We start from the raw sequence: 288,358 nt of genomic DNA on the forward strand, positions 1-288,358 counted from the left end.
TCCAACACCATGTCCCTCCAACCCTGAGCGCACTTAACAAGGTGGCTGCGCGCACACACACACACACACACACACACACACACACACACACACACACACACACACACACACACACACACACACACACACACACACACACACACACAGCTCCAGGCAGGCAGAGGCAATTTGCAGCATTAAGCTGCCTGATAGCACATGTCCACTGAGAGTTAGGGAGTGATTTAACGGACATTGCTCACACCAATTAGAGTGAATCAGCCCGGCAACGCTGCCGACGACAAATGGATACCAGCGCCGGGCGGCGCGTCCGCTCCCGCTCCCGCGTGCTGCGGGAGAGGGGGCACTCCAGCGTTCCTTTTGTGCTTTAGATAATCCCTCCCTGGCGGCGCCGTCGGCCCGTGAGGCGCTGCCACATCCCACGCACCCGCTCCCTCATTACCAAACGCCACTCACCTGCTAGGAGTCACCACGCGCTCCTGGCCCCCCGCGGAGTGACGCGGCACAGCGGCAGCGGAGGCCGGCGAGAGGCGAGCAGCACAAAGGCTTTGTGTTTGGGCGACCACTGGAGGAGTCAGGCCCTGGAGAGCCCCTGATTCATTTCTTCTTGAGGGCTATTAATCTTTTCAAGGACCAGAATCACTTTGCCTCTTAGGAACGAGATGAGATTGAGTTTTCTATTACAATCAACTAGAGGCTGGTTGGCTGTGTGTGTGTGTGTGTACTGTCCTTGCGGTTGCCTTTGTCGTTTAAAACAAAAAAAAAAAAAAAAAAAAGAGAGAATACATTATCACCTCGGTGAGATCATTGTGAAATTTCTATTAGCAGTGGGGCAACCAAGGTCACGGAGCATCCACTGCTGCTCAGAGAGGTGCTTTGTTTATTCTGGGTGGACCAGCCTCGTGCTTCATCTTCAGCCTGAATGATTGAGTCCACGTATTGGTTGGTATAGTCCAAATCTTCCCTCCACGTAGCGTCATTTATATTCATACGCCTTTCATAAACTTTCCTCGTGCTCCTTGGGGAGAAGTGTGAGCCGCCTGACTCCTCATCAGATATTAGAATGATGATTTCACAAGACGTAGTGAGGCCCGTCGACATCCCTTTTATTTCTACGCGTCTCATCAGCACCGTGACCCTAGGTCGGACAGATAATGGATGGATGCACGTTGTAGACACGAAGGCTTTTACTTTTAGTTATGGCACTCGTATATTTCTCAAAGATGAGATCAGCATCAAGAGCGACGCTAAGCGTGGAGATATGAGGGTCTGAAGGTTGGCAGCAGACGCAGAACGAATAACAGCAGCAGAGATTTTAGGGATAAATCAAATCACTGCTGCTTTTTACTCCTGAGAAAAAAACAAACGGCAAACCTTGAGTGAATCGTGAAGCTGACAGGGGTGAACTAAGAGCTGTGGTCCATTCAGCTTCACTTTCAGCCCTTATGCTAAATGTGAGGTAACTGGCTGGAGATGTTTCTCTGGGTCAAACAAAATCAAGTGTGTATATAAAAACTATTTTTCTATAGGTAAAATCATAACTTTATACATGTCCGAAAATATTTGACTGTGTCTTCGCTGGACACACTTTGACATATTGTTCTTGTAAACCTGTCCTTATATTACAGCCATTTGTCTACGCGTAGGACACATATCAGGAGAGCTGACTGAGCCTACCTGCTATTGCTAATGGGGCTAATTAGTCCACTAAGGTGGCCCGTACAAGTCCTGAACACATTACTCCACTTTCTAAACCTTTAGGTGTCAAGGGGTCAAAGTAGAGCGTCGCTGTCTCATTTATTACGGCCTTGTATAATTCACCGGCCACGTTCATTAAAACGCAGTCTGTTCGCTTGAAAAATGTCACTTGCGGAGGAGCATTAATTGCGCGGGAACAGAATGAAGCGCCGGATCCGAGATGGCTGCGCTAATGGAGGAATACTGGGGCCACTTTAAAATGAAAAACGGCAGCGGAGCCCGGTGTCACTTAATCAATGCGACGCCCCGGGAGGGGGGGGTGCAGGACCCGCAGCCTGCGGGCGACGCCGTCCCCAGGCTCGCGTCCCTGCGATGAAGGGGCTTTTAAATGGGCCGACTCACACAGTGTAACTCATCCCAGTCTCAGCCATGACAGGCCTCGCTCCCAAGGGTGCGCTGCAAGGAGTTTGTCCCTGCTTGTGAGGCGGTTAACGCGTCCATTCATCTCTATAATACACAGTCCAGAAGCTGCCTACCTGAGGAGGCCTCATCCCCAGTCGCTTCCAGCCACACTGGATAAACTGGAGTGAGAGTGAGGTCTGCTGCTGCTGCAACCCTTATGTCCCTGTACGAAGCCGTGGACCGTCGTTGGTCAACTGGGCCCTGCTGGACCCGCTACTTCATCTGCCGGGCGCCGGTGACGTGCGCTTCCCTGTTTGTTTTCTCCCGACCCGCTAGACGAGGCTGATGATATTGAGCTGTGGTGACGGCGCTCCTCCATTCGCCAGATGAATCAATCACTGCCACGTGCGCCGCGCTCCTGCTTAGCGCCGACAGAGTCTTTCCCACTTCAATCAATGCCAGGGCTGAAGCAGAGCGCTGCGCTTTTTGTGTATTGCGAAAGAAAGGCTGCCCTCAACACAGCTCACCATGAAACACGATAAGAGCGAAGTTTCCCTTCAGCTTAAGCCAAACGCGACGTAAAAAAATTACAATTGGATAAAACAAGTTCTACAGCATTAGCAGCCAGTGCTGAACTTAAATAATTAAAAAAGGAACAAATAATTCATATAAAATCACTTTATATTTGTAGATGTAGGCAGTTTACACACAGAGAAGAAGCAAGAAATAAACACTTCAATAAGAACATCAATAAGTGATTTGACTTCCACTGATTTTATAATGAATTGAGCAAAACTAAGCACATACACATAAGAATCACTAAACTAATTATGTAACTAAGTATCAACATTTGGCTAAGAAATGAAAAAAAATCCGTAATTGAAAAATCCAACAATAAGATTTAGTTTTTACAACACTTACATGAAATCCACAGTTCAAAACCTGTCATGACGCCGTTAAGCTCCACAAAATCTATGAAGTAGCTGCTGTCATCACGTCGTCATCATCGTCCTGAGCGTTTACAATGAGCAGAGGATTTCGGCGAGGACTCGGTTCTAGCAGCGTGCCACCGCTGCACCTCCCAGATGTTGCTTCAGTCTCTGCTGCAGCGCTGCTCAGCTGTGAACAGCTGCTCTCTGCCTCGTAGCAGGAGTCCTGGGAGATTCTCATCTCCCCCAGCTCCTGGATCAGCTGCCTGGAGCCTTGCGATGCTGGAGGGATGGTGTCAGCTCTCCACGCCGCTGAGAAGCCTGTGCTAGTGGGCTCCTGGGGGATGGGGGAGGCAGCAGAGGGGGGCTGGAGGCGGGGAGGGCTGTCTTCCGTCGTCGCGCCTCCCCCTCCTCTCTCGCTGGAATGGGAGCAGCCTTGCCCTTCAGCCTCAGACTCCCCGCTCTCGTCAGACGACTCGCTGCTGCTGCTGCTGCTGCTGCTGCTATCAGTCGAAGTGCTGCTGAGCGCCGTCTCGCTGCTGTCGGATGCTCCTTGCTCTTCCTCGTCTGCCACCGCTGCTGCCGCCTCCTCCAGCTCCTCCAGTTCCAGCTGCAGGTCTTTTTTCTGCAGGGAGGCTTTCTGTAACGTTGCAGCCAAGGCCGTCACCTTCTTGGACCTGTAATTATGGAGAGAGACAAAGTTACAGGGTACAGGGAGGGGAAAAACCAAGACATCCTTCTACAGCTTCATCACTGGTACCCGAGAGACCGAGGCGCCACAACGTCTGATCGACTGGCTCTGCATACTAAAGACTTAGCCACAGGATAGCCATCTACAAATCTAATAGCCATTAACCAAATCCCATTCTCGTGTGAATGCTAAGCAGGCCGTGATTTGCTGCAGCGCGGGGGGCTCAATGAAATATGGAAATGTGGATGTTTAATAATGTGGGGAGATGAGCGGCACAGATACTGTACACAGGAGTGGGGCGCTTCTCCTCCCACTGTGGCAGGTGATAAGAGAGTGAGAGAGATTACAGAGAGGGGCGGGCTCCGCCTCTGCATGGATGCGCACAAACTATCAGAAAGCCCATGATTACAGGCTGCAAGCAGCAAAAGATACAGAAGAACCATAAGTTTTTAATATTTGAACTATTAGTGCTATTACAGCACCAGTAAACAAGTTCGAGAACATTTGAACAGGTGTCAAAGAGCTGTGAGAACAATCAGGATGAATGACAGCACATGATGAGAACAAATGCAGAAAAAGCAGCCCAGTGAGCCTCGGCTGGCCCGAAAGCCTGAACAGATCACAGCCAACCATGTCGGACTGTGAAACGGCCAAAGTCTGGACGGAATGGCTCCAAGAAGCAGTCCTAACACGCAGCGTCTCCTAAGATTAAGATTCAAGGAATGGCCTCGTACAGCAGTACATTTAACAATCTCCCCATCCTGTAGCTGGCTTTTATAGTTGTGCATCTGAGGGAGACACAGGAGAGTCCCTGCACAGAGAGGTGGTGTTTTGTTGCTGATGAATGTGCTCCTACAAGGCCCCATTTGTGTAAAGGCATCAGATTGTTGGGAGGCCTGCGCCTGCACATTACTTACACTGGGGATGCCTCCCACGCTGCCAAAAACCCAAGTGCTGCCTATTCCTCCCCAAGTCCCGTTGAAGGCGGGCGTGCCGCCCCCATTGCCATGGTGATACCAGCTGACCTCTGCGGGTCACTGCAATTCAGACTGTGTCCATTCAGGGTGGGATAAAGTGTGAGAGCTGTGGTGTGTGTGTGTGTGTGTGTAGGTTGCCATTCACATTTTCACACTCTGTTCCTGTTGCCCTCTCTGTTCTAATTAACCCACTGTTGAGCACTAGGAAGGCTCCTCTTTAGCGCGCAGCCGTAATGAGCGCCCTGTTCTGGGGAGAGAAGTGACCGTGGAAGTTCCTGGTAGAGTCCATGTTAACAGATCTCACGTCTGCGCTGTGTCTGACAGACAGGCACACACTTCCTGCATACGCTCTGCAATGTTCCTTCTGTCACGCAACGCAGTAACAGTTTTCTCACTGACCATTGGACGGAATAGAAAAACTAAACATCTGTTTGTTTGCAAACACTGACATTTTAGAAAATAGAAAAACTTTGCATCTGTATATTCTATTCTGAGCAACGTCTACCAATTTCTTTTCTGGTCAATTAATCCAATGAAAAAGGCAAAAACCAACAACTAACATGATTCCACTAAATCTTGGAATTTGCTTCTTGTTGAGGTGATGTTCTGTGCAGGTGAGTGCGACATAATCAGTGAGTTCTTGGACACATGAGCGGGTCCTTAGAATTTTGTGTACAGTGTAGTTCCTAACATACAGCAACAGGCTACTGTATTATATATAGCACTGAATGAAAGGAAAAGAGAGGAGAGAAAATCACTGAGCTTTATCACCTAGGTAACAAAGATCAGTCTGACAAATTTCAGGACAATGCATCAAAGTGTTGCAATGTTGCAGAGATGCCGGTGCTGGAACAGTACAGGCATCTCTAAACATAAGTAAATGGCTAATTTTACCATAGACATAAATCTGATCATTACAACAGAAAGTTGTGTGAAAACAGAAAACCCCGCTTCTGGGTAATTTGGTGAAATGACAGATCTTTGATGGGCTAAACAATTCAAAAATACTTTTTTCAAAAAATGACAGCCGCATGCGCGCCTTTAAATGGAACCTGGGCTGGTGATGAGTGTGTGCTGGCTGCATGGCTCCAAGAAATCCATGCGAGAGCTTCCTGTAGCGAAAGCCTCCTGCAGCACAGCCACTTCAAACGCTGCCCCGTATTCTCTTTCCCCCGTGGGAAGTCATTATTGAGTTAGCATTGGAGAGGCGCACTTGTTTTCTCTCCCCTCCCCTTGCTCTGTGGTGGGAGAAGCTCAGCCTGTGGTGAACACAAAGGCTCTGTCCAGGAGGGGGAGGGATAATGTTGTACACAATCCAGTCATTACTACGCCGCTGTTGTGGCTTGCCTTCATTAAACTGAGGAGGGGTGGCTTTTTCAAGGTTGGAAAACTTCTGGCAAGACAAAGACGCCTCCATCTGCCAAAGTCTTCAGAGGAGAATGGGAACAGAGAGGGAGTGCGTGTGTGTGTGTGTACAGTGTGTGTGGCGTCTCCGTCTGTGAAGGAGCAGGGCTAAATTACAATCTGACATTTCTTTCATCGGGCCTGTGCGAGCCGAAAAAAGCAACTCATTCAGCACAACTGTGCTCTCCAAAACAAGTCAGATAAAGCTTGTCTTCAGATGCATAAATCTGTGTAATGTGAGCACCAGATTTCCTCAGAGTAACTCGCAAAATGCATCATTCACTTGTGAAAGGGGATGAAAGGCGACGCTGGGTGATGTGAGCCGTTAGTGTGACTGAAGGCTGGAATAGAGCGCTGGATGCGGCCCCTACTGTAGCAAGCAGAAACACAGATGTATTTATTCAACAAGCCCATGTTGAGGTTTGGATTTATGCTCTGGTAGGAGTCAGTGTACTCCACTAACACCAATATAGGCTTTGTACAGATTGTGCCATTAATATGTGGAGACTGTCAAATTCTGACAGTCAACGCAACATAATAAATGTGTTTACAAATGTGCCGACGTCCCTCAGCGCTCGTGTGGAGCAAAAAAGGTAGCCAGACGCTCAAATTACTGCCCAATGTATCAGCTGTAAACGTCCGTTTGAAGATTTACTGCTTCAGTGTCAATTACTGAACTTGGTGCAATTGTAAATGAGACAGATCTGTTGGTTTTTTGATGACTTTGGCCTGGACTGCAAATGTCTAGAACTATTGGCTGGATTGTGATTAAAAGGTGGGATTGACTGGTTTTCATGCAAATAATCACTTGGTGCAACATGTATTTTATCATATAAACTGCACAGTAAGTGTTCGATTTAATATGTTTAATAACATACACAGATGCCATGCTACAAGTCAGTTACAACCAACATTTAACAGTGCACCAATGTTGTATTTGACTCAAACTAGTGCCTTGGATAATGTGGCTCAAGTGGCTGGTTTGATGTAAAGTCAGTTACCACCTCTGCAACTAAATATAGTAAATGAGAGAAAATGTTTCTACTAAAAGAAGAACAGTAACATTTTCCCCCCTTGTCCTCTCAGCTTTTGATACATGTAATCCTTCAGACATTTAGCTTGTTTTATTTATTATTTTGCTTTATATTTAACTGTCAATAAAACAAAAGATAACCCCTTCAACAAGTCCTCTCATTGTCCTTCCTGAGCTGCTCTTCTAAGCTTTGTGCTTTGCCTTGGTCATTACTGGCAGCTTCAAGCAGTGCCTACAGGCTGAACCTGTAGTTCATTTGCTGAAAGATGGAAAATTCATTCGAGCAGGGAGGAGATACAAGGAGAACAGCTGTTCCACCAGGAGAACTGGTGTGGGACGTAGAAAGGCACCGAGCCTTGCACAAAGAAGAACACAGGGAATGACTGGGCTACTGATGCACTGAGCAAACTGTTGAGGAGCTTGACCTGAAACTAGACGTCCTCTAGTGCAACTCTGCAGCTTCATTGGTGAAAACAGAACTGGCAGCTCCACCTGCAGCTATTCCCTACGTTAAAGTGTCTGGAGATGCTGAGGTGAACATCAGGTTGCCTGCCTATGACAGTACTATAACACACAAGAGTCACTGGTGTTTTGGTGATGGTATGGTGACCTTGGCAGAGCTGCTTCATGGGATATAATTGGTTTTCTGAACAAACTATACAGTGTATACTGATAACAAAACATTAATTGGGCACATGTTAAAGGGTTGGAGATGGATGTTATTTGGGCTGATAAACGCAGGCTAGAGAGAAATAAAAAACATCCCTACGTTCTTATTGACTGGAATAACTGGAGTGGGCCCTTCAAATGTGGATAGGAAATTATGCAAACACAGGCTGCATTTAAGATGAGCCTGTGAATTCAAGACAAAAAAATGTGAGTGGCCTCACGCTGGGAGGAAATCTGTACTACTTATCCATGTTAGCGGCGAGACATTTGTGTCTTTGTTCTCCCCAGCGGGGCCTCGGGGATATCCTTCAGCGCGAGGCTACATCAGATAAAGCTGCGCCATTATCTGTTTCAAAGCCCTCTGGACGGCCATTGTGTCACACACTGCTGGGCCCTTTCCCAGCAAATATCTGGGTGTCACATCTGCTGTGTTCCTCGGTGACAAGCCCCTAAATGCAATCAGAAGGACAACATCTGTACGGCTCACTGGCCAAGTGGGGTATCTGGGTAACAGGCGTGTTGTCGGGGACTTTCTTACAGAGAGGTGAACAGACCACGCAGCGCTGGGCACCAGCTCCACAACCGAGCACCGGCCTCGGCCGACCCAAAGCTTGGCCTCGCTGCACTCCCAGGTGCTGGAGCTCCAACACAGAAGGTTTGTGCTGTCAGTCAAACACTAGCAACGGCCCCAAAATGCAGAGTATGAATGAGACAGGGGTGAGAGCGCGCCAGTGTCGACAGCGTCATTTTTGGCAGCTTATCTTGTTTTCATGCTGCGCCGGACCCGTTGCTTTTGGTCGCTCCCATTGTTTTTGCAAACTGCTCACTTCACATTCACCATTCATATTTATTTGAGTGCGTCCACTTAGCTGCTACTTTAGGAGGCCAGACCATCCCTCAACCCGTTTCTGGTCAAATCGAACGCTGTAGACAAGTCAGACAATAGAGAGACGAGAGAGCGACAGATTCCTCTGTTTGACTTTATTTGGGAACGCGACTCTCGACTCGTTCGCCTCTACTCCATGTTGCCCTGGAGCACATTGACCCAATTAATAAGGGTGGGTGGTTTTTAGAGAACCAGAGCTGAAATAGAAGTTGTAGCCTCTCTGATTTAACCAAAGTACTGAACTACAGGACCGGGCTTAGGTGCTTTGTCTCTGCTGGCTGCGGTGGAGCCACGTTGGCCTCTACCCAGGCTTTTTGATAAAGTGCAGAAAGATAGAGGGGGAAAAAAAAAATCGAGTTGCCTCAATTTTTTCTTCACAGTCCAGCAGCTCTGCGGGAGCTTTGGCATATGAAGACTTTGAAAAGCGCACAATGGCACTAATGGACTGGAGAGACTGCTGCTCCGTTTAGAGGAATACTCTGCTAACAATTCAGAGATAATTAGGATTGGAAGGTTGCAGGGGCCAAGTTAAAACGCTTACTACAAAAAAAAGTCTGGTAAATTCTGCAACGACGACCAAACTACATCGCAGCACTGAAACAATGTGAAGAGCAATTGGCTTCAGGGGTGGCACCCTTAATTTCAGCGTGTGAGGTTCTGCCCCGGCTCTGAGGAGGAGAGTAAAGGGGAGAGTCGGCCCCGTGGCTTAAATCACGCTGAAGTTTTTACGAGGCTGTAAATTTGAGACCGATGTCTCGGCAGTCAGGGGAACTTTAGGAGACGAAATGCAGCAAGAGGATTAAATAAATCAGCCCCCCCCCCACCCCCCAACCCGGCCTGCAAACATTGCTGTGTCCATCATGCACAGCTGATGGCATCTGCCTCGGCGGTGGCAGCAGGGACAGACAGCATACAAAGATTGTGTCAACGGTATAGATTACATCTGCGCTTACTGCCTAGGTCCCAGAGACAACTCACTTAGTCGTCAGTGACAAATCCTGCACGGGGGATTATCTCACGCTGAAACACTGCGTACATGATCCAACATCAAACCTGACAAGACACAAAAGGCTGACACGACATATCACACGTTCAGCGGCAGAGGTTCATCTGTGTAAAATATAATTATTTGCAAACCTCGGAGGAAATTCCACGCTCTTCTGTGCTGCTTTGCATTTTTACTGCAGGATAAAAAAAACTATCCTGAAACAACAACGCAAAAGCTTAAGGATGCTCTCAAGTTATTGCAGGAGATATCAGTATTTTTGTTTCCCTTTCTTAAACAATGGGGAAAAGCAAAACACGAATGGGGAAGAGCAGCGGTTTGATTGAAGTGTCACAGGAGCGGGGCCCAATCTTTTTAATGACGGTAGTAGGAGTCAGCACGTTAGGTCAGTTTGACGTCTCATTCCAACATTTAGAGAGAGCGCCTAATTGAGTTTTCCAGTGATTTGACAGAGCTGCTGAAACTCTGTCAAATCGCTGGAAAACTCAATGTTTTTATAGTGCGTGTCAATAAACTACAAGCCCCACAAAAACCTAAACTGAGCTACTGGCATCTCCATCCATTCAAATCTGGCCGCATGGAGCATTTAGAGAGTACAATTCGAGACTCCTGCAGGAAAAATGTAGGCATGGGAACGCCACGAAGGGGGAGGGGAAGGAAAAACGCACTAAATCCCTGCAGACCTTTTATCGTGTCTGCATCTGGGCGCTGAGCCTACAACATCAGGCGCACATTTTTTAACTGGGCTCTTTCCAGGCAAGCACACCACTTGGCTGAACCCCAGCCAAGAGTAAAACAGAGCTCATTACTGAGTAATGTGCTCGCAGGCTAACATTTCAAATGTGTAAGCAATTGTAAAATATGAAGATGGGTGGGGTGTGGGGGGGGGGGGGGGGGGGGGGGGGCATCCAAACTTGTGTCATTTGGGAAAATGTGCACATTTTGCATATTTGGCTTGAAATGTGAAGAGGAAGCTTACGGCTGCAAAGCAGATGAGAAGCCTCAACACACGTGTGAGCTTTTCAAACTTTCATACAAAGGGAACCTTTGGAGTCGTTTGGCTCTGTTTATATATTATAATAGAGGGGGGGGGGGGGGGGGGCTGCATCTATCGCTAGCTTGGTCACAGACCTGCTGTGACAAATGACTCGTCTAATTCTCTTCTCCAAAGCACCGATGCATCAACGGGGCTGAGTGGCACTTCCCTTCGCTCCGAAGGTAATTCTTCGCAGACGCTCTTTGAGCTCTGCGCTCATGGATTTGCGCGTGTTTGAGTGAACTTACTTGACCCTCTGGATCCAGATGCAGTAGTCTGTGATGTAGAGATCGTTCAGTATATAGGCCGGGTCGTTCTCTCTGAAGACTTTGTGGATATCCAGGAGGCACTTGAGGACGCAGGCCTTTCCTGTGCACAGCAACATGCCGCGGCGGGGCGAATGGAAAAAGAGCGTTAGTCATGATCAGAATTAAGAATGACAATGCACTGCAGCTGCTGGCAGCGGCAGCGTGCATCTACAGGCTCGCCCTCATTGTTCCATACATAAAAGCCAAGGTACAGGATCGTAGGGAAAGTCCCAGAAAGCTGCAGTAATGCGCTCCAGTCAGAGAAGAGCTCCCGGTGGAAGAAGTGGTTCAACGGAGACAACGGCACCAGAACTACTTTTGGAATTCATTCTGTGACTTGAATGACAGTTCTACTCAGAAAATGTTTGTCTTGATCGGTTAAAAAAAGCACAAAGTTACGTGCTTGGGTTCTGACAAACAACTAATTAGCACGTTTTACAGTCATTACTAAATATAGCAAAAGTATTTAACTATATTATTATTTCCAACGGTGAATCAGACCAAGTCGTCTTTGCTTTAGTGCTACGCAATGAATAAACAGTCTTGTCTGGTCATGTGGTTTTCAGTTTTTTAACCTTTTGTGAATTTGCATGCGCTATTGTCAGGAATGCTCCAGGACCATCAAAATGAACAAAGACCGTTCTATCACAGCTTTGAGCATGAAAATCTGTCATCTGTCTTATAGATCAGGTGTTTCAAGTGTTTAATTTAAACAAAAAAAATTACTATTACATATACGCTGGAACCTTTGCAAACATGATACCATTGTGTTAAAGCTTAAATCAGATTGGAAAGAATGCTAAACTGATTAATGAAGCACAACTAATGACAATAATTACACAAAACAGGTTAACATATTTGTTCACCCTCCCTCTCTCTGAAGAACATTAGTGCATTAAAATAATGTCAGACTCAAATACAAAATTCCTCTGACGTCTATAGAATTTTGGAGTGGAGTAACGTGGTTATAGTAATACTGTGCTCCACTTTACAGTTCTATCTATCTATGTGCACAGCATGACATCATCCCAGGGCATATTCATAGATTTCTTTGTAACGTGTGTAAACGCTGTGCTCCTGCTACCCCATCTATTACCAACCGCTGTCCTGTGTTTAAATGTCTAATTAGCTGTCAACACACAATGAGTTATTTACCCAGCATGCAGCAGCAGCAGCTCACACACACCTGCAGGACCGGCCCAAATTCCAGTTTGCTGTTCTGAAACATCACTTGTCCCTGAAGTGTCCAACAAGCCGAATGGCCACAGAACCTCTCCCCTGATCCAGCACTTAGCCTCATGTGTCCAACTGTGTCAAGAAGGCCCCCTCAACTCCCCAAAGCTGGTTGGCATTGTCCAGAGGCATTCCAGGGCCATTCAAAACAAACAGCGCACTTGCAGTGAGGAAAACCTTAAACAAACATTTGACTCTTACTTAGGCATGGGACCGCATGCAGAAAACGCTGCCATTCAACCTCAGGACTTGGATCATAGTCTTGAGACTTGGTGCTTTGTGCTGCAGCCATGAGGTCTCCTCCCTCATGCTTCCTGCCTCACCCCTTTTTTCTTTTGGGCCAGAGCCGGTTTTATACGATTGACTTATTGACGTAATAACAAAAACTCAAATGTAAACTACAAAGTTCATCAGGAATTTTCTCCTCAGTCTCTTTCCTCGCCTATCTTTCCTTTTTTTTTTAACCACCCCACATGATGCCAGATTAACCTTGGCTCAAACGCTGTCAGTCCACTTCCACTCCGTCCACTACCAAATCTGACAGCCGTTAATCATCTTAACAGGTGATAGAAGGGACTGTGACAGTTGAACCTTGCTTCCAGTGATAACGCCACGCTGACCTTTTACAAATCTATTGCAAGATATTCCACCAGTCGGTTCAGGTGCTGGAACGCTGCAGCTCCCCCTGCATCCATACCTCTGTTTTGTTCATGTGCATACGGACTGCACCGCCATTTATGATCCCATCATCAGCATTAGTGAATGTTTAGTCTCCCTTTGCTGCTCTTCATGCCTTGCTGGAGATTAAAAAAATCTCCACATTGCCAGCTGCTTTTCATCAGTTTCTTATTGTCAACTCAGGATATTTGGAGTGTGTTACAGCATCAGGTAAAGAGGCACGGAAGCGTCTGCATGACTTTGACTGGACTAATGACGATGAACCTGAAAGCCTGAAGCCTAATGCGTTATGGCAAATAATCCTCTATACAACATGCCTACTGACATACAGAAAAGTTCAACACCACTGAGCTGTCCAGTCTGATTGAAACACACCACACACATCCTGAAACACCATACTTTTGGCCGAAAAATTTAATTACTCTGTTCCATGAAATAGGTCAGAGCGCGTGTAAGACCCGCAGTGTGACTTCCATAGCTGAACTCAAACGACAGACAGAGAGAGTTGCATGTTTAACACATCCCTTGTCTCAGGGCCGTGCGCGTCATGTCTCATCAGCCAGTTCTACCTGTGGGTCCCCCCCAGCGCTTTGCTCCTCTGCTCCTGCCCTGAAGGCCTGTTCGTTAAAGCCACTTACTCCAAAGGTGAGTTGAGAAGCTCCAGAAGGTTATTCAAATATTTACTCCTGGATAACGTTTCCTCCGAGGCCTCAACTCGTGCGCCACCATTAACAGGTTTGTGTTACTAATACCTATGAGTGTTTGCTTTTGCAGCCACTTAAATGAAGTGCCTCAGAATCAGAGCATGCATTCCCATTCACCTTATCCTGACAAATTAATTAGTGTGCATAGTAATTCTGGGCGGAAACGCACATGCCAGCCCAAATGACTGGAGTGTTACAGTTCATTAAGAAGCTCTATTACTCATACTTCCCTAATGCTTGCACATAATACAGATGAAATGGAAGAGAGACTCTGATCTTGTTTGAGCTGCAGAGCGCCCTCCAAAAAAAAAAAATGAAAAAGGCTTCCGTGGTAGAAGAATGAAGGTGAGACTGTAAGTGCCGTTTCCCCGGCTCTCCTGATCAACTCTATCTTCCCGCTTAATGAGGCGCGGAAATGCTAATCTGGAGCTTAAAAGGCCTTTAATTTGCTGTCATTTACCAGCAGTAAAATCATCACAAGCTGGATAATCTTAGCCCTCACACATCCTGAGTGTGTTTACATTACCGAGCTTCATCTGTCCGCAAGGGCTTTTGATTTAAAGATTACTGCGAGCTTTGAAATATCAAAGTCAGCGGACCATTCTCCACTAATTCACATCACGCTCCCCGAGGACTTGGGAGCCACTCTCCTGCTTAGCTGAAAGACTATTACTTTCAAACACATGTCGTAGCATGCTCAATGTGCGGCTATTTGTTTTCTTGGAGGCGATGTGCCATGAAAGGCTCGTCTTTTGCGCAGCTACTACTTGCAATCAAGGACTTGCAAGGCAGGCGGCAGACTCCACAGGCTTATTTACATATTAAAACACTGCTCAGAGGAAACCACGGAGTGGACAAAATCAATTAGCGCTAATTAGCAGCAATCGTGTTCACAGTCGAGTGAAATGGATCCACGCTAAGAGGATTTAGCTGAAGCTGCTATTTTTAGTGCGAAACCAGAAAACCCACAGAGGCGATAGGCTCATGAACACATGTCAGACACTAAGGGGGTCATTGGTGGTTTGCAAAGGTCAAAGGTCACTGTGTCTAAAGACCTCATTGCAGTGCTAGTAGGCAGGACTCACCTGACTGCAAAATCTTTGTCGTGTCCCGAACAGCTGCAGAGACCATGGCAAAGTGTCTGTAGAGTGGGTAGCACAAAACCCTGCGGCCGAACGACAAAAGGACCTCCTGCAGGGAGCTGTACGCCTGCAAAACAGAGAAGCCGACGCTATTTAGGACATGAGGTACGAAACAGGTGCCACGGGCAGTAAAAGGTCTGCTTCAGACAGAGATTTTGGCCCATGAGCTCTTAGTCTTTTCCTTCGGTTGAAGTCTGGCTCCCATTTGTGTACACTGCAGTTGCCAACGCTCTAATTACTCCTAACAACTCCTCATTTATAGAGCTGGCAAAATAGTGGCTCACGTCTCTTAAACACCTCTGCAGTCCTGTCCCGTTAATTGCTGCTTCTCTTTAATCACTGCCTTCACTCTCGGATTTTCCCCGCTCCAATGGACAAACAGCCCGGAGAAAGAAACAGAGATGTTTTATCCTGCTTTTTTTTCTCCTCCCCAGTTTTCTTTGTGGCTTGTTAAGCATGTGTTGCGAGCTTGTGAGTGCGTGTCATCGGGGATCATGCTCTCCCTCGGGCTTGTTTAGCAGGAGTGTAAATAAGGTCTGCTGCTGCGGAGGGGGACTCGCAGTCACACCAGCGCAGTCGACTGAGGACAAGTAAACATGCAGCAGATGGAGGGAGGCGGGGGATGAGGGGTGAGCGAAAGGAGAACGTTAGGCAGAGGCAATGCGAGAGAGACAAGGCAGTAAGTAAGAAGAGACTGGAGCGAAGCGCAGCCGATAGCAGAGACACAGACAGACAGCTAGTCAGAGACAGGAAGGAATTCACTGAAGAGCAGAAGGTGAAGGAGAGAGAAGGAGAAAGAGGAGGGGGAGGTGGGAGGAGGGGAACGGATTCTGTCAATAGGAGCTGACAGCTCCGCTCACTGACTGACTGACGAGCAGCACAGAGCTGCCAGCGGAGACCGTTCTTTAACGTCGCTAAAGCAGGAGAAGTGCTACTCCTCAAAATGTGGTCAAGGTCTAGAAAGGCAAAGTGGGCCGGCACCGCCAGACAGACACTGTTTACCGTAGTTGCCTGTGCTTCGTTCTGCTCTGCCGTCGGATTTTTACAGGAGCCCACCTGTCACACGCAGAACAGACTACACATACGGTAGCTTGGATGAGCGCACAATGGGAATATATGCAAGGTCCTAAAGGTCAGGACAAAATCCAGGTTATAAAGAGCGACAAATTCAGTAGAACTCTGAGAAAGGTGAAAAATAATGGGTCAGTGTGGGGTCCAGGGACGCAAACCGAGCTTCACAGGGTCTCAGACAAAACAACAAAACTTCTGAAGCAGCACTTCACTGATCAGGGCTTCACGAATGTAGCATGGAATGATTAGTGCCAGCGTGCTAAGGGCTCTGGAACATGTGGACTATTACCCATCCATACTCCCCACTGTAAAGCATGCGGCATAATGCAATGGAGGCTGAATCAGGGACGCATTTTACCAAAGACAGGTGGGAACTTCACCTTGATCAGACAAACACATGGTGCACAAATGCAGAGATCATTTAAACAGTGTGTTTTGTTCCACGTTGTGTATGCATGTTCACTTACAAAGCACCTAATGACAGAGATCCATCTATCCTCAGTGTCTTATGCTTTTAACAGAACGCTCCGCTCTCAGAGCTGGTTTACTTGAAAATTGTAGAATGGGAGGCAGCGCCCTTAGCTACCAAGCTCCTCTCTTGTGGAACCAGCTTCCAGGCCAGGTTCTAGAACAGGGGTCTGCAACCCTGGTCCTGCTGGGTTTCTCTCTCCCTCTCCCTGCCCCAACTTACACTGATCAATCAGACCAGGTATGTTTATCCAATAAGCAGCTAACACACACACACACACACACACACACACACACACACACACACACACACACACACACACACACACACACACACACACACACACACACACACACACACACACACACACACACACACACACACACACACACACACACACACACACACACACACACACACAGCTGAACAATCAGCAGGTAGGATAAGTTACTGTAAGTTAACTTTCTTGTGAATTGGTGCCATATAAATAAAACTGAACTGATTTGTAAGACCAATGATGAGTCTTCAGACACTGCTGTCTGATGTACTATAGAGTAATATCAAGATCTTAAATTTCAACAGGTTCAAACTTGACTCATTATGAGTCATTTTGTACCTTTTTCATAATAGATAGGCCTTTGCCAAGAAAGTGCTTAACTGAGTAATTTGGATATTGTTGTCAACTAAAAACACAAAAGGATCTCTAACATGGAACAACTCGTAAGGTGACACCAACTGTTTAGTTTTGTTTTATTTACCTTATAACTAAAAGGGAGAGAGATTACGCAGGAAACCTTGTTATAAAGGAGGTTCACTGAAAGATCTGTGGTCACGTTTAATTTCATTAAGGTTTAGAGCTTGGCTTATTAAACTACAACATTCTAAGAGTGCAGGCATGAAGTGAAGCTTGGGTTCATGGTATAGAAATGAAAAGCAGTTTGTGTTCTTTCAGCCACAACAACCTTCATAGGCCGCAGTGAATAGGAGACGTAACTACTGTATTCCTGGCTTCCTAATGTAGCATGTGTGCGTGAAGGCAGACATGCAGAAAGTCATCTAAAAATACTGGTCTGGGTGGAAAGCCAGCGTCATTCTTCCTTTAGACACGGACAGACATGCTAGAGATCATCAGCACTCGTGTTTCCAACGCCACACACACACTTTACCTCGAGTGATTGTCTTCAGCGTGAAGAGTTTCATTTTCTCCTTGAATTGAGAACACCTGTTACTGGTATTACACAGGTCATGTGCCAACAACAATGAATAGCTCCCCGTAGTTCACTTTACAGGCTCATTTAGCACCATGGACAGAACAGAGACCACAGCTGTTCATTTGGTGGGAAAAAAAAACACTTTATACAAAATGAAAACTAGAAACTACACATATTCAGCTCCACAGCCTCACATCCAGGACTATGATACATTTTTACGATAATATCCTCAATAGATGAAAAGCATCTGAAGTCTGAAAAATCAAAAGACCCACGTGAGCGAGAACATGTCTGCATGAAAACATTTGGGCAGCACGTTGTTGGACAATATGTGACCGATGGTTGATGCAGTTATTGTTTCCAGCTGGAACTGGAAATGGTAACAACAACAAGTTGAGCTATACCTGCCTGCTAGCAGACGACTATAGCATCAGCACCTGACTAATCACTGCAGGCTGACTGAAACGTCAAACGTTGTCTTCTGCAGTGGGCAAATGTTGATGAAGAGGAAAAGTCAGGTTTAAAAGGATGATACATACCCAGGAACAAAGATTACTTCTAAAACAAGTAGTGACAGAAACACAAAACTGTTTTTGCCTTATTGGCCTCCTCCTCACAGCTGCTCCAACCTGGTCATCCTTTCTACAAAAGGTGCTCCAGTGTTCATTTTACATGCACCCCAACATTAGTGGCAAGATGTTTAACCTCTGACCTGCTTCTGCAAGTTTTGCTCGTTATGCCATTATTTAGACTCAAACACATTCATGCGCGTTGCTGCACAGATACATGATCATTAGAGATTCTAACCACAGACTACTTCCTGCAGCTACATGTTGATGATGAAAAGCTGGAGACTTAAGCATAAAAGTCATGTTAGCTATAAACTTACATTTAAAGGATTGCAGCAGTTTTCTTCAATGCACATTCGCCAACTGGGCACCTGCTCTCAGCCTCACACCAGAACCTATACAGCTGCACTTTATCTGCATGTGTGGCCCTAAAATATTGAGCCGAACTGCCAAATTACACTGATGGAAAGTTTCCTTCGCCAAGTAATAAGCTTTCAGACAGTGTGTCAACAGATGGACTAAATGCAATAATGTTTAACCACATTGATCCTTCCAGTTTTATAAACAAATAATTAACTATGTGAAAATAAATCATTCCCTGTGGGCACATTTTATTTCCTTCTGTAATAAGCGACTTACCTCCAGCCAGCACAGGGTCCCGCTGAGCTTCCTGATTGTCCACGGTGACTCCACCTGAAACATGAACCACCCAGCATTTCAACAACAGACAAAGGAAGACTGGAAAATAGGAGAGGAACATGTAGCACAATAAATTCTTCTTGGACGTACGCGTGGAGAGCAGCTGCTCAGATTTCTGCTCACAGAATAAAACAGTGGGGGACTTGCTCAGGGCTCTTGTCAGATTACAATATCCTCAATGGAAATTAAAATGTTCCCATATGATTGGCTTTGTTTTCACAGCTGAGCATTAATCAGACATTCTGCTGCAGCAAATTTCTCAATTATTTCCACTTGTTCTCTGTAACGCCGTTAACAATTAGATCGGCCTCGCTCACCTTGTCTTTCTACAGCTACCTTAGAGGAATGACATAAAGAGGCCTGGACTGAGCTCTTGGATCTGCTGGTAATCTCTTAAGGCTCTGAATGAAATGGAAGGGGGCCTAAAGGATTTGAGGATAGAGGGCTTTGTCATCCGAGGCTAAGTGCTGCTCAGGAGTTGCCTCTTCACACACACATACAGTCACTCACACTGTGCTCTCCCTCCGTAGAGCGCACTTCGTATGAATACGCCAGCAGGATGTCCACGAGGCTGAGCCACGCTTGGTGACGGGCCGTCTTGTCCAGCAGGTACGAGCAGTTGGTGAATTTCCTCAGCTGCTCCTTGTCGTTTTCGGTGAATGACACGGCTGTGTGAGAACAAGGATGTTTGCTGTAAGTTTCTGTCATTTCAAGTCACCACAAGTCTCGGAATATGTGAGCATTTCTTTCTTTTTTTTTTTACGAATCGAGAGACAGAGCTGCCATGAAAACTTCAACAGAACCCAGTAGTGGGTGTGGGAAGCGATGCCAGTGGTTAGGTGGTTGCAAACACTAACAAAGAGAGTGACACAAACTTCTCACTATGCGAAACCATTATCACTTATGTAGTACAAACACAAACACATGCTAAAACCATCATGCATCAGGATAAAGGAACTAGTATTACTGCACTTGTACGACTGATAGGGTGGAATTAATTTCTGTCATATTACAGCCACACTAAATCAGAAGATGATATTGTCTTGTTATTACCAGACATTCATAGGACACATATCTTAATATTTGCCAAAAGATCTTTCCAAAATGTGTTCCTGCACAATGAAAACAAAGGCACACTCACACTACAAACCATCTGGGCAGAAGAGTTAAAGTTACAAGTAACTAATAATTAGATAGAAAAAACGTGTACTACTGTAGTGACACCAAACCAAAATGGATTCGCTATAAATCAATAACAGGCCAAGGCTGAGTTAGATCCTCGAATCGAATCCTCGAAAGATCCTAGAAAGATCCTCTTTTGGGTGAGGTCAGCGATGGAGGCTCTGGCCTCTAAATTAACTCAGACTTACTGACTGACAAGGTATATTTGCAGTAAGCTAATGGCATTTGCCAGGCTAATACGGGTTTGGCTGTAAATCAAACCATGATACAGGATGAAGCTCTCACCCAAAACATCACAGTGCAGCACAGAAAGTGGACAAACAGTACAGACGAAGAGAGACTGAGCCCAGCAAACAGGATGCTTGACACATCTGCATTCCCTCGCATCACATCATATGAGGCCATCAATAAAGTACGGAAACTTTAGTTTGTCAGCTAGTCACAGTAAAATGTGCCTTCTATTGGGTTAACATCAAACTAGTTACAGTGTTAGTACAGTTCTAAGACATGAAAACATCCATAAAAACTGAATCGACAGTTGTTGTCTTAATTATTAAGCATTACAAATCTTGCAAAACATCTTTTCAACACAATTTTTGCAAATAAATTCACTGGTTAGATTTCAGAGAAACTGGATTTCCTCCAATAGACCTGATGTGGAGTATCAGGTACATCAGTAAAATATGAATATATGTGTCCTGTTTTTTTAATCAAAACAATGAAAAAGTTGCTTGTCTTCCTGTATTGTCTAAAGCTCGAAAGCTGACGAGCTTTAGACAATACAGGAAGAAAACAGGAATGGTGCCTGTCTTAATCGATTATGACTTTAATGATGACATTAATCCTGTTGCACGTATCACTGAAATAAAGTCATCAGGTAAACTATATGCAGATAACGTGTTACACTAAATGATTTTGATGGTTAACCATGGTTATGTAGATAGTTATTGTATGTAAATTAAAAAGGAGGCGTATCTCTTATTCACACAAAGAAATTAGTTCTGAAGTTGACGTCTGATTTGTATCTAGCTCTATATTAACACAGAGCTCCTTCATATGGAAATATCAAGTCTCCTTTCTGTAAAATCACTAACCGCTGCCTTTTGAAAGAGACATCTGCCTAATGGGAATCTGTTGCAAGCCTAATGAGGCGGTACAAACAGACTTCAATCCCGTTTAAGCTATCTACTTCGCTCTGTATTGAGAGGTGCAATGAATGTCTGCAAGAACACGCTGTAACTTAGCGTTTTCCATTTCTCTTTCCCCAGCAGCGTATAGAGCAGCTGAATTCCTCTCCCTGCATCAGGAGCAGAGAGTCCCCACACTGAGCCCCCGATGAGCCAGACAGAGACAGAATACTAACTCGGAGGAAGCACACAAACACACACATTTATGTGCAACATGCGCGGCACATGAGAACCATCTCGCGCTGCAGTGAGACTTTGATGCGCTGGGATGGAGATTCCTGCTGCATTACGCCAGGGCTCTGGAGCCTACAGGCGCTACCTGAGTCCCAGCTGCAGCGGGAGAGAGCGAATGAGCAGAGCACGCACGGAACCACACATCTAAAAAAGATACAGTACACGCTCTCACAAAGTAGATAAAAAAAAATAAACTATCAGAACTAAACAAGCAACAGATGTGCATGAAAATGTGCATGTAATGTTCTTAAACACACAAACAATGGAATAAAAATGAGAAAGGAAAATACATGAGCAAATATGCATCTCTTGAACAAATGTTGATATGAGGTAACTGTACTTCTGGATCATCTTACACAAACCAAAAAAAGATCCTAGAGATTTCGGCGTATACACACTTTCCATCTGTCCAAAAGAAAGATACTGCACAACAAGACCTGAATTCACAGCAGCTAAATACTAAACCTATGTAGCAGCAGATCCAGGCCCTCGTTAGAGCCATCAGCCTCGATGCTGCTACGTTTTCTAGCAATTAAGCAGCCGGTTGAGGTGAGCTGAACAGACCAGATAGATTTACTCACCGCCAAATTCAATCATTTCTGTTTTCTATGGAGTCAATCAACTCTAGCGGGCATTAGCGCACAGTACTGATTGCAAATTAATTCCTGACCTAATTCCTCCAGTTGGAACGCCCGCCTGGCTCGTCACTGCTCTCTACAGGTCCAGATGGCCTGATGGCAAGGAGTAAATATGGTTTATCAAAACTACTGCTGCGGCCTGGAAAACGAGCCCAGAATTTCACAATGTCAACATTTGACCTTGGATGGAAGATGCGGGTAACTTTCACCCTAACCATTCGGATGATCTGTGACTGCATGAAGAACAAGCCAAAGGCATATTTAATGAAATAGCGTGCTCACATTATAGATTTTGAAAGCCTTGAACAACAAAAGATTAGTTGATCGCATGATGGACAGTCACATCAAAGCAGGTAAAGAGAGACCAAGCTGTCGTGACCATTTAGCAATGAGCACTGTGTGAATAAAGGCATCCAGAGGACAGCTGTGGCCTGTCAGTGTGCTGGCCCTGACACTGGAGAGCACAAAGGGTCCAGTTTCCACTTCATTAGCGCTCCTGTCCACATCCATCTGTCAGGTGACGTACATGTCACACTGTGCAGACGTGAAGGAGAAAGCAAAAAGTAAAACCCATGTGGAGCATCTGTAGTCATTTTAAATGTGACAAACGGGTGAAATCATGAGCAAGCCGCTTAAATCTCCTGCCCAACGCCATCCCTCACACTCAGCTGAGGCTAATGCTATCCAACCCGTCAATCAAGCCATTAGGTTTAATTTGGCCCATTTATCTCCGCCTGGGCTTCCGACTAAGGCACTCGGTCTTAGAATGCACAATGAGACAAGGGAGCCGGCGGAACAGTAATGTGCGTTACAGCCTAAACTCAAGAGTGCGGCTAATGGCCTTGCTGACTGATTGCTGCTCATCGCCGGCTGGGCCCCGACGCTGGTCGAACCGCAACCAGCATCACTACGCCCTGTGATAATGCTATCTGTTTAATCTAAAGCCTCTCGTGCATACGCGTAAGCCGGGCGCTTTCCTTAACAGTGGAAGTGCTGAATTAGTGGGTAGTTAGAGGAGCTGGATGGCACAATTAAATTGTCTCTAGCACTACAGTGGCTTTACGCGTCGCTGGTCCTGCGCAAGAGGCGGAAGGGAGAGATGAAGGCAGATGGCTGCAAGAAGAACATCACATCTCGGTCTAATTAAATGAGCCACTTGTTTGAAATGGATGGTATCGTACTGCAGCAAGAAAAAAATGCTACTTGAACGTGGAAACACTGGTCTTTGTGTGGTTGCTACAATACAACTAAATTGAAGTGGTTTAACAGGCAGCAGAGGTGTAGTGATTAGGGAAGGTCAAAGATCAATCTCTCATAATAGCTAGCGTTTGCCTGTTACAGAGCCCTGGGGCACAGTGAACTATTAGAGCGCTCATCTGGCTCGGGAGAGGAAACCTGTTTGTCCTGGGGGAATTATTATATTGTCAGGGAACAATGTCAGAGCCTGGCACACATAAAACCCAGCCAACGCATTACTGTGTGTAGCCCCACATACACAACACATCCATACTATTAGTAGAGTATTCATTGTGGTTCATCATCCAAACATCTGGAGGTTTTTGAAAGGGTCCCAGTTAGGCATGTCCTACCTCTTTCTCCTGAAAATCCCCTGATTTAATTGTATGGTTAGTGTCACTGTCCTGGCGAAAGCTGGAGTGTTATAGTTTTGATGTATTTTTCAGAAAAGGAGATCCGCACAAACGCTGTATGCCTCTGCATTAGTCCCGTTTTTCCACCATCACTTAATTAAATCATTAATTAATCCCAGTGTGTCAGTTTCATTGGCAGCCACATACATCCAAGCCAAAGACAGACCCACCACGTGTGACAAATGACGTGTGCTTTGGGCTGAAATCAGTTGCTTTAATTTTCCCCACACGATTCTCTTTCCATCATTTTGACGGAGGTTAATTTGTGTTTCATCAGCTCACAGAACTTTGCTCCAGAACACTGGCTGCTTCTTGTAAGTTTTGGTAAACTTGTCTTTGCATTTATGAGATTTAACAGTGACTCTTTTTTATGACAAACAAAAAAACCTGTCAGTCATCCTTCAATGTGACAGATCATATTAACTTTAAGTAGTCCACACAGTAAGTGCACACAACATTTTAATACCAATCAACCAATATAGACATCATCACTGTCTATTGAACACTGTGTAAATGGTATGGACATATTAAACTCACCAGATTCTCCTTCCTGTTCTGTAGAAGGACTCAGCTTTGTCCACCATGGGTTGAACTTCAGCACACCCTGTATCTCGTCATCCTCAAACAAATCAGCCCTGCAACAGAACAGGGTAATTCTCAGATCAAACCAGTTAGAAACAAAAGGTATTTTTTAGGGTGTCAGAGGTTTCTAAGGTGGTCTCACAGGTAATGGTCGGGGGAGAAGGCTAATGTTTCCGCTTCCAGTCGCCCTTGCCTTCTCTCGGCTGCGGTGGTGCCTTCTGGGTTTTTGATATCTATCACATCACTGAGTTCTTCCTGTGAGGATGGTAGTATTTCATTTTTTAACATATACCTTTATTTGTATATAAATATAAATTCACATGAATTTGTATCCAAACCGCTCACCTGCAATCTGGCAAACACGCCAGACCTCTGATTGCCAAAGCCATATTTCTGCAGGGCCCTTAGCTCTTCTTCAGAACTCTCCTTGTACACCTCCTGCTCAACCTGCCAATCAAATTCTTCTTCATCTGCCTCTTCATCATCGCCCACACTCTGAAGGCATCCTTCTGAAATGTTCCATAAATGACAGACTCAAGGCGCCTTACCTTTCCATGCTATATTTATCCTCACTATGCTCACGCTTAGCATGCACATAAAGTCAAGTTAAAGGTAGTAAAGTTAAAGCTAACTAATTTACCTGCAGTCACGTCTTCTACTAACGGCTTTGCTGAACGGGAGCCTTTTGGTGCGAGGAGACTTGTCAGCATTTGGAGGCCTTCAAAGTGCTCTCCAGCTGTTTCCTTAGGGACCTGGAGAGTGAACAGTCCTAGACAAAGATAGGACACAAGAACAGTGTTTTGATCTGCAACATCACTGTATGAACCTGAGATTATCTGTATATCTGCATATTTCTAGAGCGTGCTGAAAATATCACTTTAAACCCAGCAAATACTTCACTTTTGTGAAGTCATAGATTTTATATTAGAAGTAAGCATCACCTTGTAACAAACAGCAGCAAATCAACCAGGTCACCTGCACACACAATAATTCAAAATTAAGTAGTTGCTTTTAAAACCGCTATTAAAACTAAATGGGCATTAAATGATTGATGAATAGGAACGATTCGGCTCCACCACAGAGATAATCTGATGGTCGCCTAAAGACCTCATAAAATTTCAATGCACCCAAGTGTTAAAGCTTAAAAGCTTTACGATGAAAGCTGACTAATTGCTGGAGTTGCAGGCCCCGCAGAATGGAGAGCTTGAAAGAAGGATCCTAATGATTGCTCATTATAAGTCTAAACAAGGACACTCATTAGCGCAGCTTTATTAGCAGATGTTACGGGCTTATTTAGACACAGCGTGTTAACTGCGGCCACGCTGACAGACATGCAACAAGGTGTCGGAGTCCGTAAGGCAGACGGCTCCAGAAGGACACTTACAGCAAATCAACTGAATGTCAAAGACAGAGTCTACGGTAGTGACAAGAATGAATGTCACACCACTAGTCATTATCATGTTTTATTTTTCCAGCAATATGTATGTAACGTAACGTCTAATGTAATGTAATGAATGTGTAATGTGCTTACTGTCAATATCACTGCCACTGTCAAGAGATATGATAGGCAGCTTGCAGACTATAATCATTAGGACATAACATATAGTCCCAGAAGCCCTTCAAAAAGGATGAAATAACATCATCACTAGGTTCATTTATCCTGCCTGATTGATTAAAGTGCAAACTAAAGGTCCCCCAAGGAGCAATCACTGGCAGCTGGTAGAATCACGCATCAAGGTCTTCTAGAAGTACAACTAGTCATCAGTAGGAAATGCTGGTTTATGTGCTTTTAGCATGAAATAAAGTAATCATTTGTTTTTAGCAAATTAAAATATATCATTGAGTTGCATTAGGTCTTAATAGCAACTTTTAATCCTTTCACTGTAGACCTCAAAAATGCTTCAGAACTGTTTCCAGAATGATCTGCATCAAAATGGATTTTATAGATTGCTACATGTAGTTATCCCTTTCCTCTTTGGTACAGAGTTCACACACACACACCTGACACCAGGAGGGCTAGACAGGGTGCTAAAAGGGCAGCAACCCAGCAATGGCGCCAGGGATCCTTTTGCACTAGGAGGACAACCAGAAGCACATCTCTAAAGAAAAACTGTCTGGGTGGAATGAGGGCTCAGCTTCCACTAGTGGAACCTGCGGAGCCCAAATGACATTCACCAGATAGCCAATCGTGCCTTGACTGCTGGGATGAAACCCAATTGTCAGAACGGAGTGGCTACAGCATGTACCAGTTCTTAGATGATGTAGTTATGCCACTGACTTGCCCTCACATTCTCTCTCACCTTAATCCAAATGGGACATTATATAGACACACCCATGCCAGCAAGTACCCATGCACACATGTTGAGGAGCTCAATGACGTCCTTATCCAGAACTGGATGCTCCAGGCTACAATCAAGGCACAGCAGTATGGCCACAAAATCAGGGGTGCACACAGGTACACAAGTTATTTTACAATGTGCATTAGTAAACTTTTGATATACAACATTAAAATATTATTTATATAGTTTTAATGTGGTTACATGTTTTTATTTGATCAAATGTGTCTAATATTTGGGCTCCACAAAGATTATAAGATGTCTGGGTATTGTTTGCTTGTCCTCCATGTTATTTGCATATTTCATTTGAATTTACTGTGACAGATAAAGTCAGTAGCACCATCAAAATAAATCCCTCTGCTTGATCATCACTCTGTTTTCTACTTCCCAGGTAATACAGCATAAGCACAAACACAGCATAAGCACAAACACTGTTTTTTACAGGTTTCCCTAGGCACAATCTCAATTTACAACTCTATGCCCCCGATGGGGAAATTCAACAAGAATGGATCCGATACCTGTAATTATCTCCAAATCAATACTGGACCAGTTAATGTAAGACAACATGGTTCAGTGCTGCAGCAGGATCATGAAGGCAAATGGTCTATTATACTGTGTATATATACTGTGTTCTGTTCAGAGCTATAGCCATTAAGGGTTTTAATCTTGTTGGGAGACAATATACAAAATTATTAGCAATAATGTCTAAACAATAAATTCAATTTAATATAAATCTAACTATTTGAATATTCAATTGTTTATCACACCTCAGCCTCCCTCCCATCCCTGCTGCTGTTAAAGGGAGTGAATGAGGCTAATTTGACTGGCTATTATAGACGCTGGCCCCAGCTCATGCTGCTCATAATATATTCCTCCCACTTATAATGTCCTTAGTTGCCAAACGTGCTTAGTTACAAAAAGTTGCACGCAATGTTGTTTTGCACACCCACATGTACCATCATCCAGAGTTTAGTCTGACTGTCATTTTGGATGTGCTGACTATTTTAGTAAAGCGTATATATATTTCATATAATAAATATAAATCATTCAATCATTTATGACCTACCTTTATCAATGTCAAACGCAGCCTTTTCTCTTCCATCCTCCACTATTCGCCCTGGAAGCGTTAATCTGAAAATATTACACAGTACAAACATTTATTATTGCATTGCATTGATTGATCTGCTGAATTTTCTATTAATACCGAGGCAGTCACCAAGGTTAAAATACATTATTACAATAGATTACTGCTAATTGATCCAAGAAAAACATTCAAATCAGTAATCCATCAACTGAATGCTGTTTAAACACGGGTACATAATTACAACAGTTGCTGTGTGAGGTAACTTGCCTCAGGAAGTACGGCTTGGCATAGAACTTGAAATCTGTTCCATCAATGTAGAGGTCAAACTCTGAGGTTCTGGTGTACGGCACACGGATGCTGAGGATCAGGTAGTGGGGGTCTTGGCTCAGGTCGAAGGCAGGAGTTATCATTGTGAACACTGGTGTATTACAAACCTGTAGCAATCAATGACAGATCAGAAACTTTAAGCTCCAGCTAACCTGTATAGGTTTGCATTGGACAGGCTGTTAAATAGCCCGGCTGACTGCAGCATGCCACCTCGTGGTCGACTCCCTTCAATGTTGTAGTGGATCACGTGTTTCATTGCGGCCATGTGTGAGTGTTAGTGGGGACTGTAAACAAACCGTGTCAGACGTAAAGACACGTTTCTTTGGGCGGCACTGTCTGTACTTGGTCTTAACATTAGCGTGCAACACGTTATTGCCGTCGTCTCTAACGTGGCGAGGTCTTCACATCAAACTGCATTGAAAAATATGAACATTTAGCGGCATATGCTTGTCTCAGACACTGAGTCTCTCTCTGTAATTGCTGTGTTCAGCATAACGCCTAACTTTAAATACATTTGTAAAGGATGTTTAGACGTCAGTTTAGAGTTTTAAACGATGGCAATGCGTTATTTCATACCAGGGCAGTTGTTACTAAGACGCAGTTTGTAAAGTCAGAATCAAGCAAGTAATTGTTTTTTTTATCGTTCGATAGATTAAAACATTCAAAAGACATGAAACCGGAATATGACGGAACGGCAACAAAGGAAGTGTGGTTTAATGATAGTTGGGTACAAGTAAAGTAAGCTAACACATGTAGGATCTCCTCGTGTGTTTCGGCTAACATAGCACAGCACTAGCTGACGCTACCGCCGAACAATCACTGGGCCACGTAGCAGCGTCTGTTAAAACTGACTGTAAACCTTGCAATGTTGTGCCGTTTACCAAAATAAAGCGCTTTACAAAACCGTTAACGGCAAAAAGACTCACCAGAAGCACAGAGCTGTCCCATCAAGCTTTGCCAGCTGCTTTTGATGTAGCGTCCATGTTTACCGTAATGCAATGCACAAAAGGGCACTAAAAACAAGTTGGTTAACCAACGAGTGACATGTTGAATATTATTGTAAAATCTCAATTAATTCAATTCAATGATAATAATTGTTTTCTCCACCAGCGTATTATCAACTCGCCACTTTATCTGAAGATAAATAAATTAGCAGTAATGTTAAACCAAGAGTAGGTTAAATTGTGTACTTGGTAACATGTATTTAGAAAAAATGATATTAACGTAATGTGGACATGGACAAAAACTAGTACAAACTTGCCCTGTTCTGTTTTTTATCGCATTGTAAAATGTGAAAGAATATCTGGTCACATGATTTCCAAAGTGGCTAACACATAAATCAAGTCGTAAAATGTTCTTAACCCAGGGCCAAAGTGGCTAAATTCCAACATCCAGCAATTTTTAAAATATGTGGAGTAAAAGAGTGAAGCTTAAACGCAAAAATGAATATCTCAAGGGTCACATCAAAATGTTTTATTGTATTTTAATAAGTGAGCATTTTAAAACTTACTTGATTTGGCCAACATAACATGGACACAATAAAGAAGCCAAACTGTTACGTATGATTTATTGAGTAAACAAGTTGCGTTATAAATGCGCGTCATGATACCATCATTACGGTACTGATTGAGAAGCCACGCCTCCGCTGTGTAATCCTCCATGGACGATGAGAAGCTGCTCTCCGCTCTCCATCATCATCTTCGGAAAAATGCGAGCGGGGAGCGGTAACAAAATGTCAACTCCGGCTGCCCTGCTTCATTTGCAGACATGAGAGGAGTCCCGCCCGCCTCTTCCATCCGCAACAAGTCGCTCTCACCATGCGGATACACTGCAAAGTAGTTGTGATCGCCGTGGGTTTCGGAGTTTTCCTACTTTTGTACTTTTTGGGGGGCAACGGCGCGGACGAGCCGCTGCCGAAAGAAGTTGCGAAGGAGAAGGAAGACGACAACTCTTCCCCGTCGCCCCTCGACGTCGGACGCGATGTTGCGTCAAAGTTTGCCAGGAAATCGTTCGCTCGAGCCGGCGTGCGCGCGGAGGAGCCGCCACTGGGCCGAAGACAGGGGGAAGCGATCAACGGAGGCGGCAGCGTCAACGCGAAGAGGTGACGGGAGTTTGTCGCTCGTTTCTCCCATTGTCGATCGTGGGTCGGCGTCTGCGCTCGTTGCCACGCTGTGCACGCTTGACCACGTTGACGACCCCGCTGCTTCGTTTGCTTGCAAAGTTAAAGAAGGCGGTGAACGTGGCAGCGTTTCGTCATCGTTTGAAGCAGACGCGCTCCCTCCATCAAACTGCTCTCAAGGACGCAGGCTTGTTCACAACGGCTCGATCTGTCAGGGGGACACCTCACTGTGCTTCAGAATGCATGTGGGCATCTGCTTGGCCGCGCTTTGCCTCTATTATTTCCTCTCGTTTCTTGGACTATGAGTCATGATGTTGCAATCAAGGGGCCTGGTCACATATCTGGCTGAAATGTGAGTAGAGAGCATAACTAATGTTAGTACGTGGGGATGTTGGCAGTGTGTGCAGAGAGGACAGAGCAAAGAAAAATCATTACCTGACCTCTAAATCATTTGACCCCTGCTGTTTGAGGATTCTTGTTTGTTTGTTTGACTCTTCAGCCGGTGGTTAAAAAAGAAGAAAGGTCACCTTGAGAGACACAAGTGGCAGTTAATTAGGGATGCAAATGTGCACCGGTCGGCTTTAATATCCTTTGCAGAGCTGGTTTTGAGATGATTATTGGAAATTACGCGGGACGGAAACTAATGTCGTCGGCCGCCGTCTCGTCAAAGTCTGCCAGAAACAGTCCGAGTGGGAGTGAAGATCCTGTCAGGTGTGATTTCTTCCTTTTCCATCGTGAATGGCTGAAGATAAGCTCCAATGTGACCGAAGGGCTGATTAGGTTGACATTTCATCACAGCCTCCTAAATTTAAAGGAAGAAACACCATTTGTCTGGTGCTACTTCTGTCTAGAGATGGAAGCATGCATTTATTATATTTTCCAGCTTTCTAATCTGAGTGTGCGCGCATTCATTTCCTTCCAGGTTGAATGCCAGTCTGTGCGGAGACATTCATATGTATTCTAGCCCAAAGCCAGGGTGGAATTCAGGGACTCTGTAGATAAAAGCCATCAAGGCGTTACACTGAGAAAGGACCTTTGCGTCCTCCAAGAAACCACACTCATCCGTGTGTGCTGAGCGCTGATAAGGGGGATGAGGTGGAAGGGAAGGGTCAGCAGTGGCCATAAGAGGGAAAAAAAAAAAAAAAAAAAACGCTAACAGCTTCGGATAAAGCTCAAGACTTACTGCTGCGATTAGGAGAAACAGACTGAGCATCTGTCCAAAGCCTCTGAAAGGCTTTACTCTATTTAATTGCATGAGCTAATGGGATGAGATTTATTTTAGCTTGAGAGTCTAATAGTGAGAGAAATATGTAGCTTTGAGGCACGAAGACCTGACAGTCAGCTGTAGTCAAACAGAAAGCTGAATTGTGATTTTCACCTCAGGCGTTTCCCATTCGTCTAGGATCTTCCATCCACTCTGCTTGCGTAAATGCGAGCGCCAAGCACGTTTCCTGTGCTGCATGATTAACAGTCAGACAACCCTGTTTTCCCAATCATATCATTTCCTCTTGACACATCGCCCTGCTTCCTGTGGCCCAAAATGAAGGGCTCTAGCTGCCCTTTCACTGTCGGCGTTACCTCAGGGCTGTGATTGGAGACGTTGGCATCTTTTAAATATTACACATTAAAGTAATAAGTACTAACATTCATTGGTAACTAAGCAGTTATTGCTGCTCTACTTTTCAAAACCTGGAGCCTCACAATGTGTCAGAAGAAGCCCACAGTTGCGACTTCCTCTCCTCCACCCCGATCTGTTTACAGCGTTACCTCCAGCGTGTGCGTCAAATGCAGAAATAATAAAATTGTCACCCCTCCTTCTGCTTTGTTACATTGAATTAGGGGCTGCATCCAGCGGATTAGATGGCGGCTGATGCTCTGCGCTGAAATCCCCCTGCCCTGTCACTTCGCATATCGTTAAGTAGCGTTCCTCGCAGTGAAGAAGTCTCTCTCTCGCAGTGGCATTATGCATAGCTATAAAAATGTCATCTCGCATGAATGAACCCTCTCACTGCGAGAAGAGGTTGGAAGCGTCCCCGCTTGTGGCTGAGGAGGCTCCTCGCGTGAGCTCCGTCGGCGGCGCTCACCATATGTCTGTCTGGTCACATCGGTTCAGGTGAACTCCGTGGGCGAAATCCAGCCATTTTAAAAACGGACAGAAACCCAAATAAATGCCAATATTTGATGCATTTAATGCACGCTGTTGACTGTGACTGTGTGGGAGTGGAAGGTAGAATTCATCATTACTGGAGCATTTCCACTTATACAGGTGATGTATATGTAAAGGAGTGAGGCCATTAGTTTGCTTGTTAAGTTCAGCATCTCCTGTTCCCTCATTAATAGAACCATCGCTCTTCGTCAAGAGTTTATTTACTTCAGTAGCAAACCACAAACCTTCAAAATAATCATTCTTCAAGCACAACATACGCTAAACTCCTCGGTCTGTGATGGGCAGTAATGGAGATGAAGTGTTGCTGTTTCCTTTAATTGACCATCTAAGGTTCCTGTAATGGTTTTAGACTAATACAGACCAGGCTCTTATTTCAAATCTATTCCACGTTATTTTGAAATAACTACATGCCTAAGTATGGAGTAAAGATTGACTGCATTTCCATGATTTGTAACATGTGGGTGCAACATTTGGTCAGGTTGTGTGAGCACATCTTGCCTGGAAAAGAAAAAAAAAAATTGGACCAACACGTCGAACATTGGACTCGGGGCCGAGTTCCCGTCCAATCACGAGCCGACTGCCGGAGTTTCACCATCTCCGCCGCTTTGCCTCGTGTCACCGTGACTCGCCCTCTCTGCAATGTGCGAGCCAGAAGTCTACTCGGTCGGAAGCATGTTCACTTTACTGGCTGTGATGCCCACAGATTGAAGCCAACGCGACCCAATTGACAGTGTGCGCTGATGAATGAGGTGCCCTGAAGGTGTTCGCTGCTGTACTTTCACCTCTGGCTCCCGCATGCGTGCGTTGTTCTTTGTCATTACCTTTAAGGGCTGCGTTCTCTCTCGGTTTCAGCTGTGCTGCTCTGCAGGCAGAGGTCTCCTTTTATACAGTAATGAATTCAGTGCTTTGTACCTCTTCTGTGGCTTTTGACTACTTCCAGATGTGGCGAATGGTGCCATAAAAAAAATCACGCGTGCAGCACATGCTTTAAACATCTTTTTCTCTTTATTTTCATTTTGTGAAGCATTTTTGTGCAGAATTTATTCCAAGGGCGTTTTTTGTCGCGACTAACTGCAGTGTAATTACGCTTGTAGATGCAGGCTGCGTTTTCCTGTGGTGGAATAGTAATATGTGCTCAGCAGCCCTGACAGAGCGTCGGCCTTTGGAGCATGGCAGACAGATTTCTCAGCACCTTCTCATTCATTCTAATCTGCGCCTATCATTGTCCCTCAGCCATGCAGAAAACGAAGTGTCACGCTTGGAGACCGCCCTGCAACCCACATGTCAAATCTCACTCCCCTCTCTCTACGCATCCGTTTTTATTTATTTAATTCCTCCATCGCTCCAGGCTCGGGGGAAACCAGTACATTCAGAAAGCGTAAGGGGTTTTACACACGCGTGTGTACTGTTTGTTACCTTCACGACAACCAGTTCTCTGAAAGAGAGTTCTTCTGTTCCTCTTTGTGTGCCAGTCGTGTCTCCCCATGGCGACGACAGCGTTTATGTTGAACATGTTATTACAATCACCCTGTGTGTGTGTGTGTGTGTGTGTGTGTGTGTGTGTGTGTGTGTGTGTGTGTGTGTGTGTGTGTGTGTGTGTGTGTGTGTGTGTGTGTGTGTGTGTGTGTGTGTGTGTGTGTGTGTGTGTTAGATGTTGGCCCCAGCTTCAGGCTCGAGTGTTTCATCATATTCATCGCATCATAGTGGGAGATACTCTGCATTGCACAGTGTTTTAACCTAACAGCGACACCATCTCTGCAGAGAGGGCACATTTTTACATCGCATAAAGAACCTTGTTGCCTTTGAGCATGAAGAACAAAAGCACATGGGACCTTGCAGAGCTGCAGAGGAAGTGAAGTAGAGTGTGTCTGTGTGCGGGTGTGTGTGCGGGTGTGTGTGCGTGTGCGCTCACACGTGGGTAGTGTTGAGCAATGTGAGAAGGCACAGATGTAGGAGAAATCATCGACTTCGCAGGTCTATCTGAAAACATGATGAATGTGGTGCGTGGAGGCTTCACTCGGTTTCTCTTCCTTGATTCGTACAAAGTCCCCAGTGAGAAACTGACAAGTGAGCGGATGGGCTTTGATGCGTTCAGTTACAGTCGGAGGCGTTTTAGAAAACGTGCAGTAGCTGCCAAGGTGTGATGACGGCAGTGATGGAACCTCTGTGACCAGGTTGGGGGTTAGCACGTTTTTTTACTTGTGCAATAATCCTTGTCTTGGTCACAAATTTAGTTTTTGATTGAATTGTTTTAAAAAGTGAAGGAATGCACCAAACTTGGCGAGTTGGGCTGTAACTCAACTTTTTTTTTTTTTTTTTTTAAACAAGCTACACATTTTGATTCCAAGATTTGTTTTGACGTTTTGGTGCCAACCGTCCAGTCATCTGCAGCTGAGCTCAGTATTAGGCACAATCCAAACTGCAAGTAGTATAATAGTAAGGCCAGAATACCAGAAATTGAATAGTTGGTGAATGTCTGATCACAGAGCATCATTATTTGTATGTATTTATATGTTTATCAACCCTTTTAACCAGCTGTTGGACTGAAAGACTTGCTATTAGGTGACACAGGTATTAACTAATGTAGTGACCTGTGAAGCAGAAGGTCCCATGTTTAATCCTGCCTCTAAGAACAGGTGTGCCCTTGAGCAAGACACCATTAGTTCTACTACTGTGTCTGTACCTACAAGTACATGTTGAACAGCCGAGCTTTGTTACTTGTGGTCATTGTCGTTACAGGTAAGCGTGTAAAAGCACCGCTCGCCCGTTCATTTTCTCTTTGACTGACTCGTGCAGCCAGGAAAATGAGGTTTTGGCTTTAAATGCCATCTTCAGCACACGTGTGGAGATAAAAGCCTCTGTGATGGCGCGGCGAAGCAGGCGTCCCCACCATGTCATTAAACTACAGTGAAGTACTGAACTCAGCTGCTGTGTAATTATGAGATTAGTAAATGTGAGCACAGTGAGCTTTGGGAAGCTCCAGAACATTGTGTCATTGTCAGATATTCAGATATTCCTAATGACCCTGCTTTTTGATCACTTCCATAACATGAGCATCTGCTGCAGAGGACGACCTGCGCTTCGTTAATGCCAGTTTTCATGTCTCCGTTAATGCCATTCACCGTTGGACTGTCATTGTCATTCATTGTCTCCCTGTTTAACAGCTCACCCCTCACTCCTGCCTTTTCTCTCTGTCTTTTCCAGTAAACCTCGGGGCAACGCGGCCCGGCCCGTGAGCAGGCGCGCGCGGGTGGAGGAGGTCATGCACTTGGCCGTGGTGGCCTGTGGGAATCGCCTGGATGAGACGCTCACCATGCTCAAATCCGCCCTGCTGTTCAGCGTCAAGAAGATCAAGTTTCACATTTTTACGGAGGAGCCGTTGGCCCCGCAGTTTGCAGAAAGGGTGAGGACCTGGGGAACGGGCTCCGTGCCGATTCCTGCAAAAAGCCACTTAACCCCATGTGGTACCACAGCAACACTTGTATTTGTTTCTATTTCATGTACACTTTTAAGGATCACCCCGTTTCTTTTGTTGAACATTCTCTGTGGGACGTGAAGATCGGGGCGGTTCTAACTCTGACTCTCCGGTAGACACCTAGCTCTTTTATCTTGGGGCTGGGGTGTCATATATCACCCAGACACCCCTTCTCGGGAAGGCACGGACCACTTCAAAGGCACTTTTAAAGAAGTTCATGATCTGGATTAGTTCCACTGATACTTGAACTAGTGGCGTATTAACATCAAAACAACTGATGGACAGAAAACAGCAGTGTAGGGTCCAGCTGTTAGTTTGCCTTCGTCTGTTTGGGGACTCATTGCCGAGACGCTGTGAAGAGCGCGATGGAGCGGTGGGTCGACGCGCGTCCTTCCAAGGCCAGACTGTTAAAGTGGTGAGACAGATGGATTCAGCTCCCATCTGCCCTCGTCGTGTTTAGACTGTCTTTTCACTCAAACAACAGCTGGGTGGGTGCACGTGGTCCGCGTTGGTTTCACGATGAGTGTGTGAACTTAAAGACGGAGATTAGCTGTCAGACTAATGCCGCTCTCGGGGAAACTCATCAGACGCTTCCTCCCTGCAAACTGTGACGCCTTGCTTTGCTTGCAGCTCAGCCGGTGGCCTCCCTCTGTCCTGGCCAGGTTCCAGCACAGCACCTACCCCATCACGTTCTCCGCGGGGAACGCCGACGAGTGGAAGAAGCTCTTCAAGCCGTGCGCTGCTCAGAGGCTCTTTCTCCCTGTAAGTGTGGTAGAATTTATCTCCCTTTACGTCCGCGCCGTGAGTAATGCCATTAGCCGCTGCTAACGAAAAATGCCGTTAATCCATTTTCTCTTTATTCAAAACGAATTACCGGCACAGTTATTGATGATTTCACACATTTTCTGCAGCATTTACTTTACAAGTGCAGTCTCCAGAGACTGGATCCAGCCATATCATCCAGCGAACGTTGCGCCTGCTTATTGATTTTCTCCTCCTGTTGGCGTTCATTGAAATAGCATCCAGCCTATTTACCATGTAATGAGCATATTGCAGGTCAGACAGATCCATAGGTCTCTTTCTCCGGCTGCGAGGCAATCAAAGAACATTCATTATTCACTTTATTACTGGAGAAACACCTACTGAGCTCCTCTAAGAGTCTTTTAGTTGTTACATAAAGGCTGGATTGATCCATCTTGATTCAGAACCATTATATACTTCCATAAATGTTTTTGCAGTCAATACGGCAGAAAAATACATCCAGTCTTGAAGGCTGCACTCTTTTCAAGCCAAGCTCTCACAGTATCACAGTCAAGGCTATAGTCAGATGAGCACATGCAGTTTGCCAAGTTGGACGTATTAATGATGAGTGGTTTCAACAGACTAAAGTCAAAGTAATGTGTTGTCTTGTACTGACATAAAATGGATTGTGTCTTTTATGTGTTGATAGCCAAGCTGTTCTGGTTTTCTCCAAGTGTAACGTGTTATTGTGCTGTTTAATCAACATTAAGCTGCAGTACCTTAGTATATCAGGTGCATACTGTACTCATCAATCCTCCATGCATGCCAGTTTTTAAAGACTAATTAGTAGGTGTGCATTTAAATCTGGTTTATGATGTGTATACTAGTCCATAAAGGTGCTGAGACACAGCATTTATACGGATGGTGGAGTCTGTCTGTAATTTTGTGGCTGTGGATATAGAAAAGGAGGTTATTGTTGCAGTGAGAACTGCTCTGTTTGTGCTCGGACACGCCAGCCCTCGCTCCTTGCTGCTGTCAGCAACATAATCCAACAAAGCCACACGGTCCGCGGTCAGGCCGACTGCAGACCCGGCTGGGTCTCTGTTGGCATCAGTGCACACACACACACACACACACACACACACACACACACACACACACACACACACACACACACACACACACACACACACACACACACACACACACACACACACACTAGTCCGCAGACACAGGCACTCAGCGCTACTCATTGATGTGTTTCTGTGTTCTCCTCCTCCCAGCAAACCTCTAACATTCTAACATGAGTGATACACATTGTGACAGCTTTAATACGTGAGTGCTGGTTCTGTACTGTCCAAAAATCTAACTGAAACCCTTACATTGTGGATAGACACCTGTTTAAATGCATCATATTGTTCTCTCCTTCCTCTACAGCCCACACCTTGTGTGTTTGATGATGTGAGTTAGAATATGTTTGTCCACAGATTTCCTCACCACACTTTAATCACAGTTGTATCAGTAAACCTCAGAAAGCGTAATGGTAGAAATCACAGGCCTTTGATTCTTTCTGAAACATTGAGCTGTTGCTCAGTAGTGTCCGATTTGGTGTTGTTCCTACTTGACTCAGTCCCTGCGCAGGACAGCAAGTGTTATTGTTCCGCAGGTTCATCCGAGGAATTTACGTTGTTTCCCAGTGCTCACAGGCACACAGTCGGGGAGGGAACAGCACAAACCTGCCACTGAGCAGGTGACTGTGCCGTGTTGGAAGCCAGTATCCATCTCCCTGTTACTGTTCACACGCTGCCTCGCGCAGCCTTTGCATGTCTGCGGGACATAAAGCGTCAGCCGTGACAAATGCAGCAGGCTCCTGCCTCTGCACATGAATGGGAGCCATGGTAAAAAAGAAATCACATGTTCAGCATTTATCAAATGGTTGTTCTTTGTAAGCCAAGACCTGTTTAACATAAGAAAATCAGTCACATTTGCTGGATAATATTTTGTGTGTGGGTTCAAAAGAGGAATATTTATATATTATATTTGTGTGTGTCCAAAGATTTTTGTTAATTTCTGAACATTATATAATGCAGCCTTTTCAAGTTGTGGCGCTAATAAATGCTAGCTGTGTCTGTGAACGCAGGTCATCCTGAAGGACGTGGACTCGTTGCTCTATGTGGACACCGATGTCCTGTTCCTGCGGCCCATAGATGACATCTGGAGCCTCCTGAAGTCCTTTAACAGCAGCCAGCTTGCAGCCATGGCCCCGGAGCACGAGGTGCCCAAGATCGGCTGGTACAGCCGCTTCGCGCGTCACCCTTTTTACGGGGTCACAGGCGTCAACTCTGGTGTCATGCTGATGAATCTCACCAGGATCCGCAGCACGCGGTTCAAGGTAGGGTCCAAACGTCGTCCCACTGTTTCCTCACATTTTCAGCAGCACAAAAGCTGAAGTGAGCTGTGATTTTTTTTTTTTTTTTTTTTGACTGCACTGAGTGGGCCGTGATTGAAGCTTTCTGATTACCACACTAGCAGCACAGACCTCTGCCCTCAGAACTCAATTTAGCAGCTCTCCAGCTCTTAATACTTCCAGAATGTAAATGTGCCCCTCTTTTGAAGCTATTTTTTTGGGGGCTGCTCGTGAGCTGCTTATGAGTGGATGATGTTTTTGGCACTTCAGAACAGTATGATCCCCAGTGGCCTTTTGTGGGAGGACCTCCTACACCCACTCTATCAGAAGTACAAGAACCACATCACATGGGGAGACCAGGACCTCCTGAACATCATCTTCCATGACAACCCAGGTACAATACTTTTAATTTATCAGCACAGTCACATGCATTTCATACCACCTGTGTGTTTACATAAAATGGGTCGTATTTCACAGTTTAACTGGCAAAACCAGTCTACATTACAAACATGATTCAGTAAACATGAGGTTGGGGCTGTAGGCAGCAGCAGACTGCAAAGCAGACTGAGTTCCAGCTGCAGCGGCCAGATGTGGGCATTAAGCGCTTAGAGCCATCAGCAGAGTTGGCATGTTTGCCTGAATTCCCGGCTGAGTGGAGCGTTTGTTATACTTGTTGAGTCTTTGAGTTACTGTATGGCGCTGTCTCCAGAGGAATGTTCAAATGTTCGTCCTTTTATTTTGTTGCGTGCTTGTAATCGGAAAAAAGCCATTGATCTTCTTTCAGATTGGGATTTGGCTTCATTATAATAATAATAAAACGACAAGAATATTTAAATTGTTGTATGATATTTATTTAAGCCTGCTACATGTCCAGGATTCCTCATGTATCACTGGCCTTACCAAATAGTGCAATGTCATGACTGGTTCGAACGGACGGCCACATATTAGCATTCATGCTGTTGTTTGCATTTTATCTTCAAATGCAAAAACACTCCTGCTGCGGAATAATCACCACCAGCCACTGAGCTGCTGCAAAACAGAGCAGCTGGAGGCTGATTGCTTTGCTCACGCTTTCAGTGTAAACAGTAAAGTATGTTTTCATGTCGTCATTCTTTAGCTATAAACATGTACTGATAATTAGGCTGATATTAGATTTTATGTTGTTGCCTGGAGAAGGGCACTCTAAATTAAATGCTGTGCCCACATCCGATCTTATTTCCCTTAAATGTGACCAGATTCAACTTGAGCGTTATCATAATAAAGACAAAACCTCAGTCTGCAGTCTATTTAGTGTTTGAGGACCTTTTTATCAGAATAATTGGGGCAATAACTTGTCTGTGCCTACCAGCTTGACATCCATTCTCCTAACTTTTCTGATTTCATAAGCCACTGTCCTGAAGGTGTCCTACTTTCACATCTGAAGCTCATGAATTGCAATGTGAGTTGTAATAGATTAATAATGGGGTGTTCTTCTTTGTTTTTTTACTTTCCTCAGAGTGTCTTTTCATCTTTCCTTGTCAGTGGAACTACAGGCCAGATCACTGCATGTACGGCAGTAATTGCAAAGAGGCCGAAGAGGAGGGCGTGTCCATCCTCCATGGCAACCGCGGGGTGTATCACGACGAAAAGCAGCCGGCGTTTAAAGTAGTTTATGATGCGATACGTGATGTAAGTATCCTGTAGGATATTTACGTTTTACTGCCGAAACTACAGTGTGCGTTCAGTAACACATTTTAGTAAAACAATAATAACAAACTGGTAATATGACACTATTTGCTTGGGTTTATTAAATTATGACAAACATGGATGAAGAAGCAAAATCAAAAGAGCAGCTGGAATAATAGATCAGTTAAATAGCATTTCACTGTAACTAATCACATTAACAATGACGGATTGCGCTTAAGTGTTTTCCCACAGCCTGTTTTACAGACGCATACCTCCCAGAATGTTGAACAGTTCCTTTAAGGACAGCAGCTTAAAAAAATCTGCTTTTTTCCATCTTGTTTGTATTTAACAATCTGGGTCAGTTTTTAAATATAGAATTTGATTTCTCCAGCAGCATAGTTCGCTCCCATCCTGCACTGCTGAGATAAGCCTCTTAAAGACGAGCTCTGTCGTAATTTATGATTAATGGAGAACCTCCCACCCCCAACCCGGCTGTCAGAATGTGTAAATACTATTTAGCACATGATAAGATGGTTCCAATGAAAAAAACTATTAAACTTAAACCGCGTTGAAATCACAGCTGACACCGGATCGCGTCTCTGTTCCAACAGTTTCCTTTTGAGGACAACATGTTCCAGGCACTTTTCTACCCCATCCAGACCAAGTTCCTGGACACAGTCAACACGTTGTGTGGCCGAGTTCCTCAAGTCTTCCTCAAGCAGATAGAAAAGACCATGAGGAAAGGGTTTGAGCAAAAGGTGGTTCGACATGTCAGACCACACAAGTAGATGGTGGAGAAACGGACCCGGTTTTCACCTGGCAACGCCAAGGACCATCATTCTGAGGATTATGTCATCGCAGCGTCCCCCAGATTGATCTGGCAGCTCTGCGTTTGCAGCGTATTCAACACGTGGTACATCCTGAAATGGTCTCGTGAACATGATGATCCTCTAGAGATCGAATGGATACAGAGAAGCATACAGTGCTGGTCAGTGATGCTGTAGATAACTGGTCATGTCTGATCCCAGTTATGTACAGTAATGAATTATATGAGAATGTCGGTAACCAAGAGTGAACAAAAGACTGCATCAATTTACGAGCTAATAATTGGAGCCCGGCTCCTTATCTTAAGTGTGAAAGCCAAATTGAAGGCTTCATCGTGACCATCCACTTCCTAATTTTTCTTCATGAACACAGTGTACTCTAGACAAAGTCAACTTTGGACTTTGGAAAGCTTTACTATGTGAAGTAGTAAATTAAACCACTCCTTTTTTAAAACCATGTGAATGTTGTAGCAACAGATAACTTAAACTGTGAACCTGTGTGAGTGGGAAATGTTGTTAGTTCTCGGTCTGTTCTGCTGCAGTTGCCAAAAGCCACTGACAGTATTAAATACAGCACAACCGAGAGGGAAAAAAAAGGATTTATCTGTTACATATTGAATGTTGAAATGCACTTTGAGAATGATTTTAGGTTGTTTGTACTCAATATGTTGACATTATATGCTATGCTGTCTGAGTGAATCAAAACCAAAAGTGCTAGGATTTTAAAAAGTGACATACTCCACCTGATCATGTGCCATATGAAAATCGTCTGCCGTGTTTACTACACAATGTTGGACGTGAGTGTCTGTGAATGTGTGTGTCACAGGGGGCGACTCTGCTTCTAATACGACGACATGTTGTAAACACATCACCTGTGTTTTAGCAACATCCCCTTTTTTTAAACACAGTGATATGATCCAAATGTATCTGAACTGGAAATTGAAAAATAGCTGCACAGTGAAGTTGACTTTCTAAATAAAACAATGCAACACACGGTTTTGTCGTCAGACTCATTTGTGTATACAACTCTGCAATTTATAGAAATATACAGTTGCAGTTGTATATTTCCCTTGTTTCGGAATTTTAGTTGAAACTGAACATATGATACCATATGAAACGTGAAACAAAGGCTTTGGGGCTAATCCACTTACAGTCCCTAAATCCATAATAATATATATTAATAATAATCTATCAGAAAACTGTCACAAAACACACAACTGAAAATATTTACAATTTTTACATTTTGAAAGTAGGATTTGTTTTATGTGTTATTAGCATTTAAGTCTTATCATAGCACATCATTGTACTTGAAGTACTATTTGGGTGATTTTATTAGAATGTGCTTTGTTCTTATCTACTTTATTATGCTTTGTTTTTTACACTGTCCTCCTGACATGAGTCCTGCCGCTGTTGCGGCGCCTTGCATGTTTCTAAACGGGCGGTGACCTCACGGCGCCATATTAAAATGCTCCCTCCTCTTTGCCTGTGAGATCGTAGCTTAGCAGCAGCAGCTAGCCGACAGTCTGCTGGGCTTCTTATACACATTCACGAGACTGACAGAGGCGACGACGTGATGGAAATCGACTCGCTTCAAGAGGCGCTTAGAGGTCACCTGGCTTTGTTTTGCTTCTTTCACGTTAGTTGAGACCATGTGTTTTACGTGTGATTCCTTAACTATTAGTGTTATTGGGGAAAACGACTCGCAGGCTAACGTTGTTAGCCAGTTAGCTCTTTTTAAGCACTAGCGCTAGTAGATGCTAACAGGACAAGCGGGTTCACGGAAATGGTTAGCTTTCTATTCAGTTAGCCTGTGAGCTAACTAAATGTGGTTATTTACGTTACTCGTAATTCGAGACGCGTGCGATGGCCCGGGATATTTGACAGTATCCTTACTGGGACGGAGTTAGCTGGTCACCGTTAACGGTTAGATATAGACTACTGTTTGCCGGCTACGCTGCTGCGGCTAACTCGACATGCTAGCACAAGCTAGTCATGGCTATCAAGACGTCTAGCTAGTCTGGCAGCAACCACTAACCCGCTACGTTATGTAAATAGCTAACGACGAGACATTGTTGTCGTCTTTAGCAAACGTCTTGGCAGAGACCTGCTAACAATACTCGTTTAGTTGACTAATGTAACTTGGTCTTGAAAACCGGCTGTTTAACACAAAGGGGGTTATGTCACAGTTATTAAAACTGTAGGTTGAGCTAGCTAGCTTAAATCAAAGCTTTTTATATCAAGACATTGCTTTAAAGAATCTACTTGTGTTCACTCTATGTTTACATTTGTTCACATTAGATTTTGACAAGAAGGCAAAGAAGGAGGCATCTCCTCATCTGGAGCAGTTTCTATGTCATGTTGCCAAGACCGGAGAGACCATGTAAGAAAACACAAAAGACTTATGAGAAATTTCTGTTCCACTTTTAAATATGATTTTGAAAAGGTAATAGTATAATTTAACAGGAAGAAGTAATGTTTATTACTTTTGGTATATCTTGACACATACATCAAATAAAAGATACTTTTACAGTATGTTTTCAAATTATAATGGGCTTTGCAAAGTCTGTTGAGCTTTATTATGTTTGTTTTCCAGGGTTCAGTGGTCCCAGTTTAAAAACTACTTCCTTTTCAAATTGGAGAAAGTGATGGACGACTTCAGAGCCTCGGCACCTGAGCAAAGGGGTCCTGCCAATCCCAACGTGGAGTCCATTCCATTTGAAGACATGAAGGAGAGAATCCTGAAGATTGTAAAGGGTTACAATGGGTGGGTGTCTAACTAGGCATCACGTTTCTCAATAATGCTCAGCACTTGACAACACTTGTTCTGTTGCGAGTAGCAGCCGGTGTAGCTTTCCTACTCCGAGTCAAAGTAGAGAAAAGAGCCCATGTGCTGCATGTCCTGCCACTGACAAGCAGCAAAAGTCTAGCCACAACCGAATGACAGGTTTTCACCCAGAGGCTGTCAGAGGGCAATTATTGACCTTTTATTTGCTTCTTTTACACTTTTTTTTTTTTTTTTTTTTTTTTTTTTTTTTTTTTTTTTTTAGATTTTTAAAAATAATTCTGATGTTCAGTGACAGTAGTTAAGTTATATATTATTATACACTATATATTATAACGTCTGAACACATTTACACATGCCCCCCCCCCAAAGCCATGATCCTAGGGGAAACATTGTATACCTAATTCTTCAACCAGTCTTAGTAATTTAAACAATCTGAGGCTCACTAAAAGCAGAATAGTAACATGTATTGTTATTGCTATGTTAATAAAGGGAAATGGGTTTTAATCAACAAACACATTAGTTCATAGAGTTGTGATCGTGATTCATAATTTCAGTTCCTTACTTTTGCTTTCTTTCCTGCTGAAGTTTGTGTGTAACCTGGCAGCTGCTGTAATGAAAAGTTCTAAATGACTCATTTTCTATCTGTTGTACATTGAGTCCTGTTCTTTCATTTCAGAATCCCATTCACGATTCAGCGCTTGTGTGAGTTGCTCACAGAACCGAAGAGAAACTACACAGGAATAGATAAGTTTCTTCGAGGGGTGGAGAAGGTAAGTTTCCTTCAGTGAGGAATGTGTTTTGCCTTTGAACCTTATCATTCATTCGCCTTTTCTTTTTCCCTAGAATGTAATGGTGGTGAGTTGTATTCATCCAACCTCAGAGTAAGTGTCATGCCCAAATGTAACAACAAAAGCTGAATAGTAACTTATTTTGGGTTCTGGGTAAATAAATTACCGGTTGTAGTCATTTTTATTTACTTTTTCCTCCAACTGAACTTGCTTGTGCAGGAAAAATGGATGCAGTGCCGTTAACAGAATGAATGGAGTGATGCTTCCTGGGAACACATCTGCTTTTACAGAGAGGTTGTCTTGGAGGAGCTTAAAATCATATTTAAATTTTAGCAACTAACACTTTCATTAAGAAAAACATTTTAATTCTTATTTTGGTTGGTTTTTTTTTTTTTGGTTTTGCTGCCTCCGATAGAAAAGTGAATGGACCAGGGACTCCTCGGCCGCTGAATCGACCGAAGGTGTCTTTGGCCAACTCACTAGCGGCGAATGGTCTGCCAGACAGCACAGACAACAAAGATCTCAGCATGGAGCAAGAAAGTGACAAAGAATCCAGGCATGTTAGAAGCTTCCACAAACTAGAATATGCCAACACACAAATAAACCCACTGGATTTTCATGTATCTCCTGTTTCTTCTTTGCTTCTCAGTGAGGTTTCAGCATCAGGAGGCTCACTGGGGAGCTCTGTGAAGAACAAACATCCAGATGCAGAGGAGGGCATGGAATCTGAGCAGCAGGAGGTGAAGAGACTTAAGTTTAGTAAACAAGAGGAGGAAGAGGAAGATGATGAGGAAGAGGAAGATGACGAGCAGGAGGAGGACACACTGAGGCCTTTACATGTAACCTGCCTCTCAAAAGAGGCTGAAGCCATGGTGCAGGAGGAGGAAGATGAGGAGGAGGAGGAGGAGAAGGAGGTCAGGTACAGCAAGGAGCACGAGGCCTCCAGTAGTGCTGCTGCTGTCACTGAAAAACAAGGTAGGGTTGTGTGTTTTTTTTTTTTTTTTTTTTTTTTTTTTTTTTTTCCTACATCCTGTTTTGGTGACCTTTTTGATTGTTAAAGACCATTTAATTGACTATACATATTCAAGGTCAGACTATAAGGGTAAACTATAGCTCTGTACCCAGAGGCAGCAGTCTATCTATGCTATCTACATTATTTTACTGTACATCAACTGCATCAACAGCAAGTAGGTGCTGGGTTGGTTCAGCTGTCTTTGTGTGTTCTCTCACACGCCTGCATGGCTTTTCTTTGGGAAATCAGGTATCTTCCCACAGTCACACAAAAAAACTTTCCCAGATGGCCTGGTAAGGGTCAGATCAGGTTGCAGAGGCCCCTACCCGGTGTTCCTTGAAGTCACAGGTCTCGAGGACACTTTAGAGCTGGAGAAAAAGTCCAGAGAGTAGTCTGTGCTTAGACCACTGCCCCACCACCTGACCCAAGATAGTTCTGGGTCAGGTGCTGGGTGTTCCTTGGTCCATTTATTGAATCAGCTTTACTGACCTAGTACCATATTGTAAGAGGCACAGAAAGCCTTAATTGTCATTGTGTGATGCCACACAACAAGATTAGTGAAGGGAATATAAATTAAACTAATTAAAACAAAAAGATCCATCCATCATATGAACAGCTCATCCTCTTAAAGCTCACAGGGTGGAATGAGGTATATTTTATAGGGTATTTTGTTTCCTAGGTTAAGTTATATCATGGTGTGGGCAGGTCCTAACAAAATCGTACTTGTGTTTGTCGCCTTTCTCTACAGAACCAACCAGTAGCACGCAGGTAGAGGCTTGTGAAGGCTCTGTCGAGGAGGCAGATCAAGCTGAGAGGGAGGTGCCGTGTGGCTCTGAGGAAGAGGGCAGTGACATGGATCAGACAGAGCAGCAGGCTCCTGCAGGTGTCCTGGAGAGCCCTGAGACCAGCAGGGACAGTGAGGAGAGCAACAGTGACCCAGTCAGCAGCAGCAGCAGCAGCAGCAGCAGTAGTAGTAGCAGCAGCAGCAGCGGTAGCAGCTGTAGCATAGATGAGAGTGCAGAAGCTGCCAGAGAAGACGTAGCTTTCACTCCATCTAGCAGTACGACTGAACGTCCTACAGAGGGTGCCATGGAAAGTGCCATCTTGAACACTGGGACCACTGAAGAGCCAATGGAGCAGGACTAGAACGAACCCCCTCTGCAGCCATGAGTGACCACAAAACAGCTTGTCCTTGAATCCAGCTTGACTGTCACTAGGGATGAGGATGACTGCACCTCGTTAGCAAGACAAACACCTCGTCCTGCTTTTGGACACGCCTCCAAAATGGCAACCTGGCATTCATCTGGGCATAGAAATATTTCTTTTCCTTTTTGTATTTTATTTTTTTTTAACTGGAATATTTTATTGATTTTTCTGCTTTTAAGTTTCCCTTTTCAAATAGGCTTGTTTCAGCATCCTTAGGTTCCGGGCTGGATTTGTTCTATTTTGTGTTCAGGATGTTCAGATGCTGCAATAGTCTAATCCATTTTTTTATTCCACTCCAACCATTTGGACATTGTGGCAATTATTGGTTAGTCCATGTTTTATAGCTATTAAGGCTGGTGTCTGATAAGTATTGGGGTCAGATCAGAGCCAAGTCATTTCAAAAGTCATACAAATATGAGCTACTACAATCATTTCTGTTCCAGACCTGACCTCCCAAAATGCCCCTTAGACCACTATTCTATTACTCTACCGGGTTCCATCAGGCTGCTGACAACATTGTATTTACATCTCCATCACTGAGCTAGGAGACTTTTTTTCTAGTGTGTCTTTGTTATTTTAACCATATTTTTGCAACGATACACTACCAGTCTCACTGAACGTACCATGAGACACCACCTTGTAGAGGCGTCCTCTGTAAAATCATATTTTGGATGCATACACCATCATAATTTATACAATCCTTTCAGTTGAGGGTTTTTTGGAGTACGTTTTAGTTTTGTCTGCCGGTCGTTATTTCCAAAACCAGCTGTAAGTACAAAGATGACTTCCGCTTTCTTTGTATCGTGATGTCACCATGTCGTTTCACTGACCGATATTCACAGCAATTTCAGGCTCCAGTTCTACACCTGTTTCTGCAGCTGTACTTTTTGATATTTAGAATTTTAAATTTCTGTAAAGTAGATTTTTGTAGATTGTAATACAGTATGTGTTCACTGCCTTTTGTGAAACCATATATAATTGTATAATTTCTGTGTATACTCTGAATGCTTTTGCTCTCAATGCGGTATTCAGGAACAGCAATAAATGTTAACATTTTTATGTGTGCTGGTCTTGTTTGCTTTACACACAGCATCTTGTTTATTCTGCTCTGTGTGCATCAGCAGCGCTTGCACTGTTACACATTCCACTTGCCCAAGTCGTTTAATGTTTTTTTTTTTTCTGGGCTCCACTCTTTACTTTGGGATGCAAGATGTGCTAAAAATGTTTTGTGGTGTCATTTTTGGATCAGATTTTGACACTTCTCTAATATGTTCACACTCAGGGTTCTTTTTGATGTTGATGGCATCTACACTGGCCTCTACAAGTCTGTGTTTTCACAGACCTGCTTTTTCAGTTGCTAAATAATGTCCTTAAAGAATTAACTCCTCATTATTAAGGTTGAAATTAAACATCTTTGAATAATGTAGTATCTAATTTTACTGGTGTGTGTGTATAGTAGCAAACATTTGTCTTATGGACTTATTATAGACGAAGTACATTTTATCAGCAGACCTCTGAGACTTCCTGACGACTGTAATTTGCTCAGGCTCCCAGAGGAAATAAAGAATCGACTGCATTAATCCATGTAGGTCTTTGAAGACTTCTTTCAAGGGAGACAAATGTCTGTCTTTATGAATGTTGAGTGAGTGATGGACAGCGGTGACTAATGAAATAACTACTGCTTAATACTTCTCAATATTCAAAAAATAGCATGTTGGCAATAATTCACACACTCATAAGTCAGAAGTCTAATATTTCCAGTTGGAGCAAAGTACTGGTGAAATCCTAGTTCATTACTACAGTCATTGAAAGACTGCTAAATTCACAGGTGCCCAGGAAATGACCAACACTTGAAGCAGGGAGTAACTTCTGCGTTTGTGTCATTGCTCCACTTCAGAAGTACAACTGTCGTGTTTTAATTAAACCTTTATTTCGACAAACCCCGTGTAACCTGTAATTATCTCCCTGCGAGTGGGTTCTGGGTGAAGTCTTTGATCAAATTACCAAACAGCCAATAAAATTACTATGAAATTATTTCCCCTTTCATTTCACCCAGAGGAGCCTCTTTCATCTGACCCTTGGAGGCCATAGCAGGACGAAGTGATACTGGAGTGTCACGCGTCACCACCTTCCTCATGAGGAGAACCTTTTAATGGAAGTGTGATCAGCAGCAACGCAGAACAAATCCCAGTAATAGCCTCGGGTCATGTTAAGTGGAGGAGCTGCACTGTTGGGCAGGATTAACAAGAAACGCACAAAGTTTTCAGAAAGTCATTCTAACATCGCAAAGTTCCAGTGGATTCAAGCATATTTATATGGTTCAAACATGATTAACTTAAGTTGACACATGGAGCAGCAGCGGTGATGCCAGGCTGCTGCACATTTCCCTTCTCATCCAATAGAGGGTACTGTTTAGTTTCCAAGCCGGCCCAAATGTGCCTATAGGCTGGTCTGGCGTCAGAATGCAGACCCAGTCCTGCTCCTGCTCCTGCTGTGACACATTCTGTATGCCCGCTTATGCTGCACGTCGCCTTAAACTGCCTGGAAAAGCACACACACACACACACACACACACACACACACACACACACACACACACACACACACACACACACACACACACACACACACACCCACACACACACACATCATGACCTTCTCCGGCTCCGTCTGGCGCTGTCCGCAGGATGAACCCATGCCAGTCCTAATTCACTTACTCGAGCAGAGGACCTGCCTATGAATAAATGTGAATAAGCATTTAATTCATTGTACCCGTCAGAATGCTGCTTCTGCTGCCGCTTGGTTTAACCTGTGACACAGTTATCACGCCTCCTCAAAAACCACAGACATCAGATCAGCTCCCACGCTCCTTGTTTGCTCCGTTATCAGCCTGATCTAGAGTACGTTGCTTGTAAGTCGTTGCTTATATCCCCCCCCCCTACCTATGACTGCAGGCAGCAGGGAGGCTGCACTAGAGGAGGCCTCCAGACACACTTATCACAGTGGCCTCAGCAAAAAGATGGAAGCTGGATTATTGTGAGAGCCCGGCTCCACTGGGTTTGAGGAGTGGGATTCGTAACGTGTCATCACAGAGTAAGACAGAAAGTGGAAGAGTGTTTGAGCGTCAATGTTTTACTAAAGCCCTGTTTTTATGAAATACTACGCTGCCTCAGATGTGATCCAACACAACGGCTGAAACTAGAGTGGGTTCATCCTGACGAAAGCTCCTTTGTGCATCACACACACAGGAGCAACAATGGATTCTCTCTCACTCACCCATGGTTTCAGCAGGGGTGGACGTACAGGGTGGGAGGAGGTGTTTATTGCGGTGTTTGGAGGGTGATGCTAAGACGTGATCATCTAGAAATGAAAGCAGTCAGCAGCAGTTTCGCTCTAGACATGTGCTTTAGACGATAAGAGCTTTGGTGGCTATTTAAAGGAGACACGTTTCCTGCCACGCAAACACCAGTAATGCACATTTCACAAGTTTCGATAGTGAAGTGACAGGAAACACTGTGACATTTGCTTGTTTGTCTCCTCAGTGAGAAAAGCGTCGACGGCAGGTTTTCCCCTTTCCAGCGTCTCTAACCATGGTCATACGCCACAGTACAACCCATTTGTTTAATTATTTTTTTTACCAGGCAAAAATGGTGAAAATCTTCAATTTTCATTCCGTATGTCAACACTGAAGTCTCCATCCAAAGCAAAAGCCTCTGTTTGGCTTCAGGTTGTGACCTTTCATGCGACTTTACTGCGCTCTAATGAAGTCCACTAATTGACTTTACTCATCATGCTGGAAGCACAGGGCCTATCTCCCCCCCAGCCCACTTAGTCTAATGGCACTGAAGGGACTTGTTTATAACAGCCCCATGCTTTTAGAGGCCATTTCCAGAGATGCAACCTGCTCTTTGCACTGGGTTGTAAAAAGTGTGAATGGGAGACTAATAAAGGTGCAATTACCGCAATTGTGTGTGTACACGAAGGCAGTGTTGAGGCAGTAAACTCACACCACGCAGCGAGAAGGAAGGTGGCTCGGATGCCTTGTGACGACGATGATGATGATGATAACAGACTCAGACACAGGAGGGCGTCTGTCTGAGCTGTTGCTGTCTCTCAAAGAACTGACTTATGGTAATTGACAAGAATTTACTGTAAAATGAGGCTTAAATGAGGCCTTTCAATTACATCTTGCATCACACAGAGGCTGTAATTTCTCACTCCAGTGGCTGAAACAGTGGAGCCCGGGGGCAGAGGGCACTGACTAAACGAGCAGCCGTTTAACGTCGCTGCGCTTTCATTTAGCAAATGAGTCAAAGGCTTGTAAAATCTGCAAATGAACTGAGTTGATTTGGTCAAATGGTTTCATCTCAGCCTTTGACAGGAGCCGTTTTTAAACAACGAGGTGAAACAGCTTTTTATTCTCAGCCGTGTTTCCACATGGAGCTGATGATTGAACAGAGGCCAGAGCAGAGAACTGTGAGATTACGGGTCAGACTGTTCAGCCTAAATGATAAAGGTTCTGCGCCTCCATCTTGGGTTGTGCTCCACAGCTGCAGACCTGCCATGCAAGGTGCTGGTCCAACCCAGCAGGTGCTTCTAGTAGATTAAAGTGTGAACTGAGGTCACAACGAGGCCCAAGGGATTATTAAGAGACATGTTTGACATTTGGAAACACACTTTTTCTTCTGAAGGGGTGAGATGAAAAGATCAATACACGTCTCATGTCAGTGGATTTAAGGACTAGCTCAACATGAGGACTACAATATGATGAGACGTCATCAACCTCCTTATTCATTCTATAAAAAGATATTAGTCATATGAACACACTCTTTGATTTCTACACAGGTATTTTATTGTAACCTTTTCCTGGCAGACAGCACTAACGAGATATTCAGCACTTACAGTAGTTTCATACTGACTCAAACATGTAGCTGCCAATCAATGAATCTCTTTTTATGAGAAAAATGTTCTCTGCTCTTTTTCTAACAGGGTGAAGCTGGAAAAAGTGCTTCTCACACACAGGACATCACAGATTTGAAGCGGAGGAACCTCAAGACAAACTGTGACATGGCTGGTGAGAGTAATCTCATCATTTGTGATTGATTGACCAATAACTAGAATTCAAATCTACTGGGTGAATATTATGATAACAGCTTAATATATGCACTGAGTTGAAAACAATGAGCTTGTTCTTTTTAAAAACAACATATTCTCCTATCCACATTTAATTTTAAGCATTAAAAAATAAACAAATACAAATTAGCTCATTGATCATCTTAAAAACCATGGACCATAGAACATAATCTCCACAGACACACACTGGTCTACAGTGTGTGTCTGTGGAGTCAAACAGTCTACTACATGTTTGAGTCAGAAGATGAAAAGGGATTTGGAAACAGAAAACAATGATGAATGAGGAAAAATAAAGGGTTAATCACTCTTTTAGGAAACGTTATGCTGAAAATTCTGCATATTGTCTTGTAACAATAAAAATAATAATGATAACTAGCAATTTTTCCATCAGATAAAAGCCAAGTATGAGCCACCTCTCTAAAGCCTCTGAGAAACACGTTGTTGTTGGAGCATTTGACCCATGATCTTCAAAGGCTCCATTGCTTGTGCCTTGTTTACGGCCAAGCGGAGCCATAAGTCACATGGGTGCATCCTCCCACAGCTCGTCCCGCCCAGCTCAGCTATTCTCTCTGGGTCACGTCACATCAACCTTTACGGCTCCTTTTCTACAGATTTACAGATTTACAGCTAATTCAACCCTTCCACTCATTCCACATTACAGGCTGTGGTTGGACAGAATGTGGTGGAATCATGGTGGAAAGAGGGAGACAGCGTGAGGGAAAAGCCATGTTGCCACTTTAGACTGGATTCAAAGATTTTACTCACATATCAGGGTTTAAATGTTTTTTTTTTATTGCTGGATGAAGACTTCTGTCCAAATCTACAATCTGTGATGTCTCAATATTTACTATTACTAAATCAGCAACTAACTAATCAACTAATCATCTTGTACAGAGTCTCTGTACAATGTCTCTGAGCAATGTCATTTGAACAAATGTGTGACCTGGAAAATGATTGAACCATCTGACAAACTTCTTCATGCCAAGAACTGCTTGTCATCAGAGATTTAATGATCAAACGCATAAAAACAGGAAGCAATGAAACCTAAACGCATGAAATGATGCTCAAAAGTCTTCGTTTTAACTAGTCACACTCAACAAACTGTATAGACAGCAGCATTTCTATCATACATCTGAGAAAAAGTCTATTGAAAAATATTGTTTTGTCTCTGTAATGTTTTTTGCTAGATTTCCTCAAAAGAGTGAATGTATCAAATGTGATTAGTAACATATTTGGTAACCAGATGATTATAATTGCCATTATAACACTTATTTGTTAAAACACTTCTTAAAAATTTAGTTCATAAACAATATGTTTTTTTAGGAATTGTCTTGTGTGAGACTTTATGATCAATATTTCACTGTCTGACCATTTTTTTAACTGATAACGTCCATGTTGTTCAAGATCATATCTCCTCTAAGTAATTTGCTCGTTTTCTGACATTAATCTTTGTCGGTGTCGTCCCATTTCATACTTGTGATACATCAGAACAGATTGTGGGTTTTATGATACATTTCTTTACCTTATGGACCTTTTTCTCATTTATCTCGGTTGTCACACACAGTTTCCCAGCAAATTCATTGTTCTGGTTGGAAATAAGATAAGATGCTGTCAAATACAATGTGGCTGCCCCGTGTTAAAATCAATCCCCAGCCTCCTCCTGCCAGAATCAACGCTACTGCAACAGTGGGGAAGATGAAGATACAGATGAGAGACGCCTCCATTTCCATTTCAAGGAAGATTTTCTTTCATCATTTGTATTAGGCAGCATCGTCACCTTTATTTGACGTTTGATACGTTAATAAATGAATACACATTCAATAGACATTTTATACTGTTTCCTCACATTTGCTGAGATACCAGCAGTATTGTTCTAATCTTAATATCATGATCTGATTGATCCTGTACATCAAGGTCAGACGGAGCTGAATAGAAAAGTTCACATATTTAATGAAAAAAATTCGATTATGATTCCAATTAGAATCGAGTGTTTGAACTGGTAAACTAATAATACATTTTTCCCCTTTTCACATCAGTTTTCGGGTTGCACCTTCAATTTTGAATGTTGCTCAGCCTTGTGGAGCTGCTTTAAGCCTCACTAAAGGCGGCGGAGGAGCCGCCTCCTTATCAGTTAATGGATGAGTACACTGGAATGTCGGCCTATTCTCCACACTGACATTTAAAGTGATGAGCAGCGCTCCGCAGCCCAAACACAGACCTGTCAGACGGCCGGGGAGGACCAACACTTTTATCCCTGTGATAATAAAAATACATGGTGCTGGCAAAGCCAATGCGGTCGCACTAATCTCCCAGCAGTCTGCGTCGGCGGTTGGGGGAGCGTCCCACAATTGATTCCTGAAGCTTTTTGTTTGTCTTGCATCCTATATTGTTATCTCCCTCTAAAAGAGTGTGTACAGAGATTGCATTCAGGCATAAATCACCAAGTCCTGGGTTCAGGCTGCTAAAGGAGGAGCAATCAATTATCCTGCTCAGATGTAGAGGAAGAGGCTGAGCTTGCACTCGTTGCTCCTCTCATTATCATAATCATCCTCCCTAAGTGATGCACACTTGAAACACAAGGTTAAATCATGAATCACCTGACAAGACATACGCCGGCATTCAGGATATAATTGCGGTTTTTAAGCGCAGACGTTGTTTTGTTTCCAGTGGAAGCTGCAAATAATTTATGAAAAAAGTTAAATGCATTTACGATAAGATCATTTAAAGTCAGTTAAACCGTAGAGGTCTGTCACCTGTTGGTGTCGAACGTGTAACAGGGTTATCTGAGGATTTTAACACATGTCCTCTGTTACACTCCATCTGTAAAGTATCTTTACCTGTTGTAATAATAACACTATACCTTTGAACAGCAGCGCCTTGTTAATTAAGTATTCATTTCAAAAGAATCGACTTTGTAAATAAAGCCGAGCATGAATGAATAATCAATGCATATTAATGCTGCCCTGGTTGTTGTTGCCTCATTAGAAAACTTTATTGGGGGTTGAGATGACAAATGGAAGGGCACTGAGCTGTTAATTGAAGGATCATGTGGGAGCGAGGGTACGAGGTCCTGCTGACAGATGGTGGGAGCCTGGAGTCAGATAAATAAGCCATTATCCCAGCAAGGATACATCACCTCGTGCCAGCTTCCCTCAAAACCCGGTACCAACATGAAACATGTAAAGTAATGCGTCGGATCTCACTTATCAATTGTCCGACCACTTTTTCTTGGTGCTGGAAAAACAATTATAGGTGATGGAAAGCGGCTGCCACTGCGAGATCCGTTGGGGGAAGGTTTGTGGTAATGAGAGGAATCAAAAGTTGTCAAGGTTCACTTAAACGGTGGGGAACTCCAGTGACTGTTTCCACTCGGGTTCTGTCATGAATCCTAAACAGGGGTCGGCAAATCAGCAAGATCTGAGTGTGTGTGTGAGCAAGCATGAGTGCAGGAGTTAGAGATACTGAGTCAATGCGATAGAGGGAAACTGATGTCACTGATATTGGGCCCATAGTTTTGGTTTTAGCAACATCCTGGTGGATTCATGAGTTTTCACACAGATCACTAGATGCTTAGCGTGAATAAAAGCAGCTGCTGAAAACAAATGTAAGAGAAGGTAAATAGATAAGTATAACCTCATATCTTTCAGCAGAGATTGACTTAGAAGAAGAAAGAGGAAGACGGGCGGTTGCCAAAATCAGCAGGACGTTGTAAACATCGACTCGAGTGGCTGTTAGAAGATGTTTTGTAATTGAATTAGTCCAATAGCAGTGATCAGAGCTACTACTCACTGAGCTTAGCAGAGTTACATGTGGGACGTGGGACTTAAATAAAACAAATATTTGTTCTTGAACCAGTTTACTTGAAAGTCCTCTCCCTGATGACGTGCGTTCCTTGTCATCGCGTCCCGAGTCCATTAGGAGAGGAGCCTTCCACAGCATCACTGTGTGCAGCATAACCTGTGAATGTCTACGGTGCCAGTGAGGCGTCAGGTCTGTACACTGAGTTTTTTTTATTATTTTTATTATGACTCCACTTTTTTAACAGCTTTAAGACTGTAGTTAAAAACAGTTACACATTCATTGTGTTTTACTTTTGCCAGTAGTTTTTGTAGGGTGCATTTAAGGACTGTAGGGAATATAAAGAAGCTCACATCTGTACTGTAAAACACTGTGTTAGCTCCTGTGTATGTTTAGTTTGTGGTTCAAACCTCCACAACAAATAACAAGTTCCAACCATGTTTTAACTTCATTATATATAAAAACAATCATTAATTTCACCTCTCATTTTACAAGACAAATTGTAACCTAAAGGTTTTGGTAAAGCTGTTTATCTATTAAACACATGAAGGAGAACCCAACTAAACACGTGCTTGAACAAGCAACATCGAATTCAAAGTAAGAAGCATCTTCCTCTAATCGTACACAGGGATAACACAGTACCAGCTGGTACGTCTGTGTTTAACATAAGGAATCAGCACCATAAGAAAGAAATTTAACTAAAAAAATGAGTTTTTTAAAATTTGTTTTATTTTTTTAATTTACAAAAGTCCTTCGGAAAAAAGGATTACAGGTTCTACCTTGCAGGAAAATAGTATTGCTTTCATAAAATATGCGTATCAGTAAAAATACTGGTAAGAGATATATAGTATGAATAAAATAGTGTAAAATAGTGTAAATGCTGGCTGTTAACGTATGGCACACCTTCAAAACCTTCCAAAAACTTTACTGTTGGGGTTTTGTTTCAAAAAAATGATCAAAGCACAAAAGACGGGAAGGTTTAAAGCGTTCTCAGTCACTTCCTCTCAGCGGGAACATGTCCAGACAGAGAAGCTTTCCTCATTTCCTATTTACAGATGGTTGCCACAGTGAAGCAGGCAGCATCAACAGGGAGCGTCCTATGTACAGAGCCCGTGGCGCTGCCGCTCACACCGTGGTCACAGACAGCAGGGAGTTGTAGACCCTGGTACCGTCCGGAGACTTGGTACCGTGGGTCAGCAGTTCCTGGATGGTCATCCAGTTGTCAAATATTTTCTTGTTCCTCTTTTTCATCATCTTTTTGTGGCTGAGTTCGATGATGCTGGGCTCCTTCCTGTCCTCGGGGCTGCCCAGCTCCTTCAGGCAGTCAGCCCGGCTCTGCTTCATGAACTCGCGCCTCTGCCGCTGCTCCTTGGCGCGCACGGCGTGCTGCTTGCGCTCCTCCTTGCTCCAGTAGCGGCCCATCTTCAGCTCGCTGGCGGCGTCGTCGTCCGTGGTCATGCCGCTGCGCTCCTCGTGGATGCGGATGGCGCGCTCCCTCAGGAGGCGGTCCCGCACGGGCCTCTTGGTGATGTAGCGCGTGCCGTCGCTGCGGATCTTCACCTTCCACTCCATCCTGGGCTCCAGGTCGCCGGCGGCGGCGGCGGGGTCGCGGCACATGCTCACCAGGCTCATCTGGCTCTGGGCGTACTCCACGGCCGACTTCTGCTGGATCAGCTGCATGTAGCTCTGGTAGTGCTGGGCGTGGGCGGGGATGTGGGCGTGCTTGTAGGGCGAGTGCGGCTGGGAGAAGCCTCGCCCGGGCTTGCTCTGCTCCGCCAGCTTCCGCTCCTTGCCCTCTGGCTGCGCGGCTCCATCCGCATCCCTGGGGCCTCGGCTCCTGCCGGGGCCGCACGCCTCCTGGACGGGCGACAGGGGCGTGAGGACGCGGCCGCCGGAGCCGGACGGGCCTGCCGCGCTCCCTCTGCGGAGCGAGTTGTCTGGAGACAGCTCCAGGGTGAGCGGGGTGCTGCGGCAGCTCTCCCCCGTGTTGTAGGCACTGGAGCTGTCCTTGTCCGACTTCTCCGGCAGCTCCGTGATGTCGGAGAGCTCGTGGCGCCGCGCGTCGATGCTGGTGTTGTAGTTGCGGAAGCCGCTGTCGTGGAGCATCCAGGACTCGCGGTACTGCTCCCTCAGCTGCTGCATCTTGTGGGCGCGGACGATGTTCAGGCACTCCAGCTCGATGGTGCGCAGCTCCTCGTTCAGCAGCTCCAGCTCCTTGTCCACGCCCTCCTGGTCCTGGCCCTCGGCGCCGCCGTCGCCGTGGCAGCACGGGCCCTGGGCCCCGCCGCTCCTCATCTGGCACTTCAGTTCCAAGAGTTCTCGGAAGCGCTCGCACTCGTAGGCCGGGATGCCCAGGAAGTCGGCGTCGGCGGCGTCGGCGGAGAAGAAGGACTCGCCGCCGAAGGGCAGGTCGCTGCTGCCCAGGGTGTCCTGGCTGTAGGCCAGCTTCCTGCAGCTGCCCAGCGTGTTGGAGGCCGTGGTGTGGTCGTCGCCCAGGTTCTCCTGCTCGGAGCTCTCGTCGTTGCGCGTGCTCTCGTCGGTGCGGCCGACGCCGCTGTCCTTCTCGTGGTGGTTGGACAGGAGCGTGGCCGTGTCGGTGGTGCCGCCGTCTTCCTCGTGCTTCTTCTGTAAATGCAGGCGGTGAGTCAGCGAACAGGCATCGTGCATGTGTGTGTGTGTGTGTGTGTGCGTGTGTGTGTGGGTGTGTGCGTGTGTGTGTGCGTGTGTGTGTGTGTGTGTGCGTGCGTGGGTGTGTGTGTCGTACCTGCTGCAGCATGCTGGCAGTGAACTGCATGGCCTGGTGGTGCTGCTGCTCCAGCATGTCCATGTGCAGGTCATCCAAGAAGTCGTTGCGGTCGTCATCCATCCAGCCCTCGTCCAGCTGAGAGGAGCAGAAATTCATTCGTTTTTTAAACTGGCTGTGAGAGCGACAATATATTGAACCACGATAAAGAAATAACCTCATATAAGTTCTAAAAGAGGCCGTGTGTCAAGCTTTACTGAGCTCACATACTAACGCTAATTACCTGAATCTCTGGTCTGGCAACCAGCAGGGAGATGTTCTGGTTGCCTTCACTGGTGAGCAGAGCCACGGCATCCTCCCGGTTCTGGATCTCAACACCGTTGATCTTGAGGGACACAGGAGACATGTTTATTAAAGTCAGTCTGGGTTTGTACAGTTTTAAAACCCAGCCTGCAGAATAAGCTGGAACGAGCAAAGCATCTCACCTGGATGATCTTGTCTCCTTCTCTAATTCGTCCGTCTTTGGCAGCGATGCTGTTGGGGTCGATCTGACGAACAGCAGGCGGGTGTTAGACTGCATCCACTGTGCCCACTGTGAGATCCGTTTAAGCCCCACCTCCACATACTGTACCTCACTGATGTAGATCCCGGCCTCGTCCTCGTCATCGGTCCTATAACAGATGGTCAAGCCCAGTTTGTCTTGGATATTGGCTCGGTACAGCTCCACCTCCTGGCAAGACAGCAGCTCAGGTTTACATCTCCTGCCTCAGACATCCTCGGTTTGATGAAACAGAAAACACTTCTACATTTGCTTTGCTAAAATACAATCCGAATATAAAACTGGCATCACGGAGCGGAGCAGCAGCGTAATTATCCTCTTAGCGAGACACAGGGAGGCCATCAGTTCTCCTAGAGACGTCCTGACAGGATGAGAGATGAAGCAGTGGACGTCAGACATGTCACATGTCCACAGCTTTAATCTCACGCACACACACAACGATAAGAGCAGTCCTGTTTCTCATGGGGCAGAGGACAAGCCCTGAAAAGGTTAACCTCCCACAAAGCCAGTCTTAGCCCGTAACTGACACTACTAAAGAACGGGCATAGGAACTGTAATAGATCGTGCTTTGCCCACAGGATAAATGCTGTTTGTACAGTTTTGCCACAAGCTGGCCTGAAAACCTGCTCTATTTTACTTTGTTCATGTGTCCTGGGAGACAACAGGAGAAGATGCACAAGTTCACACAATGTAATAATCCAATATTAACAGCATTTGTCACTATTAGGCTTCAATATTATGTCTTGTATTCACTCAATTTTCCTCTGTAGTCTATAGAAAACATCCCTATGCGTTAGGGGCAGACAGGTGACCCAGAAATATGAGGAACAAAATTTACAGCAATACTGAGTATGTGATGCTTATGTTTCTAATGCTGATATTCACTTTTCATGGACTCCAGCATTAGTCTGTGTCTATGTGCTGTTCCCGTCCTGAACTCTGGCTCATAGCTCAGTCATTAATATCCAAACAGTAGGTGGCTGGGCTTTAATGGCAGCGGAGGTCACTGAAGAAGCACAACAGAGGTCCGATCGTGGCCTCATCACAGGAGCCGCAGAGCTATTATAATCTGTGCCATCTAATTATCCACCGGGCCTCATCTCCACTGTGTGGGAGCACAGGAAGACTTATTAGTCCTTGTCACTTCTAAGTAATGATGTCGCCGTGGTGCATCTGCTGGAACACACCAGCGGCTCGGTTCCCGTCTGGCCTACGAGCCAGCGTCTGCGAGTGTGGTGCGAGCGCTCCACATCAGGACTTAGTGAAAGGCCACTGGAGACAGCGAGGTGACCTCAGGTCCGGTGCAGGGATGACAGATAATGGAGCTTTAATGAAGATCCTGATTTGCAGACGTTTACCTCATACTCCAGCTCCTCACGCTCCATGTCCTGCTGAATGCCTTCCAGAAAATCACTGGGGTCAAAGTATGCGTGTCCTGGAGGATGCCTGAGAACAACATAAGGAGATGTACATGTGAAATAATGGCTTAATAGAGATGATAAACACAGCACCACCAGCGTGCTTGTCACTGGATTTAACTGGATGATGAGATGCAACTTAATGGAGAGTTAATATAAAACTCACTCCTGAATCAGATGTTCTGTGGCTACATCCACAGACTAATCACAAATTCACGTGCCTTTATTATTAATTTGAGTCAGGAATCAATTTGAAAAAATGACTATTATTCATTAAAGGGCATCTGCTGCTGCACGGAGTGGGAAATGAAGGCAGACTCTCCCTGCTCCAGGGCCTAACACGCACATAGACGGAAACACTGGGTGCAATTAGGAAATATGCAAATACTAATTAAAAGAACCATCGGTTCTCTGCGCCCCGGAGCTTCTGTCGCGTCCCGTAAATGGCTGGCACTCCCCAACACGTGTTACTCTCTAGCGCTCGGTGGGTTCTTACTCCTCCGGCAGCAGGTACTCCTCCAGCTCCGTCATGGGCGGCGAGGACGGAGGCAGCTTGGTGAGCGCCATGATGTGCTGAAGGGTGATGTCGGTCTGGGTGCTGGTGTCTGAAACCTCGGCGTTGCCGGCGGAGGCCACGGCTTTGGGGTGCGGGGCCCGGCGCAGAACCTGGACCATGATGGGCTCCTTGGCCGTGCGGAAGGCCTCCACCGCCTGGTCGTGGGTGGCCTTGGACAGGTCCTTGCCATTGACCTGGAGGGAGGAGGAGAGAAAACGCAATCAGGAAATGACAGGATTTATTCCATTTCATCCAAGGACATTATTGTCCTGATGAAAGGAGTCCGCATTATTATTTTTTTCCATTTAGTGCTGCAATTTCCCAGACTGGGGAGGATTCATTAAACCAAACAGATGAAATCATTATCTGTGATGATTAAGGTTTCACATGAAGAACTGTTTGAGATATGACTCATTAACGCCTCAGCTTGTTTTACGAGGTCACAGTCGGACCAAATACTATAAGACCTTAATTAGGAAGCGTCTCTCTCTTTAATTAATCAAGCTTATTAGGCGAGGGTGTGTGAGGAGCTCTCATTTAGCCAACTAATTTCACAGCCGAGGATAAATTTGACCTGCCGTCACAGACAGTGGAGCGCGTTAACCTGGGGAGATTCATCTGAGCAAAAGGCAGCAATGCGTTGCAGAGAAGAGGCTCGCTGGGTCCGGTTGAGCCACTTAAGGCGGGTGAAAGACGAGAGGAGACCCTTCAAAGCCCCGGGCTCTCAACAGAATACCTCACTGCATCCGCTGGGACTCAAAATGAAATAAAGGACAGTCTGAAAGGGGTGTAAGGAGATAATATGTGGAAGCTGAAGCTTTAGCAGGTTCTCTGCCTTATCAGGCTTCATGCTGTTCAACATTCAATCACCACATCATAGCCAATTGGTTGGATTGTGATTCCTGGATAGGTTGAGAGGTTTGATTAAATCTCAGTGTGAGGTTCCACACACACACTATAAAGCGAGGAGCATACTTGTCATAATAAATCTTCACACCTCTCCTGATATCAAACACACATGCAGGTCTGTGTTTGGGAATTCATTTTCTGATAAACATGTGTCTGCCTGCAGCTACGGCCGCCTCATTGGGATTCATGGATTACTTAGCAGACTCAGCTGTGGAACTGCACATTGGGAGTAGCAATATTAAACTGCCTCTGGGGACCCGAAGCCAGCACATATACAAACTCCTCCCCAGACAATGTAAAAAGAAGAGGCTGTGTCCACTATTAACTGTAGCAGATTAATGCTAATCCTGGACCTGAGGATAACAGGATCATTTCACCTATCGACAATAAAACTTAAATAATACTAATCATGAGAAAAGATAATAATTCAAGCAGAATAAAAAAAAGAGATCCACATCAAGTATTAGAAAACAGCCCTCAAAACCACAGCAAGTCATGATGTTGCACATCAGCTGAGGATAAGAAGCGTCTTTGTGCTCTGTTCAGGCCCCAGCAGTCAAACCTGGTTGCCAGGAATCCCGAGGCTACTAGAAGGCAGTGAACCAGAGACAAAGCCTTTAGCCCCCATCCCGTTGGGCCTGGAGCATTCTGCCCCAGCGCTCTCAATGGGGGGAGGCTCCTCCAGGCCGCGGAGGGGAGGGGATCTCCCACCGCCTCCATTCACTGCAATCACCTCTGACACGGAGCAGGGGAAAAAAACACACCACGCTCCTCAGACACAACACACAAGGCTTCCCCACCACGAGCTCCAACTGGGCTGCGTTAACCCCGTGCAAGAACAGAGCTGATACAGTTCACTCTGGCTCCAACGCCGATTTACCTCAACTCCCAATGCCTGAGGCTGAACTTCGCCTGAATCACCAATCGTTGACTGACACGGCGCAACCTCTGAGACGGGTCTGTGTTAAATCCAATACTAATTAGGTCCAAATCACATCTGGAGCAGAATTGACACAGCTGTGGATCCGCTAATTACGGCCTGTTTTCTGTAATTAAAATTTCACATTGTACAAATGACACATCGTAAACACAAAATGCCTCCAGAGCAACAGATGACTCGTGGCTCTGCAGACCTTCTCTCTCGCTTCCCTCACAGAATTCATTCACGGCCGTGTAGAAGAAGTGGGGACTCCAGGTCTTCTCGCTGTCTCATGTGATGACTACATCAGCCCTCTGGGTGATAATGAGGGGCAGCAGGGGTGATCCTGGCTGTGAGCGGTCGCAGCGCAAACCAGGCTGGACTCAGATACGAAGGGGGAGAGGATGAGGCTGAATCTGCAAATTATTTATTCCTATTTCATTGTGGTGGATGTGATAATGTAGTCTGTAAGGATTAATCCTGTGTTCCACTAAATAAGACTACAATTAATAATGATAAAAATGAAAACCCAGTTAAAACAGAGAAAGCCACTGTGCTTCATTCTAACCATCATTACAGATAGTAAGAGGCAGTGAATTCATTGACTGTGTTGTGTAACATTAGTCTTTGATATGGCCATTCAGTCACCACATAATCCTCTAATAAAAGACAGAACATCATTAAGGAGGCAGCGTCTTTGTTCTCTGGGGAAACGCAGTGAGGTGAACAGACCGGAAACTCGGGCGAGCAGAGGGAACCCTGGGAAGCTCACCGTGGACGACGGGTGTTGTAGAGAGGCTCCAGAGCCGGGGCGCTCGGCGCTTTCTGCTCGGGTTCACCCCTCGGATGACTTCTTCAGAGTGAGCGTTTGGGGAACAGAGGGAAGCGCTGTGACGGGACACACGGAGGCTTGACGGCTTATTTCCTGGAGTCTGTGCGGCGCGGCAGCCTGAATGTGGGTCAGTCGGCTTGAAAAACACAACTAATCCCCCTTTTATGTCATTTTCACCGGGAAGAAATTCAATTCAAGGAGCAGCTTATGCTTTCTTAATACGCGCGTGTGCAGATGAGCAAGCTGGTGACGTGCGGTCATCAAATGTGCACACATTGTTCCTTTAACTGCCTCTGTCAGACCTCAGGAGCCTCAGTGAAGATATAAAGTCTGTCAGTCAGCTGCCCCCCCCCCCTTTCCCCCCAAGGTTTTTATCAATCACCTGACATGCGAAGCATAAGGCCAATATCTGAAAGGTGGAAAGTCACTCAGCTTTTAATTTGCGAAAAAGCTCCACATGAAAGCTCATGAAGGGAAGAGCACAGCCTTAAAAGCTCTGTTAACGTCACGTGTTTTTCACATAGACTTCACATTACTACAAACTAACAACTTGTAGCGGCTGAAGGCCGAACGAGGCTGAAAACGGTTGGACAGCCTTCCCTGCCTGTCTGTGTGGGCGAGAGAGCCAAAGAGAAGCATCAGGCATGGGGTTTGGAGGCGAGGGAACGGGAGGAGCGAATGAGCTGAAGCCCGCGGTCACGTCGGCCGCGCCACTCGCTCACGCGTTCCCTCTCAGTCCAGCATCAGCAGCTACTCGCGCAGTCATTAGACCCACTCTCTAAACTCACAGGAACACGAGGAGGAGAGTGGGCGCAGTCTACGCCAGGCTCGAATATGTTTGCACTAGCGGTGATCAAACACAGCTGCAAAGATGAACTCTAGTGGAAGAGACTGATGATGAGGAAGTAATAATGATAATCCCTAATAAACCGAGGCTTCTACACAACTTGGGACCATTTAAATCATCCTGGGCCACACATGTTCACACATGAGCCCTCAGCAAGCAAATACTTCAGGCTGCACGCAGCCCCTCAGCTAATGATGACACCCTTCCATCCTAAAAATAACTATGGTGAAGCCAATACATTTCTGATTTGTGTGTTTAATTCCAGCAAAAGAGCTGGAATTATGATTATGAGATTATGTTTTGTCATAAATTAACTTGAACTATTGTTATGTTGTTGGTAAAGTGAGTGACCTGTCATTGTAGCTTTCATAGACATCAGTGGTTTGCAACATCAGCCTCATGGGACGTGTTAATTATGTTTGACAGACACCGAGTCATGTCCGTGACATCTTTACTGAACTGCATCTTCACACTTGCACCATGCGTGGTTCTGCACATTTCACTGGGGAATATATTAGAAGTTATGAGCAAAAATAAACAGACAAAAAATAGCTTTTTCTTGTTGAAGGTCTTGTCTTTGTGCACAGGCTTTACTCTAGTGGTCGTACAGCTGCTGAGTGCTGCATTCAGGGACATTCTTTATAAACAAAAAACTAGGAGGACGAGGCTCATAACTTGTTATGGGTCCGTGTTTGTCCGGGCCTGGTTGCGTCTCTGTTGCGGCTGTGTCACCAGCACACAGGCTGCTGAGCGGTCCCCAGTGGCAGCCAGCCACCTGCTCCACTGGTTAACAGATGTGACGGCACACCAGGGCTGATCTTAGCCGTTATTAAAAACACATGGCTGTCAGGCTCCAGTGGCCTCGGCCGGTGCCGGTGATCCCTGCTTTGTCTTCCTGTGCTGCTCGTGTCAAGCTTCATTACAGGGGCCGGGGGGTTGAGTGGGCTGAGCCGCCGCATCTCAGAGAGTTGTTGATTCTCTTTTTTTTGCCAGCTGCTTTGAAGATGGGATTTGAGGAAAGTGAGAAAGTGTCTTGTACAAAATTTTCCATCTGTCTAGTCCAAGGGATGTCACACTGAGACCATCTGCTGCTATGACAACATGGCTTCTTGAGCCGAGCATGACATCTCTGCAGCCTTCAATCAGGAACACGGCTAATTAGGCACCGGCACTTGGAAAAAATAGGAAATGTTCCAGCGCTCCTATTTGTAAACTTCTTTTGCTCAGCAGATCAATTGTCTGTGCTTTCAAATGATGCTCCACTGCAGGAAACAGACAGCCAGTGACAGAGGGAGAGAGAGAGACGGAGCAAAGCACGTACAAGACTCAGCTGACAAAGCGTTGTCCCGATCAGTTCAGCGCATCAGATCCTCAGCAGTCGGCTGGTGGCGAAGCTCTAATTAAGCCCTGGGTCTTGCGAGAGCCGCAGCACGGCGCCACAGCTATTACACAGTGCTTGAGGAAAGATTAAGAGTTCTAAGACTGTCAAACAGAGTTTCCAGGGACTTTACCTTAAAGTCTCTGACAAAAGCAGCTGAGCTTACGTCGCCGCATGGTGCTTAACTTCAGCTTTGAAGAAAGGACCGAAGGGCTCGCCGCTGTCAGGAGGGTCAAGTTTAAAAGGGGCCGCGGAGCTCAGTGCAGCTCAGGCCTTTAATGATGATTACAGGAAGGGAACAACACACACACACACCTCTAGAACGCTGCTTGGCCACATTTAATAGGCCTTAACATTATGTGATGGCTCTGTTGACCCCTGTGCAGTAACTGAAAATGTTCTGGAGTGGGTGAAAATATAACAAACAAAATAGCAAAGCTCCTAATTCCTTCCAAACAGATGCTACGGTTAGCGATAAGGAAGTGTTTCTAATCCTGTTAGCGATTAAACAACTCCAGGTACAACGTGATGCGAAGCCTGCGTTTTTATGGAACGGTGCTCAACCATATTCTCACAGTACAATGAACTGGAAAGATTTCAAGCGTTCGTGGATTATTAAGTCCTCGGAGGGATGACAGGCGGAGCAGAGCGGGCCCTCGGCCAGACGCCGTTGTGATCAATCAGTGCAAATGGCCCGAGAGGCAGAGTAGGAGCAGGGGAAGTCCTCTGCACGGCGACAGGAGGATGAGCTGCTGCACGGAGGAGGTCGGCGGACGCGTGGACGCAGACGCTCAGGGTGAGAAGACGCGCTGCGTTCACGGGGGATGAGCTCAGGACACGGACTAAACCTGCCAGCTGCCAACACCTGTGTGATGAACTTGGCCATCATTAACTCATGGCAGTAGCAGTGGTTAAAGCGGTTTAACACATGTAATGATTAAACCAAGGGCTGCTAGCGTTTGGAGTGCAACGCCTCATTTCTCTGACTGATTATTATGGAATAATTACTTCAAAGCCTCCAGGACCTCACAGTTTTACTGAGTAAGTATATCAAACATGAAGCTCCGAGTTGATGATGATGGCATATGGAAGACTTTTACCAAGTCAACAAGTTCAAGTGGAATCCTCATTGGGTTGTTGGTTGACAAATTAACCTGCTGGTGTGAAGTGGTAGACGGAGTCACTGACTGGTGTAAGTACTAGTAGTAGTGAGACGAGAAGAGAGAACAAAAGAATAAAAGAAGTGAGCGTCCTCCTTGAGTCCATTCACAATCATTTTTCTATCTGTCCTCTGGGGGTGGACAAGTGGAAGGCCTCCTGGCCCCAATATTAGCATCCATAATCCATTTATTATGCTGCCGAATAACGCTCTTATTTTGTTTGAGACAAGTCAAAGCCTTTCAGTCTCTTTCTTTACTGAACAGACCTGATCAAAGGCGAATTACTCGCAGGCACAATGTCAGACTCCTCCTGTCATCTTCCCCTTAACGAGAGAGAGCTGAGCTTTCAGGGGAGAATAATGAGCGAGAGCCACAGAAAGCGCCATCATTACATTCATTTGAACCAGCCACCAGCCGCCCGGCACCCTGCGCGGCAAATGGAGATGTCATTTGGTGCGATAGAGGGTAACACCAGGCCAGAGTCCATTATGGATGAACAGAGAAAAGAAAAAAAAAGTTAGGGGTCAGACCGATACCGAACGCTCTCACATGAATAAGTGAGTGTGTTGTCTCCATCAAAGTTAACACTGCAGCAAATGGAGTGGTTGTGGAATATGAAACATGTCTGTTAAGACGGATCCAAGTCCCACTTCAGTGTGAGTCATCTTTTCATCACCACAATGATATATATGATAAGCAGTGATTTGAGAAGCAGAGTTGGATGTGGGCTCATCTCAGACAGACAGACAGACAGACAGACAGACAGACAGACAGACAGACAGACAGACAGACAGACAGACAGACAGACATATTCTATTTACGACACTATAAAATATTCTATGCTAATGATCTTAATGACTTAAGTTTAAAAATCAATCAAACATTTCAGCATTTCATCCCCATCGTATTGTTTAAAAGCCGTGTTTAGCTCTGGTGTGAAAACATTCTCTTACAGTAGTTTGTTAATGGAGCATCTATATCACACCTGCTCTGTTTTCCTTTGTGGAAAAAATGTGCTACACAAGCAGTGAGGTGTTAAATATAAACTTCAGTGAAAGTCAACCAAGGGTTAAAACCTGGAAATCTCAGACTCAGCACTGAGCGGGAGGACGAGGAGGTGGGCAGCCGTCGGCCGTCACCTCCTCATCACCCCCCCCAGCGCTGACCCCAGGCTAGAGTTCAGGCTGCTCAGCTGCAGGAGCAGCGGCGGCTGCTCCCACTGCTGCTCAATGAGTGACAAGACCTTCCACACTCCAACAGCTCAGTAAAAGGCTCTAAACAGGCAAACGGCCTCAAAGAATAGCCTCAGTACCTGGCAGACTTCATAGAGTAGTTTGTAATGCTCCTCGGGCTTCTGCAGGGAACAGAGGCTGCATCCCATGGTGGAGCAGATCACACCACGCAGGCTCTCCTTCCAACCATCAAGAAGCGCAGCTCCTCCTCCTCCTCTTCCTCCTCTGAGCCGACCTCCCCTCCGTCCGCTCCGTCTTCCACAGCCACACAACCACTCCGGCGACGGGACTGACTTCCCCTCAAGCTTGTGGCCGAGCGCTCGGCGTCCCCTCTTACGCACACACACACACAAACACACGCTTGCTCCCCCTCCTTTCCTTACATGCTCCCACCCTCGACTCTCTCCAGCCTCCCGCTGAACTCACGGAGGCTGGTGCGAGCGAGGCGATATATACACCCCCTCATGTTTATTAAGCACCGGCTCATTGACTATTCATGGCGGGGGCTAACTCATGAATGGGGCCGGTTCACATCACACAAACAGATGTCCTTCGGATTAATAAGCATCATCAGAGAAAGAAGCCCACTGACAGAAAGACCTTTGCATCACTAAGATGCTTCTCACGGGGGAAAGTCAAAAACAAGGAAATATCTCATGGTCCAACTGTACTGAAAATAAAACACAAACATTCTGTGGTCCAGATGAATGAACCCCCTGTGATGTCTGGAGAACAAGTGGCGCAGGTAAATATTTATGCGGCCTCCTGTCCCTGCGGAGAGCGAGCATCATGCACTAAAAGGCCGGACCTGGCCTCTGTCCTGCTGTTTGCTCCGGGGCCACGCAGCCAACCAAGGATAAACAGACATCAGCAGCAACAAGGCCGACACATGCTGCTGCTGCCTCTTGGCTTGCAGGCGTCACAGAAAGAGAAAACAAGTTGGCTTTTCCACAACCCCCCCCGACCCCTTCCTTCTGAAATATGAAAGATTATTTCACTTGGGTCCACGCTGCTAAGCCACATACCTGGATCCATTTCATGGCAGGAGGAGGTGGGGACGGTCCTGGGGGAGAAGCCCTGACTGCTGCTGATAGTGTTATTTCCTCCCGCCAGATGTGTCCACTGATCCCTATCTATCAGCACTTCCACAAAGACAGACACCTCATGAGCGAGTCTCAGGCAAATGTCACACAAACTGCATGCCAATTCTTCCAAAAGCAGAAGCCAGAACTGTAGAAGTATAAACTAAACCAGTTGTGTTCCTGTGGTACATCAATAAAATCAGATCAGTGCTTCTGCATTTAATCTCTCTCCTCTTCAACAGCTCTTGATTAAAGCCTGTCTTCACACAAATTCTCACTCTCTTTCTTCCCACCAGCTTAAAACCGGGCGATCTGAAAAACATGAAATACAATCCTTGAGGCGTAAGGAGCGATCGTGACAAAAAGCAGCCCGGGGCAAAGCTGCGGAGGCGTCTGTGTGAACTTAACAATCATTCACAATTTCTCCGTGCTGGGAGCCAGCGCTGGATCTCTCACAGTAGCGTGGAAAGGCATTAGCCGTACTGTTGCGCCCGGGGCTGGGATCAGAGAGGACTTTTAGCCCGCGCCTACTTGGCTAATCTTTGGTTCACATTGAGAGTTTCCCCCATTCACAAAGTCAAAAATAAAGAAAATGCTGTTAATGAGTAATCAGCAGAGGAGAAATATGGAGCAGGGAAATAATGGAGGTCGACCTGTGCAACGCGCAGAGAGCAGGTGAAGTGTGTGGCAGATTTAATTTCTCGTCACCTGTATCACACCTACACTTCAGCTTTTACTCATTACTGGTGTAGACAGCGACACAGTGTCAGAGGTCCCCATCTCGGTGGGAGCGAGACCAAACAATAATGACGCCACGTGGCTTGTTATAATAAACATCAACATTTCTTTGGTTTTTCCTATAAATGAAGGGGTCAAAGGTCACTGCATCCTGTCCCAATTAAGAACGTGGCGCTTGGATCCCGTACGTTCCACCTATGTCTGGAAGGAGGATTCATATTCATAGAGCTCTGTGATGTGGTGTCAGCGTCCCACTGGGCCCAGTTGGAGCCACGGTGGGATCAGGTGGCCGTGTGTGAACCGCCGTCTACTGTGTCATCTTATCTCCTTATACACGACCTGCAGACAGTGTAGCTCAGTACACTGGGTAACGTCTTGTTTTGTTTGATAGACATTAGCAGGTACATTTCTCATCTGAGGTTCACAGCGCGTGCCAAGGGATTATTTGCATATACATTACCCCCGTCACCTTTGACCCATTGGAGGGCCTCACAGTTGAACCTGCTGCTGGGGAAAAAGGCCAAACCATTCATCTCCACGCTGTGGGAAGTGATCTCCGAGCTCAGAGAGGGGAAGGGATTTAAAATGGAGAACGTCTCGGGGTGCGGAGACGTTGATCCAAGTGTCGCAAGGTAAAGAAACGTGAGGCTGCCGGCTGAATAAGACAGGGATAAAGATGGCTTCCGGGTTTTCCAGACAGCAGCGTGGGGTTAAACCAGAGGTGAAACATGGGGAGAGATAACGGCATATGGAAAGCTAGATGGGCTGCATACTGTATGAACGTACGGATGCGTCAGCAGTACAGCTCAGTCACAGCTCCATCACCTACTGCGTTAATGTTATTTACAGTGAATGCAGGTGATGGATGCATGCACATTTTCTTACTGTAAGCAGTGACGTGCAAACTTGACTGTAAAGGGACAATGATAGTGGCATTTATTTTAAACCTATAAGGCCAGTTTATGAAGCACAAGTAATTCATTTAAAGCTGTTGGGTTCTTCTATTTCTCCTGCGACGTGAATTTTCGCAGCCAGCAGGTTTAGTTCAGCACAGACAGGGATTAGAAGGGCTCCGCCGAGGTGATTTTGGCCATTGCTTAGTTCCCATTGCATTTGGCTCGAGCTTGAGCCTTAATATCAACTCTCTAATCTGCAGAGGATACGAGAGGAGGAGGAGGAGGAGGAGGAAGGAGGGGGGGGGGGGGTCTACAGTTTCGCTGTGCAAATGGAGATTCCAGATGAGCAAACAGCAGCTGCAAAAAAAGAAGTAGGAGCTTTCGCAAGGTTTACCATGATGTTAAAAATGGTGCGAAGGAAGAAAAAACAAAACAAAAAAACAGACAAGACGGGAGACGGGAAAACAGGCAGAACCCACAGAGGAGCGAGCGAGTCAGAAAGAGAAAGTAAATGTGTTGAGGAGTTTAATGAGTCTCCAGTTGCTCTGAGCCGTACCGCTGGGGTGTGAGTGTACAAAGAGCAGTGTGTGTGTGTGTGTGTGTGTGTGTGTGTGTGTGTGTGTGTGTGTTTCCACCTCTGAGACACCGGCCTGTGCATAATTTATCAGACAGCTGTCAGCTTTGTACTCCTATTTACTCGGCGAGCCAGATCTGGTGCCAACAGGGACCCCAGCCAGCAGGAATGACAGTCACAGACACAGTTTAATTGGAGACTCAAACAACTAATAATACCATCACGATTATTCGGCGCAATCACTCAACTATGAGACAATGTTTAACAAGACAGACATGCTTATGTACATCACACCGCCCGCATGGGCGAGCGTGGGGGATATGTGGGATATAGATACTGTTCCTATGTAGTGTAGATAGCTCAAACAACAAACAAGCACCTCAACAGCAACATAAAAAACGAGCAAAATGAGTGAATCCACATGGAAAGGATGGATGTAAGCAGACCCCCCCCCACACACACACCTTCCATCACCTACCACCTAATAGAGACCAGCATTTAGCTTTATAATGGGGCCACTGTAATTATCACCTCACCTTTGCTACTATAAAAACCTCTGGGCTACCGTGTAATGGGCAGGTATAATAAAAGACCATTCACAGCTAATTACCCAAATGCCACCACATTCCTGCAGACGGTAACTCACGGCACTTGTCAACACAGTTATTAGGTGGATTTTAAAAGGAGTCCAGTTGTCATCTGGCGCCCTCGAACTCGGGCCCCGATGATGTGACTCTGTTTATGTGCCAGCTCCTGTCACCAAGCCTTCACCACTGGCGGCTCCAGATGCCCCTAGCTGGTTCACAAACATATTAAAGATGACTTTTTAGAGCGGTGGACGTCAGTAGAAAGTTGGGCCACTTCACACATCGCAGCATTTTGGTGGAAGCGGCCACTCAGGGTTGAGCCGTGGCCAAAGGTCCATGTTTAGGGCCCAGTCTCATTACATTACAGTGCTCCCACAAATGAGCAGCTCGGAGCTGAGGTCACCCAGAGGTAAGTGACTGACATCTGTTGATGGACAGCCGCCTTTAACTGCCCAAAGTCAACTCTGACAATTAAGCTGAGGAGGGGAAATCTTCTTTTTAGCACATGTTACCGTCTCCAGAGCACCACAGGAAATTTGATGAAATTGCTAACCGGCTCTGTTGACCAGTCAGTAAATCTCCTCTCCGAGTGACCTTGGGCCCATTAGCCGGGCTGAGGCGGTGACCTCGGGTCCTTACGGCTGGCGGAGAGCGATTCAGCGCCTCCCCCCCTTTTTTTGCTGAGCCAGTGGGTGATTTTAAAGCGAGACGTTCACTCCCTTTCAGGCGTGTCAGACTTCAGTCACCAGATGACACTCACTCTAACCATCACTTTCCCTGATGGTCGTCGCGTCGAGCGGCTTCTGAGCGCTCGCAGGAGGAAGGCGGGAGAGAGCTTTTAGCCCCAATTGGAAAAGAGATTGCTTTAGTTCTGGGCTTCAAACAATTAAACGTATCAAACAATGTCCTTAATGTAAAGAAAGGTCAGGAACGATTCCAGGACATGTACGAAGTTACCTGAAACAATCCTGTTTGACAATAGGGCTGCTGACCTTTTGGCTTAGTCAGTAGAGCTTTGACTGATAAAATACACTTAGCACTTACATGATGAATTCAGCTCCATCGTCCTTGCTTCTCAGTCTTGATCCAAACCATATTGGGCCAGGGTGAAACTTAAATGTTCTATAACCTACGTTGGATTTATTTATTTCTTTATGTGAATAAACCAGTGAAGACTTGATAGCTGATTATGCAAATAGTCATGAGTGGCCTGTAATGAAATTCAATTTTGCCAATAAATTCTTTAAATGCTTCCCTTAACACATCTGCTCATGACAATACAAACCAGGTTTGCCTGAAGTCAATTTAATTACCCACTCCTGGGAAATCCACATGTGTACAATGCTCTGATTCTCCACCACCGATCCAGCGCTAACCTGAAACAGTCGGGCTTTTAACGAAGAGAATGCTAATTAAATTTAATTCATCCCGAGTGGAAAATTGATTCGTGACACGTGTCAATAAATGGAGTCAAAGTGGCGCTCGGGGTGCAAACAGAAGAAGGTAGAGTACCAACGTGTTATTAAGCAGATGCAGATCGTGTGGATTAAAAGAAAAAGATGGCTTGTTAACTACAAAAAGTTATGTGTACTCTGGGATGCGTAATGAGACTTTTTCTCATGCCTTTTAGACGTAGTCGCAACAGGAGACAAGGGCGCTTTGGGGACAACAGGAAATGATAACGTCACTGAGGCACGGGCTGAAAACATTTCATTTGTGATTCTAACAATGGACTCAGTTTATATTTCACTTCAATACAGGAATTGGAAACTGTTCCCAAACTGAAGGTTGTTTCACACGATGCTCTGCGCATCATTAACCCAAACATAATTTCTAGACCCCGTTTTCATCACGGCATCTTTAGAAGGAGTGTGTTTGATTGAAAGTAACAAGAAGTGCAAAACTGCGACCCCCCCCAAAAAACTCCTTCCCAAATGGAACAGGAGAAAAATAGAAGTGTGCTTTTAAGGAGCCGAAGCCTGTAATTTCCATCTACTTGCAGTTTCATTTGCGCGGAAGTACCCTGCAGATGATGCCTGTGCACAGCTCTCTGGTCATGCTACGAGTCCATTAAGTCAAACAGCCGCCCTCTCTCTCAAGGAGAGCAGAGAAACAGAGGGGAAAGCGGGACAAAAGAGCACCACACCGAGCGGGAGGCTGGAGGACGGAGGGAAAAAGTTTAATGAGCAGCCTGTGATTTTAGGAGCAAGCTCAGGGAGGGGGATGGTTTGATCTTTGACCTCTCCGATCCCTTGGTGCGTGTGACAGCCCCGAGTTCAGAGGGAGGATTAAAGTAATCAAGGGTATTAATGAGAACAGAGCACACATTCACGAGCCCGGGCGCATCCCGCACCTCATCCCCCTCCTCTCCTGGGTCTGCGCGCCTGTACCTAGACATCATCATCAACATGACAGAAGGGGGCCAACGCAGACAGAGATAGATGTGTGAAACCATGCCTCCAGGTCATCGCCGGTAAGATACCTGGCCGCGTCCCACTTAGGAGGACGTGTACCTGCAGCTGTTAAAGGCGCCACTTCCATCCAAGCGCAGAGTGTGAGGGAAGATTGGGACAAGAGGCAAAAACCCCATTCTGTGCTGTAGTGCTTGAACACAACGTCCAAAAGTTGTTCAAATCAGAACATATAATAAGATAATACAAACAAATCACAAATTAATACAAACTTAATTGTTGTTTATCTGTTTTGATGGATTGTAATATTTCACCAATTGTAAACCTGACTTCTACATATTTTAAGAGTTGCATGAGCAGAACCTTGAGTTCAGAACCGCAATTCACTTTATCCTCCCTTCTGAGAAACAGGATAAACACATGAGCATGAACAAACTAAGCACTTTTTACACTTAAATTGGAAGCTAAACTTACAATTTAGGTCCTATTAGCATAAATAATAATTAAATTTAAGTTTAAGTTTTTAAGTTTTCAACAAAGCTGCCTCTAACACTTAAAAAGGATGCTGTGATTCCACTCTGCTGTGTCTCTGCAGTTGACCTGACAAGGCCAAGCGCAAGGCGGCAGCGGAGTCTGCAGAAGACTGGAACATGACTTCATTCACACCGACTTCAGAACCTGGTTCAAGTCTGCACAGCTACAGTGACACATGCCTATATAGTCCATCACAGGCTCCTTTTGGATGGAGGCGCATCTCTGGGCTCCTTAAATCACATGCTCTCAATTAAGGAGAGGGCGCACAGAGCCGAGTTGTGTCCAGCATCGCCTCTGGACGCCTGAGTGACACGGGTGAGAGTGGGGCCCCGGAGCACACGGAGGCCACTTTGTATCTGTCAGTCAAACTGGGACACGGGGGCTGGAGGGAGCGCCCTGAGGGACGAGCGAGGCGAGAGGTCCCCACTAGCAGGTGACTCCAGCCTCTGATATATAAAAAGTCCAGCACAATGAGAAGCAGCCAGCTTCTGGCTTCAATCCTGTGAAATTCATGACAATAATAAAAAAATGCTGGAGTGTTAGGATAAAAAAACCTCAGATAATAAGCACCATACTTTTTACTGTCTGTCTTTTGTTTAGTTTCACACTCTCAATGCTACACACTGTATAGCCAGGATTTAACCCAAAGCTGAGCGTAACGTGTGGAGAAGCCTTTTCAGATATAACATGAAAACCTCATTGTGCTCAACAACAGCAAAGCCCAGCAAACATTTTCCACCCTTTGCCAATTTCTGCAACGCACCGTGACATCAAACGTCAAGGTCCCGCCTCGGTCACGGCAGATTACTTTGTACCATGACCGATGTAATTCTGCTGTGTGCTTCACTATCGCCATGACAACAGATGAAACGGGTGCTGCTGGGGACGTGCAGTAGATGCCTGTCTTCGCAGCATCCAACCCCCCCCACCCGACACACACACACACACAGACACAGACACAGACACAGACACAGACACACACACACACACACACACACACACACACACACACACACACACACACACACACACACACACACACACTCTGTGCCAGAAGAGTTTGAACTCTTCTTTCCACTCAGGTTCACACTCCAAGCTCTTTCATCCCCATCTGTCTTTGTCAAGGCTTCTCACTACAAAGCGCTCAGCTCCTCCGTCCACCACTGGCTACTTCCTTATCTACGGCTCTCAGCCAACACACCATCATTCAGAGCGTCTTTGAGCCGGCGGTCGTCCCTCAGCCAAGAGGAAAAAAAAAAGAGGGGGATCGATTTTTCCTTTTTTCCCCTTGCAGCTGAGTGGTGGAAGTGAGGAAGTATTGTGTGCCAGACAGGGCTGGCTGTGCTGCCAGCTGGAGGGAACGGCTGTGGACAGCAGATCACACAGACCAAGGGGGGGGGGGGTAACGCTAACAAACCTGAGGATCGCTGCTAGAGTACGAAACCGAGGACAGCAAGAAACGGAGAGACGCCAGGAATGTCAGCGAGCGTATGTCCAGACGAACCTACTGCAGCTAAACAGCATTTGAGGCTTGGAGTGGGACTAACTTAAACCCTTTGTTGTTTCATATTCAGAGACAGTCATACAGTAAGTAGGTTTTTAAGTGAGTGTGTGTTAGTATCTTAGCCAATCAGGAGCTGGCAGCCAGGGACCGTGGCTTCAGTCCCACTGAATACATTTGTGTAACATCCAAAGGCGGTGTTTGATGACGTTCAATCGCGGCACTTCTGCCACTTGTTTGAGGTGCCGTGAACAAAATCCAGTAATTCAGCCCGGGCGGTGTTGGAATAACAGTCTGCGTCTCAGCCACAGCACTCAAACATGGATTTTAAATTCTGTACCTCAAAGTTTGACATGTAAATATTACAACTACTGTAATGTCATTAAAATGAATGTGTGTCACATCCTACTGTACATGTTACACTGAGGTGGACACAATTACAAGAAAGCCTGATTCAACCCAGGTTAGATAACTAGACTGGAACCATGCTCTCTCCATCGCTCCCCAGTCCCAGGTCCCAGTAGGCTGTCATTAGCCTTAGCACTGTACTATCTCCCGCGTTCCTAAATGTGAGGATTTGTTGCAACAGAGCCACAAATTGACGCGGTGCCTCACCGGCCCCTCTGCTTTGAAGCTGCTGCTCCCCCTCCCCTCACCACACAGATGCTCCTCTAATTGGAGGAACAGGCGAACAGGGTAAAGCATTAGTCAGTCAACGTCACCTCAACAGGACCAACACCTGACAGCGCATCAGGCTGGATGTAATTTACAGAAGCAGAACCTGAACTAAGGCAAAGCGGAGCGGAAGCTTTTGATGATGACCTTGATGAAGTGCGTGCGCTTCGGGGACAGGATGAGACTGGCAGGCAGCATCGCAGCGGACGGTCTCGGTGAAGCCGATGCACACGCAGGAAGGACCCCTAGTCGCCAAGGAAACGCAACCTGTTTCCAGATGTCGCCATAGCAACTAGCACCCCAAATGTGCCAAGGGCTGCCTTCAAGAGACAATGTCCCGTTGTTCATCCTCTCTGTGATGAGGTTGTTGGTCTTCCTCAGCACAAAGCCTCAGTGTAGCTTAAGAACCGCTCATAACAAGTGGTTATACAGTAAATGCATGAACGAATAGAATTCTTAAACATCAAAATGATCCATGATTAAAAATTATGCAAACTCAAGGAACCCTCTGAGGTCACGCCATCCTTTCAACTGTATGATAATCTGAGATAATCTTTTCTAATTAGAGAGGAGAGAATTCAAACGCTGAAGTACGACTGTGCCAACAAATGACTCTGATGCGTTTGGAGCCTTTCTGCTGGAGCCGAGGGGAAACAGCGGGTGCTCACCAGACACGGAGCCCCAGTGGACCGGCTGGCCCTGAGCCAGGCCCGCGGCCGATGCTTCAGCGTTGCCTCCAGCTTCGCGGCTCTTGCGGTTGTTCAACCGGTTCAGCTACGCGCAGTCCTGTTATGCAACCTGAGCCGGGCTGAGAATGAGATTTACTGCGTCCGGCATGCTCTAATTCTGCTCTTGATGTGGAGTGTGTGCCAGGTTTCAGGTGAACTGGAGCTTTTGTTTCCCCCCCCCCCCGTCCGTGTGTTCCCTGTGGTAATGAGATTATTGGTTCTGATGGGAGCTGGGAGCAGCTCAAAGGCGGCACGGCCACAGATGCACGCCGTGTGCGTACACGTGTGTATCAGGGAGGGGGGTGGGGGTGGGGGGGTACATGCCTGCCCGGCTTCACTACCCTTTGGGGCTGATCTGCAAGCAACAGGGCAGAGATTAACTCGCGATTACATCACAAATCCGCCCCGAGCCGCTGTCCTCGGCCAATAAACACAGCACTCAGATCCGACTGTGGAACCCGCATCCGCAAACAAATACGCGCGGCGCCAATTCACATTCCCTCGCCCTGCACGGCTGACGGCCGAACAACAGCTTGCTCATGCAATATGTAATACGCGGCGGCTTAACGGAGCGAGGAGACAGGACAGCGAGAGTTCAGCTGGCGTCCTCGCCGACAGCCCTCTGACAGCCGTGATCACTGGCCTGTCGTTTGACAGAGGTCAGGGATACAAGACGGCCCCAAGGAGGAGACGGCGCTAATAATGGGCAGCGGGTTTAACACAGGTCTCTTGGGTTCTGTAACATAATCACCTTGCCATTCTCTATGGGACGAGTTAATCTGAATCTGAAGATTTTATATCAGGCCATGACCCCGCAGGCAACTGCCTGAGCCCTCTAAGCTTTTATCATATCATCAGCAAAGACCCACAGCTGTCTGGTTTTCACAATAAAAGACTGAAAAAAAATGTGCAAGAGTCACAAACAGGCTTCTTCTTCTGTTGCTGTATTTTCTCCTCACATTCTATCAATTTGTGCACAGGCGTGAGTAAATGTCAAGTGTGCCCCAGTCAAGTGCGTTTTCATCTGCCTCATCACAGGCACAAATCTGGAGTTGTCTGGGAAGACGGCGGAGCACGAAAGTCACACAAAGTCACAGCAAGACGCTGTTTTGCTGAGGGGCGTGGGATCAAACAAGGGCGACGATGCAACGAGGGTTCCGATCAAGAGCGGAGTCTGCTTCTAAAGAGTCATGTCGCCCTCTGCTGGTGACTCAAATAAGCCTTAGAGCCTAAAAACTCAGGACACGAAGTGTTCAAGAAAAGAAGACACACACACACACACACACACACACACACACACACACACACACACACACACACACACACACACACACACACACACACACACACACACACACACACACACAAAACAACAAAAACATTGTGAATAGCAAGCAAAAATTTGAGGAAATAGGTTAAACAAGTGGCCTGAACGCAGCCTGCTGTCCTTTTGGGGGGGGCACTGATGTTTACCTGCTAGATTCTACAGCAGCACATCGATCTCAATGTGAGCCTCACTCACGCTGCCTGCTCCTACTCCTCCTGGCATTTCATGACTCCTCCATCTGTCCTCCCATCATGTACCTCTCCGACGTGTGTGTGCAGCACGCGCTGGGATGTTTCAGGAGCCCAGCTGGTTGAGTCAGTGGAGGGAGGGGAAGGAGGGGTAGAGAGAGGGGAGCTTAAGGGAGCGGGAGCCCTGGCTCCAGTCTAGCATGACTCAGTCTGGGTGCATCAGTGCCCCTGGGGGGAAAAAGACTCGGAACAGAAACACACGCGTCGCACCCTCTCCTGTAATCAGTCTGTTCGGATGCTCACTTTCCCTACTTTAACAACCGTTCTGCGCTTCTCACACCAGCTGCTCCGCTGCTCAACGACAGCAAAAGCAGGAGGACGAATGGAAAAGCATTAGTGTAAAGTCTTTGGGTTTTCCCTGCTCCAAAGCCTTAAGAACGGAGGGGAGACGGAGCGGAGCGTTTACGAGCCGTGGGGTGGGGGGGCCCGGCCCACCTGCTCAAACCGCCACAGCGACTCCGAGGAAATGAAAACTGCCATCTCTCGCCTGAATCCCCTTCCCCTTCCTCACAGACCGTCTCCTGTTTCCACAGCTTGATCCGAGCGTCCGCCCCGGCCTCCACAGTCGGCGCGCGAGCAAATAAAAGTCCCTCGACTCCTTCAGGTGGAGTCTTAAACGTCAGTGTTTTCTGCAGCCTGTCACACATGAGCCTGTAAAAGTCAGGGCATGCGCGGCGGCTGCGGAGCGGGTCACAGCTGCGTGCTCTGGTGCAGCCCGGCCCACTCACACAGAACCCCCCCCCCCCAATGGAGGCTTTGGTGCACTGGTTGACCCTCGGCCGGGTCCAAACACCGGACAGCGCCGTGAATGGGTGGCGGATCGGAGCGACGGGTCACTGCTCACGCTGAGGTGAAGGGTCAACGAGGGGACGAGTCCTCTGAGCGGAGAGCACGTTATGCTCCGCTGAGGTTACTAAACGGTGAGGTTTTATAGGCGACTACATAAAAAAAGGCGAAAGTTGTGTCACTTTCTGCTCAACTTTTATTATGAATTACAAAGTGCTGCGGTGCCTGCTATAAAACATTTCCTAGGGAGAAACAGCCATTTATTGAACTGTTCCACGGGACAAATGGGAGCAGAGTTGCTCTTGCACAACTTTACCTTCAAAGCAAAAAAAAAAAAAAAAAAAAGCAGCAAACATCTCCCAGACTGAGTATTAACCTTGACTCCCGTCTTGGCCTTATCTTCAGACGCAGACCGCTGGCGTCGGCGTGGGCAGCCCGTCGCACCTGAAATAAACACCACCTTTGCTGCGCCCATCGCCCACGGAGACATCCTCAGGGGGGCGGCCAATGGAATACCTGTCGCCGGGGGGGGGGGGCAGCAGGTGCCACAGGCTCCGTTTTTTATGAGTGGCTAATGTAGTCGCATGTCGGGTCCGTTCTGTTATTACTGCTGTTCGCGCCTCAGACTTATCTGATGATTCATCCTTGGAGCAGGAGGCGGAGACGTAAGGGAAGGTGCTGCTAATATATTCTGTCACCTCTTCCCATCGCTGTAGGTCGAAAAGCCTGAACTTTCGGGTGTCGGGGAAGGAGAAGGTGCAAATGATCACAGATCCAGCTGGTCCCTGCATGACTTGACAGTGAAGAGACAGCCCGTTTTTTTTTTTCTGTTTTCTGAGGTTCCACCAGAAACCTCAAATTACACCTTTCAGAGGAGTCATAAATCAGAGCTTGTTGGTAAATGCTTTTGTGTCAGACATAAAACATAACGATGACAGGTGAAGAAAAGTGAGTCAGCTATCGAGATGAAGGAAAAGAACAGCGCTGCGGTGGAGGGCCATCAGAATAAAAAGTCACCATAACCGCCAGCGAAGTGGCCGTTTGACTGTCACGTCTGACAGCTGCTCTGCTGAAGGCTGACTGCTCTGACGCTGTAAGAGCAGGCTGTGGCCACCAGGGGTCACTGCATTCCTTCAACGTGGGGCGAATGAGGGCAAATCCAGCTGGACAGACTCATGAATGATCCTCACAGAACTGAGCCTCCATCCAGAAACAAAACCCAGCCTGTAGCAGGTCGACTTTGAACCCTGAACAGACAACAGCTCTGGTTGCATGTATTCCCAAATATCCTTAACTGTTGAAGAACAAGGTAAAAGTGGTGGTAGTGAATGTGCATGTTTTGTCAAATGCACAGACCACACGCATGCACGCACACACACATTTAATACTCTCAGCAGATGTGGGCAACAAATGTATGTCCATTATTTTAAAAGTCTTAGACATGTGGGAGATGGAAAAGTAGAACGATACAGAGAGAAAGTTTGATGTTTCAAGTCCTTATTCTTGGCAAGCGCGGCAACGGTGCTGGGCTCACAGCTCGCGTGGCCCCTCACGGACGCATTTGCACTTTTCCAGCTTGCAGGCAGGAAGCACCTGAGTCCAAGAGTCGGGGGGGGGGGGGGTTGCACAAACCCCCAATCAGCCCAACACATCATCAGCTCGACTGAAATGATCCTGAGCAGCTAGGTCCGAACAGCGCTCCCCGACTGCAAGAATGAAAACCAATGCACCTCCGCTGTACAGGGGAGTACACGCTCCCACTCCACGCCGACCCCAAGGCAGCACAGGCAGCAGCACAGACAGCAGCACAGACAGCACAGGCAGCAGCACAGACACAGGCAGCAGCACAGACACAGGCAGCAGCACAGACAGCACAGGCAGCAGCACAGACACAGACAGCACAGACACAGACAGCAGCACAGGCAGTTGTGGTAGAACCGCTCCGAGTCCTGCCTCTTTACACTTAAATCCTCATTGAATTAAATGCTTTTTCCCTCAGCTGGGGTGGAAATCCAAACTGTGGTGAGCAGCCACTAGAAAGAGCAGCAGAGGAAAGAAGGTTGGGTAGAGAACATGTCTGATTTTGGGCAGCGCAGCGCTGGGTGGGAGCCTGCGTGAGCCGGGCCTCCCAGCCAGCGCTGGGACGGATCCCGGTGAACGCTCAGCTGCTCCGTTCGGGGGGAGGAGGGGGGGAGGGAGACCACAGCCGCCAGAGGCAAGTGGCTCAGTGTAAACAAATCAGCTGGTGAGCCTCATCACCAAAATGAGAAGATGGACGGAAACAGTGAAGAGGACGCGCAAATGAGGGGGAGGAGGGCGGGTTGGAGGAGAACAGGGGCAGGAGGGCTGGAACGAAGGGTTGGGAGGGGGCACGGCTCCAGCCCTCACATCGATCTTTATCTATCACATATTCCCAGGGAAAGGGCTGTTCGGAGAACAGGCCTGGGGCGTGCGGCGCAGTTCACACCAGCGCCGACTCCGATGCCAAAAATTTTCTTGTTACATTCTCCGTTCCAGAGGCCCTTGGCAAATGAATTACGATACTACTGAGAGCCACAGTGCTGAAAATGAAGTTAGTGGAAATTCATTTTCCTATTACAAAGGACTTGTGAAAGAAAAATGTAAAATCTTCTCCAAGTTTTTCCCCCGCTCTCATTGTATGTGACCTGACATGCCTTAAAGAAGGCTCCGTCGTGGGTTAGAGTTGATGGTCCCGAGGTGTTTCCCAGGCCTCACTCAGGAAAAGAAAAACCCCCGGAAAGGAAATGGAAATGGAACCGTGTGCAGCTCGGTGCTGCCAGCCAGACTGAAAGTACGCTGACTTTTGCACTTGTGTTGTTGTTGTTGATGTTTGTCTGCTCATCCTTCTCCTCCTTAACAAAGGCCCTCAACAAAGCCAGCGCTGCAGCCAATTAGCAGCATGCAAACCTTGATCCGAAGCGAAAAACAAGTGGGAATCACTCAGGGGGGCTGGTTTTCATTGAAGGTGCTTCAACAGCTGTCTATTAAGGGTTACACACACACATACACACACACACACACAGTAATAACTCGACACAAGAAGCCCCTTTGTCAAATGTTCCTCTGTAAAACCAAAGTGCTTCCAAGGCCGCCGACTGTGGGCCACGTGTTGGAAAAACAACATTTCGTGACTCGTGCAGTAACTGAATTTGCATCTCCAAAACAAAAAGTTTGCTTGTGCGCGGGTCCTTCTCTACACAAGAACAGCTTTGACTCATCCTCTGATTCTTGTAGGGATTTCCTCTAACTTTGCTGGGATTAACAAATTAACGAGCTCTGGAACGGATCCAGGCTTCTGGTGGTGATGCAAGAGTACACGACCCGACTGCTGGGGATTAAGCTCCCTTTTCAGCCGGCTCGCACAGAGCGGAAAGAAAGAAAGAAGGCGAAGGAGGGTGTGTGTTCGTGGGATTTGGGGAACGGAGGGGCGTCAGGTGCGTAGTTGCAGGTCAGCGCCGCATTCCTGGTGAAGAAACCGCTTGCGCTGCCTTTGAAGTGCGATGAGAAGGAGGCAGGTCCACGCAGCCTCAGCACCAACGAGGAGCATCCAGATTAAAGCCATCCGCCCAAAACTTTCCGCCGTCCATCACTTGTCATGTCTGAGCGATACAGTATATAGTGTTCACGACCTTATTGAATTTGCATTGGATTTCTCATTTTAGAGCCCGAGGTGATGAAGAAAATCTCGGCCTTTGCTCGCTCTTGGTTGAGTTTTGCCAGTAACAGAAGGTCAGCGAAAAACAACAAAAAAAAAAAAAAAAAAAAAGAAAACCTGCTAGAAGCATCACTTTTCACTAAAAAGCTGAAGCAGACACACGGAGGGAGCTACAGTATGTACAGTAAAAGGCTGAGTGTGTGAAACTCGGACCGGAGCGATGAGGAGGTGAGAACTGGGAGGGAGGCGAAGCGTGCGTCACAGCTGCAGCTCGGGGCAGCGGAGGATCCTCCTGATGGACGTGTTTGACATTGCGCTAACAAGCCGTCTGCGCGCTGCACAGCACCGACCTACACGGCCAATGTGCAGCAGCCAGGCACATATACATACATATTCTAGCTCCACGGCTGCTGTTCTCAGGTCTACAATGAAGTTCCCATCCTTCAGTTTCTCTTCTTATGACACTATACTGCTGATGTCCCCCCCTCATGTACTGGAATCCATCCCCAAGGCTGTTAGCTCCAGTTGACATATCAACAAAGGCAGACTCACACACAGGGACCTGTTTATTGCCATATTGCATCTCACGTAAATACTGGAGGGGAGTTTTTAACAACTAATAATAATCATGGCAAGTTTAAACGAAGAGGAGGAAGATGCCTTTAATTTACACTGGTTCCTTGTATATTTGGGGACTGGCCACTGTGGAGACAGACAAGTGGACTTCCTCGTCATATTTAACGTGTCACCAGCCCGTCACCACGGCAATCTCACACAGCCTGTCTGCATATGACCATTTACTATGGCCTTTAAATCTAAAGCCTACCGTGAGCATCCTTGGACTAGTCAGTCCCATCGATGAGGTTTCTAACCAAGCAAATGTCACACCTCCCTCACACCTTAACCCTCAGCGCTGAGCTGCACCCTACAGATAAGCAGCACTGAGGACAGGAATGATCCTAAATATGAATTCCTTTAGTTTTCAGTCATGCAAAAATGAGAAGAAAAAGATGTTCTCGCAAAGAGTTTTCTCCCCGAGCAGCTCGTAGCTGATACGATACGATCTTACAGTTGCTAGACGTTTTAAAACAGGATGAGAGCTTCCTCTAACAATCCCTGCCAGAAGCAAGACTAATGCTCCCCACTGGCTGAGTCACTGAGGGAGGACACCCCCGTGATCCAGGATCTCTTGGTTACATTTCGAAAAGGTTTCTTCCCAGATAAAAGGTCAGAGAGCCTGGTGTTATTTGGCTATGACACTTATGAAGGGTAAAGTGGCATTTGAGCCATGTCTGTCAGTACGCTGCCAGCCGGCTCCAACCCGCTTTGGAGTCATTTCTCACAGACGTTCCACAGATGCCAAACAGCTGCCATCGTGCGTCCCGATGACCCGGGCGAGGAAAACAACCTCTAAATCTCTGTTTGTTCTTCGATCTAACTCTCTGTGAAGGCTGTCAGTCGGTCATGAAGTCTTCGCTACCAGTTGATGGAGGGGATTTGGGAAGAGATAGAATAAAGGAAGAATAAGGATGTCTCAACACAATGGGTGGAAACAGAGAGGTCGACGAAAAAGGCACAGTTATTCAGAGAGAGAGAGAGAGAGAGAGAGAGAGAGAGAGAGAGACGGATGCCAGGCAGCAAGGCTTCTACTGTACTGTATGAGATCCAATCAGAGCGGCAGATGGCACTGATAGCGTGTAAGTACTGGGTAGGGGGGACGATAGGGCAAGAGAAGGCTCATTATCACCTCTTTCTACATCACGTGCCCCCCACCCCTCTCCACCACCCGCACCTCTCGCCTCTCGTCTGATAACGGTGCATTGCTCGCCCAGCGTGGCCTCTCGCATTCCGCGAAGCGCCGAGTCGGCGCCGCTCCCCATCACAGATGCTTTTGCCCACACTAATTAGCAAGACGGCAACTCACTCATCCTGCTCAACAGTCAACTGTACAGTAAGTGTCTCAACTCTGTTCCCAAAATTCTCTGTCTGACTTACAACTTCTGTCTTTTATCTTATCTGAAGTTGAATTCTTTCATATGTCTTTATAAAGTCTCAGCAGTTGCAATATGTCCCTACTAGAAAAACTTCCACAAAAGGAGAACTGTTGACTCGTCTCACCGTGACCTAGGAACAAAACCATCTGAAACAGGTCTGGATGGATACATCCAACGTAGAAGATCTAGAAAGTGTGCTTTTTCCAGCTGCCCACATGATATTATATCCTGGCGGTAGCTTCCGTAACCTCCTGCTCAAACCATTTAGTCTGCGCTTTTACAAGCAGCCCGGCCAACGCGAAACCGCATGAACTGCATGAGCTTCGAATTCGCAGGGCAGCGTCTGTCTACAGAAAAATACTTGTTTGCAGATCGTTTCGCCGAGCAAATGTGATCATAACTGTTTAGGAATACTGAGGGGCACCTCGGGCTCTGTTTGGTTGTAAACCGTAAATGCAGCGGAGTTAGCGGCCAAGCTAAGGCAGAACGTGATCCATATCTGAGGTCACGACTGTGCAGTTGTGTGGAAGGGGGGAATATGAGCAGCCCAGCAGAACTATCAACAGTTAAGGAGATGTGGTCTGGCCAAAAGGGATGAAGGCTTGGAAGGGAAATGAGGGTGAATGTGAGGCTGTGCAGTACAACATGGTCTGCTTCCCGATCCCAACAGTTGGGTTGGCTGGCCCCCTTAGAGAAGTCGAGTCAAATGTTCTGCTTAACCAGATGACCAAAATACACCCAGAACGTGGTCTACGGGTGACGCAGCTGTTTCTTCCCGAGAAAGTCGAACCTGAGGGCAAAGCGGCGATGATGTCAGTCATCGCAGGCAAGGCCAGGACAGAGTTCAGGTGGCGAAGAAGCGTCCCTGGGTTTGAAATGAAGTGATGTGAGGTCGGAGCGTCGAATCTTAAAACACTGGCAGAGCTCTGCTACTGACAAGCGTCCGTCTTCTGCTACAACCGTCGCCTCCTCCTCTGTATCTAAGGGAGCGCAGAGGTCAGGATTTATTGACTTGACCGTAAACACGTGCGTCATTCTTCACCACTTTTTTTGCCAGAACGGAAAAGGCTTCGGTTTAAGCGTCAGTAAACAGAAATGAATCCAGACGCAGCCGTGAATTTCCCTACTTTTTATTTGCTTCTCATTCTCGTCCGTTTCTTTCGCTCAGGTTCTGGAAACAGTCGCAGATAATGAATTAAGCTCATTCCATTGTTGACTTTGTTTGTCGTCATGATAAGGTTGTCTACATCTTGTCTCCTGCAACGTTGGAGTAAATCTTATCTCCAGCAGCCCCTTGTCATCCTCCTTCCCCTCCTCCTCCTCCCGTGGCTCCCAGGATGTGACCGAGGTTGGTACAAATAAATGTGTTCTACACATCTCTATCCTGACTCCTCTAGAACCTCCCTTCTTGTATATAAAGAAGAAAAAGGCCCCTGAAAATGACCTCATTCAAAAATCCTTCACATTTTTTTTGAAAGAGGTGAAGATTGTGTCTTTGGTTCCCACCTTGTGAACCGTCAGCGAAGCTTATCCCCACTGTCATTCATCTGTTTACCCCTGAGCTATTAACTTGTAATAATCACATGCTCCCGACTGGAAGTTACAAATTAGCGCCAACTAATGGATTATGCACAAGGAGTGAGTCAATACAGGTTAAGTCTCTATTACCAGTGAGCTGTCCCTCTCCTCCCTGCGCTGCATTTCCACTGGTAAGTGGCTCCTTTTGTGGCGTCTAACAACAGACACAGCGGGAGAGATAGTGTCGGCTTGTGCCTGTAATCATGGGCCAGGTTTGACTGACGCACCGCATTATTAGCGCGACACAGGCTAAGGAGTGGAGGCACCCAGATTACAATTTACATGCTATCTTCTAACGCCAGTCAAGTGAAGAGCTTGTCACAACAACAGGTACCCTGGGGATATCACACACACACACACACACACACACACACACACACACACACACACACACACACACACACACACACACACACACACACACACACACACACACACACACACACACACACACACACACACACACACACACACACACACACACACACACACCTACTGGGAAAGGACGTTGGCAAAGAGGAATGAGGAACTTGAAACTGGGACTCTTTACTTACAGGGCAGAAAAAAGACAGAAAGAGGAGACAGATGGAGAATGTTAGGTTTGTTTCTACAGCGCGGAGGCTTCGCGTCATGGTGTCGACCGGTTTCTTTGCCTCCGTCCTTCTCTTCCATATTTGGCCGTGTGGCTGCTGCTACTCTATACAGTTTAATAACACGGGGCCTCAATGGGCATCATCTCTGTTCTTACAGTTAATAATTATCTTCAACCAGACACCGCAGGCCAAGGGACAGCACTCACATGAGAAAAGCACCTTTTGGTGAATTTACTGAAGTTAGAACTATTTGTAGAACTGTTCTATTAATACAAGGACTGCTACTAGGACAGTGGAACCCTTCCTGATGCTTTCAGCTCCTGTTACTGTTAATATTTAAGCAGCAGTAAGGTTCAAAATAAGCATGCAAACAATTCATGGGAGAGAGACCCACACAGGGGCAGGGCTTCCTGTTAATTCCCTGTCTAATTACTCGTCCCTGCCTCACCCCAGGTCAAAGACCCTGCAGGTCCCACTCTAATCCGTCTCCCCTGCCCACTTCAGAGACTGCTGATTACAGGGAGGGAGAGAACGGAGCGAGAGGAGGAGAAAGAGACAAAATGGAAAGACAGCGGGATGAAAGCAAGCGAGGACAGGAGGAAGCAAAGTGGACGGAGACAGAGTGGAAACACAGACTGTCTGTCTGTGAGCCGTGTGGCCTGTGAGGTCTGCTCCTTCGCTGGCTCGGCTCAGAGCGAGAGGGCAAAAGCCACGTGGGACTGAGCACAAATCTGTATTTGAGGATATGGGACGTAGACGCTCAAAGCTCTCTTTCCTTCGTCACATGAACGGCGCGGTGATTCTCAGTGCAGCAATAAAAGCGAAGCAGGCCCACGAAGCAGCGATATTGTTCCTGCAGACATCTGTGTTTTTGAACTTTTTCCAACCTTTTGTTGAATTCTCCCATCTATTACATGGCTTGAGGAGCCAAGGCATTCAGACAGGAGATAAGGAAAGGCTGTTTAAACACATCGGGGAGCAGGAGCCAACATTTTTCTCCACGGCAGGCCACGATTATCATTATCCTAAACAGGTTTGCAGACGAGACACCACGTCGGTCAGATGATTATCAGTTGGCTAAAATTTTGCAAAATGTACCAATTATTTGCTTTTGTTCATTAAATTTGTCTTTTTGTGTCTCCGAGAGTGGCGGCGATCTGCTGTTTCACATTTTATTTACTGGTATTCCAAACAAACCACTTGGGCTCCAGCTGAAGCCATAAAACACACCGCTTGCTGTGTGCCTGAGGATTTTTTTATTCTGGGAAACATCCTCCCAGGTGCTCATAACGGCAAATGAAAACAGCCCTGCTACAAATTGAATCGCGGCTGTGTGAGATCCACTCGGCAGCTGACAAAAGCCAGATGTGTTTGTTTTGAAATGTTGTGGACAATAAATTAAAAACGACAACTTTTTGAAGCCAAGTGACAGTTGGATTGTGCAGTATTCCCACACAATGCCCAGCTACTAGAAGATAGACACGCTTTCTTTGCCGTGCGAGAGGCTGAGGGACGTGACAAAGAAGGAGCGTAAGGGAGAAAACACAAGGAGGAAGTGGAAAAAGAGCAGCCGAGGGAGGAGCAGGCCCTCTCTCCCTCTCTCTCTTTTTTGACCGTGGACGATCAGCGGCCGGAATGAGGCAGTCGCTGGCCGGACTCGTCTGTCCGCAGGTTTAAATTTAGGCTGGATGCGAGTGGACGCCTTGGCCCCGGCCCTCGCAGCAAGCCGGCCCCCGGTGGAAGCAGCCTCCGACCGCAGCGTCGGGGAGACGCGGCCACCCAACGTGAAGCGGGTGGATGCGTGCATGTACGGAAGGCAGGATTCATCGGGCCGATCCCCAACTCCACTCGCCACCAGCCAAAGAGCTGCATTTGAAGCTTCTTTCCTGCCCCAACTCATACTATTATAACTCCAGCTACTCACAGAAGCTACGGGGCGAAATCCATGGCTTTACATTATAATGAAGCGTTCAAGCTTCAGAATTAAAGCACAAATAATAAATTACACACACAAAAAAATAATTTATGGTTGGATGATAGTTATTTAAATAGAGTTACCTCTCACTATGTATACAGATAAAGAACGTGTTAGTGCAGGCCTGGGATGATCCTGCCTCGTTCTACCTACAAATCTACTGTTAACACACTGAGCTCCTCCATCGTAGACCACCAGCCAGACCTCCACCGTTTATACAAACAGACGGAGGCCGTCCTCTCCTCACATTCACCCTGAAGGAACAGGCTGAGCTCTGCCTCTCAGTTCAAGCAGAGGTAACGACAATAGCGAGACGCATCAGAGGCTCTAATGTGGAAATTCCAATCTGCGGACGGCACAGTGACGAACGGGGCTCGCTCACGTCTGTGAGGTCGGTGCATGGCTCGCCATCAAAGGCGACGCGCTGAGGAGTATCTGTTTACAAGCCATTACTCACTTCCTTGCTTGCTGGCGCATTGTCCACTTCGTGTTATCTGTTTTTTTCCTGCCGTAATTGCGCCTCATTATGTCGGCGTGATAAGGGAATGATGAAACAGCGACGCTGCCTCTCGTGTAAACATTTTAATGTCATTCTGGCTCGTGCCGTCTTCTGCTGTTCCCTCGCAGTGTCTAATGTGTGTCTGTTCCGCGTTGAGTGGAGGGAGGGGGGGTGGGGGGGTGGTGCAGGAGGGAGGATGTAAGCTTCCGACGGGAGATGAGCCGCGACCTTCTCCACAACAACTGCCGAGAACAGACAGCGTGGAGTCTCTGCAGCTGTTTCTCCGCGGCCGCAGAGGGGAGGTTTTAATTGAATGTGAATGCAAGTTGCAAAGGCTTTTAATTTGGCCTTGACTGGAGAGGCAGAGTCCGGGGGCGGGTGGGTGTAAACCTAACTTTAGGAGGGGGAGAAGAAGAAAAAACAGCTCCCGCCTCGTCTCCCCCATCACACATCAGCCCACCTCACCTCACTCCCACCTTTTTCGGCATCGCGCGCCTTTAATTACCAGCCGAGGGAAAACCGGCAGAACAACAACATTTTACAACATGTAACAACAACAAGACGTCATGATGTGCCGAGATCAAGCTGCAACATCCGCCGAGCCCGAAATCAAATTAGCCTCTGCACAGACGGGGGAGGAACGAGGAGAGAAAGCGAAGAAGCGGGCTCAGCTGAGGGCTGAGGAGGAGACACGTGACGGCTGCGGGCCGGGGGGTGCGTGGTCACTGCATGTCAGCTACAGTAGGTTTAAATACTTGAAGTATTGGGATGTGGAGCAGCGTGGGGAGCCTTCGTTCCCCCGTCTGTGCAGAGCCGTGGTGGGAAGAAAAAAAAAAAAACGCCTTAGGATGGACGGAAATCGCAGGGTCACTTCTCGGCTCAGCCGCTCAGCGTGGCATGTGGGTTTCATCTGCGCGCCGCTGCAGGTGAGGCCGGAGGGAGGTGCTGAGTTAACAGCCCCAGATAACCCAACGCCCGTCGATGGCTTCGATTGGAGATTTGAAGGCCTCGCGGGGGAGCTGCCTCCTTGATGAGCTTGCGTGCGTGTGCTCGCATGAAGCGCCAACGCTGAGCAACAGCCCGTTTTGTTTGCTTTCCTTCTGAAATATGGGACTGTTTAATGTCACTGATGGGCCCAGTTTGTTGCTGTAGACCCCCCCCCCTCTTCGGTGCACATGTGCGTACACACATAACCGCACCGACACAAGCAGACAGGCAGAGGGGAATGCAGGCCTTGTGTACCCATCCATGAAAAGCACACACATTCAGCGCCGCTCCACGCTGCCGGGCCGTGAGACAGAGCACCTTTTCAACAGACAGCACTAACTCATGGGTTTGCAATTAAACTGCCCCGGGGCCACGGCGGTGGCGGTGTGAGGGCCGAAGGCATGTAAACACCAGACGACAATGAGCAGACTGACCAGAGTGCACACTTCTGTCATTCACACACTCTTTACAGCCCCGTTCCCACAAGCCACAGAGCTGCACTGGAAAACAATACGCTCACTTTGCATCCTAAGTCTGTCAAGTTGGGCCCTTTTGAGCCAAGCCGAAGGGATAGTAAAGCTTTAAACCGGAGGAGGCGGAGGAGAGGAAAAAAAATCCTGCGCGTGAACTCGGTGGAATGCTGCCCTGCTCAACAAAGAACGGTTCTGTGTTTTAAAGATCAGAAAGAAAGAGCAAATTTACGGCAAAACTTTATCTTTCGTTCGTCTGCGCGAGAGCATATCATCTTAAAAGTCTCACGAGGCTGTTTGAGCCTTTTTTTCAAATTACATCTGGAGATGTTTAAATGTCATTAAAATATGCGCTGGCTGAACGGGCCGGGCTCAGATTTCACCCCCGAAATGGCTGGAGGAACGGCGAGCTCAGCGTCTCGTCGCAGCGTTGGGCTGCCGTGAACGCGGGATCGAACCAGAACCGGACGAGGGCCTCGTTCGCTTGTAAATTTTTGAAGATGAGAGCGGAGGTGGAGGGAAGGAGCAGTGGGGGGAGAGGAAGAGAGAGAGAGAGAGAGAGAGAGAGAGAGAGAGAGTAAAAAAAAACAAAACAACAGGCAGTGGTGATGATCGGGAGCCTCGGTTCTGTGAGTGTCTGTGTGCGTCCCACGCCAAGAAAAACAAGGCTGAAGAGATGCTGGGGTCTGATTTCAGCATGGAGGCACGGCAGGAAACTAGTTCCTCTGGGGGGGAAGGGGAGGGTGTGTGTGTGTGTGTGTGTGTGTGTGTGTCTCATGTCCGCGCAGAGAAAGAGACACAGAACAACTGTCCTCTTCACTCGCCCCATCCTGCTGGACGCTGTTCACTATTTTGCGTAGGTGGTGCGTTCCAGCGCATGTGGAGCTGCAACACTTTCTCACCGAACACCATCACACCCCCCCCCCCCGATGCAGGTCCTTGTGCCGCGCAGGGGTCAACTTAGTTCAGATCCCTGTATCAACATCTGGATCACAGCTCCGCTGCTGGGGAGCCGGAGGGATCCTACTCAGCACATGTGCAGAAAATTAACTCTGGCTTCAGAGGCTTAAAAACCTCTTTGTAACTTAGCCTCCATGTAACACGCTGCTCTGTGTGTACAACTGTCTTGATCTTATTTGTCACTGGCGTGTTTTCACTGCTTCTAGGCAGCTTGGCGATGATGGAGATTTCCACCGGGCTCCGTGGTCGCAGCGAGCCGCTGGCGCTTCGCTTCAGGGGTTAAGTTCAACTCTGCGCACGACAAGAGGGGAACAAAAAAAAAAGATTATTGTAAACAAAATTGTGGTTCCCTTACAGGGCATTGGGGATGGAAGGAAGAATCTCCAGTGTGTAGAGGATGAGAAAAGTCCTATGTCCTTTAAAAAATGAGCTCCTCATCGCTGGACATTGTTGTTCTCAAACCATGTTTAATGAAAATACTCACAGGAAGCGACCAGAGTTTAATTTATGGAAATGCTCCGATGCATCAGCGACCAGACCCAAAACTACACATCTTTAAGATTCTGTTCGATTCTGTTTTTGTCATTCTTTGTCTAAAGATGGTCCAGATGAATCTCAATGTTACAATAGCAGGGCTGTGTCCTCAAAACAAAGCTCTTGCGCAGCAACTCTTAAAATATCTTTTACTACATTACAGTTAATATCTGCAGGTCCAGTTTTTCAAACAAGTGCAAAATCAATCAGTTCTCAACCTTTAAATGCACGTTGGCCGGTACCGGTGCTGAAGGGGACTTTAAATTAAACAGTCTTCACCAACTGTGCCCGAAAACCTCACGGGTGCCGAGGGCGAACGCAAACGTGGGCTCCGACTCGCAAACACAAACACAGCCATGTTGCCTTTAGCTAAAGCCTTACATCCAGAGCCCCCCCCCCCCCCCCCACCGCCCTGGAGACCGCTCCAGGCCCTAACCAGCCCTGCCCCTCCCCCCTGAACCCTTTTCCACGTTGGACCAGCTAGAAATGGAGGTAACGACGCCAGATGTGACCGATGGAGCTGATAAAGAGCAGGTTCTGCTGTGGACCGACACACAGCTGTGGGAGCAGCTGTGGTCGGCCATCGGGCCGCCTACAGTAGCGTCCACAGAGAAGGCGAGAGGGACAGAGGAAAACCACTCGGCCCGACCGTCCCCAGATAATCTGCTCAGATCAAAGCGTCTCCAAATGATTCATCTTCCACACTCCCATCACCTCGAACTCAGTAAAGACTGTCATCGTGTTTTCTTCCCCTCGACCCCTTTCTCCTCCACCCACTCTCCATCTCTCGATTCCTTGCTGGTGCCGGGACGGGGGGGACCGCTCAACACATTAGCAAGGTATCCTGTTCTGACAACAGCATTAGGCCAAATCCGGCCATCATGAAGAGTTATGCCATCGTAGCGAGCAGTGGATTTGGGAGCTGTAACACAAATCAAACCCAGAGGGAGTGAAATATGGCCGAATGGCAAAAATGAGAGTCAGCTGCAGACTGTGTGATGTCGACGGCATTCACAAGCATTCAAATCACCTGATGAGGCTAAAGCAACATCTCGGAGTTGCTACCTTTCAGATTTGTACACTTTGTTAGCATTTTTCTAGCATATGATAAAATATCTGCTTGTTTTATTGGAATAAAAATAGATTTTGAGCTGAAAAGGTAAAGCGCCACAGGCTGCCTTACGTCTCCGTGTGTTTGTTTTCCTTTTGCTTTTGTCCGTGCGTCCGTCCCCCCTGCTGCGCTCCCTCCTCTCCCTCCCAGTGCAGCCATTTCATGAACGATCTGACAAGATTAACAAGCAGCTGCAGCAAATACGCAGCAAAAATCTTAGATTAAGTCCTTATATATGATGGTTCTTGGGGGAAAAAAAGCATAGGTCCTTGTTTGGGCAGCATGTCCTAGGGAGGGGGGGGGGGGGGGGGGGGGGGGGGGGGGGGGCAAACTGAGTCTACTGTACTGTAGCTACAATACATGGATGATTCTGTTGACACGCTCGCGGTTTTCTTTTTTAAAAAAAGGTGCGTGTCACACTGTGATGTTCTCAAAGCGTCAGTTTGCAAAATATGAAAGACGGGTCGTTCAAGGCAATTACAGTGACTGTCACGTCAGTGCTTTAATCTACCTAAAGTCATTATCAATGTAAACACAACCTGACAAAAAACTAATCACATTGTTTTTTGCTGCTGTTTTCATTTTTATGGTGTTATTTAAATTGGCGTCAGTCTCATTGACAACGTGGTGACAACCAGCGTCTCCGCGGCGACAACAATCGCTACAGACTAACAACAGTTTTGGGCCGACTTGGTAAAAGTAATCACAGCGATGATAACGCTGTATTCATCAACATTCAACTGTGGTTGGGCAGGTTTTAGCCAGTCTGCCGACGTCATTCGGACGACTCGCGCTCCATCAAAATCCAGGCTTAGCAACGAGTAAATGTTGCACACAGCAGTGAGATTCTTCACCTAGGAGGTTTTTTTTTAGCATCTCTCCCCCAGAGGAGCTGACGCAGCTTCACACCAATCACACAACAGGCGCTCTGTTGTGCGCTCGGCGAGCTCCCGGCCACCGCTGGGCCTCACTGGATGAATGCAGACCTTTAAGAGCCAACCGCACAACCGGGTGAGCGAGGCGAGGTCGCACACGCACACGCACGGTTGGGCAACAGCGTGCGCACGCAGGAAGAGGGGAGTTAAAGAGTCCCATAATTGAAACCCCATGTCACAAGCAGGATGTTTGGATGTGAGCGGCACGTCACTCCTGAGAATCACATAAACAAGTAACACAAGCAGAACCGGAGCTGTGATGGGAAAAGAGTGGCTCCACACGCGCATGCACACACACTGTTTCATGGCAAAACAATCTGGAGGAGAAAATACTTCAAACGTTTAGACAGAGACCTCTCTCACTTCAAGTCTGGCTGCTAAAAGCAGGCCTCCGAGGTGCAGGGATACAAATGACCTAATCCAGGATAAACATATAGCCGGGCAGCGGAGGACTAGGTTTACATGTCTGCGCCACGGAGCGAACAGCACGCCAGTGTTTCAGGAGGCTAACTACCCAGAATGCCTCTGGGCTGCTCCCCGTGCAAATAGCATGCTATTAATACGAGCTGCTGCCGCCTCTCGGGGTGATGTGCGCTGTCTAGTTCGTGCAGGTGGCTGCTGGCGTGAATCCGCATGGAGGCATGCGCCGGCTGGAGATGAAGTTACACGGCCGTGCGCTCATCAACGCTATTAGTTTCCACCCACGCCCGCTGCTCTGACACTTCGTGCCATCCAAGCGAGGTGATAAAACCTATTGGCGCATTAAAGGCTGATAAGCAGGTCGTCTTTCACGGAGAGGCATCGATGACAGGCTGGGAGCACGCGAGCTTGTAATTTCAGGAAGCCAGATAAGATAACGGGCACCTGAAAGAAATAACAAACACGCGGTAACACGCGAGATCCAACGCGGCGGAGGCGCCGAGAATAGACGCGGCACCTGTTGGCACCAGTTCTGCTGCCAGGGCCCGGCCCGAAAACACAGCAGCGTCGAGTCACACCGACGTCACGCAGCAGCGTCAGCTCGGGACTTAATGCAAAACTCAGTGCAACTTTAAAAGAGGAGAATTCTTGCTCAGTTCAATACATTGTCATTTTGTCCTCTTTTGACCTGAACCAAAGGCTAATTCAGGGAACAGCATGTATGCAGCAAAGTTTAATTCCAAATGGAGGCGAGAGAAATGTTTCTACAGAGTAATATTTATCTTATTTTTTACTATAAGGACCCTATGACGTGCTTTTACAGCATAAAGTGGCAAATCCTCTGAATGTGCTGCCTCCCCAGGAAACATGACTTCCAACATATGATAATAACTCATGTGTTATGTCTGTTGTATTTGCTTCTAAAAATCTTTAATCTTCAATCATCTTTAATCTTCACCATAGAATGTACAGCATTTTTAACATCTCATTGTTAGGACACACTTAGAAATGTAGGTAAGTACTAGAAGGGCTTAACACGACTCCCTTCATCCAGCCGATGATGTTTAACTCCAACAATGTGACCACACAGCAGAGAAATATTAATGATCTCAGTAAATCTACCTCTCCCAGGCTAATCCCACACACGCAAACCCATCATCTGCTTCTTCACTTGGGTCTGAGTCAGAGCGACGAGATGAGCTCAGCTCCAGCTGGATGCTGAGGCAAGCTTTAACTCTGTCCGCCACTCCCCTGGCTGCTCAGCACCGCCAGGTCTAACATGGCCGCCTGCTGCAGTCTCTAAATCAGAAGCACCCTTTAACCAGCGACAAGCCCAAGAAGATGCAGTATTTGATTTGCATACTGCCAGCCGGATTGGTCGAACAGGGGGCGGACGGAGGCTGTGTAGTAAGAGTCTGCTAATCAAATTAGAATAGCTCATCTGTGCGGACGTGAGCGCTACTTCAGACCTCGGCGAGCTGCCCGTGCTCTGACTGGGCCGCCTTTAAACAGATTTATGGTCTCCGGTGGGAGAATGGGGAATTTTTGGTCCAGACCTAAATCATGACTGAAACGACGAGGAGCTAATTAGGAGAGCAGTGGAGCAGGAGTCTGGGGACTGTGTGGTTTCCACTGGGTCCAGCACCTCTGAGCATTGTGCCGCATACTTTGCATGGTACCTACTGTGGCGGTAGTGCCAGAAGTGTGCAAAAGCCAGGGTGCAGCGATTTGTGCCCGATTCAGGTACCTCCAAGTCAGATTCCCTGAATCCAGTGAAGTAGCCATAGCAGCCAGAGCAACTATCTGTTGTGTGTTTGGGTCTCATCCCATCTCTGCAGAAGAGCAGTGGGAAACTGGTCTTATTAATTTTTATATACTGCTCTACGATTTTTGTGGAAAATAAAACTCAAACAACCCATTACGTTTCAGTCTTAAACCTACTGCACCTCCTGCAACAAGCTGAGGTCCACGCCCTCCTCTAACTAGTCAGCATGTGTTGGTAATTTGCAAGCAGTTGATGTTGATTAGCTGGGTTATGACACCCTGCGACCTCGGATGTAGGCAAGTACTTACGGCACACATTCTCCAATTAGCCCTGTGGCGTTTGGCTATCAGGCTTTACGGGGCCATAAGAGGAGTTATGTGAAAAGTCTATGGGGCTTTAGCTTGAGCACCTTACACACACACACACAAACACACACACACAGAAACACATACACTTGCACATTTATAAGACATGCATGGCAGCAGTGATGGTATTATTTAAAATCTCCCATCCATCCAGGCATGTGATTCTGTGCATAGCATAATGTTTTTAGCACAGTTCCCCACTGAAAGGCTGTTACCCGCTGCATAAACGAAACATGAGCTTGTAATAGCCAAATTGTTCTTGGGTAAATTTGTTTGCGCAGGCATACGGTTTCTCTGAATCAAGTAATTCAATCTGCCCGTCAGAATAGTAGCCTGGAACAAGAACCTAAGAACTAAACACGGACCCGTAACCCTGCTTCACTGCCCTAATAGCTTAATAGAAATACATTTACTTATTTCGACTTTTAATGTGAACGATTAAAACTACAATATATCAACTTTATAATTGTAATAACTGTTAAACAGTAGTGTAGTTCTATTTACAGTTTGTACCATTACAACTCAAAGCTGCACAACCCACTGTATGATTGCTGCTACTGTAATAATATCACGTACTAACACCTACCAGGTCACGCTACGTGTATCTTACATAAAGCCTTGGTTTGAATCCACCAGTGGGTCAGATTACGTCCTGCTCCAAAAGCCTCGTCCAGGTGAGGCCTGCATTTACTAAAGCCATGACTTGTTTCCTACCTTTGCTTTGTTTGTTCTTGTTTCGTTTCTGGGGGCTAAGGCCTTTGAATTCACATATGACTGAGTGTCGGTACCGTCTCTGAACACTTTTTTCACTGTTTTTTGATCAGTCAAGATATTTTTTCCAGCTAGGGAGAGAAAAGAGAAGAGTAAACCTTAACCTTAAACAATAAAAGCACCAGGTATGTGACAGATAACAATCAGCAGAAAAAACAGCTACCAGATCGGACTTACGCGTCAAATCCCACGGCTGGGTCGCGGTGGTCCCTCCATCTTAAACGCCTCGCTCACAGTGACTCCATTAGCATGACAAGAGGCAATATTCCTGCAGCAAATCTCAACGCTTTGTTGGCGCGCAATACGGACGAGAGACAGATTTAGTGCTGCTCTTGGAGCCTATGGGACCGAAATGCCTTGATAAAGTGAAGCTGACATTTTGAGCATGAAAGTGGAAGCTTGAAGCTAAAAAGTTGGAACGGGGGACGGCGGGACTGTTTCCTATCCAGTCGGACATGTGCATGAGTGCGCAGAGCCACAGAGACCACCACACGCTGCTCTGTACATGCACACGCAGCACCCACTGTATCAGGTTCCTCTTCTACTGGGACATTTCTACGGACTTTGCCTTGGCAACCGTTACCAGGTTCTCAAGCCGTCTTCCTGTCTGTTAGGCCCAAGGCAGCCAGTGGGACTAAAACAAAAGCCTCTTCAAGCATTGTGGGACCTAAATATATGCGAACGCTAGCTTTAATGTGCTGACATATACTTTAACAATCATGAAATGTTTGCTGCAACACAATCAGGGTTGAGTTAAGAGTCTGATTTACAGGAAACCTAGATGTAAATTCAATCCTAAGCCCAAGACTTAGTCCTAAAACACAACCTCACATGGGAACGGGCCAAAGTGAAGTCACCGTGCGAGTCTCTAAAAGGTTGAAAGCTTGAACTGGCTCTCGCCAAGATGAACACCCAAACACACAAAGAAGGTTTGAAACACTGCAGCCAGCCCTGGACCAGGCCTCGTCTCCCCTGACCCACTCCTTCTCCTCTGCCTCCCAGACATGCTCTGATGGAGAGATAAGTTGAAGGTCATCCTGAGAGAACAGAGGCTCTGCTGAGGAATGTGTGGAATGACACGTCAACAACAAGCACATCAGAGGCTTGTCTCGAGTCACGTGGGCCCGTGTCATCGCCGCGGCTGATACGAGATGGGGACTGAAATGATTAGTGGGAGAACGGTACCAGTAATCAAAAGCAACAACCCAGACATTCTCAATAAGACGAAACTTTCAACGTGGTTGAAATATGACAGATGTAAAACACTGTAAAAAGCCACTCATTGCCAAGGTGTCTTGTTTTCCAGAAAAACACAAATTCCTCATTCTGATATAGCATTAACTTAAACTGAAACACTGCCATAAGACTGATGAAATGTGTCTATCTAGCTTGAAAAGTGATGTTTACATAGGCAACAGTAGACAACATGCACGCCAGCCCATTAGTCTCAGGCTCGTTACTCAAACCCATGAAGCGATCCAGCTGATACATCAGAAACATGGACAGAGCGATAACCGAGATCTCTATTGGCAACGTTATTCTTGCTCTGCTCATACACATTAATGTTCTCATGACACGTGAGCCTCCCAGCTGTTCCCAGTCAGAGCTGTGAAGGCTGAATGAGTCAGCATGTGAGCTGAAAGAGAATCTGAATATGGCTGCAGATCTGTCATGGAACACAAGAGTTGCTCTGTGAGACCGGCTGACGTTAAGATCCAATAATCAGCCACAGTGTACAGAACAAGCACTGACACTATCTGTTAAATAAAGTATGGAGGGACTTAAGTTTATAGGTAGAACACAATACGTTATGACTGATCTACTGCACCGTACGGGTTCCTGCAAGCACAAGCTGAGCTTTTCGGTTTATCTCATAGACCTCCGTCATGTTTTTTTTCCATCAAAGACTGAAATGTTGGTTTGAAATGTTGAAACAGCAATTGATTGCCAATTTATGTGCGATAGCCTGGAAGAGTCATGACAACTTCTTCACTATTCGTCCAAGTAGCTTATCAAATGCATGAAGGTGCTTGATATCGGTCCAGCATTTATGTAAATATTACAAAGTAGAAAGTGAATGTAGTTCACTGTTAATTGCATCTTTATTGGCTTTGCAGGGTTGCATTGTTTGAGCATTATGATTTGTCTCAGGCATTTATAAATGGAAATTAATAAAATACAACAGGATTAATATGCTTTCATAGAACTGATTAACAAAAACAGGAGAAAGAAAAAAGGTAACGCTTGCATTTGCGAATAAAGCACAAGCTCTCACAGCAGACAGACCATGACGTTCTATATTTTGCTATTCAGCGTGGGGCCTCCCTTGGAACAGAGGCCACGGGGCCTTTCCTTCACGTCGCCGGTCGCTGTGCAGCCAGCCTTTTTACCGCACTCGCTATGGACCACACATCCAGCTCACCGAGGGAAACACTGGGACCGAACAGTGAGCTGTGGGTCAAAAACCAGGACCAGACTGGATGCGCTTAGATAAGCAGAACCGGAGGCATTTGCCCCTTAAGGCCAATGCGGCAGACAGCAGAGGCACTGGCAGCCTTTGAATTAGGCGGGAATAGAGATTCCCCTTCTTGTATTTCATACATTTATTTGTTAATATGGCTCTGTTCCCTTCTTGTTCTGCGACATACGACAACTGTCACTGCCTAGTCTTTCTTTCTGCATTCTTGACGAGCCTCTGATGTCACGCTTCCTAATCAGCGTACAGCTTGCCCGTTTAGCACAATCTTCACAGCGGAAATGTTGCACCTGAAAAAAAGAAAAAAACAACTGTTCCTGTGTTTCCTTACAAACAGCCAACATCATGAGCCAGAACACCGCCACCCGTGCAGGCTGTTCATTTTTTAATACTTTTGTTCCAGAACTTCTGAACAAGGCGCCGTGTGCAGAGAGCTCCCTCCAGCACCTATTCAAGAGTGGTTCCAGTTTACCTACAGTACAGCGTGAGCTTAAACCAAACAAATCCCGTGAAGTAGCTCAGAGGGTTCTTATTCGAACAAACAAACCAAAACAATCTCATGTTTAACATGGGGAAACTCTGGTCCTCAAGGGCCACTGTCACGATAGTTTTCCAAGGATCCCTGGTCTACACAGCTTGATCAGGTGTCATCAACCATCTGAGACCCCATGACTGAAGGAAGGAATGGTCCTCACGGACTGGATTGAACGATATCCCTTAAATTACGCCCATGGTTAAATGGTGTAGGGTATAAATGGTGTAGGTCTCCATTCCTATCTCAGGTGCTCTTGCGCTTTACATTGTTCCTGAAAACCTTCCTCCGACATGTCCATTGCCACATTCCATGCCAGATCACCGAGCTTGTTTGTTCACATACTTGTGTTTACGGATTAAGCTGCAGAATGAGCAGCACAAAGGCAAGATATTTCAGAGGAAGCATAAAAAGCTTTTGTTGAAGGAAGGAGCAGGCTAATTGACTCGAGTGAATCATGTGTTTGTGGGCAAAGCCTTCCTCCTCCGGTTCCAGCTGGGTGATTTCTGTTCTTGTCAGGAGGGGAGTGCAGTTTTCCTCCGTGTTGACTTTTACTCTCTGCGTTGCTGCTGCTTTCACAGCTCAGTCAGCTGTGAAAGCCTGTGTAACGGTTTCCTCTGGAGACACTGCAATACGGGAAACAGGTTGACACGGTGACCAGGTGATACGGGTTGAAGATTAACGTAATCCCTGTTTAAGTGATGTAAATGATATGCAGGCGAGCTGTGTTTCTCACCAAATGAACCTTCTCTGTTCCACCTGAACTTTTGCTTTACTACTTAAGTAAATGTAAAAGAGGGAATTTCATGTAGACCCCTGAGGTGCATGTAACAGTTACTGTGGGATGGACACAACAAAAAGGATGACACCCACTTTCCTTCCAGGTCCAGACTTAATATTAAGCTCTACACGTTCCATATTTGGACACATCACCAAGAAAATGCAGCAACAAAACCACTGGATTGCATTTTTTCCTCAAAGAGTCATACTTGATTAATCAGAAGCTGAGGGAGGAAGAAAAAAAATAAATGTGTGCTCAAGATGAGGAGCGAACCATCTAAGAAAACAGTGGAGGAGACGAGCAAAGGGAAGAAAGAAAGCACAAAACTCGTGGAATTAAAAAAGGCTACTTGTCATATAAGCACGACAGAATTCTCCTGGAAAACATTTTAAAAAAGGGCAAAACCAGAGGAGCTATTCGGACGCCCCTCACCGCTGGGTGAGTGGAGTCTCTAGTCTGGCCCCCTAGAGTTTCTGCATCATGTAATTTAATTCATGGACCACAAAACACAAGTCAGAGGAGGCTCAAACAGGAACGGAGACACATAACCGCAGCAGATGTTTATGAACGATTTTCGTGTAGTTTTACTGTTGGACAAATGAGAGCAAAAACATCTGAGAAAACATTCCGGGCGATTGGAAGAGCACAGTGACGCGTTTCCGAGGGTGGAATACAAGCTGGAAGGGAGACCGTTTACGTGCCCCTTAATATTCTAGAGTGAGGGGCAGCCTTTTCATAGCTCTTGACCTAAGAGTGATGGCGTTCACCTCTAAACATGAAATAGTTCAGATGTGTCTATTCAATTGTGCAGAGCACTGTCAGTGTCTCAGCTATTTTTGGAAACACTCAGGGAAAAGAAAGGTAAATGTCCTTCAGTCGTTGCAGCCTAAAACAAAACTTCATGGGAATTATTCCCGAAAAAAATCACAGCCACACTTTATACAAATGACGTAGATAATCCAGGTAGAACTGATCATTCTTCATTGGACTTTCCAGTATTGCCTGAGTCCTTGCTAAATGAATTCAGTTTCTGTCCCTGTAAGAATTGGTGGGATGTTGCGTAGGAAGGCCACTGTGGGAGGGGGCCAAAGACCCTAACCTAAGACCCCTAAAGTACGAGCCTTCCCTCAAGTCCTTGAACACCCCACTCGACATCTGATTACCGCCGGCCCGCTTAGAGGCTTCTGTGAGTCGAGTCAAAGAAAGGTCATAGATGAAAGAGGCGTTTGATCAGAGCTCCGTCGGCCCGCGCCTAATGTACATGCTTACATAAATATTGACTGGATTTGGGGTAAATTGAGCGGCAGTAGAAGAGCACACAGATCGCTGGAGCACGTTTGACAAGAGTTCTTTAGGCTTTGAGCGGGTTTGAAAGTGTTGACTTTCGCCACTTGATGAATCGCTCGCCCTTTAAACAAATGTAGTGATAGTGAAGCGTGTTTTCCCACTAAAGAGGACGTGAAAGTTCCGCACTGACGTTAACGCAGCTTCGGGCTGAATTGGCTCATTCGGTGCTTATAGATGGATGATGATCTATGAGATAAAGCATTTGTCTGAACACTTTCGAAAGGAGGCTGTAAAAGGTTGGCTCAAGTAAGGATTTGTATGTTTGTCTAAAAACCAGCCTGATGACTCCCTGACAAATGACACTGAGCAAATAAACGTAAGTGCAGAAAGTGCGCAGCCCCTGGTCTAACTTTTGGAATGTACAGCCCGAGAGAAGCTTAGAGAGACAACGACGGTGAAGAAAAACGCCTATTGTCGCTGAGCAAAAAAAAAAAAATAAAAAAAAAAATCACAAAGCACAGCACATTTGGTTTGGATCAGTGAGGTCATGACCCACGCTGGCTTTATTTGGACCTTTGCGCCAAAATAATCACAGGGCTTTGACTTTGCTGTGACAGACATCAACAGTCTGGAACCACTTTCTAACCGCCCACCTGAAACGTGAACTTATGAGAGACTCACCACCACTGAGTTAGTTCAGTTTCTTACACGAGGTGAGGTTTTTTTAGAGGACAGCAAAGTAAGTCAGTATTACATGCTGCAGTTGTCGTGTGTCTGCAGGAACAAGGCAGCTACTCGGAGATAAGGGACCAGGAGGAGGCCCGGCTTTTGAATTCATTTTCATTTGGATAAGATATTTACTTCTTACATTCATAGCAACTTTAACACAAGTCATATTGTTCAGAAACTCGTACCATCTTGACCTGCTGACATAGAAGTCTTTGCAATAGGGAGAGCATTGACCCCACGTTGTGCGCGGCTGCCGTCCAAGAACAGAGAGCTGCAGTCATACTCTTCAAGCAGCACAAACTCAAACTTCTCGCCAATCTGATAAAGGCCTTGTCTCTGTGCACAGAGGGACAGCTGGGAGAGGGCTTACGTTTCTTTGGCTGCGAGTCAAGGAATTTCAGTTGTTACCTGAAATGTCTTGTTCAAGTCTTTAACGCAGGGGTAAGACAGCAGCTATGCAGCACAGCAAACCCTATAGCTTATCCACTCAAGGTTCAACATCAGGTTTCTTTTAATTATGAAATCCATAAGAATCTATTCGTACGCCCCAAAATAAAGTCCCCTGTGTAAGATCTGGTGTATATGAAGGCCAAACCCCTACAGTCAGCGTGCCTTTGCTGAGAGACAGCAGCTGCTGGCCTGATATAGCACGGAGACAGAGTAGAGAGGCCACAGAGCCCCCCTCCCTCAGACTTCAGGTAGCAACGGAAAAATAAGGCCAAGTTGTTCTGTCTGTAGCTAAGTGGTGGAAAAACAAAGAAATTCTGGGAGGAAAAAAAACCCCAAAACAAAACAAAACAAAACACGGCAATAGAATTTTAAAGATTCCCAGGCCGAACAGAGCGTTACCGTTTACCCTCCTCACAGCCCAATCTGCTTCATCTACCTCAGTCGTGCTTCAGGTGGCTGAATTCCTGAGCTCACATACTTTCCGTGTTGTTTTTTGTTCTGTTATCTCCAAGAGTGCGTGTCCTGGCAGAATAAGGCCAGATGATGCCAAGCGATATCAAAACAAGATAAATTGATATCTGGTGTTGATCTGGGTTGCTCCGTGGAGATACAGGCGATCTTGTGTTCAAGAATCTGAGCAGCCATAAATCGTTAACGCCAAACCCTAACAAACATTAAAGTGGATATGGATTGTTGTGGAGTACATGACACCAAAATAATTTAAACAAATTTTAATTTTAATGAAGGTTTTTGTTCAAACCTTAGACCATAACCGGAGATGAACATTTAGTCATGTATTGCATTTCCTTGATTTAGGCTGAAAAATGCAGCACACTACAAAATAAAAACCTGTCTCCTGGACCTGATCGTCCAGCCAGGACAAACATGGTGTTAGAGACAGTCGACATTAAAAATTTTTAGAGATGAGATGATTTCACAACATGACAGGGAGGGAAAGAAATTCTCTTTCAAGTTAGCAAGAAATGCTAACTCAGGGATTTTCTCCACCACCTGCACATATCAATCATGCATTTGGCTAAACTCTGCGCCTCTCTGATTAAATGCCATGTATTAATGTATTTATATCTGGTTCTAATTAAAGCTGTGATAGTTTGATAGTAAAGGTAACTCAGCGCACACCTTAGCGTTGACCTCGGTGGTCCTCCGCTTCTCGTGAACCTGCCAGACATCCTACCTCCCTGAACCCGATCATGTGTCATAATCTGCAGCAATTTGCAGACACAACCTATTTAACCCCAGGTACAAGGTTTGCAATCTTAAAAGCCAGGACAAAAACACGAAGATCGGCTGCTCAGAGACAAGTTAATAAACATGTGCTTTTAATAGCTGCTTAACAGAACTGAAATACAGAAAAAATATTACTTCTGTCACAGAACAGATACTGCCCCCCCCCCGAATATAGAACACACACCACATACTGTATCACTGCTTGGACACAGGTGTAATTACAAGACAGATAATGTCCACTTGCACCTGTATATGCTCTGAGAAACAGGAGTCTGGAGAGAGAACACATTATTTTCAAGTGCGGAATAACTCATACACTAAGAGGAGAACGACAACGTGAGCAAGGGAGGCACCTGCAGAACATCTCGCTCTCACTTTTCTCCTCACTGTCAATGAAGAGCTAGCTCATCGAGCCGCCTCCGAACATTCCTCCAAGTTGTTTGTCAAAAGGAAAAAAAAGGAAGTGAAAAAGCAACATCTCTCCCAAGGGAACGAGACAGAGAGGCGTGCTGATGGACAGTGATTTCTATTTGCAAAGATCTGCATGAGAGGAGGCGACGTGGCGGCCGCTGATTCCATGAGCCGGCTGTCGACCGCCAGGAGTCTCTAGAGAAAAATCTGAAGCGGGTCGTGTCCTCGAGGAGTCCGTACACACTTAGATGATTAAACTTTTAATTTTTTTTATAACTAGTAGCATGTAACCAGTCACAGTGAGGTGATGTCCAACATGTGAAGAAGTTGATGATGTGAACAGCTGTTCACATCATCATTTCGCTGCAGGACTACCACATAAACACGTCAAGTTTACGGCACATGTTCACCAGCTCTCTGAAGGAAGTGTGTGCTGGTGTAGTCCAATTAGCTCGGCTATTACTGAACATCTGTCACGTACAGGAGGGACAATTATATACGGTGACGCCAACCTTGTGTGCTTTGCATCTGTTATGTCCTAATGGAGCCTCACAAAATGAAACCTAACATCTGCTGGCGGCAGCTTTGGCCACGGCCGCGCTGCAGCAGCCAGGGCTCGATTAGGCTTCACTTCAGAGCAGCTTCGCACACGTTGGAAAGGTCACACTTAACATGTGAAGGAATGATTTTGTTATGTTGAGAGAGGACATCATGCCAACGATAAAGTAAAAAAAAAAAAGCGTACTTTGGAACAAAAAAGTCAGATACCATGGTGAATATCAGTTTAATTTACTCATTTGAGTGAAGTCACAATAAAAGTCCAAATAAAGACATATGACATATAGTAAAATATAGTAAAAGAAATCATGACTACTAAAGGACGTATCTGCTGCTCCTGCTTTCAATACGAGGGCGGCAACTACTCAAATGCTTGTTTCCCTCACGCTGTGTCTGTACGTACTAAGGCGGGTGGTCAGTCCGGCAAACAGTGCAACACGCTCCACCTACAAAGTCCATTCGAATAGGTTTCTGTGAACTGTTTATGGTAATAAAAAGGCAATTCAACATCCACATCTTTATTCAGGCTCAGTGAGGAATGCCACAGTGACGGAGTGCTCACTTCGTATGATTAACAGCGAGCCGAGATATAAAGTCACGCAGAGCTGTGGGAAAACAAATGAAGTCCACTTCATCATCTCGCCGGAGCAGCCGCTGTGATAATTCTATACGAGAGCAAGACAAGCAGCGCTACGGCATTTTGATTGATGAGCCAAATCTGTAGCCTATAATCTGCTGAAGGGCCGATGCCGGATCACACGACGTCGCACAAACCACGTTTGAATCCCCGTCGGTCCAAAACCGTTCCCATAGAAACAAACGCACGCATCACAGCGTCCGCTGCCGACGAGCGAAACGAAGCGTAAAAGGGAAAACTCCAGACGATGTCCTCCTGTGCATCGTCCAACATTCTGTTCAATTAAAATGTTTTCTTTTTAGTCTTCATGTTTGTCCCTATGTATCAGCTCTAAGTACAGTCAGCTACAACTTCAAAGACTCCATGTTAAACATTCATTGGGGTAGTTTCTGTCTAGAGTCAGGAGCGAGATCAATGAAACAAAATCCATCTAAACACATTTGAGCCCAATAATTTCAAGACTGCAGCAGCCCTGTTTTCTTTGTGAAATGATATCTAACAACAACATGGAAACTGCAGTGAGTTGTAATTGATAAGCTCCTGTTGTCACATACATGAGAGCTGCGTCGGCTAATGGTTGTACGCTTTTACTCCGTTTACCTACGAATCTCACGGTGCTTTCAAAGTGGTGTTTGTCAGGAACTTAGCCAAATGGAAACAGACTCGTGACAACTCCGCCGAGCCTCCGTCAGGAGCAGAGACAGACAGAGGGGTCAGCAGAGTGGGCGGTGATCAACATGCTGCAGTCAGGATGCATTTCAGTGGGGCACTGGAAGGAAACAACGGGCCATTACAGCGCAACTACGGCTCCGTTAATCAGCCTATTAGGGTTTAATTGAGGGTAGTTAATTAGGAGCCGCTGGGCAGTCTGTGCTCGCGGGTCAGGGGCCGACATGGGAAGCAGTTGACAGGCCAACCTGAGCCCATTGTTACCCATTGACTCGCACACGGCCGGTGATTGATTGGCACGAGAATTAGCCTTAATTACACCTGTCTATTTTTGTCCCCTTAAACCTTCTAGGGGCCATAAATTATCCCACCAGCTTCGACGGAGTCAGCGGAGACTGCGCTGGGGCAGAGCAAACACATTTACAGTAGACCCAGACTGTGTGTCTCCACAAAAATCATCAGGCGGCGGCTCGTCTTTAAGGACACAAGCTGTTCAAACTGAGTTGAAAATACAATATGGTGCGGGAGCGAGTGTGTGAGACAAAAGCAGCCTCCCGGCCGAGGCGGGGCGGCGGCTCACCTCACACCGTCTCTGGACTGAGACCACCCCCCCTCCACCCGCCGCCCTCCATCAGCCGCGGCGGAAAACAAAGCCGTGCTTGTCCTCACTTGTTAAAACCAGCTCCGCATAGGGCAGCGGCTACCACCAGAAGCTGATTATGGACTCTTTAAAGTTAAAGTTTGATTTAATGTTCCGCTCCTGTCTCAGCTGGACCACGGGGCACAGGAATGTGGCTCGCTGCTAGAATTAGCTTGCCTAGCCTGGGGTTGGTTTGTCCTATCTGGGGGCCAGGCGGGAGCAGCGGAGCAGGGCCACATTCAGCTTGTCCATCTTGGGAATAAACACACTGCCGGCGCAGGGGCAAAAATCCAATAAAGGCCTGGACAAAGGCCTGCTTCTTGCCTCAGAATGCTAAACAACATGTGATCCCCCTTAGGGAAATACCTCCTGTGTCTGCTCCTCATATCGCTCCAGGCCAGAAATAGTGCCTGAGGAACTTTTGTCACATGTCCTGCAGAGGTTATGTGCTGTGACCAATTATTATTGACAGTACGCTTCAGACTATTACTACCTTTAGGCATAATCTACTCTCAGACTTAGTAAACTCAACTCCTCATTCTTTATATGTGAAATCCATGTCACCGCCAGTGTGAAGTTACAGTAGATGTGATTGTGTAAATGCTGTAAAACACATTACAAACATTACATCAATCAGTAGGACAGGATCTTGTCCAGTCCTTGTATTTTCCACGTCTCAGGAACCTTTTCCAGAGTAAGAGCCTCCGTGCAGAAATTGTAACTTCCCCATGAAGGGCCCTTAGAAGAATAGCACATCGGCCTAGTGATGGATGAGGAGAGTGGCGTTCAGTTTTAATGAAAATTTTGAACCCAACTACGCTTTTTGCCGTCACCTTCCTGGATCCAGGACAATATCTGGACGCTCTAAGAGGAAAAGATGACGAGAAAGGAGTCAAAAGCCGCGTTTTGCTTCCAGTTTGTACCGAAGTGTTAAAGCAGCTCCCTCCTCCAGCACTGACGCCATAAACTGACCCGCAGCTCACCTCGCATGTCTTTAGCACCATCTACCTGGGTTTAAAGCCGCCTCTGGCCCCATGACTTGATACTTAAGTCAGTGTGACGAGGTGTTTAGTTGCTTAGTTGCCTTTTCTGTGAGAAACAGAAAAACAAGTGAGAGCAGACAAGCTGCCTCAAAGAGAGTCAGACATATATTTTAAACGTAGTTATTGTGCAGCACTAATGAGATAAACCAGCCACAGGGCCAGATCCTACTGACTCTTAATGATGAGTAGAAGCTGCAGCGATGTGATCATGGCAACAGGTTGAGTGACATAATGAAGACAATCTGAGCTGCTCTGTATACAGTAAGCGTTTCATCTTCCAGCCTTGTTGCTGCATTTAGAGCAGCCTACTTTGCATTTCAGACACACGACCGTGACCTCGGGTATTTCTCTTCTTCAAGGAACCGAGGTAGATTCCAGCTAATTTGGTTGTTGGCATCGACTTTTCTAAGCAGCTATTTTTGTCTTGTAAAAAACGAGCGGCTCCAGGAAAGAAAAGGCTGCCGTGACCGACGTCCACCTCTCAGAACGGAACGCCGCCTCGCGTGTGCACAGTATTTCCATAAACATCGTTTGAGCCGCGGCGCGTTCCTGCAGACCGGCCTGCTCAAGTGCAAAGACGCCGCCTCGTCCCGTGAGCCACATCGGAGCTGGCATCTCCCGGCGCACGTTTATTTTAAAGTAGCTGTTGCAGTTAACCCTTTGTGACCCGGGAATGTTTGCTGAGAATTTACAAGACGGCTCTGACAAAAGTAGCCGGGGCGTCTGTGCTCTCTTCTTATTTTCATCCTCACACCCCTGAACATAGGCAGGGCCATTCTGGGCTCGTGACAAAAAGTCATTCTTGCAGAGCAGGTACACAACAACAAAGTCTTGCTGGATTCCCAACATTTCTCATTGTGTACGTAAGTGGGCCGAGGCCAAAGTGACAGGATTCCCTTCACATGGTGAACACAACATCAACAGCCAATCAGCTGTCGGAAGCAACCATTACAGAATATGTCTCGTGAGCAGAGTCCTTGATATCAGAACCTATTTATCAAACCCCAAGAGAAACACGGGCATATTCTGGCCAGAGTGCTTTGATTGAATTTTTTTTTTCCAGCTTGCTGTGGGGATAGCGAAAGCAAACACAGCTCCGGGGTTTTTATGAGAAAAATGTCTGGCTGAACAAGGAGCCATTCATGTGTTGATTCATACCAGCCTGTAGCTCAGTCAGACGACAGCCATCTGCTATCGCACTCCCCCGCTAAGAGCCCGTTATAGAACGATGAGCCGTAGATCATCATGTACATGTTACATCCAGATAGACTTACTGGAGACTAATGCCTCGGTGGCGGGAGAGCGCTGCTCCGTAGCTGCTCACGCTTTTCCTGCCTCTTCAGGCCCAGGATTTGTTTTTTTTGTAACGGAGCGGTCGATGTCCAGAGCGCGGTCGCACTGCTACGCTTTGTAAATGGCTGTCAAAGATTGTTGTCTCCGTGCACTTAAAAGCCACATTTAACGCACTACAGAAGCGCATTTCGGCTCCTCTGCTTTACTAACAATGTGGGCGGTGAAGCAAAAAATGAGCAGTGAGCTATGAGAGCATTTAGCTTTATTCAGCTTGTGTTGGATCCATACTTTTAGAAATGTTTTCACCTGTAACAAAAGGATCAACCTGCAAAGATTCAACTCAGATTTTCCACCCTGTCAGTTTTGAAGTATGACACATCACGGTGCTAACTTGACCAAGTTCATCAGCTGTTGGTTTCAACCCACACACTGAATTGAATAAGGAACTGTCTTTAGGCCTTGTGTTGTTTTGATTTACTGCTCTCAACCACAGATCTAAGGACCTGAGGAACAAACAATTGCAAAGGTGTTGTCATGACATTGCACTGGTCTAAAAAAAAAAAAAACATGACATTGAACTTTTTTTCCCCACTTAAACCAAGAGGGACCTTCGAAATATGAACCACCTCTGATATCAGGTTCCCCGTCTGATGAAAAGCCCCAATGTGGAACAACAACTCAGAGCTGTCCATACATTTCAATTTCAATGGCTGAGTGTTTTAATTCATTAGGTTTTGTCTAATAATCCTTTATGTCCTGAAAAGAAAAGGTCACTTAATCGGGCGCTTTGCTACCTCCTCGGGCCCTTCGCGTCCTCTCTGCTCAGAGGAGATATTCTGTGACTTGAACCACAATGGCACAACAACAAGTGCAGCATTATCCTGTAGCCTGTAACATGTGAATGACTTATCTCACACCTAGATCCTGATAGGCAAGATACCGTCTCAAGTAACCAAATACAGCAACATCTGGCCCATTAACAGGATTCCTCAACTTTCCTGCCTTCGCACACGCCAGGGCCAAGCTCATAAAAATACACACACACTGTAGATGCACGCGAACACAACCTTCCACTCATACTTCACTGGACACATGAGATCATCATGAGCCACTTCTCGGCTAGTGGCCCACTTCATGTCCATTCCAGGCCTAGAGTCTTCAGGGTCAAAGAGAAATGATGGTTGAACCCGTCCTTTCCGTTTGGGGATCTCATGACAAAATTGGCCATATCTTAGCAACTGCGTGTTGTTGCCTCTTGTACAACCGCATTATTTAGAGTGAGGCTTGCGCCAGAGCACTTGAGGCAGTATTTTAGTCTCGATAAGGAATGCGTTGGTCAAAATGCTCCGAAGCAGTTTTACTGAGGTTTGACAGTAAAGCTAGAAACAACCTGTCCGGTCAGTGGAGGCATTGCGTAAGCGCCTGCTTGACAACTGATTGATATGAGCAAGTTGACCTCAGGGTGACCTTAGGACAGGGGTGGGCAATCCTGGTGCTGGTTCCAACTGTCAGGGGGCAGCGTCCCTCGAGCATCAGGAACTACCTCTGCCTTAGGGTGAGGTGGCCCATCGACACAGAAATCTGCCGGGCGATGCTACACATCACCTCTCTCATAGAGGATCCAGCACTTACAAAGCAAACGCACTTAGCGGGGACAAAGACAGCCAGCGTTGCCCCAGGTACAGCCTGACCCATCGGCAGAGGCGTCCCACTTAACAACGCCTTCTCTCGAGGGCTGATTGGTTGATGGATGCATGCAACCGTTTGCTGTCTACAAGAAGGCAACTGTGCCAAAATGAAAGACCCAAATGTAAACACTCTGCTTCTTCTGCTGCTTCAACGGGGTTCAACTCTCAAAGGCTGCTATAACGTAAACATCGAGCGATGACCTCGCGCTTCCTTGCCGTCATCATCTTTACAAGACAGACAGCAGCTGTCACACCATGGTGAACGCGCAATCGTTGCAGTCGCGTACCTCTACTATCCGGTCGTGGATTTGCAGGCCGCCTTCCTTGTCCGCTGGACCGCTCTCCACGATCTTGGACACAAAGATCCCTTCGTTTGAAGTGCTGTCGTCGTTGTCCTGTGGAAAACCAAGGCGGGCTGTTATTCAGAAGAACAAGACGAGCACCGTGCTTAAAATGATCCGCTCGCAATATGCAATATGTCTGAAACGTAACCAAATTCAGTGAAACGTGTTAGATGATTTACAACGGCGTAATCACTCAGCGGATCAACAGGGGGACAGTGAGTAAATCGCAGTTTTAATATTACGCAGTTACAGTAACAGGCATATTACCAACATAATGAAGGTTTAAACCAACGCTGACCACAGGCTGCTGGCTTCCTGACAACACAATACATCATCATTATTGAAAACCACAACTCCTATGAAGCGAGTCACGGATAATGTTGGTACAACTGTCAGGTCATAGCACTGCTTGTAAGCAAACATGCCCAACACAACACACACCCCTCAAGGCCCAATGATTTGTCATTAGTAGTGTGAACATACTGTAGTGTTAAGAACAAATAGGCTGCTGTGCTCCTTCTGTTCTCCTCCCCAGCTTTAAAACACAATTACACTGGATTTCTGGCCTGTTTCCAGCTCCTGCAGTATCAAGCACAGAACTTAATATGCTATTTTACCGCTTCGCCTCCCAACGGTGACAGTCTCAGGAGCTTTAAACAGCCTAGCTCGACTGGAGACCACAGAACCTGGCAGCTGACTGCTCCTGTACCAGCCTCTCCACACACATTGGCCACACAACCCTTGTCAAACGCTCTGTGGCAAATGGGCCGTTTGTATCTGCAGGAATCGTTTCTTAAATACATCACGTGCTGTAGCTTTGAAGCTAACATGGAACGCAGAAGATTTAGCGCCGGGTTCTATGTGAGAACTTTTTATAGTTTCCCAATGTAAAGGTTTTTACTCTGATGCAGTACTGGAGCTGTGGACAAAAGGTAGAAAGAGGGTAGTTTACATGGTTGATAAATGCACAACCAGGATATTTCCAGCCTTCCCTCAGTAAAGACTCGTGGCATCATTAATGATTTTCATCTAATTGCCCCGAGGCTGAAAACTTAGCGGCTGTGAAAGGTTCACCACAGGATAAAAGACTCTTTTCTCTCCTATGTGTTTACGTCACCATCAAAATGCCCTCAATTAGAGACAAAACAACCGTGGTCAAAGCAATAATCCCAGATTTAACTCTCATAAAACTAATTATAGTTTTTTTAATCTGTAATGCCAAATCCGCTAAACCAGACCAATATATAAACACAATAAAACTTGGTAGACTGGGTAACACTGGCGGGGCTTTTTAAACGGGGTTGGTCCATGCAGAGGAAGCTCACGGTGGTTGATTTGCTATTCGCTATTAAATTCTGGGACGATCACTGGTCAGATGCTCGGGCTTCAACCTACCGCACATGGCCTCCCTCCTACAATGTTAAAACCCAGAGATCCATCCTCACGTAGAAGGATAGCAGTCACGTGTTTAGTCTCAGATTCCTACAGAGAGAAAGAGAGAAGGAGGTTCTTTAAGTCAATAATCACTGTCTCCAGGTGAGCTAAAAAGAACAGAGCAAAATAAGTGACCATCAAATTGTCAACCTCATTCGCAGATAATATGCTGCAGAAACATAAAAGCACAATTAGAAAAAAGTATAGGAGTAAGAGAAAGCTAATAATACCCTTCTCTTTGCAGTATGATGCGAGAGCGTCACAGAAAAGCACAGTCCTCCTGGCAGGAGGTATTCACACCTATGGTGGGGCTCAACCGCTAATTAACTTTATAAAAAAATCTAAATTTAAACGTTCAAGCCACGAGACGATGTCAGCGAAAGCGTTTCAAGCTTCAGCAAATTACACCTTCACGTGTCGAGACTGATCTGAGCGGCTTTAACATGGTCTGTCGCCGACACTGGCTAAGCGACGCTATTTCAGACAGACGAGTGACACTGGTTAACGCTGGGGGAATAATAGTTTCACTGAAGGAAAGTGGAGCTCACTACTTAAACACACTAAAGTACCTCAGCGAGTCTCTGGCCAAACAAAGCAGTACGTTGTGCCTGCTGGTAGGTGAGTAGAGAGGTATAAACAGGTATACAGCGTATACTTGTATAGAATATAAAAGAAATATTTGAGGTTTAGAGTTAAAATGGCCTAAAAGAAAGCTACTGTTTTACCGTTTACTGTTAAACTGGTACAAGATAATACATTTAATGCTTTGTGTAAAATTTACTGTAATTTTGACAGTAATGCTCTAATGTTATATTAATAGTAAAAAGAACTTTAATGCAACAACAGCTTGTGATTCCTAAAAATTGATCTTGATTCATCGTAATTCATGTACAGTAAGAACAATTACATACTTCCTTAGGCTTAGTCAAACCCAAAGAGGAAGAGTGACCAGCAGCCCATCCTGTGTAAATTAATACACCCGTTGACCCCCGAGTAGCAACATGACATGAAAAACCTCTGGGAAACCTGCAGAGTCAGCTCTTAATCTGTTTTTTTTATGCTGGATTTAGAGGGGGGAGTTATGAGGTAATATAATTTCAGTTGCCACTCTCGCATGCTTCCACAGAGTGGAACTAAATATAAAGCAGACATTATTGGCGTGTACAGTGCCCGAGCTGCCGTGTCGGCTAAAAAGGCCGTCATGTGTATGTCGGGCAGCGCTGGAATGTGTGCTGCTGCTGCTGCTGCAGCGCGGGGTCACGGCTGCATTAGTGACACATGCTCCTGAACGACAGCGACTACAGCCGTTACTGTCAACAGAGCGATACTCGGCCTTTTGGACTCAAGCGAGTTGACTGTGACGGAGAACTTAAAGAACCTAAACACGCTGAATGGACTTTAAAGGGCTTTTTCACATCCACCCTGCCACTGCACAGAACACAGTGCGATTAAGCGGCGCTTTTTCCACATCTGCAAACACTATGAAAACGGTCATTCCTAAGAACTGAGGTGAATCTCTGTAGGCGGTGGTGCGTTTACCCAAAACACTAGGTATGTCCAGGTGATTAAAACAAAGCGCTCAGTGCTGTCCTGCAGTCATCACATGGGAGCTGCACCGGAGACAGCCGACGCTTAACAATGGCCTCCGTGGAAAAAGAGCAGCCAGATGAGGAGCGAACGTAAACACGCAGTGAAACTTCAGGCTGCTCTTTACTGGAGACCTGGCACGTTCCAGCCTTCACCTCAGGCCCGGTCACACTTTCCGAGTCTGTCCTCCATCATGCGCCGTCCTTGCATCCGCCCCGTGTATCTAATTATAGCGCAGCTACTGTAATGCAGTAAAGAAGAAAAATATTGATTCAGAAAATACATCCCTGTGGTCGATGAACAGCAACTCTGTGACCCGGCCATTGGGAGTCAAACCTCAGGATCAATTCAACAATGACTTCCCAGTGAATCTTACAAATTCTATTTTTATTTGATTTCCTTGTATTAATGTGGTCTGAGTCATATCCATTTGACACCAAAGCGTTTAAATTAACTAACAGGCTGCATCACTGTGATAAATCATTGCATACTGTAGATTCATGCTTTGACATTAGTGCACAATTAGCATAATCAGATTGAGCCTCTGATTACCCACATATAATTCAACGGAGGCTCAGTCTGTTTGATGCCTCGCGTCGCTGACTGATGCTCTTCATTGCATCGTCCGCGGCAGCTAAAGAGGAGCAGGCGTCCGAGGCTGCATGGAAAATGTGACAGCCATTCTGGCAGGCCTGAAGGGAGCGGCGGCTGGGCTCTTGTTGTTGTTGCCTTGCTTTATTGCTCACGTGTAGAGTGTGAGGACTATTAATGGAAACTTCAGCCGGCCTCTCACCGATCCCCGATCCCCCACGCGGTCGTCGTCTGGTTATTAAAAGACGACGTCCAGAGTCTCTCCTGTGGCAGAGGAAACCTAAGTCGAGAGCTGACAAAGACTCCAAAAACAGACCCCGGCCGGGTTCTGGCAGGGCGCCGGCCGGGTACCGGCAGGGTCCGCAGGCCCTGCACGCAACCATGGGCCTGTTGAGGTGCTTTGACAGTGAGTTGAGGAACAAAAATGTCATAACAAATCCGCACAAGAGCCTTTTTCGCCACAGATATTTGCAATTGTGAAACGCAGCTCGCGACGGATTCACTTGATTTACTTGTTCTAGCTGTGCGGTAGCGAGAGCGCCGTCTTCAAAGGCGCACAACCACCATGACTCTCATTATCTGGACTTCTCCCGCTGCGATGTGTCAAAATATCCCCCACGAACCCGTCGAAGCGGAGATCGCCGGAATCACAAAAGTCACGTAAAGGTGGATTTCTACAGTGGCTGACAGGACTGGACCAGGATTGGTAGGATCACGTCCCCACATGTGTCCAGTGCAGCACAGCCCATGACGTAGTGCAGTAAGTAGAAGACGGAGTTTCAGTCAGCGAGTCGCCCGTCTCGCCGGCCAACTCCACTTGTGACGCCACCACACAATCCTGTTCACTGCTCGACCTCTTTGGCTCCTACAGGTCGTGGACGGCTGCCGGAACGAGTCCCGGGACCTTCCTGTGCGTTGAAGGCATGAGCGCAGAGAGGGGAGCTCTACTCCTTGAGTTTACACTGAGGTTGTGTCTCAGCGAACCAGGGCAACCAGCTGTGCTACGCGCCCAGCGAGCTCCTGGGCGCCGCCACCGGTGACCTCACCCTATTTTTTCCCCCGCATCGGTGCTTTTGATGCACAGTTTACCAGTGTGCAGGGAGATGTTTTACTGGGGACAGAGTCGATAAGAAAACAGGAAACCAAACTGACCCATAAATGTAAAGTAGTGTAGGAACAGCGTGGAGGTAAATTCCACTGCCCCCCCCCCTCATACTCTGAAGCCTGATTACAATCTGACCACTCCCCTCTGCTGATCCCAGGGGCTCCTACACTACTTCAGTTGATTAGCTGGCTCATGAACCTGCGTCTCCTTCATGACACCGCGGGCTGCTTTGAAGACATTATACCAGCTAGTGATTTGGCAGAAAATAAATATTAATTCATCCTCAATTCAATGCCATGGATTGATGACTCTACTGCACTACGATGGCCTCAAACAGGGAACATCCAGTGACAGTGGAGACTCATACCAGCATGCTGCCAGGAGGGAACATCACGGTTGTGTACAGAAGTGCAGTAAATATTTGCCCCCCCCCACCCCCAACTACCTGCCAGCTGGCCACAGCCACAGCTGACAGCTTGTCTAAAAGCAGCAAACAGGCCAGGAAGTAGAAGGAGCGCTTCTACTGAGAAGTTGCTTTTGAGAAGCCGAAGGTTAAACCTCTGTGTCCTCCACTGTTATGAGGAGTGAGGTCGGAACTGGCCCAAAAGCCCAATAAAACTCACATACTATAGCGGATAAGTTGGAGAAGGCCGTAAAGTTGGCCTTTAAACATTAATACAGCAAGATGTCGTCAACACGTGTCAAAATAAACACTGCTGCTACAAACGTGGAGGAAGAACACATTCTGCTCTCTGAGTGAACTTTGCAAATAATTCTAGAATATTCCCACAATTCGACTCTCTGCGCTGCCTCACCGTGCAAACTTCGCCGCTTACCTTGCAGGAGAAGGCGACGGTCTGCGTGAGCGAGTCGATCCTCTCGCTGTACTCGGTGAATTTCTTCTGATATTTCAGCGCCGTCATCTGCAGCTCGCCGTGCACGGCCGAGAGTTGCGCGAGGAGCTCCTTCTCCCGCTCGTTGGCTTTGATCGCCTGCTTCTTGAACTCTCTGTCCAGGCTCATCATCTTGCACTGCAGCGCGCCGTTGTGCGCCTTCAGGGCTCGCAGGCAGCAGTGGCCGTTCAGTTTCTGCTCCTTGTGGGTGAGCATCAAGCCGCAGCCGCTCTCGCACAGCCCCGCCGCTCGGTAGTCGCACGTCTCCCGCATGTGCGTGTCCATGTCCCGCAGGCTGACCACCTCGTTGCATCCCCGGTTCCGGCACTTCGCCGGGGAGTACTCGCACATCTCGGCGTGCTCGGCCAGATGCTGCAGCTTCACCACGGCATCGCAGCCCCTCGCGTGGTTGTCACATTTGATCTCCAACTTTAGGATGAGGTTTTTCAGCGGCAGGACGTGGTTCAGCTCCTTGGCGGAGATCCGCTGGCATTTCACGGGGCAGCTGCTCTGCTGGACGACCCAGGGCAACACGCAGCCGGAGCAGAAGACGTGACCGCACGGAGTCGTCAGCGGGTCCTCCAGGACTTTGTTGCACAAGTTGCATTTAAAATCCGGGTCTACGGTCCCCTTGAAACGGTCCAGCTCGAATCCCATGGTTTTCGCAGTCCAAATCCAAACTTTGTGGACTCCCCACCCCCGCAGATCAGAGTCAGAACAGCGGGGCGTATTTACCGGTCATTGGCGGAGCGTTCACAGACTGCGTACGGACTCTTCTCACTGTCTAAACTCTACTAATTGACCGAGACTTTTAGGTGCCTTCAAGAGCGCCTCGTAAGTTTATACATCAAACTTTGGGAACTATCGCTTGATACCGCTTAAAGTACAGCACATGCTTAAAATGGAGCATATTTGCGTTAAAGCCTATTCACATCACAGAAAATCAAATTTATTCATCTTATAAACCGATTTGTCCACTTAAGGATCGTATACTGGCGCATATCTCAGATGTCACCTGGGCAAGAGTCAGGGTACACGCTGGCCATAGGTCGCTAATCTACCATAATCTGCCATAATTTAAATGCCAAGAGGGAAAACTTGAAATTACAAAATTTAAAAAAAAAACAGGTTGAATTATGCTAGGTCTTTTTACTGATTACGCCGCGAGTAACGCAAACTAACAATCAGTTCACGGTCAAAACAACTTTTTTGAAGGTCAGTGAAGGCATCACTCCCAAGGGAGAAAGTGTGCAGGAATTCTTGACCGTACCGTGTATAATATATGCGCACGTTACATACCTGCTTTTGCCTACTGTACCTACAGTTGTAGGAACGCAACATGTCGTGGTGGATTTAACTAGTTGATGCTGTAAAACAATTTGATACTTATTAAAACAAAATTAACCACTGAGTCAGCATGACCGATATGTATATTTACATTACATACCTAATATTTTCCGTAACAAAATATTTCTTTATATATTTCTTCATGTCTTCGTGTCATGCTTGCTGTGCTTTTGTTATTTTAATGCTTCAGTAGCATCTGGTCATACAATGAGAATTTAAAAGAACTTATGAATAATAATGACACATAAATGTTGATTGACATGCATTTTTCCTGATATATAAAAATCACAAATCACAAATGACAACATACTGTTGATAAATTCAGGCATTCTGAATAATGCTACAGTACAGTAGATGATAGACAAAGCAACATGACAGTTAAATATTTACAACACTGTGGGTGAGCGTTCAGGCATGCACAACACTTGTGAAAACAAGCAACTTCAGAGGGACATTACCAGCAGATCCACAAGTAAGATGTTCAAGTTACGACACACTTTAAAAAGGAAGGAGATCAGGAAAATGAATATCTGAAGCATCTCAGTAGGACTCTTGTCCACACATACTCTCTTTGTAACATAAGTATAGTATTACGCTGTTCAGTGGCATGCAGTGAGCTTAATGGCTGGTGAGGCATAAAGTCCTCTGGAGTCAGATTTTACAATCATAATACCTTAAAAGAGTATTTTTTACTATTTAAATGTCAGAATGCATATTACTACTGGCCACGATTCACATCATTATCATTATACCTATTTGACCCAAAGGAACTTGGTCTTAAAGGAACATATCTTTTATTTCAGTAAGAGACCTGACCTGTAGCCTCCATGTACAGTATTTTTAACAATTTATACTCATTCTAAAGTATAGAGAGGTGTAGATGTTCAATTTTGACCCTCTGTGAAGATTTATGTTGTCTTTAAAACTTTAAATACTGCTTTAATCAGTTTTACGGGTGCTTTTTGCGCTTCATTAGGATAACATAGAATGCGTTAAAGGATGGAAACAATGCCCCCTTCGAGATGAGGCGCAGACCTGTCCAGCCTCCCCTCATGAGTTTTCTCTGTTGGTTTTGGCTTGATCAGAAAAGTAATTATGTCACAAAAACATCGGTAAACAAATTAGGCAGGTTGTACAAAGTCATGATGTAGAATAAATCTATATGAAGGCTGCAAACATTATACTGGAGACAAAATGTGAAACACAAAGGGATTGTGCCTTGTATCAGCTCATTTCCTGACAGTTTCAGCATCGAGGTGAGGCTCCCCTCACTGAAGCCTCACTTTCAGCTTCTTGCCATATATATTTATATGTTACGTTTTTTTAGTCACATTATGGTATTGTCAGGTGAGGTGAGGCCCCGCCTCCCCTGACCACAGACCATTGATGCTGTTATACTTTGATTTTCATTCCAACCCTAACACAGGATCCTGTAGTACTGAATGAATTTGAATAGTAACTGGAAACGAGTGGCCATATTGTGAGTGCTTAGTGGAGGAAAACAGCAGCTTCTGCTAGACCTGACCCTGCCTTGATTAGATGCCTGTTTTTACTGGATGCCTCTTCTTTCGGAAATCCAGTTTAATGCAGTGCTGTGCTTGATAAAACCTTTCCATATGTGCGTTATGCAGGGTTGAAAACAAAGGCTTATGAGACTTGATGGACAAAGTGTGACAGGGAAAAGCTGAGCTGGTGGGTAATCCTACATTTAGGTTTTGAGATGACATGGAATGACAGTAAAAGTCAGAAAAGGTTCTCCTCTGTTTCATATTCAGTGTGAGCTCATGTAATATTTTATAGCAGACACTCCATAGTTCATGACTTAACTTTGTTTTCAGGACTAACCTTTCATAAACCAAATACAGAGAGATGTTTAAGTAGATGTGGATTAATGTACCTCTAAAAATGAAAAGCCTCTTTTTTTGCTTCAATACCTGTTTTTCTTTGGTCAGTTTCAGGAGGTAATTGGATTTTGTTCATGCTGATGCACATCACCGTATTTGATCAAATATTATTTCACAGCTCATTGTTTTCAGTTGCTTTCAAATCTAACACGTTTTTGTATGTATACATTTTCTGTTCAGAATCAAACCAGCAACCCAGCAGCTCAGCTCAAAGCCTGACGACCCCAGGACCACCTGCCACCTATGATTTATTATTTCAGTGGAGGAATAAACAACCTGTCTGTCTGTGCAGTGCTGTTTACTGTGAAACTCATTTTGGTCGGGCTCAGTTGGAGAAATGTTTTGCTCTCAAAATGGAGCGAGAATAAATAAGATGTTGTTTTCGTAGACTGCACCAAAGCCTGAGTGAGCGTAAAGGAATGAGAGACTGAGGGGTTGAGATTTTTTATGAAGCAGTATGTTGGAGAAACTGATATGCTATCTACAGGAATAGTCTGTTTACCATTAAGCCGGGTGACGTGGCAACAGAAGACCCGAAGACAGACAGCGTCCCAGAGGAGATAAGAGCTAATCCCACCCCTTCAACTCGACCGAACCTGATCTTCGACTGAAGGCTCAGCGCAGACTGGACCTACAGTAAATCTTCCTACCAGACCTGTAAGTAAAATAAAGTTCTGTGTTGTTCTAAATTAGTTTTACATTTTTACTGCCAAGCATGTTAGAAGGATGCTAGCTACAACTAAGAGCTAATTAGCTTAGCTTAGCATAAAGATGTAAAGCAGAGGGTTTGTCTCAAGTTTAAAAAATGCGCAATTGAAGCTCAAACATGTTACAGAATGTGTTTTTGTTGAGGTTTATGAATTTGGACACGCCTGAATGGATTCTATGAATAATGGCAGGATTGCTTGATTCTGTTTTCTATGCTAAACTACAAGCTACGTGCTTGATTGGTGTAATGTAGCAAACATGAAAATGAAATGATTCCTCTGATATAACTCTGACCAACAATTCATAATTTAAAACTATCAATGTGTCACATTATGGATGCGTATTCTGAACAAAAACTTTTGAGTGACTTTTGAGTGACATGACAAAATAGTCGTGGGCTACATTGTTGAACCAGTCGACTCAAAGCCTTTGTTGTAAAGCAACAAAGAGATCTAGGTTTCAGCATGTGTGATGAGGGTGCATTGTATATGTCTTTGGAGTCGAGCCATTTAGTAATCATCACCACTCTTCTTTAGATATGTCAAAGACATGAGGGCCATGTGGGAAACTGCAAAGATGAGTTATTGCTCCTCGGGAAGCCTTTTCATGTTGCGCCGAAACATGGTGTAGTTACAAAAAGGAATACACTATCCATCTCGCTGCGGTTTCCCATGCATTTGCAATCCCCTTGGGAGTCAGCAGTGTTGTCAAAACTGAATTTAGCCCCCAGATGATTTATATGCCAATAGTACAGTTTGTTTTTCCTTCAAACATCAATGAATTATTGTGCTTTTTACAAGGGGGGTTGGAGCTGCCGGCTCCAGTGTCTTGAGTGAATGAGTAACTTTAAAGGCTTGTTTCAAATGGTCTCAGGGTGACCTTATGGACAGACTGGACTCGTGACTGGGAACCAACAAGGCTACATTTGCCTTCACTTCTGGTGGTGGGAACCAAACAACAGCTTTAGCCATGTCAGTCTGTTGAAGCAGCAGCTCAACTGTTAGAACAAAAACACAGGCATAAACCTGCATGGAAATGATTGCACAACACTCTTGTGTTATTGAGACACTCTACTATTAGAATGCATGCATATATTATATACTGTACAGTACTGTGTATGTAGCTTGATGTGCTGTACAAAAAGACTTTTTACTAAATGTAGTAAACCTAAGGGATCTACAGTGGAGATAAGGGTGTGCAGAACATTTGTCACTGTGAAAAAGATCATTATCACCAAGTGCTGTGTGTACATGAAGAAAAGCCAATAAATAGTTTGCTTGAGTTCACACAGCAAGTTGTGATGAATTCTCTCTGGGAGGTTAGAAACAGGATGCAGGTGAACGGAACCCAGATCTATCTGAAAGCAAACCTGCACAAGGAGAGAAAATCCCCAGTTTAAACCAACAAAGTCTGTGACCTACATCTGCAGAAGCTAATTGTACATCCTGTGTCTTTACCGTCTTTGGCCTCATGACCTTTCTCACAAGAAGATGATGATTGTCATTACAGTTTATTTATTAATATTATCGTTGCAGCTGTTTCTATCATTATAATTGTTCTGACAAAGTTGATCATCTAAATGTTGGTTTGTGTGTGGATGAATATGAGCAGTAGTTATGGTTTCGCATTGGACTGGATTGTAAATTTACCCAAGAGTAATATAGGAGTGTTCCTAATGTATTTGTATTAGTGAAATTATGTTGCAGTGTAGCATTACACTTCCTCCCCAAGTAAACTACAACTAATTTAATGAATATAATCACTTCTTTTCATGGCGTCTTAACACAAGACATCACTTATTAAATATGGCATTTAAACAAAACTCTTAACACGGTCATTTAACATAAAACTTAAGAACCGAAAACAACCTCCACACTAAAGTACATTAATGGCTAACTATACAGGAAATGACTGGAGGTGAAAAAAGTGAACCTGTGGTCGGACAATAGACAACCTGACAGAGAGGCAGTGGAGTTACAGGTAAACAGGTGGAAGTGATGAAATGACCAAAAGAGAGGGAGGAAGAAATGAAAACAGGAAATGGAACTAGGACAAATTAAATGCATAACCTACAACCCTTGCTTCAAAGCTTTGATCAGACCTTACTCTTACAGTAAAACAGTCCTTTAAAGTTCGCTTTCCCACTTCCATTTACTCCTAATCTGCCCACGGTTTTGCCCCATTAGTTGTCTTGCAGTGCACGGTTGCTTTACAGTTTTATGAAAGTTAATCTCTGTTCTTTGTGGTTATCGATGTTTAATGTCACCTCATAAATGAACAAACAGTATATGAGTAGGAGCTTTTATAAGCCACGGGCGACTCATTATGCCTGAATTATTCTGCCTTGTACAACCATCTCCATAAGTACATCTACAGCAATATTAGGGTTAGACTATCACCTATTTAGTAAACAGTGATCTACTGCATAACTGTGGGTGGTGATAATATTTTACAATTTAGATTTATGAGTTTGTGTTGGATGGAAAACCTCTGTATGAGTTAAGACCAGTGTTGAAATCCATGGATGTACACACACTGAAATAATGGTGGGAAAACAGTGTGAGCCAACTCCAGCCCAGGCAACATTTTCTTTCTCTAACTTACTACAGATAACAATGTGTATATAAGGATAATGTAATCCCTGTAGCATCATCTGTAGCTGAAGCTTACAGGGAGAAGAAATCTGTTTTTAAAAGAATCTAATTACTAGCTCTCATCTACAGAGTGGCAGCTCATGAACTCACGTGTCATCACATGTTCCTAAGCTAAAAACACAGTGATTTGCTGCAGAGCTGCGGGAGGTAATGTCATCAATGCGACATAAATCATCATCATTTTCAAATGTTACTGTGTTGGCATCAGTAATGACATTAACTGATTCATTTACAATAAAAAAAAACAAACACGTGAAATAACTGAAAATAAACCAGGCAGAGGGTGGTATCATATCACATCATATCATCATCAGGTATCATAATCATGTCCTGCCTTTCAAATTTTACTTCGAGGGTTCTGTTGTTATTAATTATTCTACACCAAAGATAGATAACCATGAAGTACTCTACTCTGGCCTCCCTGCCACCAGGCGTACAAAGGGAGGTCTGAGGGGGCTCCAGCTCCTGTGTTCCTACGGCTGCTTTGCATCATGAGATTCCTGAACCCTGTTCCTGTTTGCCGCAGTTCATGAGCCATCACTTCCTGTCCCTGCTCCTCCAGGGCTGGATGTCACTGGGTGCTCGCCCGTTCAAACTCCAGAGTCTCAGAAGCAAGATCCTGCTACATTTCTGACAGGTCATGTCCATGATACAGGACCACTACTGTACCTACTTGGTTCTGCGTCTTGAGCTGTCCAACAACATTCCAGATACTGGCCCATCTGTTTCTATTAGTGGATCCTGGGGGTCTGTGGTGATTTCGTCTGCATTAAGAGGGCTTCTGCCTCTGGCCGTCCAGAGGGTTCCCCCCCCAGCGTGGCCACAGCATGGAAGGTTCTGCTTCCATCACCGGCCTATTCCCTGATGGCATCAATAATCACATATCTCCGTTGAATTGACAATATATACACAACCTCAATAACCGTTACCTGACAAATCACTGTCCATTCACTGAACTGGCTGAACTGCGGGAGGCGGGTGATGATAGGTGTAACCTGTCAATACTATATTTCTGACATTGAGTTCAGGCTCCACTGTGAGGCTCAAAAATGATTTATATCAACACAGCATCCAGTGAATTTGAAACATAAACAATCTCTGTTCCTTTGAAATCTCACAGTAGCACCACTTGTTTTCGTTTTTATGTCGTTTTATGTTGTTCCTGTCAACTTTGCAACACGAACCGAGCTGGTCACTCGATGCCCAGAGATCTCACATAAAGCCCTCAGCGTTTCTTCAGAAGGACTAGCATAATGCATTAGTTACAGAGGTTTCCAAAGCACAAGGGTGTAATATTAAGAACAGATGAGCCGCTCTGTATGGGGGAGAGCGGAAGGAAGGCACTTGAGAATCTCCAATCAAAGGTTCCTTTCTGAAGCCTGTAAAGCGCTGCTGATTTTTTTTTTTTGGGGAAGCTCTCTTCCCACTGGATCCATAAATAACATTCAAAGTACACTTGACACATCTTATCTCTGTGAGTTATTATAGAAAAAAAAGTGCTTAAAGATAAACCACCAAGTTTAAAGGTTTGGGTCCACATGAAAGACTTTTATTCTTTAATGTCTTTTCCTTGTTTTTCTTTCCTATGTTTGACGTCTGACCAACACTCAGTGCTTCAATGATGATCTTTTCATGTTTACAAATGTTACCCACATGCAGCAAAAACCTTATGACTGTGTGGTTCATATGGGAATACATCTACATCATTAAACTCGCTGAACCTTGAGTACTTACGTCATCCTCAGGTCAAATATCTGTCCTCCGTGTTTAATTCCAATTAGCTTTTTTATTACTTGGCCGTGACTCACCTGACATCAACAGCTGTTGAATCACTGCTGCCTCTAGGGGGCACCGGCGCTGTCGTACTTCCTTAAGCTTGATTTATACTTCTGTATATGTAGCCTGACTTGCACAATGTCTGGCGACAACAACCATAGTGTTAAATTAAGGGGAACCCACCGCAGTGGTAGAAGGGGTCTAAGTGGTCCCACAGACATTACAGTGTGGTGGAAGGACACACTGTCACAGATGAACAGTAAAAATACACAAACCAGCAAAGGTCACATGTGCATCCATCACCAACGGCTCTGCCAAGGATCAGTGAACAAGCATGAATCAAGTTTTAGCCTGCTGTTTTTGTTTTACCAACCATTGTTCTGTGGATCACATTTAACTGACTCCTTCACAACAAACCCCTAAAAGTAAAGGGCTTCACATTTTAAAGTAGTTTGACTGAATGTGTCTTTAGCCTGATACTGAAATCTCATTAACAAGTTACTACATTATGTATGATGTCCATTAAAGCAACTATAATCATTATACGAAAGCAAAGTTCAACCAGCTTCACAGTGTGTGGCAGCTTGTCTTTCAGGCTTACAGCTTCACTCTTTTGTTTTTGGATCTCATCCCTAGACTGTGTAAAAAATGATTACTGTAGGTGAAGTGACACTGTCCAAAGCAACCAGCTATCGCAGGTTTAATTAAAGGATCACATGCACATTCTTTCCGACGCTGTGTCGCCTTCGCGGTTGGACCTAACGTACAATAATCTGTGGTGTTAGAGAAACTGTTCTGTGCTGCGGTCTAACAGCTGAAGCGGGGTGACGGCAGGACTGGAGCTGAAGATAAAAGCTGCTATGCTGAAAGCTTGCAGATAACGACAACAGTGGCCGTGAAGCAGCAAGCTGTGACTACGGTGTTGACAGGTCATCCAACAGGCAGAACTCACACTTCGCACACTCCCAACTGCTCGTGCACGAGTGAAGTGGGATTCCTCTGAGCTCCATGTACGCGACTGAACTGCTACTGCGAAATCGGACAAACACCATCATAGGCACAAGTATGATGAGTCCCACCCAATCAGAATCAACAGCGATACTTCAAAACAAGCTGACTGCAGGGTTGAAGCGGAGCACGGGCCGGGTCTTTATCAGCTACTCTTGCTGACCCAGCACGGAGTTCATGAATTCCTGCGGAACATGATGCTTCATCTCATCTGGAGCAAAACAAAGGCAGAGCTGGCACAAGGTGAACTCACACATCTCTCCACCACAATGTCTCCAGGCTTGCTGTTCTTTTTCAGCGGCCACTCTGTGTCAAGTCACACACAAGCAAAAGCCAACTAACCCCCCCCCACACACACACATACGTACACATACACACACCACTCAACTCTGTATCGCTGTCTGAGTCAGTAGAATGATGCATATGCAGATGGTTCTCTGTTGCCATGCAATTTTAATGTGTCTTCAGCAAACAGACGATTCTGAATATAGTTACTGAGCTGCGTAAACACTCTCTGCTCCTATTATACAAGTCTGCAAGCAGCTCATCAGATGACTTACATTTGCATATGGTTCTGGGTAATAAATACAAATGTAATAGGACAAATGCTGAATGCAGAAACTGATGGCGAGCTTCCGTTATTACAGCTTAAGTGTGAAATCAGGGACATGTTCAGCCTCGCGGTGCCTTGAAGATTGGAGAACATTTGTCCGCAAGAGAAGCAAGTTGTGACCTTTGTTTTCAGTGAAAGATATGATTAGATGGAGACTCCGCTTATGGGAAAATTAAGGTGTTCATTGATTTTGTTTTTCACACAGACTTTTAAAATTAGTCACATTTGCATTTTTTAAGAAGCAGCAGCACATTTTGACGTTGAGCGCCAGAAATATATTCGTGTCAGAAGGAAGCTGGAGACAGCTGTCAGCAGTGACAGCAGGGGTGCATTATGGGAGCTTTAATACTGGACTAAAAACATGGCAGCCGCTCTCTTGACTGGAAACCGCTCTCCTGGTGCATGAACCAGTTTCCTGGCTTCTGGGTTTGCGTTCGTGTTGTGTGGCCCGCTGCACATTCCCACTCTCTGCAACACGCTTCATGGAACTGTCAGAGGAGACGTTTTACACATATTTACCCAGTGCTGTATGTGTGTATGTGAACTCATCATTCATTCATTCACTATCATGCATGTACATTTATGTACAGTGATGTTTCTGAATTCATTTAGCAATGTGCAGAGAAAAAATGAATGAAACTGGAAAGATTTCACACTAATTCATCCAAAGGTAAGCTTTCTCTCTTTTCCACCCACCTTTAGGAGTCACTGAGGACTTTTCTGACTCTGAATCCAGAGTAATGCATCAGTTGGCAAACGCTTCGATTCAAATGCATGAATGACAAACAGATTGTTGTGTATGCCATCAAGGCCAAAAACAAACATCCTGATTGGAGCAGGCAGCTTGTCACGGCAGCAGGGCAAAAGCAAGAGGGCTCCGCTGAAGGATAACTCGATATAGACGGAAACAAGGCAATGGCCTGTGTAAGTAACGTTAGGAGCTAATCGGAAACAAGCCCCTTCTAATTAGCCATTACCAAAATAACAGGCTGAGGTCATAGTTATTGCTTTCCCTTATGTGTAACGCTGGCCGAGCTGTAGCCCAGTTAAAATGGACTATTTATAGTGTCTCTGAGTGCAATACGGCTTTTATCAAAACATGTTTAATTTAGTAACTAGTTGGTTACAACAAAGTCCCTTTTCAGCATGATCATGATTTCTTTCAATAGACTTGTGTTCATTCTCATATTTTCATTGAGCTCTTCTTCCATATTCGACTTTCCTGCTTCTGATGCCTGAGAGGCAAATACCTCAACTCCACTCGGTCCACTGGAGTGTTTGCCTGCCAACGCTGCTGCTGCTGCTGCTGCTGCTGCTCTACCTGGCCGGATCAGATGGGAATGGAGATAACGCGTCTGCTTATGTTCTTCGCAGCGGTGTGAAAACAAACACGTCTCCAGCTCCACAGCTGAAGACAACCTTCCTGTAAACACTGTCCAAATAAAAGAACCCGCTCTTTTATTCGGCTATTTTAGATGTAGGCTGCTTTGCTGCGGATCACGGTGGGAGATAAATCTCGCAAAGGGAACTAGTGTGTGGGCTCCACCAAAATAACACACCAGGGCTTTGGTTTAAATATATTCCATGGAAAAAAAACAACATGTTAATTCTTTGTCAGAAAACACAAGTATCCAATTTAGTATTCCAGTTTCTGACCTACTTATTACACACAAATGAGCAGGGCTTGAATAACTTCAGTGTTTTGGAGAAGAATATGAAAACGTTAACCTTGAGGCTGTCCTGGATTGTGTCTGCACATATTGCAGATGTCTTCTTCCTGCTGTAATTACAATAATAATGAGTAAATATGAGATGTACAAAGAGATAAGCAAACAAATGACAAATAAGGCCTTGGGAGGAAAAAAATAGGTGAATGGAAAACAAAAAGAAGATTATATGGGTCAAACTGTAAACACAGTAAAGTAAGTCTACTTCTGAATATGCATCTTTTTGCCAGGTGGACTAATTTACTCATTATCACTCTGACATAAAATCAGGAGCTTGACTTTAACTCTTTGATCTATCAGTTACAGCTGTGAAAGTAGCCACGAGAGTGGGTGACCTCCACCGGTCCAGGAGCAGGATGATGACATCATCATGAAGATAAGGCAGTGACTGGAATAGTGTGACGTGGCTCCGCCATGCTCCTCTGTCTCCTTTGCATTTGGATAAAGGGAAAAATGCAGTTTCAACAGTTTTTACATAAAAAAGCTTGCGTTGTGGTGAGTTTCACTTAATAAAATATATCAACCAGCTGACAAGTGCCCCCCTCCCTGAAGTGCCATTGTAATAGATAGAGGAAGACCACCCCTCTGCTTTATAGGCTGCTTTGACCTCTTTCTCATCCATTACAGCGTCCTCTGGTTCTATTAAAAACATATTGACACTATGTCTGAAACCCTTTGTTTCCTGTGCAAACACTGTTTTTGATAATTTACACAAAAAACAAGCACAATAGCATAAAAAGAATTGGTGCAGGTACAAGCCACTTTCCATATGTTTAACACATGTTGTTGACATTCTGACATGGGTGATGAAGGGCTGTCAGTTCTTATCAAAACTTTCTGTGCGGCCTCTCAGCTGAATGGGTTCTAGTTCTAAGAGCAACGTGTTATTGGTCCACTTTAAAAGACGCAGTGTAAAACAGTGTAAAGCCGCAAATACGGAAGCATTTACAAACTATTGTACAGCTGAAAACTAATCAAAGATCCCAAACACTACTGGACAAGCGCACATGGTTCAGAGACGTGTGTGGCGATAAAAATCTTGATTATGACTTCATGAGTATGAGATGATCACATAATTACGATGAAAATGAAAACAGGTATTACAGCGTCTCCTGTGACCCGTCATATTCTGTGACCCGAGGGATTTCAGCTGGATAGGTGTTTAAATAAATCCCATTTGATGTATGCTCTATTTTGATAACTGTTTATTACAAGATCGCATAAGCATGAGAAAAGATTGGATGATTACAGCATAGATCCTGATCATATAATTATTTGAAAACAATGATGTCATCATAAAATGTTTACTTGTAATTACAGGATGAACCGCTGTACATGTCATAATCCTGTAATTTCTTAATGAAGGCCTTGCAGTTTGGTTTCTTTGTGAACGCATCATGGTTATGGAGTCTCATTATTTTTCTGTATGATATTCATTGTCTCCACCTCAAAATGATGTAAACAGGTTGATGATTTATAACATTTAAAAAAAATTCCTTTTCAAAATCACTCTTTTTTACAGATCGAATATAACATCCTATTCACCTTCATTCACCTCTAGCAGATTTATGCATGTGTGGACAAAATCCTAAACTGTATACATAAAGTAGTATAGTTAGTTGCCTGTTTTGACTTGCTGCTATTGACAAGTAAGATAAAGGTCAATGAGCTGGTTGAGTGCAGAACAAACACAGGTCACTCAGCATTCCATGAGCAACAGCAGCTCGAGTGTACAGCGATTATAAAAACCAGACTAATCTAAATGACGTGCGGAAAACAAAATCACATAGCACATTATTCATAACACTTCGTGTATATGACACACACTTCGCTGGTTTTGTTTTCCCCAATCAAACGTATGAGTATATAATGAGCAAGATAATCATCATTTAGGAAACAGTCTCTCCACGCTTTGCACTTTTGGCGTGTGTGAAATTAAAGTTCCGTCTGACTTCTTCCTGTATTTTAAAAACATTCATATTCATGCTCTTGACATGTTATCTGAGACCTGTTTCCATCTATCTATGATACAAATCACAATAAATTGTTGATGCTCAGTGTCTGGAAACGTTGTTGTGCAGCAGAGACGCGTCCTCTGGTTTGTGTGAAGTGTCCATCTGGTTGCCCCCTGTTGCCCTCCAGGTCAAATGTTGACTCTGCAGAGAGTCCAAATCAGTGATCTTCAAGGAAGACTAAATAAAGCATTGTGCTGTAATCCTTTCATGCCAAGTATAATAAAGCACAGAGGCTGCATGCACAGTCCTCACACCAGATGGGGCTTAAATGGTTTGCACATCCTGCCACTTTTATCTGGACGCTCTCCAGCGCAGCTTTAAGTCGGCCCATGATGTCATGCGTCTCAGCGTTGTGGCCAGACAGGCATTTTCGTCATAAAGAGCCATGCGAATATCTTTGCTCATGAGAACAGAGCGAAACCACAACAGAGGTTGGACCGTGACATAAAACAAGTTTTTACAAAGTGGAACAGCTTCTCGTTCCTACTTACAAATCTGCCCAAATGAATCGACTTTGTGCCTTAAGTACTGTAACAAGCTGCGCTGAAAGAAACACAACATCTGGAGCAGATGTTGTGTTTCTGGCCTATAGCAAAAATGAAAAGATGGAACAAAGTGAAATCACACACGAAGATCGTTAATATTGAGAAATGTGGTGTCTGTGTGTGTGAGGCCTCTACATGAACACACTGCTAGCATGGTTCCTTCAATCAGTTTGCTCATCATAGAAACTATTTCTCATCCCATTCAATTACAGTTTGTTGTCTGTGGCTGTGGGAGGTTGAGTTTGACAAAATAACCCTGATTACTGTACATTTGACATTGACCGATTGATGTATCCTAGTGGTAACTTGGCTATGTTGCTAATATATTTCTACTTAACTTAATTCCATTACCTGGCATCAGTACATAAGGAAGCTTTACTAATATTTGTTAATGTATTAAGTAAGATTAAACATTTTAGTCAATAGTTTGTGCTGGATAATGTCCTCATTGTTTCTACAACTGGCACAGACAAACAGTAAGTTTTCTTCTGTAATTACTGTGGTTATTCTTATTACGCTATCAGAGCGAAAAGATAATATGTCAAACGTATTTATTAATCATAATAACTTCGAATGCTTCAGCTGTGCTTTGAATTTCGTCATAATTAATGTGTTTTCACATGCCAGCACACAAAAGCAGATGTTGAAGATCTAGGGGTCGAGCCCCTCTGGAAGGTCACCAGATAAATCTGAGATGTCATTAGATGATAAATGGTTGAGAAAGACAAAATCTATACAAAAAGCTTTATCATTTTTAGACTTTATTTGGACGTTGGCTCAGAAAATGTCTAGCTACGTTTTAGACTAGTTACATCTCCTACTGTATTATGGGGACCTTTGTTTTTGCCTTGCAGTTCCTTTTTCATAATCACTCATACGTTGATGTGTCAAGAAAGTGCTAAGGGTTAAACTATGTCGGAATGTTTGGAAGGGAAAGCATATATTGGGTGAATTTGATCCTCACAGATCAGAGACTCCTGCGCTGATCTCCGATACTAAACAAAATAAGCTACAGGATGACGCCATGTTCCTATTAAGCGGTTTTAGTCTCGCTTTAGTAGGAGCAACAAGTTCCCAGTTGGAAAATCTTACTGGAACGACCCCGAATAATAAAGTCTTGTTATAAGCCAGCGTTCCAGTGATTAACCTTTCTACAGCTGATGTGAAATACTAAGACAGTTCCAGCTCGACTTGGGTACAGAGTCGCTAACGTGGCTACAAATTATGTAAGAGAAAACAAAACGCATAACTTAGTGTCCCTAAAGTTGTTTTTTTAATGTGATTGTTGGAATAAGTAAGAGCTCAGAAGTAAAAGGTTTCACATCACAAATGACTCAGCCTGACTAACTGAAGCACACGAATGACAAAGTCACCAAAGCATGTCTAATAAAAGAAGTTCTCCACTGTTGATTCATCTGGAAAATCACTCACATGCTTCACAGATTAAATACAAAAAGACATTTAGATATTTATCTGGTAATAACCAACAAGCTAAGCAAAAATAGACGCGTATATGATAGCACTCATTTAGAGCGAGCAAAGTGAGATATATTATGAATGTGTTACTGCTGCCAGGACTAAAACAAATTTCCAGTAAATTCAGGCCTGTGGCTTTGGCTTTTCTCTGCAGGGAAAGTTCAGCTGAGCTCAGTTTAGGACACTTTGATCAGATCGCTTTAACAAGTTCCTTTAAAGCATCTCGTTACATGACATGAGTGAATGTGAGGTAATTAGCCATACTCAGGCATTGTTTCCCCAGTAGGATTTGCAATACGCTCAATATATAGTACCCGCAGGATGCAAATCAGTTTTTGCGTGAGTTTTCTCACAACAACGAGGTTGTACTGGGTGGAATCCTAATTAGGACATTATTATCTACGCATATCCAGGGACGGAGGAGACTTTAACAGTGAACTGATGCATGTTGACCGTGCCTGGAGACAACAAATGCAAATTATGAAGCTTCTGCTGTACATGTAAAGATCTCTTCAGCACTGTTCAAATTAAACGTCTACGCTGATTAACTGCTTGTACAGTTTTTCCATCATGCACCAAATCCTGAAGGAGGAATCAAAGGGAAAATCAGAAGATAAAGTCAGACTCCTGTAAAGCCACATTGTTCCTCCACATACTGTAGATGCTGCCCTGCAATTAGCTCGAGATTTGGCAGTAGCACGCTCCAGTGCACCCCCCGCCCCGTCTTTAATGTGCTGGTGCGCTGGAACCACTTCAGCGCCGGACCGCACGAGGACGTGCAGGAAAGATGTGGAGTCCCCTGCGGTCGCAGCTTCATCATTAACCTTCTGGAACAGCACCAGCGACAACTGGATCCTGTCCTGGCTGTCCGCCGTTGCTTGGTGATGGGTAATCAGCGACGCAAAACAGACATGCGAATCAATATGGCTGTTCCCAGATGGAAACGGACGCCCCGGGACGCCATGTAACCATGAAGTGTTTTGAATGTGCTGGGTTAGGAGTTAATTAATAAATAAGGGAGTAACCAAGTTCAAGGGTTCAAAAGGCCAAACATTTGCAACCACTTTGGTCCTGGTGACGATGGAACGTATGTTAACAAAATGAATTGAATTAGTAGTGTTTTCTTTTCCCCAGAAATGACTTGTTTATGTGCAGCTTCCTCGGGAGTGTCTGACGTGTCTCTCAGATGTACCCAGGGTTAACCAGACTGGTGAAAGCACCAAAACCTCCGACCCAAGAGTTTGTAAACTATCCCAACCACACGTGTGGAGCTGGGCATCTGCTGCTGAAATGTTGGCCCCCGTCATGCGCCGAGCCCCGGGGTGATAGTATAATTAAAAAGGGCCCTGATGAACACATGACATTGGTTCAAAATATCGTCCGCAAATCCCCCAGAAAAATATACAGAACGGATAGAAAGTGGCAGTTTTTTTGGCTCCGTGTGTCACATCTTGCTATAGCAACCAGAGGAGAGCAGAGTGGAATACGAGGCTCCCAGGGCCCTTTACTGAGCGACACATGTGTTCCATTACCGGCCCTTCTCAAACATTTCTTCAGGACTTGTGGCTTCACAGTCTGCTCGAGGAAGAGGATTAGGCCCTCCTGAAATTGATTTATTTCTGCACCCTAACTGTTTATTAAATATAATTGACCATCAAAGTTGTCAGAGTGGAAGGGCGGGGGGGTCTGCTGAATGTACCGCAAGAAAGGGGAGCTTTCATTGCAAGGCTATTCATCTAAAGAATGTCTTAGCTAGAGGCCGGACTGGGAGTCAGAATATAGGTCATATTTCAACCCCTAATACCAGCTCACTTGGTGGCCGCAGGATTAATTGGAGCCAAAATCATAATAAATGTGATAAGTAGTCTTGAGTGAAATAGCAGGTTTTTACTGCACTAAAAATAAACCCACCCTTAATATTCAATATGAAGGTTATGACGTTCCCTTCTCCTTTCTGTCCTTTCTCCATGTTCGAAATTGGCTGCAACTCGATGTAACAACATCAGACAACAGCAAAGAGAAGACCAAGAACTGAGGATGAACCAACCCCCCGAAAGCAGCCTCACATCAACCACACTGACCAGAAATGGTTCACAGCTACTTCTAAACAATAAAGAGGCCTGATAAAGGAGTTAAAAGTGGCATTAGTGTTATCAGCCCTCAGTTTTTTTGGTTGCTGCATGGGTTCACAAAGTGACTTCTGTCAGCAAAGTGGTCCATCACAGAGGCATCATGCAGAACTGGCTGCAGTGCTGCTGACAGAGGTCTGACTGGGGCTAGTGGAGCGGATACACCGCAGAGCTGGGGTGAGAGATGCTTAGTGACAGTAGAGGCATAAGGCTGCATTGGCAAATGCTTCTGTGTGCCACACATGACTATAAGTAGTTACAGGAAATGTGGCTTATTAACTCTTTGTAGTGAGGAAACAAACAGACAAAAAGGGAGAAAGAAAAAGAAATAAGACAGAGCAGCCTAACCTCTCATCGCTAGAGGTTAAAGTCACAGGTTGGTCTACCCTAAGTACAGTAGGGATGAAAGACAGGGAGGAGCTGCCTCTCCTGTACAAGGAGCCTTGGTAGAGGATTGGCTCCAGCGTGAAGAGCCAGCCAATGACTGTGGACCAATCAGGTTCAAACGGACCAATCAGTACACAGCGTACTGGGTTGTAACAGAGACAAGTACAAGTAAGGAAGTACCAATCCAACAAAATACAAAATAATTATATAATCTTCCTAATATGAATATATTGTTTTCTTTATTTGTTGTTAAGTTGTTTAAAATCAGCAACTCCTGTAGTGAGTATTGGCCTGAACTAAGCACTGATGAAAGCCCTCATCTAATCTGCGAAGGGTCGATATGTTTTAACTCAATCGCTTGCATTAAATCTAAAAACAGTGATTGAAAACAACTGTGGCCTAAGATACCTGTCAAACCACTCCAGCAGGTGAAACGTTTAGCCTCATACATCACATTTCCGTTGACAGTGTGTCTGCGCCTGGTGCATTTCATTGGCATGTAGAGAGACACGCTGTGAAAGGCAAAATGATCTTTATTTCATTTGGGTGCTGTAAGTTAAATAACAACCCCCCTGATAATGCTAAAAACTGTGAATAAAAAGAATTCACATCATGTCACAGATTCCTATTATCCCCCACTTTCAGCATATGAATGTCAAAACAGTAACTAAGTACAGCTTCTGCTCATTGGGAAGACAGAACAAACGTGTAATTTACTTTGAACTGTTTCAATTGTCTTAAAATTCATGTTTACTGCTTTTACATGAATTAGAAATGAAGATGTTCGGCATTAAACCAAAAAAAAAGGCTTTTTCCTGTGCTCTCACTAAAATTGCGTTTCTATTTTTGGACACCACATGAAATGCTAATTCATTTCCTCACTCCACATTTTCCTTGTTTTGTCAGAGAATCATATTTTTACCTGGCCAGTCTGAGGAGTTTGGAGTATGTGAATTATATGAAGCTGCTTAAATAATATACACTGTAGACTGACACTAATGAGCTTCAGCTCTAAAACAGTAATGATAAATAAATACTCTAAAACGTCAGGGATGTTTTGCAACATGAAATGATATAAAGCCTCTACAAAACAGTTAGAAGTTGGAGTTGCTATAAATAAAGTGGATTTCTACTTCGCTCCTTGCGACCCTTGTTTTCTCCTCAGTGCATCTATTAACTGAAGCGTAAGGTGCAGCTGAAAAATGAAACCAGGAAGCGCGACTGTCTTTATAAGGATGTGGTCCATTTGCGCTACCTTCCCAGCCTCACGAGTAAAGTCTCTTAAATGTTGTGCCCGTCTGATTGATGAACGCTAATGTGCGTTTGGGTCACATTAACAGATATATAGAGTATAGCTACACAAAAGCAGCGCTGCTTAAATGACACGGGCGTCGTTAGGAGCTGGAAGCAGCAGCAGTGAAAGTGATGAATTGGGCGTTTATGTTTTTGATGTTGTTTCGAGTTGAGGCTCCTTTTTTTTAAGCTATTGATTTCTGTCGGTGGAGGTACAGACTCTCAGCAGTAACTATGTGGCCCAGTAGCTGGTCACACCGCAATTAAACACAAGAACAGAAGTGTCTGTCCAGCGTGGGCTGGAATTGGAACCGGCGTTGAAGATGAGCTGCTTTGTGAAAACTCATAAATCAAGTAAAAGTAAAAGCTCTTTGAAAGTCTTTTACTCCCACCTTCCTTCAATCTCCACCCGACCTCGGCATGAGCCGAGCCGTGTTTGGTTTCTCATTCTCTCTGAAGTATCAGGAGTGTCTACAGTAGGTTGCCTGTGCCTTTGAGTAGTATGTGTGTCACTTTGGTACCAATTATCTGCTTTAAAGGCCACATCTCTGAGCAGACGGAATATCTTTTAGATCTCTGAGATGCTCTGATGTGGTCAAAATGAGCTGTTACCCTGACACTGACGTTTCACTGATGAATACCAGCGGGAATGTAAATTTTGTTGACGGCAGGGGGGTGATCTGTGTGATAAATCCTAATCCATCATCATTATCCAGTTTACTGTTTTTCACCTTCTTAGTCGTCTGCGTCCGCCCCTGCCGTCAACACAGTAGCAAACTCAAACTGTAATGATCTGTATCATTGATGAAAGCTCCCCACATAACCGAGCTGCAAGCAATTTCGCAGAACACTGGCTCTCATTTGCAACATCTGGAACGACTGTGGAATACATAAACAATGAGCCCGGGCGGGGGCTGGGGTTGGGTGCCATCATCGCCAGCAGCTCGAAGGAGAGCGGAGCCGTTGGACGTGATGGAACGTAAACAGGCCTGACGGACGGGTCAGCAAAACTCCCCGCCGTCCTGAGGAAGTGTGGGGACGCGCCTGGAGACCCCCGCTAACAGGGCCAGTTTGGAGGAAATGAGATCCCGTCCCTGGAGACAGCATTCCTGGGCCCGTGCTGCGCTCGTACAGTGTATCAAAGTCACATCTGAGGCTCCCCCCACTGCTTTGCTCTGCTGAGGCTGTGACCCGTTGCCTCGCATGCTGCTGGGTTCTTCAGACGATGGCCATGTAGAAGCCATGTTCAAACAGAGGATTCCCCCGCTGCAACGCAGGCTTCAAAGCTCGGCTCAGTTTGTCACTCTGGGGCCAGCAACCAGGAGGCTTCATTAAAATAACAGAGCTGAGAGACATTTGAGCTTGTTCATGGGAATATGTAATGACAATGTTAAAGCAGGACTAAATATTCACATCCAGACAAATGTAAAGATAAGATACAGTGGAATTCTGATGCAAACGCATGCTAATAAGCTGCGTGCTCCTGGATGCTGTGGGTGGGTCTGCTGGGGCCACATTAGCTGCTGCAGCACGTCCTGCTCGTGGTTCTGGCCTCGTTATTCCCGATTTGTCTTTTTGTCACTGCACAATCTAAACAAATGGTGTTAACTGTTCTTTGGATTTTACAAGAAATAATGATGTTCCTCGTATTAGAGACAAAAAAACGAGTTGCCGCTCACTATTTGCAGCTTTCAATGCAAATATCAAATGTCACGTCTGTGTGTTTTGTCTTTGGGGCTTTGTTTGGGCTTATCAAGCGTCTGCAGCACTTTGTGAAATGAACAGAATTAGTTTTTTTGTAATAAAATTTGAGTTTAACCTGCCACTATAACAAAATGTTCAGCAATCAAGACACAAAGACACTTAACTACCTCATTGTTTCACAAAATACACATTCAACACGCGTAACATTCAGACACACGTTTTTGAACAGCATCAACCAGACCAACCTGTGACTGTGTGTTAATAGAACTGCAGCCGTCTTATAATGTATCTATGTCTGTTAACATGTCATCCACCTGGATTTCAGTTATAAGTTAACATGTTGAATATGTCTTCTGTCTTTTTCTATGTCGTATGAAACCTACCTGCAGCGTTCAGTCCTTCTTATGACTTGCGTACATGAAGTCTTGACATTCAGCTGGAGAACACCTGAGGCTCATTGGAAACTGCAGAAACAGTAATATTAAATGCTTTTCAAAAACAATTATTAACAACACACCGAGTGAGAATCGATTTGGATTTACCACTCAATGGGCTTCAAAGCCTGGAAGTTTAGTTATTAGCTGTTGTAAATGGCGTTTTCAGCTTTTGGTCCGTGGTCCATGTGCATTTTAAAACGGGGTATTTGGCTCAAACATCTCTGCGCCTCTGTACAGTCTTACACTGTTTCGCTCTTGGCTGTAGCTCTTTTTTTCTCAGCGATGTAGTATTTTGCTAAATCTTCTAATAAAAACAAGTTGCCAGCTGAGAGTTGAGATTTCCTTTGTAGCCAAGCAGCCTCACATTAGTACATGATTGGAAGGAGATACATATTTATATGCTTGAGCTCTGGGTGCTATTTACATACCCAAGAGACAGGCTTTCATGTCAAAAGCTAATTTCCCCTCCAGAGCTGAATCAGTTCACAGGGTTATGTAAACTCTAACCCTCAGGATGACATATTAAACATCAAACCTGGAAGGAAACGATGCTGGAAAGAAATCTATCAGTTCTTTTTTAGCATGGAGTCTTTGTATTATATTGTGTTCTCATCATAGTGATTTAAGAAACATCAGCGCTTGCTTTTTCCAGGGCCAAAGACATCTAATGGCTCATCTATATGCTGACTCTACGCTATCTACACACAAATGCAGGAACGCGTGTGGGACAAGTGAGGCACGTCTGCTCCTGCAGCCTGAAAGCTGCTCATTACGTAGGAGAGACCTGGAGAACAAGAAGCCAGGAGTCAGGCCCTGACCTGTCTAATGAGACATCTCTGCTCCGGAGAGGTGTCACTGATGTGAATGATGAATAATGTACACTGTCACTATTTGGTTAGCCTTGTCATGAAATGTAAAATATGTGCTAGAGGTTATTCCGATTTGCACTAAAAGGCCAATTTTGATGTTTTTGACATTTATGATGGAGCTACAGTGGTGGATGACTCTGGAAATGTGTTTTCCTGCTGATTAAATGTCCTTTATCACATAATAGCCTTGTTACGGTTACATAAAAATCCCTGGGATTTGTGTTCGTTCCTATGTTTAGAGACATTTCGCTTCTCCAAGGCTTCCTGATTGCTCATTTTATTGCAGATAGCATTAAAAAAATGAACAACTCTCTCCAAAACTTTGAAACCAGAAATTCAAGGCTGTTATCTGCGAGACAAAACCTGGAGGTGCTCCACACATGCACACACACAGGAGGCGGACAAAGACGGCGCTTGTTTGAATGTTGACTTCAAGCCCAGCCGTACTTTTTTTTTGTGATAGCAGTTACAGAACAGGATGCGTGTGTTCCTTTTGCTTTCTCTTAAAAGGACAGTTGTTTTTACTCTGTGTTTTTACCTCCTCTCAAAATACTGTCATCACTTACATGTATCTACATTCTTTATTGTTGACCATCCACCAATGAAGTGCATGAAATACCATCACAGTTTTAACTAATGTAATTACTGTATCTACAGTACTATATTGGTTCCATTTGTCTACAAATTTGGAAGGGTCTTTGAGATCTATGTTTTCTATATTATAACTATTTCTACTGATTGCATAAAGTTTTTTTGTACAATTTAAATTTGAATATTTAGACAAAACAAGTCAGCAACCTTTGAAAAAAAAGGAAAAGTTATCAAAATATTAAAAGTGTTTGTGTAGGTTTTGTTATGCCAATTGAGCATTAGCATATGATTTCCACTCTCTTTTATCTTATTATTTCATTTAGATTCATTTGTGTATGTCTGATTGTGATGGGCTGGCAGCATACCTGACATTCGACCCCCCAGCTAGGATGACCTTCAGTACCACCCATGGCATGGAATGAATGAACATTTTTTTTATAGTCTATGGGTTTTCCCATGTGTCTTTTTAATGACCTGGCTACGCCCACTTGGACATTCACTTCCTGTTTCCCCTCAGCGTGTAATCACATCAGTCACTGGATTGAATAAAATAAAGCACTCCTCACAAGTTTGTTCTCTTCATCTTTGCATCATTCCGTTGTTTGTAACTTACTCTGTCCTAGTTCTGACCATCTTGTTTGTTTGTTCATTGGTTTGTTAGTTCCTTTTCGTTTTTATATTTTGTGCCCTTTCTGCTCTAAGCAACACATCGTATTCAGGATTTAGTCCTTGTTAGTAAATATGTTGCTAGTTTAACTTTAGTTTGCAATTATTTCCTAGGCTGTAATTTATTATGAATTATTGAATATCCATCTGTTTGTGAGCCTTGAACTTTCAAGCCTCTATTTTGAGGGTGTTTGGCCTTTGACAGCACTGAATACCACTGAGTGGTCATTATTAGGAAAATGAATGCACTTTCTTCACTTCTCCAAGTAAAACGTTAAGGCTAATGTATTGTTTTGCTCAAAAGGTGAACATTTAACGATAGTATTAAATCCCTGCAGTTACAGGGATGACCTACAATAAAGATAAAGTCAAACTGGAACCACAACAGTCTGTGTTAAAAATAGACTTTGTGGAACACCATTCACGATCAAGGAGATGTGTTGCAGATGTTCTCCTTATCCAAATGTGTCTCATTTGGGTCTTTGACAGAGCTAAAATAGAACATGTAATGCTAACAGTTAGGCGTGTGAACTTCAAGTTACCATTTCTGAAGGGTTTCTGAAGTACGGCCCTTTGATCAGACACCAATTCTTCTCTTTGTGGGGAGTGAAATATTGCACTCAAAGGAGAATTCCATTTGCTTGCAATACAGAGGACACAGAGGAGCCAGGAAGGACCAGTCACAGGTGGTGAGGTTTGTATTATTATATTAAAGCTTTTGATTAGATCTACGTCAAGAGCAAGCATGTAAAATGACACATTATAGGATATCACTTGACTTGACTCTCATTTTGGCAGCAAGATACTCTATGCTTCTATAAATTCTACATGTTGTCACCGCCAACACATCTGGAGTCCTGCTACATGAATGAATGGTGATTATAATTGTGCGCTTGCTATCTTAATGAAGCTATGGTGGCTCATTGGTATTTGTTGTTCTAGGCATACAGCAAGTCATGTGAAAACAGAAAACAATGCCTTAAATCATTTCACAAAAAGATAAAAATTCAAAAGCTTATAAGTGAAAAAAATGACGCAAATAACAAATCAAATAATAAATGATGGTGCTGCTGTTATAAGAAGTCCTCCTGAAATGAAAGCATTGCCTTAAATTAAAAAGGCTGGAAGCTAACGCTCGCTGCAAATGCTGGATATATATGTATGTGTCACAGTATGAAACTGTCAGAAACTATAATTGAACATTCTCTTTTCAGCAAGGTGAGATTTATAACTTAAATGACACATTTATCTTCAAATATCAGATTAAATTATGTTCTGTCTTTATCAGTTGAAATCCTTTTACTGTACTGCAGCGTTTCTAAATTTGGATAGTTCCTATTAAAATAAATTGTAAGAAGCCGTTACATTAACCAGTAATAATATTTTTATTCATATTCACAATTAAAATTTAAATAACATGTAATAACAAGTAACATGTTGGCGGCACGGTGGTGCGGTGGGTAGCACTGTCGCCTCACAGCAAGAAGGTTCTGGGTTCGATTCCCGGAGGCGGCCCTGGTGCCTTTCTGTGTGGAGTTTGCACGTTCTCTCCGGGTTCTCCGGCTTCCTCCCACAGTCCAAAGACGTGCATTAGGTTGATTGGCTTCTCTCCATTGCCCGTAGGTGTGCGTGTGTGAGTGAATGGTTGTCTGACTATGTGTTGCCCTGCGATGGACTGGCGACCTGTCCAGGGTGTACCCTGCCTCTCGCCCGTAGCCAGCTGGGATAGGCTCCAGCACCCCCGTGACCCCGCATTAGGGAGTAAGCGGTTAAGAAAATGGATGGATGTAACATGTTTACTACAGTATATAAACAAACCTAATAAGGCTGTGTATATATTTTATTATAGGAACTTGATCCTGATCTTGCTAACAATAAACCTTTGCAGGTTTGGGCTTTGGAACATGTTACTCAGATGACAACTAAAGATTTGAAATAGCTTTTGAGAAGCAATTCTAAATACATGAAGGACATGTATGCTGTTGCTGAATAAAAGCCATTTCCCCATCCTTTAAAAGCTGCTTTGATCTGCTGTGAGCAGAGCATCCTTCTTAAGGTGAACTAAGTTGTTCTTCAAGCGTGAAGCGTTGGTGGCCAGATGCTGAGGGTGTTGACATTGCACAGGCAGGTTTAACAATGTAGGGCGATGTGATCCCCCTGGGCTTAACACCAGCGTGAGTCTGCTTCCTGTGTCAGCTCCGCAGACTTCATAGAGCCGCATCTGTTCCTGCTTAGCATCAACATTTGCAGGCCCTCCATCAGCCCTGTAAGGATACGGGCCGCGTGGCCTGATTCACTTCCATTCTCCAAATTCCGGTTACAATCAAGTCCTTTTAGAAGCATTACTACAGTACATACAGAATGTCTTCTCTCTTCCCAGCACTCAGCTCAGATCACCTGCCCTGTCACTTTTCTATTATATTTTTATATATTCATATTGTCTGCATTTTGTTTCACTGCAGGTCAGTAACCAGTATGACTACGACAACAACTGAAGTGACTTGAGTGCAGGGAGGGGACTGACCATGGCCCAAAAACGTCTGTTTGCTTTAGTCTGACCTGACATGTTTTGCTGCAGGTCATAGAACTCATGAGTCAGAAAAGCTGTAAAAGCAGCAAAAACTCAGAGAGCTGCGTCCCAAAGCTCCTGTTGTCTTGACTTTGGGGACTCTGTCAGCAGCGACGCAGCTTGTCACGCTAACTCATCACATGATACGTGCACGTTTCTAAAGGACATGTCCGCTGCTGTTCTTTCCCAGACGCCACCTGGCCCGTGTCCTCTGCCGTCACCTGCCCCCCCCAACTGTCACTGTGAAGGGAAGAGCAGCTGCTGCTGCATTTAGGGTTTTTTGGTAATATAGTAAGTTGTGTTAAACGGCTAGGCTTCTGTGTTTACATGTAAATTTGTATAAAATTGCAAATGAGTGGGCCAAAAATAATTATTTTTCAGTTACGCAGTCGCTGTTTTCCAGAAATAGATTCGCTGCTGCCACCTCCCCAAGGTTGGGCTCGTAGGAGAAGTCAATCCCTCCATCGGGGCCCAGTCACCTCCCCTGAGCAGCTCGCATGTGAGCAGAGATTGGACAGGGTAAAGACAGCTAAATTAGACCCTGCAGATAGCGGTGGAGGGACTTTCCTCCAAGAATCAGCAGGGAAATGAGGAGTCAGAGAATCAGATGGAGTAGATTAGCGGTCCAGAAGCCAGTGCGGCTGGGGAGAAATGTGCCTCTGATGATAATGAGTTTAACAGGGCATCCACTACATGTTCCCCACCTCCCTGCTTCCTCCCGATGTTGCAGCAGAGGGACTGTATCAGGCGAGCGCCGCGTAAAGACTATGTCCTCGAGGAATCAAGTCGCCGCCGCCGCTTGTGCTGCGAATGCTTCGGTCCCTGACGTGCTTTTCAAACAGCTGAGCTCAAAGACATCTCTGTGCATTATTCAGCCTCGAACAACATGGGACTGACACCATTCAGGCGTTGTTTACACATCTGCGTCTTCTATCAGATGGAGGAGGGTGAAAGGAGGAAAAGACACAAAGTAAAGTGGCGCTTATCAGCAAATGTGCTGTGATTGTGACAAAGCTCTTTTCTCTTTCCCTCTTGAAAAGCTCTCAAAATAAACAAGCACCGACCTAAAAGCGCTCTCCCTGCCAGCTTCAACATCACGGGGCATAGCCCAGCAGAAGTCCACAAAACCACTAAATTACATAGCTAATATTTCCCCTGCTGGACTATTGACTGCGAATGTGTTGTAAGTGAAACATCAGCAGAACGTTGTGAGTTCGGAGACAAGCAGGCACCACATAATTAAACGGCACAGCTCAATTAAATGTCAGAGCCGTGTCAGTGTAGGTTAACAGCAGAGTAGGAAACATATAAAACATATAGGAGAACATCTGGATGAACCACCTTTTCCTGTTAACATGGATCCTTCGTGTTGTTATTTACAAGTTGGTGTCGGAGTAAGGAAAAAGAAACGTGTTGAGCAAAGCTCTGTAATTGCCAAACCACTGGAAGGGTAAACGTAATCATATAGAGAACACAAGTTATGGCCCAATAAAGATTAGGTAACAGCATGCGCGCTGTGAAAACGGAAGGATTAGCGCAATTACATTCATTACACAACATCCATCCCTCTGACCTGCGTCTGGGCTGAAAAGCACCGAGAACAGGAAGGTAAAAAATCCATAAAAGTGGAGGAGGAAGAAAAACAGAGAGGATTGTGAGGAATGCTGGAATCTCTTAATGCGTACGTCCAGCGTGGAGGCAGAAAATAGCAACGTGTCTGAACAGCAGTTGGAGGAAGACAGTCACTGTCTAACTCCCCGTTGCTGCAGGGCTGCTATTAAAACAATACACAGTGAAGACAAAGGAGGAACGTCAAGTGAGCACATAATAGTTTTTTTATTTATTTAAAGGGAGCATCTGCTTCAGGAGTCAATCTTATCTGGGCCTCTGTACTCGACTCCATCCTCTCCAACAGGAACGAGGAGTGTCAGCGATATGAGAAGCTGCCTGGCTCGCAGCCAGGGAGCTGTTTGTTGTTCAAATTAAAATCGGTTCTGCACAGTTTAACATCAGGGCAGCCTTCACCATCAGTGACAGCAATAACGCCATGTCGTTAACTTCCATCCACTTTTTGCGGCTTCGGATGCTAATTGCGAGACTGGCTCCGGGTCTGAGTTTGGATACGACTTTGCCTGAAGAAAACTCTGCTTTGACAACGTTGTCCGAGAAGAATACTTTGTTTGGGTGGATACTGATGATGGCTGACGGCTGTTACATAGCAACGGAGGCGGCGACTATGGCTGTTTGGGATAATGAGGATGATAATGACGGTAACAACTGCTACAACAATTAGCTGAAAGGTGAAAAAGGAGGAAAGACACAGGGATCAATGTTTCCATATGACTTCGTCTCATTAATGTCTCATTAGGCAATAATCAGGTTGCACTTAGCTCTGTGAAATTATTTTGAAAGGTTAGACTCACATGAGCTAAAATACAGATACTAAGATGACCTAAGTCTTTTACCCATGATGCTTACATCATATCCTGATTCTTGGTCAATGCAGAGGAGTTTTGGATGATTTATGAAAGAATATGAGAAAAAATCCCTAAATCACAGGTCTGTACAAGTCAATAGAAGATGTGTGATGAGCGAATGGCTTGATCCCATAAACACAGCCACACTTTTACATGGCAACGAGCACGGCTTGGAGCTAAGTCCTTCCTCCACGCGTGGCTGAGCCGCTGGCGCAGGACAACGCCGGCGCTGCTTTTCATGTGTGGACCTTTGCTTATGGGCTGAGGCATTTAAAGCTCACGCGCATCCTTCAGAAGTTCAAGGGGGGAAAAAGTGAAAGGAAACCTGAACACATGACCCTCTAAAAGGATACGCTTCAGCTGGCCTTTTGTACCGGCCTCGCTTGACAGACACCAGGTGCAGGAAGAAAATTCTTTTTGAAGGAGGGGGCTTGAAAGCTCAGAGACGGGTTTCACAGCGTGTACAGAAACACTAAGACGCTTCTTTCCTAAATTCATTTAACCTTTTTAACTTTTTGTCTAACAAAGGTCAAGGACAACAGCTTTTACCATGTTTGCATCATTGGTCAAAAATGCAATTTACCACATATTGTATCACCCAGCAGGAAATCACACACATTTAAAGATTACTAACTTAATGCAGTAATTACTATTTGTAATCTTAGTAAATAAGGTCCAAATTAATACCTTTGATATTGCCATTCCACATATATTACATCTACTACCATTTAACCAACGTGGTAGGAGAATTGTTAAATGATCATAACTTTGTTCCTTTGTGAATTATTCAAACACTTGCACCATAATAAACCATTTCCTAAGTATTTACAGCTCAATTCAGCATAAGTTTGTTTCCCGGCTGTCGTGGGTGAGAGGTGGCTACACCCCAGACAGGTTTGTATTCATTATCAACAAATGAGCGGATCCCTCTGTCAGGCTTTTACTTTTTTATAAATTCATTTATAAAGGTCTTGGTTTATTAATTAGGACAGTGATGCTGGATGAATGTTGGACGCTGACAGGCTCCAGTCTGCCGAGCACTATACAATGAGAACATAGAGATCCAACGCTTAGACGCTGTCTACAAACACTTCTGTCCTTTATTTTAGGAAATTGAAGTATGTGCTAGATCTGCATTGTTACTTAATTATATAGTACAAGACAAAAAGACTGAGTTCAACCTCAACATTTACATGTAAAAGGATTGTCTGCAACAAACAACAGAAGACAGACTCTAATAGGAGATAATGGATTCTGGGTCAACACCTGGTAATCCTTACATCAGTGAAGGGGAGGGCCTTGACATTTTCCAGAAAGTGCCGAACAGCGCGGCTGTAATAAGAAGGTCAACTAAACAGGGGCCGGGCTGGAACAAAGCAAGCACACAAACAGAATATGTGAAACCTTTCAAATCTGAAATTGAAAAACGAGCTTATTACTCCACCAAGTATTGAACCACTGAAAGCTGAAGAGGAAGGAATATGTGAAATCAAATTGTTTTCATCCGTGGCAGCTACAGGCTCTGCTGGAAATCCTGAGAGGATGTTTTAACCACTGGGCTGCTGATTTGAACTTTCTAACCAGTTAATCTTGTTTTGGCAAGGACAGAAAAAAAAAAACTTCCGCCTCAGCTGGAATTAAAGGCTGGTTTGCTTGTGTGTTTGCATGCATGCGTCACACCACACTCGTTAAATAAAATAGCGCTAGCAGATTTATTCTGTATTTACAGATGTGTAGAGGATATGGTTAAGAATCTAAAACTTCCTCCACCACGGTTCTCTGCTTTTCTTTTTTTTTGTTGGGAGAGAGCAAATTAGGTTCAAGTCATGTCCAGGAGAATTTAAAAGCAGAGTGTTTTAATTTAATTCAGTTCAGTTTTATTTATTTAGCACCGATTCACAGTCAAAGTTTTTTCAAGGCACTTTACAAGGTAAAGTTTGAGACCGTACACAACTAAAACCCAACAAATCTCACATATTATTCATATTCATACATATAATAAAAGTAGTTTTGAAACAATAGTGTTTTATATTTAATTACATTTTGATTGCAACAGTGGAGAAGAAAAATCCCCTCCTGGTGGAGGAAGAAACATCCAGCAGAAAACACCAACGGCGACAATGACGATGGTTGGTTCGACCAATAACTGAACACTGGAGACACATGTAGGTGAGGACAGAGAGGGAGAAACACAACTAACTGGAAAGAAAGACAAGTTAGACACATGTAGAGCCGTGGTGACAGGCTAGAGGATAGAACCTATAGATTAAATAAAAATAGAGGAGCTCCCTCAGCAGTCTATGTTTATTGCAGCTTAACTAAGAGATAGTTCCTGTGACTAACAATCATTAGCAGTGACCTGAACCATCTCTAGCTGGCTATTTTTAGTGCGGTTTTAGGCCTGACCTAAAAGGAGAGAATGTGTCTGATTCTAGACCTTAAACAGGGAGCCGGGAGCCACAGGACAGGAGCTTGGGAGCTAAAGGCTCTGCCTACGTTTAAAGACTCAGGGGAGGCCGACCCTGGTCCTCCAGAGCCACCGTCCTGCTGGGTTTCCAACTTTCCCTGTCCCATCTTACACTGATCACCTTGACCAGGTGTGTTCAGCCAATCAGCAGCTACGTAACTGACACACCTGATCAAGGGGATCAGCAGGGAGAGTTGGAAAACCAGCAGGACTGTGGCTCCTGAGGACCAGGGTCGGCCTCCCCTGACTTGGAGAATGTGGAGCAGGAGGGCAGTGAACAATACAAAACACGACACAAGGCACAGAGTGAGGCTCTCATTTAATACTTACTGTAAGTTTAGTCCGACTTATTGTTTGCTGCTACTGCTCCACCTCCACCTCAGCTTCTGGGAACGTGATAGTTGATGTGACTTATGTGGAGTCTACTCATTCAAACTAACATTTTCATCCAGCTGCAGCCAGGATTCAGTGAATCAGTCTACCTCTAACTGACATTTCATTTTTACCACATTTTACTAGGCTAACTAAGTTGTTATCTTGTTAAGAGGAGCCATTTTGTTGTTTATTCAGCTCTGGCAAATCACTCCTCTGTTTTTTGTTTGTGATTTGTTAGTTAAGTTAGGTGGTCGGGGAGCCGACACGGCCTCTGCAATCGCTACAGTATGAGGGGGTGGCGGCTAAAGAGGTGGGAGGTGACACAATACACTTACTATCAGTAAGATACACCAAATTAGAACAAATATGTATCAAATGGTGGTTGAGTTTAGTCCAGTGAGACAGAGGGGAGAGCGTGAAGCCAGAGGTGACAGAGGACTCCAAGGTACTAACTGTGAATCTGGCAACACAATAACGCCCCCTGCTGCCTGCCTAATCTGACCCCCACCCTCCCCCCAGCACGCGCGCGCGCGCACACACACACACACACACACACACACACACACACACACACACACACACACCTCAGTAATGAAGCTCGAGGACCTGTTCCTCACACCAAAACAACAAAACGAAACCAAAACAGACAAACAAACAAACCTGGGCCTAGGCACTTTGGTGAGAAAGAGAGAGAGAGAGAGAGAGAGAGAGAGAGAGAGAGAGAGAGAGAGGGGTGGAGGGTGGAGGTTGTGGACTTGCAGCCACATCTGGTTTTGCTTTGCTGAGATCTCTCCCCACATTCATTTGGGTCTTAAAAATTCGGTCAAGTAATAAATGGAGGGTTGTGCTGCTTATTTGTACACTGTATGATTAAATTACAAGGTCTGTAATTGGTTACTTCCATAATTGCATTGAAAATAATTCATATTGTGCCTGAGAGACGCCAGAAGAGATGAAGTGAAATGATGATAGTGGTGACTTATTGAATCCTCTCTGCAGTTCCTGTCATTTCAGCTCCAGCAACATTTGTGCCAGCACAAACCGATGGAGCTGGTTATAGGGTGGTGGCATGCTGGTGTGTGTGTGTGCGTGCGTGTGTGTGTGTGTGCGTGCGTGCGTGTTTGTGTGACATTAAGCCGTACTATTATTAGAAAGCCACTGGAGGGCAGTGAAAGTACTACATGTGGCAGGCAGGATCATCGCTGTTCAAGTATGTGCATGTAAGCCCAGTAAACAATCAGCAGCGTGTGAAAGGGAGGTCATGCATCATTGGCCTAGAAACACAAACACGGAGCCCTGCCTCATCTGTCCTCCTGTGTCTCTCCTTGGGCTCTCCTTCTCTGAGCAGCCGCTGCGACCTACTATTTAGGCGGCTGTCGGTGAAATGATTCTGACGCCGATAGACACGTGAAACTGACTTCCAGCTCGGGCCGCTTGTGATGCGACTGGTGGAAGGAAGGGCTCCATGCTGCAGAGCTTCGCGGACAGACAGGTTGTGTTGTTGCCAGGTCTGTGCAGTAGTAGGAGCTTGATGCTGCTGCTCCTCCAGGCGTCGATGCTTTTGTGTATAAATGAACTGTGACAACTAGAAGCGAATGATCCTGCTGCACATGTACACGTCTGCAGACTCCCGGTATAACAATGTGTCCGCTCTGTTCAATAGATCTGTCATCAGGCCCGACTGGCCCCGTCCAAAGCTTCCATTGATGGTGGGCACATTAAACAGTTTTTCAGCAACAGCAATAATTCCCCACCAGCAGGCTGCAAATCTTCATCTGAAGATTATCGGCCTTGCGATGAAGAAATATCATGGAGCGTGCCAAAAGACCATCCACAATAGCATCGCGTCGTGAAGCAAAACTCTCAATTTGAGAGCTGGAGTCAAACCAGTCAAATCAATAGAGAAAAGTGGTTTTAGTGCCAGATCTCATTCCACACAGTTGACTAATTTGCTTCCCCCAGAGTACAAAGGTAGTCCTGATTGTATAAAGCATTCAAGGCTGCTGTGGTGAAATTGCATTCAGAATGCGCTGCGGCACAAGAGCTGCGGGCTGCTGCTTCACGCTGGACACCGTCGCAGTTAAAGCGGACAGTAAGTTTGTCTATGTCTTTGAGGGAGGGGGCTTGGGTCATGTGCCGACGTTCTCCGAGGTCAAACATGGAGCAACGTGGACTTTTAGGGAAGAAACGGGCCGTGACAGCAGCCGACCGCTGATCAGGTCGACATTTTCTCCCTGCTTTCATTCACCTGCTTATTCACATTACATCAGTGGAGAATCTCTTGGGGGGTGGGGTTTCATCATAACGCTGATAGGGGACATCACTGTTCTCCTACAGCGCTGGCTATTATAACCCTGCACCTTTTGCTGTGACGCATTGTTTGCGCTGATCGCTTTTCGGGTCACCTACAGAAACTTGGGGTCCTTCACTGTTGATTTACTGTTTGTCATTTTAGCACCGGTCTCTCTCTCCATGCAGTGACCCATGAAGACGTGACCCCCCTTTGACGGTAGCATGTGGAGTATCGCAAAGATACTTTTGAAATCATTCAATTTAGTTATATAAGGCCTATGCAGTAATGTATTCTGTCCATCACTGTGTTTGGCAGCAAGGCAATCAACTCCAGGCTTTCTAATGTGAATCCTAATGCCCTTGAAGTTGAAGGAAATGATAAACATGCTGCATTTTTGAGGATTATTGCCACTCACATTATTATGATTCCACCAAAGGGGTGAAGAAAGATATGTATTTTTGAAATGACCAAACTTCATCTCTGTGACACATAGCTACTGTAGGATCTACTTCGGTTGCTGAAGTTGAGGCAACGGTGGCAACAGCATTCATTCGTCTCGGACCTCATGCCGGAGAACGCCTGTGCCTCGATGTGTGAGCGTGTCAAGGTCTCCAGGCCTGGCAGAGAGGAAATGCAAGGGCCAATTTGAAGAAGAACCATCCGGCATCTGAGCAGCTGATCCCTTTAGATAAGAGCACAAAGCTCATTTTCAGCGCTTTACTAAAAATATTCCACCAGCTCAGGCTTTGTGTTTTTTTTTTTTTTTTTTTGCATTTCCATGCCAAGGCTAGTGTGTCAAACCGGCGTTTGGTGTAAAATGCACAAATTTAATGGATAAGATGATCTAAAATCCATACTTAGATATGGAACAAGACTAGACTGATGAAATCCAATATGTGCAGAGGGCTGTTTATGCCCCACCTGCTTCACAGAGGCAGAGCATTGAAAAGAAGTTGTTTTGGAGACGCTGCACACACTGTATATTCACACGCAGTCATCCATTTGATCATAAAATGCAGATTTATGCATTCAGAGCAAAACTCTGCAGTATCTTCATTTGGGGGGTGATCAACATCCCCACAACATCAACATAAATTCATATATATTAATAAAAAATGTTAAACCACAGCTCTATTTGATGTGATCTACAATGCCAGGTAAGAAAGCTGTAGCAGCTCAGCTACAGGAGAATGCGCCACAACAAGTTCATGCTACGCCCAGTAAAGACTGATTCAGCCTGTGTTTGGTCCGCAGTGTACAGTAAATTGTGAAGTGATTCTCCACCCAACCACCTCTGGGTTGACAGCTCGATGTGTAAAGCTTTATATTCCAGACGGAAATTAAAAAGAAAACATTTGTGGTCAGTCAGCTTTTCTGTCAGCTACAATGAGTTCACATGACGTGTTAGTGTAAATACACAGTGCTCTCAGAAGTAGCTGTGGTAATCCACATTGCTGACATTTGTAGAAGTGAAACAAAGTGACAAACAATAGTTTGAAAACATCATGCTATTTTGCATTACGGTATGTTTTTGTATTGAATATTTTATATTACAGGCTAAAAAGAATAATTAAAGGTAAGGGAACCCAACCAAGAAGCATGAATTAGAAAATTTCACAAAGTAACTGGAAAATGATTTTACACATCATTAACATGATTTTGAAAGTTGAAAACCAGCAGGGCAGTGACCCTCGAGAACTGGAATTGCCCGACTCGGAAACGTAGCATTGATTTCAGAAACCTGAACACAACATACAACAAATATTAAATATTAAAAATATGGGTTTCTCTTACAGTAAAACATAACATACTGTAAATCAGAGAGTCTCTTCTGTTGCCCAATAAATGACAGGGAAGAAAATTCAGAACATAAGCAAAGAAATGACTAGTAAAATTACAAAAGGCGATGCCTGCATGAAAAAAATCCTTGTCTCAAAATAAGGAGAACGGAAGCTAATGTGGCTAATGCTACTGTAGGATGTGACGAACTGTTAGTGCCACAGCCCACAGAGGCTTTTTAAACCAGGTGTGGATGGATCCACAGAGTGATATGTTCTCTACTATTTGTAAAGCACTCACAATGGTGCAGTCTCTCTGCAGTCACTGTTGGAAGCTTATATTAAAGTAAATTGTTTGTGCAAGAAACAAGCAACAAGCTTCTGCAGTTTGTACTTAAGGAAACAAATGCTGAGATCAGCTTATTAAGCGACAGCTGTTGTCTGCAGCTCAGTTTTCATCTTGATCTCCACCACAATAACGCCCACGGTCACAATACAAAACATTTTACTTCACACTTCAAACACTTCAAATATTGTCTGTTTCAACTCAGAATCAGCTTCAGTCGTTGCCAAAACAACTACTCTTCTGATCATTGAAATCAAGTGAGCTGCTTCTGCAAAGGGCAGAACACATCAATATGATGTCCTAGCATTAGCCATATTAGCTTCCAGTGTATATGTAACATACATACAGTTTGCAACTGTATGACACTGCTGACAGAGTTGGAGAGAAGTATCTTTTAGACAGAAAAGCTCATTACACAAATCACAATCACCTCATATTTAAGACGCTCACCCAGAAGTCAGACAAAACCAGACACTAACATAAAGCATTTGCATATTTGTTAAATTTAGACAGTTCATGCTGTAGCGCTCCATCTGTTTGTCTGCATGTCTTCCGCTCACGTTGCTGTCAGTCTCTAACACAGAGTTTAAAAATAAAGAAGAAAAGGCAGGAAGAGCCACCTTCCATCACTGCACGTTAAAATAGTGAAGCCTGTTTCAAAAGAAGCTTCTGAGAAGAGAGAACTCAGGTACTGAGAAGTTTACTCTTTTTCTCAGTAACCAGGTTAATTAAAACTACAACAGTTATTTTACTAAATACTGCATGTGCTCCATTACAGTATTTAATAAAATACCTAGGGACCTTAATACAGTCCTTGTTCCTCTCCATACCCACTTCCACAGCACTCAGAGAGCTACTGCACAAACTAATCAAGGACAGACCTGGAGCCCTGGTGCACTTGAACCTAAGACCTTGTGCTTTCCAAGTCTCACTCTGACAACTGAGCTACCAGGCCCTGTGATTTGGACCTGATGAGCCCAAACATGCTCATCTTTGTCTGCCTACTTGATTCATGTTCATGCTCTGGATGGTGCTTGTATGATGATCACTTATTCTGCCGGGTCAAGGAAGACTTAAACTAAACGTTAAGCTACAAATATGTCTTAGCAGTTGTAGCACCTTCTACAACTAAGTTCTAAGTTTTAAGTGAGGCTCTTTCTTTTAACCAATCCAGAGAAAGCCATTAAATTATTCATAAAAATCACGGACACATACTCCCAACCTCAGAAGCAACGACAATAACAGTAATTCCATAAGACTAAGATCTACAGGGTTGGTCAGAGACTGGCTGAGCCCAGCAAACAGGAAGAGAGAAGGCTCAAATATTCACCAAATCTAGTGAACGTTAAAGAGTTAAAAGCGGGTGAGTCTGGGAGTCCAACGTGTCTATAATAAGTGTTTAGATAGCAGTTAAAGACAGTGTATGGGCACTCGCCAAGCAACTTTTGTACGCCACTAGATTTATCTTTCAACTTTAGAAATGTAAGCTTTATATCAGATTCAAATTCGTCTACAGTTATTAAAAGTAAACACTCAATTATTCAGAAAAGCCAGAGAGAAATGTTGAATGAGACACGAGTTCCTGATGCATTGAGATCCAGGGGCCTGGCTGAGGTGTCGTCATGACAACTCTCATTCAGGCTAACTACAGCTGCTCTCTCCACGAACAGCCTGCTACTGTAACTGCTAACTTTTTTTTTACAGCCCTTCGAAGCATCTTGGAAGCCTGCAGATGGTGAGAGGTTTACACTCAAAGGATTCATTCAAATTCAAAAGATAAAACCTCCTGTAAGGCTGCGTGCTCTTATCTCTAACTTGAGCTTGTGTTCTGCGTCCATAAACATGTTTACGTTGGCAGTGAGAGACCTCCAGTACAGTGGATGATGGGTATTTTTTCCCCCTCGCTGGCTCCAGCTTTGAAGTGTCACACTTCATCCATGGCGCCACCTAGGATACGCGGCTGAAACTGATGAAATGGGGGAAAATAAAGCGAGTTGTGCTAAATGTTTGTATGATGTGCATCTCTGCTGCGTATGACAGCCGTTAGTGATGACAGACTATACCGTGCCTCCACAACACGATCCGCTGCTTGTCTTGTTAACCCCTGGCAGGACTGGGGGTTGTCTACAAGATGAGCACACAGCCCCAGCGGAATCAAACTGACAATTTGTGTGTGGCTGAGTGGGAGTGTTGGCTACGTTCTTACTGCAGGCACTCGAGATAAGTTCTGAATCGCTGCGTATATCTGATGTTCTTGGATCACTGTTGCAGTCTATTCTAGGATGCAGCCGAGACCAATAGCAACTGAATGTGGCATGAACAAGACCACATGTACAGTATTTGCACTAACACATGCTGTTTATGATTTCTATACTGTTTGATGATCATCTGATCACCGCTCCACACACAAGTGTCAAAGTTTAGAGATTATGTGCATTCGACAAATTTAACAGGTAAATAAAGCTTTCGTCATTTACATGATTATGTCGTACAGATTGTTTTTAAATCACATTTCATCTGGATCAGAACGACACAGAGTGAGGACTTGTAGGTTCAGTAGTAAAAAACACACAATCAGTGTTAGACACCTTACAATGTTTTGAATTTCCTCACCACTGTATTTTAGGAACTCTGCTTTAGGAACTCTGCATGTGGTGTTGGCCCATTCAGATAAACAGTTGCTGGTGGTTGTTTTTAAGTCGGGTGCCATAAACCATTACAAAAGAAATAGTAAGATTTGATGTAATAAAAATATATACAACACCAATAAACACTGAAATGGTAAAAACAAGTTAAAACTGTATTAAAAATGTATGTCACCACTAAGAGAACCTGCACATAAATCTGGAGGATGGCAACATACATTACTGCAACACATGACTACACACTAAGAAGCAAAAAGGGTGTAACCTGCAGTAACTAAAGGAATTTTAAGTCACAACATAGTCATCTCAAGGCACTTTACAAGGTAAGGTTTAATTAAGACCTTACACAACTAAACCCAACACATACTGTACAAGCCTTTACTAGTAGAATAACTTCTACTAGTAGTAGTAGGGCAGCACAGGGTCCTCACACAGGAAGAATCTGGGTTGGATTCCCAGGTGGCTGTCTGTGTGGAGTTTGCATGTTCCGCCCGTGTCTGCCACCAAACACATGCAATGAAGTTAATTGGAGACTGTGAATTGTCCATAGGTGTCATTGTAAGAGAGAGTCATTGTCTGTTTACTGTGCATGTATGTGTGGCTCCTGAGGGTAGCAGCTCAGAAAAAGAGGGTGTAACTAAGGAGTACTGCACACAAGTACACTGTAGAACCTGAGTTGACCTATTCTGCTTACAGTCACTCACCCTGGTTTATTCATTAGCGCATTAACTTCTCCGTGTCTGCTGCTGCCTCGTTGGCCTCTACAAAACACATAAACAATTTGAATTTAACAATAATGCACATTCAGCCATCATCAAAAACAAAATAAATCTCCATGGTAACTAAACTGGGTGTAGTTCATACCTTGTTCATACCTGCTTGTTCTCTCTCTTTTCTTGGATATGTGCAGCACCAGTCATATAGTCAAGTGCTCACATTGCTTTATTGATAATACTGTAAATATATCTTCCTTTATGCGTGATGGGGTCCGAGCACAGATATGTAGGCCAGAGCCCACAACCCTCTGACAAGCTCAGTTAGAGCGCAGCAAACCGGCTGCGCTTTGGCACAACTTTTGAGAAAATGTGCGGACAGAGCTCCTCCCCCACGTTGTCAACCATCCAAATGATCACATAGAGGAAAAAAAAAAAAACTCACATGGCCGCTCTGATCTAAGCGAGATCTAACCTTATAGATTCAGTGTGATTTGAAAGCCAATCCAGAATAACAGAGACGAAGCGAGGAGATGCTGGATTCCTTCCTGCTCTTGTCACAGCGTCGCTCTCTGCCTCCTATCACCAGCACATTGTGGTAGCGGCGGTTATGCGACAGCTGGTCCCTATGCTTCTATCCCAGAACACCCAGCTACTATGGTCTCTCATCAAGTCCTGTGAGCCGAGCCAGTCTTTCATCTCCTGACAGCTGACAGCTGATGTGCTTCTACAGATGCTAGTTCAAATCATTTAAATCATTCATAGAAAATACTCCATGCCTGTAGAATCCACTGATATTTTTTTTGGGGCCAGCAGCAGACTTTGTGGATTGATTCATTAGTCAGACAGTGGGGGTATTTTCAGAGTGGTGCTGCTGCTTCCATCAGCTGTAATGCAGATATGACACAGTGCTTATAAGCCTGATGAAGCCTTGGCTCATTGCAACGGGCTGAGAGGCTCAGGAAGATTGCCTACTGCAGACTCACAGGGCTTTGGTGGTTTCCACTTGATTAAGCCCGACTCAATGAGCTCAGCTCTCGTTTTAATTTTAAAACTGTAAGGGGGGGTGGGGTGCGATGAGGAAGTCAAACTCAGATATAACGTAACTGACTTTGCTGAACACAAAGTATCCGAAAGCAGTTTCATTAGTGGAACCTAATCGTTGTTTGATTAGTGGACTTGGACGAGACACTGCACAGTTTCCACAGAGGGTCTTATAGAATAGATCAAGACACTGTAGCTGCAGCGGAACACGGTGATTGAGGTGTCATTTACGTTAACATCTTATGCTCTTGCAGCTGTCTCGGATCTCGTCCTGCCTGATTTGATCTACTTTCCGCTTTTTTCCGATTTTTACTCACTGTCAAGCGCTCTCCGCTGATTGCAAGCTGTTCTGCTAATAGAGTACATTGTATCTCAAGCTGCTGCGGCTGCTGCCGACAGCCAAAGAAAGCACTCAGCCTTATACTTATCTTGTCATGATTTTTCCACTCTATCTTTACCTCACGTTTGTTATTACCAACCTGCCTTTGAAGGTCCCTAGCAAGGCTTTTTGCAGCTTCACATGCTGCTGCTGTCTAAAGATTCGACGTTGTCTGTTTTCATCCTCTCTCTTCGATCTCCTGATGTTCTCCTGAGATAAAAGCAGCCAGGAGTATTTTTAGTAAACCTATAGGAAAGTTCAGTGCAGGTTTTCCATTTCATACAAGTGTAGATTGAATTCAGCAATATTCACTTGTGGAAACTTAGCTTGAAACAGTTAATGATTTTGGCTAATGGTTTTTCGAACAATTAAACAAATGAAAACTTATTAACTTAACTATTTAGGCCTAGGTTTGTCACTTAATGCTACATGTTTTGGGTCACTATCATGTTGGAGGACCTGGAGACCAGGCTTTCTTACATTGGGCAGCACATTTTGCTTCAGATTGATCTGATAGTTACAATGCCAACGTACCCCTGACCCGACCCTGACCCTGACCCGGACCCAGACCCTGACCAGGCCTCCTCCATGCTTTCACACCTGTAGTGCTCATTTATTTGGAAGTTCTTTTGTGCTCTTAGGTTTTTATTATTATTATCCATCTTGTGGTCACATCCAGTAGTGTTGGCTACAGTACGGTGGACCTTCTGAGCTTCTGAGCTGAATCAGAGAACCAAAGGGAACAGAGCACAGCTCCAACGACCAGTCTCTGAAGGACTGATGCCACAGGCTGTTCCCTACAGTATCTGGCAGAGGTTTCTTGAGCTCTCCTCTGCCTGTGGATAAGCTCTAAGTGGCTCTACACCAGAAATGGCTTTATGAAGAAAGATGAAAATGGATAGGTCTCTAGCTAATATGCTTCTATCATTACACATTGACACACTCTCTCAGGGAGGACTCTGTATGTTTGTTATACAGTAGCTTGCGAGGATCTAATACGCACCAGCCTCTGTCTCCTTGACTAAGAAGGTCACGCCGTCAAGCAGCAATTGGAATTACATGAAGATGGGTTTGCAATTATATAAAAAAGAGGGAAGGCAGGATTCATGAAAATGTATTTGAATGCATTTGTGAGGCAGAATTATTTCATGCTCATCATCACAGAAAAAAAGTACTTCACTGACTGACTACTCACTCACTGACTCACTGACTCACTGACTCATTGACTGACTCACTGACTCACTCACTCTGTGAGGCGGGGTTCACCCTGGACATGCTTGTACATCACAGGGCCACATACTGTACATATACAGTAGTCTGGTGGAGACTACTATATGTACAGTATGTACACCACACTACCAGGGGCGCCCTGTCACCCTGGACCTGGATTACCGAGATTATCTGATTGGACATTTGAAGACCTCTAGGACTCCTGGCCAGTTGCTAGTGTGTCACCCTTTTCTCATCAGCTTGTGTTTGTCCTCATACTCACCTCGGACCTTTAGCTTGTTTTCCCCGGTTTGTACGTCAGTCACTTTCTCTATTGCTTAGTTAGTCAGTCAGTTTGTTTCTTTCTACCTTAGTTTGTTTGTAGTTAAAGCTTCGGATTTATAACTTTTTCCGCTGCTCTGTCGTCATCTTATGTTGTTTATTTTTTGGTAGTTTTCCTGCTTGCAGTGATCTTTAGTTCTTGTGTGGTTATCTCGTACCTGCAACAAGAAGTCTGACGATGGTGATCTCAATCATCTCTGCATTCAGTTTCAAAACTAGCTGGTTGTTAGCAGTGAAAAATCACTACGCAGGCGTTAAATATTTCATCACTTTTGTTGGCTGTTGTTCTTTGAGGTGGCCCAGTTACATCTTGTGCTCTTGTGTTCATCTTGTAAAGTAGCCTTGATCTTTCTGGGGACATATGAAAGGACGGCATAATACGTGGGAGACAGGATGTGTCTGAGGCCTCCACTTTTCTAGAGGCAGGGATGATGTTTTTGTATGTGAAGTCCAAGCCTTTCATTAAGAAATACATTTTAAGTTAAAGAAAACAGTTAATAATATTTATTAATACCCGTGGATTTACACGGGTACATGAAAATGAGAAGGACGTGTTGCACGTATATGCATGTTAAAAGCACAGCACAACCCCAGCAGCAGTTCCATCTGATGCCGGATGCACATCTGCATCGCACCTCAGATGAATAATAAATGAGTGTGTGTGGAGTCTTCTAATGCGCCAAGTTGAACTGGTCCTGTTAAACCTGCCTGTGAGGCCATTCCACACACATTTGGGAAAAGCTAGCATCTCAGCTCATCTTGTAGTTACTGTACAGCATACACTCACCTGCATTGTGCTGGTGCAGCCAGTGGTCTCCAGCATCCTGTATTCATCTAGAGCATTGGAGTGACGGTGACAGTACACTGCATGCGGTGGCTGTTTACTGTAATTAGAAGAAAGTGGTTTCTAAGTTGGTGCGTCAGCTAATCATATTACCAGTAATATGTTACTGGTAATCATGTGTCAGTGGGGGTACGGTTACATGGGCTTCGTCTTTTCACGCTTCTCTGGACACACGATACTGGATTCGGCACTCTCTGCCTCTGGTGTTGGCCTCTGTCCTCCAGACGTCGCTGACAGTGTTCACGCCTGAATCCTTTGGTTCCCTTTTCCCCTGATTCAGTCTCTGCTCATCCCTATTTTCAGGTATTTAGTTCCCATCTCCACTCTATTCACTTTCTATGTCTAGCAGCATGCTTACAGTAGGTAAATACATATTCATACCTCTAGTATAGTTTATTAACTTCTCATCATAGTAGTGTTTATTTATGTTTGCAATACTAATTTACCTACATTGTTTGTGTTTTGTGAAATAAGTTCCTCGTTTCAGTTTCTTGTTTTGTTAAGTTTTAAAGATGATGACCATTAGTGTTCAGATGTTGAATGTCTATTTCTACACACAGAGTCTTAAACAGGTACATGTTGATGTTTATAGTTTTAACTTGTTATAATATAAAATGTACATGTTCCCTGGACCCAACATCTTCCTAAGACAACATATACATGTTTTGCAGATCTGTCTAATATGGTTAAATTAAGTATTGGATATAGTATAAACAGTAGAAGAGCATTTACATTGTAAAGTATAGTAACATAGCAGAAGTGCTGCAACCCAAGGTGGCTAAGGTTTGTGGTAGGGTTAGACTAACATGTACTGATGCTGGGTATGCTTAGTTTGCTAACCAATTGGCGATTGGACGATTGGCCTAAACCTACACATTTTTCCACTGCTTTCTTCCATTTTCTGACCCAGCATCTTTCACTTCTTTAACTTGTTGTTACTCGGCCATACACATCATCGATTAATTCTCTACGTTTACCTTCATCTGTAAAGGTCAACATGATCTATGATAACGAGAGTGGAGGAGTGACCTGCAATAACGCTCCTTGCCTGGATTCATGCCCAAGGTTGAGCAGTTTCTTGCCACCAGTCCAGCAGAACCCTCTGTTCCTGTGACACTTTTCATGCTGTTGACATCCAGAGGCCGAACTGCAGAAGGACCTCGACAGCAAACTCTGCCTCACATGTTCTTCCTATATCCTCTTCCCTGGGTGAACAGCTACTTTACATTGGCTTCATGCATCACCCTTGCTTTCATCCACAACATGACACTGTTAATCTTTGTCACGGCATGAACTGATTTTTTTTTTCTTGTTTTCTCCATCATGATTGTTGATGCATGCTACCAATAGTTAATTCCAAACCCAGTGAGGTGCAACCCTGTGTTGCTGCTACTCAGTTAACAAGGTTATTGATTTTGGAAACTGCTCTCTCTACAGTTGATCTTAAAGAAAAAAAAACACACTAATTGGTATTTATTCCGTACTTTGGATGTGCCATAGTGACTTATAATCCTCACGTGACCCAACAGAAGCCTCCTGGAGCATCACACTGAGGGTGGTTAACAAGGACGCTCTGATAAAAAAAGACACATTCTTCAAGCAAACCCATTCTCCTGGCAAATAACAGACCACCTGCGTCTGGTTGAGAAAGAGGAAAATATCTCCCAGAGATAGGAGAGCACCAGTCTCTCTGCTGAGCTGAAAGGAGCAACAAGTACTGCATGCCTCACGTAGACCCCGTGCCTATCCTTTATCTGCACGCCTCCTAAGAGACATCATAAATCTCAATCTCCACTCCTCTAGCTGCACTAGACGGCCTCCCAGTAGAGTGGCGTCCTCCCTGGCGCTGCTTCCTCCTCTCACGCTATCTATCTGTGTGCACCGTGGGTCATCCATTAACAAACCCAGTTTCTGACTCCGCATCTACTGGAGAACCCCGCTGGCAGGCCTGTCACGCAGGAGACGCCAGGCTCTCCAAAACACGGGCGCGCAGCAAATTTCCTGTCAGCTGAGGGAGCAGCCAAGCGATGTGATTGTGGGCTGTATAATCAGCAATGGGCATGAACCTTCAGGTGATTAATCCATAGGCACCCTGCATCTTCCAGATGTCCCTTCAGCAGGGGATGTGCATTAAAGTCTACGGCTCCTACTGTTGCTGCTGCTCGTCTGTCACTGCAGCTGTGAGGACCCAATAAGATTCAATCACCCCCCCCCCCCCCCACCCCCCTTCTGGTGATGTCACTCTTGCCCACTTCGCCCATACCGCCCTATGCCTTTGCACATATTAATGAGGTGTTGACATTTAAATCCAGCAGGAGGGTTAGTAAGAGCAGACAGCTGCCACTTAGGTGGGACGTCCACAAAAACTAGACATGTCTCACAAACCGCTGATATTCAGCATCAGTACTAAAAATTACACCTCCGAGAAATGTTTGCTGGTGCGTCCCCCGCTGTGAGTCACGCTCCACATATGGCCCATTTACCCTGATAACTGCGATGCGCATGCAAATAAAGGGATAAATGATGCTCTCTGATGGAGGATTTCAAAATGTAATCTACCTTCCATATGAAGCACACCACCTAATATTCAAGCTGTTTGACTGGCGGCAAGCGGAGCGACATTTGTCATGGCAGCGTCCCCACTGGACCGGATCACCGGCGCTTCGTCTGTTCTCAGGAAACTGCCTTCCACTCGGCTGTAATGTCAGCTGGTCATGAGCTGCAGGCAGAGGTGTGGGATTCATCCTGTGAATCAACACTCACACAGCAACGCAGAACAAGCCTCCTTTGTCTTAGCCACAAAAGAGCAATATTGTTGGGAAGGGAAGCATCTAGACGGAAGATCCACTTCACTCTCACAAACAATCTGCATCTGTATGTATTGTAATGATCTGCAACTATATGTACAGTAATCACAAACTTAAATTGGAAACACTGTGATGGGCAGTTGTAAAGTCAGAATCTTTACCATAAGCCATATAGACACAACTGGAGAAAAAATCCACAATTCATGTTCTTCTTCAACAAGACGCCATCAAGCGTCCTGACTTCATTAACATCCGTCTTTTGGTTTCAAAGAGATTCATTATTTTCAGCTGTTTTTTAAGTTGCTAAATCTTTGGGAGATTTCCATTCATTTCGCTAAGACTAGTTTTATATTAGATTTTACTTTGTACTGCACATCCTTGTGTTCATCCATTACCTTAAGTGTTATTCCTGTTGATGTCAGTTCCAGCCCTCGGAGGTTTCTCATGTCTATATGGCTCTGTCTCCTCCTGAGCATTTCCTGTAATCACATTCATCACCTGTCTCCACAACCAGTGTTCAAGGCTTTCTTTTTTCCACTCTCATCGGTCTGTTGCTTGTTGCTTTCTTGTCACTTTGTCAGTCTTCATCGGGCTGTTTTCTCTTTGTTTCATTGCATTGGGTTAGTGTAGCTGTAATTCTCAGTCATTTCTTCAGTCCTGATTTTCCTGCTGATGTTAAGTTCTTGCATTTTGTGTCCTGCCAAGCAGTGAGCTTCGTTAGACTGCATTTATTTCTGCACCTCGTTAGCAGTTCATTGTTTCAATCCACCTGTTTATTTACTTGTTTTATTAAATTAATTACAGTATGTCTGTCAGTCTTGTGGGATGTTGCATATCCTTACCTCCCAAACCCTCCCGCATGTAGTTATTAGTAACTGTTCAGCTGAAATTGGGTATGAGGCAGGTTAAAAACCAGTTAAACACAGTCAATCAAGCCCTAACCATATTTTAGACACCAAGGAGTCAGCAGTTAACCTGCATGTGCTGGAAATCTGTGTACACTGGATCTTCTTCTATGTTATGTTTATTGAACAGAGAATGTTTCTGTCGCTGTGAGACTGATGCTGCTGTTCGTCAAATGTGATGTGATATATGTGTTAACACTGAACTACAACAAGATTTTTTGTTGTTGTTCCCCTTTTATCTAATGTGCTTATCAGCAGGCAAACCTCTGTCCCAGCAGCATTTCTCTCCAAACATGCTCCTGTTTGCAGAAAACAAAGAGTCATACTGTACACGCATTGCTTCAGTGTGAACATTCTCTACATTTTGATAGAGCCCATAGTGACTCTGCTGGAGCTGCATGGATCCACTGCATACAGTAGGTGGGAGAATGTGTTCACAGGACAACTACTGATGCACTCAAATCTGTTAGGGAGGGTTGGCAAGGAGAAAGCCACGAGAAGTCCCGTTTGAAATCTGTGATTAATCAAGAGGGACACAGCAGTGGAAAAAGGTGGTGTTGGGACGTGAGACCCAAATTTAGGTTTCTGGCCTACAGTAAATTGAAATTGCAACAATAACACTGCACATTGTCTTGAACACCCAACCCCCTCTGTGGAAGCTGGTGGTGGCAGCATCTTTATTGTGTGATTCGATTTTATGCAGGTCGGAGTTGATGGAAAGATGGATTCAGCCACCGACAGAGCAATCTTAGCAGAAAAGCTGTTGTAGTCTGTGAAAGATTTGAGACTATGACGGTTCAGCAATCCTAAACATACAATCAGAGGTACAATGGTTCAATCAAAGCCAAGAACGGGTACGAATTTCAAAAGACACCAGACACCAGAAAAGGTGTGCACAAACCTTTTACAGATATTTGTATAATATTTGACAATGTTTCACAGTGATGTCACACTTTTTTCTTTTTTTTCTTTTACATAAAATCCCAATAAATTTCATCAATGTGTGTTTGTGGTTGTAGCATGACAATGTGGTCCAATCTAAAGCACAAAGAAGTCAGCCATCCTAAAAAAATGAGAAAGTCAAAGTGCGGTTTGTGCCTCTTTTGTTGACTCACAGGACATGTTCAAGTGTCTCCTTTGCTGGCGTTATTGTGTGGCTTGGGAGAAAACACAGGCACGAAAAAGAAGCTGATTCCAGCACCAGGGGAGAAAAGAACAGCACATCTGTTGCGGGTCACGGTGTTGTCAAGCAGACCGACCATATGGGCGGCTTATCAGCTGCAGCTATATTTCAGCAGCGCTAATCTGACAGCAATGACACCTCCGGAGAGGCTGTGAGCTACGTTTTAATGAACATTGTGCGTTATTAAACTCATTATGTCTCTACTCTCTTTGCCACTAAATCTCCTACAGCGTCCCTCTTCATTGTTTCCCTGTGCGGTTTTATGGGCGAGCGTGTAGACACGTGCACGTCTTCAACCTTAAGATAACAACACGCACCAACAATGTTCTGTTCTGAGAAACCTTTGCTACTTGCAGATTGCAGAACCTTGGGGTGCAGCCCAGTCTGGGCCTCCAGCACCTTTAGGCACCAAATGCTAATTTATTCAGGTGCTGAATAGAAGCTGTGCTAAGCACATTATTATTCATTAGCAGTTACATGGAAATGCATATTTAATGTCCTGTACACATGTCATGTCAATCTTGGATGCTTTATTATTGAATTTCTTTTTTGATCAGTGTCATTAGACCCTTGAGGCAAATCTGTAGATATTAAAGGATCCAAGGGAGAAATAATCACCTCGGTAGATTGGTCGATTTTGGCTCAGTTTGCTGGCAAGTATGGATTTTCAAGTGGAACCTTGTTGTAATTATCTTTGTAAATTAAAAGACATTAGCAAACGTCGTGGTAGTTGTGCAGGGGGCATATAACTTCATTAGACCAAAAGAGGGAATCAGCACTACCAAAGATGTAATTTGCAGTGATGGATATTTCAGGAGTCATTTCAGTCGGACCCACCTCTCGCTGAACGTGCTCTGCCTTGCAAATGGGGGGTGGGGGGGTGGGGGGCAGACAACGCGCTTGGCAGTGTCTGACACGGGACCGGAAAACAAACAGGGAAAATGAGGAATAAAGAAGGAATTCATGGAAGGACCGGACGAGTTCTGTTTCAGACACTTACAGTGATTTACTCGGCTCCGTGGAGCTCGGACATCGGGGCCATAAAATGAAGCTCTTACCCTGATTGTTTACATAAATCTGGGTGGATGAAAATCTGGCCCAGCCACGGCGACTTGCTCAAGTTCACTCCACTTGGAAAAATTAAAAAAAATGCTATCTCTTTCTATATTCCGAAGTAACATAATAATTAATGCACAGGCTTGAACGGTAACACACCGATTTCATCGTATTTCACACATCAAACGCGGCTGTGCTTTGGAAAGCTGAAGGAATGCTCTCTTAGGAGTTTTTGTTCTACCAGAAACCTTTTTTTCCCCACTACTTTCCAAATTACAAAAATAGAACCCGTGTTATGTTGATTGTGTGCTTTTGTGGCTCTTATCAAAGTGTAGTCATGGAAATAAGCTTTATTAAAAAGGGAATATAAATTAATCCCCCCTTTTTTTCTAACCTCGACGCCTCTTTGTTGCTACACCTGAGTGAGAGTCGAGCAGCTCTCAGCGTTTCATGCTGCTGCCTTGCGCTGTTGGGACTGTGAGCTCTGAATGTTTCCTCTCAGACCTTCAGTTGCGTTTTCAGAAAAAGGAGGCCTTGAAATTGCTGAACCAATGCACAAAAGCTTCTAGTACACAGCTCCGAGGCATAAAAATACTGATCTCTGATTTTACTGCCCTTTTGTTACCTCGTTTTCTTTGCAGCCATGAGAGTATCGGACCAAATCCAACTTGTATCAAAACCAAAAATCTTAAGACATTATTAAAAACAGACAGAGCATCGTAGCGAGTATCTGCTGGGGCCATTTGTTTGCATTTGCATTACTATCTTGAGATGTCTGGTAGCATAATATACCTTCTCTACTAATACGTTTCTTTGTGTGATTTAGCCATTATCTGATTTATTCCTCGTATCTCAGAGCGGAGAGGACTACGCTGGCCATTGCTTTACAGTCGATAGCCAGGATAGCTCTTGAGAGTCAAAGGCGAACAAATGCAAGGAAGAAGAGTGGAACGCCTTCTGCGCTTGGTTTTGACAGGAGTGGTGCATTTGTTTTGAGCTCTGCTGACTGCTGACTAGATATACTGGAGCTGCTACAAGTCAGAAAACAATTACAGTGCAGTGTTTGTCACTAGGTGCTCGGCATTAAGATATTGATCTCCAGCAAAGATGGAGGTGATGGGCAAACCCAGATGTTCATGCCTGAAGCCGTTTTATTATAGAGGCAGTAAATGTGATTTATAAGCAAGCGAGCACACTTAAACCAGGCTCCGTAGTGACCCCAGAGGTCATGACGATCCGTCTTTACCTCCGTGTGATGTCATGGCTCTGTTACCATAACTGTTTTGCTTGTCTGAGTATAGTTTTCCATTAAAACTATTATGATTTGTGCTGCTGAGCCTTTGCAGTTGATGTTTTTTTACACACACAACTCACTCACTCACTCACTCACTCACAACAGTATGTTGCTGCTGCGTCAGTGCAGCTGAACGTCTAGCCTTCAGTTGGTGCTGCTTGTGATTATATACCGACCTTCCACTGTCTAAATAATCCATTCTCGGTTAATTTAAATGTTTAATGCTGTAAAGACACACTTAAAACACTTGATAGTCAAAGCTACATGGACACAGAAAATGCCTCATCAACATTCATAGAATATTTGATTATAATGTGCTTTGTGGCTATTTCATACTGCACAGGCAAGAGCAAAGCTCACCCCGCAGCAGCTATTAAGGATACCACAGGCTGTATTTGAATGGAAATAATCCCACGATTACATTGAAGTCAGTGCGTTATCTTGCTATATCATTTACGTGGAACATAGCAAGTAGTGTAGTGGGAAAATACATTTCCCATAAAGACACTCCATGCAGCAATTTGTACATGCAAACACAGTAATCAAATATGTCTCTAATACAAGGGTACTGTAGATAATGACAGCTAATTTATTTTCCTTGATTTATCGGAATAATGTAAAATAAATATTCGAGAGGGAAAATTATCTTGTAATTCAAAAGGAAAGAAAATTAAAAATTTTGGACAATCACAGTTTCTGTTCAGCAGAATTATGCTTTTCAATTTGAATGTGCGAGTCCTCAAGGGAGCCTGACCCCCGTGTCAAGTGCCTTATTTCGCCCATCCCAGTATGCACCAAACAAGCGGTGCCGAATAGTTCTGCAAGATGCAGATATGTGCAATTCTGGCCCCTGGGTTTTCACCATAATTACCATGTTTGGTCGATGCCACCGGTTCCTCCACTATACTAATACATCCTAGTTTATTGACGTCATAAAAAAGGCAGGCTGGAAATATTGTTCCTGGAATAAAGGAAGGCAATAAATAGACGGAGGAGACAGAGGCTGCTAGTAAAGGAGAAGGGGGCTGTTTCTTTAGATGGACAAAGGCGAAGAGGCAGCGAGCGGCAGCAAGAGAGCTAAATGCTTCATAGCCTTAGGGGGGTGCGATGCTGAAAGAGACAGCCTAATGGAGGGTCCCTATGAGGAGTGTTGACAGTTTATTTGCTTCAACCCAGTCAGCAGCTCTGTACGGAAAGCAGGTGCACCATAAAACCAGAACAAAGGGGATGTTGTACTTGCAAATGAATGCCTCCTAATTAAAGATAAATATACATATTTAATGGGACTGAAGTGGTCTCAGCTACACCTCCTGTTGGGACGTCTGCCTAATGTCCGTGGTGCACTAATTGGTAGCAACATAGCAGAGATTAAACATAGCCACAGTGAGGAAGCCGTGCTATGGCCCCTTGTTTTATCTAGTGTATAACACAATGAGTAAGGTTTCATTTACAGTCATAAATTACATTTATTCCCCAGTGCAAACACCCAAGCTCTGCCACAAGCCGTTATTACTGTATGTGCTATATACTGTGTTCATAATGTGGGTCACACGTACAGCAACTGGGCTTTAACGGTGGTTTGGTCTCTAGGACGTAGCGTCCGCGTGCACAATGCATGAAGCGAAATAATCACTTCACAGCAGATTCCGTGTAAGATGCCTTTTCGAAAGTGGTAAAATTAATAACCCTCGCAGAATAAAACTCACGTCGGGGACTCGAGCAGCGTCTGCTGGAGTGTGTAAAAGTTTACCGGCCACACGCTGTCTGACAGTCACACGCAGCCGAACGATAAGAAATAATGCAACATTTTTTTGGCTTTTGCTTCCAACCCCAAAGTATTTTATCCTCCCGAGGTAGACCGGCCTCGGGAGTAAGTGTGCACAGCGAGATAGCGCCTGCTGCTCCTCTCAGGCCCTTTAGCGATGTTTTTTTTTAAGAAGAGCTTTCTATTTTAAGCAAACCACCACTGTGCTAGGCTGCATGCTAGTGAGCGCTGGATGTGAGGGAACACCGAAGTACAGTACGGCTATGAATCTAACGCTGGCTTAGCTTTTACTCTGTTCAAACTACTCTTTCCTGTGTGTGACCCATCTTCAGGTGATCGTTCAGCTGTGGGCCCAGGATTTTAGCTCATGGCTTGCACCGCAGCCTAAACGAGCTGAAGCAAACCGGCAGTTCATTTAAACTGCCTCGGCATGAAGCACAGTAGTTACACAGTGTGGAAAAGACACTTCTCAGTTAGTTTTACTGATCCTTCAGTGCAGCAGCTTTTACTTTTTGAAGGAAACAACAGACCAAAAAAAAAGAAAAGAATTCTGAATATAAAGAACCATGATGTGAAAGTCTTTAGATAAAGTTTGTCAGATTAATCAAAGGAAGTGCTTAGTGCCATGGCTGCACAGTTGGACCAATCCAGGTTCATATTCAGGTCAGTCTGCAGGGCGTCTCTGTGTGGAGTCAGGGCAGCACAGTTTCTCAAAGTCCAGACTCATGACGGTGGATTATCTGTCCCCTTTACAAACCTATGCACCAAAACGGGACTAAGGTTGCAAAACATTATAGGTTATAGTTTAAGTCTCCTAAAACATCCGAGGAACAAAAAGGTGATGAAGTATCCAGTCTGCATATTATCAAGTAGGGATATGTTAGCTGAAGACAAACTCCAATCATTCAAGCATAATCACATGGCTGCTGCTCTTTCCATGAAAGGCCCTATTCAGGCACAGTTTGGTGTGATCCTCTGTCTCCCAAAGAAAACAGGCAGAGAGGCACAGAACATTATGTACTGAAGGTTAGCCAGCCTGGGCAAACACCCTCCATCTGCCCTCTGTCAGCCTATTGCATCTCTTTTAAACACACAGTTCAACTATTTATGGCATTGGTACTTCATGAAAGAATACTGCATGTCTTTTTATTTTTAATCAGATAGAAAATCCTTATTATCAAGCTCCAGTTGAGTTCCTCTTTTAAGCTGCGCATTTAACTCCTTTTTTATATTGATGGCTCTTGTCACACTCTATGATGCTGGTACTGAGATCTTTCCAATCCACATATGATAAGATTATCCAAACTGGAAAATCATCTGGCGCTCAGTGCTTTGACGTTGTAACAGGTTTGTTTGAACTGTTCACGAACATCAACAAAGTATAAAAAGCTGGAAAATTGCTATTTGCATCCTAGTTAGGAAAAATATCATTACCTGGACAATGTGAAATTCTTTTTTTCCAGCTCTGGTCGATACATTATGTGTTTGACATTAAAGTGGTGCCCAGGGAGCCCAAACCCAATCAATCTGAGCAAAGCTGTAAGAGAGAAACCAATTGCTTAAGTGTTCAGATATTCTGATTGGAGTCCCAGGTGACCAGGCCTGTCAGTAATGAGATATAATACGCGCAGCCCTGGGAGACTTCTATTCACATAATGCCTAGGGAGACAAGAGTTGCGATGGCATTTGAAATCTAATTGGAAACACTTTGGCAGCGAATAAAGGGGGTACAATGAAGTGTAACAAAACTATTTAAAATACTCATAGCACTTAATATTCCTGATGTGGGTCTGAAAGTAAAGCGAAACCAGCTGTTTGGAACAAACGATGGAATCGGTGTCTGAATCATCCCCCAAATTTGATTTTAATCTCATGCATCGATGGGTATTTTATTCACTATTTACACCAGGAGTTCATTAGAGCTAAGGGTGTTTCTGTATCATCAAGAATAAGAAGGCTACAAAGCAGTAATCCACACAACCTACTGTAATCTGTAATGTAAGATGTCCTTCAGAATGTCCACAGACAGACAGACAGACAGACAGACAGACAGACAGACAGACAGACAGGCAGGCAGGCAGGCAGGCAGACAGACAGACAGACAGACAGACAGACAGACAGACATTGTTCTTTTTCTAGTGTGTTGTTCTAGGGTAAGTAAAACACCTTTGTGCTATTCTTATAATGGACTGTTTATACCTATTCTGAATCATAACCTGATCATTTCACCTCTTACAGTACTTCCTCTGTTGGTCCTGAAATGGAGCCCCAGCTAATTCTTCTGCCACCTTTAGGCAGAATAATGTTCTGTACAGGTTGTGAAATAATTGTCTTGAACTGCAACAGTTTCCAGAGTTTAGCTGCGCCCTATGAACTGCATCGTATTACATTGCTGAACTGCAGCATTGTAATATGATGAGGTGAAGCGTTGTATGACTAGCAGTGATTGAGAGGCCAGACAGTTGTCTAATGTCATTTACAGCCGCCGGCCATTCATTATAGTTAAATTGTGTTGTAAGATGACGACAATGGCAGCTAAGCTAATTCACCATAGCTGGTGTTAGGATGTGGTTTTCATACTGGTTTTAATAGTCTTCACTTTAGAAAAGGCTTAAAAAATGTTATCTACAGACTTTGTCCAGTTCTCGACTCATCGTAACCTTCGCCACACCAAACATCAGTGTTCACGTAGCCTTCAGCTTTCTTTACAGTATAAACTTTGCCAGGGGCAGGAGGGCTGAGAGTAACACATACACATGGAGCAGACTGGAGCAGCTGGGAGAAAAGACTGGTTGTCCAATTTGTCTAAGACAAATTAAAAAGTATTTGTTAATGTAGCTCTAAACATCCTCAGCGCTGCTTGAAGGTAATCTCAAGTGTGAATAATATGAAATAGTTTTACTTACAGAAGCAAACTTTGATGGGAATTTTCCTGTCCAGTTAAAGTTCCTATGCATATGCAGTGCATCTTTCTAGAAGCCTGTGGAGCTGCATGTTTGCTATGAGCAAGGCTACGTTTAGTCAAAAAAAACCAAAGTGAGTCTCAGTGAAGTGGAAAAAAGCTGAAAAAAGCAGCTTAAATGATGTGTAGTGAGCCTGAAGTGGTAAATAAGATGTTGTTCCACTTCACTGTAGAAAAGGTTGCAAATTCCAGTGTTCTTTAAATATTGAACATTGCATAGTGCATTTTGAAAGAGGAGGCACTTTTCATTCATTCTCTTCCGTCAGCTATTCATAATTTCAAACTGAAGTCAAGGCCGATGCAGGCCGTCGTCCTCTTCATATTTGTTTCATTGCTGCTCTGTGAGGAGGCATTCCAAAGCGCGGCTGAACTGCGCCGCACTTCAGATTACATGTTGCTGTGCAGAGAGCCTCTTTTCCTGAAGCCCACAGCACTCTGTATCTCCACCTGTCTATAAACACTGCGACATGTTGCACTGCGGGAGTTCACTTCCAATCAATTTGTATTTATGTGCCTCTGTTGAGCCACGAGCGCTTCTCAGATGTAACAGTTCCAGCAGCATTTCCAAAGCTGGCCTTTGGAAAATGGCTCGATTTTTTTTTTTTTTTTCTTATTTCCCCCTCCACCCTTTGCTGCTTCGCTCGGTGCCTTTATATTCATGGCATGCATACGCGCACAACTGTCACATACCTGATTTAAATGCATCTCAGTGGGCATAAGAGCCAGGAAACGACTTTAGGTCTCAGCCCGGCTATTCGAGAGAGTGACGGCCAGATAAAATGTGCAGCTGCTCCGTGGGACGGATTGAGTGCACGGCTGGCGGTGCCGGTGGAGACAGAGCTGCTTAGAGGTGAGACTGGAGGGGGTGACACGCTATGCAGGGCCGTGTCAGCATTAAGCCGGCACATTAACAGAGTCAAAGTGATGAGGCCGACGAAGATTTTGCCTGGGGGTGTATAAATCTATGTCCAAAGGCCTCGACACCCAATTAACTCACAGACAAAGGAACAAGTGCTGAGATTTGGGAACTCAATAAAACTATAGCATATTTTATTTAGCACAGCTGCCCTGTCATTTTTAAAACACGTCGAGCTTCTATGAGAGCAAATTTATACTCAACATTCTGATGTCATACGAGACACTTAAAACAAGTCCTGCTATGTTCTTTAATACTACAGTGTTGCCACATCACAAGGTTGTGGCTTGTTCCATTAGAATTTTCCTTACTTTAATGCTCCAATTATTATGAGAGAGGCATGTTTGTTTGAGCACTTACAGTAAGAGATGATAATTGATGATATATGATAGTACTTTAGCAGAAGTGCACTGAGGTTACAGCAGCGTTTTGCAGTCTTCACCTTGAGAGTCGACCTTGACAGATTTTTTTTGTACGTGATACGCTGATGAACAGATGTGGGGCAAATGCAAATGTTTGCTTTAAGGGGAGGCCCACGTGCGGATCTCTGAGAGCTCCAGCCTGGCAGGATTTCATATCCCAAAGACGTCTTGGGGTGGAAACACCGTGGTCTGCACCGATCACAATATACAGTGCGACAGCCACAAAATGAGAACCTTCGTCTGATATTGCTGTGAAAGCCTTTTTGTCAAACAAATCTGCACTTTCGGATCATATATTTTTCTCTCGCTGCCACAGAACAGATAGCTCTGTCCCTGGTTATCACATCGTATTTTTTCCTCCATACATCATAAACGGTTAAACGCTAGATCCCATCGCTTACTCGGGCATTTATACACTTATTCAAACCATCTGCTGGAACTGCGCAGCGTGCTCTGCCTCAGCCTTGTACTTGCTACCCCCTCTGGCCTACAGCCCCCATAGTCATGTTCGACCCCGTGCTCCCATTCAGCCATTGTTATTTCCACAGCTTAGAGAAAATCCCTTTGGACAGTCTCTGGCCTCTGCATCAATGGCTGGAAATGACAATGAGGTCACTGTTGACTGGACAAGCAAAGCTGCTGGTATGGAGAGCATTCTTTGTTTTTCACTGTGTGATATGATTTGACATCTCTGGTCAAATACAACCAGTCCTTTTCTTTTAGAGGACAGCCTCCAACACTATATAATGTATATGTATATAAATAAATAAATAGATAAATACATATATTTTCAAAGATATGCTCAAGCAAGCAGCTTTGTAAGACTGCAACTGCATATATACTATATGAGATTTTGTTGATAGAAGCAGTTGTCAGTAAAACACAATAAGCTCAGTGAGGGTGCACGCTGCTGCTACAGCATAATAAAAGCCCAAAAAGACAAAAAACTCAAAGGGACATCTGAGTGGCTCTTGTAAATGTCAGCCAGTGTGTCTAAAAACATGCTACTGTAGCATGCGACAATGTGGGCTATGTATATTTAACAGTGAGAGAAAGTTCAAATGCTGCTAAAGGTCAGTGCGTGGAGTCTGGAGGCCAACAGGATGACATCTGACAGTATGCTAATTGTGCAGCCTCTGCAGCTGAGCCCTGCGACACCACCGGCGCTCCTCGCAGCAGAGTCGCAGCGGTCCAGGACTGTCACGTTCCACTTCAGGTACTGTAGGAAGCCTTTATTTATGCTATTAGTGTGAAAGGCTCATTTACAGACATGCAGATGTGAAAAGGCTTGAACTGTCTACGGGGGAGCCATGTTTTGTTTATTGTACACAGTGTATGACATAACTACTGGATGGATTGCCATAAGCTTTGATAAAATCGTTGAAGGTCCCCAGACGATCTCTCAAAAGGACTGAGCTTCAAGTTCATGTAGCTGATAAAAATAATTTCATTAATTGTGTAAAGTAAATAATTATCTTAGATATCTTGTCATACATTTTGGTACAGACATCCATGATTTATTTATTGACCCTGATAACCAGCAATTATCGTTTTTTGTTTTTAGTCAAAGTCAGCAGCCCTCCGATGGAAACCCACGAAGTTTGGCACAGATCATATGTCTGCATGAAGGATTTTGCCAACTTGCCAACTGATCCCACTGCTCATTATCTTGTTGGGTCACATTTTTAAATTTCAGATGCTTCTTATACAGCACCTACGGATTTTCTCTCACAAAAAAAACATAAATCCCCCCTTGGGGAAAACCAACTCTAAATATCCAAGCCCTTCGGAGGATCTTTGGGGGTGGAGGTGTGTGTGTGTGTGTGTGTGTGTGTGTGTGTGTGTGTGTGTGTGTGTGTGTGTGTGTGTGTGTGTGTGTGTGTGTGTGTGTGTGTGTGTGCCTCTGCTTCTCTGCTCCTGCTGTTGGCCTGACCTGGCTCTGGGTTTTCTCTCCAGAGCTACTGCTGCTCCCCCCTGGGGGGCTGCGTGCAGTTAACCCTGGGAAGCTTGGCCCTTGGCTCCGCAGCCCTGGTGGCAGGGGGTGGTCTCGCCGCTGGGTCTCTTCCCTTGTTCGCTGGAGTCAGGATAAGCTGTGTTCAGTGGCATGTTTTATGGGCACATCTGAACGTTTCATCATTGTGTTGGCTGCTGCTGATTTCAATACACAACACAGCACAATGGTTGTGTATTGAAGGGAAGGTATTCTCTGCCAGCCTGTCATTCCCAGGAGCATCAGAAAGTTTGTCACATTTAACCAGAGCTAAAAGTACTCCTTTGCTTTGGAAGAACACTTACAGGAACGTTAACTGTCGGCACAAGTACCGTACAGCAGGTGCTGGACTGTTCATCAATGAGTCCTAGAGCAGCGAGGTGAAGGGGGCTCGGTGGTTGCATGGGTCAGCAGCATGCAGGGTGTTCAGAGACACAATTCTATTCAACTTTCTGTTCTTTGCGTTTATTTGTTGGCTCTAATACGTGACTCTGCCTATTAAAAAAGCGTTTCACCAAAGGCAGAGTTGAAAATTAAATTACGCTTGTTCGCGCTGTCGTTTATTGCTATGGACGCCACGTTTGTCCAAGGTGACGTTTCGGTGCCAGGTTTCGATGCGCAACTTTAATTGAGACACGAGCTGCAACACAGCGTCTAGCGGAGGCTAAGCCGTTGTTTTGAATAATGGAGTGTTCGACTAAGGAGATCAAGGAAGGATCAGTGTGGCAGGCTGCCATCGCTCCCACCGGAACACACTGGAAACACAAAGTCTGTTCATTTTCTAGTCGGCTGTCGCCTCCGGGGTGGGACAACATTTGCGGAGCGTGGCCTGGAAGCGTGACCTTGGGTCCCGGCCTGGTGCTTCGACAGGGAGGCCTGAACAGGTTTTGCATACCAAGAGAGGCGCCTCCTTGTTTCCGGTCCAGCGGGGGGGCGCGGGGGGGGGGGGGGGGGGGGGGGGGGGGTCATGTGCTGCAATAGTAGACTAGAACGGGTCGAAGCATCACCCCCTCCAACTTCCCCGCTGTTTACTTTGTCCTGAACACCTGCTGTCTCTCAGCCTGTAAATTAGAGGGTGCAGCACAGGAGCCGTGTAGCGCAGCGTATGTGGGAGTGCGGCACACAAGGATTAATTGCCAGTGCGATGATAAGAGCCCTCCTTCAACGTGCCTCTCTATAGAACTCCTACCTCCACAGCCCTCCTACGGCAGCGCCACGCCACCTCTGCCAGAGCGGACCGCTCTGACTCAGTAAGATGACTTATGCAGGGGCAGATCTGAAGCTCAGCCCTTCACCGCACCGTAATTCATATACTTTATTATCAGTTGGACATCTGCTTGTGATTTTTCGTACTTTCACGGGAAGGCAATAAAGCAGTAAAGACTGTTAAGGTCTGCCTGTCTTACAGTATGTGTGTGAATGTTAGTTTGGACCCAAACACATAAAACCGAAACGCAACAGACAGAACCAAACAACGCCAGCAAACACAAGGGGTTGCGTGACCTGGTACCGGAGGGCGAAGCGGGCCGCGTGGTGCTGGTGTGACATCAACAGGCTAGCGAGGTGGAGGTGCAGAAGGAAAGGCACAGGTGAATGGAATGATTGATCCGTGCTGGTAACAGGTGGCAGAGGGAACACGGGACCGTCAGAGGGGGGGAGTGGGAAAGTGAGGCCAGTCAGAGTCGGGTCATCACAGGGACTCATCGGTGTTTTGTATGAACACAACTATATTGTATTTTCTCATTTAGTAAATATCACATAATTTAATCTAAAACCAATGTGTGAAAAGAGATTGTTTCTCATGCACCTTCATCACTAGCACGACCTTGTCTTGTTGTTACGCTGTCTGTTGCTGTCTTAGTAAATCTGACTTTCCTAGTTTTAAAAAGTGTTTTATTAAAGACTGTGGAATTTAAGTTTCCAGACACCAGAACAAACTCACTCTTGTAAACTTGTTCAAATATTGATGATTCTCTTCAGGGAAAAAGTCAATAGTTATTGACGCCAGGCGCAGTTTTTGCTTTGCGGTGTTTGACTGTTTTGTCTTGTTTCTGCAATAATAAAGACACGATAAGAGAAGTTAAAGTTTATTCTGTAAGTGTCTAATTAAAGAATTTAAAACAAACCACTACCGGCTGAAAATGAACTAACTTTCACAGCCCCGAATCTCAAATTGTGTTGTTGTCACAAAGCCAAATTGCCACCAGCTTTATAACCACTTGTAATTTGGATTTGGAAGCATGAAAGTGTCTAATTTACTGAAACACCCACGTGCTAAATGCTGTATATTATGTCTGAATCTACCATCTAGCATAAAGAAGATACAGTAAGTACTGATACTAATTAGTGTGCATGATGGTCCAAAGATTTCAGACACAGACTATTATTTCCTAACATATATTTAACTGCATTCATGTTGAATCCAACATTATTTACATTTGTAAAGAATCCTAAAAAGACAAAGATGACATATAAGAGCTTCAGCTCTCCACTAGGAGCAGACTGAGACTCAAAGAGACGTGCGCATTGAATAAATGTCTGTCTACTACCAGACACGTTTTCTTGCTTTTTTGTCAGCGCCAATTTACAGTTTGTGTTTGCTTTGTTCTTTGTGGTTGTTCATGCTCCATCCATTTTCTGTCACAGCGGCTGCAGGTTCCGCCAAGGGTAAACTGCATCCCACTGCACGGCAATGTATTTCACTTCCTCCTGGGGGATCCTGAGGCCTTCCAAAGCAGGAAGAGACACACCACCTCCCCCGTGGGTTCCGGCGGTACCCTGGGGTCCTCCGCGCTGGACAAAAAATTCTTCTGTTCTATGTGCCCAGGAGGCATGAAATAGCAGCAGCAGCTCTACTCTTACTGTACTTTCCCTGAATATCTCTGTATGCACTATGCTGGATTGGCTAAGAAGCTGCCTCCGGGGGCCCAACAGTGTGGGGCATTCCACAACAACAATAGGACCTCAGACATTAACTCCCAGTCAGATGCTTGCTGTGAGGATGGATTGCAGCTATGTAATAAATAAATGTTAAACACTTTATTAAAATTCATTTGGACACTACCCAGAGCAAGAGTTGGAGCGTACTGTATGCAGTTGGTAAGGCCTCGTACTGTACTGTAGCTCAGCTCCTTCTTCACCACATCTCACCATCATCATCATCATCTGCTGCCACTGCTCTATTCCACATGGTTTCCAGCTTTCAAGCACTGGTGGGATAAAAAAAGAAGCAGCTCTGAGCAGCGAGGGTGAGGGACCTGTTGTGCTGTCACATTCCTCAACGACGTCTCTGTTTTGGAGGTACTTAACATATCCGGCCGCCTGGAGAGCGAGCGGCGTCGCCGCTGTCCCCGTTGCTGTGATGTCACACCTCACCGCGACACGCGCGAGGAGAAGTTCGTCTGCGCCCAGAGCCACGCTGGAGGCTCGCGGAGCGTTAAGTGAGACGCGTCACCTCCGTGGCGCTGCAGCTGGGAGCAACGAGGTCACGGCAAGAAAGCAAACAGGGACCAGCTCCGATGCGGTCACCTCCCAGACAAGCACAGAAGCCTGTTTTCTGTGTTATTCAGCTGAAGAAGTGCGACGTGACTGTTCGGCTGCTTGACTGTTCAACACAACAAAGTCCTACGGTTCTGTTCAGGTTCCTGTGTGACATCAAGCTCTTCCTCTTCACACCCAGAAGCAGTCTCATTTTTGCAGATACAGTAGATACAGTACATTGCTACTGTTTTACATTGTTTACATTTACAAATAGCATTAAATTAAACAAACTTACTTTTTAAAAACTAACCTTATGAACCCTAACGCTGTCCTCAATCACATGATCAGGACACATCTGACCACAAATAACATAAGTCACCTGCAAAGTCACCCGTAATACAATTAATGTAATTAATGTACAACTACTACAGTGAAGTAGTATTTGTATTTATAAATGTTCTCTTTGGTGGCAGCATTCTGACTTTCTCTGCTAGCATTCTGTCAGAGTGGATGTTCCGTAGGTGGCTGTTTGGCTTGTTTGGCCTTGCACTTTGAAAATCAAATATTTTTCTAAAAAGACATTTTCGTACATTTTCTGTCGTGTTTTTCCACATCCAGCGATTTTTCACCACCCGCTTTTGTTCCTTATCATCGAGTGCTAAGATGAGTCATGCTTTATATTGTTATTGCCTGAACCTTTGCAACTCCTTCCCTCTTTTGGCAGCCGTGATTCTGATTAAAACATTTTTTCCCACACTGTCCAGACTTTCCATGTAATTTCACACCAAACATTACATGGGTTTGAAATGGATTCAGTAATCTTCATCTTACTCATTAGGAATCGTTGTCCAGGTCAAAGCTTAATAGCTTTGATGCAACCAGTACTGTTAACGTTCAGTTTGCTCTCATAATTTCCTAAACCCCACTTCAAAACATATATTTTCTTTTGTTGCATTTTTTCTGTCTTTTATATACTTGTATACAGATTTTGATGAATACAGTTTTTGATAGATTTGTTTCTTTGTGTCAAATCCGTTTTCCCAGTCTTTCATACTGCAGTTGTTTTTATGGCAGTTTATTTTGTAATTGCACTTTATTTCCATTTCTCCAAACATCACTTTCGACTTCTTTCTTACAAAGTGAACACGGTTGTTGTTATTATTATGATTATTATTTTTAATACGTGGCCCTCAAGCTGTCAACACTCTAAACCGCCGCGGCTTCAACAATGCAACAATCAGCAGCAATTCTTATGGTGATCCACCTGCTACAGCAATTTTCAATTGATGGTTGACTGAAATTCAATTTAAATTATCCAGCACAGTTCACTTATTGGTGATGATAAGGAGTCTTTTGAACAGCGTGGCTTATTTTGCTCAGATCCTCAAAGCAGAAAAGATGGAGCTGCGTCGGTCTTTATATTTGATTAAAGCGTCGTTTAGCACAGGCGGCATTACAACGGCTTCCAGGATTGTTTTGACAGTCCTGAGCCTGCCTCTTTCTGGAGCTTGCACATCCCATCTGTTTGTCACCTCTTCGTATGAACAGAGTTGCTCAAGCTGAAAATGTGTTGCAAGTATAATATTTACAGAATCCCAGTTATCCTAATTCATGCAAGAGCTAGCAGCATAATGCCTGAACACTGGGCTTATGGTGCACGTTGTATGACAAATCTGTGTGGGTGATCTATGGGATCGGGAAAGGCAGCTCCTGGAGCGTTACGCGCTTCTAATGGAGACGCAGCGAGCTGGGAAAAAAAAAAGCCTGACCTTGTTTGACAGTAATCAGTTAAAGCAGCAATAATGATGTAATGGAAAGTAGTGTGTTAATGCAGACAATCAACATCACTAAGAGGTCATGGCCGCCTAATAGCTGTACTCCGCTTCCTGTATCATTTTAACCCCTTTACATCACTTCACCCGGGGTGTGATTGCAGGCCAACAGGTACTTTAGTCCGTTTGTTCACTCATTGTTTAGTAATGATGGACACACAAAGCAGTGGTTGCATGTCAGTGTACACTTGCATGCTAATTTAATACAATCAACGTTACTGAGGTTTTTTAACACCCTGTAAAACATCAAAGAGCATTTCAGCCGTGTCTGAGTGTCACTGGGCCAAGGTGAGCGTTTCAACAGGCTGCGGAGCATGGAGACCTGGCAGAGGCAAACTTCAAACCCCCAAGCTTATCTCATTTTAAATTACAGTATTTACACACCAAAGGAAATCAATTTTCAAAGGTGGAGGGAAACGTATTCTCCGGCCCGCTGAAGTACAGTTCCATCTCATCTTCAGCACCCACGCTTATAATGCAGCCATTTGTGCTGGAAGATCAGGAACAGTGATGACATTTCTAACATTTTTCTCACCACAAGTACCAAACTAGTTCTAATGTGTCAGAGCACTTTTTAAAACCACGTAAAGAAAAAAAGAAGCTGAGATTGCTTGAGGTTTTTACAGGAGCTGCTCTTGATGCTCTGATCTTTTTTTCATGTTCGCTTTTGTCATGTTTGTGTTTACTCGTAGGTGGATCGCAAATAGTCTCTATTTTATCCCAGTTTTAGAAATTAGCCAGTCTGTGAGGATACATTATGTGGATAATAACATCTAATTACAGAGCCTTTGCGGTAACACCTGATATCAGTAATCATTCTCATTATTGAGCCTCATAATTGGGCCTGCTTTGTGGCCAGGTTTCAATATACAAATCACATCGGCGGAGCTGGCAGACTTGTCAACTTGGTGCAAATGAGGTGGCACGAAGCAGTAGACGACAACAGATCTGTCCATAAATCTGTTAAAGATTCTGAGGATTGTTTGAAAACTCCACATACACACAGTATATGAAGATTGGAAACATCACTGTTTTATGTGTTTTTTAACAGGTCTGAGTTAAAATTGGATAGAAATGAATAAATAACTGAAACAGAAAAGGTATTGCAACGGCACATTTCTGGTTTTATTTACTGTACTATTTATAGACGTCATGCAAATCATCAACAACAATATGATCAATAAAAGGCTAATAAACACCTTTTGTGTATTAAACACAATTTCACATGCAAAACTATAGTGGAGAAAATAGGTCAAACCATTTTATCAACTAAGTCCTTCCTGTAGCTGCAAGTCAGCCCTGCACAAGCAAGCCTGAAACGTTGGACCTTGTGTCAGTTCAGGTGAACTACGGGTATAGAAACGTTTATTATTGACCAAACAATTAGGTAAATGTTTAACGTTTCAATGCGCCACACACACTCATACACAGCAGGCTTTTAAAACAGCACTGGATGAAACTAATCACAGGTGAGACAATGCTGAGGTACTTGGCATCTTCAGAGAAATGTAGGTATTCACACTGTACAAGTTAATTAACCATACAAACCTAATTACCAACGTGTGAACTGGGTCTTCGTGCGCTTGAGTCTCGTCTGAGGAGAGAAAACGTTATCGCTGCGAAGACGCGCAGCAAAATGTTCACTTTCGTCTCTAAATTATAGATGCAGGAAATGTACCACTGATTTTTATCAACGCGTGAGGTATGTGAGTGTTAATTATTTAAACAGCCTCCTCTCTTTATCCCATTCCTTAATTACAAATGAATTAAACAAGGCACAGGGCGAATTCTGTTTAATCCAGTGTGGAGCCGGGAGTAAAATATGTCGCAGAATTGTTCATAAATCCAAGTATTGATTCGAGGCAGGGTGATTCATAAAATATGTCACAGCTCTCTCTGTGCGACGTCGATGCCTATACAGAGAAAGGGAAAATGATTGGGAACCATTAGGCTGACTGCTGATGGTATCAGGAGCTCGGAAAATTGTCCTTGGTGTCCAAAAACTTTCTGTGTAAAAACTTTATAAGTAGTCATCCATCTCCTGTTCGTGCTCTTATTTTGACACGCTGGCATTTCCTCTCCGTGTGTTGCCTCCTTGTTGTTTTCAGATAATGCCACATGCCATTCCTGTCCATGCTTGTTAGTCCTGCTTGTTACCCATGTGCCTCAGTACCTCACTAACCTAACCATGTACTGTATCACTGTGATTTTTAATTTAATGTAACACAATTGGAAGTTAGGAAGTAGAATATGTGAGTGGAACTCCTCCCACATGAGGTATTCTATTTTAATAATACTCAAAGTCATGGCCACAGTTCATGGTCAGTGGTGGCATGCAGTACTGTAAGTGCAACTTTTCACTCATTCTGTGACCCTGCGGCGTCAGAAGGTCAGAACGTGGTTAGAGCTTACTGGAGTTGGAATTATAGTAGAATGATGCATCTTAAGATACCTGCACCAGATTATGCTCTGCGAACCGCTATGTCACATCTCTGGACTCTTTTGGTGTTGCCACGACAGGACAGGCATTCATTTATCCACCCTCAGTCCCATCCATCCCCGCTTGTTACTACCACCATCGTTTAGTGGCATGAGATTTAGTTCATGGAAGGTAAAAGTCAACTTTGGCAAATTACTAAAACAAGGAAATGACTGAAATTAAAATGTATTTGCTTTTTACAGTTAAAAAATGGCACAGTAGACCTTTTGAAATTTAAAATAATATTAAAACGGAATGATATACAGTATAGATTGATCTACCAACAGTGAAGGTGATTTTTAATATATATATATATATATATATGTGTGAAAAAGTATATATCAATGTAATTGCATTGTGTAACATAGGAGATGTGAGGCAATGCTCAATGTAATATGTGGATTTAATGACAACGTGTAGAGCAGCAGCTGTGCATAATGGCTGGGTGCAGTGACAGCCATATCCAGTTACTGCTGAAGGAATCCACTGCTGCAGCTCAGACCCTGAGTGAAATTACACATCTTCTGTTTTCAGTGACAGGTTTTGAAGATGATGAAGAGACAGGTTTACCTACAGTGCAATTAAACAGACGCTGTGTCCATTTGTGATGAACCCAAGAACTGGAAATAAGCGAGATGCAAATCCATTTTTTTCACAACATAAGTTAAGAGAACAAACTTAATTGTATACCTGCACATTGTCTTGCTTTAGCTTCTATGTGTGAAATACAGTGTATTCACATGATTAGGCAAAAGTGTGACAAATGGAGACTAAAGGCAGGATTAATGGCACAAACTCAGGATCAGCATGGTATTAAATAATTGTTTAGCTGAGACACAAGATTTGATGGTTTCCAAAAGATTGACATGTTTATTCCCACAATGTTTACCTAATGTAACTATAGCATATAAGTGAAGAGATGAACTCATGCAGGATATCACAGCGATGACCTGATCTCCCCAAAGGCATCAGATAAGGTTGTGTGCAGCACATATAGTGAAAGCAGCCTAAAGCGGTGGCAGCTACGCCAGCCCAACGAGTAGGAGTGTGTCAAAACCTGCACTAGGAGTCTGCAAGAACTGAAAAAAGGTTTTGTACCTTAGTTACTTAGTTACTTAAAAGCAAACCATTCATCACCTTGAAAAGGAGGAGAGCGTCACTGAAACACTAATGCTGGAATATCTTTAAAAGACAACCCTTTGAACTGTCCTCAGCTGGATGATTGAGAATCTTAATCAATTTAAAGACCGCTGCTGTTCAAAAGAGAAACTAATCAGTTTCAGTACTTAAAGAAGCTCTGAAACATCATCAGCAACAAGAAGGAAGAAAGAACACTGAATATTTACTGTATATACAGTATTTTATATTGTCCTCAGAAGTCCCATGCAAACCTGTTCCTAAGAAACATGAAGCGTACAGTAATCAGGTGTTTTATTATCTGAACAAAGTCATGTGAAAGTTACCTTAAAAAAAATAATCCTTGCAGTGCAATTCAGTTTATTTTTGGAGACTCATTTACCACAAAAGCTGTTTAAAAGCTCTTTACAAGGTCCTGCAAGGTCCTTAAAGGCAACAAAAAAAGTCAACAAGTCCCCTCTACTCTTAGCAGCACTTTGCACCACTGAAAAGGAAAATCTTCCTTTGACAGGAGAAACCTCTCTCATCCTCCTTGACCAGATGGGTGACGACAGTGACGGGCGAGAGGAACGACATCCATCTATTTGCAGCTGCATTATTTGGATCACGGGGTCAGTAGCCTGAGCAAAGAGCCCCGGACTAAATCTGGACACAAGATCGATTCATCAATAATTAAATATTTGCACCTTACTATTTAGGTTAAATATCAATGGTTCCATTTTATTCTTTAAAATTTCATTTAGTAATTTGACCGTTTTTTTAAATGTTTGTAAAAGAACTAAAAGCTGTGCTGAATAAATTGCGTTGTTAGCTTTAGTTTGACGTCGGTGTGAAATCTTCAGCCACGAATGAACAAACGCAAATGACTCAACTTAATTATTTGCCATCAGATGGATTAATCTGGACCAGGAACATCCTCAAAAAAAACACGATCGAGTGTTCATAAATAGTCAATTACCATCCGGCTCCACGTTAAGTGATGAGTAAAACAATCTATAAATAAACATGTAATTACAGTATGGCACACAATATTCACGATGGCCATGTAAATTATACGTGTAATTAAAGGCATATGCAGCATAATGAAGCTTTTTATAAACAGGTTTACTCACAGCATTAGTTTACACACAGTTACTTTATGTGGCCAGACATATTTCAACTCTAACACTGATCACAAGCTAAACTGAACTAAATTAGTGACGTGTTGCCACCGAAGAGGTAAAACCGCTTCTCTTCTCTCTTTCTTACTGGCTTGTCAGGCTCCATTACAGCGAAGACGACCCTCGCACCTCACCTCCTGGAGCACTGCTCCACAGCTCAGCAGTCACCAACCATGCCTTCGCTATCTTACGCATAATCGGATGCCTAATTCGATCGTCTTCACTTCAGCCTCTTCTTTCTTTTTTGCCTTTAGCAGAACAAGCTCTGCCGGTGCTATTTTTATCGCAGCGCGGCATTTCTTGTTGATAGGTAATTGTTGAAATCCTTTGTCTCATCACTATCAGTCTGGGAGCTTTTTTTGTGGCATCGTAACGCATTTTCTTTATAAAGACAAGGGTTTGGTTGTTCTTTAATAATTCAGGATCATACAACAGGGTCACAAGAATGTTTTTTAAGTAAAATACTGTGGAGGGAGAAAACCGAAACCCCAGAAAACCCCAGAAACAAGCGCTTCATCAAACATTCACCCCTCCCGCCGTCTTCCTGCTTCTCATCCCAACCAGTCCAATTACTAAACGTGAGCCCTTCACAGGGAAACTGTTGCAAAAGTCACGCGATTATCCTTTTATAGTAGTGAACCCTAAATCCTCCTCAATCCTATTTGCTGATAACCCCTGCCTGCGCCGGATTAAGGAATATGCGATGAAACCTGGGAAATGGTACGTGGTGAAGTTACCGTTCTCCGCCGTGAACACAATGCAATTATATCTGTCTGTAATGAAATCGACTGGCAGAGGCCGTTGTGTCTCATCTGCAGTCATTGCTGCCTCTCTGGAGATGGCCTCCCTGTGCGCTTTCACTGTGTTGAGTGTTTTATCAGCAAACAATGATTCAACGCTTTGTGGTCTACCACAAGCTGTTCTTCTTACACATCTAGTGAAGTGCTATTAGAGAACACTTGGGGCGAGGAGGAGCGGCGGGGGGGTCGGCGCCGCACGGGATGGAGTCTCTTTGCACTGAGAGGAATTGTGCTGACTGAGCCGTTCTGAGAGACAGGCCATGGTTGTGCTCAGGGTTCATGGAGGTTTGGGAGGTGTGTGTGTGTGTGTGTGTGTGTGTGAGACAGCGGCAGTGTTTGCCAAAGAGGGGGAAAGGCCACAGCAAAACACACACAGGGCTTTCAGTGTGAAGAAAAAGTCCAGGAGCTGGTCTCACTGTCTGAAACCGGAACCACTGGAGGAAAAAATGGGCATGGTTGGAAAAGAGCATGTTTAGGCACAAAGGACTGGGGAGAGTAACGAGCATGTCTGCCAGCTCAAAGCCTGACTTCTGACTTCTGCATTTTGAACGTGATATATGGAATAAATTTGAGCGCAGCGGTCTTTTGAAGTCACTTACACAGCAGCACAAGACAGTACAGAGCAGCAGCTGCCATTTTATTTGACCTTGGAAATCCTTTTGAGTAAGAGACAATTGACCAAGGGACATGAAAACCCAGCCTGCACCACAGTTTTGCCGATATGAAATGCTTATTTATCTGTCCATACTCTGCTACATAATATCCCGATTTTTGTGGATGTTTTGTGCTGAGGTTTATGAACCAGGATCCCAAACACAAAAACACATTCATAATTCACCATGAACATGAGGAGCATCATTAAAAATCAAGATGTCAAGTCCACACGAACAGTTTTGGAATTACAACAATTATTACTTGAAAAAAATGAATCGTTACACTTCAGTCCCAGCATGGAGGTGGAGCCACTTCGATTACAACAGCCCGCAAGAGAAACATTGCATGAGACCGTGGGATTTTTGAGAATCGAGCATTTTGTTTTTAGGTACAGAGATTTTTGGTGCAAGCTTTGCATCATCTCAGGGTATCGTGATGCCGTTTGATCGTATTTGCCTTCTAGGTGAAAGTGCACTTACAAAGTCTAAACTATTCCGAGGAGGAGAGATCTCTGGAGTTAAACATTTCTTCTCATGGGGATGACAATCAGTCTCGTCTCTCCATCAATATCGCAAATATATTCACAAGGCCACTTTAAACATTTGCTTTAGGTGATGCAGGTTTTATTGCTAATGATTTTCAAACCCTTAATTGACTGGATTCAGTGATGTTTTTTCTTCACCATTTGGTAATTGATGGATTTTCCATTGGACGCTAACAGAGGGCTCGTTTTCATCTGCCCTGAAGCCTCCGTTAAATATAGACTCTTCATGAAATAGCACCTTAAAACACTAAAACAATATAGAAAAAATTATTTTGCAGTATAACTTAATTTAACCGCTATTAGGCATTTTATAAAATGTATTAAAATGGTTAGATTTGCTTCTTAGCTGAAACCAAGAAAGAAATTTATTTAATATTGTGTTAATAGTGTTGATCACAGTGTAACAAGCATGACTGAAAGTCAATAAAGCATTTAGCTTGCTTTGTATGTATCTCATAAGTACCTGCCTAATATCATTATACTCTATGTTCCGTCTCACGGTCTTGACTGTCTGAACCAAACAGCTTCAGTTATGCTGAATTTGAATGCAGTATGTTTTTTTTCCTGTGGAATAATGTTTCTGCTGACACATTACGGTATGTCCTGATCACAGGCTTCCAAACAGTTATATACACATCACAAACTTTCACTCCCAACCCCCAACAACAACATGCAGTGACAGAACATGGTTGGACCAGTAACTGAAATTGAAGACATACAGCTTTGAGTCTAATGTACCTTTACATGAAAAAAGAGAGAGTCGCAGGGAGGCAAAAACAAAACTAATGGAGAAAAAGAGACCAAGTTAGCCACATGTTAAACCGTTGGTGGACAAAGAAAAACAGAGGAACTCAGAGTATGAATTCCTCCAGTCTATAGCAGCACACTGCAACAGAGAGATGTTTCAGAGTGACCTGAACCATTTCTAAGTACTGTCTGAGCATCATGAAAAAGGAAATTCCAATGCCTTCATTTTGTACAGTGCCTTGCATGTATTTGGTTTGGTTGCTTATGGACTGACCTCAGTCTTAGTATGTCTACAGTAGATACAGCAGCAAACCAAGTTGTGACACGCCTCTAGTAACTTTACTAGCACAAAGCAGCCATGCTGTGAGCCAGTGTCTCTTCCTTCAGACTCTCTATACAAACCCATCAGTCCTGGCACCCCCCCCCCCTCTCTCTCCCTCTCTCTACTGGCTGTTAGTACCTAATTCCACGTAGACATTCTCCCTCCAGAGGCTTCAGACGCTCTAATGTATTAATTTATGAACCTTATCTCTTGTAAGTCTTGTTATTAAAATTATGACTCACATCTTGACGTTGGGATTAAAAGACAATAATGTAACAGCAGCAAAAAAGAAGATTATGAGACGGTGAATTGCACCATAAACTGTATATATTTAATGGGAACAACTGTACATTGTTGTTTTTTTTTTTTTTTTTTTTTTTTGTTCTGTCCAGCAGTTTAGCAAGCAGCATATATTACGCTGAATGCCACATTGTGATGGACAACTTTGCTTTAACAAGAAGAGTATATATAGAATATATATACTCTTCCTGATTTATGGTTTATTTAATGGTTTATTTAGCTAATCCAAAATGTGTGTGATGTTGCTGTGTTGGTGGACAGGTTAGGTTTCTGCTTTAGGGTGTGTATGCGGGAGGGTGGGGGGTTTAAGGGGTGCAACCAGCTGCTGAAACCAAGCAAATCTGTTAAGTAAACAATCGGAGCAAAAAAAAAAAAATAAATAAATTAAAATAAATAAATAAATAAATAAGAAGCATGGATGTACCTTAGGCTAACACATTCATAACTAAACAATTTTTGTACTGTGGTTTACCTTGGAGATTAATACTAATACCAATAATAGTGCTAAGGTATGTGCACATACTAATACAAACATATACATACAATATACCTACATATGTGCATTATTATACATATCCCATACTACTTAATAAAAGTCATGACATACAACACCACAAATTCCATACTCACACATTATTCATATTGGTACTGATAAGTATCAATAATACTTACAGTTGGATTTGGAAAGTGTCCCACTACAAGGTTAGTAAGGCTGTAGCTTAACATTATTCACCCAAAGGGTGAGGCAGACGTTGGTGCATGAACAATGCCACTTGTGGAAGCCAGAGTGATGTGAGGGGCTCGGCCACTACGCCCATCCAGCAAGCAGAGGAAGGATTCCTAGCAGCCAGGGAGCCCACACACCTTCAGTTCCAGGAGGGCAGGTGTTGCGACCCAAGCCGCCCACACAGAGCCCCCCAGGCAGCCAGGCAGAGCTGCAGCAGCCACAGAGACAGCACCCGAGGCCAGAGTGGGCCACCGGGGGTCAACGCTGTCCGCCCCATGAGAACCAGGGGCAAACACTCCCCCCGGCGGGAGGGTCGGCCTAAAGGGAGGACCCACGGTCCGTAGGGAGCCCGCCAGAAGATGCCCCCGCGCCCAGAGTGGGGCCCGCCCCCAGTCCACCACCCCCACATGGGCGGAGCGGGGCCTACCCCATCGGCCCGACCTCATCCCCTGGCGCTACAGCTGCCTGCAGCACAAGACCAGCAATTGGTGGGGTCAGCAGAAAAGAGACCACCCAGGCAGACGATCATCGTACCCCGGGCGCAAAACCGGACCCCCCACACTTCAACCGCACCACACGCATACCAACTCACACAAACACAGACGCATACACCCACCCACATGTGCAACACACATCATCACATCAACACACACACACACCATAGACTCTCTCACAACAAACTAGTCAATCATACGTGAACCAATGCACTCTCAGATACATTCTCGCACCCACACCATTCGCTTGATCACATTCGTGGGGAGGGTAGGTCTCCGGCCTGCCGTCCATGTGGCCCCAGGCAGGGACCGCAGCTCCTCCCGAGCCCCGACCAACCCCCCCAACCCGGGGGGGGGTTGTACATTGTTGTTTGATGTTTGCTGCCCAGACAAAATGTGCAAAATTAAACTTTGAGGCGTTTGTTTGGTTATTTGAAACATTAAGACAATAAACGTTTGGGATTTGGGACTGTGATGGGATGCTTCCTTTTGTAAATCTCAGGTGCCTCAGCATCGATATCAATAATAATACCTTTTAGTTTTTATCACAGGATGTAAACTTTTTTAAGGCGTCATGTATCTGTACCTGCATATCAACATGTCCTAAGTCCATTGTATTTGTATAATCATATTCCATATGTTGTACTGGTATAAATTAGTATATACATATATACTAATTGCTTTATTTTGTTTAATCCAACATTTTTCAATGTAATGTTTTTATTTATGGCGGATGAGTTGCAACTGCATGATCCATTTGTGTCTCCCTGCCAGTGCTACAGTGTAATAATTCACCAGTGCTCCATGTTTAAGGCCCATGGCGTCTATGTGACCGATGCACACATCAGGTACAGCCCTGGGCGAGACAGTCCTGTGTCAGTGCATCATGGGCTGCAGCTGGAGACCCGCCTCAGCTTCTTTTCTCTCTGCACAAATCAGCCTGGATTTCAGGAGCACTCCCATTGAACACGGTGACCCCTGCACCGTGTTGGTAGTAAATCTGCAAGGCAGCTGACAGCCTGACATCAATTGAATAATTCCCAGTATTTATGAGTGCAATGGAGGACCTTCAAAGTAGTGGTGGGTAATGAACAATGATGCTGATGTGTAAAAACTACAGAGTGAAGGAAATGGGAGCGATATTATACTGACTTCATTTTACATGCATATAACCTGGTGCATGAAGTTAGGAGATCTGGTTTCAGCCATTACGGAGCTGTTTATTCAATAACGTGTCCTTCCTGGTGAAATCATATTCAATTCAGCAGAGGGTAAAACCTGATGATATGACGAGCCCATTCCCTGGCAGAAATCGTATTGTTTATGACAGTCAAGAACGTCAGCATCTAAACAGCATGCAGCGAAATGATATAAGGAATAGATAATAATGAAGAATAGATGCACGCAGCTCCAGACATTCTCAGACATGCTCATTCAGAATGTGGTTATAGCTCGTGTTTATTGTATTCTCCTTGAAGTGCTAAATTCCTACTTTTAAGTCCGTAAGCAGCCTGCATAAAATAAAACATGTGTTGCATTCCTTGGCGTGATACACTTCCTGAAAACCTAAATTACCTGGGGATGCTTCTCGGGGATGCGCTGATTTGTACATTTGCAATGTATATTTTGCAGGAAAACACAGCATGACCGGAATGTGAAAATCAATCGCAACCTTGATTAGAGTCGAGCAAAGATCTCTATCGACACATACAAATGCACTGAAAGTGAAATGGATACACGGGACAATAATGTTTGGTGTGTATGTGTGTGTGTGCACAAGTGGACTTGTGTGTGTTAAGTTTGCAGAACAGTGGAGGCTGGTCTTTCTGAATAACACGATTAGCGGACAGCGTATACGTGCAACAGGATAGTCTCTGCTGCAAACTCCGCTCGCTGGTCGGATTTACGGTTGCGAGGAGCCACTGGCTTCGTTGTATTGTAATGCTGCAGCCATTAGCTTTCACACTGATGCTTTCAATAAATGCTATGAATTCATTTGGCAAGAGGTACAAGCAGACTCCTCCTCAGTGCATCCAGGAATTGACAATTTCTTACCACCTTACACTGTGGAGAGAGCAGCCTCTCCGTGCATGATGCTTCATACAGGGTTTGCTTGTTTTCTATATATTCTTACACCTTCCGGCAGATAAATCTGTCATATTATGGTGGATTGCAGTGGCGGTTGGGCTGTGAGATTTGAAGGTGGGAGGAGGGATGCAGTTGGTCTGTGTGTGTGTGTGTGTGTGTGTGTGTGTGTGTGTGGGGGGGGGGGGGGGGGGGGGGGGGGGGGGGTTGTGTACTTGGCAGAGACACGAGCTGAGAAAATACACTCACCAGTTCTATTGTCTCCTGTAGATTGTACATCACGGCTCAGTCTGGGTGGTGTGTTTCTAAGCTCTGCGAGATGCGTTTACTGTCCAAAGGAAGGATTAGTGAGGGACATGCAACAGGATTTGGGTTTCCTCTGGAATGGCTAAATTTTACATATCTTTTTCAGCAGAAGCTCAAGTTACAGTATATTTCATGGAATGGTGGTAATAGCAAGATGATTATATTTCAGTTTCTAAACAAGCAGAAATGTATTATATGTATTGCTGGATCAATCAGCTACAGAAGATTGGACTGAGTTTGGATGTTGGTTGACAAAACAATAAGTTTAACATTCGGTCTTTGACCTAAACTGCTGTAGTTCTTAGATTTGAAACCTGAGCTTTACAGTGAATATCAATTCATTTAATGTAGAGAAACTGGCTAAACTTTAAACTAAAGTGTCTGTGTTCAACATAACCTCTGGAACTGTTGTACAGTAGCATTTAACAGCTTACTAAACAGCTCAAGGTTTGCACCCATTGAAATCCCATTTTCTCTTTTTGGGTTGCTTTAGCTTTCGTCAACAACGCAGAGATGTGCAGGTCTTTCTCTTTACATAGACAGTTACTCTTAGTCAGTGATAGACTGACAACCCGGCCTTGAAGAAAATTGCTCTTAAATCATGTTTACAGTTCAGGTAGTTTTATTTTCAGAAAATTGAAGTTGTCGCCAGTAAAGGGTGCAAGAAACCACATCCAAGCCAGATTTTGCAAGTTAGCTGGAGCGACCACAGTTTCAATCAACCAAACAGCTGCTGCAACTATAATTAAAAATTAGACAAATACAGTAATTTATCACAGTAATACAGTAAATACAGTGTGTTGCTGTTTTACAGTAGCCAACAGCTAAATCAGACAAATTACCACTCTTTGCCTCAGCAGTGATAACTAATAGAGTTATATGTGTTTTAGGGACCTCTGAAAATCATTTTCAGTGTCTACAACAGGTACAAATCTGTGAGTTACTGTAGGTTATTTACTTAATTTACTTACGTAAATATTAAATTCTTACTACTACTACTACTACTACTACTTAACAAGCTGTTCATCTTACTGAAAATAGTTCTAAATATAATTAGCACACCCAGTTTCATATTTCTTATTTGAGCATTCATAAACCATTATTGCACACATTTAAAGAGAATGTATTGGATAATTATGTGATGATGAAAGAGAAATATAAAATGTCAAAATCGGAGTCAATAGAGCACACGGGTCCATTGCTTCCATCATGTTTGAGCCATCGTATTCGAACTGCGTGCGAGCCGTGATGAGATATGTCTGGGGTCTCAGTGTCAGAACCTGTGAGGGAAGGATTAATACAGCAGGAGTGGGGGTCTGCTGATGCATGCTCCTGCTCCTTCGAGTCTCCATAATTCACATTGTCAGCTGAAGAACCGGTGCTCGGCGCCAACCCGGAGCTGTCTCTCATCATCACACACAGTCAAGAGCCTGTCAGAACAGATGAAGCCACCGGCTCAGCACTGTCGAGGAACATTGAGCTGTAATTCACATTCGCCCGGCCCGACAGGCCTCACTAAATCCAGGTCCTGCCATGAAATGCGTGCGTTTGATCAAGCCGGCCCTGTGCTCAAACCGTTTGTGAGCCACTGTACTATGAACTGGATTAGCAGTGATCAACCCACCTCGCTTCCACATCATTTGATATGGGGACCAGTAATAGGTGTGTCATCCCCCACTGAGGCTCAGCATGTGCCCACGCATGAATTCTCCCTCCATAAAAAAGACAATGAAGACATATATTTCAATTCATGACACATACTGTAGAATAACTAGAGACCATGTTTCTCGTGCAAATTGTATTTTAGCAATAATAAAATTAAACTGTACCACATGAACAGTGTGTTGAGGAATAAATTATTGTAATCATACGCCATCGTGCTGCAGCGTTTGTCACAGACTGAAAAAGGTGTTTGAGTTTATACAATCCGGTGGAGCTGGACCTCTAAACAATTATAAGAGGTAGCTGCTTGGCATTCTGTCAAGATGCTAACATGTATACGAAGGCTGAAGCTCCCAGTTCCATCTCATAGTAAAGAACCCTGTGAGGATATTTAGGGGAGAATTTCAATCGCACCAGCACACAGGATACACATCTGTGTTTTAATTAAGCCATAATGAAGAAGAAGGGGCGCTGCATCCGGCTCAGAGATTTCTGGTGTCCAGTGTCAGATCTCATTTAAACCACTAAGCTTCATGATTGGCACGTCAGTCTTCAGAAGTCCTTAGGGCAACTACTGTAGGAGCACACCAGAAAGTGTTGGATATAGAAAAACATACAATTTACAAGACTGAATGAGAACAAGTGATCATTCCTCTATAATATAATATGTATAATAATAAGTGTATCATTGGAATCATATGATGCTGTAGGAAAATTTAAATTAAATAAGACTTGAAAACACCAGGTTAGGAACATTAATCACCATCCTTTGCTTAGTGTGATGAAGATACCAGTGTAAATTTCAAATAGTTCAAACACATATTTAATTAGCTCTGGGCGTATGAGACAGAGCGGATCACGTTGCATTGTATTACCATATGTCATTCGCCAGGCTGTGCTCTTATGTTAGCCGCTCAATTAAACGTCTGTTCATTTTCCATGCGCATTTGTAACGTCTGTCATTACATTATACAGTGCCACATTTTCTAATTGGCTGCCTAATGCATGCAATTTGCAGGGTCGCACTGCATGTGATTCAGCCACCGAGAGCACACGCACCGGGCGGCCTAGTGATGCATCATCTGACGAGATGGTGCAGAAAGTGAACATGTGCTTCTTGCGCTCACAGAACTACTGGAAACGGTCCAACTCACCAATCCTATGGTACTACTTTATTGATTTTTGCAACTTTACCTGTTAATTTGTCCTCTAAGAAACTTTGATTCCAGCTGCAGATTGAAAGTGTTCTTAAAATAAAGTAAATTACTTGTGCAAAATCTGTTCAGTACTGATCTGTAGACAGTTGGCAACGGTAGAAAGTGTCTGCTGGAAAAAACCTTTAGCAGCTACGGGGTTGCAGTGCAGCAGGATGTGAATTGTTGTGACGAAAAACCACAAATCTATATGTGATAGGATCAGAGGCCATGGCATCGCCACACAAGACGGGGCAGCGTCTGCAGACCTGTGGTCTCAGCTCTGCTGTCGATAAAGTCAGCAAGAAAACCTCAAAAACTCAATCGATACAGTAGCAATATATATTAGGCATTTATAATAATCAGAATAAGTGCTTCCACTGCAGTTAAGATCTTTTATAATTTTAGTGGCTCTCTGATGTTTACCGGTGGATCCATAACTACCGAGCAATATATTGTACAATGGCGTGATCAGCTCTGTGACCTGCTGAGTCGCACTGAGATCCAGTATTCAGTCCCTGCTGTGCCCTGGACCTACTGTGTACATACAGTAGAAGCATACTGTAAATATTACTGCAGTACAGAATAAGTGGTGTCAAGTGGTTCTTCTGCCACCACTTGAATTGAGTCAAATTCAGCACAAAAGAAGTGCCGTTTTTCCTCACCTGTAAACAATTCTCAACTAAACCTGAAGGACTTCTGAAAGAAAACTCAGCTATCCAATAAAACCCAAATGAAAAAGTAGACTTTTCTTGTTTTTTAAGATGGACTATATGATTACATGTATGGAATCAGGTGTAGGTAGAGGTGGTAATAAGTGTAGTTGGCTGAATCCTGGGCTGTTGGCACTGGCTTAGCTTTTAATTGGGCTGGTGACTTGGCGAAAGAAAAGAAAACTCAAGTAACTGTGATTCATAAAAGTTTTAATAAATAAATGGATGAAGGGATTTAACAGGTCAAACAATGTCACCAAGCTAAGAATCTATAATTACTTTATTACAGTGAAGATTTTGTTGATCCTATAATAATTAGATTTCTTTTAATGAAAGATTTGAAGCCATTACACCATAGTAAAACAACAACAAGCAGCTTTTTGTTGTAAAACCTTCAGACAAAAGACTTTTATACAAAAAGTATATAGTGTCTAGGGTGTCTATAACTCACTCTCAGGACTTTATTGCTTGGATCCAGTGGAAGATGTATTATTATGTTTATTACTTGAGCTTTAACATAATAGTTTTATAACTTTTTAACAAAAGAAATCCTTATTATATAGTCACATTTATAAAGAATGAAAATAATCATCGATCACTGTCTTGATCACCAAGGTGCATGTTGGAGGTATAATATGCCGGTTTTGCAATAAAACTAGCGATGTAAATCCTGATCAAGGAAGAATCCCTGAAATTCAATTAGACCAGTTAAGAAAAACAGGATTAGGAAAATAACAGTGAACTTCAGCTGCTGTATTGAAACTACATTTGCGTTTTACCTTTTTGCTGATATCATGTGCAGATGGTTGACGTGTCTCTATGATAGTATAAATGAACACATACTGTAAGAGGACTGATCTTCAAGACTTACATTTGTCACATATCAGATACCAAACAGTGTTTCTGATCATAGTGATTATAGCTTCAGCACTTGTCACACGCTGTGAAGTTGTTAAAGGTATTCATTATATTAAAGAATAAATAAATTCTCTAACCCACAAAAAGTACTATTATATGCTAATACATTCTCAAAAAACCTTCATAGCTGATACAACTGTTTACCATCCAATATCTTTATACACGCACTCTTCAAAGAAACATATACTGTACTATACTGTATGGAAGCATTGCATTTGTTATATGGACAATCAAAGTAACAGGATTTGTTTTTCCTGTGTGCAAAATGAAGAATTGATGAAAGTGACAGTATCTGAAGCACAGACACCTATTCAACCTACTCTATGCCCCCAAAAGACGCACAATGTAAAAGCAGACAGAACATGATATGAGCAAGGTTTTGAATAAATTAAGGTGGTGTGGCACTCAGGGGTCAAACAGACATCACTGACATTACACAGTCTGCATCTTGTCCTCTGTCAAGAGTCAACATCCAATCATGACCACATTTATTTCTGGCACCTTACAGTAAAGATAACAGACAAAAACTTTGAAGTGAATTATTTCTGTGACTTTTTAAAGGCAAAGCATAGAAAAGTGAAGCATGCTGTTTTCTGTACACAATTTCGCCACCGTTATTCTCAGTGTAAAACGGCCACAGGTTAAGAATCTGTCATTATCTAAACACTGGTGCTTAATTTATTCTATGTTGTGCTGATGTCAGCACAGTAAAAGGTCAATAACAAGCAACGCACAGTAGGTGGGTCACAAGTAGCTTCAAAGGTGATTTCAGAAAGAAAATATGACATGAGTAATGTGATGTATTTGTTAATAGCATTTTCAAGGGGAAGGAGCACCTTTTACATAATATATTACCATAGTGTAAGTACACCTGTTCAAGGTCACATGCACCAAGCTCTCTCAATTACACTAATGTGAGCATTTGTGACATTCACACAATCTATTTGTTCAATTTGTTTGTGGAAAGTGTCCATTTGTAAAACACAGGCACTGTATCCTGTAGAACAATAGAACATTTTTAAAATATCAGGCACCAACAAGTTAGATCCATGTTCAATATACAACCGCTGTTGAGTGTCATAGATCGTTTTGTGATGTGAATGCATGCAAGTGCTGTTATAACATGAAGTAAGGGCAGTTTTGTAAACCGCCATGTTTGTCACCACGGTGTCATCAACCACAAGATGAACACTAACTGTATGTACGGGGACATGCTGAAAGGTCAGGACAACACATACTGTACAGTACAGTAGATTCTGGAGGCACATGTGGTGAGATTTGGATTTTATCTTCAAGCTGAATGAAATTACAGATTTAGAGCATAAAATTAATTACTGTAGGATTATTGCATTAACATACATAGTTTCTACTATTTCCTAAGGTTGCCACACTTTTACAAATTCAAGGCCACAGAGGCTTTTTAATCCCTTTACATCCAAGTCATGACTGGTCACAAGGTAAATGTGTTTTTATCATATCTGGGCCATCCTTTGAAAAAAAAAACTAAATTAAACAGCATTTAGAGCCATATTCTATCTGTGTTTTCCTAAAATGTTTCTCCTTATCTTTGCTGTGATGGATGTCATGCCTCCCACCCACTTCGTCACAGCCACAGTTGGGAGGGGCCCAGCATAGTCACAGAGCTTTTGCTGTTGGCAACAGAACATGGTCACAAAGGCAAACATGGGTTGAGTGCCCACATGAAGGGGTGGTTTGATGGTAGTCAGTGAAGGAGGAAAAACATTCCTCATTCACTTTTCTTGCTGTGATTTACCTGCTGGTCTGGGATTTCAAGTGGAAGTCTTCTAGTTTCAAACCAGACTCACAATTTTCCCACTGGAAGAAAACCAGGCTATACTGTAGCACGGACAGTTTTTTACAATCAATAATGATTTGAAACGATTTGGTCTGCTTTTGGTTTTCAGTAATCTATTTGCTATACTAGCGCTGTGCAAGCTGTGGTTGTAAACACAATAAGCTATGTCCTACTTCTCAACAGAGGCCCTGTGTGTCTCTGTTGATGTAAAGTCACAAAGAGAAGCTGCCAGCTCACGGCCACTGTCTCCTGCACCGCCACTTCTGACCAGCTGCCTCCTGGAAGGAGGTCTGAGTTTATTTTCCAAAGCTCAATAAGAAGCAGTAGCGGGTTGAGCAGTAGCTGATTGAGATGGTTGAGCCCCCACCCTGTGCAACCCAGAATTCCAGTCCAAGTCACCCTTGACCCCAATGGAGACAAGAATGTCCTAATGTAGTTTGTGTCTTTGGTAACATCTTTTTTCGCTTTTAAGATCTTTCAATCTTGTGGTTACACACTTCAACTTCTGTTCCTACCTAATGTTGCATTAAAGAGTTCGATTTATTTTTTTTGCAATTTTGAACAGTAACTAAAATGTGGATGGAGGCCAATAGTCTCCAAATCACTTGCAAGTAACCTGTAGTGAAGTGAAAACTAAAGTGATTGTAGATTGTACTGAATTCACTGTCTGACTGGATTCCAAAGCAATTATTAAATAATTTTTGATTGAACTAGCTGCACATTAGCTCATTGCTTATATAACCATACAAACAGTATGGTTTGCATGGTAATAAGTGAGTTACTAGGCAGATAAATGTGTAGAGCACTTCACTTTCACAACAGTGAAGAAAGTTGAATTCCCTCTTAAATGTTAATCTGAAAACGGCATTGGTAGAAAATAATTACAGTAAGAAGATATATTTGTGGTTAGTCTATAGATGTACTGTATGGGAAAAACAATAGTATATGTGAATTAATAAACAGTGAGAGATCAAGGTCAACATCAATTTCGATTACATTCTTTCACATTTTCTTCTATTCCTCTCTTTGTGTACTATATAGTAGTTATACATTCTGCATTATTCCATGACATTTGCTCAGCCAGAACAATTTGTAAAGTGGTAGAATATAGAGTATGGCTGCATCCCACCATGTCAGTATTAGAAAGGTCCGTGCACCGCGTTCTCATGGTGCTCTCTTCAGCTATTACAAGATCCTGAGGGGCAGATGTGAGTGATTAACTGAGGTACAGTATGTGTGAGGGAAAGGGCCCGATAAGTGGCCTACTGCCAGTTTTGTGAACCAATCCATTATAAACAATAGCATGAAATCTGCATTTAATTTAGCCCAAATGCCACCTTTTGTCAAACTGTCTCTATCACGAGGTGGCGACTTTCCAAAATGCACTTTGCTGACTGTGCAACATGGTGGAGGCTGTATAGTTCTGACAGCACATGTGCTGACAATGATTCACTCTCTATTACAGTATATTGAAGGCAAATAAGTATGTTGTTACTGTAGCACTATGTAACAGCACAGTCACACAAACTACAATGAGGCTAACGTTAGTATCCAATCCCAGCCTACGATTCAGCAGTTAAGAGGGAGGTTACAGGGGCAATGACTGAAGGTTTTAGGCACCCTTTTACACCTGCTTCTGTATGAGTTGATTCATGTGTCCTATTGACACAGTACAATGCAGCACAGCTCAGTAAAGTTTCACCCACCAACATTTGCAAAGTGCATTTACTTTACTCACATTGGTTCCAAAAATCCAATAAGAGCTTGTCACCACAGTGTCATCAGCCACAAGATGAACACTAACTGTATGTACGTGGACATGCTGAAAGGTCAGGACAACACATACTGTACAGTACTGTAATAAGAGAAACAGTGGAATCGTGGGAGCTGAAGTTTCGGGCTAAAAGGAGAAGGAGGGAATAAAGTGGTGGCACTGAAGTGGTCCAGAGGGAAGGAAAGGGAGCGAGGAGTGGTCCAACCGCTACATCTGTAGGTCTAGCCACACTGATCTGCTCAGATTATACCTATACTATATTTAATTTTTGGATTTTCATTTTGAACAATAGTAGACATTAGTAATTGAGGCTTCTGGTACGTCTAAATAATTATATGTTGTTTGAAATGATAATTTTCCTTTCCTTACTAGAGCTGACGTTACGGATTGCCACTAAAAGCTTTGCTCTGCTGGTGTCTCTGCGCTGTTTGCATCAGCACTGACGGATGGCGCCTGCATCTGGTCGCTCCTTCTTACATTGTTCTTTGGCCTCGTACGGTATAAACACTTTCATTAATAGGGCTGCAGTGATTAGTTTCCAATCCTTCTTTGTGTGTCCCTTCTCCTGGTGTCTACAAAGACGTTGCCCTTCTAATTAGCGAACACTGATGGAGCATCTATAATGCCCGGGGACAAAACTGAGCCGGAGTGCTGCTGCTGAACAAAATGCATATGCAAAGTCACTGAGGCAGAACCTTTAATCTCTACTTAAAGTCAAATGAATGTGACCTGAGCAGTGAATTCATGTAATTGTTTTTCTTCAAAATGTTAGATTGACAGGCAAATACATGACCATTGTTCCTAAAACTTCTGTATATCGTGTCATAAAATGATATGATTTTCTTCACATTGTATTTTGTCATTTACATTATTTATTTGACAATCTGCTCAATGTTGCACACATATGAGACATTTCATGCTTTTTGGTAACAATGACCTGATCCTTAAAACAGAGGTTTAGAAGCATGATGAGTTTGATGGTATGGTACAATATTTACTTTCCCTTAGGCATCTAAATAACTCATTCAAATACAAGGAGATGTTAGTATACAGTAGGGCATTGATAAGAAAAATGTTTAACAGTTGTAAATATGTAATCGGTTCCTTGCTAAGAATAAGATGAAGACTGCCACACTGAGTCTGTTAAAGGGTGACTTCACCTTCCTTTACTACTTTTACTCTTTTTTAAAAATACTGTACATGTATTTCTTTGCTCTGAGCTAAATATGTCTGATTCAGTTTGGGTCATTACTGTACAGGTACATCTGCCAGAGCTCTGAGAGCAGGTTGACCAAAGCGATGTATACTGTGTCAGAATGTGGTAATTCCTATAGCTACAGCTTACAGGCATGGAAACGATGGACTGTGGAAATGTAGCTGGACACATCAGAGCTCAGATCTGTATTTTCCCTGTTTTTACATCAAGTCACATACCAACCACATTTACTTTATGTTAACTATTTTTAAATTGTTTCGGGAAAAATGGTAATAAAATGGAAACAACACACTGTAGCCTTCATATGTCTACTGTATATCAATGCATTTTAGCCTTTCTTTGAAACAAACAATTGGTGCTGTGTTTTGTTTGTTTGTATCTTGTTTGTAATAGTGACAGTGAATATCCATTGACCACTGGTGCCGTGATGAATTGTGAGAATTGTGAGTTTCACTGCTGTTTTCACAGTTTCTCTATGGACGGCAGCTGCATGCTTTTCATGGAGCTCGAGTGTAAGAAGCACTCCATATGAGCACCCCCCTTTTCGTGTGAAGCACAAAAACAACGGATTAAAAAAAAAACAGCTGAGGTCATCTTGTTTAGTTTTCCTGTCCGTTCATAAACATGGTAGCTTAATTTAAGACACCTTTCACCACGTTTTCTGGGTCTTTAACTTAACACAGTATATGCAATAACTACTGCGGATCTATTGATGATAGCTAAACTTAATTGTTGAATTCCCTCTGATTTGCTTGCAAATTGTGGTCGTGGTCTTTACAGCTTGAGTCAAAACCAGTTGTTTTTATGCAATTGCACTCAAAACTATCATCTGTTTTACAGTTTGGGAGGAAGGTCAGACTCTTTTGACTCTTCCATGCAAAATTACAAATTTATGGGAAAATGAAACTTTTGAAATGTTTAAATTGCCCTGTGTTAAAATACCAGATTTTATTAATTATAATTTTCAGGGATTTTCCATGAAGCACTAGCAAGTGACCTTAGGTTGTTCAGTGCAGCTGTAATGAAAAACAGTTGAAATTGAAATAGTTTAACAAAAATCTTTCAGGGCTTAAAAGCAAACAAGCATAATGTGTAGCATAATACAGTATGTGTAGCCTTTTTGTGCATTATGTATTTTAAATATGACTTGACAAAGTGAAGCCACTATCCTTCTAGAAAAGACAAGCGTGAACAGTGATGCTATGAAGAAAAGCTTTCATATATTTTTCATTACAACAGGATGTTCAGTGTCTATCGTTTGCATGCATAATGGATGCTTTTCCTCAGAAACACTGTAACAACCAAACCAAGGGGTAAACAAGGGGTGAAAGCAAATGAGCAACCTTCTTTGACATGAGCTCAAATCACACTGTTTGTGTTACTTAGAGAAGTCTCCTGGTCAGACATAACAAAACATCTATTCTTCATAAATACTATGTCTGTGTGGGCCTAATGATGGGTAAAATGCACAGCGCACAAGGCAGTTGCAAAGCTGTGCTTTGATGAATTAGGTGATTAAATTCTGAAACACTCCTTTGCTCTACAAACTGCTGTGGCACAAAGTAATCCTGTTTAGATCTCACTGACTAGAAAGGGGATTGATGAGTGAATCCCACACCCACAGCCTTTCTGCAATTCGTGTCTCAAATTATCGACCTTCATGTTGATGAAGCGATGGCATGAGATCACCTTATAATAAGACAACTAGAAAGTACATCTCATTTACTCTTATGACAGCTGTCTATACTGTATACTGTATGTGGTCCTGTCAAAAGTTTACCCCACCTCTCACACAGGTGATTGCCCCCTGTGACCATCATGAAGATGATGACTGAAAAACGACAGCTCTAATGTATAAATGTTTTAGTAGTTAAATTATAGTACATTTAAATTGTGTGGTTTTTTTTGGTATTGTAATTTTTATGTATTCACACATACTGTCTTGGATTTGATTCACTGTAAAACAATCTGTGCATTGGAGTTGCAATTACTGTAGAGCTACTGCATATCTCTATTTCTGTGTCTAACCCTAAACACTCTACTTCACCACCTCAGGTTTTCTGTTTGTCTGACAATTTGGTCATTCAAAGAAAATGCACACAAAAATATAATGTAAAAATGATAGCACTCTAAACATTATTTAATATAGAGTACAGTAAGAATACACTGAGTGAAATAAACATTTTTATTAAGTATAGTTTTAGAAAAATCCAACACAAAGTCACAAACAATGATTAACATGCACATTTTAGTATACAAGACAAACAGTTACTTTTCAATATGAAAATGCTTCTATATGTCAGTATCTCACAGAGATCATTGATTAATACACCAGTATTAAGGTCGGAGAACACACTATATAAAAGCAATAAGGTTGTCTTTGATGACCATGTTTAAAAAATATATGCAAGCTATTTACACTGTACCAGGTTCACTCCATTCTAGCAACAATAGCCACATAATCCTAACTGAAATTTGTAGATATAAACAGATGTTCTGTGATTCAAATCACTTCCTTCACTTTCTTTAGATTGTACTATTTATTAAAGCGAAAGGCCAAAAACATGTGTTTTTCATATGAGCATGAGCGAGGTACTGTAAGAAACTCGACCACAACTATGTAAATAATAGAAAGGCTCTGAGAAACTGTCACACTCGTAAGCACTGTAAATGAATGTGGTCGTAAGGTTATCGTATTCGGATATTAAACAAAATAGTAACACCACCTGGATCAAGTATTTCTCCACACACACACACACACACACACACACACACACACACACACACACACACACACACACACACACACACACACACACACACACAAACCTTAATACCCAGTCACACCAGAAAGAAGAAAAAGGTCAGATTCATTCCACCAACTCCACCGAACAGATGCCAGGCGCTAAAGCTGTTAAGCTAACTAGCCTAATAAACATTACTGTCACACACTTTGTTTTTCAGGATGTATTTGATTCATCAAATCCACTCTTACGATGTTTGAGATCTCACAATGTGTCTATTGAGGAATATTCTTTGCTTTGCTTGCTAAAGAATACCTGCCGTAAACTTGAACAGACATACAAAGCTAGCAATGTAAGCTCCCGCCATTTTGCATCTCTCTAGCATTTTGTTTTCTCAAAAATAAGCAATGTTGTGACAGTCAGGGATATTATGTGAACTCCTTTTAAACCAACCAGCTACTGTAAACATGCAACTACACAAAATGTCAATGATTTTGCTATGTTACCATTTCATATTCTGGTGTAATTGGGTTTACATGGTTGGACGGAAAATGCTGTAGTTCTACTCCTGGAGCATGACAGCCCAACCGTGTTAGTGCTGGACATGTAACTCAAATTCATTTCAGGTCACCGCTCCTATTCAAAAATCACAATCCAACACTGAATTACTGAATACTGAGCTTAAGCAGATACGCTGAGGGATCTGCTAAAAACCAAAGCAGAACACAAGAACATGAAAAAAAAGAATGATTTTAAAGGTGTCTGACAGGGAGTGAAGTAGGGCATCTGGAACATCAGTGAGTGTAACAACAGAATGAGTGCAATAAGAACACGGCCATCAGTCCATCAAACAGCTGAATTGTGACAGCTGTAATAATGGGGCAGGGAAATCAATATCCCATTGACTGGGCTGCTGCAGTCTAATCAACGAGCAAAGGAGCTTTATGAAACCCGTCAAGGAACAGATAGGACAGCCTGATTATGTCAGCTGTTTGGACTTTTTATGAGGCCTCTGGGGTCTGCACACCTGTTCAGACAGCTAAGTGAGGACATCCAGTCACCTTGTGCTTTCACTCGCCTTTAGTGTGGGATTTGGGGATAGAGAGTGCAAAATACAGATGACGACAGCTTCGGAGTTAATGACCGTGCACAGCCACGTTTTCAGTAAAGGCACAGTAATGTGTAGCGGTTCCGTTGCCGGCATCCATCCACATCCACATCCACATGAACATTGTCAGGATCCCAGTAATCACACCTCAACTCCTACTCGAGTGGCTTTTGACAGACTCATCCACATGATAAAGGGGCGTGAAAAGTGTGTCCCTCAGAAGAGTAGCAATGTTCTTTTATCACTGTTGAGTTGGTGTATGATGCTTGGGGTTGGGGTAAGAAGACACCAACGTGTTTCCAGTTAGGACTCCTTCACCTCAGCATTGGCTTCAATTATTCCCTTGCTTTAATAGCCCATAAATTATGCCATAGACAAAGTCATACATTTGTTTTACCACAGACCGTAAATATTGGCACCAACACTTCCACTATACATCTCAATCCATTGTGGCTTTCCTAAAGCTTTCAAGCCTTTTTTTGTTTTAGGTTCTCTGGTGTATTTGTCTCAATGAAAATTTTATCAACATAACCTTTCCCATAATGGATTCCCTCTACATTCTGAGCCTCCTGTCCTTTGTCGCTAATTTCTTCAGAAACAAAGCCAACAATGCCTCCTCTGCAACATGAACTGTTTTCCTAAGCTATTGGAAAAGAGAAAAAAAAAGCTCAAGTGTGAAGGCACAGTTCTCCTGTAGTCCATTGTTCGCCGGGCCGGCGGGCCATGTGGGGTGTACAGTAGATGGTACATATTCTATAACGTGATATACATATCTAGAACACAGGTTGTCTAAATCGAGAGGAGGAACAGTACACAGGGGATCTGTTTGACATACACCACACATCTCTGTCCTCTGCAATACCGGCTCTTTCGCTGGACTGCGAATGTGGAGTTTGATAGGCATTTATTATTTAGAGGAGGCATGAGATGGAGAGCGAAATGCCAAGATCTATCTGTAGAGCTCTGTCGAGCAGCCTAAAGCTCAGGAGCCCGTGGCTCTCAAACAGATTTAATATTATGTCTGTATGCAGAGTTAAATGGGTTTGAGGCACAGTTGATCAATTTGCTATGCATCTTTCATATACTTGACAAAGCATAGGGAAACTTTTAGTCTTACAATGAATGTTTCTTTTGGCAATAGCGAAAAAAAACAACCTAAGCTATAAACTTGTTACTAAATATAGAATTGCTTTAGTTTAGGCTGTAGAATTACTTTTATCCAATAAACAAAATTGAGACGTTCAACTTGAGAAGAATCTTGGTATAAATAGGTTTAAAGAAGCCGTAGAACAAGCAGGCTACTTTTACCTACTTTGGTATGAACTCTATCTGTGAAATGGGTTTTAAGGCATTAGCATCTCAACAGATACTAAGAAGTTAAATCATGTAGACATTATAATTTGACACTGAAAAAACCAAAGATATCATGCACAGAAATTTCACTCTTGTCTTGTCTCTATCTGGTCCTTCCAAGGAGGTGCGGTGGTCCCTTTAAGACTTGGGTGCTGTCCAGTCCTCTCTGACCTTTTCCAAACCTGTCACTGAAGCCCAGGCTTTGTGCCAGTCCAGTGGAGGGTTAACATAGGACAGCGGGGTGATGGTGGGGGGAGGGGGGGCACTCCATAGGTTCTGATTAGACATCACCAGAATAAGGAGAGCAGTGGACTGATGAGGACTGCAACGACGTACAATGGGCTAAGGCAGCTTGCTCCTGAGCCCCGCGCTCCCATGCCTGCAACCAAAACCAGCAGAGCAGCTCGTCAAGTACAAGAATTACCCGCAAAGGAAGAAAAAAACTGAACCCCGCAGTGCTATCATCTAAATTTCTGACAAGTCATCATAAATCAAGAGCCAACTGTGAATTCCTCCATATCTACGTTATTACTGGCTTTCAACAGGAGAGACTATTTAAGTACCCCAAGAAGATAAAGTTCGTATCGCATCAAAGAGGAGAGCAGCAAACTGAGCCACCTAACAATTTTGCGCTGAGGCAGGATGGCAGCACACACAACTGCTTTATATGCAGCAGTGCTGTGCAGCCAGTCAACAAGGAATAATAACCCAATGGCAGAGATGGATGACACCGTGCACGCATTTCTAAAAAGGTTACGTTTCTCACACGAGAAATAAGTCTATTACACGTGGCTGGAAAAGGATGCAGTGAAACCAAATCAAAGGTGCTCTCTAAATGATTTAATTTACGTTTACACTTGATCAGTGGTCGCAAAGTAAGTACTGTAGTGAGAGGTGGGAAAAAAACAAACTGACATTAAACTTACTTAATTTGTGAATATGGATGGGTTCGCTGCCCATGCCTTCACCGCCCTCGCTTATGGCCTTGACTTGAATGAGATAGTTGTCATTGGACGAGACGCTGAGCTCCACAGTGGTTTTATTGGTCAACAGCGTGTTGAGATCATTGTAGCGCTGTCTCTTTAGAAGCACCTAAATCAGGGCAGGGGGACAGACAATTAGCAAGTGTGAAAAAATCACAGCCGAGTCTGAAGATAAGGATTGGCAATATAACGGGACCTACTAAATATCCAGTGACCTTCGACTCTGAATCCAAGGCTGATACAGGATCCCAGTGCAATGTCAGCGTAGAGCCAATCATGGTCCATTTTATGTTGAGTGGAGCCCGATCTGGAGCTAGAAAAAAAATTAGATGAATTCACCCTAAACAATATGCACAATTCTCTCCCATTGTACACATCTGTACACAATTTTTACTGGTTTCAGGTTTGAAGAATAACACTTGCAAAACTGGTGTTCAATTAAAAAAGGCACTCTGAATAACAAATTGAAGCTGGGGTAGAGCACCTCCACTAATTAAGAAGAAGCGAGTCCTACAGCACGTTGGCCCTGAGGCTCAACACTCTAAAACTCCAGAAAGCACGTGAACTGATGAAGCTCAAGTTAATGAAGAAAACACCTACATCGATTGCCCATTGCACACAACTCTTCAAAATAAAGTATGACAAAGTAAGAAGCCTTAAATAGAGAACCGTACCAGAACAGAAGCAAATATTCTGTAGAAACACTGCAAACCTGCTTTCTCCATCACTTAAAGAACTATTTGCAGCTTCTCTCTGTTTGGTTGTGTTTTCACACATTTTACTAAATGCTGTGAGTGTAGAAGCTGTGAAGACAGGTTCTCCACTTGATTGGTTTAAGGCTGCCATAGAATTCGCACAATTTCCCAAAATAAATTTGGAGAGTCAGGCACCGTATGGCAGCAGTTAGCAGCTACTAAAAGCAGATGTGGACAAAGAAACCTATGTTCCTGGTACAGTGTGGGCTGATGCACTCAAACTCAATACACAAGTACTGTACAATCTCTCAAAGAATTAAAATGTATGTTTAACTGTATTGAATGTTATTCTGGAAATAATGTGAGTGTTCAAATCCAGATTTATTCAAACATAATGGTAGAAAATATGGCAATGAAATATTATAGCAGTTAAAAAAATACAAAGACAGATTATAAAGAGTATAAAATTCATTTGCGGTATCAACATACAAATGATGTACAGGATTTGATGTAGTTAATTAGCACCTGGTGTTATAAGCATGCTACAGGCTTCAAATCAGGTAAGTTACAGAATCTAGCTTGTGCAGCACAGTATTTTTGCAAGTTGATTGAAAACCTCTTTCGTCAGGAGATATTTTATAAGGACGACTATCAAAGCCGATGAAACGGTATGAACATCACGTTGACGACATATAGCATCTTCCCATATGCAGGTAGTATAATTTAAAGACCATTTAGGAATTATTTCAGTGCCTAAAGGGAGCAGACTCACGTGGTTTCCTTGTGGTGGTGTTGATGGGTGCTGACTGTGGCCCGGGGCCAGCTGTGTTGAAAGCAGCCACAGAGAGGTAGTACACTGTGTTCGCTCTCAGCCCTGTGATGTTAACAAGCGTGTAGTTTCCAGAAATACGCACTTTCCCAATGGTGTCAGGCTTGGTGTCGTCCTCCCAATACACGACCTGTTAGGGAGGAAAACATTGGCCCATTTTACCGTATTATTGAAATTTCTATTTCATTACGGAAACTAAAATGCTGCTTGTATTACTAAAAAGGAGGAAGTAATGAATAATATATCATTATATTGATGTTGTGTCCTCTCAATCACCCCAGTCATGTTAAAGAAGCGTAAGTGCATCTAAAGTGCAATGGTGTACAAGTGACCCACGAGAAACAAACCGGCAGAGTAGAAAAGAGGATATGTATAAATCTTACTTAAATCCTTTATCTATATTCAAGAATCACCACCTCCTACACAAAACATAGTTTACTACTATGCAAAACCAGCTGCAGTGTTTTTTCCTTCAGGCTATTATTCACCAATTAATGCCACAGGTGAAGTGATATTTGATAAAGCAAACTAATTTGCCGCCTGCTTTGGGTCATCTTCAATATTTATGTGTTAGGTATTAAGTGACACAAAGCATTAAGTAATGAAGTTGAAATGTGAGGCCTGACCTTGAAGATATTATTCCACCTCCCATAAATGGCTGTGTGAATTAAAGCTGTGCATTATACAGATCACAGTGATGTCTAGAGCAGCGGTTACGTGTGAGTGTTGTTGTTTTGGACAAGAGAAATTCAAAGTTCTGTATACCAGCGGCATTTGTACAGTATAGCCATAGAATCCATAACAAAAAAAGCTTATTGTACAAAGACTTCAATGTAAAAAAGCCTTACTGTGCTGCTTTGGATCATTATTTGCACTGCAATTAAAATGAAGAAAAGGAAAAGAAGATGAATTGATAGTAAAAAAAAAAAATCAAAGCATGGAAGAAGGTAAAAGCTGCAATCTTATTATACCAACATAATTGGTAGCCACAAGTCTGTGCGGAAAAGACTCACTGCACACGTGTCCATTTGAGAGGTAACCGTTTAGCTCTCCATAAAGTATCAACAAGGGCAGCATTCTGTTATATGGTACTCGCCTAAGCCGGTTTAGTCGGAACGACCACGTTGTTGTGAAAATGTTGCCGCATTTGAATGTGCTTGATTTCATCAAATCCTTTCTCTCTTTTCCTTTTTTTGCTGTGATTTGATTATACGAGGAGTCAGTCTGTGTGGTCTCCCTACAGAGATGGACTGCCTCTGATTCAGGATGCTGAATGGGCTGAGAGGCTGCCAACGGGGTCCAGCTAATGCCAATGGTGTGGGAAACACTGCAAAAGCTAGCCTGACAGACGCTTCTCGACAGCCGACAGTGGCCAGTGGCTGACCATCTGCTTGCTGTGTTATGGCACTATGAAGCATTTTGGAACTGTCTCCAGTTTATTGCTACGAGACACCAAGAGCAACACTGCCCGTGGTACCCCATTGAAGAGGGGATTTTTTTTTTTTTTTTTTATGGAAAAAATCCAGGACAACGCCACACAATCTCCAAGTCATGGTACAAATGCATCTTCTAAATAAAACTGGATCAATGAAGTATTAATCTGTTACGACGATGGAATCAGACAATTAATAATTCAGATCATTGCAAGCTGCGGTTCTTCCAACCGAAAAATATAATACCACTGGACGAGATCATTTATGATGCAACTTTAAGCCAGGTATTTGCTTAATATATAGTAATAATAACAGTTGTTGAGAAGTGTCGGGTTATGAGTCACAAAGGTAAGATTTAAACAAACAAAGACAGCTACAAATTATTATCTTACAAGTACAAATTCATATATTTAAAATAATAATAACAATACATCAAAATTCAAACGTAAGTTGTCATGAATACTGTATGTGCAGACCAAGCTGTGTTTAGAGGAATGCACTTTGCTATGAAAGGACAAAGTGTCCAACGAAATGGCAACAACTGAGGGCCAGAGGTGACAGATTGGACATGAGGGATGGGAGATTTTATTTCCCTCTCATGGGTTTTCTGCTGGTGCCACAAAGGTCAATTCATGATATTACTGTGCTTAACGAAATCTGTGCTGCTATACATGAGGAGATATGGTAAAGTAATGTAAGTACTGTAAAAAAGGGGAAAACTAATTTAAAGAACAATGAGAGGATGGTTGTGAGATGATAAACAAGCCGCAGGGAAAAGCTTATCATGTTACTTGGGGAAAGAAAAAAAACACAATAATCTTGCAGTGAGTCATAACGTACCTCGTATCCAAGCACTCTTTCAGGGATGGCGGGGAGAGCTTCCCAGATCACTTCAATTTGCGCTGCAGACACACTTCTAGCCCTAACCCTCTTAGGAGCCACTGTGGGGACTGCAGAAATACAGCGCTGGTGAGAATCCCAGAGACTCATCAACCATCACACACACTAATAGCAATAAGACGAAACGCTCAGAGGAGACCTGCAGTTTCACTGAAAACCTATTTCCCATGCTCTCTTTTAATGGCTTCTGTGACTGACATCGGGAAAGACTATCTGCCCGGCGAATTCAATTAACGGGATACCTCCCTGACAGCACGGTGTGGTAAGGGTCTTCTAGGATTTACTGTAATCTACCAGCATGGTAACTAATATCATGTTGTCATTCCCAGCTTGCAAGAGGACAAAAATAACAGCAGTGTGTGTGGGGGGGGGGGGTGCATTTCATCATTAGGGTTCAAAGTCATAGCTGTGCAGAGTGAGATTTTTTACAATCTGAACTGTTACCTTCCTCCGCTGAGAAGACCGTGACGATGGAGCTGAAGGGCCCCTCCCCCCTGTTGTTGTACGCGCCCACTTTCACGTCGAAGGGCGAGAAGGGCGGGATGGTGTCGTTGCGGAACGCGTAGCGGGCCACGCCTGGCGTGGACATGACGGCCCGCGTCCACGTGACCGTCCCCGCTGGCCTGAAGGCGATGATGTAGCCAAAGCCCTCTCCGTTCTGCAGCTCCTCAGGCACCGGCTGGGAGCGAAACACAAAACTACAGTGATATTAAAACGCATACAGACAAAGAAACAGACGGGCCTGTCTCTGCGGGGGGGTCTTCGTTTGCTGTTACCACCCAGGACACTTCACAGTCACTTTTTAGAGGATCTCTTTTCTAAGTGTGCCCCCGTGTCATTGTAGCTAAAGTGCAAATCTCTTCAGAGGGAATGCGTTGACTCCCTGCCTCTGGAGGTAGAAGTGGCTGAGCCTGGGGGAGAGGTGTCTGGCTCTAATGTGGGTCACATAAATGCTACATTCAATTCTGCACAATTAAGCAAAACCATTAGTCAACCGTGGAGAGAACAGTAAAATGTGACAGATGACTTACCTCCCATGTTATCACTAATTCAGACCTCGTGCCGCCTCCACCTCCGACATCAGTGGGAGCCGTATCGGGAACTGAGAGGTAAAGCCCAGAGGGGAGCAATTAGAACGCAGTTTACAAAGCTCAATGACAAGCCTCAACTGTACTTGTAGCTTTATGACAAGGCTGCCTGCTGTAGATACTGTCTCCCGTTTTAGAACTTGCAAAATCCCCTCGCTGTGTGCGAACACAAACGTTTCGGAGAACAGTGAATTACTGCCGTTGCCCAAATGTCGCCGCGCATAAACCGCACGCCAAGATTCGTAATATTCTGCAAATGACAGTCACATTCAGCTGTTTGTGCGCCGCGCTGCGATGGCAAGACACGCACGCACTTCCTTATAGTATTCTTCAGTAAATGGAGCATTAAATTTATTGTGTCACATCAGCAAATGGTTGATGCAGCATTTGTTCTGAGATCCACCAAGATTTCTCAGCAGAAACGACTTTTGCTTCAAAGAAGTCTGTCTGCACAAGCAATGATTCGTTTTCTGCATGCGTGTGCATCTGTGCACTTATGTGCTGAAGACTGTGGACTTAAACACAATACCAAACCCCCCTAACGCTATTAGATTTCAGCCATACAGTAGCTACAGTCTGACCTTGACACGCCATTCATAGCGTTTCTAAATATTATTTACAATCATTCAATTGTTTCAGGCTCTGTCTGTCTGCGATCCCAGAAAAGAGCGACTGACAAAGCCACTCTTTGTTACATAAGCCACATCCAAGGCCTTTGAAGCAGGTTTTAGCAAAATGTCTTTTAGCACAGACACTGATCTGTTTTAAAAAGCGTGAAAACCACAGTTTGCTTTAAATGACTGCTACAGACCTCTTCAGTCTGTCTCTTCACTAATCCTAGTGATTTCATGTGTAGCCACATTTTGGAACTTTAGACAAAAAAAGCTACAGAACCAGAGAGACTACTGAAACTCTCGCAGCCATTATTCAAGATAAAATAAAAGATGTGTCATCAAGAACTATGGAAGAGTTTCCGTACTGTGCATGCTCAGGTTACAAAGGCTCAGTTCAACATTCATTAATTATTGAAGTCTCATGATGATAATGCAGCAAAATCAGACAGTACCTGCTGCATCTGTGGCTGACCCTTCACCCCACATGAATAAGATACTATACAATTACCTCTTCAGTTATGATGTGATGGCCTCTTAGTTTACACAGTGAAATAACATGAAACTGCATTTTCTATCTGGCTGAGTCATGAGCTACCGTAAGTCATAAACAGTATATATGTTCTATGCAACATTTAGAACTATACATAAAAAATGCACAATAACTAAATGAAGGCACTGGTGTTACGTACTGGCATCCTCTGTCCGGGTCTTGGCTGAGGTCGGGCTGGGCTCACCCAAACCTACGTAATTACGCGCCACCACCCTGAACTCGTACTCCACCCAGGCGTTCAGACCTACCACCGTGGCCGTTAGCGTGTTTCCATTGACCACGGCCGGGACTGCAAAGGGGAAATAAGACCCTTAGAAAATGCTGCACATGCACAACTCAACTAAAATTGCACAATAAATAAATAAAAACCTACCTAAGAGCCCCTATAAATACTAGAAGGAGGACAGGGGGAGTGTTGGAGCCTACCTGTGTCAACAGCCTGCCAGCCCACAGTAAATGGCGTTCGTGCCTGAACAATGTAGCTGGTAATGGGGCTGCCGTTGTCCCTCCCGGGAGTCCAGGAGAGCTGGGCTGTGCTGTCAGTGATCTCCTCCACCGCCACTTTGTCTGGAGGACCTGGCGGACCTATATCGTGCAGACGAGGGGGGTGAAATTGATGTGATCACCTGTTTCATGAAGACTCCCATTATCAAACTACAGTCTCGGGCACCTTGTTACATTTCAAAGCAATCACACTTGCTTCAATTAAGGGCGTGTGTGACTTGTCTTGTACTGCGTGTGTGATGAGCGGCGCTAAGACGACATCACCGAACATGAGATAACCAGCGGCTGCAACTGCATGGGATCATTTATGAGTGAGGAAAAGACGGGCTGCAGAGAATAAACAATGAATGGCTCTGGCTTCACTGCGCCGCTGTTATTTGCTCTGTTGTTGTTCCACTTTTCAAATGCTTTCCGTGATATTTTGGCCATGTGTAAATGAGCCAATTATAGTCATTTTTCGTGATAAACATTGGCTTCTCAAAGCACCTGGGACAGCTATTACTGTTTGTTAAGGGCATGAATACCAATGTAAATCACTAGAGATAAGCCAGCACACTAAGCCAGATAAGCTGAAACACATATCAAAAAAAGCTAGCTCAGCTGGGCCCAAAGTCAGACATGTCACTGAATGTGTGCACTCGTTCCATGTTTACATGTCACTCTGTCTGCAGTAGCATCAATCTTTGCTTTGTTGCACCATATATTTACAGGAAACCTCAGGGAGGTGACTGTTACACTTCCTTCTTTTTGAATGCATATATGGATGCGTCAGTGCTGTGTTATTTTACAGGGACATATATATTGGGCTATTTGATCCAGATTGATTCTCTTACCTTTGACAACTAGGATGGCAGAGGCGGACAGGCTCTCCACATCAGTGTCAATAACACAGACGTACTTCCCTCCGTGGTTCAGCTGGATGTTCCGAATCATCAGATCCCCTGAGATGCTCTGAATGTTATTGATAAAAAAATGGCAAAAGTAAGAGATGTTGTTTTATAGCGATGCTTTAAACAGCCACGTGGTCTCCAGGCCACTGATTTTTGCATCTCTTCTCAGGCCAGCAACAGACGTGGCAGATGTACACAGCACAAATAATGCTGTTGGCTGTCCTTCAGGCGCTACCCCCACCCCCCCAAACCCAAACAAAAAGCGTCTACACACAGGACACACAAAACAAACACAGTGTAGTTTATTGCCAAGGCAATCCTAATTATTCTATAATTACATAAGCTCAAGCAAGATATGAATTTAACTCCCAGTGTAAAGAACCAATATTATTTTAGGCGCACATGTGGCAGCCACGAGGGAACAAATTAAAACATCACATCAAATATTGTTAACTTTCTCTTTGTCTGCATAAGAAAAGCTGCACTGACTGAAGGCTGATGTTACTCTTTGGGTTTCTTATCAAGAACAAGTTCTTTATAGAAGTCAAAGACATGAAAAAATTCGCAGATGGATGGATATATTTCTAATAATAGCACGTCCTATAGGGACAAAAAACACAAAACAGGAGCATGTGCTCAGAAGAACCTGGGAGACAAACTACTGACAACCTGGACAACTCAGACAACTGCTGTGACCCACAACCAGCCCCAAGAACATCATATGGTCCTGATTGGTTCCTTCTGTAGATAAAAAGTGGCAGGATTTAAAAGTTCTTAAAACAAATAATGTAATAAAACACTGGGACTTATTTTCAGCCACAGATGACAACGCATTTGGCATTTGCAGGAATATTTACAGCACAGATGGTATAAGTTGGACTGACTCAAGAGAAACTGCGGTGCCCGTGTTCATAATAACGGAGGAACGTGTCGCCCATTTTAATGGCACAATGGTGTCGTCTGGAACAAAAACGGAGACAGTCTGTGTTGCAACAGCTCTAGTTGTTATGTCACTTCGCATTGTGCACTTTTCAGCTGCCCCAGACAAATAAAAGTTGACAACACAATTGCTACTGTGTGGAAACGTGGGGAAATCTTTAGTCAACAATCCAAAGTAGTTTTCAGTCACAAAAGAAGGCCTTGCAAATATAATATTTATAAATACATGTATGGACTTACACTAAACAAACCTGCGCAAACTTAACTTAGCCATAAATAAGTAACACTGCAGTAATACAAACAAATTTTTATTGTAAGATTGTTTTATACAGTACTGTATGTACATGTTGCTAGAATTATAACCAAATATAATATTTATATATTTATTTTCATTTTTTCGCACAATCTGCTGCCTCAAAGTTGGCAACAGACAATTTGTTCCAAATTAAATCCAAGCTAGATTATTATTAGATCTGTACTACACACTGTGATATGCAATGTGCAGCATCTAGTCCGTGCTGCACTGAGGACACGTCCCCCGATGTGCTAGCCAGGTAAGACTTGCTGCCGCCATAAGAGCTCCCATCACCCCCAGCAGTTAGTGATCACAGCATTGCTTCACAGCACCCTGGTGCCAACGCCCCCTAGATCCACCTCTCTGAAGTGCCTGACAAACAAACACCATTCACTTCCTTTCAACTCTCCTCCCTTTTGCACCACGGGTTTGTTCGCCATGTCTGATTTTCCGTCCCGATGTCAGCCGCCACCTGGCCAACCTGAGAGGTCGTGACAGAGAGAAAGGCGTTCCGCTCTGGCAGGAAATATGTGATGAGGTAGATTTGATTTAATTAATGTTAATTCATTCATCGGAAGCTGTTGAACAGAAAACGTCACTAATCAGTCACAACATTGAGACTACCTGGTGTTTCTATATGGGCGTGTGAGATATAAAGTATCTCTCTTAACCTACGGTTCAGTGTCGTCCATTTACATTTATGAAGACTCAGTATAAACCTGGCATGTCGAATTTATAATCACTTACAATGCTACCTATTAACATATGAATGGCAGTAATAAGAGTGCTGACCTCAAATGATAAACGGAGCTATAGAAGGCTATAGAACGTAAAAGGAGTGAATAAAATACAGTTGAACAATTGACTTTGCCCTTCATCAAAGCCAAGAGAAATTCAACACAGTCATCATTTATCATTATTTCAAGGCGTTCGAATTTCAAATGAACATTTACTGGTACCGGGGCTGCCCTTGGTGAATGCCAGTCAGCTCATTACTTAATTATTTCAGGGCTCAAGATTCATAAATAGGTATGCAAATTCAATTACGGCAGTGAGAGATGATAAGAAAATGTTCTCCCTTGAGGTACAGGAATTAGAAGTTGAAGGGATGAAAAGCATAAAGACTTCATTAATGAAGACCCTCTGTGCGACTGAAATGCCATTTGGCCAATATATTTTTAGAAGTGTAACGCATGGCAGATCACAAAAGCCAATTCAAAAGGTAAGGACCCCGATTACTGACCTGATGGTGGCACTGATTGAGGCCTTAACGGCATATGTATAAAAAATGTAACTGATTCTTAACAGATATCTCTGTCTTTTTGCTGTTCTTCAAGCAGTGATCGCAGAGAAATTTTCAGGACGAGTCTTGGCATATACAGTATTCCTCTGCTTGGGTGTTACTGGCGCCTAAGAAGCCCTCAGCAGGGCACTAGAGCGTGCCCTCGTACATCACACAGTATGTCCCAATTAATCCAAAAATAGCCGGAATGAGCTTAACGCTTGAGATGACTCACCCCACCCACTCGTTCAAAATGGTCGCCGTCTCTCTGGAAGTCGATGCGCTGGCCATTGAATGCCCACGAGAAAGAGACATCCAGAGCTGGATCGCAGGCAATCTGGCAGGGCAGCACAATGCTTTCGCCAACAATGATCTCCATGTTAGTGGGCCTCATGGTGATTCTGGTGGGCTCTGGCCAGAGAACAGATGACAGCGTGTGCATGTTAATGTCCCCGCCATAAGAACCTTTAACACCCCCGTGACCCCCCGCAACTGCCACCTCGCGCCGCTTCACGGCTGAATCGAGTCGCCATCATTAAATTACTCATGGATGTGTGCTTTTTTTCTGAGTTTAATAAGCACTTAAATTCCAAGCCTGTCCATTAGCAACATTTAATGACATCTCCAGTTTGCACTTTATGTTCAATTTAGAAGAAAACATTTGAAACAGGATTACAGAGATGGAAACGCATTCCCACTGGTGACTCTGGCGGATGGGAGACCTCAGAGTATGTTGAGGAAAGGTCACAGTAATTAAATTCTATGACATTAAATGGTTCAGCTGTCAGTGTGTGAGAAGAATAGAAGTTAATGAGAAAAATAAGTCAGGTGGGTACACACACACAACAGAGGACTACATGAACGTGTTATGTCACCACATTCATAAATAATGACCTTTAATTTACTCGAGGATCATGCAAGATGTAACTGCAATTTTGCATGATGTACACTGGCCATATTCATACAACAATAAACCTAGTTATTAATGTTTCACAAGCGATACCACTTGAATATAAAACAATACAATGTTGGAGTTTCCCAAGCTGAGAAATGGTTGACCTTTATTTTGGAAGAGCCGAAAGTAAATTGACTATTTGCTAAACTTCTTCACTGACGCCTGGGTTTGTGTACATTTGAGCTGCAATAATGATAAACCCCAGTAGGAAAACAGTTACACATAACACCACAATCCTTAGCATTTAGCCATTGGGGGGAGAGAGACCAGCTTTAATAACATTACCATTATTATCAGTAATATATGAGATGAAGAATTTATCAATGAAATAATTGCAAGTATGACTAAATTACAGCTTATTTCTGCCTCTCCAGTTAAATTCCATTCCTTCCATTTACTGCATGGTTTTGTCCGTCCATCTGGATCCTATACTGAGATCGTAAGGTCATCAACGGTTAAAGCAGCAATGTCCGCGCGGTCAACGAATTATAAATCCGGCCCGCAATAACTTTCAAAAGTTTTTTAAAGAAATGTTTGTTTATTTGTGAAGCTTCCTTGCAGTATAATGTTAGCGCTACTTTCATAGCTGACACTCTATGTACTGTTCTCGCTGATAGACAGCCAGCGATTGGAATAAATGTTCACACAAGGCGTTCATTTCTCGCATTATATTACAAGTAGAACATGCGCTGCTACCCTTTCTCCTTCTTACTGCTGAACCTACAGTAGCTTACAAACGGGGAAATGCGTCCAAGTTTAAGGTTTAGAGAATCAGTCTTTGAACACTATTCCTCCACACCTGAAAGGCGTCACACTCTAATTCAATAGCTTACATTTTTTCACTATAGAAAATGAAAGTAATGTAATTTTGACTGAATATTATAGTCAAAACAAACAATAATTAATCATGCAGATAGATTCAATCTCACAACCTTAGTGTCAAGGGCATTGCACTCTAACCAGTTGCACCAACCAGCCAATGCAGAAGCTAGGGGTCATTACTATTAATAAACCATAGCCTCCGACCGCAATTTTTATATTATAGGGCCCATAGAGGCCAGCGGCGCCCCTGATCCTTAAGCTTTGTTATATGTTGTACAATTACATTGCACCTGGAACAGGTGAACTAACTACTAGTATCTGCTCTTTAAGCAAGTTAAAAACAGTGCCTCCCACTGATTGGAGGAGAAATTGTGGGTAGGCGGTGGATGTCTCACTAAGATGTCTCACATAAGATAGCTTTAGAGGAATGATGGCAGATATCCAGTATTATTCTTACTGGTAAGTTAGCTGTAAATTTCACAAATACTAAACACACATGACATTGCTATCCAGCCTTATATGCCAACAAAATAGCATGTGGTTTTGCCAAAAGGCCAAATATGTTTTATTGCTACAGTATTTAGAACTATTGTTCCAAACTTTATAAAACTTTTTAGTTAAATCTGTCAGTGTGTTCTTTTGTAATTGCTGTGGGAGCATGGTACTGTTGGTCTGTTGTGGTGGAAATTTTCCATAAAAAAGCAGATGAGAGAGAGCCCACTGCAGACGTACTGTACAGTAATTTGTTCTTTGGATGGAGACGAGAGGGACTCACCAGTGATCAGAACCTTTACAGTCATACTTGCTGCCCCAAACTGGTTCTTAGCGATGCACGTGTAGCTGCCGGCGTCCTGTCTGGTGACATTGGTGATCTTTAACGTCCCGTTGGTAAGCAGGGTAATCCTGAGAGAAGCAGAAGTGTTTACTTTACTGACTAATGTAGACACCGCACGACTGGCCCTATGTGCTGAGCTTATTTTGTATTCAGTAGTTTGTTTTACTGGTATGGTAGTAAATTCATGCTGTCATGATGGGTCTAACTACTGTAGATACAAATGTAAAGCCCATGTTACACCATGTTTACATACAGTATACAGTATGTTTGCATACTGTAAGTGCTGTAACTGTAAGTAAGTAATGTCCTGGAAAATATCCAAGAAACAAACAACATAAAAAAATAACAACAAACAAACACACATAAGTGATTAAGCGCACGTTGCACTAGATGAATTCCTTTCTGGGAGCTGCTGGCGCTGCTGGTGGCACGGCACCACTGCAGCAGCTCTCTGTGGTGCTCAAAGAAGTGAAACACTACATTAGGCGGAACACACACTGTACAGTAACGTACCTTTGAACGTCTGCATCACAGACCTCGCTGTAGACACTTTTCATTGGAGCTATTTCCAAGCAAAGGACCGGTCTTGTTGAAAACTGCTGACAGTGTCTCAGCTCTGTGATTTATCATCAAAAGCATCAAGGGGCAGCTATTTCAGAGACTCATCACCTTGTGCTGTGTACTGTATTATTGCAATGCTGTACCCGCATGACTAGACACCTCAAGAGCATTTAGTGTGGGCTCCCAACTAACTTCACTCGATGAGCTGTTCAGTGACAAATTTCATTTTCTAAACTCTGCTCCAATTTACAGCATGACTGCTTAAATGAGACATTCCCCATCCAGCCTCTGCATACATCCTGTGCTAAGCACCTTAAAAGCCTATGTTGGCTTCACATACAGGATGCTAAATGTCACTCAGCTTGGGAATTATACCCACTCTCTGCAGCTCTAGCTGAAGCCTCGCCGTCTGGAGCCAACGGAGGCGCGCTCTGTGCTGTTTTGACAGGTTGCTCTGTTCCTATAGCTCTTTTACAAGCCTCCTTTCCAAGGCATTTATTAAAAGACCACGATGTTGGGCATGTATGAAGTGCACTGCTTTGTTAGTCAGTCTCACCTCCTGATATGTACCTGTGTCTCTGCCATAAATTCTCATTGAGAGTTCTAGTCACTTTCATTCTTTTCTTCATCCCCGTCAAGTCAAAATGATGAAAAGGCCACACGCATATTGCCTAAATCTGTAATTTCTCGCCTCTGATTTGCTTTTGGACCTCTTCACTTTTAATCCGTTCTGTAGTTTTTGTGTGAAATTGATTCAGTAGCTCCTGTTCATCTTCCAATGTGGTCAAAGTTGGATGTGATGCAAAGACAACAAGCAGAATTAAGCATCTCTTTATGCTGCTTGAATTTTGCTCATCTCGTGTATCGTTTAATGAGTCGTCTCTGCTTTCAAATATGCTGCTTTTATATTATAAAAGCACAACAAGGCTTTTGCTTCTGTAATTTCACAAATCAGGTTATATTTGTTATGATAAAGTAGAACACTTTGCCTCAGATAATTACAGGTACAGCTGCTTTAGATTTACTTCTTCAATCTAAAAGCTGATAGACCTTTAACAGTGACTTTACATGCTGTACTTGCATTTGATTTTCTTAAATATTTCGTCCAGTCAGTGTTGATAGGACTGATTTACATCTCCTCCCTCAGTCTAAGCTATTTGCGCATGCAGTATGTTAGCTATATGGAATTTATCTGGCAGGTGCCCTGCTCTCATTCTTCTCCTCCTCCTCCTTTGCATCCGCACAAATGTCAAATACGCTGTTCAAACAAGTGGGTTTGGAGTGAACGTGAATGGAGAACTTTTATCCTACCTTTCAGTTCTCTGCAGGATCTCGTTCCCTTTCTTCCACAGGCTAATTGCTGGTGGCGAGGCCTGAGGCTTGCATTCAAGAGTGACTTCGCTGCCTGAGCGCGCTTTCAGCAAGGCCCTTAACGGACTTTTGGAGAAACTGGGAGGGGAGGCTGCGTTGGTGGGGCAGAGAGACGACAGGAGATTAAAACCTAGCATCTGCGTAGCAACTGACTCTGACCAGTGAAAACACCTTGACCCCTCAGCATGCATTAGGCAGCCATGTCTCCTGAGCAACTGCCATCTACACACATCCACTGCTAGAATGTCTCCAACATGCAGTGGTTGCAGTTGTAATCTACGCTCATCGTCACATTTCGTCAGGCGTCATTACGGCCCCCAGGAGTCACCACATATTGAATTTCTCAGATGGAAATCATCAAAGCTTTGCAAATAAATCAATACCACATCTACATGACAAAGCAGGCAAAACACCACTAAGCAATGTGTTTGTAGTGCCTAAATCAATATGATGAAACGACTCAAACTAATATGCGACACTCCATCAGATTCATATTTTTGCTGGCAGAGCTCATAGTGACATCAAATGAGACTGCAAACTGATTACTGAGGAGCGCTATAGCAGCCTTCTGGGTTTTATCTTAGGAGATGATCAAATGCGCAGACAGATAAACGGGATAAAAAGTACAAGGACAGAGGCAATCTTACCTAACACCATTAGCTGGGCACTGGAATAAATAATGCCATGTTTGTTTTCAGCCACACACTGATACATCCCGGAGTCTGACAGGTTTAACACAGCTATAGAAAGGGCTCCGTTTTCGATTTGTAGCCGGCCCTGCGGACGAAAGAGAAACAGTTCTGCATATCCATTGCAAGGCCAGTCTATTATATCCAAAGGCACAGCAGCAATTACTGGTGCACCATGAGGAGAGGAGGACAGCAGGAGAGGAGAATAAGAGGGAAGAGAAAAAAAGCCTATAGGGCCTTGTGGCATTCTTCGTACGCTCGGGCTGGAATTGGGAAAGAGATGAGAAGGTTGTGGTGAAAACTGCTAACATGCATCTTAGATCCACAGGAAAGAAGTTGCTGTATGTGGACAAAAGAAGCAGAACATTAGTATCATTTATATAATTGGTTGTTGTTTAATGACGACACTGAGGATGATTGTTTACCAAATGAGACACGGTTCCAGTGCTGCAGGGGGAGTGGCTTCTTGGTGTGCATGTTTAATTATAAACGCAAAAAGCCAGTTTGGGCTTAGTGCAACAGAATATATTAGTGAGGTATGAAGTCATACATGCAGTATTATGAGGCACACTACAACCTTTTTCAAAATAAAAGCCTGTTTAATAGTCACGTCTGTGGGGCTCAGATGACATAGGGAGACAAATCTATGCTTGGTGCGGATGTGACTGCATTACAGCACATGCTGACTCCGGCCAGTCTGTTATTGAAACTGCCTGCAACGATGACTTTGACTTTTCATCCAGCTTTGGCTTTAAAATGACTTGATGTACCGTCTGCTGACACAAACCCATTTACACAGTAACCGGTGAGATGTATATTCAAATCAAATCCATTCCATGCTTCCTTTTAGAGCAGCATGAAAAACTAGAAAATGATCTCATCCGCTACTTTGTACAGTCATTTCATAGTCATTTTTTACTGTTTCATTCAGATTTGCTATTAACTGACTTGCTATCAAAAACGTAAAATAAAAAAAATAAAAAACATATTGAAAAACACAAGTGGAGAGCATTTTTGGGTAATCTTGCACATCAACAGTGTGAAGAGAGACAGGACTCAGCACAGACGCCGGCGCTTCACTGCTCCTCCTCATTTATTTTCCAATCTAAGGCATTTAACGTGATCCCTACCTCTGCTGCCAGCTGCTCGCCGTTCTTCAGCCAGCTGAAGGATGGCTTGGGCTTCCCCGTGGCCTTGCACTCCCAGAAGAGATTTTCCTCAATGGACAGAGCCGTGTTCATCATTGTCTGGACCCAGTGAGGTTTGGCTTTGGATAAAATGAGAGGATTACCTCTTCCAACGTGTTTCAATTATAGAATGAGTGGATTAGCAAAGAGTGGCATAGATCATAAAGTTGTTCAAGCAGCCTTGCAGCGATTCATCAAAGTTAAAACTCACCAAGTGGATTATGAGAACAAGAAAAAACTACAGGTCGGTAAACAGATTTTAATATTAACTGGGATCCTGTAATTTCATTGTGACATTATGCTTAAGATTATAGACAAATTGGTTTTCTGTCAAACAAATGAGATTCAGGCTGCTGGTCACCTGTATATTTTCTGTTACAGACAAACATTCATTCCTGTAGCTCCTTGTGTTCGCCGTCATTCAATTTGAAACGGCTCACTAACCGTGGAATGAAATACGACCCCGCGCTGCATTTTTGCCTCGCCGATTCTCCGCCATGCACTCGTACGTCCCGGCGTCTTCCTGCTGGAAATGAGGTATTTCAAGGACGGCATTTGAATTCTTCATTTTGACTTTGCTGGGGAAGGGGACGCCACTGTTTCTTCTCCAGCTTATTTCTGGAACGGGGCTGCAGAAGAGGAACAACGAAAAAAAAAAAAAAAAAAGGTTCCCATGATGACAACTGCCATTCGCTGTAATTAAAGTGTTATTTAGGCAGAATAGTTCCTTGAGCGAAAGCTTTGTGAATTATAGTTCCCAGTGAATCACGCTGCGATTGCTCAAATTCCAGCACCTCTTAAAACAACTTTGATTTCTGCTCTCCAGCAAATGGATGAGTGTAAGAATGAGTAATGTTGGGTTTGTGTGTCCTTAAATCATCTTGAGTAGCACTAATTCATGCATGAATGAGCCTAAAGCTTATGTCACACACACACAATGGGGCTGACTTACTTTCCCAAAGCGAAGCATTCCAGTTTCACCACAGTTTCCTTAGCAGCTGGAACCGAATCAGGGAAGTGAACTTCTATTTTGGGTTCATATTCACCCATTACTCCTGCAAAAAAGATAAACAATAAATGGCAAGCTTTTTATTAGCAATTAACACAAGCATTGGATCAAAGGGAGCAGGAGACGCAGTGGGACACACAAGTCCTAATGTGTATGGAGCAAAGGTGATCAGAGCAAGGCTGGTAAAGAGGGAAAAACAGAGGTGGCTTATAAAAGATTCAGGGAACACATCAGGAAAATGTCCTGCTTGATTTATCACCCGTGGAATTCTGGCTTCATTTATAACTTTATTTATATTCACATCACTAGAAGGGGCAAAAGACTTCTTCACACACATACCACTATGCCCTTTACTATTACCATTTACAACCCCATACTGACTGCAAAAGCTGACGGGGATCAGTTGAATGTTCTAAGGTTAAAGGTCACTAGAGACTCTGCAGAGTGAGGGAAACAACTAGAAGCCTACAAGACACAATTTTAATCTATGTGTTTAATTGGTAACATTTTCATTTATAGACCGTGCAATGCAAAACAATATTTGCACAATTCTAATGCCTGCTGACGTGGAGGCATCCAAGAAAATGCTTTAAAAAGATGTGTGAAGGTAAAACTCTGACTCTAACATTTGTGTACGGTGGGATTTTGTGGGATATAGTGGGTTTTAAAGCATTTACCATCACTTCTGAGGACAAGTGGTGTAGGAGAGCTCAGCACCTTCTCTCTTGTCACTGTATTGTTCACCACACAGGTGTAGTTTCCTACGTCCGAGGGCTCCACTTTGGCGATGTACAAACTCCCAGTCTCTTGAGAGATGAATCTACGACTGTCTTGTTGGACAAAGTACGGGTATTCATTGAAGATCCATGCAAACGTCAGCTCTGGAACAGGAAGAAAGAAAATCATTAAATGTTAATTAAAGTGCATGGATCTCAATGATTGGGGAAGCTCACCAAAAAAAAAAAAACATACACTGGCCTAAAAGTGGTGGCCTTTCATTTTCATCTGCCGTTCTCTTGGGAAGAGATACAGTACAGTATCAAGACCTGGAAATGTATTAGCTATCAGTGCAGAAGAAATGAGAGATCTAAGCAAAGGGAGCGAAACAAAATGGATTACAGCGCATCAGTGGCCCTCTGCTGACACGTCTTCATGTACCTAAATGAAGACCTGAATAGATGGATGGCTGGACTGATGCACCCACTACCTCTAGGTTTGAAGACACAGTCTTTCTTTGGTTTGTAAGAAACAAGGTTCTTCCTGATTGGCAAGAATAAGCCCCATAACTCATTGTGTCTGAAATATGAGGCTGCAATGAAAGGGAGGATAAAGGGATTTTTTTCCTCCCCAGTATTACCTATTGCTGCTCTAGCAGATTTGGTTATAGTTGTATTGTTATATTCTTTAAGGTCTTGAGATGGCTTTTGTGACAATTTGGCACAATTCAAATCAACTGAATAGATTTGAAGAGAGTTGGATGGAACTGAATGATCAAATAAAGACTTGCTAAGCAGACATACTGTAGGTCAAAGGAGAGATATGAACACAACATGAGGTTTTATGTGATAGAAAGAAAATATTTACCTGGCACAAAAATCCCTTTAAGCAAATATGCTGCCGGTATCTAAGAGCACAAAATCCCACTGCATAACCTTTATGTCATAATATCGTATTTAATTCATCACATCTGAAAGATGGGGCAGGGAATCTTGTAGGGCTTTTGAGGCATTCAGACTCAATGAAGCTCGACAAAAAAACAGAAGGGACGGCTCATGCAGGAGGTGTTAGATAAAGTTCAGCAGAGTTCAAGGTTGCTCCTTAAAACGCGCAAATGCTTTCAATATTCAAGAGAGAGGAGGCAAGAAGAGGGGGGAGCATATGAGAGAAGAAAGAGAGCGAGTCACCGGGAGCAACAGGGCGAGAAAGGAAGAAAGGGACAGCGGGCTCACACCGCTTTACTTTCATTCACTTCAAAAAATGGGAGAAAACACAATAGTGCTACGGTTACAGCAGCCAAGCGCGCATAAGCCTATGTCAGAGAGGAAAGCTGTCAAACTGTATTTCACACACAGTACTCTGACCGATTATCCCATAGACCAGCTGTACAAAGCGCTGCGCTACAAACTGTTCTCTTGTGAAGAAAATTGGTTGTTCCAATGTGCAAGCTACTGTATCAAGAGGGAGACAGACCAGGCGGCGGTCGGCGTCCATGTTCTCAGTTTGCAGCGGAGCAGGTGGTGCACAGCAGTCTTCATCTGATTGTTTTTAACCTCTCATTTAGTGAATACAGGATGTGGTTGTAGCCTCACAGCTGAACCACGCAAAAACATGCCTCATTACAAATATGACAAGTTGTAGCTTTGGAGCCACAACAACCACATACTGTACAGTAGTTTGATTTAGCAACAGAAGATGTTAAGAGGCGCTGGTGTATTTCCACTTCCTGGTATTTCCAGGCTAAGCTAAGCTAACACACAGAAGTTTCATTTTACTAAGCATTAAGCAAGCATACAAACCCATTTTCCAAAATGTCAGCCTAGTCCTTTAAGCCCGCCATTAAAAATACATTGCTTGTCTTAGAAAAGACATTGCGACTAAATAGGTGAGGATTAGTGCTATTCTGCACACAACACAAGGGGGTGATTATTAAGGACATATGTAGATGTAAATGTGTGTAAGTTGATCTTTTGTTGGGTTGCCATCTGACATGAGTGGAGGAGTTTGTGTAGACTGGTGGTCAACCTACCTCCAGAGTGTGCAGGTGGTCCACACAGCAGTACCACCCCTTGGCCTTCACGGACATTCACCGCACTTCTCACCGTTTGGGTTTTGAAGTTATCGAGATCTGACGAAGTCAAACACAAACGAGACAGCATCTTTAAAATGCAGGACTTAATTATGGAAGGTGGCTGTTTTATATATTCTATATTATCAAGGGCTTCTTTGAAAATGCTACTTCTGAATATACAGGGAGAGGCACACTTTCCAAAGTTCCCTTTGCTGATTCACTGAGGCATGTTTTTGATGTTACTTCTTGAGCAGTGGGACTTTAATGGGGCATCATTGATTGCTGTGGGACACCTCCTGACAATCTCCAAATCTTTCAAAGGCATCTGCTGTGCTGATGAAATAGCTGGACCTGACTTGGTGGTGTTCACCCCACAGTACATCACAACATTTCAGCATAAGGCAGCGCTGAAATTTGATAAAATTGTGTATGTGTGTGCATGTGTGTGTGAGAGAGAGAATGAGAGAGAGAGAGAGAGAGAGAGAGAGAGAGAGGGGGAGAGAGAGGGAGGGAAGACCCACAAATGACAAATGAGAGTTTGCACTGCCAGCAGCAATAAGTAACATCATTATTAAATGTGGTGTAATCTTGCACTTAAAAGCATTAGGTTCCCCATCAATACTCTCAGCACAATCTATCGGCTGCAAATGAATGAGCCGTTTTTGGCAGACAAAACCTAAACCTGGGATGATAAACCACCCCTGGCTCCATGACTGATGGAAGGAAGTTGCCACAGTCTGCTCTGTACTCTGCCTGCACCCTCTGGCTAACAGCCTAGAGTAAGCCTTCCAAACACAAACAAAAGAAAGTCAGTGTGACCGATAAGGGAAATTAGCAGAAGGAAGATTATGGAGAGAAGTGGGACAGAGTGTTGGTAAGATTAATGAGCAGCCCTCTGATGACCACGGAGGAATCAAACAGAGCCAAGTCATGGCAGGACACCGAAGAGGCCACAGGAGGAGTTGGCCGACTTGAAACGCAGACAGAGGCGATGTCTTTCTGATCTCACCAGGCTCCCTCAGTAAATACGGTCTCTCTCTCCTGAAGTCATTTACCATTCTGGGGAGCGGGATTCTCCGTTTCATGAAAACCTCCACCAAAGCAGATGATAATTATAACAGCAATATATTTGGGAAAACAGCGAGGTGGACTCAGAGAGGTGCTGATAATTACTTGGTGGAAGGAATGGATCCTTCACCCACTTTGTGCAAGATGACACAGAGGGTAGAGCTGTGGCTGGAGCGGGATACACTCCTCTCCGCTCTGGCCTCTAAGCAGAAGAATAATGGGCTTCATTGGAGTGAACTGACCACACATTGGAACTACGAGCGCTATAGGCCAAACTCTCTGTAGCTGCTCTGTAAGCAGAATCAGTCTCTACCGTCTGTAAACGGAAGGTTAGAGATTACAGAGAGAGGACGTTACAGAAGAAGACGATGGAGACACGTCCTAGAGTGCTGAGTTTCAAGGCAAAGCTGAACATACGCTGCATATTTTAAACATTAACATGTTTTTTTTTACAATCGTGCACTGTGAGGGCTGGAAGCAGTGATATTTAAACACTCAAGGATGTTTTACAAGTTGTGAACATAATGTACAGTAACGTTGACATTAGAGCGTCCTGAAAGTGCATGTTGTCATATTGATTTCTGTTTTTTGTGCTAATGTACTGTATTGCAAATAGTATTTAACACAAACGTGTGATATTTATCACAAGAATACATGTGTATGGAATTTAATTAGCTTAGAAGCAATTTGTTCACTGCAGACATAACAAATAAGAGCATAAGATTAAGTGAAAACATTCCATACATTATTGTTTGTTACTACAAGGCTTAAACAAATACTGTAGCTTCTCCTTGAAACCAGTGTTCACATCGTTTTGCCCAATAGAAACTGCTGCTAAGTAAAGCTGAAAGAAACACTAATATGCGCTTGAAGTTGTTTCCACGTCTTGAGAGCGAAGCACAAACTTTTTTTTCTGGCTGCTCCTTCAGTTGAATGGGCTCCATATACTGTACGAGTCCAGTCTAGTGTTCAGCTCTAACAGCAAACTGTGATGGATGTTTCCAGCAGACAGTTTGAGTGATAATGCTACCGACTATCTTGCTTTCTGTTCCAAGCAATATTTTCCTTACCCTATGAAAGCCAGCGTGTCTAGTTGTTTAAGTGTGCAACTCCAAATTACTAGGTTACAGTATGTCATGTTTTTTCATTACAAACGCGAGCTGTGAGATCACACGTTGATCGCTGCTCATCATGTCGGCTCGTGATGATTTAAGCTGAGGTTTGAAGGCACACAAAGCCACAGAGAAGCCACAAGATTTTTATCTCAGGGCGATGGCCTCATTATATGGGAAAACGCAGCATCAACCATGCTGATCTCCTAGACCTCCCTCGCTGTGCATTAGGCAAGACAATAAATGTCAAGCAGCTCTTCTCTTCACCCAGTCCCCCACAAGTGTGATTCATTACTGGGCTATAGGGATAATGGCAGTCCATCTCCTGAGGGGAAGTGAAAAGGCTCTCTATCCTTGGGACATGATCAATAGTCTGTAAGCTTGATCATGAGGAGAGGTGTCGCTGCAGCGCTTGTTTGAAAGGTAGGACCCTACTCCTTGGCTTTACTTTTTCTCTTATTAACCAGTGGACTGACACAGCGGCATCCAGCCTCTCGCAACCACTCCCAGTTTGCTGTGTACTTTATACATATACAGTATGTGGCTGCTGACAACATAGATATAAAAACCCTGCTTAAACATAATTTGTGTTTGTCTAGCGTTAACACCAGGATCACAGGAGCTGTGTATCGCTTGGCAAAATATGAGTCAATTCAGAGTGAGTGCAAATGCTGTCAGAGTTGGAAGCGCTAATGAGAATCAATGGAGTTCAGAGGCAGTCAGAAGCTGCCTCACCCACTGTGTTTGTTGCATCTGACATTTCGTTCAATTACCATTTCCCTTCGCAAAAATCTATTCCCAGGCAATCTAAATAAGAAATTTGAATAATAGGGAAAAAAAGGGGGAAGTCCACAACAGATCAGGATGAGATGCAAGCAAAGAAATGGCGGAACTTCACAACAGGCACGACAGAATCATTCTTTACATTTGGTGGATCACTTACATGCGAACTGGAGGCTGACTTTGCGGCTGAGGATTGACCCCCACGTATTGAAGGCCATGCACTGATAGACCCCGGTGTCTTGGTCCTTGTCCAGGTTGCTAATGATCAAGCTGCCACCAGACATGCGACGCCGGTAGTCATTCCCCAGATCAATGACTGTTCCATTTAGTGACCATCTGGAAAAACGCAAACACAATCAGTAGCTGAGCCCCCTGGGGATACACGCCTGCAGTGTTTATCACAGAGATTGATTCGATCAGGTTGTTTGGTCAAATCTTGCTGAGACAATAAAAGATGAGGAATAAGAGGAGGGCTTGGATCCTTACAAAAGGAGAATTGAGAAAAAGGTTTATGTGACTGTTTCTTTAAAAGTGAGGCAAGGAACATGAAAACACTTGTTAAAACCGCCAACAGAAATTGTTCCCAGTTTTCATCAGCTTGACTCCATCTGAGTGTTTCGTTCTGCTATTCATTTAGTCAGAATTCCAAAAGTGATCAAATCTGCTGTGGTGACTTATTGATTTTCTCCTCCTTGCTTGGTGGATTAGATTCCATTTAATCTAACTTTTAATTACTTCAACAAAAAATATATAAAGTGGTTAGTGGGGTGTCTTGAAAAGCATGTTAACAGATTTCATCGACATTTCAAAGAAAATGCCAGCAAATTGTGTCACAAACACAGAAAAATGTCTAGAAAGTTGTGGGTTTCTGTAAAAAAAAGGAAACAGAATCACCGGAAATGTCAATGAAATCTATTTAACTACTCTTACAATTGTTGCAGAGTTTAGCAGAGTTAGCATGGTTCTGAGAAATAAGGCGAAGCAATGGCAACAGAACAAACAAACACGGCACAGCCTATCATAGCACATTGAGCAGCATGGGTCCGTGACATCACCAGCAGACTTCAGGGATCAGGGGTTTGGTGGACCATAATTCAAGATTCAAGTTCTTATGAGCAGATATCAGACGTCATACCTTAAGACCTAAACCTCCACAACAGCAGTATGAATCAATAAATACTGTAAGTTAGTGACGTAATGTTCGTGTAGTGATAGTGGGACCCGTGATCTGTTTTGTACCACACAAGTCACAGTTTTTAATCTGTAATGGTTTTAGCAGAAGGAAAACCCAGAACACCTCAAAACCAACTAAATCAAGTAAAATCTCTGACCAAAATTCCTCCAAAAGCACAGAAAAAGAAGAAACCAACAATTTGATGAGCCTCAGGCTCCACGCAGTTACTGAAAAGAACCCAGCTGCAATTAAATATTAGTACAGTATTTAACTTACTAATTCCTCTTTTTCAAAATCCAAACTGTTGTATGTTCTATTGTATGTCAGAACTATTCTATTTTATTGTATGTTCTATTGTATGTTGTATGTTCTATTGTATTCTTGTTTTTAAGTAGGTGTGAATAACAAAAAAAATGAATAAACCAAAAAGTAATCATTGATTCTCTCTCGCATTTATCTTTTGATCTTGAATTGTGTTTGACATTCCCAGTACTTTTGGAGAATGCATCTACAGTAAACAACTGCAGAATGACATGACATCTGTCATTATTGGTTTATAATGAAATATGATTTTTAACAATGTCAATGATTAGAGGTCACATCTCACATTGTCTTATACTTTGAAACATCCATCAAACCTCATCACCTTCTTTTTGTGGTTAGTGTTAATTAGACAATAGTGTAAAGTTACTTTTTAGTTCTTGTAGAAATGCTGAAATTACAGTACCTGCAGTATTACTGTTACTAGTAGGGGTTACAATATTTCTTGTACATATTCATACTTGACCGTAATAGGCACAACATGCTATTTTCACGTAATGTTTTTAACCTAAAGGATGTTTACATTTGTAACACATAATTCCACTACATTACATGAAGAAATGCCTAATAATGATGTTTCTGCATTGTAATGTATTATATATACAGTACTGTACGTGCAGCTGTAGCACTAGATTAGAGCTTGCTGTACACTGATGTCGCTGTGGTTTTAGTTTTAGTTCTTGAATGGATTTAGTTCCTGGTTTTGGACCTATGTCATACAGCTACCACCAGAACCCACAAAGTCGCTTCCGCATATCCAGCACCGGCTTGTAACGGCAGAGCAGGGCTCATGCAGTACATTAGACATACAGTACTATACAGTATGTGATACACCTGCTGTAAAAAGGATTTGCTTAGAAAAATAGGTGAACTATGTTTTCTGTATGAAGCCTTGTCCATGATAAATAATAAATATTACATCAGTGTTAGACACGGTGTGTGAGAGAAGGAAGGTGAAGGCATCAGCAAATTAAGAGTCATTTCACACCACATCTGTCACTGAAGCAGACACGTTTGTACAGTATGTTATATATGCAGCCAACGACTGAGTGGCCAAACCAACAGACACCAAACCAGTCAGTCAGAATAATGGGATCTAGTTGTTTCCACATCTGTGGCTATGATGATGATGTTACTATGCACATAGAACTGATGACATCTGAACTTCTGAAACATCAATAAAAACATCAATAACATAATGTGATAACGATAAATAAAAGATATGATGATTGTTATTTGATTGCAGTATTTTTTTGAGGTATAGTATAGTACAATGCAGTAGAATAATGTCATATCTTGACCACAGGAGTAATTTGTGTCAAAATTTGGGCTCTGTAACGATGCAGGTCTAACTGGGTCCTAACCCACTATTTACCAAACCCGCCAGTGCTCTTGGAGAAGTTCAGAAAGTGGCATCTATTAATCATAGAAACAAAACAAAACCATCACAGTGTACATAACTCTCTGAAACACTGTCTGTCGCTGTGATAGATGAGTGATACCTATAGGAGCAGATGATGATCTACCAACGTTAACAAAGATAAATCATGAACTTCCCATCTCCTCTTTTACAAACTTGAGAAACAAAGAACTCTTGGAACGCCAAGCGTAAGTCTGCCTCAGCAACAGGATAGTGACATGACAAGTACCGTGGTAGGGACAAAAAATATTGAATATTAATTTTTCCTCCTAGGCAAACTAACAGGCAGTTACAGTGACGCTCCATGCAGTCTTAAAGCTCAGCCGTGACTCTCCCCGGTTTCCTGCCTGGCAGACTACAAAAGATGAAGCTGTCTTTCATCTTGTTGCCTGCATTATTCATCTAACAGTCTGTGCCATTCACTATTCTGACCGGTTTTGTCACTGTGCCAACAATGATAATGCTTTTAAAAACCCTATACTGTACTTGACACTCGACATGTTTCGAAAATATATATATGAAAATATACATATTACAGAACTGTGTTTTTGATACGATGCCTGCGTTTTCTCCATTTGCATTATCCCCCACTTTTTCTTCCCCTGTTTGTTTCAAAGTGAGGGCTGCTGTATCCTTCGAACAGGAAGAGTTAACCGGGCAGGAAGCTTGTTAGAAACGCTGCCACCCAGCATGATTGAGCAAATTCGGCATTCTGGACAGACGCACCTCTGGAGCTGATGGCCAGTCAGGTGTGATGTTTCTGCAGCGCTCACACAATCAGTAGAGTAACCTAAAGCGTCTGAAGGCTGGAGGAACACCTGACACAGGGTTGATATGAGCTGGATAACCTGACAAGGTTCGAGTTTGCCTTCTTTAGAGGAACCCAGATAAAAGTGATAAAGCAAAGTGAACAGGAGCAAATGGGCTGCAGTGTAAAGTAGAATGACTCAAAACGAGCACAGTCTGAATTATTTATGAATTATTATGTGTGCATGTGTGGAGCAGCAGCGATGCCTCTCGTTCCATATTCCTGCCCAGTTGCGAAGAAAACAATAAACCTGCACTCGCAACTTCTCACACGGTGTCAGTGGGAGGTGAAAACGAGTGAACCTTCGCACTCAACAAAAACAAAGCACGCGGCGCGCGCCTTCTTCCAGCGCCCGGCTCCGCAAGCGCTGGGGTTTCAAATTCCACTCTCCCACTCAATGGATAATGTTCACACTCCGTTCTGTGACGTCACCTGAGCAAATATGCGACTATCGCTCGGTCCCAGCTGCTGCAGCTCATCTCTGCACAGTACCTGAAAATCACTGTTGCAAATCTACGCTGATCGCTCAGGATTAAAGCTCCAGCCTAAGAACGAGGGGTGTTTCACTGTTCTCTGAGGAACAAACTTCAGCAGCACATGATGGTTCAGGCTACTGTACTTCAAATCATACTTCAGTCATTTCTTACATTTGCATTCAAGAATGTAACAGCCATTGTATTTTCTGTCTGGACAAATGTAATTAGTACCACCAGTAACTGAGGGGTTGTAAACTGCTCATAATAGCTCTATGAATGGTTAATAAATTATTAACTAATGTTTTATGATGATGCAGAAGATGTTTTAATAGTCCATTCAAAATAATCTACTGTACTATATAGTAAAAAAGTATAAATTTACAAATGACTGTATGTGCAGTTTGCAAATCTTTTCTGGCTGAAGAAATTATTGGATCATAATTAACAATAATAACAAAAACATAGGACTTATCAATATTAGGTCTAAATAAGTATTTAAGTAAAAATAAATAAATATTTTTTTAAAGTAATCTACAAAAAATTATTGACTTTTTGATTAATTATTTGATTTAGCACCATTATTAAAAACATTCATTACTACAGTATGTATAAGCTATTTGTGTTTGATATTCTATATTAAAAAGTGCTTATTAACTAACTGCAAAATACTGTGTGCCACTGATTGTTGCATGCGAATGACTTAGAACTGGTGGAATGAGTTTGCCTCTTCTCACGACACCGGCATGTTTTAACTAACCACCGACTGCATGGTGCATGCGTAGGGTTCGCTCCTGTGTTTCACAGCTCAGTGCTTCCCAGCCCGAGGGCTTCTGAGATAAATCTAGCAGACCTCAAAGGGATAAGGAACAAATTATTTAATATTTGTGATAATTCACTCGTCTTGGCTGTTTCCTTGTAAGGCTCGTAACGTGTTTGGTGTTTACAGTTTAATATCAGCACACCACATATAATGTTCGTACAAAGACCATAACCAGTGAAAAGAGATAAGAACTATTTCAGAAAACACACCCTGAGTAATAATAACAATACAGCAATAACAGATAAGCATTTTTACATATATTTCCTCCTTCACGCTGCTCATACTGCATCAGTAAAACAGAAGGTGAAGCAACCAGAGCAGAGGTCCTAATGTTAGCGCAGCCCAAACTGAAATATAATGGCTCTAATGCCACGTGAAGCCCAGACGCTGCTTAGAGTGAGCCCGGGAGGACGGTCCTATTTGCTGCGGTGTGCAGCTGCACTGAGCATGTTCTGAATGAACTCCCTGTGACCTTGAGGTACGCATCAATTTTTCATGAGGTTTCCTCATCAAATAGACTGGGGATGCTACTCCAGCAGTGGCTCACCTTGCTTTCCTTGAGTCCAGACACGCACGGGATGTGACCACAGAGACCAGATACTGTTAATGCACACACACACGCACGCGGGCTGGTGCACGGGGAGGTTGGGGCTGATAATGAAAATCCAACTGCTGACCAGTGTCCTCTCTGTGCTGATGGTTAGTAGGTTATTGTTGTTTCAATTGTTTCGTACAACAATCAAAGTACCGTTACAATTCATACTGGTTCCAGAGCCTTCTTAATGCAGCTTCAAGCAGTCAAGCAACATCGTGGCAGCTCACAGTAACAACTACAGCCAATCCCAGCTGTCAATGGGCAGGAGGCTGGGTACAGGCCACCGGTCACCGGCCCATAAATAAATAAACACAACCATTTCAGACTCCTCAATTACCCTGACTGGAGAGTGAAAGAAAGCTGGAGGACCTGGTTCCTGCTGTGAGGTGACAGTTCTAACCACTAGCTCAATGTGGTGTCCGCATACTCGAGCACAAATTAAATAATTCAAAATCTATACATTCATCTTCTGGAAATATAAAAATATAGCTTTTATTTAGAATCGCAGAACAAATTTCTAGCTCCTGCTGTGAGTGGATTCCTAAACTAGTTGTATTAATATTCCTGTTCCCCTGCGCCGACCTGTAAACAGCAGTAGAGTCATACATCTGCCTGAAGTCATATTACATGATAGCAGACACCAGCCCTCCTTTCCAATCACTGCGGTGCCCTTGATCCTGTGTTACAGCGGATTCATAGTAAACACAGTGACAGGTGTATTCATAAAGCGCGGCGCTGAGCCCTGGGGTGCGCTCCAGCACTACACTGGACTATTTGTCAACTTAAGATCTGTCAGGGTTCCCCTCCGTATATTCACTGTGTCACAGAGTGGGCGAGGTGAAGGAGGAGCGTGCCGCGGCATTCGGGTGCTGAAAACCGAATCGAGCAACTTGCGCTGTGAGCGTAAACACAGATGACAACTCACATTCTCATGTTGCCGTATGTGCATTGAGAAGTGTAATATTTAAATCAGCTGAATTAAACTTCCAAAGTGCCCGTTAAAGGACTCATCCTGCATTAAACTGTCAGGATGTCAGCCATCACATGAAGACATCTTTATTTTTAGCTTCCGCTCTCCATCAACCTCTCCTTCCTCTGTTAGTGCTTCGCTTTATGGTCTGCTGGGCCTTTTCTCGTGAACGATTATTCCACGTTATTGCTAAGCATCAATGCAAATGGTCTGTTGAGCCTGCAAAGCACTTGCTACACTTGCTGTTTGATTGACAGTTCAACACTGACACACTTCCTGTAATGATTCATTCCAATGAAAGGAAAAAGATATTGCATATGTGGGTTTCTTTTTTTTCCTTCTGTGAATATATTTCATTAAAAAGACCCACACTGACAGCAAACTGATTCCACTAACGAGAAGGGTGTGTTTTGTTTTAGGCCTGAGCCTATGACACATGCAGTAAATCCATTTTAATGTTCAACACTACTGCAAACTTACAAATACACATAGATTCCTTTATTCCCATAAACATCTGGCCACCGTTATTTGTTTTCCGATAATCCAACAAAGTGCTGCTGTAAAATACCAGCTTGAACACCAAAGTAGAGAAATAGTCCCCGATAAAGATACTGTTCATACACGTTACAGCAGCTGACGATAGCAAGGAGAAGTGGGTTCAGGCAGAAAACCGCAAAGACAAAGTGCACGGTTTACAAAGACACAACAATGTGTGTTTGGTTTTGATCTTCTCACAGTGTTTACTAAGAGCGATAACTATACACTACAGCACAGTCTTGTTTCACCAAAGACTTTTCATAACTGAGTAATAATTATGGACTTCTGCATTATAATGTCTATCTCTAACTCAACAACTATAAAAACATGTGGATGATCTGATGAACCCGTGTGAAGCATGACATAAATAAACAGTATATTGTTACACATTTTATTATGTTGTACTTCGCTGTACCTGCAAATGTACTGTAATTAGGTTTTTTTGGTCTTAATTCACTTTGACTGTATCCGTTTACAGTATCTATAACACTGAAATCCTCTGTAATTATTCAGTAATGTTCAATTTTGCAAAGTGCTTTTAGTTGAATATTTAGAAAAGCTGGAACCTTATCTTTTCTGACAAATTAAATATACATGTAACATGGACCAGTTTTTAATTCAAATAGAGGATTTTGTTCTCTTAATAGCCACAGAAACTGAGCAAATTAAGTGAGTGGCTCTGAATGAAATAAACCATCTCGCCTGGCATATCTAATTGTTCATTTGCAGGGTGCAGGCCCAGGCGTAGTTTGCAGACTCTGGTGAAAGTCACAGCATGACCGCGTCCTAAAGGCATCATTTTTTCAATGCGCTCAGGACATTTTGAGGTTCTAATTTGAGTGTTAGTAAAATAAATTGCAGAGAATTTATGCTTTCTATTTTATCACCGGGACAAAAAAGTTCTCTCCTTGCCTGAAGGGAAACAAGTCAAGGCCCATCAGTGTCAGGAAAAATGATGCAACCCAAATAAAACCTAAAAAAAAAAAAAGTTAAAGTAAAATTAGGGGCAAAAAAATCGAGTGTCTTTAAAAGCATTACCAGAAATGTCAATCCACAGTGGTTTGAGACGGCTCAGTCAAACATCAATTCTTCCTTTTAAACCTGCTCTGATAATTGAGGGCACTGACTCTAAGCAGTGGATCTAGTGACATGGATGAAAGTGTAAGATATGTGTTGGTGTGTTTTTGTATAAACAGAAGCTGAGTGCTCCAAAATGGTGCAACATTAGTAGGTGTCAGATCAAGGTGATGCACTGTGTATTCAAAACATTTAAAAAATGCTATTTTTTAATACTACATAATACAGTAATAATACTACAGTACATGCATTGGTTTTCAAAACTCAATAATTAAGGGGAACTAAGCTGGTCGTTAACTTCTGCTTGTTGACTTTCCTGTAAATACCTGTTTTACTGTTAATATATAATTATTTATTAGTGCAGCTTTAAAATGTGTTTTAAATAATGCATGCGATGTTTCGTGCGTCATTCTGGGATAGAGAGCGTAATGATGCTGGGCCTGGGCCATGTTTTCAGTGGAGACACGTTATAGGAAATGTAAGCATTTAACAGAATGTCACTCACAAGGTTATTGCCTTCCTCTCGTGCTGGCTGTGCATCTACATGGTGCTGACCGAGCTCTGAAATACAATCTACCGCCAAAAAAAGTAGGAAAACACACCACAGCTGGCATTTTCAGACAGGCTTCCTGCACCGCTGGGCAGCAGCCAGCGAGATGTCAACGTTTTTGTGGTGCAACCCAGACACAGGGGTCTCTTTGTCTTTTCTAAGTCTTACCTTTAAATCGTAATCTAAAGCTAGATCCGAGGTGACGGCGTGTTCATCCGCTACAGTAGCAGCTCCAAATCTACATCACAGCTCAGGCTGAAATTAAAGACGGTTTTTCAATTAGAAATGGATGCTCATTTAAGCCGCCAGTCTTTGGAGAGCGTCTCTCTTGGATGGAGTAATCTCTCTTGAGCATTTATGTCCATAAAGCGTTGTTCTCTAACAAATCAATAGCAATCACCACCATTGGTACCGTCTTTGATTGCTGTCGGAGCAGCCACAGCCATTCGCAAGCAATTAAACAGCGTTTTGGTTTTTTCACCAAGGATCTGATGCCAAAGCAGGTAGACAGCTGAGCTTGTGCTCATGGGGAATGGATCTTTGATGTGGTAATTTACCTGTACTGAGGTGGAGGGCTCCCTTCTGCCTCGCACGCGATGGCAGCCTGCTGGTTTGGGGAGTTGATCGGTAAAATAAGGTCATTTGGCTCTGTCCTCCATCTTGGCCCGTGAAATATTACATCCTCCGTGCAGGCTGGGGGGAAAGGGAAGAAAGTATGTGGCAGCAGTACAAGACAAAATGCCCCTTTGACCTTAAGAGGAAAACAGTGGAGCAATTCAGCCAAAACAATTGCAGACATTTTTAGAAAACATATTACGACAATTCTGAATCTGAGTCGTACATTTGCTTATCTTGCTATGAGGAGAGTAAATCCCACTTAACCTTCTTAGAGATGAACTGCCAAAAGCTGATATAGAGTATTTGTTATCTATTTCCTGCATTATATGCTACTGCAATTTTCTTACACCCTTGAAATAGACAGAAAAAAGGATATAAAAAATCTTTCGTTTGCAAACTCCCATAAAATTGGAAATGCAGCTAAATGTGTACTGTGCAGTATAGATAATAAAAATACCTACTGTTGTTGGTAACTATTTACCAGTCTAGAGTCATTTACTGTACACTGAGTTTATGCTGAGTCATTCCACTGAACAGTAGTTTTCCTATTTTAATTACCTGCGTGGGACAATATCATAATATGTACAGTAACAACAGTCGATAATTTAAATAGAAAGTCAAATTGGACACGTTTAATGATTCCCTATAGGTGAGTGGGCCGAGAAATAAAGCAGAGTGATCTATTTTCATACTGTCATACTACACATGCACCGGTTAATTGAGGCCATAAGGATGCTCTCATGTGCCAGCAGCTTAAATAGGGAAGATGTGGAACACAATCTGGTACTAAATGACAGTGGCATCAACAGACGGTCAGAGTAGGCTTAATTAATGCCCTACTGTTAACAGACGGCAGCATGGGACTGGTGCTTCTACATGTGGTTTTAAGAAAAATGATGGGACAATGAATCACAGCGCACAGAATCTGAACTGGTTTCAAATCGAGCTGCAACTAAAAATGGTTACATTTAGGAGACGAGGAAAAACTGTCATATTTCAAAAGAGTGGAGCTGGCTGGCGTATTATTCCTCCCCCTAATGTGAATGTGAATAAAATGTCACACAGCCTGTCAGTTTATTTTAAAAGTCTCAGAATACAAACCCAGACAACATGTTTCTTCAGATGTCATGATGATTGTTATCAGCTTTAGCGAGTTTGAAGGCTTTCCAACACCGGAAGAAAGACTAGCATCTACAGTGTAGTCAACAAAACTACACTGTAGATGCTACAGGGGGTGGGGGGGGGGTTACCCATCAGCCAATTTGAATAACGTTCATTGGGATTTACAAAGTCATTTGAACGAGGTTTGACATTGTGGTAGATTGTCTGCGCCTCTCCTGTTTGAATCCCAGGTGGCCGCACAAGGGCAGAATGAGGCATTGTGGCAAGTAGATTGTGCTAAAATGCTGGGCTGGATTCATTACATGGATGCTGATAATGATCTGGACAGGCCATAAACTGGGAAAGGATTGGACTCCCAGTTGGCCCTGACAGTGTACAGTAAATGTGCATCAGGACACTGCTCTGGGGAACGGTGAAGGACATCAGGCAGGAGTGCTGCAGGGCTACAGGACATGTAATAGCTGCAACTTAATCACCGCAACCATTTTTTGGACTGAGAAGCAGAGATGCTATAAGGGTATTTACAATTGTTCTGATTCTGTTTCCTGTTTCTAACTAATAGATTAAACTTTGCATTGTATACAAATACTGCTTTCGTTGAGAATGAGATGATAAATAAATACAGCATATGAAAAAGAACAACTATAATTAGTTTATATTAGAAACAAAGTTATTAACAGATGTTGTAACACAAACCATGAAAACAAGTGCAGCAAGTCTCCGATTTAATACATGTAGAATCATCTTACCTGCAAGGCATCCTGTGATTGATAGTAGAACAATTTGTTTCCATGGTAACATCATCTTTAGTCGCCAAGGGCTAATAAGACTCTCATCCAAAGCTTGTGAATGGAATGCTTTCCCTTGAATGCGAGACTTTTGAAGCTGAGGGGAAAGCAATTATGGAAGTGATTAAAACGTGACATCTTGATCCAAATGCGACAAGCATTTAACGGCTCAAATGTTACATACGGCATTTTGTTAGTGCGAGTGAGGAAGAAAAAAAGTTCATTTTGGAGATACGAGTAGTTATGGAGCAGGAAAGGTAGAAAGAGAACGAAAAGGAGACTAAGGAACCAAGAAATGCGACGCTGCAATTTTCAGGTGGCACAGAAGAAGAGACAGCTGCTAAATGGCTTCTTTTTTCACTGTGCTGTGTTTTTCATCTCGCCTAACAAGCTCAATTTTGTAGAATTAAAGAGGAGCATAGAAGGAAATGATTGACCTCAAAGGATCCTTCTGTCTCCTCATTTGACTATTTAAAGGACCTGGCTGTGTACAAGCAGTCCGTCAAATGCCACTTAATACTTTTACAGACGTATGGGGAGCCGACACAATGGCAGGTTTCGCACTTACAGTATATACATGCATGATGTTCCCTTACATTAACTAAAATACATAAATACAAGAAAACCCCACAAAACCCAGGACTGTGAAATAAAAAGTTGAATTCTCCGTTAAATCAAAGACACACGTCATTTCATATTTAAAGAGGCAAAATCCCTTCACTATGTTATAATACACTGAATTCCTGAGTAACACACTGAAGCATTGTGATGTAGAAGGAGCAACATTTTTAAATTAAAATCATTAATAAGGTAGCATTAAAAGTGCTTATACTTAAATGTACGACTTTACAGGGACACGTTTGCACTTCAGTAAAGTGGTAACTTACGGGTCTAGTAAAGTAGTAACTTACCGGTTATACTGTACACAGGTATAGGTTTTGTTCAGAATCTGTGAGTCAGTCCTTTAATACCAGGGCTGTTTTTTAGTATATATTTAAAACTCTACTTAAATTTCAAACATGGTAAGAAGCTTCTTTAGGTAAAGTTTATACCAATTCAGTAGTAAAACTGTAGTTAAAACCTTTAACTATTTTAACTTGTTAACCCTTGAATAACAAGAGTTAACAAGTTGTTAACAGTAAAGCATTGAAGCATCATTTAACATCAGTAGGTAAAATACAAACTTTTTACAACAATTTGCTCTTGAGTAAATTAGGTACGTTTTACTAAAAGTAACAAGTTATAAGTAAATAAACTGCATATGTGGAGCCAAAACCCCTGCTTTTACAGTAGTTGCATTATGGGAATTGTATGATCTGTGGGTTTTCAGCTTGAGTGATGGAAGAAGGTAAGCTCAGAATATTGTATCTTTACTAATGCACAAATCTCAAACATTCTATTTAAAACAGCAACTTTACAGACATGAGACAGTAAATCCCTGCAATAACTCTTTAATATCACTGTTTGTATTAGGCCAAATATGAATATGAGCGCTCAGTGGTGTTTGATCAGATCCATGAAATGGTCTACAATATTACTGTACGTATCTAATCATAAAATGCATTGTAGTTTTCTCACGTGAATATCACACAGAGCTGCAACAGAGTCCTTTCTCCTCCAGTTATCTCATCGAGCCCATGATCAAGAACCTAGATGGCCATTCAAACTTTTTTAACGTCCCGGTGGAACTGAAAACGTTACAGATGTGATTGTAAGTGCCACAGGAGGGGCTTTGCTCAAGCACTGACCTACATTACAGTAAGTGGGAATGTGATACGCCTCCCAGGATTAAGAATTCAACCAAGCCCATTGTCCTTACAACGCAACCCTGTTGTGGGGATTAATCTTTTTTTATTATCTTGGAATTCTTGAAACACTTCTAAATACTAACCACTTACTTGCCTCACTAACTTGTAACTTCGGGATGTTGTCTTTAGGTTTAACGTAAAAATGAGGAACCAATAATTCTTAGAAGGATTATGACTCACCGAGTAGCTCGGGGTGGATTGTCCCATTGCCTGATCATACTGTTAATAGAATTTACATGGTAGATGGATGTTAATGGCCGGTGGCTTAGAGACTCATTGCCATTATCGGTGGCGGCCATTGTTCCTCATTTGGTGTAATTGCAGGCACAAGTAGATTCTGAGTGTATTTCCTGGTGTCTTTAAAATTTAGGGGGCATTTTCCCGCTATGAAAACACATCACATTGGATTACACGGTGCAAGACTCTACTGCGGGAAGGGAAAGAAAAAAAACAACGTTGCATTTTTCAGTGTGGTATTAACTTCCATCCGCTTTTCTGTGGGATCCAACTTCATCATCCCAACCCATCAGTCCCCAAAAGCTCCAAGATGGCGAGAGAGGAAAATCTCTTCGGAAAGACTTTCTTTGGAAGTTGGGTGTTCCACAGTTCATGGCACGGTGTCAATATGATAGATGTTTGTCCCTGTGCACAGCTTCATTCTGCAGTCTGTAAAACTTGCAGTGACACTTTCATTTAAAGTGTGTCCTTTGTGCGTTTGCCTCTGAATTAACGGTTCATTAAAAAGCCTCGATATGTGCCAGTTTTTTCAACAATTGTGTAAGAAGTGTATGTTGCCCTGATTTGAGAATTTCATTTTCACTGGGCAGTCTTTCAGTGGCTCTCTGGGGAGAGATTAAGTGTCTCACAATGCTCCAGTAACCATCTCAGAGCCCTTTCTTCACAATTAAAGCTATTTTTTTGGGAATACACAGAGCACTTGTTTTTTTGAAGAAAGAACTGATTGATTTAAAGAAAGTTTGGCATCACTTCTGACCTTCCCAAAGCTGAGTCAGTGCAGACCTGAGTTATCGTTTAGAAACTCGGCAAACAACCGAAAACAACTGCTCCCGGGGCAGATGAAGCTGAAGTGGCATTTCCTTTCTTTGTCTCTTTCAAGTGAAATGATGAGCAAAAGATTGCTCTGCCAAATGCAATGAGGCGTCACACTCTTACCTCCACAGAAGCTAAACCTAATGAAAGTCATTGACTAAACACGTTCCCGAGTAAATGAGATGAGTTCTTGGTTAGCGGGTCTGTTGTTTGGCACATAATTGATAGGAGAGGTGGTTAAAGGCATCCATTCCCCCCCTCGAGGGCAGCATAATTGCAAACGAATCTAATGAAGGAAGGAGGAAGGAAGAACGATGGTAGGGCTGTGCACACCCAGGGTCTGTTTTCAGATCACACGTAGACAAGCAACACAAAGCTGGGAGAGCCTCGCTTATCAAACCGTGCAAAAAAAACTTCACTGTCAAAATTGGATAACGTGTGACACAATTTAGTTTGAATATACTTTGAGGCATCCATTTCCATTTAGTTATTGTCTTTATGAATATCAGCTGCTGCCATCTCCATTAAATCATTCAGCAGGAGAACCTGGGAGACAGGAATCCACCACCAGGGATGGACTCAATCTGAATACACAGCTGCTCTGTGCTTGTTGCCAATGAATGAGGAATTCACAATCAACTGTGCACTGATGTCTCCTAATTGACTGACTGAAGACCTGCACTGGTCTATTTCATGAGCTAGGTAAGATATTTTTAAAAAAACATGTGATTGACAAATAAATGCAGAGCTTAGAAGCTGTATTTCAAGGCTTTACATTCAGCAACGTAGTTTTTGTGATGAAAGGAGGAGGAGGGTCGTGAGTGGCCAGTGTTGGCTGTTCCCTTCTCTGCCTGTATCTAAGGTGAGTGAGCAACGCTTCTCACGGCCAATTACGCATTGAAGCTTCAAATAAAAAAGTGCTTGGTGTAATTGCATGGACCACGTGGTCTGAACAACTGTTACATTAACCTTCATGAAGGAATCGCTTGAATGCAAATTATGTCCAGCGATGCTTCTTCTATTGCGGTTTGAGCACCGCCTTGCAAACTAAAATGGGAAAAAAAAGATTAGTCAGCCTACATGTGTGTCTGATGTGTCATATTGTGCATGAGGCGGCGTAAAAAAAAACTGTGGCTAAGGCCACGTTTAAAAGGGAGGAGGATGACACTGCTGCAGCTCTGCCTGGGAAATGTCACATGGGTCAAAAGAAAGAAAATGTGAAGTGTTTTTTTTTTTACACTCAATGAATAAATTTAACATTTATGCAAAATATATTTTAAAATTTATGTGGCGAAACTAAACATCTGGGCAGGACTTTCTGCAGATATGATCAGCTGTTTTTTTTTTTTTCACGCCAAAAATCACTGCATCTGGGGAAGACAGCGGGATGCCCCCAGTGACTCCCTCCAATGTTAAACATGACTGCATCCCTCAGCTGCTGCCTAAGGCAGGGGCAGGAGAGTAAGTGCACTTAAAAGAGAGGGGAGCAGCGATCCATTTCTCAACCCCATCAACAGCCAGACACCAGATTCTCATTCTAGATACTGTACAGCCGCAAACACATGACTGGAGGGTCAAGGATGAGGAGCAGGAGACACTCAGGCAGCCTCTTTACATGTTTTTTTCCCGTACTGTTCCATCCATTTTTACAGCCTTTCCGGAAAAAAAGAAAGTGAGCTGTGCTATGTAATTGCCACTCTGGTTCAATCAAAAAGGGGTTGTTTCAAAGCAAATGGTGCTACGGTGCAAACTCATTCCTGCACTGCCACGCCGGATATCGTTGTGTTACAGAATAATTCAGCGCATGGCTTCAAAGATGCGTTTCACCTCTCATTTGGCTACTGCTTATTATTCGGAAAATATGAGCAAAGGATCTATAAATAAACATGAATAGAGTGGAGAACGATTACAATCCCTGCTGAATAGTAAGATACTTTGAAGATGGAGCGGGCTGAGCGTTTTTCTCCCACTCCTGGGTCTGCCCTTTTTGCAGTCTATGTGAAAGAAAAAGGAGGAAAAAAGAAATTCTTCTGTCCACTGGTGGCTAAATATTTGACTTATAATGGAAGCTCTAATCTCTCTAATAACTCTAATAACACCCGCAGCAGGCTAGAACCATGAAAATCCTATGAGGATGTTTAGAAAAATGACATTCAGATACAGTTAAATGACAATTTGGAGAGTGCACATGAGCTCAGATTCCCTTTCCTTCCTCTGCAGAGACTGAAATAATTGCCACTAACAACTTAGAGGGAGCGTTTCTCCTCATGCAAATAGTCCTGGAGCTGCTTCTCTGTGTGACTGAGCAGAGCAGCACCATATGGACTTTGTCCTAGATGAGGGAAATGAGCCCCAGCAGTCGAAATCCCAGTAGGACCATCCAAACCATTTGAGGCTCATCTAGAAACGCAGTCATCAGCATCGTGCGTGTGCGACCACTATCAGCGCTCAGACGCGGTCTCGGTGACCCTTGTACAAAACAGGATGATCTCGGTGAAGCATGTAATGGTTTTTATCTGCTCCTGCTATCTTTTTAAGTTGCATTTTCCGCTAATGGGGAAATAAACTGGAGAATTCTTAACACCACACAGTTCCCAGGTTTCTAATTAAGATACGTTCACAAGCATGGGTGATGGTTTGTAAGCGGATACTTACTTGTCCTAGAATGCGATCTTTTTCCTCTTCATTAACCTGCTTTCATTGTAATCCCACCATCCGTCAGATATGATCTTTCTGGCGCTAATGGGCGGATAACATCTCAGCAACTCCTGTCCTCTCAAAAGGCAAATAAGAGGTCGCTCTCGTTTCTCCGGCAGGGTCGGAGCACTTCTTTATACTCTGTTTAAAGTGCGACTCTGGGTCGTTGAGGAAGGGGCTGAACGCGCCGCACCTCGTGCCTCGGTAAATTCCACAATCCGTGAGTTGGACGGGGCTCGGCTGAGGATGCTGCGCGAGTGCACGCCGAGTTGTGTTCCTCGACTAACTCGTGTTACACTCTACGAGACGATGCCAAGAAGCAGAAAGGACAGTGGTGCCTCTGAGCGGATGCTCTCGTTGTGCGCATCCCCGGGCTCTGCTCTCTTTGTGTGCGCAGGATGAAGCGCCCACTGGTGACGACTGAAAACACCCCATTGCAGCTCAGTAATGCGCCACCAGTTCGCGGACACCTGCTATTCCTCCGCTTACGCGAGGGCACATTTGATCTCGAATATGTATGAGGATCATTAGAAATTCTAAGGCGCAGAAAACTATAAGAATAGGAGTCAAGACTTTAGCTATGTGACCGAACAATGTGTAATCTGGCGTTTGGTCATTAAATTGGACGAGTGTTGACTGGGTGCGGGGAATTTGCAGTAACGTGAACGTGAAAAGCCGCTAAAACAAATTAAAAAATGCGTGTTCATCGGAATAGAAATGATCATTTGTGAGTGAGATAGAGTTCTTAAAGCACTAATTTGCGTAACACTACACTTGCATGTGCAGTGGAGACACTCACAGACAGGTGCTTTACTTTGTTTGGTCTAAATATATTGTCACCTAATTTAAATTTCATTGTTGTCATGATGCAACCAGCTGAAATCATTTAGTATTTTTCACAGGTCTACTTAATATGTTAAAGCTGCAAAGGCATCTATTATGGGATTCTTGTTATTATTCACATCTGGCAAACTGGAAGCCACGCACATGTTGAAGACACGTGTATTCTAACTTTAAAGATGAAACTAGGTCCTTCTGCTTTCTGCACTTAACAATTTCATGTTAATAAGATCTTTCAGTGTCACATTAAAGAACTAAATAAGTGGTCATCAGTACTTGCTATATGCTGTAGAGTGTTCATACTGACTCTTAGCCACCACAACAATGAAAATGATGTCTTCCCATTTAAAGAGAATCAGATTTTCCCTCTTTCTGTTTAGAAGTTGTGCTTCCTCCCCTCTGTCTCCCCCACTCTGTCCTCACCTACAGGCAGATCCAACCATCCTGGTCCAACCATTCTGCCTGTGAGTCCAACCTACCCTTTTCCTCTTGCGTATGCTCAGTTGTTGCCTGTTGTTGTAGGGCTTTTCTCCCTCCCTCTGTCCCCTCACCCCAACCAGTCGAGGCAGATGTGCGCCCACATTCAGGCTGGTTCTGCTGGAGGTTTTTCCTCTCCACTGTTGCTCTCAAACTGTAATTAAATTTAAACTTACAGTATCTGTATGCGGGTATAATTAAAGGCTTGCTTTATGTAGGATTTGTTGGGTTTAGTTGTGTAAGGTTTTATACCTTGTGAAATGCCTTGAGATAACATTGTTGTAAAATGGCATTATTTAAATAAAATTGAATTGAACTGAATTGATTCTCTTTGTGTGAAACGCTTCTAGTAAGTATCAGACAGAGTCAGGAGTCAGATGTATTAATAGGCGTCTGGGGAAACCTGCCGAACGTACATACAAGATTCAAGTCCTGTCTGCGAACCCCATTTTAATCAGGTTGGTAAACATAATTCTTGGCCGCTAGACATTTTGGAAAAGTTGTTGTCTGTCTGAGAAGTGTTACTGTACCAAGACTTTCCAACAACATTCATTTTATCCTCTTCAGCAGTGATCTAAAAACAAAGATAACATCATGAACAATTGATGCATTAATCTGAAACCTGAAGGGTTTATCAAATTTCCTGATGCAAGCTCTTTTCTCTATCTTGTCATTAACACATGATATTAACTAGTACTAATGTGAATGGCAAATGGCCACATTTAAATGGCCTTTGGGGTTCAGTGTGTTGGTGGAGAATGTGAATCATACAACACAACATCTCAAAATACTCTTGTCATTCCACCAAAGTGGGGAAAAGTAGAAACATATAATCTTTTGGAGTCAGAGCCCTGACCTTAATCCCAGAGGACCTAAAGCAAGGCAGTCAGGCCAACCAGCATCCCTAAGTCAAAGCTGTTCCTTAAGAAGCAAATGCAACGTAGGTACTGGGAACTTTGTGTTGAAGTAAATAGCACAGCAGAGTTTTCCCAATATTACACTTTTAATACATACATACACAAAATAACATCAAAATATCTGGTACACCTTTTGTCTGATAATACTAATTTCAAAACTCTTCATGAGCTGTGCCAGCAGTTCTCTTTCAATGTTAAGGAAGACTGAAACACTGATTGAGATAAAAAATGAAATAAAAAATAATAATAGAGTTTTACCAACTGCCACTCATCACCTTAAATAAATCTTCCTATCTCTGAGTAGATAATTGCTGTTAGTTTTATCTGGTGTAATCCATTCGATTGACTTAATAATAAAATGATGGAGATATGAATATTTAATGTTTCTGGAAACAGGGGGACACGGGAGGTGTTGGGGGTTACGAGCGACTGATGGGAAATAAGAAGAAGGTGAAAAGTCATTAATTAAGGTCATTTGGTATAATTTCGGAAGAGGAGCGTCAGTGGGTGTGGAAAAATGACAGCTGAAGGTCATCAGTGATAAGGCCACCACATACACTCCCACTGCAGAGGATCTGCATTCATCCAAGACTGACTAAGGTGCTGGGATATGTAACGGAACCATTAGGTTCCAAATATGCATCTTGTAAATAAAAAAACACGTTATCTGGATCACGATGCTGTCGTCCACCTAGTTTAGAGCTCATCTCCAGCTGAGTCTGAACTCTGATCCCCCTGTGAAGAAAATCTAAAGAATGCTCTCTTACAAGGTTGCTTTGTATCCGTGCTGCAGCTGGATGTAATATTTATTTGAACCTCAAAGAGCTTGACCAGTTTTATACCTGACAAGGCCTCAAAATGGAAATAGTGAATTCTTCCTACAACTTGCATTTATTATTATTCACAACAGTGAGCAGATGGTTTCCACCTTTTGATATAATAAGACACTGAGACATGGCTTCCGCTCAGCACTTGAATGTGCATTTTTTTAACTGCCATCATCCGTAAAACTGTGTACCTGAACTTAAGTGAGCCATATAATTGTAATTGTTGCAGGTTATATGAACTGGTTGTGGGTCAGGAGGCACAGTGTGTTGTTAATACTAAATTGAAGGGTCAGCAGTTTTAGTCCCAGTGTTCGAGGTCCACATGACCATGAGGCTATACAACCTCCTGGTAAAAGTTCCTCACTACAACAGGTACTAGGCATACAACTTAACTTGAGAAATACCATTTAGAAACCTATGTAAATTAATTATCCATTTTTCTAACAAAACAACAGTCTGACTAACCACAGCAAAATATCAGCTGCTTTTAGAAGAAAAAAACATCCATCCTGGAAGAAGATAAATGACATTTTGCTGGGAAAATGCAAAGAAAACGGATAAACACAGCAAAAGCCCTCTAAAAACCCGTTATCGCTTCATTGCTCACTGCACAATATTATCAGCAAACCACAAATTACACAGCACATTTCCCTTCTTTTGTCACTTGATGCAACTGTTTGTCATAGCTCTTAATTTTGAGTTAGCCTAAGGGGACCATTGCAGCACTTTTGGAGAGGGTACTAGAGAATCAATAGGAAACAGAACCTGGAAAACAGCTCGTGTAGGGTTTGTTTGATTTTGCAGACATTTTAAACTTGGCTCAGCTGAGAAGACACGGCTCATTGTCACTGAAGACTCTTTCCTCTATAGATTCACCAGTCAGTTTGAATTGTAATCAGTTTAAGTAGAACATATCATTACAATCAGCATAATAAATTATCTACTGTGGAGTAAATGGGACCAAGGGCATCACTCTGCTTTTTATGCAATCAGTGAGTAATAGGAAGTCAACCTTAACAGCTAAAACATCAAAGATAAGATAAGATAAGACAAGACATACTCCCCTTGGGGAAATTGTGTTCTCTGCATTTAACCCATACCCTCACTGAGGTAACCGTGGGAAGGCACCCATGTGGTGCTCGGGAACCTAGTGTAAAGTGTCTTGCTCAAGGGTACACCTGCTGGGATAAACTGCTGACCTTCCGATAATGTACTATTGCATATTTGCGGACCTATTGTTAGTCAAATAAACCCATTAAATTCAGCATGAGGTTTGGACTTTTAGTTACTGTAGGTACAGTAGGTCTGGATGTGAAGGTGTGAGTGTGCACATGAGGCAGCAGAAGAGACTTACCGATAGACCTAGTGTGTGAAAACACAGTTGTTTACTGTACTTAGAACAATTAAAATTATGTAACTTGATCCCAAAATGAAGTTAGCATAACAGCAGTTATGTCAGAATTGCCCAAACATCATTGCAACGTAATGTAACATCACAATACAGAACAAACATGACATTGTCTTACCAATAAAACACTTGAGATTGTCTCTATGGGACATGTAGCAAATGAGTGATTGGTTTACCACCCAAAACATAGGAATATTGGGATCGATGAACCTTATATAGCAAAACCTCTTTCTTTTAACTTTTTATAGTTTGGTGCCTCAGTTGGGAGAGCATTGTCTTAGGAAGCAGAAGGTCCCAGGGTTAAGCCCACCAGAGCACCAAGTGTGTCCTTGAGTAAGACAATGCAGACAATAATTTCCCTCATGCAGAATCAATAAAGTTTAATTATTATTAAAATGTGTTACAAAACTGAAGTATACACAAAGCAATTAGCGTAGCATTGTAGTTCCTCTGCTCATATCTGCTCATAACTGTAAGGTCTAGCTAGCCCATATCATTAGATTTATTCAAGTCTTAGTTTTAATTTGAGCCGTTGCTATTGGTCATTGTACAGTATTATATTTTTGTTTATTACTGAGGCTGTGTTCGATGCATGTGAAAGACATGAAAGCGTTAAAGCCCTGACTTTACTCCAGATTTGACATTATAATGTTACTTTCAGAATTAGAAGAATGGGTGAGATGTTTGATATGCTATATCACATCACAATATTAACTTTGCTGTGAAGGGCCCGGACCACCTCATGTTCTAACCACTGTAGAGATTAAAATCTGGTGATTACGGCTAACGTGCTGTTTGCGTGTTTTGCGAATGCTCTAGCTTCTCTATAGCTGAAAATCTCATTTGAAACGATGTACTGTATCATACAGGTATATTTAATTAATGACCCACGCATCTTTCCGGCTCTTTTTATGTTTTTGTTTGAACCTGTAGTCTATGAGGAGATAGAAAAATAAAACAAGTGGGAAGTGATCAGAGGGTGAAATTCACCTGAACGTGTACAATACAGTGCTTCCCAGTGAGAATGGTGTTTTTTTTTAGGCTCCAGGCTTGGCAGCATACAGCGCTGCTCTCATTGTTGTTACTGCCAGTTGTCTAAAGTTGCAGGTATAACAATATCCACTGGCAAGAATAACACTTTGTTTTATTGGTACACCTTTGCAAAGAAAAAAACGAGAGGTAACAAGTAACACCTCGCTCTGAAGGTGACAAAGGTGAACTTGGCAGAAAGAGTCAAACGTAAACACAGAGACACTGAAACTTACACTGTCTGATGCTTCCCATGCTCTAAAAATGGAGGACGTTTTAAATGTATATGTTAGAAATGTATGAGAAGCAGGTATTTTATAGCAAACCTAGGAAATGCATACAATACCTGTCATTTTAGGCAGGGCATGAAAAAATGCATATATGAAAATATGAAATAACAAGTTGTAAAAAACAAATATAAATATTTACTGTTATTTTACCTCTTTGTATGTTTACTGTATGTCTTTTGAATGTTCTCTGGACACTTTGACCAGTGAAGTATGCAATAATTATTTACAATTATGAAGATGCCACATCTGGTCCATAAAATATATTACAAATAATCACATATTGTAGAAGGGGAAAAACACAACCCACACGTAAGTGAATGAAAACACAAATATTAAAAAAAAAATACAAACTGATAAAAAAAATTCACATTCAAATAATTTAATCAGATGCATTAATTGATATAAGAGGAATTGTTAAGAAGGGCACTTGGGAACCACTGGCAGTTATATCCATTGTATTTACTAAAACATGAGGAGTAGAACCGTCATGTGTGCAATGCGGCAGAGGCAACGCCATGAAGGGGGAGGGGAAAGTCACTCACCAACACATCAATAGCACATCAGCAAATAATAAAAAGCTACTCCTTGTGATCCGGCTGGACTTTGCTTACCTTTGGTATTTTACTCTATGTCTCCACAAGAGAGAGGCTAGGACTAAATGTGGCCAAAGGTTTGACTCAAAGAACCTGATACAAACAAAAAAGCAGATTTTATACCTGAATTTATTCAAAGAAACCACACACCAATGTCTGTTGTTATGTGATTTATGTATGTAATATCACAATGAAAATCATTTTCCAGGTTTACCTTTGAAAATGAGATTTCCTGTGCGACACAACAACACAATGCACTGCTGCTTCACTAAAATTTTAGTTCTATGTGTGTATATGTTAGAGGGTCCTGACTTTACACTGTTGCTGGAGGTGGTCATGTGGTCCATGGACTCTAAGGCTGGTCCAGCAATGTTTTTCGCTTGTCTGGTTCGTGCTGTTCTTCCCACTGCAGACTCTCGCGACCATACTGTGATAAAGGCGCATACAGTAAGTGGAATTGTTTTAATTTGTATTCTACACTGTACAGTACGTGCTGCAATCTAAGGTTATTGCTCAGTTGCAGTGCTCAGATTATTCAGTAATGCTGAGAGAATATTGATTTAACAGATGCTGGTTTTAAATCATTTAGTTGGTTCGTGAGTGACCTTTCCTTGTGTAGGGAAATGTTGCTCCACACTGGAATCCGTTATTGGAGAATATTCTACATCTACACATTTTCCTCCATTTGAAAACCAAGCTTCATTACATTTGTTCTTAGTCTTTAGTGACAAATAGAATTCTACGCTAGTTATCTGACTAACTGAAGTTTACAGAGGGGACATTTACTCTTTTACTTATTTATAATATCTTATATCTTAGTAAAAATAAAATGAAATGCAAAAATATTTTCCAGCGACAAGTTCAGGTTTTAACAAAACTCATTGAAAGTCTGTTGTTTTCTGTTCAGGCTATGCAGTATCCCTACAAACTGACACATGATTACATACAACATGAGCACTGACACTTATAGCTAGCTCTTTCAAGCAACTTGTCACGTTTTTATGTTGCGACAACTGACCTACAGTACACAGACTGTAAGCTGCATGTAACACACCTTACACAACTTGGTATAGCCATGTGCTTGTTGGGAGCATCTTGTTTCAGGCTTGACAGCTGTTTGGTCACACACTGCAGTGCCTCACCAGGGCGTGCCTTTTGTCAAACTAGGTCCGAGCTGGTTCGGTGTTAAAATAGCCTGAATGCGTGTTTTCACACACACATACAGTACATACACCAGATATAACAGTGCGCCACATGTTTGGATGGGAGAAAGTGCGACTATTCATTTGTCATTATTTCGGTTTGCATAAAGAGAGCTATTCAGTGACAGAGGTATTGTGCTGTTATCTGGTAAATCATGTTCAACGTTATTAGTTACTGATGTAACATAATTATGTGTTGTTTCTTTCACCTGCAAATTTGAAATGGTGTCATCTCAGTATCTTTTTCCTCCTCCTTCCTCCTTATGTGAACACAGATGTATTATATTTTGAGTTAAGCACTTGGCTGCTCATTGATGCACCGCAGATATACTTTAGTATAAGCCTCTTGAGATTTATCATTTCAAAGTAGACAGATTTTGGCAGGTGTGTTCCTGTAATGCTTCAACGGACCTGTATTGTACTCTCCTTAACACTTGTTAGCATGTTAAAGAATTTTTATCATCAATATTTCTAGTGGGACATAACAAAGAACAAAAGAAGATCAATTAGGACTTGTGTGATAGGAGCCCTCTTTCATAATCATCTGAAAATCAGGCTGTGTCAAAGTGTAAAATAACACCACACTGCGCAAACAGCTTAATTTCCATTAATTATTTATTCCTACTAAGCCAACACCACCCAACAACAGATACCGGAACATGTCTCGCTCATGCAAATTTAATTTAAACACGAACAATGAGTTTGTTAGCTTTAGGAATTCTGAACTCACAGTAGGGTTGTTTTTTTTTTTTTTTTTTTTTTTTATATATATGTTTCCATTTGTTGTATTAGTTGTACTTACAACTTTAAATAACCTTTGTTGTGAAGTGATGCTTTATTAAACTGACTTGAATTCCAAACCCACCGTTTAGCAAGACAATATCTACGTTAAAAGTTTTCATTGCAGCAGGAAGATGATTATTTTATGGCACATCAAACTAAACAATGTTTTTTTAAAATCTGTATAACACAACGTTTAATGGACCGATATGTGCAATAAAAGGACAAGCATTTAGTGATGCAGTTACAAATCTGTTGTGTGTTTTGTCCAACTCATCAGCTCAGTTTCAGCGCTTCAACTCCACAGTGTACCACAGAAAAACCAGAAAGAGTGCTCCAGGACAACCTTTGACTTGCACTGTAGCTGTTGAATCACTGCATAATTAAATCTAAATAAAAGAAAGTATTGTACATGTATCTCTCTGGTGTGGCAACGTTTTGTGGCAAAGTGTTTATTTATCAAAGTAATCATCATAGATATTTCAATGTTCAACAGTTTTCTGCACATTAGTATTTTTCTATCGAATCAACATGGTACAGAAATACTGATTAAATCAATGATTGTATGTAGTGTTAAAAAACATTATATGGGATCCCCCTATCCCCCCACCCACTACTGTACTATGCATCATATTAGGGCAGCTGATGTCCATGTTTCAGCAAAACTTGGCAATTATTACCAAGTAACATACAGTAAATGTAGGGACTAGAGTGACAGGCCAGTGACCAATGATGATGGAGAAGAGAGTGTTGAATGATGGAGGGGGAGCGGGATGATAATGGAAGTAAGCCAGTCTTTTATCTAGGGGTGACAGGTAGTATGGTGAGTGAACCAAAACAGAGTGTTGCAGACATATTGTAGAGGTGTCCAGGTTCATTGGAGGTGAAAGTCAATATAAAATGGGTGAGGCTTAGGATGAACAGTTTTCTAGATTTGTCTTCTAGAAGACCAAAACATTCCAGAACATCTTGGGACAGTGACGTGTGGTAAAGCAAGCACACTGAACTTCCTGTTTTCCTGCCCACGGAAAACTTAAGTTACAGCATAAGCATTGTTTTAAGTATTGAAATTATGTAGTTTTGGAGAACAGCAGAGTTATGTTAACTCCTCAACTCAATGGTGTGGATGTCTGTTGAGAAAAGACGTACTGTACTATACAGTACGTTACCTAAATAGAGGGGAGGAAAGACTCAGTGCCATCTAAGAGGTGAGGTTTGCCCTCTGAGTAAATAGCATTGAAATCAAAAGGTAGTACTGTACTTTATTTATTTTGCTTGATTTGAGCAGGATGGTCCAGGCCTTAGTCCTTATAACCCTCTAGTTGTGGGAGACGGTCTGTGAGCTGGTCAGATAATTTGGGAAGTGTTTTTTGCACAGACTGCAGAGTGGGACCAAGCAAATAACAGCATGCTGTTCTCTCCTGACGTGCAGGGGTTTTGTATGTTAGATTCTTATTCGTTGTCAGTTTATTTGTTTTTTCACATTGACTTTTGCTGACCTGTTGGTGAAGTTCAGTATCACCACGGAATTTACGAGCTACTGCAGAGTGAAACTGATCAAATGCTTAAATCCATTCATGCACAAGCATGAATGGATTAATCAAGGAAGGGAGGCTGTAGTAGCTACTGTACAGGATAGGGGGCCAGGAAGACAGAGATAAAAATGATTGAACTGGCAAGGAAACATTAGCCATTACACATCTCCAAGTGGCCGTCAACAAACTAGCAGTGAGATTTGAGGAGGGAAATTAAGGATGGAGACGAAGGTTTTGCGGGAAGCCTTTGACTTGCAGACTTGGACAACTGACTTTGCGAAACTAACAAAATAGAAGATGTAAAAAAAAACTTAACATAAACATAGATGAGAAACCATGATCCTGTAAATTTTATCTATTAGATATATCAGTTTAAATTGACTGGGCAGCATTTTGGGTTTCCTAACAAACAGATTTCGCTCTATCTGGGTCAGTGGTGTTCTCTCACAGCAGCTTGTTTCATCTACCGCCTCTCCCTTGGGTTATGTTCCTTCCACATGCTTGCATATTTAAATATTTGGAGAGACATTTCCTGACATTTGTGGCTAATGTGTCCATTTCTGCGCCCTCATGTTGATGAATTCGTTTCACCTGACTCCTGCTCCTTGTTGTGGGTGAAGCTCTTCTTTCTGTTCGGCGATGTGAGTCGGGCGTCCAGGTGCAGAAGGTGGCGGTGGTGAGGAATGTCAGTGTTCATGTTTGCAGCCCCTGAGCAACTATTTAGGTGTTAATACAAGTCTCGCAAACCGTGTACACTGCGTTCCTTTAGCATGCCGGCATGGGGATTGTTTTAAGTGTGTGGTATTTCACATTTATAAATAATGAACAAGGTTTTTTTTATGCTGTTGACTCTCATTTGGTCCATGTTTTTTTATTATTTATGCTGTGTTTTTTATTTTTTGCTGCTGGGTGCATGTGTGATGCCAACGCTGCCTGTGCACCACAGCACATTTCTTCTTGCAGGAAGTTGAACTGAATTGAAATACGAGGCTTGTCATATGTTAATAAAATTGTCGCGCAAAGAACACGAATCATGACTGCGGTGCGTAAAGCGTAATAATAGTATGAATGGGATGTTTATTTCCATGAATGGCGAGGAAGAGCGGAGGCCTCTTAAGGAGGAATATCAATAGTGCATGAGGCTGAGAGCCTCTCAGTGATCACACACGGCTTTTACCACAGATGTTGATACACGGATATTCGGGGGTTTGAATTGGGAGTGATTCATCGAGAGAAACCAATGGCGACATTCATCTGAATTTGTCAGGAAGGAAGGATCGTGAGAACATTAACTGGTGTGATTCAGCCCAGAGCCGCGCACTCAGCAGCTGTGTTTTGATATCGGAGCGAGGCTGTGATCGTCTGCACAGCTCGGCTTCTTTACCTACAAGTTGGAAGGTTAGAGCTGGAGCTGTGAAGATGTTCCTGTTGTTCCATCACGCAGCCCTGCCAAGCTGGGGCCTTTGTGCGTTGGCAGCACGCCACCTGATGAACCACTGCCAGAGGAACTGTCTCGTGCCCCGCTCCGACGTTTGTAGCCGCGAACGTGGAGAATAATCCATTCTATTTGATAGCTTCCTGGCATGGATTCGAGTGGCTGTCACGGCAACTTAAGAACAGATTTTGCTGTCAAAACCGAAGCATTATGTATATCACCACCCATCTATTAAGGCACAAGCTCACCCGCGGGCCCTCACTGCTCTCTGGTAGCTGAGAATAGCTTTTCATTCGTGATCTTTGCTCGGCGTGTGTAACTTCAGCAGGAAAGTTTGCGAAACAAGCGTTCAAAGAGTAACTCGCTCTGTGCACTGCTCCTCCTGTATCAGTGATGCTGCTGATGGAAATAATCTTTGTTAGAAATGCAGATTGCATGTTTAACTTCTGCTGTAGCAAAACTGACTATACTGTATAGCTGGACACACAGATCCTGTATGTAAGTGTAGTGCATTAGTCCTTCTACCACAAAAGTGAACGTCAACAGGTCAGCCGTCATTGTTTCACAACATCTGCAACCTTTGCAATAAGTTCACAGCGTTCCTCTCCAGACTGCCCCCTCACCCAAGTCCACTCTTTGTAACAATGATACAGGTAATGACAATCACAGCAGCATTAATCTCAATAACAGTACGCTAATGAAAAGGCAGAGTGGGCTGCAAACAGCACATTTGTCAGTTCAGAAGCGCCGCGGAACCAACCAGAAGTGCAGACAGAGCTCCGCTGATAAAAGGTTGGCTCAGCAGTAATTACTCAAGGAAAAGTGTTAAATTATGCAATTCATCAGAAGATAATACGCAGGCGTTGGTGTTGTAACACAACCCAACACACCAACATCAACTTCTCACCGTCATGGGATCAATACAGCGCAGTTCAGTTCAGGTCTTTCCAAAACAGTGATCGCTTTGGCCACTGTGTGCAGACGTCTGCAGCTGTGCAGCCGAATGGGCACCTGCGTTCTGTGACGTCGCCGTGAGAAGCCTTCAGAGGTCCAGCGGTATTAATTAAAGCTAGAATAATCTTCTCACTGCAGCTCTGGCACTATGTGAGTCCCCTAAGGTGCCAGAGTATAGTGCTAGTAGCAATGTGATTACTGAGTTATAAGTTTGGTAGGTTTTAATTCTGAAATTCCAAATAATGTGCTTTGTCTTTTAGGAAGAGTAAAGTATCTTACGCTTAGTCCTGGATGCAGCGTTTCATTTTAACTTAATGAAACCAATAAATACACACTCCTCATTGTTTTGTCTGCTGTTTTGCATGTTTTCTTACTCATGTTTTATTGTCACTGTTGATTCTTGGGCTAATGTCTTTTGGTAAAACTGATTTTATGTTAATGTGTTCATTATCAAAGCGTTTGTGGGTGTTTGTCTTTGATGTACTTTTAATTCTGTGACTCTAGACCTATGCAGTGGTGTGTATACTGTAGAAATGCAGCAACTACAGTACCAAACAAAATGCCAACAGAAACACATACAGTATGTACAGTAACTGATGCACTGGACATGGTGAGAGGTACAGTACTGGGGCAACGTTGGGCAAAATCACAAATCCCTATGCATGATGCTTAGTTTAGATATTATGTGTACTTACATCACATTTTAGAGACGCAAAGACCAGTCTGGCTGGTGAGTACCGCAATCAGGAACAGCTCACAGCCCGGAGCCTGAGCTGACTGGCTGGTCAGTGTCCCGAGGACAACGGTCTTATCTCAGCCTGCCCTTTGGTAATTTACCTCAGGCTCTGTTGTCCGTAGCGTCTGAAATATGATATACTTCCTTTCCAAAGATAAAGTTTGGTCACTAAGTTGAAATATAATATTTGCTGCTGCCAGTTTGTCTGAAGGTAAAGCCTGATAACAGACAGTGTTACCAACATACAGTACTTTCTGTGTGGACTTTAGCAGTTTAGCAGGATCGTTCTCACATTTCAGTATAATTAGTTGATCTGTTTAAACAGACAGTGTGGTCTCTGGGTGTCAGGGTTCAATTCCCGAGGTTGCCGAGGTGCCTTTCTTTGTGGAGATTGTATGTTTTCCCTGTGTTTGCGTAGGTTATGCCTGGGTACCAGGCTTCCTTCCACACATCCAAAGACATGTACAGTAGTCAGGTTACCTGGAGACCTTAAACTGGCTGTACAGTAGATGTGGGTGATTGTCTGTAGATGTCTGTGATGGAACGACGATTTATTCAGAGTGAACCAGTTTGACACGTAAGATTGGCAATTAATGCTATCGATTTCCAAATTTTGTAAGGAATATTTTCATGAGCGTAAACAATATACAGTACAGGCTTTTTACAGAGCAATGCAAAATTGCAAGGGGAAAAAAAAGGGAAAAAAATTTGTCTAGTGAATGTGGAAGCTAAAATTGTAGAATAATTAATCTCAAACTGTTTATATACTCTATGTATATGGAAATAGACATTTGGAGCATCTATGTATTGCACCTCCTTATTATTTTACTGACAGAAGCTGCAGCTTTGAGACGCTGGCTGTATGATTAATTAAATCGGCCTATGGCGGGTTTAAAGTTCAGAACATTCGAACTTTCAGAACTGCAAACTCTGTGCAGCTCAACATAAACACACACAGAGTGGGAAAAATATAAATCTATAATAAAAAGGTTAATGCTATATCACATAGAGTCACATGCAAATACAACTGGCTGCATATTTTTGCACAGTTTTTGTAAGAAAGTAAGAAAGTGATTTTTTTGGGAAAGTAACAGCCGTATAGCTGTACATAATAAAAAAGGAACATTCCCTTCCATTCCCCTACTTATCTCCCTGCTACTAAGTCTTGTAGGATTTTCTTGGATTGGATTGTGGTTTACCTATATTCCGAAATACAGATTTAAAGCAAAAGCAGTGTATCTAAATGTAGTTCTGCCCTGTGAGGAAGCGAGCAGACAGGTAGGAGGACACTAGTGGATTTTTCCAAAATAATGCAATTTATTTAAGAAGCGAGGGCAAAATAAACAAAATACAGCAGAATAGCATAACCCAATTGGGCACTTAAAAGAAGTTAACAAATTAAACTGAGTAAGACCACCGGACCAAATGCTTACCAAAAAATAAAATGACCCTAAACACACAAACAGAGAAACATATATACTGACTGATCAGGCCAGTTACTGTAAACTCAACGAAAGACATCAAAACACAACAGAACAATCAGTACATCACTAACACTTATTACATAAATCTAAACAATCATATGCAAATGACAATTTAATAAAATAAAGAACAAAACCAATTGAACCAAAAACCTACTGTAACTCTTCTCGTAATGAACATGGCTCATGACCCACTTCCTGCATAAATTGGTGGACTTTCTTCGGGCACATTCTTTTATCTGGCCCCGTGATCATCCATAACCAGCCTGAAACGGTAACTAAAACATGTAATGAAACAAAAATAAATAAACACGTGTAACAGTACAAAAGAACCAATAGAACAAATGATCTGACAGAAATAAAGATGTTTTTAAACAGCCCGGTCTGCTTTTAAATATTGGCATTATTTTTGTAAAGTGACGATTGTGGCAGCGCATGCGGCTTTTAAGCCAGAGGGTTCATGAGCAGCCTGCTCAGCCACAGGTCAAATTCCTTTAGCTGCAGGACACCTGTGCATGCCTCCATTACAGGCACCTGGCTGTCGCTTGTAATAGGCCCAGTTAATATTACAGGTGGTTTTTGATATGATATAAGAGTGCACTAATAGTCAAAGTGCAGAATACATAGTCATGTAACATTATCACAACTGGCAATTCTGTGCAAACCGCGCGCAAGGTGACTGGAGTCGAACACACAAACTACAGTATGTCTGCATCCGAATTAGTATCTAAATGTAGGCAAAAATAAAATAATAGGTTTCTCAGGAATCATATTTATATTTTTGCAAATATAAAAGTAGAGTCTCTGAATTGGGATGGGTGAACCTCCTGCGTTTAATTTTGTCAGTCAAAATGTGTTATGTGTTCCTATATAATGCCTAAAATCCAGCGCCAACATACAGAGTCTGGTTTCCCTGCTTTAAAAGTATTGTTTTATTGGTGAGTCAATGGTCCTCAGATGTTTTAATGTTAAAAAGTGGTGATCTACAAAGACACAGGAAGCGGGGAGCAGCTAAGGCCAATATTACAATCTGGCGTAGAGTTCGGTGGTGTAGTTGTCAGTACTCTCAGCAAGAAGGTCCTGGGTTTGACTCCAGGGTCGCCTAGGTGCCTTTCTGATGGGTGGCTCGATTTCTGCCACAATGCAAAGACATGCAATACTATTGATTATTACTGATTGTCTAAGTTGCCTGTAGATGTGAATGGCTGTCCACGTGTACAGTATAAGTGGCGCTGTGATGGACTAGCGACGTGTCCAGGGTGAGACCCCCCCTCCCCTTTGCTCCATTCTAGGATGGGCTTGATCCTGCCTTGACCCTGTGAGGAATAAACAGATGCAAGTTACAAATACTTTGACATAGAAGAAGGTGGCTGCATTGTGATCTTGTCTTTCTAACTATCATTCTTAGTAAATGGTCCAGATTTTATATAGCGCATTTACTGTATGAACACTTTCAGGGTAACCAAAGTGTTTTACAGTACAGTAGCTCATTCACCCATGCACTCTCACACTGATGCCAGCAGCTGCCATGCAAGGTGCACGGCCAAAAGAGGATGACCTCCCTACCACCTGCGCTATTGCCACCCTAAATTCTTAATTGCAGCAGGGGGAACAACATGGTTTTATTGCCTTTAGACGCAACAACTGGTTTAGGTTTGACAGAAAATGCGGAGGGTTAGGTCGAGCACATGCTTGTAACACATGATGCATTATCACAACGTGTAGGTAGCACTTACTCTCTCCTACTCTCTGTTGTGAAGATAACTGAAGTTAACGTCCAATTCCAGCTTCTGATTAAGCACTTAGGGCAAAATTGCGCTGCTGTGTTATTAGTCGTGTCTTTGTGTCATGATAACAACAGTTATTTGTCCTCAGTGTATAGGCGAGCGATATCAGTGAGGTGTTCACTGTCAGGGCAGGAAATTATTTTACTTGACTCATTGTTTAGTTCTGCCGGGCTGTCAGTATAAGCACCACAGATGAACACTTCACACGATACGAGTCACCAACAGTCCAATAACTTACAGTAAATAATTCAGATGAATAACAGCTAATAAATGTAGCATGAGATGCATAACTGTCAGTGACACAAAATAGAAACAATAACCAATATCGTTTTTCCCAGAGACACAATGTCCAAGTAAAGAACGGGAACCTACTGTAATTGAGTTTATTTTCCTGTCAAAGACAGCAGCTACACACTGAAACAGTGTCTGGCCATACAGAAGTTTGCGATGGTTAGGATTCGCCTAGACATGAAGTGTAATTATATATTGAATCAAACTGTATCAGTGCTGTGTGACAGTTGTGCTGTCACCACGGTACATTGCAGAAGTTCACCTTAAACACAAAATAGAGTTTTAGGACAGGGAACAAAAAGCGTAAATTAGGGTCAAGATCAGCAATGTGATAATTTTACAGCAGATGTGTACAGTAACTGCAGCTCATCAGATACTATACAACACAATGTGTTTGACACAATTCCAAACTCCATGACTTTTTACAACATTGTGGCAAATAATAACGCTCCTGCATTTTGACTCTATACATCGACCTTCTGCTTCAAAGCGGTGCCTTGAAGTGAGTGTAATGATGATGTGTAATGACCTTAACACTCCTGTAAACTGCAGTAGTTTGTTGTAGGAGGTTCGTAATAACTGCCACATTTCAAGAGAGCATCTCTTAGTGAACACCTGCATGTCCAATGTCAATATCTGTATTTAGACACCTTGTTTCCAACTCTGGACTCTGGCAGGTAGTCAGTAATGCTAAAGTAACTGCAGTACTACTGTATATGTAAACCAAATCCTCACCAATTCCCATATTGAAACACAGACTCAACCACTAGCAGGTAATATAATATTCCCAGAGTTACTGTAGATATTCCACAGTCTTGCAATAATTATTGCCAGTGCTGAGTTTGAAAGGTACATTCCACCCATGTTTAATGCCCAATGGGAGAGCTGAACTTTTTCTTATCTTCCTGTTCCATTTTTTTAAACTTATTTTTCAATTGGAGGATGTCTAAGCCTCGGTTTTGCAACAGTATATGACACCCAGAGCCGGTGCCTGCAGCATGTCTGAGACACAGCCTTATAAACACATTACAATGCCTTAGATTTATCCCTTCAATACCAGAAGATTCACTCACGCATCTGCTGAGGTGAGAAGACACGTAGCTCGAGGTGTAAATACTCTCTCTAGAAAACTTCTGTCACTTCCCTGCAAAGATCTGTATATAGCAGCCCTGGCCAGGACTCAAACATTCATCCTATCTGAAAGATGTCAGCTTGCGAGCAGCCCACCATTAGTCACCAAGAGAGGAGGTGGATAAAACTTATCTTCAATGCACCATTAACCTTTAATGAACTGGTGGTACGTTTTCGAGACGGAGCTGTTGTGATACTTCCCTTCCCGGGAGGTCAATTTCCTCTCTCTGTGCTGTCCTTGTCAACAAGAATCCCGTCTGCCAGAGTTAGAGATCTGCTTTTGAATGAGAAAAAGGAAAAAATTCACCTGAGTTTACATTAAGTTATATTCAGAGCCGTGCAGCTGAACCTCACAGGGCCACTGATTTACAGTACATGCGGCCCAGCTCCGTGCCGGCTGTGTTATCGCTTCTCAGGCATTTCATCATGTCGTGACGGCCGATGTTAATGTTGATGAGGTATTATTTTGCACATAAAACACCCCCACACACGGACTTTATCAATGCTAATTATGTCCCCTTCATCCTGATGTCTCTGTCTCAGTGGGTCAGCTGTGCTGGTGGTGTCTTTGTTAAAGTGTTTTCCTGTTCAGTCCTTTTACGTATAGAACTCGCGGTGCTGCCAGTGACAGAGCTCTGGAAATTTTAAATCATCTGAATTGATTCCTGCTTGTTTTTGTTAATTAAAAGTTTATCCACTACACTACTACTACATACAGTAGTCACAAACAGGAAATAGTGCAAAGAAGGAAAATCAGTTAGAGGCTTCCTCTCTCTCTCTCTCTCTCTCTCTCTCTCTCTCTCTGTGCTTGTTCCATCAGGTTCTCCTCCTACTAATAATCCTCATTTGCTTCACCTGTTCTCTTCCTCATAAGTCTGCAGATATCCATCCTCCATCACATCGCTCTGAAGACATTTACCTTGCACTGGAACCTGGACCTGAACCTAGACCTGGACCTGGCTGGCCTATGGATTTGTCTGACACAAATTATGGCCTGTACCTCTTCTGACCTGGCTTTGTTTTTTGGATTTGCCTTTTGCAGTGTTGACTGGATTTGTTGCTCTTTTTCCTACTCTGGCAACAACGCAGGCAGTGTTTAAAATGCAGCGCTCCCCTCTTTTTACTGTATATATTCACTGGGTTTTGTTACTTGGAGACAAAGACTGTAGCTTTCACTTCTTCAGTTCTTCTCTTTCAGATAATGCCTCGTCCGCTGGGTGAAGTGAGCTGTTGTGGGCCTGTGTTCGGTGTGTTTTCACATTCACTCCTCTTAAGACGTTTCTGACAAACAAGCAGACTCATCGTACTGTACAAGCTCCTACCTCTCCACGTCCACTCTGCTGGTCAGGCAGCAGTTGCTAACTTTAGTTTCTGGTAAGTCCTCAAACACTGACTGTTGTTCATGTTCCTCCTCCTCCTCACTGCATCCTGATAACAGGTATTCTTTCTAGCAGTGCACAGTGAGTCAGCTTCGGGTTTTATCTTGCACGTTGTTCACTCCCTGCCTGCCGGTTGTAATTTTTCTTTCGTCTTCAGATCTTTGCCAAAAGCCTTGATTGTCCCATTTTATAACTAATGCAATTTGTCAATTGTCACTTTTTAAAACCCTGACACTATCTAAACTTTACAGAAAAGGTTTTAACAATTAGCAAACCTACACACATTATTTTGTTTATCGACTCCACTAACAGATCAAACAAGTGATCCAAACATGTTACATTAAACCACAGTGTGACGTCATAACGGTTTTCATGACGTATAAATATATTGAACCGTGATGGCTCAGGCGAGATCCAGAGACTGGACTTGGCCAACAATTTTGATACTGCCTAGGCCTCATTTGGGGGTTTAGTGTAGCTTTGTAAAAGGCAAACCTGAGAATCAGTGACAGTCATACTGAAGCACAACTTGACAAAACCTATAACTTTTTTCTTTAACAATTAAATAAATGGACAAGTTACATTTGTTATCTATAGGTCTCCTAAACTACATTAATAAATGTATTTTAATATTAAAACAAACAAACATATACAGTAAGATATAAGGTTGGCCACAATATAAATGTATTACTATTATTAATATATTATTAAAAATTCATTTAAATTTTGAACTAGTAGTTTGAACTTCTGCTTTGTATAGTGTAGGTACAGTATTTTATTTTTATATACAGCATAAAGAATATACTGAGTGTGCGTGTAATGTTGCTGCAGCATCAGGTAAGGCACAGTGCTTTTTTTGTCTATGCCAGCCCCCTCAGTACCCACAGCACACTAGTTAAGCCGAGGCTGATTCCAGGCTCGGTGAATGAGCACATACAGAGGTGAGACTCATATCTCCATTCTGACAGGCTCAACACACCCCCGTCTCCCTGGTCTCAACACCAATCATCCCTGATGGCACACACCTCGCCTCTGTCCTCATGTACTCAGACGCCACACACACACACACACTGCTCCCTGAGACCTGGCACTCAGCTTTTTATTTAAATGCGATAAATATTTAATTTGTGAACGGGCTGTGAAAGATCACATGAGAACGCACAAAGGACCCTCAGTTGAATATGCAACGCTCCAATAAATATTTCAGTACTCCATTTCCGCTACCCCCCGGTCGACTCACCAGGAACCTGAGCTGATCCTGGCAGAAATTAAATATGTTTTCTTTGCAATATTTATTCTTTAAAACAGCCCGTTCCTTGCTGATTTGCAGATTTCAGGAGGTTAGAGTGACAGGGCTTGATCTGGTGTCCAATTAAAGATGCTAACATAGTATAGCTTTCCACATCTCTAATGTGGGTTAGTAGCACAGGAATGATAACATAATAATAATATCCTCCCATATACTGTATGTGATACCCTGCCGCTGTCTTTCTGCAGCCATTAACAAAGTCAGACCATAAACTGTTCCTCTCTGCTTCGTGCTCATATACAACACCTACAGTATATAACACTACTGCCTCTAATTAATTTATGTTTTCCAAAGTCTGGGCTTGGTTTCATAATAAACTCTCTGGAGACTCTGATGCTAATTCTAAAGACTTTCCTTCTTTAATATGACATTTTCATGTTTATTTCTCAACAGTGAAAAAAACATCCAGTAAACTATAATTTTGCCACTCTATGTAATTGATATATATTTTGGACTATAAAAAAGAAGGAAGGAAACATAACATTTTCAAAGACAATCCTCACCTGCACAATTACGCTCCACATATTAGATAAAAGAACAAGCAATCTCACAGCAGTGTTCATTTTACCGTGGTGAACAGTCCCGTGTCACTCTGGTGTGGAGCTCTTCCTCATATGAGTGAAAATTCATCAATAAAGCAATTGTTTAAGCTCCCAGTAGGTTCAAACGCAAGCTGTAAAATTTATGAGCAGCAGTACAAACAGACAGTGGATGGATCGAAGCTGGTCCCGGAGGCAGCCGGAAGAGAGTCCTTAGCAATAACAACACAATCAATCACACCCTGCACACGTCACATCCAACCCCAGGCTCCCCGGTAGTGCATTCAAAACATATTCCCACGTTCACAAGATTGCAGCTCTGTCATCACATCTTACCGTGGGAGCATCTGGTTTTATTGCTCGTGTGAGGCAATGTGCAGCTCAGCGCTCTTCATGCGCTAATATCCATCCGTCTGCGGACAGTGCGAGGCCTGTGGGTTCTGTCTGAGAACCGTTCTTGTTATAGAATTATATTTGATGTGCAGAAGATTCAGGGCTCATTTTGAATTTTCAAAATAAATGTCTGTTTGTGTTGGAAAATACAATTCACAATGTGCTTCCATAGTTATAAAACACTGGTTTGTCAATCCTAGAGGAAATGTAGGATTCACCACACACTAAAATCCCAGGTCTAACCCATAAAATTAGGAACTACTGTACGGTAGCTTTCAAACACAATTAAAGTCATTAATGTTTTTTTTTCACACTACGAATTACATATTTAGTATATGTATCAGTGGTTTACTGCACATTAAACTTCTCCCACTTTTTTATACTCATCACAAGAGAATCCACCGATATTCTGTTTCAGCAAACGCCAATTATCACCTCAAACTGAATCTAATCATTTTTTCTTATGTCCGACATCTCTCAACGCTTTGTAAACCCGTCCCTGTAGTCAGTGTTCATGCTTGCAGAGACACATGGAGGGCAGATTAGCCTGTGGCATGCCCACAGCATCAGCCAAGAATATGCTCATTATTCTTGCAGCACAACAGGGAGGGTGGCCCGCGTTAGATCGGCACGTCTGGAAAACAATCCCAACCCGAAGAACCAGGCCTAGATCGCCCTCTGATCTATGTGCAAGTATTTAGAGTTGAAGCCAAACCAAAAGCATTTAGATGCTAGGGAGGATAAATGTGATTCTTGTTTTTTCCTGAAGCTAAATCTCTCCCATCGACATGTTCATGGTGGTTGCATGCTGTTTCATATTGTCGGGGAAGATTTGTTTTAACATTTAAATATGATTTCCTCAGCGGGCGTATTTGCCCGTGTTCCTGCCCAGAATGAGTCACAAGTGTGACACAAAACGTATTTCTGCTGTGGGATTTTTCAAATATCACACCCACTCCAAACTCCAAATAAACGTTTCAGATCCTCGACACTTCTGATCAGATGGTGATATCTCACAATGCAGCTTTGTCAGTGTTGCCGCTGCCCTCGTTGCGAGATATTCATCTTGCAATAAAACAGGCCTCTGTGGTGCGTTTGCCATTTTTAACGGATAGGAATCACATCCCCCTCATCAACTGGGTTTAGAGCGCACGTTATGAAACAATCTTTTTTTATAAGAGCAGCTTGTGAGATGAATATCTTATTGGATGATCACGATGGGATTTATTGTAAAACATGATATCTGTACTGTTTAGGTTTGAGAGAAAAATAATTATGTTTCCTTTGTGCATTTCAACCAGGTGAAGAGGAAGAACTTGATTAGCGCACGTTAACTCAGCACACAGTGCTTTGGACTTTGGTGATGCTGTACCTGACCTACAGTAGCAACCTGATCTTGCTGTTAATAAGTAAAACACCTTAATTAACAATAATACACCTTTAATATCAGTGTTGATGTTTGGGAAGATGAATGTGCAATAGGTGAATAAGTGTGTGTTTTATTAACATTCAGACCACAAACTTTCTCTTAGCAAAGAATTATGCATTACCCAGCACCAGACTCAATTCAAACCCTGGCCTCTGCTGTTGACATATCCATTATCCATTAAGAATCATCTTTGTTTCCCGTTCATGAGGGCGGTTTTCTTTGTGACGTAGAGGGAGAGAGTGGATTTGGATCACATCAAGCCCTCCTGGTGCTGGGGTTGCTGGCATAGGGTCACTTAACCATCATGATGGGTGCATACTCTGCCAGAGTTATACATGCAAGTAGCTGTTGGCTGGACAGTCTGTACAGTGGGCAGATGCTATGGTGGAGTGAGTCAAACCCATTTGGTACATTCTTGTCCTGTTTATTTTATTCTCAGAAAAATTATTTTTTGGATTAGCTGCATGTTTTAGTTATGTTGAAATCTAAGCCTATATATGAATCTAAGCCTTTATGTGTCCAAAATGTCTGATGAGTGGTGAATTTGCCTCCCATTTAAAGGAAGATTAATCGGTTTTATATATACTACAGTATCTTGATTATCTTTATAGTTTATTTGAAAGTAAAGTTTGTTGGAGGTGACTGCAATTCTGTGGTGAGTGTTTTGTATTTAACCTACTATGAGTGGACTATATTTTATAGAAATCTCGAACCATAACTAGTTATTGAAATTTAAAATGTACTGCTTGTAAAGATATGATTTTGTTGTGTGTGTTTTTGTTAACCATTTATTATACTTACTCTGTCTTATTTCATTGCTTCATGTTCAGTTTACCTTCCTTTTCCTGTTTTTCTAGTATTTGTCAGTGTATATGTGTCCTACACAGTTTGGTGACCAAGACTGGATATGAACTCTATCCCAGTCCAGTGCCTCAACCCGGGAGCCACCAGACCAGACACTTTATCTCACAAAAAAACAGCTGTGAATAAAATGAGTATGGAAAGGCAGACAACTTGTATCTCAGTTTAACCATTTTGTTTCTTTGCATGTATTTTTTGTTATTTATTATACCTTGCTGGGCGTACAGCATTGCACACTCGTCACACACGGTATATGACTAAAGCAAGCCTACGATTACAGTATTATAAGTTACATGGAACAGAAAAGAAGGCAAATCTGTCAAAATAAAAGCACAAGACAGAAGTAAAGTTGCTGGTACTAACACAGTACGTAACTGTGCAGGTGCTCTCACAAAAGACACCCAAGAGTGAACAGTGCATCTCAGAGTACGCACTTTGTGCTGATTTTCAGCCTATGTTGCTACAAGACACTCTCTTGCTTCTTTCAAACAGAAGCCACTCAGGGTCTATTGTCTCTGAGACACAGAACCTGTCTGTTTCCTGCACACTGTGAAGGTCAGTGTGGCATTTAAATACACTATATTGCACATACTGTAAGAGATGAATGTGACTCTATGCTCTGTGTATAATTATAATTATATATTAAACATATACATATAAAAATAAATTATATAGGTGTCTGTTGGCTGTTTTTTCTTCTCTCATATTCTGAACTGTAAACTGGATGAAGGTCAGTTGATTGTAGTGACTCTGCATCACCCCTCTACTTGGACAAATAGTTTTAAAAGCTATTTGGGGTCATTGACTTGCTAAAAAAATGACGGTAGCACAAATTAGATGGGATGGCATGTTGCCCTTGATTTTCACTACGTACAACAGTGTCACCAGCAAAGCATCCCCACAGCATCACACCTCCTCTTCCATGCTTCTCATTGGGAACCACACGTTCAGGGAGCATCTGTTCACTAAACAAAGGCGGCTTATAAAACTTTTTTTTTTAAGGAAGAAGAGCCCCAAAGAAGGGGCTCTTCTTTCCGGTGCAGTTCTTTGTAAATTGAGTGACACCTTGGAGACACAAGCACACAATGCAGTGTGTAAGACAGACCAACACCTGCAAGCTGCAGGCAGTAGCCTTGGCTGATCTGGCTTGAAAGTGGTGGCTTTGAAATCGATCTACTCTAAGGTTAGAGTATGTTCTATTTGCAGCATACAGTAAATTACTAAAACTCTTTCAGACACAAATCTTAGAAAGAAGCCCAGAAAATTTAAATGAAACAACACTTTGTAGTGTTTCCTTTTTACTTGCACTTCTCTTATTTTTTAATATTTGTTCTGTGTCAGCAAATTAATTTCTTTTCATTATTAATTTTTAACGTAGAAAAACAAAGGCTATCTGCAGGAAAAGCTTTTGTCCCGCCATGCTTTTAAAAACATTAGTGGCTGCAACACAAACGCTCATGAAATATGAATTACCTGTGGGGAATAAGATTAAAAGAACACAAAAAGCTGAAAAGTAGCTAGTGTTTTTACTTAGTTTCTAAACACAAAAATTCGACCCAGTGAAAATTAAATGGGCACAAATTGTTCCTTTATTTGTGAAGCTTAATTCTACTGGGTAATGATTTTGTTAAAATAAATAATGAGAGTTGGGAATTGGAGCTTTTTCTTACAATTAGTCATTTCATTTTTAAATGTAATAGCCTGAAATGAAAGGGTTTTCTTGTTGTTTCTGTTGATTCTGTCTCAGTATCCTTTCCAGTGTTACTGCTGCATCTTTAAAGCAGCCCACACAGAGACAACATTGTCTTTAATTCCTGTGCCGTACATTGATGTTTCTGTACAAATCAGAAGAGGCAGTGACAGAGGTGACAGGTATTTGAGTAATTATAAAAGTCAAGACTCTCAGGGGAGATTAGTAAAGAGTAAATTTGGCTTTAAGGTACAGTACTGTATGTAGCAACCACAAGAGCTGAAAGATATGATTTTCTTCATTCCTTCCAAACGAAAAAATCATTGGGATTGAAAGAAAAAGCAGCCTTTGTGAAACTTCTATGTATTTGCGGTTCCTTTCCTAACCTAAGCAACTCCAAAAAGCATTTCTTTTCACAAACAAGCTCACAATAAGACCTGACTCTCTAGCAGTATTCTCCCATTGTAGCACCATCAGAGCAGCGCTGGGGATTACATGGTTCTGCAGTTTCAAATGGTTGCTCTGAGAAACAATTATCTGATTGCGACTTGAGGCGAAAGGGATAAAAGAGTGTTCGGTCTCCACGGGGGCCCGTTGTAATGCAATACCAGAAGCAAACTCCTCAGCACAGATCTAAAAAACCATAAACAGCACATTGTTGGAGAACAGAAGTGAGAAATCGTCCTAAATGGTCCAAACTGTCTTCTACTTTTTGGGGCTTTATGTTGTAGTAAACATTTCGTAAATACAGTGCAGGAAATGCTTTTGCTATTTTTTTACTGGGATTAAAGTTAATTCAGGTTGTTTCATTAAAATGGTATGTACTTAGTTTACTCGAGGGACTAAGGGGTTCCCACGTGATTAGTACTTTGGCAGAAAATGAATGCAAATGTGCAACATTGAGTTCCGACTGTTCTGTGAACTACAGTAAGGCTGGATACAAAATGTAATGAACAGACTCAGACGTATTGACTTTGCATTGTTGTTCTCATCTGGGGTCTAACAAAACAAAACATTCCTATAATAGTCTTATTACCATACACTGGTTTATACTTTTACCCTGCGACTTTGATCATTGTTTCAAGTAATTTTAATGTTAACTTTGGACAACTGTATGGCAGATGCGGTTCATAAAATACCCAGGACGATCTAGCAGATCTAGCACAAATGGGAATGTGTGAAAAGGACAGTGGTAGTCATTGTATTTGAGAAGTCCTACTGTTAAAAGGCCATCTGGGACAACACTGCGTCGGCGGTGCTGTGATCTCGACTCAAGTCGTCCAATCCGTGGGATGCAATTCACATTTGTCCTCTTATACAGTAACCTTTGTCATCCTAACAATCACTTTAACCAGTCTCACATGTGAAACAAAACATTAATTCTATTGTACACAACTGATTGCTAAAATATCAACTGCAACACTCCGGGGCATGGGAAAATGTGCGGCTCGAGGACCATTTGTGTGCTGGTGTGCCTGGTATCAAACAGCAATTACCAAGCTCGCTGATTTGTAACAGACTTTAACAAGATTTAGGGTGGGAAAGGACAGATGCAGCACTATTGTGATTTTCAGAAGTTTATAGAGGCCAAGTAGAATTAAAAGAAAAAAGAAAAACTCTCTCTATCAGTACAGAGTTAACACAGTATTTCCAAAAGCTATGTTGCTATGTCCACCTGACTGAAGTTTATTTGAATCTGCTGCTGTCACTCTACATCCTGCTGGCACCAACCAAACCGCTATAACCCTATCATATAATTAATTAATGACTATGCAGTAATTAATTGACGTCTAAACTTTAATTCATTGGACCCCCCTCTCAGTTTATAGTTGTATTAATCATGGCAGTCGGCATCGCAATTGCTCTCCTGGCAGTGTTAATTGTTGAACAGTAATGAAGCTACAGCGGCCTTATGAGAATAACAGTGAGTTGTGATAGATTAACAGTTAAAAGGATACTGATTTACGGGTCTCCCGGTGCTGAACAAGCATTATTGACAGACATCTCTAGGATGTTCTGTCCCTGCAGTTGAACTCCTCAACACTGCCCCACTAGAATTTACACGTGTGTGTGGCATCAGATTGAATTTTTTTTTTAACTTCGTACAATGCCATTTTATTTTGTTAAAAAAATAATAAATCTGTTATTGAATGTACTTTATCACAAAAATAAGTAATCCCTGTTAGTGGCTATTTGATTTTTAATACAGCATATGAAGAACACTGTACACTTTGCCTTGTGTCTAACAGCATGTGTACTGTCATTCTCTGGTACCACATCTGTGTTGAGGTGCTCAGACTAGATTTGGCAACAGCTTGATTTGAGATATGATGTTAATGCTCACAGCAGGTCGCCGCAAAGCTCGGTTTGTGGCACAGATTTACCCTCAATTAAAAGCAGTGACGAATGAAGCCATTTATGCACCTGATATCACACAGTCTTTGAAATACACTGAATGACAGTAGGAACAAAAAACCTAGAACTGAATTCAACTAACATTTTAAAGCGGAGAAACTAAAATGCAGTGCCCATGGCTAATATGTGGAACGTAGCCTTTAATATTAACAGCTCTAGTACAGTAATTGTCCTCTCTCACCATTTTTATGAATAAATATAACCAAATGCACAAAGCATGAGGAAACTCATAGTCAATCAGGACTCAGTCAATAGTTGAAAATGCCATTCATTAACAGTTCTTATTTCAAGAGCAGGCGTTCTCCTCTTCAGCAGAGAAACTGCAGGTGGAATTAATAACATTATTAAAATGTGCACTTCATTTAGAGGAGCTAATTGACTCTTTGGAACAATAAAGTTCTGCTTTTTTATTTGGAGCTGAATAATATTTCACAATCATACCACCTCCTTTATATTACGTAGTCCTGCTCCTGCCTGCAACACATCACTGACGCAAACCCATCCACAGGTTAATGAGATGCTTGTACTGAGCTGAGCTAGAGAACATATGATTCATCAGACTGTGCCACCTTCTTTTCCTTCAAGGTTTACTTTTAATTCTGCATGATGAGGTTCGACTCCAATGGTAATAATGGGACTGTTTTCTGTAGTGTAGATATTTTCAGTCTTCTGTAGCTCATTAAATCCTTTTACCTGTTCTTTATCACTTATGGTTGCTATCTACTGTAGGATATCTCTGTATGTACCAGTCCTGCACTTGCCATCATGGTCACTGTAAATGCAACACAATAAACTGCCATTACCAGATACTGCCACCAGTTATCGCCCATCGTCAGCTCTGCCTCTGTTCACTGCTCCACCAATCTAACCTGCTGCTGTTTCTCCAGTCTCCGGTGCAGCTTCACAGTCCGTTGCAGCTTCTTCTGCAGCTTCTCAGTCCACTATTAGCTCCACTGCAGCTTCTCAGACTGTACCTGCCCCTGCTACAGTCTCTCAGCCCATTCTTGCTATACAGTACATCTTGGGTCCTCCAGCACCACCTTTCCCAGAGGTTGCGAGGTGCTTCTGCTGCCAGCTGCCTGGGGTTCTGCTTCCAACACTGGCCTCTGTGGTGGAAATTTTCCATAAAGAAGTAGATGAGAGAGAGTTGTCCTTTTGTGCGATTTATTGAAATAATAAAGAAAATAAAAATAATGGGGAAAGCAAATAAAAAGCATGGATGTTGATCGTGCACATCAACAAACCAAAAACCAGCTGGGGAGATCAGTGCACACACCACGAAGGTGTGATGCAAAGAGCCCACGATCCTAAAGTTGCTTCTTCCTTTTAGCTTTTCTGTCCGACTAGGGTGGAATGTCTTTCTAACCCAATCAAATTACATGCACCATCTCCTCCCTGTCGCAGTGTGTGTGAAGATTTTTACTTTCTCACACCTGCATTGCTGACGTCCAACTATCTGTGAGAAAGGAGCACCAAGTCTCAACAGAGACACAACTCCCTGACCTTGGGTTTGGGAGCTAGAGTTGAGAGTCTTTCTGGCAGAGACAACCATTGAACAATCTAGGTGAAATGTCAAATGCATACAGTAAGACAAAACACAAGATATTAATTGCAGAACATAAGTCATAAATCATATAATAACTGCATAGAAATGCATAGAAATAAGGAAGACACATAAAAATAAGGAAGAGACAATTTTTCCCATAACACCTCCCAGGAGCTTCTGCTTCTAGACCAGACTTTTCCTCATTGTCTTTTTCCTCAGATTCTCAGCTTCCTGTCCCTTGTCTTTACACCATCTTGTCTAGCTAGTTCTGCTTTTGGTTTTCATTGCCAGTACTGAAATCAGTTTCCAATACAGTATCCTCTGCCACCCGTCTCCTTTCTCCAGCCATCTCTTCAATCTTCTGTCCTCTGGTCTCCTGTCCGTCTGTTCCTTATCAGTTATTAACTACACCTGAGTTCACTTAATAAATATTTGTTCTTCTATCACTGTCCAGCCATCTCATAGTGTTCATTTTCTTTTTTGCTAAACTGTTGCTGTTACTGACCTCCACTTCTCTGCATCATCCAGCTACATCCTGCAATCCAATTATTCAAACCCGACTGACTCTGCTTTAGGTTCTTCCTGTCTGCTGCTGTTTGTGTACCACTGTACCATGGACCTGGTGTGTTTTTCTTCAGATTTATGTCTAAGCCTCTGGTTGCATGTAATTTTTTTTCAAATTGTCTTTTAAAATAATTAGGTGTATGAAGGAATATCTGTGTGTACTGAAGCGATTGCGGTGGTTGTACAGTATGATGATCTGTCAGACCTTTTGTTCTATATTCAGAATACCGGTACATGTGTCTCTGGTAGCCATCTCTTTCAGTTTGAGTCTTAATCAGTTAATTACCTGTTCTGTAGTCCTCTCCTCTGGTTACTTTGTAAAAAATTCAAATCCACCTCCTATCTTATTTTCCAAGTTCAAGCTCCAAAAATGCAGTACTGTAGTTAAACTACTGCTTTATACAACAGAATTCGAACATGTACTGTATGTATAGTATGTGCCAGCCCTGGTATTCTTCTTAAAAAACACTCCAAACACAGCAATTTTAACCATGTATAATATGTCTAACTTATACATGTATTAGGCGCAATCAGAGCCTGCTATGAAGTCAATTATCCTCATCAGTTGCTGAAGGTCTGTACACACAGTGAGCTTAATGTTCCTGACAAGCCCAAGTTGCTGTGCTTGGTAAATTTGGCCAGTGGCTCTGCTCATGTGGGCCACTGACTGAGACGCCAAATGAGAAATATCATTACCCAGCGGTCCCACATCGCTCTCACTTCCCCCACATTGTGGCCTCTGCCTAATAATTCTCTCGTGACTTACAGTATTATCCTTTGGGCACATGCTAGAAATTGATGCATTGCACAGTGTCACAGAACAGGTAAAATATTTATTTTGTTAGCTTGTGCTGTCTGGGTTTTTGCTGCTAGGGAAAGGTGATGTATTATGCAAAGGCGAACCACAGAAGCAATGCGTGACAGTGTACAACGAAACACTTTATGTCTCAAAGTGAAATATGATATTGATTGATACTGTGACATGTTCACTTGACAGTGTGCCACAGGGTTGAATAATAGACGGCTTTTCCTGTCAGAACAATGGTAACCTTGAGAGACTTATAGTCAACAAACACAAACCTGCAAATATATTTCCATACAGATTCTATAATACAGTGTTTTGGGGAATAAAATCCATTAATATATCTAAAAACTGAGTGTTTGGCCACTTATGCAAATGCGCTCACTTTAGTTATATGATATGTCATTCGATGCTTTTAGTCTGATACATTGCAGTTGGCAGTGCTCCATTCCAATGGAGCGCATGTACATACAGTGCAGTGCTGCACAGTGTCGCCGTTTGCTCACATGTACCGTTGCATGTGAGCATTGCACTAGCCCAGTGTATTATGTGTCATGTGTCAACACATGCATAGGGTGAAATTAGGAGAGTCCACAGAAAGCTAGTGTAACTCACACATAATGAGCCACTGGAATGGGAGTTGAGCCCAGTTTATGCCATAAGGCAACCACTGAACCACACCATGACACTTCTGGACACTTTCTGATTTTGTTAATTAGCCTTTCTTTGCCCATGTCTTGGCAAACTGTGGCCTACTTAACATACAGTAATTATAAAGATGCATAGCTCCCTAAAATACACTAAAGCTCAACGGAATCCACCCACAAAAGCACTTGCTATTATGTTCTATTAGTGTTCAGGAATCAAATTAAACTCATTTTGGAGATGATAGCTAAAGTGTTCATTTAAAACAAGTGCATTTCTAATGTGTTTTTATTATTTGTGTAATGTATTCCTGCTGCTCAACTCCAAGATATGAAGCATTAGATTTAGTGTTTGCTCTGCAGCGCTGCCAATCAACTCCAGTCACCAGTCGACCCTGCACCGGTGTTAAAACCTGAGAAAAATGCATTTTATATTTTCTATGACCTCATATAAAATCCCACCAACCATCCCGGCACTACACCACCGCTGTGCAGGCAGAGCTGAAATGGCTTGTTTTCAAGGCAAAGTAGATTGAAAGCAATATTCTGATTAAAGCAGTTTACATTGTCACATATTACTGCTCCTGTAGGAATATGTGCCGCTCAGAGGAATTCACTTCATAATGAACAATTCCATGAGGCGTGATTTATAATCAGTGGCAGCTCGAATATAATGAGCGCTTTCCTCTTGCAGTCCAAACATTTTAGCCTCAGTTTAGTAGAAACATGATTGTATGTTTCACAGTTACCACAACAATCTGATATCTTGATTGTTGTAGAAACAAGTCACAAGATTAATTTAAACTTATAAAAGCAGCTTTGACATATAAAAAGAGACATTACAGTTGCTGTTGACAATAAAACAAAATAGTTACAATGATAAAAAAAATGTTTTGTGATAATTTAGGCTTTACTTTATTCGTGGGTCCAAGATCAGTTACAGCTGAATGCCTAAATAAAGTAAACAAATTCAATATTCTGTTACGGCTAAACTAGAAGCCCAGAAGTGAGTCTGAGATGAGAGGCCAGTGGTGGTCTGTAGAAATCGGTGTCGGAGTGTAGAAGGATAGCTGAAAGAGAAGCAGGTTCTGCTGAGAGAGGATCAAACAAGGATGTTGTAATCGGAGAGGAGTAATCAAACAATAACTGGACAAACGGCAGCGGCCGAGAACGGGTTACTACCAGTGTAGATTACGTGACCATCTGGACCATCTAGTCTTCGCAGGTATAAATACAGTACCATGCCACCTGATGATCCTGCTCCTGATTCGCTGTACGCCATGAGCAGGTGACAGGGTCTGGACAACTCCCGAAGAGATGACACACACACACACACACACACACACACACACACACACACACACACACACACACACACACACACACACACACACACACACACACACACACACATTCTATTCTCTATTCTATTCTATAATATGTCACAAATAAAGGCTGACGTGTAACGTTTGCTCCAATCTGAACTCTCAACTCTAACCTCAACTCTGAAATCACATCTTGACTCTTAAAAAGGCCTTATGGGGCATATGTGGGGTCCAGCCAAAGTGGCTTCACTTTGGTAAAAAAAAAAAAAATTTTTGCGCACCACTCCGATGTAACAAACACACATGCATGCACGCACGCACGCACGCACACACACACACACACACACACACCTTTGCATATCCACATAAGTCCACTCACTCCAATTTTAATAATAGCTGTGAAGTTGACACACCTGCTTTGTGATACAGTATATGGTTTGCTGTATTGTGGTCAAGAGTGGATTGTGATAAAAACACATTTAATCATTTAATAGGTGCTCAGACCAATTAGCTGAAGGATGTAGGATGTATTTTCACAAAACCTTTTCTAAAGTACTGTGACATTTGAATCAATTTGTGAGTCTTTATTTGTCTGACAAAAACCAAAGATTTCTAGTGATTTCATTGAACAACTTTTTGTTCAAATTTGATAAATGACCACATTGTTATGCAGGGTCTGCAGCACAATGAAAATAAAATTGGAAAGGAGAACAAATGAGACTAAAAGTTGAAACATTGTGATTCTGCATGATGCTGAAACTAGCAGGTTAGTAGGAAACATGGGGATGCTATTGGGGGAAAGGGACATCCTCTAAAAGGAATTTTTTTAAGCGATATGCATCTAACCAGATGAAAATAATTCTGATTGCATGACTGAGCTAAAATCTTTCACTATCTACAGTACATCATATTGTAAATATGATTCTGGGCCTGTGTTAATGCCAAAAGGACAGGCCACCACAACTGAATGTGTATGATATTTGAGCCCTCATCCAGCATTGCACAGTCATGCTGCCATCGTGAATTGATTATGACAAACATAGCCACATGGCTTTTTCATTCTTTTGGAAAGGCAAAGCTCACCACCTGGACAATTTCTGAATGCGGTATCAAAAAAAGACAGCCCGAAACTGTTCCACAAGGAGAAAGCAACAGTCAGTTTGGTGTTGAAACACAGATATCTGGGCATGATCTGACATCACATTGACTGGATGTTTGAATGTGTTGTGTAAAAAACAATGGATGCAGAGAATGGATGTTAGCGTCAATATTTCAAAATGTCACTCCCTTGTCTGTAGCATCTTCAGAAGCATTGGTAATTTCATTAGAACTGTGGGCTTCTCTGTGTGAAAACACATTATACACTTAATGCTTACAGCAGAAGCAGAGGGTATGTTGTAAACTACCTTATTTCTTTTCTCTGTCAAAATGCCCTTTAAAACCATAAATCACAGTCACTGTTGGCACACCTGCCTCACATCAAGAAGGTTTGATTCCAGTGATGTTTTCCCTGAGTCTGTGTTGGTTTCCTCCTGTAACCCAAAAACATAGAGTCAGGTTGATTGGAGAGTCTATATTATCTATAGGTTTATTTTAAGTGTGAGAATGAGTGGTTGTCGCCCCCCAGATCCTGCCCGATTGTATCTGCGATAGGCTCAACTTCCCCCCTCGGCTGTGTCGAAGGAATAAACAGCTACTATAGTGAGTGTGATTCATTCAGTAAGAACATTTCTATGCATGCACAATAAATATAAATATGACATTCCCTGTAAAGTGGAAACAACCTCAACCAACAATCAGATGTTGTTTGTTTTTTTGATTCTTTCCATTTCACGAAAAAATATTATTCCATCCAGACAAAGACTGATCAACCCCTGTACACAGCAGCACATACTGTAAAAGTGGACAATAGCAAAGAGGGGAGCTACCAGAAGACCTGCCCTGCAAAACAGCATAAAAACCTCATGAGATTCACACCACTGTTAAAGGACACAGTAACCAATGCAGACAACCTGGAAAACCTCACACCTTCACACAGGAGCTGTCTCTGACATGACAGAAAGAATAGGAAATATTCTGACCAAACACCCAACTGGTAAAAATATCATAGTCCACTTTGGGGCCAATGACATCGTGAAGGACCAATCAGAGGTTCTGAAGCAAGACTTGACCTATTTACTGAGCACAATGAGCGCCCTTAAAACTGAGGTGTTTACAGTACTAGTGGCCCTATCAGTCACATGGGCTAACAAAAGATTCATTAGTTTAATGGCACTGAGCAGATGCTTGCAACCTACAGGAAGTGGAGTTCTTTGATGATTTTACAGTAATATTCCCTGGGACCCCAAACATCTTTTTAAAGCAGATGGAATTTGTGTGAGTATTTTCAGGATAAAACTGTATCTCAAATTGTTGGTACATCCTGTGCCACTCATCTGCTCCTTTTGCCAAGGACAACAGACAGAGCACTCAGCACTGTTAGTTAATAAAAAAAATAAAAAATAAAAATAACACTATGCTATGCTCAGCCTCCTACATCCCCTTCCACAAATTGGACATTTGAAGACTCATAGCAGCGCAAACAGTCATCCGGTGGCAATTTTTAAGCTTTTGAATATCTTCCTCTGTGTTGAAAGGCACACCAAATTACATGATTATATAAATTATCATGTATTTATTTTTTAAATTTTATTAATTGTATTTGTTAGGCACCTTCAGTTCATTCAACGTTCTAAGAAAAACGGGGAGAACTGAGCACACTGCTCCTGTTTTCAAACCTTCACTCTAGCTTCCGGTTACTTTCTGTATAGAACAGGCTTTATAATCACACTGCTAGTTTATGAGTCTCTCAAGGGCTCTGGGGCCTAAATACAGTACATCTTTAAAGTCCTTGAGGGTAAAGCTAGTAGAGCTCTTAAATCCTTAGGTAGTAGAACCAAGCTAACAACTTTACTTATGTGCTTTGACTTGTGCTTAGACTTTTATATTTTTCAATTTTAGTTCATTTTAGTTTATTTTTTGTTTTATTTATTTTTGCCTTCTGTTTTAATGTTTTTATGTGTTTTTTGGTCTATATAAAGCTTTAATTATTAATTATTTTATTATCGTAATGTATGAAATGTGTTGTATTATTAAAGTTGATTCACCTTAATTGGACACAGGTCAGAGACATGACTGTGTAAAAACATAATGTGTGTGAAATAAATGAGTCAGAACCTCTAGAAAGTGAGAGCAGCACAAACTGATGGAATTGTAGAACCATTTCAGAAAATCCTCAGTCAAGATCCAACCATGTACAGTATATGATGTAATGTCATCAACAAATTTAGAGAATCTCTAGGAATCTCAAGGCTAAAGATCAATTGTGGATGAGCAGGATGCTCAGTCCCTCAGGTGGTACGGCCTTGAAAGGAGCCTCTGCTGGACATCCCTGCATGGGCTCAGGAATGCTTCCAGAAATCACTCTCTGTGAACACAAATCACAGTACCATCCACAAGTGTAGGTAGAAGTTGTACCATGCAAAAGAAAGCCATGCTGTGAGCACGATCCAGAACCTCTGCCATGTTCTTTGGGCCAAAGCTCATTTAAAAAGATCTGAAGCGAAGCAGGAATTTGTTCTGTGGTCAGATTAAACAAAATCCAAAATGTTTTTGGGACATTGTGGCAGACTACAGAGCAGAGGGACCATCCAGCTTGTAATCAGTGGACAGTTCAAAAGCCTGCATCCCTCATGTTATGGGATGCATTAGCTTACAGCTTACACATGGTACAAGCGATGCTGACAAGTACAGAGCGGCGCGTGCTCCCACCCAGACGATGTCTCTGTCAGAGACCTTGCATATTTCAGCCAGACATTGCTAAATCACAGAGTGCACCCCTAACAGCAGCAGGGCTGAGTCTAGGTGCTGGGGTGGGCACTGAGCTGGTCTCTTCGTGGTCCAGCTGGACTTGGGGATTGTAAATTGAATCTGTAAAGAAATTGAAAATTGGCACCTTATGAATTTTACCCAGGTTTCTCCATGCCAGACTGTTTTTTGGCTGTGAGGAAGCAGTAACTTCCAAGTACGTAATAAACATGACATACAACCTCACACTATCCCTGCATTCTGCCCCTACACCTACTCACTGACACTCACCCCACCACCCACCGCTTCTGTAGGGAAAAAGGATGCTTCTTTGCCAGAACCTAGAGGTTTCACAGACATTTTCTTTCTCTTATCCAGCCTGTGTTTCATTAATACTTTGATTCAGTGTTGTTTACTACTTGAAGACTTTACATCTTTGGCTTTAAATAAATGGGAAAAAAATGTATGCATTATGCAAGCATGGCTGGGTCTTCTACAGCTGTTCAACGTCACTGTGGATCCTGAGACTGGCATCAGATTAACATAAAATATGCCCTTTATTATGAATGAGGATCAGGTGTGTCTCATTAAATCTGGGCCCTCCATCACCAATAACACACAGGCGAATGCACAATGTGTCGGGTATTCTGTGAAGTGCATGCTGCCCTTCACCAGCAGGTGACAGGTACCGAGAGAGGCAGTGAGTGGATTCAGTGGATTTCATAACACGAGGACTGGGATGGAGGTTACGTTTATGGACATTAATTATTGCTGTTCTCGAACTGTGCACTTTAAAAGAGCAGTTTTATGCTGTTGTAGCTTCATATGAAGAAATGCTGTCCAATAAATCTACTATGTGCAGCGACACATTACAGT

At 43.5% G+C, this 288,358-nt stretch overlaps 5 protein-coding genes and 1 long non-coding RNA gene across 10 annotated transcripts; 2 read left to right on the forward strand and 4 right to left on the reverse strand.

Annotated features, from left to right (window-relative positions):
* Positions 1 to 2,760: 2,760 nt before the first annotated feature.
* On the reverse strand, positions 2,761 to 29,055 carry shq1 (SHQ1, H/ACA ribonucleoprotein assembly factor). Of its 2 annotated transcripts, none has more exons than XM_029151278.3 (12): positions 28,958 to 29,055; positions 27,972 to 28,138; positions 27,687 to 27,751; positions 24,925 to 25,053; positions 24,630 to 24,793; positions 24,427 to 24,539; positions 24,240 to 24,337; positions 19,323 to 19,480; positions 18,753 to 18,806; positions 14,737 to 14,860; positions 10,977 to 11,097; positions 2,761 to 3,703 (listed from the first exon to the last, which is right to left on the reverse strand). In XM_029151278.3, exons 2-12 carry the CDS (start codon positions 28,112 to 28,114, stop codon positions 3,070 to 3,072), a joined length of 1,803 nt encoding a protein of 600 aa, XP_029007111.1. In that variant the 5' UTR covers positions 28,115 to 28,138; positions 28,958 to 29,055; the 3' UTR covers positions 2,761 to 3,069. The 2 variants fall into 2 exon arrangements, with proteins under 2 accessions (XP_029007111.1, XP_040926847.1); XM_041070913.2 differs by lacking the exon at positions 28,958 to 29,055 and adding an exon at positions 25,226 to 25,259 and having other exon boundaries at positions 27,972 to 28,114.
* A 604-nt stretch (positions 29,056 to 29,659) lies between these two features.
* On the forward strand, positions 29,660 to 42,425 carry gxylt2 (glucoside xylosyltransferase 2). Of its 2 annotated transcripts, none has more exons than XM_029150892.2 (7): positions 29,660 to 30,132; positions 35,522 to 35,720; positions 36,423 to 36,554; positions 38,674 to 38,925; positions 39,211 to 39,334; positions 40,436 to 40,608; positions 41,217 to 42,425. In XM_029150892.2, exons 1-7 carry the CDS (start codon positions 29,849 to 29,851, stop codon positions 41,391 to 41,393), a joined length of 1,341 nt encoding a protein of 446 aa, XP_029006725.1. In that variant the 5' UTR covers positions 29,660 to 29,848; the 3' UTR covers positions 41,394 to 42,425. The 2 variants fall into 2 exon arrangements, with proteins under 2 accessions (XP_029006725.1, XP_029006726.1); XM_029150893.3 differs by having other exon boundaries at positions 29,990 to 30,502.
* Positions 42,426 to 42,877: 452 nt separating this feature from the next.
* On the forward strand, positions 42,878 to 48,279 carry ppp4r2b (protein phosphatase 4, regulatory subunit 2b). The gene is made up of 9 exons (XM_055509067.1): positions 42,878 to 43,036; positions 43,728 to 43,809; positions 44,023 to 44,193; positions 44,891 to 44,984; positions 45,058 to 45,095; positions 45,222 to 45,296; positions 45,418 to 45,562; positions 45,656 to 45,977; positions 46,763 to 48,279. Exons 1-9 carry the CDS (start codon positions 43,003 to 43,005, stop codon positions 47,158 to 47,160), a joined length of 1,359 nt encoding a protein of 452 aa, XP_055365042.1. The 5' UTR covers positions 42,878 to 43,002; the 3' UTR covers positions 47,161 to 48,279.
* An 8,579-nt stretch (positions 48,280 to 56,858) lies between these two features.
* Positions 56,859 to 120,609, reverse strand: pdzrn3b (PDZ domain containing RING finger 3b). Of its 3 annotated transcripts, XM_029150523.1 has the most exons (10): positions 119,764 to 120,609; positions 115,606 to 115,692; positions 114,154 to 114,261; positions 61,368 to 61,621; positions 60,812 to 60,899; positions 59,526 to 59,624; positions 59,380 to 59,442; positions 59,178 to 59,279; positions 58,916 to 59,032; positions 56,859 to 58,776 (listed from the first exon to the last, which is right to left on the reverse strand). In XM_029150523.1, the coding sequence occupies exons 1-10, from the start codon at positions 120,475 to 120,477 to the stop codon at positions 57,277 to 57,279; spliced, it is 3,132 nt and encodes a 1,043-aa protein (XP_029006356.1). In that variant the 5' UTR covers positions 120,478 to 120,609; the 3' UTR covers positions 56,859 to 57,276. The 3 variants fall into 3 exon arrangements, with proteins under 3 accessions (XP_029006356.1, XP_029006357.1, XP_029006358.1); XM_029150524.1 differs by lacking the exon at positions 115,606 to 115,692; XM_029150525.3 differs by lacking the exons at positions 114,154 to 114,261; positions 115,606 to 115,692; positions 119,764 to 120,609 and adding an exon at positions 68,785 to 71,668.
* An 86,371-nt stretch (positions 120,610 to 206,980) lies between these two features.
* Positions 206,981 to 251,449, reverse strand: cntn3b (contactin 3b). The gene is given in 24 exon segments (XM_029150683.3): positions 206,981 to 210,323; positions 210,326 to 210,393; positions 210,941 to 211,106; positions 211,198 to 211,310; positions 212,465 to 212,651; positions 214,795 to 214,904; positions 215,299 to 215,533; positions 215,886 to 215,956; positions 217,246 to 217,395; positions 217,533 to 217,691; positions 218,444 to 218,561; positions 221,252 to 221,427; positions 223,569 to 223,696; positions 225,501 to 225,651; positions 226,208 to 226,337; positions 227,380 to 227,516; positions 227,881 to 228,065; positions 228,389 to 228,491; positions 229,123 to 229,326; positions 231,192 to 231,290; positions 234,357 to 234,532; positions 243,502 to 243,637; positions 245,434 to 245,569; positions 250,986 to 251,449. Coding segments are annotated over 23 exon segments (3,228 nt in total). The 5' UTR covers positions 245,489 to 245,569; positions 250,986 to 251,449; the 3' UTR covers positions 206,981 to 210,152.
* Positions 251,450 to 264,586: 13,137 nt separating this feature from the next.
* LOC129604170 (uncharacterized) lies at positions 264,587 to 272,198 on the reverse strand. Its single transcript, XR_008694843.1, has 2 exons — positions 271,932 to 272,198; positions 264,587 to 266,847 (listed from the first exon to the last, which is right to left on the reverse strand). It is a non-coding gene; the product is annotated as an uncharacterized LOC129604170 (long non-coding RNA).
* Between the last annotated feature and the right edge of the window lie 16,160 nt (positions 272,199 to 288,358).

Source organism: Betta splendens, chromosome 5 (genome assembly GCF_900634795.4).
Source record: "Betta splendens chromosome 5, fBetSpl5.4, whole genome shotgun sequence".
Classification (NCBI taxonomy): domain Eukaryota; kingdom Metazoa; phylum Chordata; class Actinopteri; order Anabantiformes; family Osphronemidae; genus Betta; species Betta splendens.

What these genes read in the sequence shown, in the direction of transcription:
- shq1 (XM_029151278.3), bottom strand. Translation starts at nt 28,114, where the DNA reads ATGATAACTCCTGCCTTCGACCTGAGCCAAGACCCCCACTACCTGATC. An exon ending in GCCAAGCCGTACTTCCTGAG is followed by an intron (nt 27,752 to 27,971) that starts GCAAGTTACCTC and finishes TAATATTTTCAG; the next exon opens with ATTAACGCTTCCAGGGCGAA. An exon ending in TGCGTTTGACATTGATAAAG is followed by an intron (nt 25,054 to 27,686) that starts GTAGGTCATAAA and finishes ATCTTTGTCTAG; the next exon opens with GACTGTTCACTCTCCAGGTC.
- gxylt2 (XM_029150892.2), top strand. Translation starts at nt 29,849, where the DNA reads ATGCGGATACACTGCAAAGTAGTTGTGATCGCCGTGGGTTTCGGAGTT. An exon ending in CCCCGCAGTTTGCAGAAAGG is followed by an intron (nt 35,721 to 36,422) that starts GTGAGGACCTGG and finishes CTTTGCTTGCAG; the next exon opens with CTCAGCCGGTGGCCTCCCTC. An exon ending in TCCGCAGCACGCGGTTCAAG is followed by an intron (nt 38,926 to 39,210) that starts GTAGGGTCCAAA and finishes TTGGCACTTCAG; the next exon opens with AACAGTATGATCCCCAGTGG.
- ppp4r2b (XM_055509067.1), top strand. Translation starts at nt 43,003, where the DNA reads ATGGAAATCGACTCGCTTCAAGAGGCGCTTAGAG. An exon ending in GCCAAGACCGGAGAGACCAT is followed by an intron (nt 43,810 to 44,022) that starts GTAAGAAAACAC and finishes TTTGTTTTCCAG; the next exon opens with GGTTCAGTGGTCCCAGTTTA. An exon ending in TGCTGTCACTGAAAAACAAG is followed by an intron (nt 45,978 to 46,762) that starts GTAGGGTTGTGT and finishes CTTTCTCTACAG; the next exon opens with AACCAACCAGTAGCACGCAG.
- pdzrn3b (XM_029150523.1), bottom strand. Translation starts at nt 120,477, where the DNA reads ATGGGATTCGAGCTGGACCGTTTCAAGGGGACCGTAGACCCGGATTTT. An exon ending in TCCACGACCGGATAGTAGAG is followed by an intron (nt 61,622 to 114,153) that starts GTACGCGACTGC and finishes TCCTCCCTCCAG; the next exon opens with GTCAATGGCAAGGACCTGTC. An exon ending in AAGGAGACAAGATCATCCAG is followed by an intron (nt 59,280 to 59,379) that starts GTGAGATGCTTT and finishes GTGTCCCTCAAG; the next exon opens with ATCAACGGTGTTGAGATCCA.